Below are 288,358 nucleotides of genomic sequence, written 5' to 3' on the forward strand. Positions count from 1 at the left end.
GCCTACTCGGTATGGCCATTATCAATTTAGAGTAACGCCATTTGGTTTAACCAATGCTCCAATAACTTTTATAGCAATTATGTATAGTGTCTTTAGGAACATATTTAGGAAAATTTGATGTAATATTCTTAAATGATATCATTATCTATAGTGAAATAGGAAAAAGCATATGGAATATTTGAAAACGGTGCTTCAATTGCTTAGAGACAACTCCCTTTTTGCTAAAAGATCCAAGTGTGACTTCTTTGCAAAATAAGTGAAGTACTTGGGACAAATTGTATCCCAAGAAGGGTTTTGTATAGATCCTAAAAAGGCAAGGGCCATCTTGGAATCATACATACCTAGAGGAATATATATATTCTTATGTTTGTCTAGATTGTATAGGAGATTGATCCAAGACTATGCTAAAATTGTTGTTCCAATGACACAAATTAGCTTAAGGGGAAGGGTAGTACCTTCCTATGGGACAAAAGAGTTTTAAAAAGTTAAAAGTAGCAATAACAATAGCTGCTTTCTTGAAGATAGTAGATCACAAAGAATCATCGTGGTTAAAATAGATGCCAGTGATTTTATTGTTGGGGTGCGATACTTTTACAAAAGGGTTGACCAATAGTTTTTGAAAGCAAACTACTCAACCGAATTACTCAATATATGTGAAGAAATGATATGCTATAGTTAAGGCTTTAAAGAAATGGATGCACTATTTGTATGGTGATAAGTTTGAGGTCATTTTTTATCAAGAAAGTATTAAGTGGATTCTCGATCATCCAAATCTTAAAGGAACAAAAACTAGGTGGGATAAAATAATGCAAGAGTTTGATATCTAATTGACATATATCATAAGGGGAAATCTAATGTGCTAGCGGATTCCCTGAGCCGAACACCAATGTCTAATAAATTGAGCTTTACCCAATTCCAATATAATTGCCTAGACTTTTTACACGGACAATGTGACTTTGATCCTCACTTTTCTAAAACTTTAAAAGCAATTACGAGGAGGGATCAAAGAGCTCAGAGAGGTTTCATTGAGAAGTCACACGGAAATGGTGACACACCATAGATTTGTGCTAAAGGGATCAGATGGAAAAAAAATAGTATTGAAGTTGGCTACCCCTGTACAAAGTTAAAGTATGTGTCCTAGATGATAATGACATTAGGCTCCAAAATTTTTTTGAGTGTCATGATAGTTCAAGTGTTGGACACCCGAGAATTCAAAAAACATATGCACTAGAGCATACTTATCGATTTATGGGCTTCCAAATGGTATTGTTAGTGATCGAGATAGCAAATTTAATAGCCAGTTTTAAAGGGCTTGTATTTATGAGGTTGGAAACTACTTTGAGTATGAGCATTGTGGATCACCCACAGAGCCATGGTCAAATTGAAAGTGTAATCAGGTCATGGAGGATATGTTTCAAGCATATGTGAGTAAAGAAGACTAATTGAGAACCATAGTCACCCATCTTAGAGTTTGCATATAATAGTGCCAAGCATTAAACTACATGTTTTAGTCCATTCATGATAATGTATGGATTTCAAACTAAAGGCCAATCATAGTGGGACTCAAAAAACAAAAGATTCAAGTAGCCAAAAGACTTTGTTAAAGATATGAACCAAATGCAAAATTAGCTAAAGATATAGCTAAGGTGGTAGCCTATTGATCAAGTGGCTATTGACATGGTAGTTGCTATGTGTTCGATGATGTATCTTATCTGCTTGCCACATGTCACTTGCATCTACCACATTCCTTAATGCTCCATGGCAATGGGCATCATCCTCTCTAGAGTATGTGGATGGATTTTTTTACAAAGAAGTCTATTTTTTATAGCATAGCTACCTATGTTTTGTGTGTCTATTCTTTGTCTATGTCGTCACCTTTGTTTTAGCAGAGCTACCTATCTTTTGTAAGCTTGTTGTTCGTTTGGGTCGTTGCCTTTGTTTTAGCTTGCCTAACTGTGTTTTTATTATTTCTGGTTTGCTTGATTTTTTATCATTCTAATCCTTGTTTGGTCCTCTATAGATCTCATAGGTGTGCTCTGCTTTAGAGTAATGGAAACTACTCTGTTGGTAGTCTGCAGTATGTAGTAGTAGCTTGTGTAGTAGTTTCTAGAGTCATTGTTGGAATGTCTAGCTTGTAGTTGACATTGGTGTTAGAATATGAAGCCAAGTTGAGTCAGTTTGGTGTGTTCTCGTGTATTCTAGTGTGAGTTCTAGTCTAGTATGTTCTATGGATACCACGTGTCATATTGGGAGTTATCCCATATGCATAGGTGTTCATATGTGTGTGTGTGCTCTTCTATAAGAGTTGTACTTGTCTAGTGTCAAATCAATCAAGTATCAAGCTACAAGCTCTTTGGTCTACATGTGAGTACTCTCATTTTTGTTCATTGCTCTAGTCATTTCATTTCCATTTCATTATGTCTCCTTTTGAGTATCACTTCCTCTCTTCCTAGCCTACCCTCTCTCTCTCCCTCTTTCCACCATGTCCCTTCATGTGGTATCAGAGCCTCCCTTTCTACCTTCCCCTTCTTCTTGCTCTATCTAGAGAATGAGAGAAGCCCGCAAATGGAAGCTCCCCTCTCCTCTAAGGTAGAGCCTCCCTTCCCTTAGCCTCACCATCAAGTACACCGGTGTCCTAGTGATTACTCTTGGTCCTCGTTTGTGAGTTCAGCTCACTCCCACATTAGTTCGTGGTTCTCCCTCAGCATTGGCAGACATTCCTCGTCAATTGGTCGCCAAGTAGTCCAGCGGTTGTTTTTTACCTTTTGAGGTTCGATTTTGACGTTTTTTGACATTTTGGCACTACCCAAACATAAATGACCTTGTCCCACACCATTTTGAGAAAAAAATCACATTTTGTGTTCGTACAACTATACGGACCTCTGCAGGCAGATGCGAGACAATGCTCGGAGTCCGTACAACTTGTCAGAAGGCGATTTCAAGTAGTTTTAGGCTACTTATTGGCATTTTTTTGCTCAGATTTGGACTCTCGTGACTCCACCAGAGATTTGAGCTTCCCGAGCTTACCCACAAGTCATTTTGACTATACCGACACTTTGGTACATTGACTTGATGCTTTTGACAATAGGGAATACTCTTTCCACACCTCATCATCTTCTACAATACATTTTCGCTCATTTTTAGAAAACTTTCGCTCATTTTTTTGAGCCTCTTCTATGCATTCCTCTTTGATCGACGCATTGAGAGTCATGATGTGATTGTCCTTGGTGGCTGCTTCTATGGTCTTCATCATTGACACATCGTCTAAGGCATCCTTGACATGAGCATCTTTGACACATCATCGATGAGCAGGATGAGCACACTTTTGTGCGGTAGCTACTTCGGGCACATAAGTTCTCTACCCTTGCTATGCATAAAATGAATGAAATATATCTTTACTACTTTCTTGTTTGAGTCAAGGGTACTCTGCCCTAGGTTGTCCCCCAAAACGAATGCAAATAAATCATGTGTGTTGAGTCAAAGGTTCTTTGCCTTGGAGAGTCCTCCTAAAAAGATGTATTTTCCTATTTTGTTTTGGTGTGTGGCTCCATGTCTCTCATTAGCCCCTGGAGCCAGGAGGGGATGTACCGAGGGAGCCCTGTATTGGCTTTGATAGGTTTAAAGGGGGATGTATTATGAGAGCCATGTATTGGCTTTGATAGGTCTCGTTATTATCAGGCCTGGCCGAGTTCCAGGATGTTGGTGTATTCCTAGATCTATGAGTTGGTCATGTAGCCATGCTATAATGTGAGCCTTTGAGCATGTTGAGTCTCAAGCCATGAGAGTGCTTGGATAAACCTCTGAACACACTCAGACTTTAGCCTCTGAGTTACATAGGGTACACAGTTTGATGACCGTCATTGTCATGTTCTGTTCTTGGTTCCATTCCAATGATCCCTCACCTTAGACCATCATTGTCATGTTCTAGTGTCCTTGGTTCCATTCCAGTAGTCTCTCACCTCTTGCCTTCATGGGGGGATGTTAGAATATGAAGCCAAGTTGAGTTAGTTTGGTGTGTTATAGTGTGAGTTCTAGTCTAGTGTGTTCTATGAATGCCACGTGTCATATTGGGAGTTATCCCATATGCATAGGTGTTCATATGTGTGTGTGTGTTCTTATATAAGTGTTGTACTTGTCTAATGTCAAATCAATCAAGTATCAAGCTACAAGCTCTTTGGTCTACATGTGAGTACTCTCATTTTTGTTCATTGCTCTAGTCATTTTATTTCCATTTCGTTATGTCTCCTTTTGAGTATCACTTCCTCTCTCCCTAGCCTACCCTCTCTCTCTCCCTCTTTCCACCATGTTCTTTCAATTGGCACTGGAATTCAAGTTGCAGTAATCTTGCACGAAAGCTTTTAGTTACTATTTCTATTAAGGTAGAATCTACGAGCTATGTTTGCCTTTAATTAGATGTTGTAGTTCTATGTCATCGTGTCATTGTAGTACTTTGACATAGACTATCACGTACTTTGTTTTCCGCTTGGTTACCTCTTGCTTGTCTTTAAAACTGAAGATTGCTCACTAACAGTTTGAGACTATGTGTTGTAGATAGTAGAATACTAACATAGATACATTTATTTTTAAGAAGTAGGATAGGAAATATAGCAAACTTACAAGAAAAGAAATCTCTCTCTCTCTCTCTCTCTCTCTCTCTCTCTCCCCACCCACACAAACACGCGCACAAGAACACTCTCACTCATACTCAACATTATTTTAATTCAAGAACACAAGTTGGATGTTAGACATTGTGCAAAGTTAGGTAAACTACTATTTGGTCATACGTTTTGGTCTCTGCATTGGGCACTAGGGGTGGAATGTGCAGTTCAATTTCAGAGTCCCACTGCTTCTGCCCCTTTTTCCAAGAACTAGGTATATATCATGTTGGGCTGCATCAAAGAGAGAGAGAGAGAGAGAGAGAGAGAGAGAGAGAGAGAGAGAGAGAGAAAGAGAGAGAGAGGATTTTTTACTTTGCAGCACAAGTAGTAAGCCAGAGGCTCATACAAAAGGATCAAACACACACCCAATGAAAAAGAGTCACTCACGTAACCAACAAGTCTGCTTGCATGATGAGACTCTACATGGAGAGAGAGGAATTTTTACTTCGTAGCACATAGCCAACAAGCTAGAGGCTCATACGAAGGAATGAGCACACAAAGCAATGACACAAGTCACTCATGTAAACCAACAAGAGTGCTTGCATAGGTATAATCATGTTGTGCCATTGCTCTCCTACTAGTACAATACGATATATGATTGACATTCATCTCTCTCTAGAAGTTGACATTCTCTCTACATGTGTCACCTTGAGGTTTTAAAAAAATCAAAGAAATTGCAAGTTGCTTGGAGAGGTGAATCAATTCATGATTGCCTAGTGGCAATTTGGTTGTGCACAAGGACCAAAGTGGAGAAGGTGGCCATGCGGTGTCATCGTATGTGTCTTATGGATTAAACACAAGACTACTTTTATCATACACAAGAGACTTGAACACTGGGCTAACAAGCCAGTAGTGATACTCTCCTGTATCCTTCACCATTGGCACCTACCACTAGGTACAATCATGTTGTGCCGCAGGAGCAACTCGTGAGGCTGCTACTAGTTTGAAGCTTACCACATGGCACTTGATTATCATTTCCCTTCCTCTCCCTCTCCCTCTCCTAGTGCTCCTCCCTCTGTCTCTCCTTGCCACTAGGTACAAAACATGTAGTCCGCAGCAATGACACTATAACGAAACTTGTATTTTTTGATATTTCTTGTTATGGACATTATTTTATTTTTTAGTCAAGTGTGACTGTGGCAAAGTATTCCATAGTGAGCGCACCGCCGAACCCGGTTGGGGTCTTAGTGGACACTGCATGTGGTTTAATTGGAGACGCCTAACTAGCTTGTGATTTGCTATGCTAGATGGTTGGTATTGTGGGTGATTCCATGTTAATACTGATGTCGCTAGTGTTATTGGTGTTATGTTTGATTATTGTACTTTGTGTGCAATTATAATTGATTCGGTGATCTATTCAATTAATTTAATAACTAATATAATTGGCGGCTTGAGTACGAGTGGTGGAACTAACGATGAGGATTGGGATTAATGCGAGGATACCGAGGATTGAGGTGTTGCACGGTGCATAGCATATGGCCGTCTGCCAATTTTGTATTTCATTGATATTGTAAAACCTTTGTGATAGAAGGCATAAACCATTTTTGAATAAAGCAAAGCTAAAGTGGTTTTGTAAAAAGTAAGGCACTAGATCATTTTGGATAAAGTAAACTCAAAGTGGCTTTGTAAAAAGTAATCCGGGTGCTTTGCCTTTGAAATATGAAATTATAAATACTATAGATGGGAAGCAAGAGCCACCATTTGCAGAGGCTAGATTGGACCCCATGCAACGTCATTTTCTCTTTTCTCCTTTCTGTGTTGGCGTACCCCAATGGGGTGGGTCTTGTTGGGGGTTCACTTCTCTAAGAAGAGAAATTAAGTATTATGTCCCCCTTTGAAAGAAGTCATGTGTAGTGATTAGTCCAAGTTAGCACTTGCTATTTCTTTCCCTTCAAATCCTCCATCTTTTTGTCTACTCTCTCTCTTTCCTCCCCCCCCCCCTCTCTCTCTCTCTCTCTCTTTGCTTTCACTTCACAGTCTCCATCCCCTTCCCTTTGCACCATCTCCATTGTCTTCTTTTTCACTTTTTTGGATCTCGGGCAGATGAATGATTAAATATCATCCACCTTGCTCACACTTCTCTCTGTTGTTTCGGGTCAATATTTTTGTGGTTCATCAATTGGTGGTTAATTTCTATTTGTGTAATAGAAGTGTTGATCTCCTACTAGTTTGAAGCTAAGGGATGGTAGTGTAAGTACCACTTGGCACCTGATGATCAGTTCCCTCTCCCTTTGTCTCTCCTTGCCACCAGGTACAAATCGTGTTGTGTTGTAGCAATGACGAGCCGATCTCCTACTAGTTTGAAGCTAAGGGATGGTAGTGTAAGTACCACTTAGCATTTGATTATCATTTCCCTCAACCTCTCCCGGTGTGCCACGAGGTACAAATCATGTTGTGTCGCAGCAACGATGCACTGATCTCCTAATGGTTTCATTTCATGCCCTCTCCCTCACCAGGTACAAATCATGTTGTGCTGGAGCAACAACTACGTGCCGATCTCCAGAAGCTAAGGGATGGTAATGTAAGTATGACTTGGCACCTGATTATCATTTCCCTTACCCTCTCTCCTGGTGCTTGTCCTTTGTCTCTCCTTGCCCTTATTGGTTTGAAGCCAAGGGATGGTAGTGTGAGTACCACTTGGTAGATGATTAGCATTTCCCGCCCTCTCCCTTGCCCTCGTCTCCTTGTGAGCTTCCTTGTGAGCTCCTTGTGGTTTGGGAATTGTAGCTGTTTGTGAGATGGCAAACATCGTGATGCAGTACGGGCGGGCCTCTGACTTGATTCTTCCACTTGGGAGGGTGCCGTAGTACAAATATGTTGTGCCGGAGCAACGACCAGGGGATCTTGCCAGTGTTGTTATTGTTGATGAGTTGTAGTGAACTTGAAAGTGCCAATAGAACCCGGAATATAATCCTTATTTCCATGCATAGCTTTTTGCACTCCAAGATCATATTGTTTCTTACACCTATAGAAAGGAGTCTTTGGATTTCCCGCTCTGTCTCTGTGAGCAGAATTCTTCTCCTAGTGAGCTGATTCCTGACAGAGAGAGTGTGTGTGTATGCTCTGGACGGATGTCGTCCGTCAGGGTGTTGAATGTGGCGGAGAAACCTTCCGTTGCCAAATCCGTCTCTGATATTTTGTCCCATGGCCGTAAACGCGTCCGTGAAGGCCGTTCTGTCTACAACAAAATTTTCGAATTCGACTACATCATCCGTCACCAGCCTTGCTTCATGTCTGTTACCTCCGTCACTGGCCACCTCATGGAACTCGAATTCGAAGATCGCTACCGTAAATGGACCTCCTGTGACCCTGCTGATCTCTACGACGCTCCTGTTCGTAAGCACGTTCCTCAGGTTTCCCACCGCAAACCAATTAATTGCCCGGCCTCGTTGTTGGATTTTTATATTCCGGCTGCTGCTTCCTTGATCGTCTCTGATTGCGCCTGCGCGTTTTGGGCGTGTGCGTAGGACAAGCTAGCTCTCAAAAGAACTCTGGAAGAAGAAGCCAGGCGATGCCAGTGGTTGGTATTGTGGCTGGATTGCGACCGAGAAGGAGAGAACATCGCCTTTGAGGTCGTTGAAATATGCCGCTCCGCAAATCAGCGTCTTAACATCTGGCGGGCGCGATTTTCCGCTCTGATTGAAAGGTTCCGATTAACTTCCGGCAGCACATTTGAGTTCTCCTATTGGCAATTGCGCATAGATTGTTTACCAGTACGTTTCCATCGTACAGGGACATTCACGACGCAGCACAGAACCTTGTGCGACCAAATCCATTATTTGCAGACGCTGTTGATGCCAGGCAGGTGAGTGATACCATTCAATTCAAGTAAACTTGAGCTAAGGCAAATGACAGCAAAATGGATCACTATGGTTTTGATCACCGATCGTGCGCACCCTTTTATCGGTAAAGCGACGGAGTAAATGATACATGCTTTTTGATTAACGCAGGAGATTGATTTACGCATCGGGGCATCCTTTACTCGGTTCCAGACAATGCTGTTAACAGACTCCTTTGTTTTGCCATTCGCCGAAGCTGATAAAAAGCTTGTGCTCAGTTACGGCCCCTGCCAGGTCTATTTGACTTGTCTCTATAATTTGTGAATGGTTTTCTTTTCCAATCGGTAGTGTGGTCATGACTTCCTGCCGAAAACTTTCAAATTCTTCTTCTGTCGAAGCTGTTTGAGAAAACATGTAACGAAAAGTTGAAACATGTCTTCAAAGGTACCTTTTCATTTGCTTGTATGATTCGTAGTGCTTTGCTTTATAAACCTCAAGTCTTTGATTTATAATGGTAAGTCCTTTCATTTTCCAAAAAATGCGATAAACTTATAAGGTGATATGCATGGATAATTGTTTTTTCCCCCAAAAGAAAAGAAATTTCTATTAATGCTTGAAAAAACCAACCATACAAATCAGCAATCATGAGGCACTGATTGTGGGAAATAAAGAGGAAAACTGGCTCTCAGGAAAAAATGAGCCTGTTTCTAGAGAATCGAGCTCACTGCCTAGGCAATCTCTAGAAGATCATAAAAACCAGGGTGGGGGACTATGTATCGAGCGAATACCTCGCTCTGTGAATACATAAAAGACAACTACAGGTCAAGCCTTGCAGAAATGCTCTCGCCTTTTGCAGCGATCATCCTAGATCTTAACGTTAGCTCTCAAATGGTGCGTAGGATGTAGATACTATAATGCCAGATGGCGGAGGACTTGGTGACCTCTCATCACCAAGCTGTAGCGAGCAACTCAGATGTTCCAAGCAGTGATATTGGACACCTTCTCCCAAACACTCTCCTCTACGGAGGAAACAAGATATTGCCGAGATGTGGTGGTTGCATCCTGTATCTGATTTGGAAAACGGTTTGTCCATGGAACTTGTAAGCCGGGGTGAATGTGTCGATGGAGAACACGTGGCCTCCCTCTGTCAACCAGGCTACCATGCCCAAAGTAAAATCTGTCTCCAACCTCTGCAACCTAGCCACAATTTGAAGGGTCCTATGCCAGATTCTTTGTGCTGCAGGTAGCTCCAAAGACAATGCGGGATTGTCTCTAAATCTCCATCCATGCAGCAGTGACAATGCCCATCAATGTGCATCTACAGCCAGGGGCCAATGGGTGGACTCCCACGGGCAACCATTCAGAAGTAGGGGATCTTGTGGCCGGCAGCTAGCGTATAAGCATGACTAAAATTTGGAATGACCTCCGGGCGCACTTACTGCTTGATCCAATGCCTCTCTTTCGAAGGAGTTCAGGCGGCTGCCTCCAGCTAGAGGCGACACCCGATGCGTGTCTTGTATGAGAAAAAGGACCTCTCCTTTGCTCTCTTTGAGTGTCCTACTCTGGACGGCCAAAACCACTCGTTGGGGTCCCGGTTTCTCTTTCGAAGGGGCAACCCTTCCACAACCAGAGGCACTAAATGACCCGTCTTGCTATGAAGTGACTGGTGCTGGGTCAGTTGCCCAAATGGCCCACTACTCCGATCCTTGGCTACTCAAGGAAGTCTAGGATTCCATCCATCTTTGGATCTCCATCAAACACTTGTTGGAGCAGCCCTTATGGAGTAGAAGGCTCGTTGCAATAATTGAATCCTGATGGGGTCCCCTGTCCCTAGAGAATTGCCTGTACCAACATGGAGGAGCTGAAGGCCTATGAAGTCCAGCCCACCAAGGGCAGAGTCAATCTCTAGCCTTTGCATGCTTGCCCCCCTTAGATGGGAGAGGGCTCTCAACCACGCTTCCGCTGCAATTGGGGAGATGACTCCATGCGTCAAAAGAATCGGCTGTGCCATTGTCCCACTGCGCCGAACCTATATGCGTCCTTTGTCCCTCATAAGATCCTCTATCCTAGCATGAGACCCTCCTGATCCTGAACTAGATGCCAAAGACGGGGCTGATGCTCAAACTCCTCTTGGCATTGAGGCCTGGCGCAAATGAGCATGGGCAATTGGGTTTCTATGCATAACCTCTCTCTTGAAGCAGTCTAGCCTATATGTGTCCCTTTGCACCCAACTTATATGCAACCTCTGTCCTAGCATGAGACCCTCCTGAGGCTGAACCTCTGGATGCCAAAGAAGGGGCTGACGCTCAAATTTGTCTCGGCACTAAGGGCTGGCCTGAATGAGCACGGGCAAATGTACTTTGCATAAGGTATGAAGAAGATGATGGTTATGACTGTTGTGAGCAGATACCAGAATTTAAGGTTTTGCTTGGTTATTTATTAATAGCTTCTTCTATTCAATGACAAGTATGTCTGGAATGAGGAACAAAAAAGAATTGCAAACAGGGATCTCAATTTTGTGTGTTCTTCAATGTATTTGAGATCGTCAGCTGCATTATTTTTTTCACAATGAATTTGAATACATTATCCAGATGCATACCATAATTTAAGGGATGTAGTTTTTAAAATGTCTGGTAGCATTGTGTTGTTCTGGTTCATATAATTATTTAACTTTAACAGGAGGCTCAATGTCAAGAGTTCTGAAGGTAGCTTTATCGTGGTCAAAATGTCCCTATTTCTTATCTTTGCATTAATTGTTTGGTACAAAGAAGCATTGATCTTCATGAAGCCTGAAAGTCTGATTTACTCATCTTTCATGCCTGGTAGTTGGTATGTGACTTGAAGCTTTGGTAGAAGCTCTTTCCCCTCGTTTTCTTCAAGTTAATTCTAGACTTTTGCAAGACATTTGCTGTGAGGTGGATGGATAATCTGATATCTTGCTTGCTGGGATTTGTTGATAGTTTCCAACTCTAGGCTTTGTCGTGGAGCGCTATTGGGAAGTCCAGGCTCATCAACCAGAGAACTTCTGGACCATCAACTGTCGCTATAGCTCTGAGGAAGACAGTGCTACTTTTAGCTGGCTGTATGTCATTAAAGGCTGGTTTTTCTGCTCCCATACTAATGGCTCTTGGAACTCCAAAAAATCGCAACTTGCATCCAACTGGGGAACAATTTTTTTAAGAATATAATTTTGTATTGAAGGGCAGCAGTAGTTGGACAATAGGAAGCACGGTGGAGCAAAGACAACAGCAATCTTGATGGAAAGAGCATATATATGTGTGTGCGCGCGTGTGCACGTGTGCAGGCACGCACACGTGCGCACGAAGGTACGCGTGTGAATACATGTGTGCACGTGCGTGCGTGCAATGCGCATGCATGTGTGCACACACGCAGAGATGTGTGTGTGCGCGGGAATCCCAAACAACGCATGATGGATTATCAGCCCCTTGTTTGGGGACTGTTCATTGTAATAAAAGGCCTGATGGATTTCACAAAAAAATAAAAAAGTGTGCGCGCATGCATGCATGTGCAGAGAGAGAGAGAGAGAGAGCTCAGGCAAAAAAAAAGAGGACTGTGGAACAGTTGTAGCTTATCAAGCAGGGTTCCTCTTTGATACTCGTAGCTTAGGCCGCTTTAGGAAGCTTTCAAAAAAGCAGACAGCTTAAAAGCAATGCAAAAAGCCACCAGGTAAAAGCATGGAAAACATTCTAAAAACAAACCTTCTTACCCTTCTATATTGGATCCCCACTTAATAGTTTTAAATTTAGGCCAGTACTTTGGGACTATCTTCTTAAGCAACTTGCATATGATGCAGGCGAGGCCACCTTTTTGATCATGTTGCTGCGACTGTTATCTATGAAATGTGCTTAGAGGAACCTACAGCCACGGTGAAGAACATCTCATGCCTTGCAAAGCTTTACCTTTAAAGACTTTATTAATTCTGATGTTATTAAAGCCTGTAAATCCCCTGATCTTGCAACAAGAGTTTTCATTGGCCTTCTGAGAGGTTCCATGTTTTGTCTCAAATTGGCTGTGTATTATTTTCAGGTTTTTGAAGTCACCGGGAGAGAGTGCAAGAAGTTTCCACCCCATCCATTAAATACAGTGGAACTGCAGAAGCGGGCATCTCGTTATTTTAGATTAAGCTCTGAGCAAACTATGAAGGTGTGTGGATATCAAAGTTAGAAGTCTATCTTATGAACAATGGATCTATATATCAAGATATAGAACTTGGAGTAGGCTTTACCCTTTTTGGTCTCCAGTTTTAAATTAGGTAGGGTTTAATAACACATATTTCAGGGTATGCATGATGAAGCTATTGGTTAAAGAGCGGTGATGGATTCTCATGGAGCCAAGATTGCATTTTCGTGTTTATGGTGCTAAGTTAGAAAAGAAACCTGCCTTTCTTTTGCAAATCTGAAGTTTAGAAGCACAGTTTTGAGATTCCAAGCGCAAAGTTCACCGTCAATCTTGCAAGGATCAATCATCAAAATGTATAATTTGAAAATTTGAAAACAATCGGCTGCCAAAATCCAATACATGGAGCTTTAAAAGCTCAAATTTCATTCATTATGAGTCATTAGGCTTCATAAAAACTCTCAGATTACATATCATCATCCTTTCCTTATCCCATTGTTACAATCCTTTGCATCAGTCTGTGTGTGTATGTGTGTGTAATACGTCTGTATTCTTGAAGTTGTTTTTCTTTGTGGCGGGTGCAAGGGAGAAGGGACTGTAGTTCTGCTTATAAAAAGAAATAGTGCTCTCATCTGACAACACACGAATGGTGATTCTCTGCAACTTGGTGTTCTAGCTCCAAATGGCTCACATGACTGGACTCCTTGCCCATCTTGCCTCTATGGTTGAAGTAGAACAAGAGAAGAAATCCCTTTCATCGAGGAAATAAATCTAATATCTTTGGATTGTCACCATCCAATCAATTTGACGCTCAACTAAGACTCCTGTCTTGGATTTTTCCTTTTCCATATGGATTCATGTTAAATTCATTCATTGTATCCCACCTGTCCACTCTGACAGACAGAAAATAATCCTAGTCCTACAGTGGAATATAAAACCAACCCCTCTCTCCAATCTCTCAACAAACATGTTCACAAAGAGATGAATTGAAATCTGGAAAAGTACAGCAAATAGAACAGCAAGATGTAACCTCTATAGAGCTCCACAAATAACAAAAAGGCTGCTCCAAATACATGGCATGGCCTAGCAAAAAGGCGACCTATTTTGAGACATAATGCGATTCTGATTGAGGAACTGAGGTGCAGTTTTTGAGAGGCAACGTGATTGTACAGATTTCTATGTTGACCTGCTTCTCGAGGTATACGTTTTAGAGCTGACATCTAAAAACAGGAGAATTTATGAAAGCTTGGGTTGAAGAATTGGAAGAGTATTTTGTGTTGAGGGAGGTTATTGAAGTTGGAAAAGCAAAAGTGGCAATCCTTGAACTCAAAGGTTTCTGAAATTATGATGGAAGGGGCCAAGATGTCACTTAGGTTGACTATGTAGAAGAAACATATTTTCCTCTATAACTCGAGATGGAATTAAAACATTTTAAGGAAAAGGGGAAGAGAGAAGGGGAAAAGGTGAGATAGATTAGTGTAAGGGAAGGGGGAGAGAGGTAGAAAGAAAGTTATTAACATTAGCGAAGGCAAAAATTGACTATGAGACAAAAATTTGAGTTAGCATGAGAGTACACACCTCATCAGGAGATTTGGAGGTCTCTATCACACCGTAAACACAAAACATTTTAAGGAAAAGGGGAAGAGAGAAGGGGAAAAGGTGAGATAGATTAGTGTAAGGGAAGGGAGAGAGAGGTAGAAAGAAAGTTATTAACGTTAGCGAAGGCAAAAATTGACTATGAGACAAAAATTTGAGTTAGCATGAGAGTACACACCTCATCAGGAGATTTGGAGGTCTCTATCACACCGTAAACACAAAACAAAACTAGTCATGGCTCTAGGAATTACAAGAAAGACTCCATGTGTTGGGAGTAGTACTTGTTACAAGAAAGACTCCATGTGTTGGGAGTAGTACTTGTGGTGTCCTAACATGTATTGTAAGTTAGGTGTCAGTTGTGAGTAGTTTGAGCTTTGTTTGGGCTTGAAGGGTCCCATTGGAAGTTCTGATGTCTTTGGAACATGTTTGAGATATGTTGTTTCTGCATGGGCTTCTCTCTCTCTTTCTCTCTCTCTCTCTCTCTCTCTCTCTCTCTCTACAACCTCAAAGACAAATCTTCTGCAATTTGTATGGAATCAAAGGCAATTCTCCTCTCTCTGGTGTGCGTAGAACGGAATCAATGTAGACAAACTAGTCTCCCTGACACACTCTCTCTTTGAAACGCACTAGGGCCCAGAACCAATTGGCTAGACCCCCCCTGAAGGTATTTCTTATTAAATGAGGGCTTGCTGAGTACAAAGATCACAGACTCAGCTCTGTGTTTTTTATTTACGTGAATCAATTTACAAAGAAGAGAGAGCAACTCCATCCACGTGGCTCTAAACTAGCTACCATCTTCATTCATGCCATGGGTGAGGTCTTTTTGAGGCCTTCCAACCCGTAGTCATACTCCAAGGTGGGTTACTTCTTGTGGAGAGACTTAGTTCCTTGAAAATAGGGCAATTGACCCCTCTCTTGTACTTGCAACAATTATATGTAACACTCCATCATGTCACTTGTTAATTGTCAACTCTTGCATGCAAAAATAAAATCTTAAACTTGTTCTAGTCTCTGTGGGTGTCCCCACCAAGCAAATCGGTGCACACCAAATAACAATACAATGGTTGATCAAGGTCAACTCTCTTTGACTGTGGTTAAGAACCTTGACTAAGCTCAAAACACTTAACCCTAGTCAAATCTCTCTGATTGTAGACATCACAAATGCTCTGGTTGATCATAGTCAATCCTCTTGGCCTAAACCAAGTATCCCTGGCCAAAGTCTAGCTTTCTTGATTGACGTCAAGTGTCTTTGACCAAAGTCAATGCTTTGACTCATCAAAAGAACTCTTTTACCATAATTAAAATAAATGAAGAACCTTTTGGCTATGGTCAAATTAGAGGTCAACTTTGTATTTTGACTTGGAGTATTTACAACTTGGTGACATCCCCTCGGCTTCTAATTAGTTTACCTCAATGGAAAAGCCTCTTTGTAAATTTTCAAAACTTGTGGAATATCAGACATGTCTTCATCCATCCACTTGGCATTCAATGCCGAATAGTTTTTGACCTTGACAAGTTACATATAAAAGACCTTGCCCTGAGGTCCCTTGTGTACCGTATGGTACACAATCTGCTTTGGCTGAAGGATCTCTTCCAGTTCATCCACTTCTGGTGGACCTTCATTATAGGTTCTGTAGGCTTTGGCCCTTGATATTTCTTTAGAAGACTCACATGAAAGGCATTGTGAATCTTCCAATGCTCTGGCAACTGCAATTTGGATGCCACCTCATTGATTTCATTTGTGACCCAAAAAGGGCCATAGTACCTGGTAGATAGCTTGGCATACACTTTCTCTTTGCTTGGATGCCACCTCATTGATTTCATTTGTGACCCAAAAAGGGCCATAGTACCTGATAGATAGCTTGGCATACACTTTCTCTTTGCCCTTAAGCTTGCGGAGCTTGGCCTTTTCAAACTTTAAAAATATCCAATCCCCTCTCTTGAGGTCTAGTTGTCTTCTATGCTTTCTTTTGTTTCTCCTGAGATCTCTCTATAGCTGTCCGCACTTGGCTGAATGCTGTCTGGAATTCTCTGACATACTGATCAGCTGCAAATATCTCATCTTTGGTGAAGGCACTTCCGTACTGGAATGAAATGGGCCTCTTGCTGAATCTGTCTATAACAGTTCATATCCCATCATTTCTAGTCTTTTGATTGTGACAAATCAAAGATAAAGTCCATTGCTATGCTTTCCCATGGTGCTTGAGGCACAGAAAGAGGCATCAGTAGGCCAGGTGCCTTTCGTCTGCCATACTTGACTTTTTGACAAGTGAGGCATTTTGTAACAAACTTGTGTATATCCTTACGCATGGCTGGCCAATAAAAAAAGTCTCCAAAGCTTGAGTAGTAGCTGCAATTCCTCTATGCCCAGCATATGGAGGCGCATGGCATTCCTCCAAAATCTTTTGCCTCATATCTCGGGTAATGCATAGGTAGTCATCCTTCATTAAATTGCCCCTCCTGCATTTGCTGCATTATGTCTCCAAAGTTTGGGTCACTGAGATGATCTCTTCGAGATCCCTATGGCAAGCAATGGTCACATTATTGACCTGGGGTCTTTGAGACAAGGCATCCGCTACTCTATTCCGGGCTCCCGGTGTATGGACAATCTGAAAATGATACATAGATATCATATTTGCCCATTTCATGTGCTTCTTTGAGAGCTTAGTTTGTGTCAGGAAGTATATCAGACTTTGGTGGTCAGTCTTAACAGTAAAATCTGCGCCCGAGAGATAGTGCTTCCATGTATTAATGGCATGTATCACAACTAGCAACTCTTTTTCATAGATTCCTATGTGCTTTTCAACATATTGTAGTCTCTGGCTTTCATAAGCCACTACATGACCATTCTGATAAAGCGCAGTCCCAACACATTCTCCGCAAGCATCACAATTCCCATCAAAGGGTTTGTACAAGTCAGGGACTACCAAAATTGGCTCTGTAGTTAGCTTCCCATTGAGTGTACTAAATGTTGTCTTTTGTGGTTCACCCCATCTAAATGTTGCATTCTTGGTCGAATCATGCAATGAAGCAGCTATGTCAGCAAAAAGCGTGATAAACCTTTTGTAATACGAGCAATGATCCATAAAGTTGCGTACATCATGAACACTTTTCAGCTCAGGCATCTGCATCTAGGGCCTTGGCCAACTCTTCAATCTTGATACCCAGTATGATGGCTAGATCCTGTGATATAAAGTTATCCGTTGCCCCTGGGTCAAACAATATTAGTGCCTTTGCTGATCTTTGTTGATGCATAAATCTTGGACATGACATGTCCAATTATAACGGTTTTCTAATTCTCCGAGCTCATGGGATCCCCTGCCTTGTGGATGGGTGAAATAGTGTTAATGGTCCAGGTTCGTGGAAACCCCATACAAACAGCTTCATTAAAGAGCATTGCTAAGATCGGGGCTAGGAGGTTAATCCCATTTGCAATGAACTCAGTGCATAGCCCCTCATGATCCTTCGCTTGGCCATTATGAAGTTTCATTACGGCATCCTTCACTCCCCACTTAGTGAAGAGGGTGCAGGACGTGGGGCGTGGCATATGTGAGAGGTCAGGGACTGGCTGATTTGGGATGTCGTGCATAGTTATACCAGACCTGAGTGTCAGTGAGTGGTAAGGGGGACTGTCCCTCTAGAAACTAAACGAGCATCCACTCCAATGCGGAATGCAAAATGATAAGTGCTGAGTGCTACATAGTCATGTCAGAATGATGATCGTCTGCACAACACTAACATTCTCATCATCAGAGCGTCAAAGCGTCAAGGGGGATGAGGTAGTGAGGGCATAAATTCAGAGATAGAGTGCTGGTGGCTGCCCGCGGATGTGGTCCTGTGTCGTCTCTTGGTCGTAGCTTTGCGTCTGACAAGGGCTACTGTGACCCCTGTTGGGGGAGCCCCAACTCTAAACAAGGAAGGAATATCCCAAAGTGTAATCTGTGCATCAACCCTCTGTCTGAGCTGTCGTGTTGTTGGCTCTGTGTCACGATCATGACAGGGCCTTGTGGTATGGGAGTCCGCGTGGTTTGGCGGGAAGAAATCAGTGATCAAGCTTTGAAAAGAGTCTATGAAGGAGATCTGCTCCTATCTCCGTGATTGAAGTAGACGCTCCCGGTGTTTGACTGCCTCGCGGGTAGGCATGTCTGGTTTGGAATGGAGAGAAAGCGGGACAATATCCTAGAACTGTCTCTGAAGAGGCAATAGAAGCGTCCTCAAATCTCAGTATATATTGGGCATCTGAAAATAAAATGCTCCTTCGATCCAATCTCCAGTGTGTCACATAATGTGCATAAGCGTCTCTCCCTGCCACTCTCAGTGCGGTGTCTATGTGAAGAGACCTAAAACTGCCCAATAGAGATCCTCAGTGGGCGGGTTAGGTGGATCTGCGTATATCCTCGTGGGTCGATAAAAGCCTTTGCTGTGATATGTAAACAATGATCCTTGTAGAAGCTGAGCTTCATTGGAAGCTCGCTCGGTCCCAACCAGGTTGTGAACGTGTGTTGGAACATGAAGTCAAAGTGAGTGTTTCTAGTGTGTTTTTTATTGAGTTATAGAGTAGTACTAGACTACTTTATATCCTAGAGTGCCACGTGTCACTATGGGACTTATCCCATATACATTTGACACTTTAGTGTGTGTGTGCCTATCCTATAAAGGCATTGTACTTTCATTGTCATATCACTCAATACATTCAAAGCCTTTTGGGACATGTAAGTACATTTGGTCATTTCCATTTTCCTTATGCTTTCATCATGCTTTCATTTAAGTTTCATTTCCTCTCTCCCTAGCCGACCCTCTCTCTCTCCCTACTACCACCATGCTCCAACATGTGGTATCAGAGCCATGCCCACCTTTCCTCCTTTCTTCCTCTCATCCCCTCCAAGCTCAAGCTCAACCTAAGGGATGAGGGAGGCCCACAAATGGAAGCTATCCTCTCCCTATGGTAGAGCAACCCTTCCTTAGCCTGACTGGATGCTGTTCGGGACGTGATTTTCTGCTCAGGGGGTGATTACTACTACTTGTCAACACGCTGGTCTACGCAGCTCTTCTGGTTTGCAATTCACGCTTCCTCAATCTACATCGAAGACCATCCTATGTTACTTCCGTGCTGATTTGTGTTGCCCACGCCTCAGCAAACAGTTCCGCCTTTGCTCAGCTGCCCGGTCCATTTCCCTGCTGTGAACTCGGAGTTATGCTGCACATATGTCACCTCTCTATGCAGCTTGTTTTCTGAGGTGCACATATTTTTGGAAGAGAGTAGCATCACGTGAACGGCTGATCGAACTTGAGCTGTCCATGAAGTATCTTGCTGCCTGGGAGTCGTCTTTCAGCTGCCACAACTCAATCACAGCTGCCCGTGTCAAAATCATCAAAGAAATAGGGTCACACACCTTGCGATGCCTCTGCAGGCCAAACGACAATGAATTTGAAGTTGAATTAGAAGATTAAAATGTATATCTTGTTGAGAGTTACATTTTTGTCTTTTACAGCTTGTCAATCCGACATCTCTACGGGAAGATATGGGTATTTGAAGATATGCATGCCCAAATTACGAATTTTCAGATTTCTGTTTAATCTTTAGGGCTTTTGGCCCATGAGAAAATATCAGAAACCCTAATTTCAAAAATTAGGGCTTTTCTGATTTTCTGATCCCTGCAGTTGGATGGCAGCCTCTGCTTTGTAAAACTCTTTAAGGCTTGTCAAAAATCTTGTAATTTCATCAGTTATTTGCACACATTTTTGGATTTTGCTCCCTTGAGCATTTTTGCCTGAAATCCCAAAATTTGGAAGTAGCTGCCGCACAAAAGTGTGCACATCTTGCTCAACGATGATGTGTCAAAGATGCTCATGTCGAGGATGCCTCAAAAGATGTGTCGATGAAGACCATGGAAGCAGCCACCAAGGACAATCACATGATGACTCTCAAGGTACTGATGAGAAAGTCCCCGAAAGTGGAGATGATCCAAACTCAGCCTGAATGATCTGGTGAGGAACTGACGGCTTACTGCGAATCATCCATGATAGCATAAGAACCTGTAGGCGCCCCACCTGAGTCCAGTCTATATCTGACAGATCCGGCCTCCAACTAGGGCTGCCATACATCCCCGCTAGGCGGACCAAGGAGTTAAAAAGCAAGCCCTTTGTCCGCGGGTCTTGGAAATGTGAATGGAAGCACTGCCTCTCTAGTTTGGCCAATGAAGCGTATCGTCTGCTCAGTCGGGCTTGCATCGCCGGTCTCATAGTAAAGATAGGTCCAGAGAAGAGAACCCCTAGGTGTGTATATGATGAAACAATCTCAACCAGCGACCCGTCGAAAGTGAACTGCTTCTGGTGCATAGCGGCTCAGGATGTGTTGAAGATCATGACCTTGGTTTTACCAAGGTTGACCTTCAAATCATGGGAATCACAAAAGGATTGTAGTGCATTTAGGTGTCTCTGGAGACCCTTTGCTGATGAAAATAAGAGTGCCACGTCATCTGCGTATAACAAGATCTGAATCAGAGTGCCAGTGTCTGTATAAGTGTCTCAAGCTCATCAATATAGAGGCTAAACATGGTTGGTGATAAAGGACACCCTTGTTTGATCCCTAGAGTACTCGTGATGTCTTCTGTCCATCCATACCCTATACGAACTCTACTTGAAACCCTCTCGTAAAGTGCAATGACAGCCCAAACGATCTCTTGGTCATAACCCAAGTCTTGCAGACGCCTGGGCTCTCGGAACCGTATTAAAGGCTTTGCAAAAATCCACAAAGCAGCAAAAAACCCTATGTTTTTGTGCCCTCGCCTCCTCAATGATACACCTAACTGTGAGGATGTGATCCATGGTCCCATGATAACGTCGTAATCCAGCCTCTGTATATCTGCTCTAAGTCCCTGCATCTCTGCAAATCGATTGACCTCAGAATCAAGCACTGATGCATAAATCTTGGACATGACATGTTCGATCATAATGGCCCTATAGTTCTCCGGGCTTCTGGGATCCCCTGCCTTGTGGATGGGTGAAATAGTGTTAACAGTCCAAGTGCGTGGGAACCCCAGACAAACAGCTTCATCAAAGAGCTTTACTAAGATCGGGGCTAGGAGATTAATCCCATATGCAATGAATTCAATGCATAGGCCATCATGATCTTTTGCTTGGCCATTATCAAGTTTCATCATGGCATTCTTTACCTCCCCTTAGTGAAGAGTGCAAGATGTGGGACGGGGTATGTGTGAGAGGCCAAGGGCTGGTTAATTTGGGATATCATAAAGCGTGCATGCATAATTATGCCACACTTGAGTGTTAATGAGTGGTGAAGGGGACCGCCCCTCTAGAAACCTTCGCCAAAAGTACTTAAAGTTGTTACTAAACAGAATATCCAGTAGATTCTCCTCGTTTCAGCAGACGAAATCTAGCTTCTTCCTACGTACCAATCGACGGTACTCACGTAGCGTCTTTGGTTCGTTTGGGAGGTGGTTTTTGGTTTCGAATCTAAGTTGACGGTGTAAAGCCTTGCACTCATCATCGTACTAACTATTACAAGGGATGCTCCCAATGGTGGTGGACAAGTGGAACAAGAGAAAGGGTGAAGGGTAGGGGGGAAAGAAAGAAAGAAAGAAAGTGTATTATTGTCCACTAGAGGCCAAAATGGGCCCATGGGACATCAAGAACTCTGCATACAAGATAGCACAAAATCAACGTGCCCCAAAGAAGAGGCATCGTCGAATATCATCTAAGTGCTACGCAATATAATGCAAGTGAAAGTACATAATGTCAAATCTGAGCCTAAATACAGAGTAAACTAGATGCACGGAAACCGCCCCCGGATGCAAAATGGGGGGGATGAGCACAATATGCCAATGCAAAGATACAAGTCCAGGTGTCAATGAGTCTGAGAACCAAAATAATACTGGAAATCCTGTCCATCGACTCTGCCTCCTGCTATGAGAGTACAAATCTGGGCAAAGGTGAGGTGAGCGGCTGGTGGGGCGAGATCTCCATGAGTAAGTCTCCTCCGAAATGCTGCCATCATCCTGGATCGTCTGGAGATGAAGCGGCGAGTACGTCCCCTATGTAACAAGATCCTGCGGCGTCTACAAACCATCTCATATGTACATCCACATGGTGGAGGCATGTGTCCTGTGTGGGCTCTGCCGTCCTCGTGCTCCTCCTGGTCTCTGTCCTCTGGTATGGCGTGTGCCTGAGCTCTATGAGGCTGGGCTCTATCACGCTCCGGTCTGTGCTCTCTGAGGTAGTCTCGCCGAAGCATAGTGGCCTCCCTGACATAAAGGGCTAGGCAATGCTGATCCTCGTAGTCCATCACTCGTGAGAGAGGTCCAAAGCCATCCGTGAAGAGACAGTGGAATCTACCTCTGATCTCATAATATAGCGGGCATCTGCAAATGAAGTGCTCCTCTGACTCCACCTCTCCCATGGTGCAACAAGGGCAGATCCTGGTCTCTCGCCTGGTCGCCGTCCATCCTCCATGCGTCGCATCCTACCAGCCTCTATCTCGAGCTGATGCGAAGAGACTCTAAGCTGGCCGAGGGCAATCCTCAGTGAGTGGGACATGTGGGTACCTGTATAGCCTGGTGGGATGACAAATCCATCCTCTGAGATCCGAAGGAAGTGGTCACGATATGTGGCCATCTTCACCGGAAGCTGCGTGGGATAAACCCAAGTGCGATACGTATGAAGCTGCAGCAAGTCTGCTCTCGTGACCTGGCTAAGCTCGTGGCGAGTCAACTCGAGATGAGGGGCATCTATGCTGTATCGGAACGGAGGCAGTCTATCCATGTCTAGTCCAAGGGATGTGAGCCACCTAGTGAGTCTGAAGTACCAGCAGTATCGGGTCCCTGATCGTGCCAACTCCATAGAAGATGCAAGTGCTAACCATGGCAACCGAGCTCTGCCTGCTGCTGAGTCTCCAAACTCCCTGACCCTGTGCAGATACATGACCGATTGAAACGCTGCATCCAATGCAAGGGGAGTAGCTCCAAACTCTGCTAGCATGATCTCGTGCGGAACTGTAGCCTTGGCCCTAATGAGCCGAGAGAACATGATGATCTGTAACCTCTCTACTCGTCTCCAATCTGCAGCGCCGAGGTCTCCTGCCCAGAAAGGAGCTGCATACATCGCAGCTGGTCTCACCAATGTATCAAAAAGCAAGGATTTCGTATCGGGATGCTGAAAGTGGGACTGAAAACACTGACGCTCAAGATGAGCCAACGAAGCATACCCTTTACTAATCCTATCTCGTGCTGCATATGTCATGGTGAAGACCGGTCCCCTGAAAACTGCCCCCAAATAAGTGTACTCTCTAACAAGCTCAATGGGCTGTCCGTCATAAGTGAAGTAAAACTCATCCATGCTGTAAATACGATCAGAGGTGTTGAAAACCATAACCTTGGTCTTGCCAAGGTTTACGGTCAACCCCCTGTCCTGGCAAAACCTGTGGAGTGCCTCAATATGTGCCTGGAGGCCCTGAGCAGTAGAGGAAATGAGAACCACATCGTCCGCATACAGGAGGATAGGAATGGAGGATCCTGAGAGAGTAGAGCCCACACCACCTGTCATCTGTACAAACATCTCTAGCTCATCAATGTATAATCCAAAGAGAGTGGGAGAGAGCGGGCAGCCCTGCTTCACCCCAATCATGCTGCATACCTCCTCTGAGAGCCCCTCACGTGTCCGAGCCCGACCAGTGACCCTCTCATACAAAGCCATGATAGCCCACTGTATCTCTCCACTAAAGCCCATCTGGCGAATCCTCTGAAACAATCTGAATCGCGGAACTGTGTCAAATGCCTTCCTGAAGTCCACGAAGCAACAATAAAGCCGTTGCCTTCGTGACTTCGCCTCCTCCACCAGTGCTCTAAGTGTGAGGATGTGGTCAAGTGTCGAATGATCCCTACGAAATCCAGCCTGCCCTCTGGCTCTGAGTCCTGTCGTCTCGGCATGGTCATTTATACGGCTTTCCAAAACTGATGCAAAGATCTTGGCCATAACGTGGCCGATCATGATGGTCCTGTAATTCGACGGCTCCATAGGGTCCCCCGACTTGTGGATAGGTACTATGGTATTGCCTAACCAGGACTGTGGTAGGCCTGTACAAACAGACTCATTGAAGAGACGGGAAAGAACAAAATCTAAGGCATCAATCCCATGGATTACATACTCCGCTTGCAATCCATCATGATCCTTAGCTCTCCCGTTCTTCAATCGGTGGACTGCTGCACGGACACTCTCTGGTGTGAAAAGAATAGATGAAGCTGGCCTAGGGGAATGGGATAAATCGATGGCTGGCTGATCTGGAACATCGTATAGAGCTGAAGTATATGCAGACCAGACACGTGGATCTGTAAGGGGGCTCTGAGACTTCGAGCGGAGGAATTTTCTCCAGAATTCCTTGGAGTCACAGCTGAAAAGCAAGCTTCTCAGCTCCTCCTCATTCTGGGCTAGAAATTGGCGTTTCTTGCGCCTAACCAACCACTTGTAGTCTCTCTTGGTTTCGGTAAGGAGGGGAGACTTCTCCTTGGTCTCAAGGTGAAGTTTCCTGCGGAGTTCCTTACACTCCTCGTCATACCAACCGTTGCAAGGAACAAGACCAACCGGTGGGGGACTAGACGAATGACACGTGGCAGGGAAGGACATGTGGGCAGCAGAAACGAGTGAAGAATGTACAAGTTCCCACCGGTCCTGCGTGGATGGTAGAGCATCTAATAGATGAGGACGGAGTAGGCGGCTGAGGTTCTGGCTATATACATCATCGAACTGGTGGTCGAAATGAACCTCATAATAGGATGTGCGGTCGTGATGACGAGGGGGGGGTGGGTCATGGGAGACATGAGTCAAAGTAAAGTGGATGAGTGCATGGTCGGCAGAGGGCATGAAGGGGCTAACAGTAAGGCTATGGATGGAAGGGACTAGAGTCGGGGGACCTATGATGTAGTCGATCACGCTAGTGCCACGCCCAGAAGCAGAAGAGAATGTAGGCATGGAAGACTGTGGCCACCTGGACAAGCCGTTATAAATGACCATACTGTGCGAGGTGAGGAGCTCCAGTAACTGACGTCCCTGATCTGTGGGCTGTACTGTGCAGTCTGATGAAGTCCGACAGAGGCTATCATTGTGAGATGCCGGAAGTATGACCGGATCCTCCATGAAGTCATAAGTGAGGGCCTGTCTGTTTGAGGTCCTCGCGTTGAAGTCCCCTAAGAGGATGACTTCTCCGCGATGTGAAAAATCTGCAATGTCCGCTGAGAGATCCTCAAATATGGACTGGCCTGGTCCAGTGGAAGAATAAAACGACTGCGCCGGGGGGAAGTAGCAAACTGCAATAAAGAGATCTCGCTGAGAGGCTCTGCGGTGGATGCGTACCCACAAGAATCGGGCATGTGAGTCCGCTCTCTCCACTGTGATGATCCGATCGAGATGCTCTCTGTATAAAATGGCCACTCCTCCAGATCCTCTCACTCCAAATGCTCGAGTGTGCTGTCTGAAGGCAGATCTCCATGTATATCCTGTCACTCGTGGCAAAGGTCTCTCTGGACTCTCGTGTGTCTCTGTGAAAAAGATGATATCTCTCCCAAAGAAAGCCCCCCGTAGATTGCCTGGCTGTGCTGTAAAAGAACCATTGCAGTTCCATACAGCGATGCGTAGACTATCTGACAGGTGGTGTGTCCCATGAGCCCTGTCCCGTCAGGCGGTCGGAGCAGGAGGTGGAGGTGGGGCCATATCTGCTGGTCTGTCATCCCTAGGCACTGTGGGAGCACGCCTCAAGGTGCCTGTGATGAGTCTGCCATCCCTGATCACTGCCCACTTGCCCTGAGCTCGGGCTGCGTCTCTCTGAGGCATGAGCGCCTTGCGCTCCTCAACCTGTATCTGAGTCAGATCCTCGTCCATGGAAATCTGTGGGTGGTCTCTGAGTGTCCCTCTCCTCCTGAGGGCAGCTAGACGTGCCTGGGCATCTCTGAATCTGATAATGAGGGGCTGCTCTCTAGTACGATCTCTCCCGACTCTATATGCTCCTACTATGCCATGATCCTGTACTCCCAATGTCTGAGAGACAAAGGTCACAGCCTGTGTCATCGTGGACTCTGTCTCCGAGGGCAAGATACCACGAATGCGAATGTTGAGGGCCTTTGTGGCCCTCTGCTGTGACTCGGCCAATGTAGCTGATACAGTCGATCTCTGAGGCTGTGATGGCTGACGGCGGACGACATCCACCCACTCTGTGGCTCTCTGGACCTCTGTCTGAAGGGAGGTCAAACTCTCCTCAACCGCTGCCACTGCTGTAGTGGGAGATGTGTCTATGTGCTGAACGCGAGTCTCGATCTGTTGCACTCGCTCTGTGTGTCCATGAATCTCTCCAGCAAGAGTCCTATGAGTCGCCTGTAAGACCTGAAGATCTGTTCTAATAGACAAGATCTCCCGGTCCTGCTGTGTCACTCGATCAGTAAGAGATGCAACCTGAGCTGTAAGGAGAGCAATGGTCTCGTCCTTCCTGTGAAGCATTTGAAGGGCATCTCGGAGGTGGGTCTGAAAGTGCTGAAGCTCTGGTAGGATGTGTTGGCAAGGACAAATAGTGCAAGGCATGGAAGGAGAAAGAGAGGGAGAAAGGGGGGAAAGGGGGGAAACCGGTAAGGTGGGTAGCGGGGATGAGGGAGAAGGCTGGAGAGGGGGAGAGAAAGCGGGTACCGAGGATGGAGAGGAGGGGAAGGCTAAAGTTGGAGAAGGGGTAGGAGAAGAAGGGACCTGAGAGGGGAGGGGTGAAAAAAACTGCGGGTACAGGGTGGCTATGGGTGGAAGATGAGATAATGGGGCTGAAACCGGTGTACCTGTGACTGGGAGTGCGGCAAGTGCAGGCACTGCGCTGGGCGGAAGATGAGATAGTGGAGCTGAAACCGGTGTACCTGCGACTGGGAGTGCGACAAGTGCGGGTACTGCTCTGTCCTTTGAAGAGGATGCAAGTCCTCTTCTACTATAGTGCAGCATGTCGGTCGTGGAGGCCATTGATGTTGCTGTTGTTGCTCCTTCTGTAATATGCTCGACGATGTCGGCCATGTTTAATTACGGGAAACGGGAAACCGGCGGCATTGAAAAGCAGGAGATGGCGAGCGCTGCCAATGCGTGATGAGCGGGTGAGCGGGGTGGGGGGCCTGAGCGGCTGAGCTGCGAGGGGGAGGGTCTGAGCGGGGTGAGCCTCTGCGAGGGGGAGGAGCTGTGAGGGGGGGGGGGAGGAGCTGCGAGGGGGGGGCGAGGAGCTGCGAGGGGGGGGAGCTGCGAGGGGGGGGAGGGGTGAGCTGCGAGGGGCTGCGAGGGGGAGAGGGGGGCTGCGAGGGGGAGAGGGGGCTGCGGGGGGGGGGAGGGGTGAGCTGCGAGGGGCTGCGAGGGGGAGAGGGGAGCTGCGAGGGGGGGGTGAGGTGAGCTGCGAGGGGGAGAGGGGCTGCGAGGGGGAGGGGTGAGCTGCGAGGGGCTGCGAGGGGGAGAGGGGAGCTGCGAGGGGGGGGTGAGGGGCTGCGAGGGGGGGGGAGGGGCTGCGAGGGGGAGAGGGGGGAGCTGCGAGGGGGGGGTGAGGGGAGAGGGGCTGCGAGGGGGGGGTGAGGGGCTGCGAGGGGGGGGGAGGGGCTGCGAGGGGGAGAGGGGGGAGCTGCGAGAGAGAGAGAGAGAGAGAGAGAGAGAGAGAGAGAGAGAGATGATTGTATTAAAGTCCTCTTGAGACCCTTCCAAGATCTATGGTACTGGTGATTCCTATCAACAAATAGTGATCTTTTACATCTGGTGAATAGAATACTATTGTCTTCTTTTTAGTTAGTACTTGCTGGGCTAGTTTGTGTGCCAGCCCAAGTACTTTGTTTCGGTGTTCCAAACTTCCTTTAACCCCCTCTGCTTGCGACTCTCACCATGGCCAAATGGCACCGATTTTGACTTTGATCTAGAAGGCTGTCATTTTTCAATGGACGACAGGAAACTAGAGAAACAACCTTTGTATGCTGCAATATTAGCTTCACTTTTGCCTAACACTAGGCAGAATGAGGTCATTCTTCTTCTACAACATCAACTTTCCCTTCTAAAAAAGGAGAACTGTGAGCTGAAGCATTCAGGAGCTAGAGGAGAGAGTAAAAGTGGTTGAGATTAAACTAGAAAGCCAAGTCCCCACTAAGTTCTAGATGATGAAGTTGTCTTCGATCAAATGGAAGAGATGCATGAGAACCTCAAGGGAGAGATCCAAGAGAAGCTCAAAGGAGAAGTGAAGAAGTCCTTTAGATGCACTACTCGACTGCAGAAGGAAGTAAAAGAGCAAACTGAATGATTGCGCAAGTCAAAGATGCTTAGGATTAGTGGGCAGGCTTGGGGTTTGAGATTGGCTAAGAAGGAGCACATGCAATCCTTACTTTCAATACAAAAGCAAAAAGAACTCAGATCATCAGGCAATCCAATAAGCTCAAAGGATTACCAAGATTGAAACCTTAGAGCCTGCAAAAGTAAAGGCGGCCAGAAAAGAAAGCAAATGGGTTTTCTTTTCAGATTGCAAGGCATCGATCAAAGACTTCAAAGCTTAATCAATAGACTCTCAGTCCATTATTGATGTTTGATCTCCATTTGTCTTCTTATAGTCTTTCTTTTTGCTCACCTTTAGTGGTTGAACAAGCCGTAAGTTAAGGTTATTATCTTGTCTTTTTGAGACAGAATACAAATCATTACTTTTTTGCTCAAAGCCTCTTTTCGAGGTCTCCATTTGGAGCACAATCCAAGTCGTCGTGCTACCTCAACTAATACTTTCTCATGTAGACGGTATGTAGCCTCTTTGGGTGTGTGGCGGACTTCGAGCTTTTCCAGTCCTTTCGATAATTTGTTGCATGAAACCGTGTTGAAGGCTTTCTTGAAATCTACAAAGAAGCAAAATACAGCTCTTTTTTATGCTTGGCCCTTTCCGATGCAGCCCTTATGGTGACCAAATGGTCTATTGTCGAATCAGAACTCTGTCTGGGTGCCCGGACTCCTTGTGTTCCTGCGCATTTGCTGATTATGTTAAGGATAAAGGAGTCAAAACAATACGTGAGAACAATAGAAAGGGGGGTGAGGCTTTCATAGTCCTTCTTAGATCTTCCAATGGCCCTCTCTAGCTGCTTTAGAAACCTACTAACTTTGCACATTTTTTACCTCCATTACAAAACAAAGGGGATTGATGATTGAGGGGTGTGGGGATAAATGCCTAAAACTTTAGAAAGTAGATAATGATTCTTTGTAATTTGTGGAAGTTTTGAATGCTCAAATGTGGTATATATGTAACTCATGCTTGGTATATTCTTTATTGTATTGCAAGTTTGTAGTTCTGCATATACAACTCAAATTCCTTGTACATCAATGTGTATTTGAGTATCTTGGGGTCTGACAACTAGGTGTACATTTCAGGTTGCGGAGGAGCTCTATCAAGCGGGTTTTATAAGCTATCCACGAACGGAAACAGATTTCTTCTCAGAGAACACTGATTTGCAGGTTTATATGATGGATAATTTGAGCACAATTTTAGCTTATATTTGAGTACAGTTGGATCCTTGCAATGCTTTTGTGTTTGTATCTATTGCATGCAGCCATGTGAGAAGTGCAGCGGAAATGAATGCGAGAGAGAGAGAGAGAGAGAGAGAGAGAGAGCACCTCACACACACACCAAACTGAGAAGGAGAGAAAGGCACAGGAGGACTGCAAGTAATCTCTGGAGAAAACTCTGCTACAACAGGGGAAAACCTCGGAACGAATGGGCTGCTTGAGAGCTCGGAACAAACAGCTCAATAACCAAGTGGAACGGAGCACAAGGGAGTGGATGAACTGCTCCACTACCCTGCTCCTCAAATGCACAACTGGGCTGGCTCTGCTCGTCTGCCAGGCCCTGCAAAGAGTTGATAAAATGAGGGCTGAGGGGGGGCCTATAAATAGCCCCCAGCCCCTGCCTAGTCGGCTGCTAGGCTAGGGCCAACCCTTGCGGGTAGGTGGTCCGACTGCAGCACCTAGGGCTGGGCACACAGCCCTACAAATGGGCTCCTAGGGGCCGGACCCCCTGCCCTATAAGTAGGGCTCCACAAGGCCCTGCACCCTTGCTCACCAATAGGCCGACCTGAGGGCAAGCAGCAGCCCTAGGTGGCCGACTATATGCTGCTGAAAACAGGCCTCCACTCGCTTTCCGTCCCTCGGAAACACCATCTCTCTGATATGAAAATACCCTTCAAAGTCACCCTTTGCTGGTCACCCGAAAAATCCACACCTCACACACGCTCCTTAGAAACACCTCCGAACAGCACCCTAATCCTCCTCTCTGTGTGTTTGCTCAACACTCCCTCCACTCCTTGCGTCTCAAGCCAACCGAAGCTTTGATACCATGTGAGAAGTGCAGCGGAAATGAACGGGGGGGGGGGAGAGAGAGAGAGAGAGAGAGAGAGAGAGAGAGAGAGAGAGCACGACTCACACACACCCCAAACTGAGAGGGAGAGAAAGGAGAGAGAGGCACATGAGAGCTGCAGTTGATCTCTGGAGAAAACCCGGCTACAACTAGGGGAAAACCTCGGAACCAACGGGCTACTCGAGAGCTCGGAACAAACAGCTCAACAAGTGGAAGGGAGCACACTGCTTCATGGGTACCTCGATCACGGAACTTGTGTAAAAGATCCTGCATCTTTACCCATGCTTGAATTTATGAAGAAGGATCTGTTCTGGCTGCAAAACTTCAGCTTCATCAAGAACTTCAGGTTGTTGCTCGTCGGAAATGAAACCGGCCTCTAATCACTCAGAGGGCAGTGGAACTAAACCTTTAATCACTTCAGCACTTATTTACGGCTCACAAAGCATATATCACAACCATTAACCATTGCATGATCACCATTTGGCATTTACCCATTTGTTCACAAACAAAACCACTGAAAAAGGGATGGAGGCTAGAATGCCCCTGCTCAACAGACATAGACAAGTGCACCCGATTGGTCCCAAACACCTTGGCGCCCCTTTCGGTATTTCTTTATATTTCACAGTGAAATGATTACAAGTTGCATCTGGGAGACCTTCCCTGCAACTGAGCACGCAGCCCCAATTCACTAAGCCTTCGCAAGGCTTTAAAGCATAGAACACCATCACATAAGTGCACTTAACCCATAGGCTCAACCCAAAGGCATTCTCTTTTCCGAGTGCAATTCCATTGGCTGTCCAGATGCAATCACACTGCACCCCAGCTGCACTCTCTTTGAGTGGTTTCCAGATGGCATTCACAAAGCTTTTCAAAGCTCCAAAATAAAATCAGCAAAGTACCCAACCAAAGAATGACTCATGTAGCACTGCCTGGGCACTTGTGAGCCAAGAAAGAGGCGGCACACGAGGCCAACCAATAGCTTATGGCAAAAAGAAATTGGAGCAGCAAAATCACAACTCACCAAGCCCTGAAAACTCGAACCAAGTCCTCAATCGCCAAGAGGACATAGTAGCCTATGCCCAATTGCATTCTCAGTCAAAGAGGAGTGCAAAGGCATGAAGAAAGAGCATTTACAAGAGCCGACCAGCAAGAATTCCATTGAAAAATGCGAAAAGAAGCACTTCTGTCGCGAAGAAGTGGGAGTTCTTGGCCTCAAAAGAAGCGTGCTTCAGAGAGGAATGCATTGAGAAGGTTTTGGAGAAGTTTCATCACCGGAAAGTCCTCCAAAACTGAGAAAAACCAGTCAACCAGCGCGTGGGACCACTCAAAATTCAACAGAAAGTTGTAGCTTTGCAAGAGGAGAGGCCCAGGAGGCGGTAGAAGCAAAAAGGTCAAGAAAAAGCCACTTTTACAAATTCGACCAGCAAAAGAAGTGCTCAGTTCTGTCCGTTCTACCAAACGCACGGAGGGAAAAGCATATCACTACGAAGGGGAGGCAGAGGGGAAGCCATCGGGCCAAACCGAAGTCGAGGAATCCAAACGGGTGAGGAGTTATGAAGAAAAACGGAATTCAGCTGAAGGAGGCTGAAAAACCAGTCCAAAATCTCAACAAAGGGAGAAGATGAGAGAGAAAACCACACATGTGAAGTTTAGAAGGCCCAGGAAGGTCCAGGAATGGCAAAGGAGCATGTAGAAGGCACTAGAGCCACCTGGAACTCTAGGGGAGCCATTGAAGGTACATGGCCCTCTAGGGGGCCCATTAAAAATGCCACATCAACAACCACTCTTTTAATTCCTTGGAATGCCTTTGGGCCTAGGGATTAATTACGCTTATGTGCTAGGTACCATGCCGTGTTTAATTACACATTAGGTACCATGCCGCGTTTAATTACACATTATTAAGCCCACGCTTGGACTTTTAAAACCAAAGTTGTCACGGTCTTGTAGTACATTAAAGTACTTAGAATTTCACGCCCCCGTGACATGAAATCTTTGAAAGAGGAGGTCCAAAATATGGCTTCAACCAAGCTACATGAAACACATTATACATAGTCCAACTGTCTGGAAGGTGTAACTTCATTGAGACATCGTTGATCTTCTGAATAATAGGGAATGGTCCGAAGCTCTTGAAGAACAGCTTAGGGCATTGCTTGCCCACTTGCTTCAATCTTTGCTTGATAATGCGTAAATACACCCATTGACCCTCTTTATACTAGACATCTCGTCTGGATTTGTTAGCTTGGCGCGTATACGATGCTTGAGCTTTGGCGATGCAGCTTTTCACGGACTCCGTAATCTCTGCCATTGATTCGGTGGTTTTGTTGGCTTCAAGAGATGGAGACACCATCCGGGTGAGGAGTGAGGTTAAGCATCGTCCAAACGCCGCTTCATAATGTGTGTGACCAAAACTCGAAGAATAGGTATCGTTCAGAACGGCATGCACAAGCGGAAGGAATTGCTCCCACTTTCCTTGAGCATCATGACAATATGATTTCAAAATATCAAATGCCATATCATTATACTTTTTCGTCTCGCCATTCAATTGCAGATGGAAAGCATTGGACATCTGCAGCTTAGTACCAAAATTATCAAACAAGGCTCGCCAAAAGTTAGATGTAAACTTGGAGTTCCTGTCAGATGTGGTAGTCTTTGGCAACGCTCCAATGGGATACCAATACTTGATAAACAAACGAGCTACATCTTCAGCACTGGCTGTTTGTTTGCAGGGAATAAGCATACAATATTTACTAAAGCGACAAATAATAGTAAGACATTGAGTATTATGCGTACTTACGTATGCTGGAAGTGGCCCCACAAAATCCATAGCTATGTCCTGAAAAGGACTGTCGGGGATTGGCAATGGCATAAGTAAGCCTGTCGCTTTCTTGTGGGAAGCCTTGAACTTTTGGCATATTTAACAATTCTGAGCATAGCCATATACGCCCTTCCGCATCTTTGGCCAATAGAAATAACTTCTCCAAAGTCTCATTGATACCTTTGTGACCACCGGTAAGAGCGTCATGGGCATCATGAAGAAGCAACTGACGTTTGTCTTTGAGTACACATAATCTTTTCTTATAGAAAAGCCATCCGTCCTCTAATGAGTAATGGCATGGAGCAAGTGTCGTGGCTAACTGGAAATGGTTACCACGTGCCAAATTCTGTTGACTCCGCGTACTGTGTCTTCATGCTATCAAGATCCTTTCCTTTGATTTCGAGCAGAGTGGCTTGCTCAATGGTCTGGATGGAACCTTTCCGACTGAGAGCGTCTGCAACAGGGTTGTTTTTGTTGGGAACGTACTCGATCATTCTCCCAAACTGCTGGAATCTTTGGCTCCACCGTTGTTGCCGATCACTCCATTGTGCACTAGGCATTGTCTGAAGCCACTTAAGGGCTTGGTGATCTCTCTTAACCGTGAAAGTCCGTCTGTATAGGAAAGGCTTCCAATAGTTTAATGCCTGGATGACACCGAGGAGCTCTCTATCATACATTGAATTGTTCTTTTCGGCATCGTTAAGCTTTCTACCGTAATATGCCAGGGGCCTATCGTCTTGCTGTAAAACTGTCCCTATGGCGACATTGCTAGCGTCTGTGATTACCAGAAATGGGTATCCCAAGAGGCGATCTTCATAACTGGTGCTGTCGTGGCCAACCGTTGCAAGTCATGGAAGGCTTGCAAAGCTTTGCCTGTGACTTGAACTTTTTGTCTACGTGTCTTTACCCCCTTGAGTAAATCTGTAAGAGGGGTTGCGTATGTTGAGAAACCCTCCATGTGCGAGCTGTATGCTTGACACAAACCCACAAAGGATCGAATCTCTTGGGCTGTCATGGGGACAGCCCAACTTGTAATAGCTTGGATCTTCTCAGGGTCCAATCGAATCCCTTGAGCACTAATGATGTAGCCCAAATACTGAATTTCCAGCAATCCGAATTCACTTATCTTTGCCTGGAGATATAGCTGGTTATCACGTAATAATCGTAGGGCACATCACACATCGTTAATATGCTGCTCGGCTGTAGTGGAAAAGATAAGGATATCATCGAGAAATACTCTGTAAATACCCGTGACATCATCTTATTGAATGTTGGTGGCGCATTCTTTAGACCAAAGGACATGACGACGAACTCTTAATGAGCTCGCTCTGTTCGGAAAGTTGTCTTTGGGATGTCAGCTTCAAAAATCTGAACTTGATGGTAACCACTCTTGAGGTCAATCTTTGAGAAAAAATTTGTACCATTTAGGCGTACCAAGATGTACTCGATGCGGGGCATAGGAAATTGTTGACACATAGTCGTGCGGACTTATTCTTTTTTGCCACAAATAGAATGGGTGCAACAAAAGGCGAAGAAGAAGGTCTAATAAACTCTGCGCGCAGTAATTGAGATAATTGCTGCTCTAACTCCCCCTCCATAGACTTGGAAAGTTGATACGGGAACTTACTTGGAGGTGTCGAGTCCGGAAGTAGATCAATGTGATGGTCTTCTAGTCGGTTGGGGTGGCAGATCATCCCGGAGCATGATGTCTTGGAACTCGTGGAGTAGATCCACCATTGCTTGTCCCATTGGAGGAGCGGCTTGAACTGCAGTGATTTGGCACTGGACGTAGACAAGTGCACACATGGCACCCTTGCGGGCGGCGCGACTTGCTTGAATATGAGAGATTAACGGAATCCTTGGTATGCTCCGATCATCGCGTATCACGGCGGGCTTAGGTATACCTTCCACAATCGTGAAGGTGTCTTGCCGCCAATCAGGCGTCAAAACATGCTTACGGAACCATTGAATCCTGATGATCATGTTGCACCCCATCAAAGGAGTCAGAATAAAATCCCGCGTAAATATGGTCTTCTAAACGAAAAAAGTGAAATGGACGGCCTTATGCGTGATGTGTATGTGCAAGTTGGGTGTAAACCCGTCCACTGCAAGCTCGTGAGGCACCAAGGTGCACCCCACTATCTTGGCAAGCTGAGGGGAGATGCCATCTTTTGAACTCTCCATATCGAACATGACAATAAATTGATGTCCGTTAGTTGTGCCGTATGCTTGAATGCGCGCTTTCTTTTGATCTGAGAAATCGCCCTCCTTCTTACCTTGAAAGATCACCGTGGGAACGATGTTCAAAGCAGGGAAGACGACATTCGTACCTGAGGATGGAGGCGGGGCTGGAAGAGCCAATACATTGGTGATGGACGAAGTAGGCGCTTTCGCAGCCTTCTCAGCAAGCCACTTCGGACAATCCTTCTTGTCGTGCCTAGCAATGTGGTGGCAATGAAAGCAGCGATGTTCTTGGTGGTACTGCCTTTGCTTGTCGGGCTGTAGATAGCCTCTTGTAATGCTCGCTTTAGCCTTCTCATCCGGAGTCATCTTGGGCTTGGACTCCTTCTTTTGACTAGAAGCCTGGCCGTCTTTCTTTTGGAACTGGTTGTTCTTCTGATGATCCTTACTTGCTGTGTTGTTTGACTGCTGCGGGGCTTTGGAATCTTTCTGGATCTGCTTGGGCTTTCCCTCGTTCAGCATCATCTCTTGATTCTGTGCAAGAGTCAGTGCTCGCTTGTAATTCGGCGGGTCACAGTTCCGAATGGTATAACGGATGTTCGTGTCCAATCCTCGAATGAATTGCTTCATCTTGGCGCTCTCCGTTACATCCAATTGCTGCGCCAGCATGATGACCTTGTTACTATATGTCAACGCAGGTAAACCATTCTGGGAGAGACGAGAGAACTCATCCTCTAGGTTAAGCATATATTGGGGTGGGAGAAAACGGGCTTTGAGGTCGGCCACAAATGTTGCCCAAATGAAATTTTTCTTAAACGTTGTTGGGTTAGTATGCTTACTAGCCCCATGTTGCCACTAGGTCATCGCTTTGCTCGTAAGATGAGGGGTTACTAGGTGGACTTTATCTTGCTCATCTTGAATCCGCGCTGACGAAAAATGAGCTACAAACTGATGAGTAAATTGCAAAATTGCAGAATGGTCACACTTACCATTATACATAACAAAATTGGGAGTGGACCGAGTGAGTGGTGTTACCTTTGTTGATGATGAAGCTGTGGCGGTGATGGTTGCTGCGCTCAAACTTGCCTGCATAGCGGCTAACATGTGGTTGTGCCTGAGAAGCATCGCCTCTCGGTCTAGCTTTTGTTGCCTCTTTGCCTGGGCGAGCTCTGCGCGTCACAATGCCTCCTTATTTTTGTGTTCCTCACACATCAATAAGAGCAGTTTTTCGAAATCTATGGTTCCTCTTTCCTCTAGCGGCTTTTTTGCTTCTTTTTCCTCCAGACGTCGTTTTGTTTGGTCGAGCTGTCTTTTGCTTTCTTCTAGCTGGGATGAATGTTCTTCGAGTTGTTGTAGGAGGACCCGATTCTGCTCTTGAAGGTTCACCATCACTTCTTGAGCACTTGGTGGAAGCGTATCTTGTTGGTAGTCTTTCTCCTCTTCAAAGTCTTCAAGGTTGAGTCCTTTTCCGGACCCTTCCATGGCGCTTGATTGTGTGTCCTTTCCGGATCTCAACACAACCATACACTCGCAGTAGTCAAGCTGGATACAGACCGAAGCTCTGATACCAATGTAACATGCAACGGTAATCTGATCGCGTAATTCACAGCAAAACCTTTAAACCTTTAGCGAGGAATTAGCGTTGTTTACCATAGAGAGAGAAAGGAGATGAGGGTAGAGAGAGAGTAGAGTCGACAACCGATTGGGTCCCTGTACCCACTGAGGGCCCCCTCTCCCAATCAAGGGAGAATTTGCTTTATACTTGGAAAACTGAGAAATACAAAGAACACTCTTCGAGAGAGCATGGAACGCAACTGTGCACATGTATAGCAGACCCAAAGACCTGAGAGGCAACGCTGACCAATACCGAGACCTTGATGCTGTCCACACTGACGATGTAGGACGCTTCTGCAAGGCAAGGAAGAGGCTTGTGCTGTCCACCGGCGAGGAATTAGCGTTGTTTACCATAGAGAGAGAAAGGAGATGAGGGTAGAGAGAGAGTAGAGTCGACAACCGATTGGGTCCCTGTACCCACTGAGGGCCCCCTCTCCCAATCAAGGGAGAATTTGCTTTATACTTGGAAAACTGAGAAATACAAAGAACACTCTTCGAGAGAGCACAGAACGCAACTGTGCACATGTATAGCAGACCCAAAGACCTGAGAGGCAACGCCGACCAATACCGAGACCTTGATGCTGTCCACACTGACGATGTAGGACGCTTCTGCAAGGCAAGGAAGAGGCTTGTGATGTCCACCGGAGTGCAGAGTGATACATTCACTTTCCTCAATCTCACTCTCACTCTCATGGATTGCATGCACACAAAGATACGTAATTCAATTTCGTTTCATGCATATCCACAAGCCCACAACTCCCTAGATGGTTCTCTCCTGCCGCATGTCATCATTTTAGACCTTTAGCTTGGTACACCATTTACCTCTCTCTTGGGGCACAATTAACACATTTGCTCCTTGGCATTCTTACACATTTAGGTGCACCTAGGCCTGAGCACTCAGTACCACCTAGTCGATGCCAATACACCCTCACCTAGGACCTTGGCAATTACTTCCCTTGACCATTTTATTTATGCACATAAAATATTACAAAAGTCGGTCATCTAAGGGAAGATGCCCACCGATCTTTCCGAGGTCATGCTATCTCGGCTAGAGCATAACTCAGAGTTACTGCGTGAGTGAGAGAGTGAAAGCTAGGAGTGATAGATCCTATGAGAGCTGAGAGATGACTGAAATAAAGAGCTGAGAATGAGTTGTGTAAAATTGTAAGAGATAACTGAAAAGAGCTGCTGAAACAGACCTCAAACCTTACTCTGTTCGCTGTCTGGACTCCCCGTCTGATGCGCTGCGTGAACACCTTCCTAGAGGGCTGAACTGATGCCAAAGGCTGAGGCTGGTCAGAGGGCCACTGGGGTGAGTGTCAGCCTGTTTAGAGGGGGCTGAGGAGGAGCTGTAGGAGGCTGAAGCGCTGGGAGAACTGAATGAGGAAAGAGGGCCTGGAGGCCCCCTATTTATTTATTTACATAAAGACTGGCTTTCCTCAAAGTACTGAACACTATTCTTAAGTGTTCGTGATGCTCAGTAATACTTTTACCGAATACCAAAATATCGTCAATAAAATGTACTACAAACTTTCCGATATACGGACGTAGTAAATCGTTCATAAGCATGACGAATGTAGCTGGAGCATTGGTAAGTCCAAAGGGCATTACCAGAAACTCATAATGTCCAAACCTGCTTCTAAAAGTGGTTTTATGCACATCCTCGGCTCTAATACGGATCTGATGGTAGCCACACTTAAGATCTATCTTATTGAAAATTACGGCCCCATGTAATGCATCTAGCAAATCATCGATCCGAGCCATCAGATACCTGTGCTTGATAGTAATATTATTCAATGCTCTGTAATCTATATAGAGACGAAAAGTATCATCTTTCTTCCTCTTCAATATCATTGGCGAAGCAAAAGGTGAAGAACTGGGTTGAATGTGCCCCAGCTTGAGGTAATCTTCCAGTTGTCTTCGCACCTCAGCTTCTTCTGTAAAGCTTAATCTATAGGGAGGTCTATTTACAGTTTCTGCCCGCGGGATGAGCTCAATTTTATGCTGAACATTCCGATCTGGAGGTAACCCATAAGGTAACTCATCCCGAAAACAATCAGAGAACTTCTTCGATATCTCTTTAGCTAACTTGGCCATTTCCCCGTCTTGGGTAGCCTCGGTGGTAGCCGATGCATCATCAATTGACTCTACCGATGCTATACACAGACACAGAAACTCTTTCGGAGTCTTCCGAATTTCCATGGCTGAAATCAATGGTCCTCGAGGTAAATCCTTTTACCTTGCAAAACATATTCGACCCCGTTCATCTTGAACTGGTAAATATGCTTTTTCCAATCAATGGCTGGATTTTTTCAAAAATGCCAAGCCATGCCTAGGGCTATATCTGCGTGAGCAAGCTCGGTCAACTCAAAGTCCAGCTTCTCAACATAGTCCTGTATTCGAAGTTCCAACTGGGTAACCCTTTGGTCCCATACTTCAGTTGAACTTCCGTCTGCCATCCTGACCGTATAAGCATAGTCAGAGGGACTAGTTTTCAACTTGAGCCTCTTAATAAGCTTCGAGTTAATTACATTGTGTGTTGACGCTGAGTCAAACAACACAATCACATCATGATTGGCTACTTGCCCTTTCATTTTAATCCACTCGTGCTCATCGAAAATTGTATACCCCGTTGCTGCGGGCTTTGAAAGGATGTTATTGGGTGCACCGCTTAGTAACTTAGTAACAGACACAGTTAACAACACAGGTACTAACCTCTGAGAAGGTCTCGCCAATTGCATCTGCATATGTTCCGCATTGGGACTCTTTTGCATTTCCGCGTCGCATTCATATATTATCATATTGGCCGTGCGACGGTCTTTGTTTAGTGGACAATCTTTCCACTGATGTCGCTGAAGGTAGCCGAAGCACAATCCTTCGTTTCTAGCTTTTTCTTTTTGCTCAGGGGTCAACGAGGACTTTGACCAAGCCCGGGCTGCCATTGGAGTTACTTTTCTTTTCACCCCAACGGTGGTACTTGTCTTTGTTTGTCCCTCAACCGGCTTCACCTGCTTGGTTTGGCCACTTGGCTGCGAGATACTTGTCTTTGAAGTCCATTTCCTCTGAAATCCCCCTTTTCTCGGGTACTCATGCTGAGTCCCTGCGTGCACAAACCCACTAGGTCTGCCTCTAGCATCCTCATAGTTTAGGGCTACTGCAATAGATTCATTTAATGTAGTCACATATTTAGCCCGATCTTCCATCTTAATCTTGTCGTTCAGTCCATAGATATAGTCTTTCAACTGAACCGACATAGGGAGAGGGTCTGTTATTTTCATAACACATTCCCTGAACTTGTCAGTGTACTCTGCCACCGACAAATTCCTCTGGTGAAGGCTTCTGTAAGCATCCCAAGCTCGGGACTCTTCGTCAGGTGGAAGAAAGTGTTTCTTAAATTCAGCCTTAAACCCTTCATAGGTGGTAGGGGCAACCTGATCTTTCTGTTGTTTGATCCACCACCTATCCACTGCCTCAATAAACAGGTGAGTGGTCTCACGGATTTTCTTTAGATCATATCTGATTTCACAAATGGCGAAGGCTTCTTTCCACTTGTGCAACCAAACCTCGATCACATCAGAACTGCGCTCGGTCATCCGACCAACGTACTTTTCCGGTCTATAGTTGGCAATATTAGGTACCTTGACCTTCGCACGTTCTTATGAGTGTATACTGGGCTCTGGATCTACTGGAGCTTTGCCCTTTTCATTTCTAGATGGTCTAGCCGACAAGGCTTGCACCATTTCTCTAATTTCATTTTGACCAGCGTTCACTTGAAGCTGCTGGTTCATGATCTGTTGTAAGGCATCTTCTAGTACAGAAATCCTACCCACCAGAGTAGGTGTTGTGTGATGGGACACTTGTTGCGTAGATCGTGCTCTAGATTCACCGGGATTTACCCTGGAATCTTGTCCCTCTGCCTCCATTCTTTCAAAAGGGAAAATGGTTTTTTTTTTTCACTTTAAATTCCCCTTTGCTGTACAAGAATAATAAACTGCAAATTGAAAATTTGTATGTTTTAATTGTGCCCCAAGAGAGGGGTAAATGGTGTACCAAGCTAAAGGTCTAAAATGATGACATGTGGCAGGAGGGAACCATCTAGGGAGTTGTGGGCTTGTGGATATGCATGAAACGAAATTGAATTACGTATTTTTGTGTGCATGCAATCCATGAGAGTGAGATTGAGGAAAGTGAATGTATCATTTGGTATCAGAGCATGCAGGCTGAACGAGGGGATTGCGTATGAAGAGAGCGCAGAGGTAGCGTGGATGACGAGTTGTCTACGTGACCCCGTTGGTTTACGGTTAGCTTAGAGCCAGGGAACGGTGGCGCGCGAGACTGAAGTTACGGGCAGGCCCTTCGACGCGATAAGCGGTGCTGGGTGAAACACTTGTGAAATCAGCGGGGTAGGCTGGCGATGGACATTGATGGGCTCTGACAGGCTCTTGGCGACGACAGCCTCTTGGCTGTTTTAGGTGGATCTGTCGTGCGGGCTTGCGTTTGGAGAGCCACCGCTCGGTGTTGATTGCAGAGTCATGACTATATGGATAGCTCATTGACTCCACGAAATTGAGCGGATTTGGTTCGGTCGACGGGCTATCTAGTAGTTGTGGTCATGCAAATAGCCCGTCAGCGTAGGTACGGTTGCATGCACAGCTCTAGCTGGAGAAACGTATATCTGACGAGGTTCTTGGGATACGATTACCTGCAGAACAGATACGAAGCCAATTTTCTCCAAGGTTCCGTGCGCTGATTGCGATATCTATAGTTCTGAGCTGTTACTTTAAGTGTTCTTTGCAATTCAAATCTGAGTGGGACTATGTCTGAGAAAGAAGGGCGTCCGACCTCGAATTACGTAGAGCTTCCAGGGAGCAGTTCTTTTCCCTTCTATTTGCCCCTTGGCATTCTTACACATTTAGGTGCACCTAGGCCTGAGCACTCATAACCACCTAGTTGATGCCAATACACCCTCACCTAGGACCTTGGCAGTTACTTCCCTTGACCATTTTATTTATGCACATAAAATATTACAAAAGTCGGTCATCTAAGGGAAAATGCCCACCGATCTTTTCGAGGTCATGCCATCTCGGCTAGAGCATAACACAGAGTTACTGCGTGAGTGAGAGAGTGAAAGCTAGGAGTGATAGATCCTATGAGAGCTGAGAGATGACTGAAATAAAGAGCTGAGAATGAGTTGTGTAAAATTGTAAGAGATAACTGAAAAGAGCTGCTGAAACAGACCTCAAACCTTACTCCGTTTGCTGTCCGGACTCCCCGTCTGATGCGCTGCGTGAACACCTTCCCAGAGGGCTGAACTGATGCCAAAGGCTGAGGCTGGTCAGAGGGCCACTGGGGGTGAGTGTCAGCCTGTTTAGAGGGGGCCGAGGAGGAGCTGTAGGAGGCTGAAGCGCTGGGAGAACTGAATGAGGAAAGAGGGCCTGGAGGCCCCCTATGTATAGGGCTTTTGGGGCTGGTTGGCTAGCCCTATAAATGGCAGCCCTAGGTCCCATTTAGGCCCCATAAAGGCAGCCCTAGTCCCCATAAATGCCAGCCCTAGGGAGGGGTGCAGGGTAGCCTATAAAGGCAGCCCTCCCCCAGCCATTCTCTTCACTTGTTCCAGCCCTGAGGGGGGCCCAAAGGGCTCGTATCCTAGGCTGGACCTAAACCTATCCCTAAACCTAAGATGGAAACACTACTCTACGGTTCTCCAGTGGGTGCTAGTGAACAAGGACTGATCTGCCTCCCCCCCCCCCCCTCCCCCTTTCTTCAGCCCCCTCTAGGAAAAAGAGAGAGAATCTCTCTTTCTGGCAGCAGGTTTTCGGACGGACAGCGCTTCTTCGTGTTTGCGTCGGCCATTCCACCTTGATTGACGAATGGGTTCCCATTCAGCCAATCCTCGACCGCTTCCACCGGCCACAAAAACAGTTACCTTTTCGAAAGACGAGCTTCAGCAGCTCAAGACAGATTCAGAGCATGAGTATGCCACCTCACTCTTTGCTCGCATCCACGGTTTTTACCCCTCCAGGCTACAGGCTAGGGATTGGATGCTTTCGGCTTTACCTGGAGACCTGGTAGGGCACCTCATCGATGTTCGTCTGCTTGGACGAGGGTTCTTCCAGGTGGTCTTTGATTCTCCAGAGTCAACAGGTTCAGTACTTAGGGCTAGTCCTTTGGCATTGAGCTCCAGGAGGATCTTTTTGACACCCTTCATTTTGGGTTTCAATCCAGTAGAGGAAGATAGCAAGGTTACCTCACTTTTCATTAGATTCCCCGGTCTTCCTCGGGTTTACCATCGACTCTGACCGTCCATAGGAGCCACTTTTGGGTTGGTCACAGAGATCCCCCCCCTTCCTAGCATGCCCTCTTCAACGGCAGAGGCTGTCAAATTGGATGCGGCGCCACAAGTTAGGGTCATCGTCTCTGACCTTGATATTACAGATGATCACATTATGCTTCAGCAACCAGATGGTTCCTTTTTTCGACAGAGAGTCGAGGTTGCTAGGAGACAGGATCAGTGTAGGATTTGCAGGACCCTTGGGCACTTCGCCAGAGATTGCCCAAGGAAGAAGAAAAGGCTCAAACGGTTTATTCCGGCTTCTCGTCCTACTTTTACACACGCTACCAGAGCCCCCCTTCTCGCTTAGGATCTTCGGGACCAGCGCTTAGACCTGGACCCTCTTCTTTAGCACACACAAAACGTTCAGCACGTCCTACTCGTGTCGTCTCCCGTTGGATGCTTGTGAGGGTTGCTGACACTCCGCCACCTCTACGAGGCATCTTGGACCATTCTCAGTTATAGACATGAGATATTCTTGTAATTGTTTTAGGTGTAGATGTGGTTGCCCCAGTCCCTCCACTTGCTTATCAGGAGGGGCAACCCATTTATTTAGGGCCTATCACTGATATTCTTGATTAGCCTCTCAGTCTCCATGAGCAGCCTTCTCCGTTGGTTAGTCACACTTCACCTCTTGATAGAGGTAAGGGGGCTATTTCGCCTACTCCCTCGAGTGCAAGGATTCTTCGTACTCCTATGCCAGTTCCCTCTTACAGGAACTTTTTTGCAGTACTGGCAGATTTGGCAGAGTTTGAGACAGAGGAGTTTGTACCCTCTACCTTGGGGGAGCTGATTATTGGGATTCCGTTGGACAGGGCTTCCCCCTCTGCTGGAGTGGGGTTTCTTTTACCAGTTGATTTCCCTCCGCTTGACAGAAGGACTCCACCACCAGGTCGGGTAGGGCATTTCTCCCGGCCTCCTCCTCCCGCGATGAGGATCGTTAGTTGGAACATTTAGGGCCTCGGTGGTATACTTCATCGACGCCGTAGGCAGTTGATTCGTAACCAACTCCATCCAGGTGTTTCAGGTGGCCCCATTGATATCCTTATGCTTCAAGGGCATAAGCTGGATGGTAGAGATTGTGCCAAGTCAGGTAAGATTCTTTTTGGCCATACTTTGTGGGCCCCTGCCTTGGGCACCAAGGAAGGCATTTGCATTTCTATTTCTTCTTCGATGCTCCCCTTGGTCATTGGACATGGAGTCATAGTTCCCTCCAGAGCATAGTGGGTTATTTTGTTGATTGGTGGCTGTAAGGTTGGCTTTCTTAACCTTTATTTACCCAACTTCAGAGAGGATCGTGTCCTCCTTTGGAAGGAGTTGCTCATTTGGTCCCATATTGTACACTCCTGGATTATTGGAGGCGATTTTAACATGGTTGAAATGCCTTCAGACAAAAGAGGGGGTAGGGAAGGTGGCATTCACTCCCTTGAGAGAGCAGCATGAGATGCCTTCCTTTTTGAGTTTAGTGGCAGAGATGTTTGGTATGATGATGCTTTTCACACTCAGCCATAGTCTCTTATGTTTTCTTGGTTGAACAGGAGAGTATGGATGCCTATCCATGCACGGATTGATAGATTTTGTATGGATGATTGGGCACTGGACAGAGGTGGAACAGTATGCATCAGTGCTGGGGTGTCCACTTCAGATCATTTTTCGGTTGTTTTGGTGGTTTTAGAGCCTTGGGCAAGAGGCTGCTCTGCTGGTATCAGGATTCCAGATGCCTTGTATGCAGAGGAGGGCCTCACAGAGACAGTGCTACGGATCTGGGATTCTCACTTGCAGGGTGGGCAGTTGTCCCCGTCAGATGTGGCTGCAGCCCTCACTGACATTAGCAACTTTTATCATTCTGTTGCTGGTATCAGGAGAGATGAGATTCACAGGCGAGAAAGAAAGAAAGAAAAGAAATTTCATTAGAGTCTTCGGAAGACCGATGGGTCTATGAGACTGAAAGAAAACCTGATACAAATCACAGTAAGGGTGGAGCTACTAAAACGAGCATCATCACCTGTGCTGAATCCTAAGTCTGATCATACATAATCAAATACATGTGGGTGTGACAATGAAAAGAAAAAAGACTAGAGCGGAGCGGAATCCTCCATATGTCATGTCGCCCTGGTTGGTGCGTAGCTGATGATGCGACGCTAGCGTCCGTCAAGGGGTGCCGTGTGTCTCGGTCTCCTGGACGAGGCTCGACGCAAGACTAGAGCCACCGTGACTCCCGTGGGACGTATCTTGGGTCTAAACAATGACGGGAGGTCTCCCAGAGTGATTTGTGTGTCCCCTCGATGTCTCGTGTGTCATGTTGCGATCGTCGCGGGTCGGGGTCTCTGTCATGTCTGTGGCCAGAGACTGGACGATCAATGTCACTCAATGGAAAGAACTCTGTGATCCTGCTCTGAGAGGTGTTTGATGATGTGGCCAAGCCCCGTCGCCTGAGTAAGTACTCTCTGTGTTGGACCCCCTCGTGAATGAAGGCCGCGAGGCATCTTTGATCTGGGTAGCCGAGGAATCTGGAAAGGAGCCCGGAGCCATCTCTGAAGAGACAGTGGTAGCGACCTGGGATCTCGTAGTACACTGGGCACCTGAAAATAAAATGCTCCTCCGACTCAACCTCCTGACAGTCGCACAATATGCAAATGCGATGCTCCCTAGGGATCCCCTCTGCTCTGCCGCTCTCTATGCAGAGGCGGTGTGATGATACCCGAAACTGTCCAATGGAGATCCATAGTGAGTGGGGCATATGAAGCTTAGTGTACCCCGGTGGTGTGATGAATCCCTCCTCCGAAATACGAAGATAGTAATCTCTGTAGAAACTCAGCTTCACTGGAAGCTCCCTCGGCTCCAACTAGGTCCTAAAGGTGTGTAGCTGCATGAGATCCTCTCGAATGACCTGGTTGGTGTGTGGCCCGATCGGGATGGTGGGTGGGAGTACGGGAGGGGCATCTAAACTGTACTGAAAAGGAGGTATCCTATCGATGTGAAACCCTAGTCTCACAAACCATCTGTGAGTCCGTGCATACCATCATCGCTCGTCTCCCTCTGCTGCCAACCTCATGGAGGAATCGAGAGCCAACCATGGCAACCTCTGTCTCCCTGATGTGCAGTCTCCATATGGTCTAACCCGGTGTAGATATGTGATGGTCTGAAAGGCTGCATATAGCTAGAGTGGAGAAGCACCAAACTCGGTTTGAATGATGTGATGTGGTACAGTTGGTTTCCCCTGGATCATCCGTGAGCATGAAGATCTGTAGGCGCTCCACCCGTGTCCACTCTATCTCTGACATGTCAGGTCCCCAGCAAGGACTTCTATACATACCGGCTGGTTGGACTAAGGAGTCCAAGAGAAGAGCCTTGGTCCGAGGGTTTTGGAAGTTGGAGTGGAAGCATTGTCTCTCTAGCCAAGCCAGTAAGGCGTATCCCCTACTCAGTCTGGCTTGCATCGCTGGTCTCATTGTGAAGATCGGGCAGGAGAAGATGACCCTTCTCAACTGGTGACCCACCGAAAGTGAACTGCTTCCGTTGGATGTTTGCTCGAGAGGTGTTAAAGATCATGACCTTGGTCTTGCCAAGGTTGACCTCCAAATCATGGGATAAACAAAAAGCCTGCAGTGCATCCAGGTGTCGCTGGAGCCCCTCGGGTGTGGACGACAAGAGTGCCATGTCATTTGCATAAAGAAGAATCCTGATGATGATCTCGACAAGTGAGCAACCGGGCCCTCCAAAAGCCCCCATGAAAGTTTCAAGCTCATCGATGTAGAGGTCAAACAAGGTTGGTGATAAGGGACAACCTTGTTTGACCCCTATGGTACTCAAGATCTCATCTGTCCAACTTGTGCCTGTCCGAACTCGGCTTGAGACTCTCATAAAGTGCCATGATTGCCCAGATGATCTCCTGGTCAAATCCCAGTGTTTGTAGGTGTGTGATGAGATGAGCTCGAGGTATTGTGTCAAAGGCTTTGCGAAAATCCACAAAGCAGCAATATACCCTCTCCTTCCGTGATCTAGCCTTCTCAATGACACTCCTGAGTGTGAGTATGTGATCCATAGTCCCATGGTCTCGCCTGAAACCGGTCTGACCCTCTGCTGTGAGCCCTGTCATCTCTGCGAACAGGTTGACCGACGCATCCAATACAGCTGCATAGATCTTGGACATCACACGTCCAATCATGATAGTCTTGTAGTTACTCGGGTCCATGGGATCCCTTGCCTTGTGGATGGGGGTGATGGTGTTAAGTGTCCAAGTGCAGGGGAAGCCAAGGCAAATAGCGTCATTAAATAGCTTTGCTAGGATCGGGGCTAACGGGTCGATCCCATATGCGATAAACTCAGTGCATAGCCCCTGGTGATCCTTAGCTTGGCCATTGTGCAGTTTCAATGTCGCGTCCTTGACTCCCCCTCTGGTGAACAACGTGCAAGTGGTGGGGCGAGGTGTGTGTATGAGATATGGGGTGGGCTGGTGTGGGACATCATAAAGATGGTGTGCATACGTGTGCAAGACTCTCGTGTCGGTGAGGGGTGATGGAGACCTACGCTCAAGGAATCTCCGCCAAAAATCCTTAGAGTTGTTGCTGTACAAGATGTTCAGCAGCTCCTCCTTATTTCAACGAAGAAATGTTTGCTTCTTCCGACGTATGAGACGTCGATACTTGCGTACCGTGTCTGGTGTGTTCGGGAGGTGACATCTGGTTTCAAGTCGGAGTTGTCGACGATGAGCCTTGCACTCTGCATCGTACCAGTTGTTGCAGGGCACAGAACCAAGAGGTGGTGGTTTAGTGGACCGTGTAGTGTGGGGAAAGATTTGGAGGGTAGCCTCGTGGAGTGTGCGACTAATCAGGGCAGCACGGTCCTCTATGAGTGGTATGTGATCGATGTAGGTTAGGAGTTTGTTTAGGCGTCCAGAGTAGGCAAGTGAGAGGCTGTGATCAAAGTGTATGTCGTGGTAGGTGTCGTGCTTCCTATGTGGTGTGGCTAAGCGTGGGGTGGTGATAGTGAAGAATAGGTATGTGTGATCAGCTCCTGGAGGGAGTGGTGCTACGGTGAAGTCGGTGATACATGAAGTGAAGGTAGGGGATCTACACTAGTGCCCCCCCGTGTGGGAAGCAAGTAAAACCACCTGAGGAGGGCCATAGGTCAAGCCCGTTGTAGATGATGAGATCGTGCATCCTGTCCAGATCAAGGAGTGCGTGTCCATATGGTGTTACAGGCCTGTGTCGGTCCAATGAGATCCTGGTCATACTTGCTCTATCTAGGTCCATGTCTAGTAGCATGATAGAGTTGTCTCGGAAGTCCAGGAGTGGTGCCTAGCGCGTACTCGTCTTGGCGTTGAAGTCCCCAATAAGGAGAACTTCCCCACGGGCTGAAAGGTCTGGGATATCCTGATGTAAGGGTGCATATGGCGATGTCTCACCCTCCTCTCGTGCCACTCTGGCGAAGTGGGATGTGTCTGGCGGGAAGTAGTATATTGCTATGAAAAGGTCACGAGTGGCTGTGCGTCGGATCCGGATCCACATGAATCAGGAGTGTGCGTCCTTCCTCTCAATGGAGATGGCTCCAGTGAGGGAAGACTTGTACAATACTGCGACCCCGCCTGATCCTCGAACTCCTCTTGTATCCCTCGTCTCATCCCTGAAGGCTAACTCCCATGTGTAGCCATTGACTATCGATAGTGGACGCTCTGGGCTTTGGTGTGTCTCCATGTAAAAGACTATGTCTCGTCCTATATAAGACTCTGAGAAGTTCCCTGGGTCTGACCATAAGGTACCATTACCGTTCCAAATGGTGCAGGCTAGGGTCTTGGAAACCCGAGTCTCATAGGCCCCGTTCCCCTAGGGGGTACGGGTGGGAGCTCGATGGGTGCCGGTCAACAACCTACCATCTCGGACCACGGCCCATTTTTCCTCCTTGCGGGCAACATCCCGTTGCTGCAGAAGAACTTGTTCTCCTCAATCTGTAGTGGTGTCAAATCCTCGTCCATGGACAAGGTGGGATGCTCTCGTAGAGCGGCTCGCGGCGTCGGAGTGTCGCTAATTGAGCATGTGAATCTCTGAAGCGAATGACTAGGGGCTGCTCTCGGTCGGGGTCTCTCCCAACACGCCATGCTCCCTCTATGCCATGGTCGGGGACCCCCATGGTGGTGGTCACAAAGGTGATCGCCTCCTCTATGGGCGTCGTAGTGGTGCTGATGTTGTCGCGCGTGATTCCTCGTATCTGAATGTTGAAGGCCTTCGAAGCCCTCTGCTGCTGCTCCTGTATGGCGGCTGAAACGGTTGCCTTTGCGGGCTCTCGTTTTGCCACGTCCACCCACCTAGTCGTCTCTGCTATAGCCAATTGTATTGTGGCTATCTGTGCCTCCATCTCTGTGACTGAGGTCCCTCTAGGCACTGCTCTCAGGGTCTCGAGCTCCTCTCGAAGTTGTGTGATGTCGTGTCTGAGCCCCTGGATAAGGGTGCCCTGCGCGTGTATAATGCGGGCTTGCTCTTGGGTGTATCGCGCCTGCTCCTGAGTGTAATGTGTCAGCTCTGCTTGACGGGCCCGGATGTTGTGTATCTCAGCCAATAAGGAGTCCCAAGCATCTGGTGGGGGCGTAAGATATCCTGGTCAAGGTGGGAACTTGATCTCGAGCAGTAGCGAGGCTGGACGAGGTACTGAAGGGTGGCTGAGTGAGAGGTAGAGGTGATACGAGGGAAAAGTACTGTGGAGCCGTGGCCGGTGGGGCTAGTGGTGAGGCTATCGGAGAGGAGACCTGTGATGATACAGGAGAGGGAGAGGGGAGAGGTGGCATAGATGATGAGGCGGATGATGGTGGTGAAATAGTGGTGGTAACCATAGAGGTCGAGGATGTGGTGAGCGGCATGGGCTTCGGGTGGGCCCCTTTCTTTTGGGCAGCGGTGCTGTCCATTGTCAAACCGCTCCGGTTGCTGCGTTTGTAGAAGTCCTCCAGACTGAGTTGCTTTTGTGTTTTCCCCTTGTCACCGTTCCCCTTCTCCATCTCCTCGCGTATGTAAAATTGAACCGAAGGGTCTCCCGCCTAGTCCCCTGTCCTCATCCCCCTTTGCCACTCAATATGGAGGAGGCACCAAAGAAGGGATTGCGGGAGGGGGGGGGGGAAGAGGAGGTGAGAGAGAGATTGTTATTCGCCAGCAGCTGGCAGCTCTCCAGACAGAAGAGTAGAAACGGCCTGGTTGTACTCAAAGTCTCCAGGACTCCCACCAAGAGTCACACTGGGTCACACCTGGGTCATCATGGTCACCTCAGCAACATGCCAAGTTGTTAGACCTTGGTCATACCTAGTCGCATCGTGTTCACATATGTTCACATCTTGGTCACTCTGGAACAAACATGGACGTGACTTGACATGACTTGGACATGACTTGGACATGACTTGACATGACTTGGACATGACTTGACCTGGACATGACTTGGGTATGACGGAAGCAATACATGACTGAAGAGTGCCAAATCTCAACCTCGACCCACCATGGTCAAAGTTGATCAGATGGAAGTACTGGCGCAATGGTACACGGGATACACCTGTTGGTGTACATGGGAAGCAGTCCAGTTGGCGCAATGGTGCACGGGGTACACCTGTTGGTGCACATGGGAAGCAGTCCAGCAGAGTGCACAGGCGCACAGGCGGTACTCGTTGGTGCACAGGGGAAGCAGTCCAACAGTTAAGAGATATAGGTGGTGCACCAACCCTCGCAACCAACTAGTGTCAGGAGTGCATGGAATAGACAGGAGAACACATGGAGCACGGGATTCACCGACCTTGAACAGGCTGGAGTGTTGCGGAAGCCATCAAGGGCAGAGCGGCCCACAAACAGTGGAATGGCTAAGGATGGCTAAGGATGCAAGAAGACATCCAATAGGAAGAAGGAAAGGAGATTGGCAGTGGGGGGTGGAGCAGAGGAGGAAAAGGTCAAGAGAGGAAAAGGGAAAAGGGGGAAGGACATTCTGGCAGGTGCGGGAGGCGTGAGTGAAGGAGTGAGGCTAGAGTCAAGAGCTCGCCTGGTGTGTATCTCCTCCGGGTGTATCAATCATCTTGCTTTCTAATGAATTATGCTACTCCCCATCTCTGCTCGCTACTCTAAAATCTCTTTCCGTTGTGTTCTCCTTCCCTCCTCTCCCTTCACTTGGTACAATGGACCTGTGTCATGTGGTTGAAGTTCTTTTCCGTTCATGTCGAGGGTTGGCTTTTATGATGTTGTTCCGCTTTCGTCTTCTTCTTGCTCACATCACTTCAGCACTTGTACCACTTGCACATAGTTGACACCATCTACCGCTTGCACATAGTTGACACCATCGACTAGCACTCGCCTACGTACCATCAGTGACACCTATGGCATCATGCATGTCTTACTTGCTTCTCCCACGAGTGGCCCTAGGCCTCCGGTAATACTTCCGGAAGTGTTAGGAACCCCCTTCTCAGACAGGCCTACAGATGCTTGGATTCAGGAGTGCCTTGCTGCAGCAAGGGCTTATCAGCAGACACTTTTAGATCAGAGAGCAGAGTATGTGTTTCACGCCAGAGAGTCTTTCTGGACGTAGATCGGAGGTAGAGTAAACTAGCAATTCTTCTCTACTCTTGGCCCTAGACATAGTAGAGAGAGTGTTTTGCAGCTTGTTGACTTAGACGGTTACTTAAGACACATCCAAACGCCGTCATGCAGATTGCTTCACATTAGTATGCCTCTCTTCTAACTGGAGATCTTGATTCACAGGCCAGAAATGATTCTAGACAGGTTGTTTGGCAACATATTCCTATGTTGGTGGATCGAGGTATGAAAGCCTCACTTGATGCATGCTTCACCAACATAGAGTTCAGGACTGCTCTTACTGCCCTTCATAACGGTAGTTGTCCAGGGTCAGATAGACTTACACCCTCTTTTTTTTAATTTTTTGGGATCAGGTTGGGGATTACATCACCTCAGCCCTACAGGGCGTTTGGGACTGGGGTGAGATGCTGGACTCACTCTCGGAGGGTCTCATTCATCTTATCCCAAAAGGAGGTTGCAGAAATTTAGTGTCTCAGTGGAGACTGACCACCTTACTGCGATTGCAGCCCATCTTGTCAGATCTTATACATGACACACAGGCAGGCTTTGTCCATGGCAGAAGCATTTTTGATAACATATTCTCATTTTGGGAGGCTTCTGAGTAGGCTATGGATGAGGGCCATAGACTAGCAATTCTGCTCCTGGACTTCGCAAAAGCATATGAGAGGGTAGATTGGGGTTTTCTAGAGGGAACCCTTCTTCGCTTTGGATTTTCAGATTTGTGGATTAGAGGGGTTTCCGCTCTTTACAGGTCAGCCCCTAGCCACCTTTCTATTCTTATTTGTGGCTAAAACTGTGAGCCTCTATATTAGAGCTCAAGCTGATATTTTTGGGCTGAGACTTCCGTTGAGACAGGAAGAACAGTTGTTGGACAGTGAGTTGGCAAATGACACGGCTATTTTTTTGGATGCCACTCCATAGACACTCACCTCTTTCAGGAGAGCCTTGGACTTAGCCTTGGACTTGTTTGTCATTGCAGGAGGGGCTCACATTAATTGGCAAATCCAATGGTTTCTGGATTAGTGATAAGGACACTTCAGATTGGGGTGCCGATATTGGCTTTACTTGGATTCAGAGAGGTGTCTCCATCAGGTATCTTGGATGCCAGGCTGGGGTGGGCATTTCTCTAGCATAGCAGCTCGCTCACGCGTTGGAGAGCATCAGGAGGAAACTCCTATTTTGGAGTTTGGCCAGACTTGACCTTGCATCTAGAGTGGTGGTTGTAAACCAGGTACTGTTGGCTACAGCCTGGTTTGTTTGCTCTTGTTGGTGCTGATCTACAAGCAGTATCACACAGCTCAAGAGACCTATCAAGAATTTTTTGTGGAGTGGATTAGGCGGCACTTCATATGTGATAGCCAAGGTGGCTTGGGAGACTCTTATTCTACCCACTTGAGGAAGGGGGTCTCAATATTATTGATGTAGACTTGTAGTGTAGAGCCTTGCTCTGTAAGATGGTGGTAGGTTTGATGGCTGGTTAGGAGCCATGGAAGGATTTTTTCTTACGCAGTATACAGACATGCACAGTCGTAGATGGATCTTTATGTCAGCCCATCTTAGATCTCCTACCTCCCCTCTCATGGCTGCCATTCTGAAAGCTTGGGACAGCTTCAGAAGTACTCTTCGGAGAGTTCCATCCTTCTCTCGGGAAGAAATTGACAGGCAGCCTGTCATGTGCAATGATTGCATACTAGATGAGCATGGTAGATCACTGGGCATGCACACTACATGCATTGGTCTAGATGGGAGTTGGGCCTTGCATCCACGGTGGGTGCTTGGAAAGCTTTCAGGATGCTGTCAGAGGATCAGAGAACTCGTTCAGTTAGTCACCTCAAAGGAAGTGCAGCCAGGATGCAGCCGATAGATGCAGCCATACCAGTGGAGTGGATGGATACAGACCATTGCCTATCTCGGAGTCTATCTGGTTGGGGGCTTTTACGAGGACAGGTATCCCTCTGTAGGTTATAGCCTTGCGGGATGCACATGAGGATACTGTGATGTCAAAAATTGATATTTTTTATTTGGCATTAGTATTGTTTTTCTCTATGTTTGATAAGAGTTTGAGTATCAAGTGATAGCCTAGCGGATCTTACTTGTTTCGATTTTTTAAGGAATGGATCATTGTAAATACCATGTGTATGAATGATAAATACCTTGGTATGGTGTGAGAGTTATTTGTGTATGGGATATTATGGGGTTTTTAGAAAATAGGAAGAGTGAGTCATATAAAGAGGTGGGCTCATGTCTATGTGTTTCAATAATATAAGAGAGATCACATGCCAAGCGTGTAGAAGGCATGTGGAGGAGTCTGGAGTGAAGAGGAATCTTTCTAGAATTTCTATGTGGAATAAGGAGGATGTGGACATATGGAAAAGAGAGGGTCCCTATGGGCTCAATGTGGGAGACTTTTGACTTTCTCAATATTTTAAAGGTCTTGAGCATCTTTTGATGGGACACATGGCAAGAGTAGTGAAAAAGGACATGGATGGTGACATACGGGCTTATGTGATTGATGGTTTATGTGATTGATGGGGAAAGGAATCTACGGAAAACAATTGTAAATGGGTGAAGAAGGGTGACAAAATCTCTATAAAAGGAGCCCTCCTCTCCCTTGTTCAACATCTCTTCCATCATTAGGCCTCATGTTGCTGTAGCTCTAGTCTCCTCAAGCCTCTTTCATGAGCCTTCTCTCCCTTTTGTAGATATTCTCTTATGTAGACTCGAGTCTATCTCTCTTTAGTTTATTCTCTCTCTGAGTAGTCTTGAAGCTTCCGCTCCCTCTTGTACGTATGAAACCTTTTCTTCTCCCTTGCGTTTTTAGTATTTTGAGTTGCATTGGAGTGGAATCTCACTCTATTGACAATGAAGATCACTTCGTATTCCCTCTCTTGAGTCTCTTTTTCCTTTTCTTTCTGTCAAAGCCTTAAAAGTTCATTCTATTCGGTCGCTCATTGCACACACATGGTCCATCCATTTCCCGAGCCACGAAGGGAGTTACTTATCCTCTTCTAGGCGAAATCTATGAGAAGTGAATCGTTGATGAAGGTGGAGTCTTAAGGGAGCATCCTGCTCAGGCGAAATTAGCATGGGTGGAGGGCAGTTTTTATGACAGTTTGACACCCTGTTACTGTTTTGCTCGATAGTCCGATTTGATGAAACTTATATCAGCGCGAAGCTCTCTTCAAGGTGCATGTATCTACGTGATTAGACCTTGAATCAGATACTATTGCAAAAAGTTATGAGTCTCTGTGTCTGACAGTTTGTTTTCATGACAGTTTTTACCCCTGTCTAGTAAACCGTTCATAACTTTCTGGTCGCTTCTTTGTTTCTTACGAAACGTATATCAACGCGAAGCCCATCTCAAGACGCATCTCTTTATGTGTTTGAATCTTTGATATCATGTCTCTACTGAAAGTTATAGGCCTCTGTGTCTAATGACAGTTTGCATAGTGTTTTGAGCTGATTGTAAAGGTATCTATACAGGAGGTGCAATGTTTCCCCAGAACCTACCCATCCGACCCAATCAGCCCCTTCAAACTCCTCGATATATATCAGTTTATGTCATGTTGAGCCGCCAGATCTTCTTTCAACAACGTATTGCTCTTCTCTTTGCTGCAGACTGCCGGCTTGCTGAAATTATGGTCTTTGCTGATCCTTTCCTTCTCCCTATGCTTGAGTACAACATCACTTGGGATGTTACCATCTTCATTCTCATCTAAGGGAGGAAAGTATGATGTGGTATCTTGGCATAAAAGCTTCTCTTTAATGTCCTTTTCTCAATGATAAATATCTTTGTCACTCAGTTCAAAAGTAGTAGGAAGTGAAGAGATGCGTGAAGTTTATTATCCCAAACTTCATGTCACAATACCCTTGTCTTTCAGGTTCATGCAGGAGGCAGACTCCACAGATCTTCAGAGGACATTCTCTTGGAGGCTCCTTTTTAGCCTGTTAGGATTACAGGATACTTGGAGATGGGTATAGACTCATAGTGGTATCTTGATCCAGACCCCATTCTCTTGGCTATGGATCTTGGAGGCTTTGGCTGTATGGAGGTTCCTCTATTAGATCCTTGCAGTGGGATCTAGGAAAATGGGAGTGGATAGTTGCAGGGCACCGAGAGAAGAGCATCCCCTTCTTTCGTTACACGGTCAGAAATGCCAGGAGATTCCAGCTCAGTTGTAGAGGTTAGAGGCCTTCTAGAGCTCCTCATTGGAATACTTTTCAGATTTTTGCAGAGATGCAGAAAAACTTTTGGAGGAGACTTTGGAAATCCCTTAGGAATAGGAAAATCACGTTATTCATCTGGCTTACTATTGATGGAGGGATTGTAGTCAACCTGTGGAGATCCAGGTTCGGGGCTGATCCTACATGTTCTCGATGCCACTTAGCGGTTGAGTCAGTGCAACACTGCCTTTGGGAGTGCACTCAGGCGAGGACGATTTGGAAGGGTGTTGCTAGGATACTTTGCATTTTTCATAGAGCACTCTTCTTCCTGATTTGGGAAACAATTACTTCGTTGTCACTCACTGGTCCACAGACTTTCTTCGAGGGACATGACACGGACACATCTTTCTTTGTTCGACGGCATCTTGTGGAGTCATGTTCCCTCTAGGATGTTCCGTTTACTCCATTCAGAGCTTTCGACGCTTCTGTAGACACATCTTGGGAGATTTTGGCTAGTATTACTGTTATGCTCTAGCCGAGATAGCATGACCTCGGATAGATCGGTGGGCATTTTCTCTTAGATGACCAACTTTTGTAATAGTTAATGTGCGTAATTAAATGGTCAAGAGAAGTAACTGCCAAGGTCCTAGGTGAGGGCGAAATGGCATTGACTAGATAGTTCTGAGTGCTAAGGCCTAGGTGCACCTAAATGTGCAATAATGCCAAGGGGCAAGTGGGTTTTAATGTGCCCCAAGAGAGGGGTAAAATGGTGCACCAAGTGGAGAGGCCAAAATGCTGACATTTGGCAAGGAGAACTATCTAGGGAATTGAGGGTCTCAGGGATAAGGATGATGGAAAATAACGAAGAAAAGGTACGTAATGGTACGCATTAACGATCCCTGAGAATTGGCTGGGAGGAATAATTGTAAAGCCATCGCCCGTGACCAGTTAGAACGTAATCCAAGAGAGAGGTGTAATTAGTATTAGGAACGAAGAAGGGGTGTGATATTTTGGTATCAGAGCAGCAGGAAGAGATCAGGAAAGGGTGGAAACAGCGATGTTGTGTGACGGTAGAAGAGAATCGACGAATGATAGAATTGTCGATCATACGGGTGGCAATTAGAACCGGAATCGTGAATCGAGAAGGGGCAAAGTTGATCGCGATTTCATGCGACTGGGAGAACTAAGTCGTGACTGTAATTAGATTCGAGACTTCGTGCAACCGGTGTGGGTGAGATGCTGATCACCGTGAGGCGTAGAGTTCGACGGATAGTAGACGACCGGTGTGGGTGAGGTGCTGATCACCGTGAGGCGTTGCGCGGTGGCTTGGAAGAAGAATCGATTTCACGATCGATGAAGCAAGTGATCTGCGCCAGGAGAGGTTCAGATGTGACGCAGTGTTGGCGACTGGTTTTTTTTTGGACTTGAGATAGGGAATGTGTCGCTCAAATTGCAGAAGACCTCGTCTTCTACGCAGATGGCCTTCCATCCTTACCTCTGGACCTCGCAATTCTAGTGACCAAGCGAAGCCTCAGTTGGCGTTCTCGGCCTTTCCTCCACGAGCTCCTTATCCTTTAACAATGTTTGGCTTTTGTTGGAGGAGATCATAACCGCGAAAGTTAGGAGCGCACGAACTCGGATCGCGTGGAGAATCCAGGAAGCATTTTTTCCTCTTTCGAAAAAAAATAATCTGAGTTGCAGTTAATTCGTTCTATACAGCAGGGATTGTCGTTTATCTTTTCTGTATAAAAAAGAAAACAAAAGGGGGAAATCCACCATTATATTTTTTAAAAAAAAAGAAAAAAAAAGAAAAAAAACCCCTCCATCTTCCACTGTGAACCTATGGAAGCAGAAGGACAGAATTCAAGAGTGAATCCTAGTGAGTCTAGAGTACAGTCTACACAACAGATGTCACATCAGGCAGCACCTACTTTGATTGGGAGGATTTCGATATTAGAGGATGCTTTACAGCAGATTATGAACCAGCACAGCTTCAAGTGAATGCTGGTCAAAATGAGATTAGGGAGATGGTGCAAGCCTTGTCGGCTAGACCGTCTAGGATTGATAAGGGCAAAGCTCCAGCAGAGCCAGAGCCCAGTATACATTCCTTAGAGCGCGCAAGGGTCGAAGTGCCTAATATCGCTAATTATAGACCTTAGAAGTACGCTGGTCGGATGACCGAGCGCAGCTCTGATGTGATCGAGGTTTGGTTGCACAAGTGGGAAGAAGCCTTCGCCATTTGTGAGATTAAATCCGATCTAAAGAAAATCCGCGAGGCCACACACCTGTTTATTGAGGCAGCGGACAGATGGTGGATAAAGCAACAGAAGGATCAAGTTGCTCCAACCACTTGGGAAGGGTTTAAAGCTGAGTTCAAGAAACACTTTCTCCCACCTGATGAAGAATCCCGAGCTTGGGACGCTTATAGAAATCTTCGTCAGAGGAGCTTGTCAGTGGCAGAGTACACTGACAAATTCAGGGAATGTGTCATGAAGATTACAGACCCTCTCCCTATGTCGGTTCAGTTAAAGGACTATATCTATGGACTGAACGACAAGATCAAAATGGAAGTTCGGGCTAAATATGTGACTACACTAGATGAATCTATAGCAGTAGCCCTGAACTATGAGGATGCCAGAGGCAGATCTGGTGGATTTGTGCAGGCAGGGACTCAGTATGAGCACCCGAGAAAAGGGGGATTTCAGAGGAAATGGGTTTCAAAGACAAGTGTCTCGCAGCCAAGTGGCCAAACCAAGCAGGTGAAGCCGGTTGAGGGACCATTTAAAACAAGTACCACCGTTGGGGTGAAAAGGAAAATAACTCCAATGGCAGCCCGGGCTTGGTCAAAGTCCTCGTTGACCCCTGAACAAAAAGAGAAAGCTAGAAAAGAAGGATTGTGCTTCGGCTGCCTTCAGCGACATCAGTGGAAGGATTGTCCACTGAATAAAGACCGTCGCACAGCTAATATGATAATATCTGAATGCGACGTAGAAATACAGGAGAGTCCCAGTGTAGAACATACGCAGATGCAACTGGCGGGACCTTCTCAGAGGTTAGTACCTTGTTTGTTATGTGTATCTGTTGCTAAGTTAGTGACGAGTGCACCTGATAACATCCTATCTAAGCCCGCAGCAACGGGGTATGCGGCCTTTAATGATACGGAGTTAATTAAAATGAAAGGGCAAGTGGCCAGTCATAATGTCGTTGTGTTGTTTGACTCGGCGTCAACTCACAATGTAATTAACTCCAAGCTCGTGAAGAGGCTGAAACTAAAGACAAGTCCATCTGACTATGCGTATACAGTCAGGATGGCTGATGCAAGTACAACTGAAGTATGGGACCAAAGGGTTACCCAGTTGGAACTTCGGATTTAGGACTATGCTGAGAAGCTTGATTTTGAAATGATCAAGCTTGCTCATGCAGATATAGCCCGGGGAATGGCGTGGCATTCTAGGAAGAATCCAGCCATTGATTGGAAAAAGCACGTATATCAATTCAAGATGAATGATGTGCTTTATGTCTTACGAGGCGAAAAAGATATACCTCAGCGACCGTTGGTTTCCGTGATGGAAATCAGAAAGGCTCAAGTAGAGTTTTTATACCTTTGCACAGCATCGGTAGAGTCGGTGGATGATTCTTTGGCTAGCACTGATGTTATGCAAAGTGGTGAGATGGCCAAGCTGGCTAATCTTATAACAGAGGAGTTCTCTGAGTGTTTTAGGGATGAACTACCTTATGGGTTACCTCCAGAGCGGAAAGTTCAACATAAGATTGAACTGATCCCGGGGGCAGAACCTGTAAATAGACCTCCCTATAGAATGAGTTTTGCTGAAGAAGCGGAGGTGCGTAGGCAACTGGAAGAATACTTCAAGTTGGGGCAGATTCAACCAAGTTTCTCACCTTTTGCTTCGCCAGTGATATTAAAGAGGAAAAAGGATGATACGTTTCGCCTCTGTATAGATTACAGAGCATTGAATAATATCATTGTTAAGCACAGGTATCCGATGGCTCGAATTGATGATTTGCTAGATGCATTACATGGAGCCATGATTTTCAGCAAGATAGATCTTAAGTGTGGCTACCATCAGATCCGGATTAGAGCCGAGGATGTGATAAAACCGCTTTTAGAAGCAGGTTTGGTCATTATGAGTTTTTGGTAATGCCCTTCGGACTTACCAATGCTCCAGCGACCTTCGTCATGCTTATGAACGATTTACTATGTCCGTATATCGGCGAGTTCGTAGTACATTTTATTGACGATATCTTGATATTCAGTAAAAGTGTTACTGAGCATCGTGAACACTTAAGGATAGTGTTCAGTACTTTGAGGAAAGCCAGTCTTTATGTGAATATGTGAATAAAAAGAAAACTATGCTGTGTATGGTTAGGCTTGAGTATTTAGGGTTCATAATTACTCCACAGGGGGTAGAAATGGATCCGAAGAAAGTGGCTGCGATACTAACTTGGCCAATCCCTCAGAGTTTGACCGCGTTGCGATCATTCTTGGGATTTGTCCAGTTTTATAGAAGGCATATCAAAGGATATTCCGGAATAGTATCATCATTGACTGATCTGACCTCAGATAAAGTACCTTTTATTTGGGGACAGAATCAACAAGAAAGTTTTAACACCATAAAACAAGCTGTGGTCTCAGGACCGGTGTTAAAAATAGTTGATCCCCAGAAACCGTTGTTCCTAGAAACCGATGCAAGTGGCATTGCGGTAGGAGCAGTTCTCCTTCAAGAGGGAAGGCCAGTAGCCTTTGAAAGCAAGAAGCTTTCTCCCTCTCAAAGGAATTGGCCAACTCATGAATTGGAGTTGTATGCAGTTATCCATGCTTTGAAAACATGGAGGCATTATTTGTATGGTTCAGAGTTTTATGTGGATGTAGATCATGATACTCTGAAACATTTTTGTAAACAGCCTGACTTGAGGGGCCGCTAAGCTAGGTGGGCAGAGCTCATGCAGGAGTTTAATCTAACGATTCGGTACCGAAGAGAAAAAGACAATAAGGTAGCTGATGCGTTGTCTCGCATTATGCACAACCTGAGTTTCACGGTATTGGAGAGTGCTCTAATGACCGAGATCAGAGAAACTCAGAAGGTGGACGAGTTTGTCCAGAGCTTATGGCCTAAGGCTCATGTGTTAAAACCCGGGGAAAATGAAAAGGATGACCTGGCATCCAGAAAAGGCCAAACTTATGCAAGATATACCATAAGGGATGGTATGCTAGTTAGAAATGGCAAGGTTGTAGTACCTGGTCAGAATGATCTCAGGCAGAGAGTCATTCGACAATGCCATGATAGCCCGTGTGCGGGACATCCAGGAGTCGAGAAGACATATGATCTCGTGAAGCGAGATTTCTTTTGGCCAAGCATATTCATGAGTATGTGACACGGTGTTTCTCATGTCAGGTAAGTAAGGCCGAGCGGGTGAAGCCACCCGGACTTTTACAGCCCTTGGAGATACCACTAAGTAAGTGGGAGAGTATTTCCATGGACTTTATTGTAGGGCTACCTGCAACACAAGGAGGGTATAATTCTATCCTTGTGGTGGTTGATCGTCTAACCAAGATGGCTCACTTCATTCCGACTAGAGAGTCTGTTAGTGCCCCGCAAGTGGCGGATTTGTTTATTAGACATATATTTCGTCTGCATGGATTGCCTAGATCCATAGTGTCAGATTTACCGGTCATTTTTGGACAGCGGTATTTGAGACACTGAGGACTGAGTTAGGAATGAGTAGTGGGGATCATCCTGAGATGGATGGTCAGACGGAGAGAGTCAACCAGACTTTAGAGGACATGCTGAGGGCATATGTGTCATTGAGGCAACATACATGGGACAAGTGGTTGCCATTGTTGGAGTTTGCCTACAATGATAGGAAACATTCATCTACCGGGTTCAGTCCGTTTGAGCTGAACTATGGTTATAGACCAGCCAATCCAACTATAGTTGGAGTACCTCAGAAAGTGCCTAGTGCCGCGAACTTTGTAGTTCAGATGCGGGAGATGCTAGCACTTGCGAGAGCTAATATCCGTCAGGCTATGGATAGAGCCAAGGTGTATGCGGATGAAAATCGGTCTATAAGACTATTTGAAGAAGAAGAAAAAGTTTTTCTCAGAATTCCTTCGCACTCAAAGTCATTGACTTCAGGAGAGTGTGCTAAGTTATCACCTCGATACTGTGGGCCATGGTTAATTCTAAAGAGAATAGGCAGTGTAGCCTATAAATTAGAATTACCACAAGGGTGTAAGGTGCACCCGGTTTTTCATGTTTCGCGCTTAAAGAAATTTTTGCATACAGGTGACTCACTAATCGAAGGTGTGGTTTTGTTTCAGGAGATAGAGGATATTGCAAGGCGCCAGCCAACAAGAATCCTGGACCGAGGAACAATGCAGATACGAAATCGGAAGATACCCACGGTGTTGGTTGCATGGCATGGTCAGCCTCTATCGGAAGCTATCTGGGAATCCGTATACCAGTTACGGAGAGCGTTCCCAGATTTCATCATCGAGGACGCTGATGCTTGAAGAGGGAAGGAATGTTATGCTCTAGCCGAGATAGCATGACCTCGGATAGATCGGTGGGCATTTTCTCTTAGATGACCAACTTTTGTAATAGTTAATGTGCGTAATTAAATGGTCAAGAGAAGTAACTGCCAAGGTCCTAGGTGAGGGCGAAATGGCATTGACTAGATAGTTCTGAGTGCTAAGGCCTAGGTGCACCTAAATGTGCAATAATGCCAAGGGGCAAGTGGGTTTTAATGTGCCCCAAGAGAGGGGTAAAATGGTGCACCAAGTGGAGAGGCCAAAATGCTGACATTTGGCAAGGAGAACTATCTAGGGAATTGAGGGTCTCAGGGATAAGGATGATGGAAAATAACGAAGAAAAGGTACGTAATGGTACGCATTAACGATCCCTGAGAATTGGCTGGGAGGAATAATTGTAAAGCCATCGCCCGTGACCAGTTAGAACGTAATCCAAGAGAGAGGCGTAATTAGTATTAGGAACGAAGAAGGGGTGTGATAATTACAGCATGGCATATTTGGAGAGCCAGATGTACAGAGGCTATGGAGGACTCCCAGGTTCACCCTTCTCAGACTATTGCCAATATCTGGGCAGATACTATACTCACTTTGATGGCCATTTGGGCGAACATACAGGGAACCTCCAGGATTGCTATTGCTAGGAGGGTTGCTTTTCTCAGAGTTTGGAAGGGTTCTCCTTTCTTCTTTGACTCTCCAGGGATGAGGTGGCATTTTCAGCCGCCACCTGGGATTTTTGTTTGCTCATTCTGAGCTGTTTTTTCTCATGCTTGATATGATGTACTCCCGCACTTGAGCTTGCTCTACAATTTTTTTTCATAGTTAATGAAGTACTTTTCTTGCCCAAAAAAAAAAAAAAACAAGGATTGATCTTCTAACTTGACCTAAGGCTGAGAGACTGACTTACGTAGCTTGTGCCGATTGTCCCTGGACAAGGGCTCACAAAGGGGTCACAGCATACGACAAAACTCCTATTAGGGAACTATTACGCAGTTGTCGATGTATCCAGTGTATCACTTTGTACCCAACTGCAGGGGTGCATGTGACACGAAGATGCTCTCCTAGCCTTGGAAGGCACTGTTCTAGTCCTTTATCAATTACTTCAAAGGAATCCCCACGAAAGCGCGAGAAGGCATTCTCCTAGCCTATTGCCACCTTGAAAGCGTGATGGTTCAAGGCATGAGCCCAAAGCCTAGTACAAGGCGAAGAAGACCGCCTACTCATCAAAGCAAGAACCGCAAAATAAAGTCTTCTAGTCCTAGTACTTCATCCAGCATTAGTTCAACGTCCTCTTTCATAAGACATTGATACAAACACTTAAAGACCAAGGAGAAAAAGTTTAAAGAAGGGGTTTGCTCGTTTTGTCACTTATGACGGAGCTTATGGACAAACACAGAAAGCTATGAAGTTTATAAGCCAATTTGATGCAGCTTTTGGCACCGAGAAGTTTCAAGAATCCTCCAAGCTTCAGATGGTGAGTCTACATCTTACAAACATAGCTGGCGCCTGGTGGAGTCCATAGTTGGTTGTTGGAACAGCTCCAAAAACATGGGTAGAATTTAAGAAAGTATTCTATTAACAGTTTCTTCCAAATGGTTTGTGAATGAAGTGCATATGGCATGGATGAAGATGAGTCTATTGAAGCTTAGGACAAGAGATTTTGGGATGCAGACTTGCAAGTTTCTTCTTTTCAAGAAATTTCAGATGAGGTACAGCCTAGGCGTTCGTGAATATCATACCTAATACAGAGATTCAAGATTTTATGCATTCAGCACGTTGATAAAGATTTGCTTTACTAATCTCTACACGTTAGCTTGAGGACATCTACAAAAAGACCACTTGCCTTTGCATCACTATGTTATTACATAATCCTAGCTCAAATTCATAAGATGGATCCAAATTGTTAAATTTTTTGGCACTTCACTTGGGAGTTCTCATGAACGTAAAGAAAGGAGATTAGAAAAGAAGAAGATTGTATCAAAAGGAACGGAGAAGAAGTCCTCTTTGCCACCACGATTTGAAAAAAGAGAGTCTCATCCATAGAACCCAGGGGTGAATCAAAGCCCTACACTAGAACGTCCAAGTTGACTCTAGAACAAATTGAGACCTTTCGAAAGGAAGGCCAATGTTTCGGATGCGGGATAGTGGGGCATTTGGCTGCCACTACCCCAAAAGGTCCAAGAGCTCGAATGAACATAAAAAGTCAAAAAATGGTGAAAGACTTTGGCAGAAGGAGTCTTAGACGTCTAAAAATGGTGAAAGACTTTGGGAGAATGGCCGATTTAGAGGCCAGAGAACTTTTTCTCTCATGAGGCAAATTAAGAGACCAGAATGTGTTGGATATTTTTGATCTAGGAGCAACATATAACTTCATCTCACACGATCTAGATTTGCGGCTAGGGATGAAGACAGAAGAGTTAGCGCAATCTCTTAATGCCTGGTAGATATTCCAAGGACAGTTAGTGCCAGTGATGCCTCTTGTTTGGCAAGTTTAGGATCCATATCCAAGATTAGGACTTTTTTGTTTCACCATTCGATCAGTTCGATGTAGTTTTGGAAATGCCTTGGCTCATAGGAAAGGAGTGCACCTGATCATGCTCGAGAGGACACTTGTTTTCAATTATAGAAACAGGGAGCATTGGATTGTTGCTAAAGGAAGAGGTGATTATTCCAGTTGTATCTAATGTTTTTGTTGGAAAATTAATAAGGCCTTAGATTTGTTAAAGAAAAAGAGGATGCACTAAAAGCTGTTGGATCCTTAAGATAAGAAAAATTTCAATTTCTAGATGCTTTTGAAGATTGTTTTTCAGATTCATTGTCGGGAGAGCTACCTCTAGAGCGGCAAGAGGATCATACCATTGAGCTCATCCTAGGGAGTGAGCCTCCAAATCGGCCACCTTATCGGGAGTGCAGCCCATACCCAGGAGATCATGGCTCAGGTACACGATTTACTCTTCAAAGGACTAATCCGACCTAGTTGCTCTCCTTTTTGCTCACCCGTATTCTTGCTTCAAAAGAAGCATGGGTCCTATCGTATGTGTGTTGATTATATAGCCCTCAACAAGATGACTGTCAAGAGCACATCTCCGATTCCATGCATACGTGATGTGTTGGCCAGGTTGAAAGAGAGACTACTGTGTACAATATCTACCCAAATGCTAGCTAAGCTATGATCTGGTTGTGAACCTGAGTGCCATAAACAACCTTAGTACATCTAGATCTCCAAACATGTCAGGCAACGATGCTTGCTATTGTGACATGAAGTTGGGGGTAATAAACTTCACGCATCTCTTCACTTCTTGCTACTTTCGAACTGAGTGATAGAGATATTCATCACTAGGAAAGGGACATTAAAAAGAAGCTTTCATACCAAGAGATCACACCATACTATCCTCCCTTATATGAGAATGAAGATGGTAACATCCCAAGTGATGTTGTACTCAAGCATAGGGAGAAGGAAAGAATCAATGGAGGTCATAATCTCAGCAAGTCGGTGTGCACCAAAGAGAAGAGCGATACGTTGTTGAAAGAAGATCTTGCAGCTCAACATAACATGAGCATATATATATCGAGGACTTTGAAGGGGCTGATTGGGTTGGATGGGTAGGTTCCGAGGAAACATTGCACCTCCTTCATAGACATCTTTACACTTAGCTCAAAACACTCTCCAAACTGTCATAAGACACAGAGACCCATAACTTTCAGCAGAGACATGATATAAAATATTCAAACACATATCCAGATGCGCCTTGAAATGGGCTTCGCTCTGATATAAGTTTCATAAGAAACAGAGAAGTAGTTGGAAAGATATGGGCAGTTTACTGGACGGGAGTAAAAATTATTTTAAAAAGAAACGGTCATACACATAGAGTCATAGATTTTTGGTTTGACATATAATACAATAACTGAAGACATAGGATGATGCTCCTTGAAAAGTTATGAGCAAAATACTGACAAGGGGTCAAACTGTCATGAAAAACACCTACTCCTTCTACTGGTGTCGACTTGGGAGAATACTACCTCCATGCTTAGACTTCATCAACGATCCAAGTCCCATAGAGGTTGCCTAGGAGGGAAGGAAGAGCTCCCTTTGTGGCATGGGAAATATATAAACCATGTATGCGCAATGAGCGGCCGAATAGACAACACTTTTGAGCACTTTGGAAGAGAAAACAATGTTAAAAAAGGAAAGAGACACTCAAGAGAGAGAACCTGAAGTGACCTTCATTACCAATAGAGTGAGACTCCACTCCAATGCAACTCAAAATACTACAAACACAAGGGAGAAGAAGAGATTTCATACGTACAAGAGGGAGCGGAAGCTTCAAGACTACTCATAGAGAGAGAATAAACTAAAGAGAGATGGACTCAAGAGTCTACATAAGAGAATATGTACAAGAGGGAGAGAAGGCTCATGGAAGAGGCTTGAGGAGACTAGAGCTACAGCAACAAGAGGCCTAATGGTGGAAGAGATGATGAACAAGGGAGAGGAGAGCTCCTTTTATAGAGATTTTGTCACCCTCCTTCACCCATTTACAATTGGTGTCTATAGATTCCTTTCCTCATCAATCACATAAGCTCGTATGTCACCATCCATGTCCTTTTTGGTTACTCTTGCCATGTGTCCCATCAAAAGATGCTCAAGACTCTTAAAATATTGAGAATGTCAAGAGTCTCCCCACATGGAGTCCATAGGGACCCTCTCTTTTCCATATGTCCACATCCTCCTTATTCCACATAGGAATTCTAGAAGGATTCCTCTTGACTCCACACTCCTCCACATGCCTTCCACACGCTTGGCATGTGATCTCTCTTATATTATTGGAACACATGGACATGAGCCCACCTCTTTATATGACTCACTCTTCCTATTTTTTAAAAACCCCATAATATCCCATACACAAATAACTCTCACCTCATACCAATTTATTTATAATTCATACACATGGTATTTACAATGATCCATTCCACTCATCCTCTCAATCCCATACAATATCTTACTCTCAATCCCATACAATATCTTAGAAAATAGAAATAAGTGAGAGCCTCTAGGCTATCACTTGGTACTCAAACTCTTATCAAACATAGAGAAAAATAATACCAATGCCAAATAAAAAAAAGTAATTTTTAGCGTCACACTACAATCTCTTAACAATTGTCTATCAAAGCATGTACAGGTTTGTATTAAGGAGGAGGGATAGCTTGAAGTCTGTAAAACTGCATACCCAGGGGCTGCATCGAGATAGCCTAAGAGGAGTGCTGAGGCTCATAAGAGATTTAAGGCCTAGGATCGGAGGGCCAAGCCATAGAACTTGAATAATGAAGAAAGGGAGGGAGGGAAACTTGCATAACCTATTTGCAATCCTAGTCCAAACGATCCTCGACCAAGTAGCCATGAGAGTGTACAATATTTGGCCAAATGCTAGCTAAGATATAATCTAGTTGGACCTGAGTGCCTTTAACAACCTGAGTACATCTAGATCTCCAAACATGCCAGGCAATGATGCTTGCTACAATCTCCCAACAAGTGTCAATTGAAGCATGTACATGTTTGTATTGAGAAGGAGGGACAGCTTGAAGTATGCAAAACTGCACACCTTGGGGCCGCATCGTTGAGAAAGCCCTATAGAAGTCCCGAGTCTCATAAAAGATTGAGGCCTAGGAAGGGAGAGCGAGGCCATGGAACCTGAATAATGAAGAAAGAGAGGGAGGAAAACTTGCACAACATATTTGCAATCCTAGTCTAAATGATCCTGGCTTGTCTTCACTCCGAAAGGTAGTGCTAAATAGACTAAGCAGTTGAAGAGCACCGAGGACTAAAGGGATCGGTTCCAAAAACACTCCTCCATTGATTCACTGTAATCCCTCTATAGATAGAAAGCTAGAAAAGGAGAGTGACGTTTTCTTCCACAGGTGTGAGGTTCTTTCCTCAGTGAATTTACCTCCTCTGCAACTGCTTCAAGAGATCCTTTACTCAGGAGGAGTTGTTTTTGCCACTAACTCGGGAAATGTGTTTCACCCCACTTACACTCATCAATGAGGATACTTAGCTAGAACATACAGGGCCTTGGTGGTGTTTCTCATTGTTGCCGCTAGCAGCTAACTGTAATTAGCTTCATCCAGGTGTTCCTAGGAGATTCATTGGCATTCTTTTTATTTAGGAACATAAACTGGATGCTGAAGATAGCTTCATCCAGGTGTTCCTAGGAGATTCATCGGCATTCTTTTTATTTAGGAACATAAACTGGATGCTGAAGATAGCTCAAAGTAAGGTAAACAACACGCAGGTCATACTTTTTGGTCTCCTACTTTGGGCACCAAAGGAGAAACACGCATTTCAGTTTTTCAGTCCCTTTTGTAAAGAAGTCAAGTACATGGATCATATTATCTTTCAAGAAAGGTTACATATGGATCCAAAGAAAGTTAGAGCTACACTAGAGGGGCCTAGCCTGACTACTGTAGAAGAAGTGCAAATATGGTCTCTCTCAAAAATTTTACCAAAGATTTGCCAAGGATTATGCTAAGGTTGCAATGCCTATGACGGATGTACCTTGCCTCGACACTGTGGATGCCAAAAGTAGTCTTATGTAGTTGATAGCAATTGGCCAAGATTTAAAAGTAGTTAATCAAAATAAACCTTTCGTACTTGAGACTCACAACACAATTGAACTGCAGATGGTGTATTGATCCAAGATGAACGACCAGTAGCTACCCACTTGAGCAAACCTATTCAACATATGAGAAAGAAATCTTTGCTAGTGTCCATGCTTTAAAACATGGAAGTGCTATTTATACGATGCAAAGTCTGAAAATCTCATTGATTGAGAGACTATCAAATGGTTATGCAATCAGCATGAGTTAAAAGCTCGGAAGGCCAGATGGGATGAATTAATGCAAGAGTTCGATATCTAATTGAAATATAATAAAGAAAAGTATGATGTAGTAGCCAATGTGTTCTGTTGGGTGCTCATAGTTAATGAGCTGAGTTTTACAGAGTTTCATAATGGCTTCCTCTCAAGGATGAATTTTGAACACGATCACCAACTCAAAATATTGAAAATTCGTTTAGTGAAAAGGGCCCCCTGCAAGTTACAATACAAGTTACAACACAAGTCCGGGTCTCTAAGATACTTTTGTTTTTGTTTTTTTCTTCAGGGGCCAAGTCACAGTTATACCTTCTTGGCATCCAACTTGTGCTGCGTGAGCAATTCAAAGACTAACTTCAAATGCTCTAAATGCTCCAAATGCTCTTGCATAGTGTTATTATAGAAGAGTATATAATCAAGAAAGACAACTACAAACTTGTGTAGATATGGTCTAAGCACACTGTTCAGCAAGCTCATGAATGACCATCTGTTAACCCAAAGTGCATTACTTTAAAAGGGTAATGGCCCTTTTAAATTCTAAACCCAGTACTGGGCACATAATGTTGGAATATGACGGTCTGTTGAGGATGTGCTTTCTATTCAAATGTAGCTGGTGTCCATGTGTTGCCAGGGAGAGTAAAAGGTAACTGAAGATAGGCCAATAGAGGAAACTTGTGGCGGAGGGTGTTAAGGGGCCATGTTTTGTGGGTACACGGGACCTGAAGTTGTTCTACATTGGGTATCTTTTTTTTTTTGGGGGGGGGGGAGTGCAAATAGGGCTTCCGGTTGCTAATTTCCCATTGGAATTTCTTATTGTTCCTCCTTTTCTACTTATTATCTCGATACATTAAGCAGCCTTCATAGTGTTATGCTATGACAGGCTCTCGTTTTCCATTATCCACCCAGGTAGCAAATTCATTTGGCAAACACTATAGTGTTAAACTATGACATTGTTACTCTTAACACAGCATCACGAAAAATCCTTTAATTGGATGGCAGGGTATAGTCCAAGAACAAACACCACATGTGTTGTGGGGTTCATATGCTCAGCGTTTGCTAGATCCCAATGAAAGTTTATGGAGACAACCAAGTAATGGTGGCCATGATGATAAGGCGCACCCTCCTATTCATCCAACAAAATTTTCTGGAGGTGAACCTAGTTGGTCAAATGATCATGCGGTGAGTTTGAGACTGCTGTCTTTTCCAAATTCTGTCAAGGTTAGAGTTTATTCATCATTTTTAAAATTTTGATTGCTTAATCTTCTAAATCTGTGGTCGCAAATCCTTGAAATGTGGTAGATATGGCTACAAGGCTTCGATTGCAAATTGTATGCCTCATCTTTTCAGGGTTTTGTGTCATCCATCATGTTTTGAACAGAGATTGTATGAGCTGGTTACGCGCCATTTTCTTGCTTGTGTTTCCCAACCAGCATTGGGGTATGGGACAACTGCCTCTGTGGACATTGCAGGGGAACATTTTTCAGCATCTGGTCTCATGATAACAGCTGTAAGGTTTTTTGTAACTGTTGAGACATAGGTCTGAATGTGAGCTAATGACTGTTATCCAGTAATGCTAACTACTCATGTGAATGTTGCAATCTCTTGTTGTGATAAGAAGCTGCTTGATTGTTATCTTTTTATTTATGTACACAATGTAGGGGAGAGCAAGAAGTCAATAAGATACTGGGCGGGCTGTTATTGTTTATGCTGTCTTGAATTTTTTCCGGATGTGCCAAAGTTCCTATTCACATCAGCTCATGGATGTTATCTTCTTTTTTAAACAGAAAAACTATCTAGATGTTTATCGCTTTGAAACATGGGGCACGTCAACAATCCCACACTTTGAAGTTGGGCAGCAGGTAGGGTTGAATTTTTATGCCAGGTGTTCTTACAGTTGAAATGTGCTGTGTATAGTTGCACGAGTGACAATTACTTATTACTATAACGCCTTTGTTGTCAATAGATTATGGCCATCTGTGGCTGTTGCTATGATGAAAGGCCAATGCTTTGAAATCCTATATAATTCAGGGGCTCCTCTAGATTAGGTAGCCTCTATTTATCTGGGCCCATGAGTAGAGAAAAAGTGTTTGTTGACCCTGCCACCCATCTGAATTTAAAAGGATTCCTGTGCATGAAAGGCATATTCTGCTCTCTGATCCAACAATGTCTGCAAATGAGCCCTTGCTGCAGCAAGGCGCTCCTGAATCCAAGCATTTGTGGGCCTCTTCTGCTCTTCCCTTTGAAGGGATGCTAACTGTTGGCGTATACCAATCTCACATCTGAGAATCTCAGGTCTCCTAGAATCAGCGACTGTATGATAATAGTTACTAATCCCGGATAAGGCTACAGCTACCTGAGATGGGTGGACAGCTCCACCCTGTATGTGAGAAACCCAAATGTGTGAAATATCCTCCGTGACGCTCTCCTCTGCATAAAAAGCATCCGGAATCTTGACATTGGCAGAGCGTCCTCTCCGATGAGGCTCAAGAATCTGCAACACCACTGGAAAATGATATGAGGTGGAAACCCCAGTAGAAATGCATACAGATCCTCCTCTATCAAGTGCCCAATCATCTACATAAAATCTGTCAATCCGTGCATGAATGGGCATGTGTATTCTCCTGTTCGACCAAGAGTATAGGAGTGACTGTGGCATAATATGAAAGGCATCATCCAACCAAGTGTCCCTGCCACTGAATCGAAAGAAGAAGGCATCCCAGGCTGCCCTCTCCAAAGAATGAATTCCACCCTGTTTGCCTCCCTTTTTGTCTGAAGGCAACTCAACCATGTTGAAGTCGCCACCAATGATCCAAGAATCTGCAATGGGGGCCCAAGAGAGTAACTCCTTCCAAAAGGAGATCCGCTCCCCTCTGTTGTTGGGAGCATAAAGATTGAGAAGACCAATCTTACGCCCTCCAATCAAAATAATGATCCATTGAGCTCTAGAAGGGGAGATAATACCATGACCAGCAACCAAGGGGAGAATAGAAAGAGAGACCGAAATGCAAGTACCTCCCCTTGTGCCCATAGCAGGCGACCAGAAGGTATGTCCTGAAAGCAATTTGCCAGACTTAGAGCAATCACTGGCATCCAGCTTGTGTTCCTGGATAAAAGGGATATCAATAGCACCTCTAGTGATGCCTGGATGAAGTTGGTTCCGGATCAGTTGCCTACGGCAATGGTGTGGAACTCCGCCTAGGCCCTGTATGTTCCAGCTGACTATCCTCATCGACAGGAGGATGCTGGATGGAAAGGCTTACCCGACCTAGTAGAGGAGACCAGCTTCCCCTGGGCCGAAACACTCCTGCTGAGGGCAGGAAACTCAACAGGTGAAAGGATCCCCACACCTGCTGAAAGGGAGGCCCTGTCATAAGGAATCCCAATGACCGGGATCCCTAAGGTGGAGGGCACAAACTCCTCATCATCCATGAAAGTCGCCGAATTTGCCAGTGCCGAAAAAGAATTCCTGATAAGCAAGTTTGGCCGAGGAGTGCGAAGAAGACCTGCACTCGTGGAAGATGGAGGAGAAGGACCTGCCATGCCTATATCAACAGAACTGAAGCTGGGGGTTGAGGAGGCCTATGGCTGGGGTGAAGAGGAATCAGGAGCCCTCATCTGCGCCTGCACTTTCTCGGTTGTCTTGATCGTGGCAGGAACAGTCTACGGGGAAGAAGTACCTGTAGTCCTCTCGTGGTCAGAAACGAAGGGGTCAGAAACCAAAGTGACTCGGGCTGGTGGATCTAAAGGCCCCTCCTGATGTGGAACTGTAGTGTCCGGGGCTGCAGCAACATCCACCTCTGGAGTCTGGAAGGCATCTGTCTGAACAGGATTAAAAGTCTCCTCCTGAGGTAAGGGAGCCGCTCTAATTGCTCTCCATCGTGGTACTGGGTGTGCAGTGGACATTGGGCGCCCTGCTGTCCCTAGTGTTCCTAGGGTGCGCGAAGCAGGGCGCCCTATTGCTCTTGGTGGTCCTGGAGTGCGTGGTACAGGGTGCTGGGGAGGTGCAGTCGTGGTAGTATGTGAAGGAGCCGCACCAGAAGACCTCTTCAGTCTTTTTCTCGTCCTTGGGCAGTCTCTAGCAAAGTGCCCAAGGGTCCTGCAAATCCTGCACTGGACCTGTCTACCTGAAATCTCGACTCTCTGTCGAAAGAGAGAGCCGTCTGGACGCTGAAGCATAATGTGGTCATCTGAGATGTTAAGGTCAGAGACAATGACCCTTACACGAGGCACCCTGTCTGCACTGACTGCCTCTGCCGAGGAAGAAGGCATGCCGGGAAGGGAGGGGATCTCAGTGACCACTCTGAATGTGGCTCTGATAGTGGCAAGCAGTCAATGGTAGACCTGAGGAAGACCAGGAAATCTAATGAACAGTGATGTGACCTACTTGTCCTCGTCGACCAGATCGAAGCCCAAGGTGTAGGGTAAAAGAAAGATCCTCCTCGAACCCAAAGCCAAGGGATTAGCTTTGAGAACGAGGGCTGTGGACTCGTGGGAGTCGAAAACCACTTGGAAGAATCCACATCCCAAAAGTCGAATATTCGTGAGGTGAGGGGCGAGGTCTCCTGGTAATGCAGCCAGCATCCAGTCTCTAGCATGTGATCTGGAAGGGTGTGAGCCAAAGATGCGGGCGAAAAGTGATGTGGAGCCCTCTAATTCCACATCTTTCTTGAGCTGTTGCAACTTGTCTTCTGAAAAAATGACGGTTCTCGCGGCTGGTGGAGGTGGACGGAGATTGGCTGAATGGGGATCCATTCGCCAATCGATGTGAAAAAAAAAGGTCGGTCCGTGAATGCGGGCGTAGGAAGAAGGAGAAAGAGAGGGTAGGAGAGAGGGGAAGGAAAGGAGAGGATAGACTGAAGGGGGAGACGGAGGTAGGCTGAGGGGGAGGCGTGGGGAGCTGAGTTAGGAAGGAAGGGGGCGGGGAGGTAGAGGGAAGTTTTTTTTTTTTTTTTTTTTGTAGGGTGGGGAGGGTCTCCTTGGGGGGGAGAGCAGCGGGGGGAGGGGGGGGAGAGGGAGGGGGAGGGAGGGGGGCAGGGGAGGAGAAGGGGGCGGCGGGTTGGCGGGGGAGAGGGAGGGCAGAGGAGAAGGGGGCAGCGGGGAGGGGGAGAGCAGCGGGTGGGGGAGAGGGAGGGCGAGGGAGGGGGCGGGGGAGGAGAAGGGGGCGGGGGGGCTGGCGGGGGAGAGGGAGGGCGGAGGAGAAGGGGGCAGCGGGGAGGGGGGCAGCGGGGGGGGAGAGGGATGAAGGTGATAAGAAAAAATATGGAAAGACAACCAGGAATTATGTACTTCACCATGTCAGATAGGTGAAACTTCATAGGGATCAGCTGCAATGTGGGCTCGTAGAGGGTGAGCTTATAAACCAGATTTCAGAGCAGATATCTAGAGCACACAAATAACAAGTCAATCTCAAACACAATCTGACTAGAACACACACAAACTCTTTACAAGAGGATAAAGACTACACAGCCCGAAACAGACTGAACTCAGAACTGAACTTCCCTTCAAGAAAACTCAGAAAACAATCAGCCTCAGAATACTATGAACCCAGAGCCCACACTCCTAAGCTTCCATCAAGAACAACAGCTCGTAATTCCCAGAAAGCTGCAACAGCGCCTCCTCTTCTCCCTCTCTATCAATATCCAAAAATCTCCCACAATCAAATCAACCTAAGATCACAACCATGTCAAAGAGACTTCCGATTCCTTTAGGATAGCTTCTCTTCCCTCACAAGGTAGAAGATCAGTGATTGATGAACATCTGCAGCAAGCATCAATTGCCCAGCTCCTTTAGGACAACCATCATCGATGAAGGTCACAATCCATTGCGCCTTAGCCTGCAACTCCTTGGTCCTTCTATCTCTTTGCATACGGAGTTCATGGGAGTCTCTGTTGTCCAAAATCCTTCAGCTAGCAGACAACGGTACACAGCTATGCCTTAAGCTGTCCTAATCCATAGATCATCACCAACTACGCACAAACCCAACGGAAGACACTTCCAGCAATAGCCCTGCTGCCTTCATTTCTCACGGAGAGATTAGCTCACATTTATGGCGTCACTCGCACAGCCACGTAGCTTCCTCAAGCAAAAAAATAGAGCCCTTCCATATAATCTCAGCCAGACCACGATTCTCTGCATCAGCTCACGTGCAAACGACTATCCTACCTGTGGCTATGGTCAGCCAACGAAACAGCTCGCTATCTCTGGAGGTCCTCAGCGCCAAGGTCTTGTCAGCGCACACAAGCTCACAAACTCCCTTACGTGAAGATAACTAACAGCGTCCGCAATAGCTCTTCTCTCCCATTCGATCTAAATTCACCACGTAGCTGTAGCCCAGGAGCACTCAAAGCTTATCCTTTCCAAACCTGGAGTCCCTTTTTGCCAAGCATGCATTCAGAAATCCCCATCTCATCACGTACGTAGGCCTTTTTCTTCATAGGCGCTCAGCCCTTCGCTTATGCACACACACCCTTTTTCATCTACGGAACCCCCCCTCCTACAGTGTAGCCCTTCAACCAGCTAGCAGTTGCGCTCCTTCAGCTGCTCTCTCCTCTTCACCCTACGAGCCTCCCACCATCGCAATGGCCTCCAGCCAGCCCGCAAGCTCTTCGCAGCCCAGGTCTCTCCGCTCTCTCCTGCCACTTCTCCCTCTCTGCAAGCCCAAACTCCACGTACCATGCTTGCTCATCGACGAGAAGCTTCCCTCTTCTATTACGTAGCCACATGCATGAGCGGGATGCCTTCCCAATCAGTCCAGCCACCTCAGCCTAATCTGCCACCTCACCAGTGACATTTTACCACTCTCAAGACATTTCCTGCAAATCACATTAAATGCACATTTTGGACCTTTAGTCACACAATTCCCACACACATTAGCATGCACATTAAAGCTTGCATGGTCCCCCCATACACACACATGAAAAGCCCCTTGACATGGTCACCAGAACACATCAAGTTCTTGCAACATGCAAATGCACATTGACTCAGAAAAAATATTTAAAAAACCCTTCATGACTTGACTTTACATGACCCCAAAAACATTTCACTTGACCACACTGGACACCCTTGCTCTGGAAGTCTGGTACAACCACATTGCATTTCATCATTTCCCATGAAGTCCCTGCAAAACATACTTTATTATCTTTTAAAAAAAAAACATCAGTCCATCATGCTTGTGAAAGAAAAATCCACAAATGCCAAAAGCCCACACCTACCCTGGATGTGTACAACTATGTGCCTACCCACAGCTATATACAGTGCTAAAAAACTGGATACAGATTTTGTCCTATCAACGGGGGAGGGGACGGGGGGGCTGACGGGTGGGGGAGAGGTAGGGCGGGGAGGGAGAGGTAGGGGCAGCAGGAGGGAGAGGTAGGGCGCAGCGGGGGGGGGGAGAGGGAGGGCGGGGAGGAGGAAGGGGAGAGGGAGGGTGAGGGAGGAGGGAGAGGGGGCTGGCGAGAGGCGAGGGAGAGGAGGAGCAGCGAGGGGGGGAGAGGGGGGGCAGCGAGGGAGAGGGAGAGGGAGAGGGGGCTGGCTGAGAGAGGGAGAGGGGGGAGCAGTAGCTCACGGGGAGGAGCAGCAGCTCCGATCCACAAAAGCTGTAGATGAGATTTTGATAAGTTGGGTTTGTGAAATTGGCTTGCATACACCTACCCACTGCGATTTTGGCAGAGGTAGGCGTGCATGTACACACATCATGACACATGGAAATGATAGATGAAGTATCTTGTTCAGAAGTATCCTGTCTGATTAATGTAGACCATGAGCCGCTGGTAGCTTTATTCTAGGGGATCGACCCGCAATGTAAATTTGTGTAAACTTGGCAACTTAACAGCCACAATATATAACCTCGTACAAGAGACAATTACTCAAATTACAACATGGAATCTCATAAACAAACATAAATACGAATGCTTGGCACTTATGGAGATCTAGATGCACATAGGCTATTGATGGCACCGAGGTCAGCCAGCTCATGCTATGGCCGATATCTGGACAAATGTCATATTCAATTGAAGTCTATCTCAGGAGGAGGAAGGGGGGGGGGGGGATGAAGGGAATTCTGACACAATAAAGCAAGACATGGCACATGATAAAGGGATAAGATGGGTACTTGCTTTAGTGGGAATTTATAGGGTGGAAGATACACTCTTTCCTAATTAGCAGTTCTTTTAGATCAGACCAATCACAACTTTTATGCGAAAACTATTTTTTGGACAAAGGAACTACTGGATATTACCTTTGTTATGAATATCCAACATCCATAGATACAACGTCTGAAGAACTAAGATCTCAACTCATGACCATAACCAGGGAATCTTGTATAACCCTCCACAAGGCTTTGATCATAGCATCTCAAATCTGCAAATGATTGTACTGTTGAGAGACACAAAGTGAACAACAAACATGAGAGTGTAGCCCACACAGAAAGCTCCATTGAATAGCAACACTTGGGTTATATATGAGACATAGATATAAAAAATAACATAGGCTAGAAAAATTAAGCTAAGTCTAGCCTACATAACCATACCATTGTAATATGCCTATAGATCCCCTCTCAATGGTACGGTTTAAGCCCTCTTGAAATGTCTCAGTAGTACCAAGGTACCTTAAGTACCATGGTTGCACAAATTCATCCATATAGATATAGCAACCTATGGGAGTACAAAGAAGTAACAATGCCAACATGTCTTTCCTCCCCAAGCTTTCTCAATCATGTACAAAGCTTTCAGATGGACAATAGATAAGGTCGATGAAACCATCTCAACACAACCCGAATGTAATGATGATGATCTTCAATGTGCTTCATGTGAGCATGAAAGACATGATTGTTTGCAATGGCAATGCAACTCTGACTGTCACAGTAAGTGGGAGTGGCCATGCCGCGTTGTGATTGATGCAGATCATGCATTAACTTTATCAACTACATGCATTTCATAGTGGCTGTGCTAGCTGCCTTGTATTCTGCTTCACTGGATGAAAGAGAAACTCTGGCTTTTGCTTCTTAGTGGGCTAGGAAATGCAAGCTGAACCCAATGAGAAACATTGGCCAGAAGTAACATCAATGGCCCCTGACCAATCTGAGTTTGTGTCATGTGAACCCATGATCTCGAGCATAATGTAACCAAAATTGACTGTACCATGTACATATCTGAGAACTCTCCAATGATTGACTGTGGGACAATGTGTAAATTGACTTGAGCAAAAGCAATGTCAAGCCTCGTAGATCACAAAGAGATGAGGCTGCCTACCAATTGCCTGTAAATATACCATCAAGCTTTCAGCGGTGTCATGCTTGCTGAGCTTCGGGCCTTTCTTAAGAGGAGTAGCTATGGTTTTGCTGTTTTCCATCTTAAATTTCTGCAAGAGACTCCTGACATACATATCCCCTTCCTTTGTTTGCCAAAATTCAATGCCCAGACAATAGTGCAATAAACCCAAATTTGTCATGTCAAAAGTGTGCTATCATATCCAAAGTGTGAGAGCTTAGATTGCAATTCAGCAATTTTCTGGTCACTATGACCATTGAGTATGATATCATTAACGTAGAGAACTGGGATGATCAGATCTAATTTTCTAAAGGTTTGGCTTAGTGCGAGTATTCACAAACCCTTGGACAGCAAACACTGATGTATCTTCTGATATCACACTTGCGGCGCTTGCTTGTGCCCATATAAGTGCTTTCTTAAGCCTGCACACCTTGTGCTCATGCTTTGACCACAAATCCTTGGGGTTGCTGCACATAGACCTCCTCCTTGAGATCTCCATTCAAAAAGGCAGTCTTAACATCCAGTTGGTAAACCAACCGTCCATAACATGCACATGGCTGTAGCTACAGCCCCTCCCCAAAATACTGTTGATAATTTCTTACGCTTGAGCATATACTGCATCTCCATAAGTGACCTGTTTCTTCTCTCTGCAATCCCATTTTTTTGTGGTGTGTAAGGCACTATCATATGATGCATAATCCCATGTTCAGATAAATATGCCATGAAAGCATGTGACATGTACTCCCCTCCTCTATGACTTGTAAATGTTTTAATTCTAGAACCGGTTTGATTCTTAACCAAACCTTGAGTTCATGAAACCAGTGAAACACCTTAGTTTTTTCTTTCATGAGAAACACCCATGTGAGACAAGAGAAGTCATTGATAAAAGTGACAAAATATGTAGCACCTGGACGTGTGGTTCTGTGCATGGGTCTGCAAATGTCACCATGCACAAGCTGCAACCTCTCTGTTGTCCTCCCTGATCCATCCTTAGGAAAAGGCACGTGGTGCAACTTGCCAAGAACATACCCTACACAAAATTCTGAAGCGGGCTGCTGTAATATGGGCATTCCCTCAACCATACCATGATTGAATAAGTAAGCCAACTTCTGTAGTTGACATAACCAAAGCGGGCATGCCAAAGAGCATACTGAGATGCATTTGACACAGCCATAGCATGCTGTACAAGAGGTTTTGCATCAAGCTTATAAAGACCCTGATCATATGTGCCAGTGGCAACCACTGCATACCCTTTCTTGGGATTATTAATTCTTCATGATCATCTTGAAATTCCACCAACGTGTGCTGATCATGGGAATAGATGGAACTGAAATCAGATTTTCTTTTAGTCAGGAAATACCATACATCACTGATATACTGTGCCTTAGCCCAAAAGAACGGGAACATTTCCCACTCCCGTGATGTCCTGCAAAGCATCATTTGCACAAGTAACCTATCTACCATAAACATGTTTGATGCTATCAGACCTAATCATCCTGAAATTCTGCACTGATTATCCTGAAATTCCACCAACATGTGCTGATTATGGGCAATAGAGGGAACTGAAATTGTGATTTTCAACCTTATGAGTGACTATCATGAGATTGAAACTGCACTATGTTGTGTTTCTAGAGGAGGAGTTTGGGCATGTTCCTGGATTCATATAGATGTATACTTTTCCTCAATAGTCTTATAAATGCTAGCAAGCTGATCTCTCAGATTTGTAATTTTTGAGCACTTGCTCGGTGATGGTTTGTCCATCATCCATCTTAAGCTCCTTGAGTTGATTGGTCAAGACAATGACATGTGCCATTTTAAACCTGATACATAATAGCCAATCTGTCCCATGCATCCTCGGTGTGTGTGCATGATTTGATATTTTTCATGATGTCTCTTGACTGAGAATGCAATCAAAGACTAATCTTGGGCGTTCCGACGCTCAAATCTCTTTTGGTCCTCTGTGAGAGGGGGAGATGAGCTTGCAAATGAGACTTGGCTGCTTGCCGTGCGGCAACAATTGCAGCAAGTGGCATCACCTCATCTTCTCAATCAATATCCCACAGTCCTTTGCAACCAAATATTTTTAAGCATTAAAGACCACAAGGAATAGTTGATCCGTCCAACTTGTCACCGTAGGTCAATGTCCCAAAGCTATCTGAAAGAGACATGTTTGGTAAAATCACCGAACCCAACTAAGTACCTTGCACTGCAAATGCACACAAACTCAAATGCACTGTACTTCACAGCCAAGATTTTTCATGAATGTGGGAACAGGGAGCGACGCTGGCTCTCGGGATGCAAAATTCCCAATAGAAACAAAATTGTTCACAAATTGCAGCTTGTGTGCACATTGTTTGAGGCAAGTAAAATCGGTGTTAAATGTACCCAAATCTGCCCACGAATGCAACCGGCCAAGAAACAACCAGTCTCCACGCCAAAAAATGACCTACTTTCAAGCTGAAAATGAAGTAGTTCTTGATGTGTAGAAGGGTGGCCAAGGTCCTCTTTGACTTTGGGAGAGAGTCGTCTTCAAAAACAACCCCAAAACAGCCATGAGCTGCCGAATGCTGAGGGACACTTCTCCAACACAGTTGATAACGAGGCCGTTTTTAGGGCAGCAACCAGCTGCTGTCTTAAAAAAAACGACCCCAAAACAGGAAAACCTGGCTGAAATTGAGCACATATTAGGGCTGAATGCTGCCCTAGGAAGATCTTGGGTTGGCCTGACCAAAAGGAGAGAAACAAGATGCCTCTCTTTGAAGACGCCCACAAGTGCCCGCAAAAATGGTGACCATTTTTGAAGACGCCCACAAGTGCACGGGAGTCCTTTTGGATACAGATGGGAGGGAGAGTCAATAAACACTTTTTCTCTACACTTGGCCCCAGACATAGTAGAGAGAGTGTCATGCAGCTTATTGTCTCTGATGGCGTTTTGCAGTCCCATCCGGAAACCGTCATGCATTTAGCGACAGATTTTTATACCTCCCTTCTTTCCGTAGATCCGAACTCACAGGCCAGAGAGGTGGCTAGAGATGAAGTTTGGCAGAGTTTACTTGTGTTAGTCACCCCAGAGATGTTATGCTCACTTGATGCACGCTTTACCAACACAGAATTCAAGACTGCTCTCTCTGCCCTTCATAAGGGCAAATGCCCTGGTTCCGATGGTCTTACTCCTTTTTTTATAGCCTTTTGGGATATGATAGGTGATCATATTACTTCAGCCCTGCAGGGCATTTGGGACTCGGGTGAGATGCCTGACTCACTGACCGAGGGACTCATTCACCTTATCCCGAAAGGTGGCAACATGAATTTTGTATCCCATTGGAGACCCATCACTCTTTTGGGCACTCTTTATAAAATCCTTGCCAAGGCGATCAGCTTCCGACTTCAGCCCCTTCTTCCAGACCTCATCCATGATACTCAGACAGGCTTTGTGCATGGCAGGAGCATTTTTGATAATATCTTTTTCTTTTGGGAAGCCACAAAGTGGGCTATGCAGAGTGGGCAGAGGCTAGCGGTTATACTCTTGGACTTCGAGAAAGCCTATGACAGAATAGATTGGGGTTTTTTTGAGGGCATTCTTCTACGGTTTGGATTTTCAGATGCTTGGATCAGAGGGTGGCCTCCCTTTACAGATCAGCCCACAGTCAGGTTTTGATTGGAGGGGTGAGGGGTGACATGTTTCAGATTTCCAGATCAATTCGTCAAGGATGCCCTTTAGCCCCCTTCCTCTTTCTTTTTGTGGCAGAAGCTATGAGTATCTTCCTTAGATCTCAGGCTGAGCTTTTTGGGCTGAGACTGCCCTTGAGACAAGAGCAGGAGCTTTTGGAGTGTGAGTTGGCTGATGACACTGCTATTTTTATTCAGGCCTCCTTGCAGTCACTTGATTCTTCCCGGACAGCCTTGGATATTTTTTGCTCAGCTGCAGGGGCACACATTAACTGGCATAAATCCTTTGGCTTTTGGATCAGTGATGAGGACACTCCAGGCTGGGGAGTTGACATTGGTTTTTCCTGGATTCAGAGGGGTGTTCCTATCAGGTATTTGGGATGCTAGGTAGGATTGGACATCTCTCCAGCACAGCAGTTTGCCCCAGTACTAGAAAGTATAGGGAAAAAGCTCCTATTATGGAGCTTTGCCAAACTCGACCTTGCTTCTAGAGTTGTGGTAGTGAACCAGGTTCTCTTGGCCACCTCCTGGTTTGTGTGTTCTTGCTGGTGCCGGTCTAGGGATTGCATCATTCAGCTCATCAGACCAGTCAGGAATTTTTTATGGAGTGGACTTGATGGCACAGCAGATGTTGGAGCAAGGGTGGCCTGGGAGACTGTTATTCTCCCTACATGTGAAGGGGGCCTTAATGTCATTGACTCGGACTTGCAGTGCAGGGCATTGCTTTGTAAGGTGGTGGTGAGGGGACTCATGCCTAGGCAGGAACCTTGGAAGGATTTCTTTTTTGGACGCATTCAGATTTGCACACGAACCTTGGGAGATGATTGGGTGGACAGCCCTCGCTGGATTTTCACATCAGCCCCTCTCAGAGATCTCCTGCCTCTCCTCTCATGACTGCCATCCTGAAAGCTTGGGGGAGCTTCAGGAACACTCTTCGAAGGATTCCACCTTCTACCATCGAAGAGATTGATAGGCAGCCGATCATTTGCAATGATAGTATTCTTGAGGAGCATGCCAGACCACTGGGCACTTCCCATTACATGCAGTGGTCTAAATGGGAGAGAGGCCCCGCCTACACAGTAGGCACTTGGAAATCTTTTATTAGGCTACCTGAGGATTAGAGACTGCAGTCCGTGAGTCACCTCAGAGGGGTAGCACGCAGGATTCAGCAGATAGATGTAGCCATCCCGGTGGAATGGACAGTTGAGCTGCCTATTACTTCCACCACTTGGATGGGGGCTTTTTCGAGGACATCAGTTCCTTTACAGGTGATCGCTCTCTGAGGTCTCGGGGAAGACGCACTGGTCTTTGATGTTGGGGATGGAGGTTTATTGTCTACATCCAAGGAAGGCATTCTTCTTGAGGTTGCCTTTCAGCCTATCAGGATTGCTGGTTTTGTGGACCATGGAGCGGGCTTGCAGTGGTATTTAGACCTCGACCCTCTGCTCTTGGCCTTGGGATCCTGGAGGTTGTGGTTATATGGAGGTGCACCTATCAGGTGCTTGTAGTGGGACCCAGGAGCGTGGGAATGGATAGATCATGGGCACCAAGAGAGGGGGATTCCCTTCTTTCGTTTCACGGTTGGTAATGCCAGGAGGTTTCAGCTGAACAGTAGGGGTTGGATTCCCTCCAGAGCCCCCCATTGGGAAAGCTTCTTCATCACTGCAGATTTGCGTAGAAATTTCTGGAGGAGGCTCTGGAAATCCCTCAGAAATAGAAAGATCACTCTTTTCTTTTGGCTTTCTATTCATGGAGGGATTACAGTGAACCTGTGGAGATCACGATTTGGGGCTGATCCCACTTGTCCTCAATGTCTTTCTGCAGAGGAGTCAGTGCGACATTGCCTTTGGGACTGCAGTCAGGCGAGGACTGTTTGGAAAGGGGTTGCTCGGATACTCAGCATCTTTCACACCTCCCCTTTCTTCATGACTTAGGGCTCGGTCGCATGGTTATCTCTTACCGGGGCCCCAGGTGTTTTATGAGGGTGAGCCTTCTTCTTGGGCACTCTCGGTCAGCCGGCAGGTGATAGAGCCCTGCTCTCTGCAGGATGTACCACTTACTCCCTTCAGAGCTTCTCATGTTTCAGTGGACACCTCTTGGGAGATTTTGGCTAGCATTTCCTCTTGGCACATTTGGAGAGCCAGATGTACTGAGGCCTTGGATGGCACCCAGATACACCCATTACAGGTGTTCACGAGTATTTGGACTGACAAGGTTCACACTTTGATAGCCATATGGGCTAGCATGTAGGGCCCTTCACGGGCAGCCTTTCTAGAAGGACTATATTTCTTCGAGTTTGGAGGGGTTCTCCCTTTTTCTCAGAGGTTTCTACCGAATTGAGATGGCACTATCAGCCTCTTGGCACATTTGGAGAGCCAGATGTACTGAGGCCTTGGATGGCACCCAGATACACCCATTACAGGTGTTCACGGGTATTTGGACTGACAAGGTTCACACTTTGATAGCCATATGGGCTAGCATGTAGGGCCCTTCACGGGCAGCCTTTCTAGAAGGACTATATTTCTTCGAGTTTGGAGGGGTTCTCCCTTTTTCTCAGAGGTTTCTACCGAATTGAGATGGCACTATCAGCCTCAATCCTTTCTTTTTGGCTCTTGAGCTTTTCGTGCATTGCATGATGTATCCTATATGGAGCTTGCGCTAACGGTTTTTCTTTAATAATTAATAGAAGTCTCTGTTTGCAAAAAAAAAAAATGGTGACCATGCTGCTCGCGAATCTGAGCACGAATCTGCCTGGGCATGCCCATGAGAATGGCTGGGAAGATGTCCCTCGGGAATGAGTGCTAAATGCTCGGGTGGTGAGGTAGAACGCAAGTGAGAGAAATGGCTTTGATACCAAATGCTGGAACTATGGGGAGACACAAAGTGAACATTGAACACGAGAGCGTAGTCTACACAGAAGGCTCCACGGAATAGTGCAACAAATGAAAGTACAACACTTGGGTTCCAGATATGAAAAATAACATAAACTAGAATTATTAAGCTAAGTCTAGTGTACATAACCATACCATTGTAAGATTCCTACAATGATCTGGTAAGGCAAGTCTGAAAGTGACGTCATTATTGCCTTAACAATTTGGAAAGTCACGTAATGTTTGAGAATCACCTTGATGTAGATCCACTTCTGCACTTTCTTTGTTTTCAGCCATGCCTTCTCGAACCTGGGAAGAACTTACTGTTTTACTTTCAATTGTATGTTCCTCCTTGATTATCAGTGACCATATTATGTTTTGTCTGAGGCTTCTGGATGCTGCGTTTACTTTCTCATAGATTGCCTAGTAATCCCTAACAAACTCTTGAGCTGCAGAATTCTTTTCTTGGCTTAGCAGTTTCCTCATGCTGCTGTTTACATGGATATGGGTGAGAGTCATTCGATGAAACATAAGCAAGTTGTCATGCTAATCAAGCTGATGCTGCTGAGGCCTGTGCTACTAGGGCAGATGCTGTGACCTAGGTGACACTAGTAAGAGAACACAAGGTAGTTTCAGCTCAAATAAATTCCAATTTAAGTGTGGGAGATGTATAGTTAGGTTTGGAGGATGTACAAGATTTAGCTAAGGATGAATTTCGGAATTTTTTTAAGGCTTTGATTGAATAAACTCCCTCTTCATTGTCAGTCCCACATCCAAGTGTTGTAATGCTACACATGGAACAATTATCCAGTAATGCCTGGAACATAACCAACCGAATGAGCAGGGGTCAATCTTGTCTTCGGTGCAAATTGAATGTGCCAATGAAACATGGATAGTATGTCGAAAGGCCTGCTTTGTGATCAACTCTATGGCATGTTCCAACACAGCCCAGTTATATTGTTTGTCAAATAGAGAGAACTTTTGGTGAGATACTTTAGCAATTCCGATTTTGCAATGTAATTTCACATTTCTGATTTTGTAACAGTTTAAACCGACAAGACTTACACTTGACATGGGGACAACTTTGCCTCCTCCTCTTCTTAGTGAAGCAGACTTGATAAGTCTCATGGATCAGGTAAGTTCTAGCAACCTTTGTTTTGGAGGGTTTCCTTTCTAGCACTGCAGACTTCTGCTTGCTATCTCTTACTTCTATATTACTCTTAATAATCAAAGAGTCGAGGAAATGGAGAAGATGCATTTAGCTGCATCAAGATGTCTTCACTGTTGCAGGCAGGTATTGGTACAGATGCGACAATGCATGATCACATCAAGAAACTACTAGACCGGTTCTATGCTGTCAAGGATGCTAACACTCGTTTCAGCCCGACAAAGTTGGTATGTGTTTTCTACCCTACCATCCTTTTAAGCTGTACCATCTCTTCTGTTTTCTTGGTCGAACAGAAGAGTAAGGATGCCTATCCATGCACGGATTGACAGATTTTATGTGGATGATTGGGAACTGGACAGAGATGGGACAATTTGCATTAGTGCAGAGGTTTTCACTTCAAATCATTTTCCGGCTGTTTTGGTGGTTTCAGAGTCTCGGGCGAGAGGCTGCTCTGTTAGTATTAGGATTCCAGATGCCCTCTACGCAGAGGAGAGTCTCACAGAGACAGTGATACGAATTTGGGATTCTCACTTGCAGGGTGGGCAGTCGTCTCCGTCAGATGTGGCTGCAGCCCTCACTAATCTTAGCAGCTTTTATTATTCTGTTGCTAGTATTAGGACAGATGAGATTTGCAGGAGAGAGGTTGCCATTCGACAGTAGGTGGCAGCTCTTCATAGAGGAGTAGAAACGGCCTACAGATGCTTGGATTCAGGAGCGCCTTGCTGCAACAAGGACTCATTAGTAGACACTTTTAGATCAGAGAGCAGAGTATGTGTTTCACGCCAGAGAGTCTTTCTGGATGCAGATCAAAGGTAGAGTCAACAAGCAATTCTTCTCTACTCTCGGCGCTAGACATAGTAGAGAGTGTGTTTCGCAGCTTGTTGATTTATATGGGATACTTCAGACACATCCAGATGCCGTCATGCATATTGCTACAGATTACTATGCCTCCCTTCAGACCGTAGATCCTCATTTACGGGCCAGAGATGATGCTAGACGTGTTATTTGGTAGCATATTCCTATGTTCGTGGATAGAGGTATGAGAGCCTCACTTGATGCGCGCTTCACCAACATAGAGTTCAGGATCGCTCTTACTGTCCTTCATAAGGGTAGTTGTCCAGGGTCAGATGGGCTTACACCTTCTTTTTTTATTATTTTTTGGGATGAGATTGGGGATTAAGAAGTCGTACTACCTCGGACCCCTCTCCAAACGGTGGACTGGGCCGCCCTAGGAAGAAGGTGTCCTTCTCAGAGCCCTCAGATGCTGAGATGGCAAACCCGCCAACAGAGAAGACTAAAAGATCTCGCTGGAGTAAGTGGTCGCCCTCGGATTTCCCTATCGGCTCAGGGCAAGAAGACTATTCGGTCGTTCAGGACCTTGCTCATTGGTCTTTGCGCATCACGCTCCCTCAACTAATAGCATTAAGCCCTAAGGTGAGACGTGAGCTGCAGCAGGGGCTCTCAACAAGGAGGAGCAAGAAAAAGGAAAATGTACGAGAGGTTTCTTCTATCTCTGAAGAAATTGATTGGCACCCGCATACAATAGATGTCATCATAGATCATTGCCGTATCAAGTGTGTGTGTCAATGGGCGAGCCGCATGTAATATCATGGTGCCCCGTATCATGAAAAAGTTGCCTTGCAGGGCGTTTGGGACTTGGGTGAGATGCTAGACTCACTCTTGGAGGGTCTCATTCATCTTATCCCAAAAGGAGGTTGCAGAAATTTAGTGTCTCAGTGGAGACCGATCACCTTACTAGGCACTTTTATAAGATCTTGGCAAAAGCCATCAGCCTGCGATTGCCACCCATACTGCCAGATCTTATACATGACACAGAGACATGCTTTGTTCATGGTAGAAGCATTTTTGATAATATATTCTCATTTTGGGAGGCTTCTGAGTGGGCTATGCATGAGGGCCATATACTAGAAATTCTACTCTGGATTTCGAAAAAGCATATGAGAGGGTAGATTGGGGTTTTCTAGAGGGAACCCTTCTTCGCTTTGGATTTTCAGATTTGTGGATTAGAGGGGTTTCTGCTCTTTACAGGTTCGCCCATAGCCAGGTACCTCATTGGTGGAGTCAGGGGAGACAGGTTTCAGATATCCAGATCAGTCCGACAGGGATGCCCTCTAGCCCCGTTTCTATTCTTATTTGTGGCTGAAGGTATGAGCCTCTATATCAGAGCTCAAGCTGATATTTTTGGGCTGAGACTTCCGTTGAGACAGGAAGAGCAGTTGTTGGAAAGTGAGTTGGCAGATGACACGGCTGTTTTTTTGGATGCCACTCCACAGACAGTCACCTCTTTCACGACAGCCTTGGATTTATTTTGCATTGCAGCAGGAGCTCACATTAACTGGAACAAATCCAATGGTTTCTGGATTAGTGATGAGGACACTTCAGATTGGGGTGCTGATATTGGATTTACTTGGATTCAGAGGGGTGTCTCTGTCAGGTATCTTGGATGCTAGGTTGGGGTGGGCATTTCTCCAACACAACAGTTCGCTCCCGTGTTAGAGAGCATCAGGAGGAAACTCCTATTTTGGAGTTCGGCTAGACTCGATCTTGCATCCAGAGTGGTGGTTGTAAACCAGGTACTGTTGGCTACAGCCTGATTTGTTTGCTCTTGTTGGTGCCGATCTACAAGCAATATCACTCAGCTCAAGAGACCTATCATGAATTTTTTGTGGAGTGGATTAGACGGCACTTCATATGTGATAGCCAGGGTTGCTTGGGAGACTCTTATTCTACCCACTGAGGAAGGAGACCTCAATATTATTGATCCTGACTTGACCTTGCATCCATAGTGGTGGTTGTAAACTGGGTACTGTTGGCTACAGCTTGGTTTGTTTGCTCTTGTCGGTGCCGATCTACAAGCAGTATCACTCAGCTCAAGAGACCTATCAGGAATTTTTTGTGGAGTGGATTGTGATAGGCAGGGTTGCTTGGGAGACTCTTATTCTACCCATTGAGAAAGGAGGCCTCAATATTATTGATCATGACTTGCAGTGTAGAGCCTTGCTCAGCAAGATGGTGGTCAGAGGTTTAATGCTTGGTCAGGAGCCTTGGAAGAGAGAGGTGAAACTAGCAGTGAAGATGAGAGCTCAATCATGTCTGACAGTGATGAGGCTGATGTGGCTATTACTGATAAAGTGAGAGACCTGCAGTTAAAACTCTTAGTTTGGGTGGGACCAACAAGTGTTGATTGTGTGCAAGCAGACTTTGATGTGTATGATGAGGTTAAGATTCAATGTTTACAGGATGATGGTGATTCAGATGATGAGCTGGATTGCATTCTTGATGATGCACTGGATGATATGTTAGCATTGATCTCTTCGAAAAAGAATGTAAACACCAGTATGCATGTTGAGCTAGATGGTAGTGATAGTGTGGCAGATCACTGGGCATGTCACATTATATGCAGTGGTCTAGATGGGAGTTGGGACTTGCATCCACGGTCGGTGCTTGGAAAGCTTTTAGGATGCTTCCAGAGGATCAGAGAGCTCGTTCAGCTAGTCACCTCAGAGGAAGTGCAGCCAGGATGCAGCAGATAGATGCTGCCATACCAGTGGAGTGGATGGATACAGACCATTTGCCTATTTCTGAGTCCACTTGGTTGGGGGCTTTTACGAGGACAGGTATCCCTCTGCAGGTTATAGCCTTGTGGGATGCACACGAGGATAACCTTGTCTTTCAGGTTCATGCAGGAGGCAGACTCCACAGATCTTCAGAGGACATTCTTTTGGAGGCTCCTTTTTAGCCTGTCAGGATTGCAGGATACATGGAGATGGATATAGACTCACATTGGTATCTTGATCCAGACCCCATTCTCCTGGCCATGGATGTTGGAGGCTTTGGCTGTATGGAGGTTCCCCTATTAGATCCTTGCAGTGGGATCTAGGGAAATGGGAGTGGATAGTTGCAGGGCACCGAGAGAAGAGCATCTCCTTCTTTCGTTACACAGTCATAAATGCCAGGAGATTCCAGCTCAGTTGTACGGGCTGGAGGCCTTCTAGAGCTCCTCATTGGGATACTTTTCAGATTTTTGCAGAGATGCAGAAAAACTTTTGGAGGAGGCTTTGGAAATCCCTCAGGAATAGGAGCATCACGTTATTCATCTGGCTTACTATTCATGGAGGGATTGCAGTCAACCTGTGGAGATCTAGGTTCGGGGCTGACCCTACATGTCCTCCATGCCACTCATCATTTGAGTCAGTGCAGCACTGTCTTTGGGAGTGCACTTAGGTGAGGACGGTTTGGAAGGGTGTTGCTAGGATACTTTGCATTTTTCATAGAGCACCCTTCTTCATGACTTGGGGATTAGTTGCTTGGTTGTCACTCACTGGTCCACAGGCTTTCTTTGAGGGACATGATACGGACATAGCTTTCTTTGCTCGACGGCATCTTGTGGAGTCATGCTCCCTCTGGGATGTTCCGTTTACTCCATTCAGAGCTCCTCACGCTTCTGTAGGCACATCTTGGGAGGTTCTGGCTAGTATCACAGCATGGCATATTTGGAGAGCTAGATGTACAGAGGCTTTGGAGGACTCCCAGGTTCACCTTTCTCAGACTATGGCCAGTATCTGAGCAGATTATTTGAGCAGATACTATACACACATTGATGGCCATTTGGGCGAACATACAGGGAACCTCTGGGACTGCTCCTGCTAGGAGGGTTGGCTTTCTCAGAGTTTTGAAGGGTTCTCCTTTCTTCTCTGATTCTCCTTCATGGCATTTTCAGCCGCCACCCGGGGTTTTTGTTTGCTCATTCTGAGCTGTTTTTTCTCATGCTTGACATGATCTAGTCCCGCACTTGAGCTTGCTCTGCAGTTTTTATTCATACTTAATGAAGTACTTTTCTTGGAAAAAAAACACACCAAGGTTATGATCTTGAATACATCTCGAGCCGTTGTGTGGATAAAAATGTAAAAATGATTTTCACTTGTTGGATGTTGATGGGTAGGTGCATAGCTATGTACATAGCTAGGTGGTGGTGGAAATGAGGTATGGACAATCTCATAAAGAACTCTACACTGATGTATCTATTTTCTTGAGATGGAAGATACCTCTACGGGGACTTTTGGGAGATGATGAAAAGTAGTGTGGTTGTAGCAGGCACTCCAGAGCGTGGTATCCACATTGTGACGGTGTTGATTGTGGTTGTCTTGTAAATCCATTGAATCGGGAGTTCATCATATGTGGATGGTCGGTGGGCAATTAGATGCTAGTGCTTGTGGCATGCATTGGTTTGCCTAAGGTTGGAATGTGGGTAGAGGCCTTGGTATAGTTTTTGTGAAGGATTGAGGAAGTGGTAAAAAGGCAAAGGTGATGTGGCTAATTTTAAGAAAAGCATGCATGCATGCTACGTAAAGGAGGAAAGAGAAGCTTCTGGAGAAAGGATGAAGTCACGTATGCGGAAAGGCAGCTTGCAGGAGGATTATGAAAGGAGTTCGTGGGCACACGGGGGATGATCACGAAAAGGAGGAGAGGCCTTTGGCTGGGGGTACACGACGGAGGGGAATGTTCATGGGAGAAGGAGCTTGGAGAGCAGGTGGTGTGTCGCTAGGGTAGGCATGGAGGTCTTACAGAGAGGAAGGACGTGAGCTTGAGGAGCGAGGGGCTTGACTGCAAGGAGGTCATTGTGATGGTGGGAGGAACGGGCGGCGCCAGAGGAGGAGAAGCTGCATTGATGTGGATATTCATGTGAAGGGGAGTCTGTGAGAGCCTTGAGCTCTAGAGCTGTGAGGCGTTGCAGAGTTGTGGAGAGCGTGCGGGTCGTTGGTGGAGAGGTCCATTTGGAGATATTGCTGGTGGTGCGACTCGTTGAGATGGCGTGGATCAGTGTGCCGTTGCGCGTTGAAGGCCTACTTTGGAGCTTTGGTGCTTACCTTGGAGGGAGCCGATGCAGCTGTAGCAGAGACTTAGGAGCATTGAGTACTATCGTAGCTCACAAGGAGTCACTGTCTAGCACATACAACATGCGTGGAGCCGAATGGAGCTTGAAGCGCGTTGCTTGAAGGCTGCAGCATTTGAAGGTGCTGGCTGTGTGGAGGGCTGTTGAAGGCCGTTGAAGGTTCAGAAGCTAGAGCTAGAACATGCATGGAGCCGCCAAGAGATGCTCAAGGAGGTCGGTTCAGTAGAGGCCTTAGATGCCACTTTGGCTCGCTGAAATGCTTCATGGAGGTCATGGGCTGACTGTTATTCAGGGTGTACGTTCGCTTCAAGGCTGACAGCAGAGAGGTTATGGCTAAGCAAATGCCCGGTGATCCTGAGAAAACCTTAGCTCTGGAGGTTCCCAGAGATGACGACCTGTTGTAGTTGGCTGAGCAAGGTTTTCTGCTGAAGGGTGGCTGTTGCATGTACGTACAACTGTGGGCAGGAGAAGCCATAGTCTCGACTATGCATGTGGATCTTGAGAGAGGAAGAGGACGATTGTAGGAGCGCCTTGGTAGGATTTTGGAAGAGGTCGTCTATTTCTTGTTTGGAATTGCATGAGGAAGGTGTCGGGGGTGTTGTAGAGAGAGCATGAGCTTGCAACAGCTGTGAGTTGAAGGCAGAGAGGCCTTAGCCAGAGGTGCCGGATGCTAGTCAGTGCCCTTTTGCCTTGTGGTCACGCTATAATTAATAGCAAGCAATAGGAGAAAGGCCAAGGAAAAGCTGTCTAGTGGCTCGTGAATGATCACCCGAAGAGTTTGATGCTGCTTTGCTAACTATGGGAGGTCGTGTGGATTGCCATTTGTTAGTCAAAAGTGAAGGAGTGCAGCTGATTTGAAGTAGTAGCTTTTCTGCTTATATCAAGGGACCGTGGTGATCACAAGGCCAGCAGGACCTCTTTTGGGTGATGTGTTTTGCTTGAACTTGTCTGGGATGAAGACTCACAGGGTTGAGGGAGTCTATGGTGTCTGGTGTTTAGGGTAGGGGTGAGTATATGGAAGAGATTGCAATAGTTATAAAGGCAGTATAGTGCTCTATCTTTTTTGCAATCACCGCCATGCGCCAGGAGGAGTTCACATTTGATGGGTCATCTGTTGGGGTAGTTTCATCATACAGTTATCTTGGGGTCGTCTTTTCGGACCTATTTTCACTATGAGACACGCGATGTAGACTAGAGAGGTAGTGCTTACGCTCTCACTTTCAGGATCCACGGACCAAAGGGTTGCTTTTTGACTCCTTGGTTCGTCCAGCGGGGATAAATGCTAGTCCATGTTGGGGGCCAGACTTGTTGGATACAGAGTGGGCTATGGTGGAGCGGCTACATGTTCTCATGTTATCATGGATGATCCGTGGTAAGCCATCCGTTCCTCACCAGATCATTTGGGCGGAGTTTGGGTCATCCCCATTACAGCTAGATGCTGCATTTCAAGTCATCACGTATCTGTACCGAGTCAAGGAGTATGGGGATTACACCTCTGGGCGTAGCAAGCTACCATGGCTAGCACTATCCTCTTCTATGGCACTAGCAGGTAGCTTGCTAGCACTATCCTCTTCTATGGCACTTGCAGCAGGAGGAGACCAGAGGTGCTGGTATTCACGCACAAAGAGATGGTTTGAGGAACTGGGGCTCCACATGGATAGACTACCTCCATTTCAGTACAGCATGGATGTTCCGTTTTCTCCCCTCCTATCACACAAGGTCAACTAGGTTATCCGAGAGGACCTTTACAGCTACAAACATTTCGGATGTGGCTGGGCCTGAGTGATCTTCCAGTGAAGCTGGGCTTCTACAGAGATCACTTCTTACATATCATAGCGGAGGGTTTCCTTGACCCACCATGATACACTCAGATTTACTTTCCCCACTCACTGAGGATCTCTCTTGGGCAGTTGCGGGTGTCTTCACATAGACTTCGTATCCAGAGCGGCAGAGCAGAGCGACTACCCAGGGAGAGGCGCATATGCACTTTGTGTGACATGCAGGAGGTTGAGACAAAGGAGCACTTCATCTTCAGGTGTCTTGTTTACTGTGAGATCCGCGGAGGTTTCTATTGCCTCTTCAGAGATAGCTATGGGATTTTGGCCCGATTCATCTCCTACCCAGACCAGCGATGTTTGGCAGGTTTTGTTCATGAGGCACTTAGACACCGCGAGAGGATACTTCGAGCACAGAGACGAGCATACTTTTTTTTGGCTGATCCCTCTGAGAGCTCCATCACGGAGTTTTTCTAGCTAGATCACATGTACATTCGTGAGACGAGGCTTCGACATGATCGTGACTCGGAGCCTATGACTCGACAGCTTAGACAGAGGGTTGACACACAGACCACACTTGGGGACATCCCCTCCTTGTTTGGAGTCGGGTCCCGCCTGACAGGGTCACAGTAGCCTTGGATAGGTGCAGAGCTATGATCAGGAGACATGTTTGGGCTGCACCTTCGAGTGGCCGATAACACTCTATCGCTGATTTCATGCCTCCATTGCCTCATCCACTTTGATGTCCTGATGTTGATGATGATGATGACTACCGACATGACTATGTTGTACTTAGGATTTAGTACTGACATTCTACATTTTTTGCATTTGCATTTGTATGGATGCTCGTTTAACAGCTCCACCACCATAGCTTGTTTGTACCAGGTTTTTCACAGTCTCATAGACCCATCGGTCTTCTGAAGACTTTAATAAACTTTCTCTCTTTCTTTCTTTCTCACCTCTCACACCTCTCCTGTGCTTTTTTTAGGCCCCCTTGCCAAATTCAGCTCCCACTAATTTACCTTGGGTGACTCATCTATCCACGCTTCGCTTCTAACGCAGCACCTCCTGGCAGCTTGTTCCCTTGTTGTGCACCATCTTTTGCCCCTTCTCTTGTTTTGCCTCACCTCCAGGCCACCTCTTCAATGCCTTGCAACTTCTCCAGGTGTCCTTCTTGCTTCATCACCCCTCTGGGCACCACCTTCTTACAAACCCCCCCCCCCCCCCCCCCCCGCCATGCCCTCTTGCTTCGTCCACCTCCAGAATGGTGTGTTGTATATAGATGATGGTGTTCTTTTAAGATATCAGGCTACGAGCCATTTTTATTCCAGTTTTGGAGATGTAAGTCTAAAAGCCATTTTTGTTTGCTCAAGTTGTACCTATAATTTTATAGCACCAAACCATTGGTGTTGTTGTGGCTTGTCATTCACCGGGATGGTGAATGATAATGGTAGGAAATTGTTGTACTTACACTGGTCAGACCTCAATCACACGGGCGTCACATCTTGGTCAGACTTTGTTACACCTTGGTCACACTTTGTTCACATCTTGATTAGTGGAGTGACATGTGAAGGATGGAGACACGTTGGTCACACCATGGTTAGACCTCGGTCATACTTGGGTCACACTTTGTTGGTCACACCTGGTCACACCATGGTTAGAGCTTGGTCACATGATTGACATTACTAGAGCAAGACGCGACTCCATGACTGGAGCGGTACATAATAGTGCATGTCTAGAGCAGTACATGTCGGGGCATGACGAGGGTGGATCGACCTTGGTCAAGGATGAGCCGACCTTGGTGAGAGTGAAGTACTGGCACATTGGACAGAGTCAAGGGAGCACAAGTGTTGCACATGGGGAATTGTGTCATCACTCCGGCTCGCCACCCACTAGTGTCAGATACACATGGAGTAGACAGAGAGTGCACATGAAGTACGTAAATCACTGACTCGGAGGAGGTTGGTGAGCGGTAGCAGCCATCAAGGGGCGAAGCGGGGGAACGGCTAAGGAGACTGGAAGACAACCAATAGGAAGCATGGATTAAGCCACATAACACACAGTCCTCTGTAGCACATAAAGGAAGATGAAGGGATGTTGGAGCTATGAAGAGAGATGGAAGGGAGCATAGCACATATAAGATGAAAATGACCAATAGCAAATACACCAAACAAGGATAAACTAGGAGTTCTTGACTCCAGAGGAAGATGTGGGAAAGGGTTTGAAAAAGCTCGCAAATGGAAAGGCTCCAGACACACAAGGGCTAGTGGCTGAAATGCTGAAATGGGGGGGTGAGAAGACAAAGAAAATGCTCACTACACTCATGAATCGAGCCTTAGAAGAAGGCTTTCCCAAGGAATGGCAGCTTAGCAGGATCGTACCAATCCATAAGAGTGGGGACAGCAAATGGGCCAAAAACTACCGCACCATCATGGTGAGTGTCATGTGCACGGATTGGTATCCGACGTGTACTGGGTACACAAGACTAGCTCAGGTAGCTTGGGGAGGCTTAGGGCTAGGCAGGCTTGATTCTTGGGTTGAGTGGCAAGGGTACGAACCAGTTAGAGGTCTTCACTATTTTTGGCGCTTGGGGCCCGAGTCTATATAAGGGGCCTAGGGGTTCAGTTCTCAGAGAGCCGGTGGGAGCAAGTTTCGTTCCCAGGTGCTAGGTCTGATCCTGGATTGAGTCGCGGACGCGCGCCTGCATCATAGCGTAGCCCAAGGCCCAGCAGTAGATCCCAGGCTTCACAGCACCACCTGGTGGTATGGGACACCAGGCTGGTTAGGATCTGGTTGGGAGTTCGTGCTAGCAGCTCAGCTCAGCCAGCTTACCTTCTTCATCGACCAGCTTTCCCTTCTTCCATCGCCTCCTTCTTGGCCAGCTTTCACTTCGTTTCTACCTCCTAGCTTGGAGGCCACCTGCTTGTTTCTCTTCTCTAGCCTATCTTCTTTTCAGATCAGATTTCAGTCATGGCCGATTCAGTAAACCTTGAGCTTGCGATGGGAGACCAGGATACCAACTACCATACGGAGGATGACCAGGGTCTCTACTATGATCTGATTACGAAAAAATCCTTCAGTGAATTCACCACTGCTCTTGATGAAAAGTTTGAGCAGGTTAACACGAATCAAACGGGGTTGACACAGCAACTCCAAGGGATTCAGACTACACTCACACTTTTGACTAGCACTGTTCAGGCGCTCACGCATGTGGATGCCATGGCTTCAGTGTTAGGTCCGAAAATCACTCCAGATCCTTTTCCCGGAGACCAGAAGTCTCGTACCAAGGAGGTTATTGACACTTGGTTGCACAAGTGGCAAGTACACTTTCAGTTTTAGCCTTATCGAGATGACAAGAAAATACAGCTTGTAGCGGGGTTTATGTCAGGAAAGGCTTTATTGTGGTGGAAGGAACTCCAACCCAAGCCTGTAACATGGATAGAATTCGAAGGGGTCTTCAGGAAAGAGTTTTTGAAGGAGGAGGAAGATTACAATATCGTAGGTAAGCTCAAAGCCCTCGATATGTCCAAGCTGAATTTGACTTTTGAGGTTTATCTTCAGAGGTTTCGGGATTTGCAGACCAGGGCTACAAAGATGGATCCAATGACCTTGTTAGGTTTCTTTGTGGATGGTTTGCCAGACTTCTACAAGTTACAGATCAAGAACAAGTGTACCACATTGCAAGAGGCCATGAATTACGCGTGCATTTATGATGGTACCATGGCCAACGCAAAGGGAACCACAGTTACCGACACAGGTGGAAAGAACTTTCAGCCTACCACTGGTACCGGGGAGTCGAAGTCTTTAGACAACGCCTCCAAGAAACATTTGACTTAGGCGAAGAATGGTCGTGTCCGTTTCCTTCGTACCTTGAAGCTAAAGAAAGAGAGACGTTGCTTCTTCTGCGAGGAGCGGGGCCATACTAAAAATGATTGTCCTAAGCACAAGAACCACAAGCAAGTGTCGGGACCGAAGCTCCAGGCGGGTCCGAGTACCAAAGCTAAGGGAGCTAATCAAGTTTCGATGACAAGTATTTCTGTAAATGTCATTACCTGCCCACTTTCTTGTAATTGCACTTTTAATACTTCGTTATTTGGTTCCCATGATCTTTTCCGAGTTTATGGAGAAGTTAGGGACCAAAGAGTTCACATTCTTTTTGACCCGGGCAGCTCTCACAACTTTGTTAATTACAAACTTGTGCAGAAGATGGGGCTGTCCACGATTCCTAGCAATCACACCTATGAGGTGCAGCTTCCAGTTGGGAAGCAGTTTTGGGATCGCAAGATTGAAGCGCTTTCTATCCGGATTCAAGAATACACAGCGGCTCTTACGTGCTATGTCATGCACTTAGAGCATGTGGACTTGTTAATTGGAATAGAATGGTTTAAAACCCACGATATTCGGATTGGATGGAAGGACCATACTCTTTCTTTTTTGGATAAGGACACCCAATTTTGTATTTAGTGTGATAATATTCCCTCTTCTCAGGGACCTATTGTATCTGCAATATGCAGCTTCGGAATATATTGAACACTTCTCATTATGATGTCTATCAGTGTGTTTTGATTCCGCTTTCTTCATTTGTTGTCTCTGTTAATAACAAGAATGATTTAAGTGTGTTTGAACACCGTGAATTGAGAACGTTGTTAGATGATTTCATGGATATATTCCTTGCTCAACTGTCGGAAGGTTTACCTCCAGAACGGGCAGTAGATCATCGCATAGACTTAGCACCTGGGGCTCAACCTATTAGTGTTCCACCTTATAGGATGAGCCAGCTTGAGGAGGATGAGTTAGCTTCACAGCTACAGGATTATTTGAATATGGGTTATATTCGCCCAAGTAAGTCACCTTGGGAGCACCTGTCCTCTTAAGAAAGAAGAAAGATTCTACATGGAGAATGTGTATAGATTATAAACGATTGAATGAAGTGATAATTAAGAATCGATACCCTCTACCCCGTTCCGATGATCTAATAGACCGTTTGGCCGGAGCGAAGTATTTCACTAACATTGATTTGCGTATGGGTTATCACCAAATCCGTATCTATGCTAAACACATAGATCGAACTGCATTCTGAACTAGGTATGGTCACTACGAGTTTCTTGTATTACCTTTTGGTTTGACCAATGCTCCTGCCACCTTCCAGCAAATGATGAACGATTTGTTTCGAGATTTTTTGGGCAAATTCGTTGTAGTGTTCTTAGATGACATCTTGGTATATAGCCGAACGCTAGAGGATCACATAGGATACCTCCGGATTGTCTTAGTTATTCTAAGACAGCATAAGCTCTATGCCAAGATGAGTAAATGTTACTTCTTTATGAAGGAGATCATTTATTTAGGACACAAGATTTCTTCTGAAGGTATTAGCATTGATCTGGATCGTATCCAGAAGGTTTTAGAATGGCCTATTCCTCAGACTGTGAAACAACTTCGTTCTTTCCTAGGATTTACAGTATTTCTACGAAAGTCTGTGTGTGATTATTCACATATCACGGCACCCCTGATAAACATATTGAAAGGTCGTGGACGTAGGTCTACCCAGCCGATCTCTTGGAATGATGCATTGAACAAGGCTTTTGAAACCTTGAAGTTTGCTATCAAGGAAGCACCCGTTCTTGCATTACCTGATCCTACCCGGCCTTTTGTTTTAGAGGCCGATGCGAGTGATTTTGCGATCGGGGCAGCTTTATTCCAAGAGGGCAGACCTGTAGCTTTTGAGAGTAAGAAGCTAGACGACACCCAATATCGTTGGCCCACACTAGAAAAAGAACTCTATGCAGTCGTGTATGCATTGAAGGTTTGGCGACACTACTTGTATGGTTTGAAGTTTCTTGTATTGACCGATCATCAATCAATTAAGTATGTGTGTGATGGGTCTGAATCGAGGGGACGGAAAGTTAGATGGGTAGAATTAATGCAAGATTTTGATTTTGAAATACGTTATCGCAAGGGTTCGTTGAATAGTGTGGTGGATTCTTTAAGTCGAGTCAAGTTTGTAAATGCTGTGTCATTTACGGAAATATCCTTAGACCTATTTCAATCCTTGAGAGGGCTTTGCGCAACTGATAGTCATTTTAGTTCTTGTTGGCAGAGAGTCCAGGATGGGAGCTCCATGGTTGACCAAGACTCAGGGATTGTGCCCCCTACGGTACAGGCGGCGGGAGGTCAGTGGATGATTAGGAATGGCTTGCTGTTCTGGAATGGAAAGATTTGTGTGCCAGATGTTCTGGAACTTCGATCCAAGATTCTCTGGGAGTGTCATGATGCTCCTAGTGCTGGACATCCGGGTATACATCGGACTCTGTCTCTTGTGAAGCATACCTTTTATTGGCCTAAAATGCGTGCATTTATTGAAAACTATGTGGTAGGTTGTTGGGTTTGTCAGGTTAACTAAGGCGCGGGTTTATTACAACCATTGCAAATTCCAGGTAATAAATGGGAAAGTATTTCCATGGATTTCATTACCGGCTTGCCTCGAACGCGCAAGGGCCATGACTCCATTTGGGTCATTGTCGACCGTCTGACAAAAATGGCTCGATTCTTACCTACTAGAACAACTATTTCAGCTGTTCAGCTGGCTCACGAGTTTGTGGACCACTTGTTTACGCTGTATGGTTTGCCCTCTGACATAGTCAGTGACGGGGACTCGAAGTTTACAAGTAACTTTTGGACACTTGTTTTTGAGAAGTTAGAAACTACTCCAAGTATGAGTTCCTCAGATCATGCACAATCCGATGGCAGTACAGAGAAGGTCAACCAATTGGTTGAAGATATGCTTCGGGCATATGAGACAGTCTCTTCATGGAAAGATTATCTACCTATGATAGAATTTTCTTATAACAGTGCAAAGCATTCGAGTGCAAAGCATTCGAGTACTAGTTACAGTCCTTTTATGCTTATGTACGGGTTTCAACCTAAGTCACCAGTTATGGTTGGATTAAAGGGAATCCAAAATGGTGCCGCAAAGACGTTCTTGCTAGACATGCAGGAAATGTTGCAGTTTGCCAAGGAGTCTATTAGAAGTACCCAAGATCGGGACCGATTTTATGCTAATAGACATCGTTCACCTAGAGAGTTCTCTGAAGGAACGATGGTATATTTGCAAATTCCCAAGGAATCCAAGAGCCTGAGTACTGGTTTGGTTCCGAAGTTACCCCCCGGATACTGTGGTCCCTTCAAGGTTATTAAAAGAATTGGACCAGTTGCATATAGACTAGAATTGCCTCCTGATGTTAAAGTACATCTAGTATTTCATGTCAGTAGACTGAAAGAAGTATTGGGTGCGGATGATCAACTTGTTTCTCCTCAAGAAATAATAGAAGTTACAGATTTGACTTTTATTCCACACGAACTTGAGTGTATTCTTGAATTTCGTAAAAGACAGATTCGTAATAGAACTATCACGGAATACAAGATTAAGTGAAAGAATTGTGTTGAGGAGGACGCAACATGGGAGATATTACAGAACCTCTAGAGGACATTCCCGGGTTTTTTAGCGAACTCAGGAGTGAGTTCTTAGAGGAGGGGAAGTATGTTATGTGCACGGATTGGTATCCGACGTGTACTGGGTACACAAGACTAGCTCAGGTAGCCTGGGGAGGCTTAGGGCTAGGCAGGCTTGATTCTCGGGTTGAGTGGCAAGGGTACGAACCAGTTAGAGGTCTTCACTATTTTTGGCGCTTGGGGCACGAGTCTATATAAGGGGCCCAGGGGTTCAGTTCTCAGAGAGCCGATGGGAGCAAGTTTCGTTCCCAGGTGCTAGGTCTGATCTTGGATTGAGTCGCGGACGCGCGCCTGCATCATAGCGTAGCCCAAGGCCCAGCAGTAGATCCCAGGCTTCACAGCGCCACCTGGTGGTATGGGACACCAGGTTGGTTAGGATCTGGTTGGGAGTTCGTGCCAGTAGCTCAGCTCGTGGCTCGGAGGGGACATCTCCTGATTCGGGATCACATCCCGTAGATGTCATGGTTGGGTGGTGAGTAGTTTCCTCACGTTGGTGTGTTCTTGTGTTTGCTTGTAGATCAAAGGTTTCACGAGTGCTGGGACGTGTCAGTGAGTAGCCTAGTGGCCAAGTTATATGGCACAATAATTGAGCAAAAACTCAGCTAATGGGCGGAAGAGCAAGGAGCGAGGGCACCATCCCAGGCAGGGTTCCGTCCTAAACATTCGACAATAGACCACTTGGTGGCCATACGGGCTGCAACGGAGGGGGTCAAGAATAAGAAAGAAGTAGTCTACTGTTGCTTTGTAGACTTTGAGAAAGCCTTTGACACAGTTCCACGCAAAAAGCTATGGGAAAGACTGGAAAAGCTCGAGTCCCTCAGGAAATCAGAGAAGCCACATACAGGTTATATGAGAAAGTATTAGCTGAATTAGCGCAACCACTTGTAGATGGCTCATGCTCTGAAGGAAAAGTCATCATAAGCAGTGACATAGAAGTCAAGCAAGGCTGCCTCCTCTCACCAACTCTCTTTGTTCATCGATGAATTGGAAGAGTGGTTGAGAACATACAGCGGCGAAGGTGTCCAGATTGTAGGCTATGCCCTCTTATTGCTTATTTACGCAAATGATGTAGTCTTCTTCGCAAAAAGCAAGAAAGAGATGCAAACACATTTGGATACACTGGGAAAAGTCTGCAAACACTCAGGAATGCAAGTCAACATATCCAAGACAAAGGTGATGGTGATTGGGACTCGGAATAAACAGGTTGATTTCACTTTTGAGGGGGAGCCTCTGGACAGTGTCACTACATACAAATATTTGGGGCTGGAATTTGCAGACACGTATAAGTGGAATGCATGTGTAGAAAGAAGAATCCTAGGAGGTTTGAAAGCTTTATATAGCTTCCAAAACAAGTGCAGAAAGGCACACTTGTGGAACTGGGAAATGAGAAAGTTTTTGTATACCATGCTCGTATAAACAGTGGTCCTTTACGGGTGTCCAGCTTGGGCATTTGGGCTCTCCAGGGCCTACTGGAACTGAATAGAAACTTTGCATAAACGATTTCTCATAGGGGAGTTAGGGGTCAAAGCACAAACACCGTACCCCATCTTGTTGGCTGAGACAGGTATGATACCTCTCGAAGGAGAGGCATAGTGCCAATTCATGGCATACCTCAACAAAGTTGGAAAGATGGATGCCAATAGTTACCACACAAAACAATGGAAGCTACGCAAATCGCTGGATGGCACAAAGAGGGGCTGAAATGGATGGAATTATGGGGTATTACCGCTATTGACATCCCCGAAGATGCTTGTGAAATCAGGGAGTTAGTGACGCAGAGAATGCTATAGAAGCTATGGCAAGAACTGGGAGCAAAAATGCAGTTTTATAAGCAGGAAATCAATCCGATGGACAGCTATGGAATGCAGAAATACCTCGGGGAAGACATATCAATATTTAAAAGACATTTGAGCTGTAAAATCAGAACCAGCTCACATGATCTCGAGGTGGAGAGGGGAAGATGGGCAAGACCCAGGTACCAAGAGAGGAAAGAGTATGTAAAATCTGCCCCGCAGGAGAAGTAGAAAATGAGCAGCATGTACTCCTAACATGTTGAGCATATGCGCAAATCAGAGAATGTTATGGGGGCAATAGAAGCAACCTGAAATCCCTACTGGAGTGGCCAGCCAAAGAGCTAGGGAACTACATAAAGGAAATTTTAGAATATCGCAAAGAATATCGCAACAGAGTACTTGGTCTAGCACATAGGCTAGCACAACAAGTACTCACTGCATAGCACATTTATGCTTTTATTTTATGCTATTTTCTTTCAATGGATGTAAACAATCACTACTTGTTGATATTGATCACTGTCCCATAGATCCTGAAGGGTCTCACGAGGATGTTAATACAATCATATCATATCATCTCTCTCTCTCTCTCTCTCTCTCTCTCTCTCTCTGTGCACTTACACTCTCTAATCGAATGCTGAATGCGCCTATGCTGGAATGCCCGAATCCTTTCCCCTCCCCTCCTCTTCACCATCACCTTCATTGGCTCCTCTTGGCTGGAAATCCCCTCCATATACATTCCCCTTGAGTCCGTGCACGTTCCATGCTAAGTCTGCACCATTGATCGATTGCAATAACGTTCACGAAGAAGGCATTAGTAGTTTTACCTCAACATTGATTGTGACGTGCAGTCCTTGCATCTCACACCAGTGGCCTTAGGCCCCCGGTAACACTTCCAGCAGTGATTGGACCTCTCCTCAGATAGTCTGGTTGTAGAGGGAAGAGGTGTGACATGAAGGAACTTACCATGGGGAAGTGTTCAGTGATACGGTGATGGTTAGGCATGCCAAAGCTGTTCGTGACCCCAACATCAATGGTGATGTTGCTATCCCCAACAATGACTGGTGATATTGCCCCTTTCAATGATGGTATATGTTGATGTGGAATATGAAGCTGAGGACAAAGCTGCCTTCTGTACCCCTGTGCTATCAATTTGTAGCCCACTGCGATTGCTCTGCTTATTCATGTTTTCAATTTTGAGTTTCTTTTGTTGTTTCTCTTCTTTCTTGGCCTTATTTTTCGTCTTCTCATCCTTGTCCCCTTTTGCCATCCTATTTGCTTTCTCCCCTTTCTCTTTTTTTAAATCCTTTACTGAATTCCCCCTTTCTTAGCTGAAACTGTGGAGAGGAGAAGGGCATATAAAGGCTGAAATTCCCTTTGCTGAAGCTATGGATGGGAAAAAGACATAGCCCTTCACACCTCAATTTTTGCGGCTCCCATGCATCAATCCACGCGGTGGATGTACTAATACACATGGTCATGAACCTGCCCTTCCTGTTATACTACTTTTTCCAAGTGGTGTAATAGGAAGATTTCCTATTTCGGGTTATGAGAGGGGTTAATGCCAATCTTCAAATCATGACAATCACCCTGATTTCCGGCTTTTATAAGACATGTAATAGGAAGATTTCCGGCTCTGCTCTAGGATGCTTGAATAATGCTACGTGGCAATCTGTGGGCACCATCCCGTAAATAGAGATGTAAAACAGCCTGCCCTAATCCTATAAAAGGCATGGCTCTCTCATTTGTACTCAGCTTCTAATGAATACACTGAGACTTTGCCAAAATTGGATTCTCACAAGCAGAAGCTCTAGATCTAGGTGAATCAGATAAGGAACTAACCTTTTTCCTAGCCTTGTGCAGTCCCTCATAGGTGTCCAGCCCCTGACTTACTCACGCTCCCTCATTTCTAGAGGTACGTTTCTGTCCTTTCCATGGTACTTCCTGCACATTCAAGCAATGCAATTCCTATTCGACGATGCCAAGGACATCCATGGGTGGGGAGATGATAAAGAAAGAGAGATGGACTAGGATGGAAGAAAGAAGAGAGTGTTTGTGGAAGGACATCAAATCGCCCATGACGAGAGCTGCGATAACAAAGGTTACTTAATAAGTCTAAGAGATCTTGTTGTGCTTTTATAATATGTCTTAAAAGTCTTTTACTCTCTGCTATCTTGAGAGTCTCCTCCCTCTTTGCGTGCCCCTGTGCATCAAATTCCTCTCTCTCCATCGGTGTCAATGGAGAGCCTTGTCGAATTCAGACCTCTCTGTGTGCTCCTTGGTCAGCAATCCATTCTTTGAGACTCTTAATTCCGGAATCCACATCTTCGACGATGCCAAGGACATCCATGGGTGGGGAGATGATAAAGAAAGAGAGATGGACTAGGATGGAAAAAAGACATGCCAGGCTAGCCTAAGACTCTCAGTTACCCCTAGTTAGGAGCAGTCTTGTTTCAGTGATATCAGAACCATTTCGAAGGTTTTTTGTGAGGTAAATGATATCCCATTTATCTGAAACTTGGAGCTCATTATCTTGATCCCGGGGCCTACCTACTTGCAAAATTCTATTGCGGCCAGGTGTCCAGATCTTCAGGTATACACGTGGCAGCCCCCTGATTGGCTCAGCATTCATAGTGCTCAGAATTGCACATTTTCTACATCAATCTGCTCATAATGGGCCTGATGAGCTACTGAATAGAAATTTCAAAATTTGGCTCAGATTTTCCTCAGATGGTGTGGCGCTGGCAGCATGGCATAATTACTGTGATTTAGTAGGTTACGGCTCCAAATGTGGTTGTGATTGCATAATCAATTTCGCCCCAGCAGATTACAGCACTGTACCAAGTTTCAAGGGGATCTAAGTCATTTACCCTACTAACTACCTCGAAACTGGGTTCCAGCAGTTCCATTTGGCTTCCAGCGGTCATTATTTGCTCTTCTGACCCTGGAAAATTGTGGCTTTTCAGTCCTAGCTGCTAATCAGCAAGCATCTCTTGGTCATAAATGTGATACTTGGACTCTGGGAGAATCCTTAACCTTGTGACCTGCCAAACCATTTGAGTGCTAGGACTTCCTAGCAGAGGACATAAGTCCCACTGGCTCATCTTCCACTAGATCATTATCAGAGTCAAGGTTTGCTACAGCCTCCATGGGCCTTTTTCCCTCCTGGATTTGGCTCCTTTTGAGTTGGTCAAACCCTCTATTCGTGGTTGAAGATAAATTATGCAATCTCTGGTCCAGCCTTCGATTGTTCATCCTGATTTCATTAGTCAGATCCTTGAACACTTGAAGCATGGGACCCAAACAATTCTGAATTAATTGCTCTTGACCAATTTAGGACCTAATCTGGGTGATTAGCCTCTGCAGGGACTAGATCAAGCTCATCCCTCTGAATACAAGCCTCAGCTTATTCACCAGCTGCTATTTCTTCTTGAATTGGCATGCTCCCAGTCCTTATGGAATCCTCTAATTCCTCCACATCCAACCTGGGGTCTAAGCCATTAATAGTCTGCCTCCTCATCAAATTAGCAGCCTTCCTTGTAGGCATTGTAGAAGCAAATAAAACTGTTTTAGAAACTGTCTAGTATGTTTTAGAAACTCTGGTACAGTAAATTCACTGTTTGAGCACTATTTAACTCTTAGAAGCGCTGTTTGGGAAGAATCAGTTTGAACAGTGTATCCACTACCAGGACACGGCAGAGTAGCTGTACACATGCCAGTTGCAGAGCACAGCTGGCAGAATTAGGGCTCAGACCTTTATGAATGCTGCAATTTAGATACAGATCTTGCATGCCATTAAGAAATGGCTTCACTACATTTATGGCAGCCATTTCAAGGTCCATACTGACCACAAAACTCTCAGATACTTCTTATCTCAGCCCTAACTCTCTCCTAAGCAGAGAAGGTGGTTATCTATGGTGCAGAACTATGATTTTGACATTGAATACAAGGTGGGGAAGGAGAATGTGGCGGCTGATTCACTCTCAAGGATGTGGGCAGGCGCTCTATCATCTATTACTAAGATCTACAAGGATTGGATCCATGGGATTCAGGAGGAGTACCTCTCAGACCCTAAAGTTGCTGCTATATTTCAGAATTTTCAGAACCCTAATTGTCGAGACCATCCAAATTTCAGTTTTCACAATGGATTATTGTGATACAATAGCAAAATATTTTTGGTTGAGGAATCCACTTATAAGCTGTTGGCCTTACAAGAATTACAATCATCTCCTATGGCCGTCATATTGAGTATGAAAAGGTTAAGCAAAGCTTTTATTGGAAGGAGCTTTGCAGGGATGTCTATGCTTATGTCCAAGGTTGTAAGCCATGTCAAAAGAGCAGGGAGTTAAACTTAAGCCCTGCTGGCCTACTCCAGCCATTACCTATCCCTAAAAGAAAGTGGACCCACATATCTATGGACTTTATTACTGGTCTGCCAATAACTTCTAAGGGCTGGAACAACATATATGTGGTGGTTGACAGGCTGCTAAGACAGCCCATTTGATTCTCATAAAGGCCCAATACTCTGCCTCTATGGTTGCTCAATAGTTCATGGAAACTGTGTTCAAAGCTACATGGTTTGCCCCAAGAAATTGTAAGTGACCATGATGCCAAGTTTATGGTCCACTTTTGGCAGGAGCTTTTGAGATCCATGGGCACACTTCTTGCTCCTAGTACAGCAGATCATCCACAGACTGATGGGTAGTCTGAGAGAGTTAATAGGTGGCTGAAAGAATATTTAAGGCATTTTTGTTTTGATACCCAATCTACATGGGACAAGTAGTTACGTTTAGCTGAGTTTTGCTACAATAGCACGAAGCACATGTTGATTGGGGTGAGCCCCTTTGAGGCTATGTTTGGTTGCAAAGCCCATGTACCATCCGCCATTATTGACAAGGCCCTTACCAACAAACAAGCTAACGATGATCTGGCCTACGTGACTGGCTTGTTGTTGCAATAGTGTAACAATAGTGTAAGGACAGCATGATGAGGGCTCAAGCTACGATGAAGGAGAATGCTGATCAACACAGGAGGAATCTCCATTTTGAGGAGGGTGATTTTATATTTCTATGACTCCACAAATCACGATATGCGTCTCTGAAGGAATTACTAATGTCAAGCTTGCTCGTAGGTATTATGGACCCTACAAGGTGATAAGGAAAGTTGGTGAAGTGGCCTATCATCTGGAGCTTCCACCTACTACCAGAATTCATTATGTTTTCCATGTTTTCAAGAAATCCCTAGGTCCTACAGAGCAAGTGTTAGAGGAGTTACCTCCAATAGATGAGACTGAATTCATTTAAATGATCATTGGTTTCAAAGATCGTGTGCTAAAGAACAAGTCATGTGTGGAGTACGACATCAAGTGGAGAGGCCTCCCTGATGATGAAAATTCATGGCAGACTGCATCCATTGTTGAGCAGTACCCCTATCTCCTCAGCTCATGCAGACTTCCATAAGTTTGGGTACCAATGATGTTGCATCAAGCTGATTTAAAGAACAAGTCATACGTGGAGTACGACATCAAGTGGAGAGGCCTCCCTGATGATGAAAATTCATGGCACATTGCATCCATTGTTGAGCAGTACCCCTATCTCCTCAGCTCATGCAGACTTACATAAGTTTGGGTACCAATGATGTTGCATCAAGCTGATTTACTTTTACTATTTTTCCCAAGACTTATAAAAGGCACGGGTCTCTCATATGTTCTCACACTGATACTCTGCTAAATTGGATTCTTACAAGCAGGAGTTCTAGCTCTAGGTGAATCTAATAAGGAATTAACCTCTTTCTTGTAAGAATCCAATTTAGCAGAGTATCAGTGTGAGAACATATGAGAGACCCATGCCTTTAGGTGAAAACAAACTCACTAGAGTATCAGTGTGAGAACATATGAGAGCTTTCACTGTTCTAGCTCTAGGTGAAAACGAACTCACTCTCCCTCATTTCTAGAGGTACCTTTCTGTCCTTTCCAACGGTACTTCCTGCACACTCAAGTCCAGCCCTTGACTTTACTCACTCTCCCTCATTTCTAGAGGTACTTTTCTGTCCTTTCGACGGTACTTCTTGCACTCTCAAGCAATGCAATTCCTATTCTTACATGATGTAATCCTAGCCTATTTTTTGTTCTAAGATAATCATAACAGTTCTAGACATGCTAGACTAGCCTAAGACTGTCCTTTCAAGCTAAGTTGGCTGAAGTTATACCTAGTTAGGAGCAGTCTTATTTCACCCTATTAGGATGCCCGTTGGAAGCGGCGGGAGGAATTCAAGCTCGCTTTCCTTGAAAAGCTTCTTTGGCCTTGGATCTCTGATCCCGACCTGAGGAATTGTTGCCTTTCCTGATTCTGATGGCGACTTGAAGGTAGCATGGTCTTTGGAGAATGTGAAGGGTGCAACGTCCCTGCTGCTGTCGCGGGCTTGAACCAGTTGCTATCAAACCAATCTGTTGTTGAGGGCTGCTTTGGACTTGTGTCTGTAGCCTTGAGCAACCTTGGACAGGCTGGGAGTAGTCTTAGAATGGTGCGGACTAGTGGCACCTCTTGTCTGTGACAAGGAGAATGCTAGCTACAAGGTATTATACAGTGCAACTTTGAAGGTTATCAAGGCACCCTTTATCCTTTTTCAAGTTGGCAAAGTCCATAGCACCTTGAATGTATCCATTAAGAGCTTTCAAACATCGTGGTTTGCGACTAAAATTCTTTGTGGTGGATTGATTGTCCAATCCTTTCATATGTTAGTATCAATTAGAAAGTTTTGTGACTTTTGGACACAGATTTATACTATCATAGCTTGCACTTTGCATATTGGCCTTGTTAATGTGTAGGTGATCTGTTTCTTATATTGATGGTAGAAAAGCTTACATTTTGTTCATGGGTTGGGCTTTGATAGTCATCCAAATGGACATGTTGACAGCACAAAGAAAGCTAAGAGTTCGAAATAAGATCTTTTTTAAAGCATTATTCTTCATCACACACTTTAGTACAGAAGTCTGTGATAATTGCTTATTGATCTACTTCTCACATGCATAACCTTTATTGATGTTTGTTCCAGGGTGAAGCTTTAGTGATGGGATATGATTTCATGGGGTATGTGCTTCTTACTTGTAAATAAAAAAAGCATGTGATGACACTTCATTTTCTGCTCCTTGATTGGCACTTCAATGTTCTTTTTTGTGTTGTAAGTGTTTAATTTCCATCATCGGTGTAAGAATGTGTCATCACATTGAATAACTTTTTGATATCCATAATATCATCTTTATTAATTTTTCAAAATAGGAAAAATGTATTTGTTTCAGAAATGGAAACAAAGAGATGAGCAAGCTGTAAACAATGTGTCTCAAAACCGAGTATCGTAAAACTCAATTTGATTTTTCTTGTTTTTTTCGAGAAATAGACTTTTATAAAGTACGAGAGAAACCACCCATACTAAAACCCCCACAAGTTGAAATACATCATACAAGGCACGAAAACTCAATTACCATGCAAAGTCTGAAAAGCCATATGAGAATCAATTAAAGTAAATTAGATTGGATATCAAGACTAGTAAGTGTATAGTTTTGTCAAGGAACAACCAATGAGAAGGATAATAATGCTATATCATGGAAGTCTCAATGAACCGAAAGAAGCTTCTACTATCATGCCTCCAAGAAATATAGGCTTTTTCTTGGGTTGCCTGAGAGTATGACTAAGTTTATGTAGTGACTTTTCATAATTTTTGTAAGCTCTTGCACGATCAATGCCGAAATCTGTGTCCTCTATGATCTCCCTTTGATTGCTTGTTAATAATGGGCACAAGGGAGTATATACAATTTCATCATACGTCTGTAGGAGTTGGGATATGACTAGGAGATCACTTGGGGGTGTCATGGCACTCTATGAGAGAGTCTTAGGTCGTGCCGGATAGCTACGCGCTGGACAGAGGAGTTCGTGAGCACCATTGGAGTCAAACAAGGGTGTCCCTTATCATCAACCTTCTTTAGATAGTTCCATGTCTCATCGCACCGCCTCTGCATTGAGAGCGGTCGAGCAAAGGGCATACCCGGGGAGGGCCGTTTCTGCACTTTATGCAACCATTAGGAGATCGAGTTAGAGAAGCACTTCACTCTCAGATGCCCCGTATACTATGAGATCAAAGGTCACTAGTGTTCCTCTTCAGAGACGGTTTCGGACCCCCATCCAGCCTCCTCTCCTACCCATATCATTGATACTTAGCAGCTTTCATTCATGAGGCCGTCAAACACAAAGAGACACTGCTTGAGCACGTAGGCGAGATCAGGGTACACAGCTAGATCCCTTGTAGAGCACGACCACGGAGTTTTTCAAGCTAGATAGCGCCGACCAACAGGATTTGCCTAGATGTGGCGGACATGGGGGCCTGAGTCAAACATACGACAGACTCGACAACGGACTAAGGCACATATCATATTGGGAGACCTTCCCTCCATGCTCACTAGATCGGAGACACGACCACAGGGGTGACAGCTGCGCTTGTCCGTTGTAGGGCCATTGCTAGGAGACTACAGTGGGGTCACACAGCCGTCAGGTACCACAATGTCCGATCATAGGTTTTATAGCACAGCCTCATATGACGATGCCCCCCTCTTAGATCGGCACCTCTCCTCAGAGAGAGTTTTTCTCACTTTGCATTAGTGCTGTTATGTTCATGATTATGGGATTTCCGCTTCTTTTTGTACTCATCATGGGTGTTGATGCCTGCTCAGGGGCTCCAGTCCCCAGATCATTGTATCAAGTTTCTTTTAGTCTCATAGAACCTTTGGTCTTTCCAAGACTTTTAATATACTCTCTCTCTCTCTCTCTCTCTCTCTCTCTCTCTCTCTCCACCCCTTAGTTCCGCTTGCTCATTGTTCTTTTAATTCTCCCCTTACAATGAAAAATGTCAATCTCTAACATTGGGTATATTGTAGTCTTATGAACATAAATGTACATCGTAGGACTACAAGCATAAAGACAATGTTTTACACTCCTTCAATGTGAATGGCAATACTCCTATATAATTCAACTATTTGCAAATGGTGATGATAGCAAGGGATGAATCCAAATAGGGAGATGACTAGATCAATGATGGATGGAAAGCTAAAAAGTAATGCAACCAAGGTGTATTCAAGAAATTAAACAATTTTGCTAACTAGTAGTTTCCACATGTGTCGACCTCCACTTTGCAAAGTCTCAATAGTACCAAGAAAGGGAGAGTTTTTCCAAGAGCTAGACCCTTCCGTCTAGGGCAAACCAAGGAATTGTTAAAACCTTGTCCCAAAATAGATCAATGACCCACAACTTGCCAAAACATCTAGTAACACGAATGTTGTGTCTCTATAGAGGGCCTTTGTCTACAAACTCAATGCAAGCAATGCAAGAGAGATTATAGAATCCCTATTGTAGCGTAACCAGACCAAAATAAGCACTTTGTTTGGAGAAAAAGAGGGACATCAAGTAGTATCATGTTGAGTGAATGATGGGTCTCTTGCAACGTTTGTTTCTAGGCATGAGAGCTTGATCTCTAAATAACATGCACAAGAACTATATAAAGGGTCATTACCACACAAGAAAACCATGAATATGTGGCTCTGAAAGTTTGCATTGAACTAAAACCAATGTATTTAAACCGATCTATAAAGGGGGGACATGCTTATCCCAAAGAGCCCACTTGGAGGCCACAGGATGATGATCAACCAAATTAGGACAAATTTGTTAAGAATTTTCCTTGCTCCCTTTAGAAAGAAGTTAGCTTAGAGCTGATCACATCGGGGGTGAGAAAAGTAGATCTAATGAATACGGAGTGAATGTAGGTATTGGGCTACGTAGATCCATTTTGATGTGAGATTCTTGGGATGCTATTTGTCCTTGATGTGGATCTTTCCTTCTTTGTAAACCGTCCGCTTCCTTTGTCCCTTGGCCTCTATTGCTTGTTTCAAACCTGCTTTTTTTGTGCTTGAGTGGTATTTTGGTCAAGTCTCTATCCATGAAAGTTTGAGTGACATTTGTTTGCTTGTGATAGTCAGAAAGCGGATGATTGAAGTTTGCCCTTTGCCTGCTCTGCCTAGCCACCAAGCGTTTTGCACCAGGTGATTGTGGATCCCATGAGTTGAAGAAACAAAATTGGTGCCTATCTCCTTGGGAGAGGTGCCTTTAGTGGCCCCTTGTTTATTTATCTTTTCAAGTTGCATTGACCATGTTCTTCCTAAGTGGCATACGTTGTCCCTTGCATGAGAGAGAGAGGGCGAGAGAGGGTTTTATTAACATTTGCAAAAGGACAAAAAGGCCTATGAGACTAGAAAATTGAAGTCAAAATGAGACTACACCCAATAGTTTGAGCTAAGAGTTGGCTTGATTGGGGTCGCATCGGGAATTGTGGTGTCCGTGGAACATCTCCGAGATTTGTTGCTAGTGTTTGGGGCACGTGTTTGCAGGTATAGGCATATCGATGCACAATTTCTATGAAGATTTAGAATAATGACAAATTCTATACAAAGAATTTGCAGTGCGGCAGATTAGGCAGGGTGAGGGTATGTATCTTTATTGATTCATGGAATGCCTCTCACATAAGTGGTGTTGAGTTAACCCTTTCAGGCATTCGTAAGGTACAAATCTTATTGATTGCTTAAGTCTAAGTGGGATTTATTTTTTTCTAAGAGGCACCCATCTCCAATCACACTATTTCACTTATTGTTTGAAAGAAACCCTAAGATTGAAATAGGTGTGATTAAAAGGAAATATTGCTATATTGATTTGTATTTCTTTGTTTTCCCAATTTGTTATAGAATTGCAAAGATATTCACCAATGCAAAGCCTAGCTTAATGAATATCTGTGGTAAGATCATTTGGTTTGACATTCACCTGTAAAATTTTCCCTTGAGTAGAGTGAGTTTTCTGTCAGTATTTGAGTGTGCTTTGTAAACATCTTTGTTTACAATTTCCAACGATCTATGTCATGAAGAAGCAATTCCTGTAGATCTGTTGTAATGCATATACCTGTGGTTTTAATTTTTTCTTGAAGAGGCAATTATGGTAACGAATTTGGGTAAGCTAAAAGATTGAAGGGTTCGTTCATGAAATAACTCAGATGTGGTCATCGGGGTGAATTGTCTACCTTTGAGAATGGCGTGCTGTCTAGCAAATCTAGTTCTGGAGCATTGCAAACCCCGGAATTCTAATTCTGCACTACAATTTGTCTGACTTTTAAATCAATGTTGTGAAAAGGTGGGAAGAACAATGTGAACCGAACTTCAACACTCTAGTTTTCAAACCTGATTTTAGCATCATAAGCAAGCCTCAATTGCATGTATGGAACATGGAACTTCAACACTACAGTTTCAAACTTGATTCTAGCCATGTATGGAACATGGCCCTTTTAAAGGTGTTTAAATTGGTGCAAGGTTTGGCATTTTGATTCCTTGGCAGATATGAACTTTGGAAACCCTATCTACGAGCAATGATGGAACGGGACATGAAGGCAGTAAGTGATGGGACTAAAACAAAAGCAGAGGTTTTAGAATCATCTTTGCGACAAATGAAGGAGTGCTTTCTTGACGTGAGGGTTCTGCTTTTTCCTTTTTTTTGCTCTGTTGATCATCAATTGCTGTGTACTAGGGCAGTACAAGCAATGCATCTCAGCTCTCAGTTTCTCTAGTTTTAGAGGATATGACGTCTTGATGAGAAAAATCTGGTAAATGACAAGATTGCAAAAGCGAGGTGATATGAACCGTAAATGTCAAGGGATTCTCACTACAATGCTTGATTGGTCTACTAACTGAATGGTTTTCTATTTTTCCTGTTGAGGGGGCCTTTTGAAGGAAATCAAATAGGAGATCAGTGATGCCATTCTGCTGTGCTCCTGTTTTGAATATTGTTGTCATACTAGTGCTTTTTTCTCTACAGATGATTTGGCTATTGTCACACTGCTAGGTGTGTTGGGACTGTGTCTCTATGACTGCTGGCGCGCCACAATAATCATGCTTTGTAGCTGTTCCTGGATAACAAACTGTGCCCAAATAATTCCAAGACTCGCAAAATCTCATGAAATAAAGTATGATGTAAATAGGAGATAACCTTGAACCTTGAAGAGACGCAAGCTTTAAAAAGATATACCACTGAAAACAGATGCAAGCTGAGCACTGAAACACAACAGACTCCTTTGTCAAACTTTATGAGCATCAAACACATGATATCTCAACAAGAAACCATGTGCAAACCATGTGCGCAAACCATGTGCAAATTTTTTTGCAAACCATGTGCGCAAATCATGTTGCATTGATTGAGGAGAAGTATTGTGCTGCAGCTCAAGAAGCAGCAAAAAGCCTATTAATCAGATTGTTGTAACATAATATTCCTTTCAGAAGTCGGAATGCAAGTAATGGGAAAACAATTGGAACAATAAAATGAACCACTTATTCTCACTCCTCAACTAATGAAAGTTTTTTTCTTTTTTCTTCAATCAGTGGAACCTATTTGATATTGCCATATGACGGAAATCGTATTCCTTGTATGTATATGTTTGGCTCCGAGGGAGTCTGTGTCTCATATTTTTTGGCACTTCCCCGAGACACATGACTTCTTGGGCATCCTTAGACAGAGATTGCGACAGAGATTTCCTCAGGCTTCTTTCGAGAATCTTTTCTGGCTTTATAGGATATATTCTCAATGGTCGGATTTTGAGTAGTTCTTTATTTGGGTTCGCTATTGGGCACTCTGGACTCTCTGGAAAGATAGAAACCATAGAGTCTTTGGTAATCCTTTGTTTTCTCCTTTTGTTTTCTTTCGTCGTTTGTTGCAGCAATCACTCTTTGATTATCTGCAAACTCACTACATAGACTACGATGTATTTTGTCCTACACGGAGATTTTCACTTTATGTATTTTTCAGCTTCCCAGCTTTTGGATAGCTACCTTGTAATATAAAGCATGTTTTCACCCAAAAAAAAAGAAGTGAGAGTGTGTGTGCGCGTGTGCATACATACATATATAGATACATGTATGTATGTATGCATGCATGCATGCATGCATGCATACATATATACATACAGATAGACACACAATGAAAATTGAGTTACTTTATATTACAAAATCATCATCCCAAAATAGGACGATGAGAAATACATCAAGAGAAAACCTCAATATAAGACAGATATACATCATGATACACACTTTTTTTTGGGTGAAATCGTTGATTGATTATATTATATGAGTAGCAACCTCAAAATAAGGTGCTACAATTGCATCAACTGAAAATTTTAGTATATGCTAAAAAGACCTCATAATCTATGCAGCGAGTCTGCAAGCAATCAAAGAAAGATTGTTGCAGAGAATGCCTAAAAAAGCCAAACAAAGAGAAAGCAGGATCACCAAAGACTTTACAATTCCTATATGTCCATAAAGTCCATAGTGCCCAGTAGCAAACCCAAACGAAGAAAAGATAAAACTCCGGTCTGGATGGATGAAGCCCAAATAGCCAGAAGAACTTCCCAAACGGAACAGATGGGAATCTCGCTCGCAAGCGTTGTTGAAGCAGATCAAAAAACTCACGAGAGCACGGACAGTGCCAAAACAAGTGAGGCACAATCTCCGAAGAAGCAGAACATCTATGGCAAAGTGCAGGAGCAATGTGTCGATGAGCTAATAGTTGTCCAGATGGAAATACTCCCAAAAGAACTCGCCAAAAGAAAACTTGTTGTGAAGCGGTACTTTATAGGCCCAAAGTTACTGTTATCTTTTCCTCCACCACCTGGTTGAGTGATGCATTCGCCAAACAGAAGAGGACCTTGGAGAAGTCAAAGTCCAATCTTCCAGCTGGTCCTGGAGTTTCAAAGGAGGAATTGGAACAAAAGGCGAAAGCATAGAAGTAATTTGTCGCCACAAAGGACGATAATGAGAGCCCAATCCATATGTCGTGGTTGCTATAGAAAAGGAGAGCACAGTACCAGCATCATCTATAACATCAGCAACCGAGGTGATGCCTTTAAACAAGACAAAGTAGGAACGTTGAGGTTCCCGTCAAGCCAAGGGAGGCTGAAAGTCTTTCGACCAGTGAATGCTTTCAGCTCTCAAAGAATTCCCAAGCAAAGATTGCCGTCCATTTCATTCCAGATGAGAAAGAACATGCTTCTAGTCTACATCATGACACACACACACACACACACACACACTTTTTTTTTTTTTTTTTTGGTAAAATCCATTGTATTTATATTCTCATAAATTTACAATATGGGAAGTCTCCCACACACTAGCAAAGAACTCCGAAAGAGAGCCCGATAGAAGAACTCAAAAACAAGTAGAGAACACTTCAAGGCTAGTAGCATCCAAATCCCTTGCAGCAAGACTGTCATGTAAGGATTGCTTGAGGGACATTCTGAAGAAAATATATGCCTGAGGAAACTGTTGACCCATCCTAGAATGCAGTCTCTGTGTCCAGATGGTCCATAATACCCAAAAGCGAGTCCAATGAAAGAAAAGGAGTAATGGAGACATCTGAGATGAGAGGCATCCAAACATCCAGAAAAGTTTCCCAAATCTGATAGAAGGGAACCGAAGCCGCAGTAAATGAGAAACATGAGTGATCAATGTGCGAGAGTGCGGGCAAAACCATAATAAGTGAGGAACTGTCTCGCGGGGATGAGAGCAACGGGGGCAGAAAGGAGAAGCAATGCGGCGTGCTGCCAATTTCACCCCAATGGAAAAGGCTCCCACTATACATCTCCAAAAGAAAAGCCTCTGTTTCAATGGCAATTTGGCTTTCCAGATTTTCATGAGTCGGGATTGCCACCAAGATAAAGGCCTATCCAAATTCCAAAGAGTGTTGGCATGCTTGTCAATCCATGGCTGTGGAAGAAGAAATCTGTAAACCTTCGAGGAGGTCAGATTGTGTATTGAGAGCGTATGGGTAGCAGGAGGTATGGAAGTCAAATTCCAGTCCATTAATCTGTCCTGTGCAAACAGTGGAGGAACCGGAACAAATGGCTGCAACATAGTTGAAAGTGTTCTCCAAATGGATCTATGATGCAGACCCAAGGAGAATGTCCTGCAAGCTTGTGGAAATGAAAGTGTATAGCCTTGTTGATCCACAACATCACCAACAAATCTTATGCCCAATTTCATGAGATTATATGCTTTGATAGGTGCCTGTAAAGCGAGAGGCGATGCGAACACCTTGCTCCAATGGATGCTTTCCAATCGAAAAGAATTACCATGATGAGAGGAAGCACCTGTCCATTTTGCATATGAAAGAATTCTCTTCCAATCATGAAGAAAAGCAGTAGAAACAGGGCAACCAGGAATTTTTCCCTGAAAGGAAGATAAAACTGCTTCCCAGTGATCTGTAATCCAATGCCCATATGCATGGGAAGCCATGTTTCCACACATAGCTGCTAACATAATAGCCCATGGTTGTTTTTGCTGAAAAAAATCAGCAATCATAGTGCTCTTTCTTGCCAACATATGAACCTGGAGATTGAGAATATTCAGCCCCCCATGAGTCTTGGGTGAACAAATAGACTGCATAGGTAGTAGTCGCAAAGCTTTTTTATGAGATTTGCTTTTCCAAAATATCTCCATAGCTTGGGACATATAGGAAGCCAAATGCTTGAAAGACCAAGGAAGAAGAGGCAAATAAAATTGCACATATGCCATAATGATGGACTGTACTATCCGGAGTCGAACATGTAGAGGCCAAGTGGACAAATGCCAGTATTCCAGCTTCTTATTGATCTTTTGAAGCACCCATTTGAGCTGTTGTTGCGGAGTAATGTTCCAGCCAATGGGGTATCCGAGATGTCTGACAATAGTAAGGGAAGAGATAATGAGGCCTGGCCAAAAAAGTGCATGCCAATCAGCTTCTTTCAAAGCTAGAAGTTTTGATTTCTGAAAATTGATATGCAGTCCAGCAGCTATGCCAAAATCATTCAGTGTATGCATCAAACGAGAAAGATCACTTTGAGAATTCCTTGGCATGAAGTATGAATCATCAGCATAGGCCTGTGCAAGAAAAGACTGTGCCCCTGGAATTTGCAAGCCATGAAGCTGTCCTGTATCTGCCAGATAGTCCATATGCAAGAGTAACGGATGGGTAGCAATGGCATACAGTAAGGAACTAAGAGGGCAACCCTGTCTCACTGAACGAGTCATAGTCCAGGTTCTTGACAACCCACCACCAAGCAAGCACTGTGCCGTGGCGTGAGAATAAAGCCAGTAAATGATGTGGACGAGTCGAGGGCCAAATCCCAATTTTTGCATAGTTTGAGAGATGAAATCCCAATGGACAGTATCAAAAGCTTTCGCAATGTCTACTTGCAGAATGAGAACATCTTGTTTAGAATATTTGGCATACTCAATCGCAAGCAAGGCATTGGAGATATTGTCAGTGATCTGCCTTCTGGGGACAAACCCATACTGCCTAGGATGAAGTCCTGCTTGCAAGAGGAAACGAACCCTGAGGACAATCATTTTAGCAATGAGTTTGTAAATGACAGGCATGAGGGATATAGGCCGCCAATCAGCCATCGTCTCACACAACCTTTTTTTGGGAATCAATTTTACTAGGCCATGTTTCCAGGATGGAGGAAGAGATTGTTCTGCCCAAGCATGATTGATCATTAGAAGGAGAGTGTTCTTGAGATCACCCCAAAATGCACGGAAGAATTCAACAGTCAGTCCATCCCAACCAGGGGAGCTGCTTTTGCGTAGATGACTCAAAGCATCTTCCAGTTCACTAAGCATAAAAGGCTGCTCCAATGCATGGGCCTGTTCCCGAGATACTATGGGCTGAACATGCATAAGGAATTGAGACCTGGCTGCATTTACTTGCATCAAATGATCAGGTTGAGAAGAAAGGAGATGCTGAAAATGACTAGAACATTGCAATTCCAAGTCTGATTTGGAAGTGGTCCAGGTGCCATCAGCTTTCTTGATCCTGCAAATATCCTCCTTTCGCCTATCCGCATGGAGACTTTTAAAAAAGGCTTTGGAGGAGCAGCCCTTATCCAAAAGGGGTTTCATACGAGCTCGGATTTGCCACTTCTTTAATTTGCGAAGATCATTTTGATGGATGATATGAACCGCATAAGCACAAGAATCCTGTTCAGAAGAGGTAAGCTGCCTATGAGAACTGATTGCATCCATTTGCTGCTTGTGGGATTGAGCCCATTTTATCTTGAGCCAAAAGTTTTCCATGTAACTCCGTCCGTAGTCTTGAATAACAGCCTGTAAGCGATGAGCAAGACTGATCCAAGCAAAATCCATATCCTCCTGAGCATGTAAGAGGAGGGGACGGACAGCCACTCTCACCATGTTCTGAAATTGTTGATGAAGCAAGTAGGCACTATTAACATGGAGCAAGCGACGACCAAAAAAAGGCATATCATCTGTCAGACGTGCTATTGATAATGTCAAGCATACTGGAAAATGATCAGATAGCAGGAGGGAGTGATCAATCCGCAATGTACATGTAAAATCAGCATACTGCTGAGCATGCAGCAAATACCATCTGTCAAGTCGAGCCCAGTAATGAGTAAAAGCATTGTGATGATATGTATAACCCATATCTGTGTCCCTTGTTGAGAGCCATAGATCTTCTGCATGCAGAGATGAGAGCATATCTTCCCAATGTCGGAACTCAGTGGGGATCATGTGAGAGCGATGAGTAGTATTGTCTTGGGAGGCAGGCGAATTGTTAAAGTCTCCACACAAAAAAGCATTGGAAAGCCATGGGTATTGTTTGAGAGAGGCCCACATTTGAGCTCTAGTCGCAGAAGTTTGTGAGGCATAAACAGATGCTATTTCATAGAGAGTATCCTGCCAGGTGCACCTGATCACCATCCATCGACCCTGAGGATCATTGTGGGCCACCGTGGGCTGTATATCATGTTTTACCAGCATGCAAACCCCCGAAAAGTGCATTGTACCAGCATAAAAAATATCATAACCAGCATAGTGGCCTTGCTGGCCAGCCAAGAAGTGTTGGTTGTGTTCTTGTAAGGAGATCACATCGGGATGCATTCTATGTACATAATGCCAGAAAAGTCTCCACTTATTGACATTGCAAAGACCCTGAACATTGTATGTAATGCAAGTAATTGAAGTAGACATAAAAGATATGTACAGTCAAACCAAAAGGCAGAATAGAGTGTAAACTGTCAGGCCTCAGCCATGACATCAACATCCACCTGGGCTCCTGGATCATTAGCTCTATGATCCTCATCATTATCACATACAGGGATGCCTCTTTTTAGCACATCAACCCACAGTTGAGAAGCAAGGCTGTCAGCAGGGGAAGAGGTCTGACCAGGGGTAGAAATTGAAGCATCCCAATGGCGAGATTGTAGTGGACGTGGTTTGAGAGCAAAAACCTTTTTGGGTTGCTGCCAGGCACCCTGGGGAGAGACATGAGATTCTGAAATTTTGCCCTTACCCTTATCCTTTTGCTTAGCTGAAACCTGAAGTACATTTTCTTTGGAAGGGACAGATTTGAGAGCCACATCACCCAGTTTGGTAGGCATTGCCTTAGACCCCGAGGCATAAGTCGGAGGGGGAGTATTTTCTGGAGCAATAGCTGTGGGTGGAAGCTGATGCAGAACTGCAGGACACTGTGAGGCTAAGTGGCCAAACTTATGGCATGTGAAACAAGCACCTGCAAAAACTCCCCATTTCAAGTCAAAATATTTTTCACCAAGGGGAACATCCTCCACTTCTACCGCAATGGAAGGAGGGGTTGGGTGATCTGTATCCCAAAGAATACAAAAGCGATTGCGATTACCCGAAGGGCGGGGTGGGCATACAACTTGCCCCAAAGTGGCTGCCAAACTTGGTAACTCAGCCCTCATATAGTCTGGAAAATCCACTACCTCAACCCATACGGGGCAGTGATGTCGAATGAGGCTGTGGTAATCTTTGTTTGGCGACCATGGCATGACATGCACCATTTGTCTGCCATAGAAAAGGGGCGACATCTCCAAAATCTGCTGGCGATATGAGGCATCCGAAAAGTGCACCTCATAAAAACCCCTAGAAGCAAAATATACCCCTTCAACAAAGCAGCCTCCCAACAATGCCTGAACCCACTGAGCCACATCATTTGTTGAAGGTAACTTTCCTGGGAAGAAGATGATAACTGCTTGCTGAGAGAATTTTCGAAGAGGAGCAACCAATGATGGAAGCTTCAACTTGTATTTGATGGCCGGGGGAGGTTTGGCCCACTCCTTCCGGCTGTACTGAAATTCATCTTTAAGCATATCAAAGACATAGTGAGCGTCGACCGAATCTGTAGTAGAAAAATCAACCTGTTGTCTTTTGGAGTCCCGGGTCGACTCCTTACGAGAGTAGCTTTTGAACTGATCTTCCATGAAGAGAAACGGGGCAGGATTGAAGGAAGGGCGGAACAAAGAAGGGCTGTACGGACGAAGAATAGGCTAGAGATGCGAACTGTACGGAATGAAGGAGGAGGCAGGGAGAGTAAAGACTGTACGGATTTCAGAAGTGGAAAGGGCGGCTGACGCAGCAGGCAAGACTATATGTACGGAAAAGGGCAAGTGGTACGGCGGTGCAACGAGGAAGATGGCGTAGGGCAAGCAGACGCGACGGAGCAACGCAGGGAAAGAGACGTGTGGCTGTACGGCGTCCGTACAAAAGTACGGCGTCCGTACAGTTGTACGGGTAGAACGCAGGAGCGAGCGGAAGAGCGCAGGGATGAGCAGAGACCCGCGAGTCGTGTTCGTTTCTGTCGCACACTTCGTCTCCCTCGCCGTCGTCACTCACACACACGACACACACACACACCGACACACACACACAAACACACACACACACACACACACACACACACACTTACACACACACACACACAAAGGACAATGAGTATCTTGTCCTTTTATAGATTCATAGAATTCAGGACAGTATATCGTGTAGAGTCGTACATCTGGGTATCTAGTCCATTTACAGTCATGGTATACGAGTTTATACTTCTTTGCACCATGCCTACGAAGATATATTTGTCAAGTCATACATAAATAGATAAACCCTTATATGGCTATTAGCCCGCCATTGTAATGATAGAATGATGGCATTGCGTTTCATGCATGTTGTTTCAGCCTGTAGTATCGAAGGAGTCTTAACATCATGTCATTCACCATTTCAAATCTGATTTTAAGCGAGGGGGTGTGTGCACCAATGGTGAGCTAGAAGGAGGGAGCAAGGAGGGGGGACTGGGGGAGAGGAGAGGCGGAAATAGAGAGGCTGAAGCGAGGGGGGCAAGTGGCAGCGAGCAACAAGCAGGAGAGAAGCTCGCTCAATAGATCTTGTGTGAAGCAACAAGCAGGAGAGAAGCTCGCTCAATAGATCTTGTGTGAAGCCTCAATAGATCTTGTGTGAAGCCTGTCTTTGACATAATGATAGTTGAATCTCAAAGTGCTGGGTATGGGCATGAAAAAATGGATTCTGTGCCACAGCCATAGCACTCTGATTGTCAGTGAGAGTGTGAGTGGATGTCTGCTGACACTCTTGAAGATCTCCAAATAACCCCTTCAGCCGTACACAATCTATTATTGTAGTGAAAGCTGCCCTGCACTCAGCCTCACAGGTAGAGGTGGCAACAGTGGTTGTCTCTTACTCAACGAAGATATGCATGAATTGCCAAGAAAAAAACAATTTCAATTTGTGGATTGTATCATAATTTTTTTGGCAAAAAGAGACTTCTATTAAGTATGAAAGAAAACCGTTAGAGCAAGCTCCATACAGGATACACCATGCAATGCATGAAAAGCTTAAGAGCCAAAAAGAAAGGATTGGGGCTAATAGTGCCATCTCAGTCCGGTAGAAACCTCCGAGACAAAGGGAGAACCCCTCCCAACTCGAAGAAATACAATCCTTCTACAAGAGGCTGCCCGTGAAGGGCCCTGCATGCTAGCCCATATGGCTATCAAAGTGTGAACCGTGTCAGTCCAAATACCCGTGAACACGTGTGATGGGTGTATCTGGGTGCCATCCAATGCCTCTGTACATCTGGCTATCCAAATGTGCCAAGAGGAAATGCTAGCCAAAATCTCTCAAGAAATGTCCACTGAAGCACAAGAAGCTTTGAAGGGAGTAAGTGGTACATCCTGAAGAGAGCAGAGCTCTATCACCTGCTGGCGAACTGAGAGTGGCCAAGAAGAAGGCTCACCCTCATAAAACACCTGGGGCCCAGTAAGGGATAACCATGCAACCCCAAGCCATGAAGAAAGGGGAAGTATGAAAAATGCTGAGTATCCGAGCAACCCTTTTCCAAACAGTCCTCGCCTGACTGCAGTCACAAAGGCAATGTCGCACTGACTTCTTTGCAGAATGATAGCGAGGGCAAGTGGGATCAGTCCCAAATCGTGATCTCCACAGGTTCACTGCAATCCCTCCATGAATAGAAAGCGAAAAGAAAAGAGTGATCTTTCTATTTCTGAGGGATTTTCAGAGCCTCCTCCAAAAATTCATACCCAAATCTGCGGTGATGAAGAAGATGTCCCAACGGGGGGCTCTTGAGGGAATCCAACCCCTACTGTTAAGCTGAAATCTCTTGGCATTACCAACCGTGAAATGAAAGAAGCGAATCCCCCTCTCTCGGTGCCCATGATCTATCCACTCCCACTCTCCTGGGTCCCACTGCAAGCACCTGATAGGTGCACCTCCATATAACCACAATCTCTAGGATCACTGCAAGCCCGCTCCATGGTCCACAAAACCAGCAATCCTCACAGGCTGAAAGGCAACTGGCAACCTCTAGAAGAATATCATCCGTGGATCTAGAGAGTATACCTCCATCCCCAACGTCAAAGGCCAGTGCATCTTCCGCGAGACCTCGAAGAGCGATTACCTGGAGAGGAATTGCTGTTCTCGAAAAAGCTTCCACCCAAGTGGTGGAAGTAATAGGCAACTCAACTGTCCATTCCACTGGGATGGCTGCATCTATGTGCTGAATCCTACGTGCTACCCCTCTGAGGTGACTCACGGACTGCAGTCTCTGATCCTCAGGTAGCCTGATAAATGTCTTCCAAGCGCCTATTGTGTAGGCGGGGCCTTTGTCTCATCTAGACCACTACACGTAATGGGAGGTGCGCATGTAAGAAAACAATACTTCGTCTGTGCTCAACAGATAACAGGATCTCGTATGCAAGAGAGAAAGCAGATAGTATGGAGAATCAAAAAATTGATTACTGTAAAACTGATACAATAGATGGCGCTGCCTCCCAGCCGTGCGCTCTTGTGTGGGAAGCTTCGATGGCGTGCTGGAAACAATAGAGGACGGAGGCTGGATGCTAAGGAGTCAGGGTTGCTGTAGCCAGTGAATTGATGGGCTTCACGGGCTTGCTCTTATATAGCCACTAGTCGTAGTCGGTTAGACTCAATTGGGAGACTGACCCAGTCGACCCAAAACGGCCGACTGGAGGTTGGTCCGAAATAGGCAACCGACCACACGTTAGAACCGTGGCGCAAAATAGAGCAGAGCCATCCGGAATCATCTGGGGCTCGAAACGGGCCCCGCAACCCGAGAGTGGGCTACCTCGGGAAATGCTCCGTCTACCCTCAGTGCGGTCAGTCATGGGATGCCTTCCCGCACTTGCATGTAGCCTAGTTGGCAGTGTGCCAACTCTATCTGAAGCCGTCCAGCCATCAGGCCACACATGGCCCCCATCTGGTGTCCAAACCAGGACCTACCGGATAACAGAGCTACTCAAATGCCTTCTCCTCATATGGGGGGGCTTACAAGTAGAGTTAGCTGGTTCCCGCGTAGTTACACGAGAGTGGAGCATTGATATCTAACAGCGCAGTGGTCTGCCATGCTTATCAAGTATACTATTGTTCCAAATGATCGGCTGCCTATCAATATCTTCGAGGGTAGAGGGCAGAACCCTTTGAAGAGTATTCCTGAAGCTCCCCCAAGCTTTCAGGATGGCAGTCATGAGAGGAGAGGCAGGAGATCTAAGAGGGCGGAGGTAAAAATCCAGCGATGGCTGTCCACCCAATCATCTGCGAAGGTTGGTGTGCAAGCTTGAATGCGTCCAAAAAAGAAATCCTTCCAAGGTTCCTTCCCAGGCATGAGTCCCCTCACCACCACCTTACAAAGCAATGCCCTGCACTACAAGTCCGGGTTAATGATATTAAGGTCCCCTTCACATGTAGGGAGAATAATGGTCTCCTAGGCCACCCTCGCTGCAACATCTGCTGTGCCATCAAGTCCACTCCATAAAAAATTCCTGAGTCGTCTAATGAGCTGAGTGGTGCAATCCCTAAACCGGCACCAGCAAGAACACACAAACCAGGCGGTGGCCAAAAGAACCTGGTTCACTGGGCAAACTGTTGTGTTGGAGAGATGCCCAATGCTACTTGGCATCCCAAATATATGACAGGAATACCCCTTTGAATCCAGGAAAAGCCAATGTCAACTCCCCAGCCTGATGGAGTGTCCTCATCACTGATCCAAAAGCCAAAGGATTTATGCCAATTAATGTGTGCCCCTGCAGCTTAGCAAAAGATATCCAACGCTGTCCGGAAAGAATCAAGTGACTGCGAAGAGGCCTCAATAAAAATAGCAGTGTCATCAGCCAACTCACAATCAAGAAGCTTCTGCCCCTGTCTCAAAGGCAATCTCAGCCCATATAGACCAGCCTGAGATCTAAGGAAGATACTCATAGCTTTTGCCATAAAAAGAAAGAGGAAGGGGGCTAAAGGGCATCCCTGACGAACTGATCTGGAAATCTGAAACCTGTCACCCCTTACCTCTCCAATCAAAACCTGGCTGTGGGCTGATTTGTAAAGGGAGGCCACCCCTCTAATCCATGTATCTTAAAATCCAAATCGTAGAAGAGGGCCTTGAAGAAAACCCCAATCTACTCTGTCATAGGCTTTCTCAAAGTCCAAGAGTAGAACTGCCAGCCTCTCCCTGCTCTGCATAGCCCACTCCGTGGCTTCCCAAAAGGAAAAGATATTATCAAATATGCTCCTGCCATGCACAAAGCCTGTTTGAGTATCATGGATGATGTCTGGAAGCAGGGGCTGCAATCGGATGCTGATCGCCTTGGCAAGGATTTTGTATAGAGTGCCCAAAAGAGTGATGGGTCGCCAATGGGATACAAAATTCCTGGTGCCACCTTTCGGGATAAGGTGTATGAGTCCCTCGGTCAGTGAGTCAGGCATCTAACTCGAGTCCTGAATGCCCTGTAGGGCTGAAGTAATATGATCACCTATCATATCGCAAAAGGCTGTAGAAAACGATGGAGTAAGACCATCGGAACCAGGGCACTTGCCCTTATGAAGGGCGGAGAGAGCAGTCTTGAACTCTGTGTTGATAAAGCGTGCATCAAGTGAGCATATCATCTGTGGTGTGACCAACATAGGTAAACTCTACCAAACTACATCTCTAGCTGCATCTCTGACCTGTGTGTCAGGATTTGCACAAAGAAGGGAGGCAAAAAAATTTGTCGCTAAATGCATGATGGTATCCAGATGAGACTGCAAAACGCCGTCAGAGTCAATAAGCTGCTTGACACTCTCTCTACTATGTCTGGGACCAATTGTAGAGAAAAAGTGTTTATTGACTCCCCCTCCCATCTGTATTCAAAAGGACTCCCGTGCATGGAAGTCATACTCTGCTCTTTGATCAAGCAATGTTTGCAAGTGAGGCCTTGCTGCAGCAAGGTGCTCCTGTATCCAAGCATCTGATGGTCGTCTCTGCTCCTCCCTCTGCAAGGTTGCCAACTACCGGTGGATACCAATCTCCCGCCTGAGTACCTCACCTCTCCGAGCACTAGCGATAGAGTGATAAAAGTCACTGAAACTGGTGCTATGGCCACATGTGAAGGATCGCCCTGCTCCCCCTTGCATGTGAGAAACCCAGATCTCCAAGACTGTCTCTGTGAGAGACTCATTTGTGTATAAGGCATCGTGATCTTGATACTGTGAGACCGTCCTCTCAGATGGGGCTCTGAGATAGACAAAACTACCGAAAAATGGTCGGAGGTGGAAACACCAGGTACAATGCAAACTGTCCCCCCTGTATCAAAAGCCCAGTCATCCAGACAAAACTACGGAAAAATGGTCGGAGGTGGAAACACCAGGTACAATGCAAACTGTCCCCCCTGTATCAAAAGCCCAGTCATCCACATAGAATCTGTCAATCCGAGCATGTATAGGCATCTGCACCCTACGGTTTGACCACAAAAACAAAAGTGACTGAGACTAAATATGAAATGCATCATCTGATCAAACATCTCTGCCACTGAACCTAAACAACAAGGCATCCCAAGCTACTCTCTCGAGGGAATGAATCCCATCTTCTCTGCCCCCTTGCTTATCGGATGGTACCTCAACCATGTTGAAGTCACCTCCAATAATCCACGAATCTGCAATGTCAGCCCATGAGAGCAACTCTTTCCAAAAAAGAACACGGTCCCCTCTGTTGTTCGGAGCGTAGAGGTTGAGGAAACCAACCTTTCATCTGTCAATCAAAAGTATAATCCACTGGGCCTTGGAGGAGGTGATGGTACTGTGTCTAATGAGCAGAGGGAGAATAGAATCTGAAACTGATATGCATGTACCTCCTCTGGTTCCCAAGGCAGGAAGCCAAAAAGTCCGGCTTGAAAGTAGCTTACTTGACTTGGAGCAATCTCTGGCATTCAGTTTGTGTTCTTGAAGAAAAAGAATGTCTAAGGAACCACCTTACACACTTGGATGGAGCTGATTCCTGATCAGCTCTCTGCGATGGCGATGAGGGATGCCGCCCAATCCGTGTATATTCCAATTGGCTATGCTCATTGAGGTCCAATGGGAGGAAAGTCCACATGTGAGAGAGAAAGATCTCTCAATAGGGATGCCGATAACTGGCTCTTCGAAAGTGGAAAATACAAAATCATCATCTGGGAGGTAAGAGAGGTCCTCAAGAGCGGAAAAGGAGTTCTGCTGAGCCAGTCCTAGGGAGGGGGTCCGAAGGATTCCTACCGAAGTAGGGAGAGAATGTAAGACCCCCTTCCCTTTATCCATGGAAGGAGGCACCTGTACTGGGTCCTGATCAAGAAGTGCTGCGGACGAGGTGCCAACAACTTGGGCTGCTGAGGGAGGTACAGCCTGATCCTGGGGTGGAGTGGAAGAAGGCTCCTGAACACTAGGCTACAAGGTGTTAGCCTCCTGAGGCTCCAAGGGAGTAGCCTCCGAAGCAGGGCATAACCCACCGTGGGCCAGAGGTGGTGTAGGGTGCAGGAGGGAGTCAAGGAACTCTAGGAGGAGGGGCAGCCCATGTTTGAGGTGGTGTCTGTGGAGTGGTAGGTCCTGCTCTTGCTCTCTGTCGTAAGTTAGTACGAGCTGGTTGCTTTCTAGGCCTCTTTTTCTTCTTTTGGCAATCTTTGGCAAAGTGTCTCGAGGATCTACAAATCTTGCACTGGTCCTGCCGACCTGCAACCTCAAATCTCTGGCGGAAGACTGACCCATCGGGTCGCTATAGCATGATGTGGTCATCTGAAATACTAGGGTCTTGGACAATGACCCTAACCCTGGGTACCCCATCCATCTCGACCGCCTCAGAAACCGAAGAGGGCTCGCCAGGAAGAGGGGGGATCTCTGCTACCACACCAAACCTCTCGCCAATAACTAAAAGAAGCCGGTGATAAATTGAGGGGAGACCAGGGAACCTGATGAAAACCGAAACTTCCTGCTTGTCCTTCAACCGGGTCAAAGCCCAGTTGAAAGGGAAACAAAAAGATCCTCCTGTAGCCTAGAAGTAGGAACCCAGCATGTAGCAAGTCTCTCGTGATGTCTAGGGAATCTAGGCACACCTGAAAGAAGCCTTGTCCCAACAAACGAACATCCTTGAGATTGGGGGCGAGCTCTTGGGGAAGTGCCGCAAGCATCCAATCTCTAGCCTGTGATCTGGAGGGTTGTGAACCAAAGATGTGTGCAAAGAGAGTCGTGGAACACTCATGTTCCAAGTCCTTTTGCAACTGCTGCAGCTCGTCTTTTGAAAATGTGACGGTTCTCGCGGCCGATGTGTGTGGTAACGGATTGACTGAATGGGTGCCCATTCATCAATCGAGGTGGGGAAGGCCGACTCAAACACCAAAAGAAACTCCGTCTGCTTTCTTGATGTGCAGGAGACCCCCTAAAAAACGGGGGTACACCTGGAGGGAGAGGGTGAAGGAAGGAGGGAGAGAGGAGAGAGAGCAAGTCAGAAGAAGAAGGGGATAGGTTGAAGGAGGGAGGTTGAAGAAGGGGGGAGCTGGAAGGGGGGAGATGGAGGGCGGCAAGGGGGAGGGAGAGAAGGGAAGGGGACAGCAGGGAGGGGGAGGAGTGAAGAGGAGAGAGGGAGGGGAGGAGGAGAGGGAAGGGGGGAGCAGACAAGCAGCGTGCAGGGGGGGGTGCAAGCAGCAGCGTGGGGGGGGGGGCGCGGGAGCAGCAGCGCGGGGGGGACAGCGTAAGCTACAGCACGGGGGGGGCAGCGTAGGCAGCAGCGCGCAGGAGGGGGGGGAGGGCGCAAGCAAGGATTGTATCATAATGCTTACCTAGTTTGAATCATTGAAATCATGTAACTGCAAGCTGCCCCCAAAACAATGGGTTAATCCACCAATATTCTTCTTGCACATTTCCAGTTAAGAAGGCTGTTTTTGTATCCAACTGATAGACATTCCATCCATGATGGGCAGCTAGTGCAATCACACATTTGATAATGAACATCTTAGAAAAAGGCGCAACAGTCTCTTGAAAGTCTATGCTCTTTCGGTGAGCATAGACTTAGCCAAAAATCTGGCCTTAGGTGCACATATCTAGCAAATGTCTCCTCTACTACGTGATGGGTGACTTGGCATGTGTGTCCTCTGATTTACGAGTAATCTCCCTCAATTGTAGGTAGTGCTAGAGCAGATAGTGCTAGAGCATCCATGTAGAAGTTCAGGCATTGAATTGTTAACAGAGTGGTCAGCTGCTGCTGCAAGGGTTATGTGGAAGTGGATAATTAATTTAGTAAAAATGAGCTGATATTATCTTCTTAGAAGACAATTTAAGCACGCAAGATTGGCCAGATGCAAGAATTGGAAGAATTATCCTAAGAGAGTAGGGCTTTGTAGTAAGGAACCTGTGTGACAAAAGGATCAAAACTGTGGAAATCCATGTGGAAAGATTCAAAGAACATATATGTTGAAAGTATCATTATATTGTCATTGTATATTAGATTAGATGGCTAGAGGAACTTTTCCCCTACTGTGTTAGTATGGGTCTTAACCCCAGCTTGGGTTACTGAGTTTTAGGGTTTTATACCCTGTACTCTCTTTTGTTCATTCTGGCTCAATACACAAAAGATTGGTTGCAACTCTTGTCTTGCTCTCCTCATTTCCATTTTCTCACAAATTTGCTTTAGAGCAACTTGGTCCAGTCTGCCTCGTACATCCACGCTCCATTCCAACGTTAGGAGCAAAGTTCTGTCATAAGGAATCCTGCATTTCGACTTGCTTCAGGTCAGCCGGCACCTTCAGCTTTTGTTCAAGACTTGGGTGCCATCTCTGGAGACAGATTTTCATTCAATTCTTAAAAACAACACTTGGGAATTGGTGGATCTGCTATTTGACAAAAAGGTTAATGAGACTAAGTGAGTGTACAATTTTAAGTGGAAATCCAATGGTACCATTGACAGCTACAAAGCAAGGTTAGTTGCCAAAGGCTATTCTTAGCAAAAGGGGATAGTGCTTCAGCTTCAAGGATGACTCATCATGGCTGGAAAGTACATCGGTCGGAATGAAAAGAGGCTTTCTGGATGAGGATTTGTATGACGAAGTCCATGTGCATCAACCCCTTGGTTTGAAGATGCTTGGTTAGGAAAATAAAGTATTGAGGCTGTGTAAGGCACTTTATGGGCTTGAACAAGCTCCACGGGCTTGGTATGAGAAGATTCACATGTATTGGACCAGCTAGGTATAAACAATAGTGCAACTAAGAGTACCCTTTATGTCAAGGAGGACAGAAAGGATTGTTGATACTCATCCTTTATTGGATGGCTTGCTGTTGTGCTTCTCATATCCTTTTTGCTTGTTATCCAAGCCAAACAAGAGATAATAGTAGTAGATGTCTTAGGATCTTTGCTTATTAATGCCTAGTTAGTTCCTAATATCTAGAAATCCCAGTCTATCAAAAGAATATGGACCCTTGATGGACTATATATGATAATGATTTGAAGAGCAATTAAATTTCCCTCAATTTGATAAAAGCCAGCATTGTTCAAAAAGCACAAAAAAGAAATTCAAAAGAATCCAAGATTTCCTGGTAATTCTAAAACCAAGACACTTGGATCTGTTGCATTACTACTTGGAAATTCAATTTATGTAACTAGAAGAGGGCATTGTCATGAAACCGTCCAGTTGTAAGTCAATTTCAACTCCAGATGAACATGGACTTAAGCTGCAGTAGTGAACCTTTTGATGTCACTCCATATAGCCAGGTTGTTGGCTGCCTCATTTATCAATGCAGACACACGTCAACATTTAGTATGGGTCTCACAAGTGAGTAGATATATGCATAGTCAAAGGCCATTCACTGGTATATGTAGTAAAACACATTTCAGATATGTGCAGAGTACAACATCTAGGATTGTTCTATTCCAGGGGTACTCCTAGTTCCGCGACTCTTTCTCGGCACTTCTTGCATCATTGTTGAGTTGTTCTTGACGGAGGAGTTTTATTAATGCCATCACGATATCAGCATAGTGTAAGAGATTACAAAGATATGGTGTTGTAGGCATAAAGTCAACCCTATGGTTGACCAGTAGTACTTGGGTATTATATATACCAAGTACTTGTAGTGTTTCATTTGAACATTTCTATTGGAGCTTTCTTGTGTGTGCACTCTTGCTCACTTGTGTTCACAACCTGTCTTCACTTTGTTCCTACATTTGGTATCAGAGCGCTTCCGTCTCTAGAGCCCATTCCCGCGCTTGCTTCCAGACTCCCACAAGCTTGGTGCATCAGTGTGCGTTCTTGGTTCTCACATTCAGCTCTCCAGCTTTTGCTTGAGGTAGCTCCAACAGTCCAGCGGCTGTTTTTTGACCTTTTGAGGTCCGATTTCGACGTTTTTTGAAAATTTGGAGTTGCCCGCATACAAACAAGCTTGTCCCGCATCATTTCAGGGGAATTTTTTTTTCTTGTTTTTTCCTCCCCCTGTCCATACAGTCCGTACGGATCTGTTCGTATAGTTGCGCGACAGTGCCGCGAGTCCATACGACTTGTCGGAACTTGATTTCGAGTCCGTACGACTTGTTAGAAGGCGATTCGAGCAATTTTCGACTGTTTTAGGCGTTTTTGCTCAGATCGAACTTTTTCAGCTCCAGTCTCTCGTGGGTGCGCGACAATGCCGCGAGTTCGTACAACTTGTCGGAACTTGATTTCGAGCCTGTACGACTTGTTAGAAGGCGATTCGAGCAGTTTTCGACTGTTTTTGGGCGTTTCTGCCCAGAGATGGACCTTTTTCAGCTCCAGCCTCTCTCGGGTGTGTTCCAGCAGCTCCAGGCGTCTCCATACTTCTCGAGGCTCTTCTCTACACAATGCACATGTATTGTGTTCAGAAGTAGTCCCGACAGCTTCATTCAGCTCCAAACAGCTCACTTCAGCTCCTTTGTCATCTCCAGCTTGCTCACACAGTAAGTGGACTGTTTTGCAGGTGTTTCGGGCCAAGGTGCACATTCAGTAAGTGTTTTGAGCTATGTATTTCGCTTCGAGACTGTTTTTGCAGCCCATACTCTTGCACTCTCAGGTGCATTTGCAGATACTCTACATTGTTGGGCGCATGTGCAGTTACTTTACAGTTGTGGATGCTTTTGAGCTCCATTGGATGCATTTGAGCACTCATGGGTGCTCTCTTTCAGATTTGGTTTGTGCATTTTCAGTTTGGGATTGCACTTCAGATTGCAGCAGAGTGCAATGAATGGTTGATGCCATTTTTGCAGTGATTGCATTGTGCAGTCAGTGGCATTTTAGAGCAGCCAATCGTACTTTGTATTTGCAGCCAGTATTAGTTTGGGATTTGCAGGCACATTTGCAGCCAGTTGCACTTTTGGGACTTGCAGTTCTTTTTGCGGGTACATTTGCAGCTTGTGGGTATCCCATTTTGCATCATGTCGACTCTTTCAGACAGTTTTGGCAATTTGTCAGAGGGTGACAAGCTAGATGGACCAAACTATGCCTTGTGGTCATTCATGCTTAAGAACATCTTGGTTGGTAAGGGCTTGTGGGATATTGTTAGTGGGGATGAGGTGAGGCCAACAGGCTCATCTACATCCAACACAGCTTCTTCGGGTCAGGCAGACAACAGACTGCTATAGTCCCTCCTGCTAGTCCCATAGCATCGACTGAGGATCAGAAGAAGTTTGACCGCCGTAGTGCCCAAGCGATGTTTTTGATTGCCATAAATGTGAAGAGGCACATTATGACGAGTATCAAGTTGTGCAAGGATGCAAAGGCAGCATGGGAAAGATTGGAAAACATGTATCATGTTAAGAATGAGGCAAGAGCCATTGCCTTGACAAATCAGCTCAAGGATCTCGAGATGCAGGAAGGCCAGGCCATCACTGATCATGTTGCCAGGATCACTGATCTACGTGATCAGCTTGTAAGTATTGATGAGGAAATAGAAGACAAGAAGCTCGTCTCTATTACTCTCAATAGCTTAGTGTCCTCATATGGCACATTCGTCACTTCATTGATCATTGTTCTCAGGGTAGTCCCACTCTTGTTCGATGAGTTAGTTGGGCTTTTGTTGCAGGAAGAAGAGAGATGCTCAAATTTTGCCAAAGCCTCTCGTTAGGGTGAGCAAGCGCTTGCCGTGGGTGGAAAATGCAAATTTCAGAAAAAGCTTGAGCCAAAACACAGCCAAACCAATTCTAGAATTGGAACACTCAACTCTGATAGAGGGGGAGAGTACATGTCACATGCATTCCAGGGATTTTTGAAGCAGCATGGGATTAAACATCACTTGACATGCCCTTACACACCATAGCAGAATCCACTCTCTGAGAGGAAGAATCGTGCTCTCATGGAAATGACGAGATGCATGCTGAAATTCAAGAGAGTCTCAAAGGCTTTTTGGGGAGAAGCAGTTGTGACAGCCACTTATATTCAGAACAGATGCCCTACTAAAGCTTTGGTTAATGTGACTCCATTTGAGGCTTTGTATGGCTTTAAGCCAAAGGTTAGTCATTTCAGAGTTTTTGGCTTAGTGGCATATGCTTTGGTTCTAGATGCACATCGAACAAAGCTTGATGACGAGCGTCAAATGCATTTTCGTGGGGTATAGCACTGAAAGCAAGGGATTTAGGCTTTATAATCCCACTACCAGGAAGGTAATAATCAGCATAGATGTTCTCTTTGCTGAGAATGAGTGCATGCAGCCCGCTAGTGCAGACTTGTCACTATACGATGACACCCCTTTGGACATCATCCAGTTTGAGGATGATGAGATGGAGTCTTTTGATGCTTCTCCTTCTACTTCTCATAGTGCAGATGGCTTGCCACATGTTGAGGATGGCTCTCCCTCAAATGTTTCAGATTTGCAGCCAATTAATGAGAATAGACAGCCTCATGTTTGGAGGCATTATCAACGTCATGAGGCCACTAAAGATGTCGATGCAGCTCCGAGTGGTACAGCAGAGAAATCTATTCCATGTTGGGCAAGGTTGACCATTCAAGATGCTAAGGATCAGCCTACTTTGGGGAAAACCAGGGCCAGCACTCAGAAAAATCAGAAAAAGGTCAATTTTGCTTTGATGACCTCAGTGATGGAAGCTGAAAATGAGCCTCATGGCTTCAAGGATGCTCAGCATAATCCGGTATGGCAGAAAGCTATGGAAGTTGAGATTAAATCCATTGAGAAGAATGCCACATGGGGCTCGGTTGATGCGCCCATTGGGAAAAATGTGGTTGGCACGAAATGGATTTATAAGGTGAAATACCATTTAGATGGCACAGTTGAGAAATACAAAGCCCGTTTGGTTGCCAAGGGATATGCACAAGAGGGGATAGATTATGAGGAGACATTTGCTCCTGTGGCCAAGATGACCACCATTCGTTCTATCATCTCTCTTGCTGCATTTTATGGTTGGTCAGTGTACCAGATCGATGTCAAGACCGCTTTCCTCATTGGAGATCTTAAAGAGGAGGTCTATGTACATCAGCCCCAAGGTTTTGAGGTGAAGGGACAAGAGCATAAGGTATGCAAGCTCAGGAAGGCTCTATATGGGCTGAAGCAAGCACCTCGTGCGTGGTACCATAAGATACATCAGTTTTTGTTGTCCCAGGGCTTCATAAACACTCATACAGAGCCAAATCTGTATCTTTTGCAGCAAAAATCAGAATTGATCATGTTGGTACTATATGTGGATGACATCATACTTACTGGCAGTGATTTGCAGCAAATTATAGCAGTGCAGTCCGCTTTTTTTACAAACACTTTCTAAACTCTTAGCTTGTCGTTGATTCACTAGCTAATCCAAAATCACAGGCGCTGGCATCCCGAATATCCACCCAGCCTATCTCATGGATCACATGTACAAAAGATACGTAATTCAATTCCTTTTCATGCATATCCACAAGCCCTCAGTTTTCTAGATGGTTCCCCCTGCCACATGTCATCATTTTAGACCTTTAACTTGGTACACCATTTACCCCTCTCTTGGGACACAATTAAAACATTTGCCCCTTGGCATTTTTACACATTTAGGTGCACCTAGGCCTTAGCACTCAGAACCACCTAGTCGATGCCAATACACCCTCAACTAGGACCTTGGCAGTTACTTCCCTTGACCATTTTATTTACGCACATAAAATATTACAAAAGTCGGTTATCTAAGAGAAAATGCCCACCGATCTTTCCAAGGTCATGCTATCTCGGCGAGAGCATAACATTCCTTCCCTCTTCGCATTTGTCCCTCTATTGCTCCACCCCAACCTCCTCGAAAACCATCTAGTCGCCCATGTTGGTAGAAATGGTCCATATCCACCTCTTGGAGTAGGTGGTTGGTACGGTGCATAGTAGGGCTGATAATAGAAATATAGGGTTCCAATCTGATTGGGTGCAGGAAGAAAGTATGGCAGGCGGAACAATAGGAGTAAGTGACTCCGATGCAGTCACAAGGGTAGGAGGTACTGGCACTGGGCCGGAAGTGGTCGGTGCTGCTCTGTTGACTACATCGACTAGGGATTCCCTACTAGGATACTTTGGTAGAAGCTTCCTGAAACCTTCAAGGTGTCTACATTCCGAGGTATCATGCCTATGAATTTCACGAAACATACAAAAGAAGATAGAAGTTGGTATCTTGCACTTGGTGCACCAGAGACCACTTCTGACCTGAGTTTCAAAGGATGAAGGTCAGTCCACCCTTGTTCTTTCTTTTAGTCCTTCCTTGATTTCTTGCAACTCGTTGAGATGTTGCCATTTTGATGATCCCTCCTTGTTTGGAAGCTTGGTGGTTGAAGGTTGTGATGGTGCAAAACTTAACTGGACCGTTACATCTTCATTGCTTTCCTCAAGAAGTCTTGTAGTGAGGCATGCTCGGGCAAATTTTCAACTTGTCTTATGGCAATGGGGCTACGTAGTTTTCCATAACCACCCCTTCATGGCAACATCATAGGTGGGATAGACATCTTAGCTGCCAAGACTCTCATCCGAGTGTACATTTCAGAGATGCTCTTTCCCGGCTTCATGCTGTCTGTGAGCAACTCCTGGACAATCATATGTCCAAACTTTTCCAGCTTGAAAGTCTGTGAGAATTCTTCCATTAGGTCGGTCCAAGTTTGGAAATGATCAGGGGGGAATTGATATTAGGGTTCAAGATCTATGCAGCCTCGTATAACATAAAGGTGTACATGACTAGAAAGAGTAGAGATGTTCTCTAATTATTAAAATACAAGCTATGGAAGATCAAGCATGAGTATGGCTACCTGTGAGGGAGAGAGTCGACACAATGAGCATATCTTTATTCATGAGAAGAGCCATTTAAATAGGCTTGGAGATACAAAGCGTCTTCTTCCTTCATGCATCACTCTGTTGTCACGAGGGGCTTCTAGATCCTAAATCTCCTCCATAATTTTCTCCATCACACCAACCAAGATCACACATCACATATCACCTTATTGAGCATACTTTCTCAAGGTTTGCCTTTCCAACACCCCCCTCAAACTGAAGATAGGGGTTCACATGACACACTATCCAAATTGGCAGATTCTTGACAGATTGTGAATACTCAAAACAAAGAGTTTCACTACTGAAAGACGGAATCAAGACCTAAAATGAGTATCAACACTCACAAAAGGAATCTTCCTCACAACCATAAAGAGGAGATTTCACAAAGAGGCTTTAACTAAAAAATGATAGTCTATCAACAAATGAAAGACAAAACCCCCCTTGCTCAAGGCATTACAATCATTTTGGGAAACATCTTGGGCAGAGAACCCAGAACCATAGCCCTTGCATGTTTACGGAAATGATGTCGTCCAAAACATGGGAGCAGTCAATCAAACCATAAAGCTCAAAGACTCAAAATAATACCTACCAAAAAAAAAGGCATAGAGCAAGGTACTGGCCATCAGAAAACCGGACATGGTTTTCATACTTTGTGTCGCTAGCCTTTCCAATTCTGTCATGAATTGCGATGAACATCAAAACAAAAATTCTAGTATCTAGGAATCTTTTCAATTGTCTCTTCACTTCACCAATTATCGCCAAGTTTGGGAAAACTCTTATTGCGCTTATAGAATGTAGGGTCTCTTGTGAATTTAGTTCCATCTAGGCGTTACAATACCCATATAGCAAATAGAGATGCAAGGATCCAGAGAACACCATGGATATAGACGAGTAGAAATGCTTTGATGACCCTTATTGAAATATAAGACTGTTGTTTTGATTCAAAAATTTCTTTTAGACTGAATCAAAATTAAAGATGCACTCAGCGCAAAGACAGAAGGAATTGCAAGGCAGGCAAGGAAGAAAATCATACCATTAGTTGTTCTAACATCACAATAAAATCACGCGGATTCGATTGTCAAATAGAAAGACTCAATAGTTTGGCACCAAGATTGAGGTAGGCGTGCCGTTAGAAATGGCTCGATGAGACATCTTCACACAGATGCTAGTAAGAGTCGAAAGCTTTGCTCTTTCCCTTTTAAGACATAGATGTCGAAGATTTCTCTACGTTACCCTTAGGATACATATGACACCGATCATCCAATTGCATTAGCCAATTGGTGGTTCTAGACTTTCTCCTCTTGCACACTGTAATCCTATCCTCACACCGTCACTCCGTCTCTCTTTGTATGTCCTCCCTATTCCTCATGTCTCTGATGTCATGACAACATTTATTTGTGATACATGATAGTTGTTGCTCCACTGTCATTTATCCCCTTTTGTAAGCTTATAATTTGTTGGACCATTCTCTCCTTTTTCACAAGCTCATTATCTCCAAGAGGCTTTTTTTCCCCCTACAAGCTCATCTATAGGAACCTTCTCTAGCTAGGACCTTGGTTGGATATCAATGAGGTGTACTCCTTATGATGGGTTGAGAACCTTGCATGTTGGCTGACATGTCTGGTGGATGGATGCTTATATGTTATCATGTCTACTTCTTCTTTGGGTCTACCACATTCTACAGTCTTTTGTCGCAAAAGTAATCTATAAAGACCACGTCTTTGGTGCTGCTATAGTCTTCTTTTAGTCAGCCCAAGCCCATCACATCTTGTATTTCTTCATGTCTTGTTTGTTGGGTGTATTTTTGTTCATGTCCAATAGATAGTGTACATATCCTCTATATTCGGTATATGCCTTATATTTTTTCAAGGTCACAAAGTGATCCAATGCGAAGTTTTTAGAAATTTTGTTCTACGTTTTGCTTTTGCTCTTTTCTCCTCATATTCCCTACATGGTTTTGAAAGCTGGGTTTTATGGCATAATCTTAGTTTTGGAAGTTTGCTCATAAAGATTGTCTATTATTTTGTTGTATGAATGGTGATATGGACATAAGCATTGACTTGTAGGTTCATTCTTCTTCTACTAATTTTTCCATTGTTCTTTGGGTCCCATGTTTTGAAGTTTTGTGCAGGATATTGAATATGATTTTTTAAAGTTAGATGTGCTATTCTGCAAATATAATCTCTTCTTTTTGTTTCCTGATACTTTGAAAGACCAAATTTTGTGGTCTAAAAAACACTTATTTCAAGTAATGATTTTGTATATTGACAGGCCAAATCACACAAAACAAAGCTATTGGAAGCAATGGAGCTTTTTTTTGAAAGGCAAGTATTCCCCCCGAATAAGGCATTTCTAGTCTATATTTTTACTCTTTATTGTATTGTTCATCTTGTCCTTGTTTTATGTATGAAAGTTGAGGTATGTAAAGAAAGGCTAAGCCTGTAAAACGAATGAGGTAGAGTCAATAAGCACTTTTTCTCTACTCTTGGCCTCATATATAGTAGAGAGAGTGTTTCACAACTTATTGACTCAGATGGGGTTCTACAGACAGATCTCGATACCGTAATGCATATTGCTACAGATTTTTATGTCTCCCTTCTCATAGTAGATCCTGACACACAGGCCAGAGATGATGCTAGGGATGCTCTTTGGCAGTGTATACCTGTGTTGGTGAAACCAGAGATGAGAGTCTTACTTGATGCACCTTTCACCAACATAGAGTTTATTATTGCTTTAATGGTCCTTCACAAGGGAAAATGTCCAGGTTCAGATGAACTTACCTCCTCTTTTTTTATTGCTTTTTGGGATCAGATTGGGGATCACATTACCTCAATGCTGCAGGACGTTTGGGACTCGGGACTCATGTTCTCTCCAAGATGTTCCATTCATTCCTTTCAAAGCTGCACATGCTTCTGTAGACACCTCTTGAGAGGTTCTGGTTAGTATTGCAGCATGGCACATGTGGAGAGCCAGATGTACATAGGCATTAGATGGCCCCTAGGTTCACCCTTCACAGACTTTGGTCAGTATATGGACTGATACTATACACACCCTGATGGCCATCTGGGCAAGCATATTGTAGAGGCTGCATGGGAGTCTTCCTGCATACTCGTCCATACGGTCATCAAGGTATGTATGGTGTCTGTCTAGATACTAGCCAATGTGCGAGGGATGAACCTGAGTTCCCTCCAATGCCTCTGTGAGCAGTCAATTTTGGGTTTGTCACTACTTGACATTTGCTGTCATTTTTGGATAGCCAGCTCATTTTGCAGTGAAAGCCTTGTGGCTACTCTTGAGCGCACATTTTTCCTTTAGGGATGTATTTTTGCCATGGGAAGCAACGATTGGATGGGTATGTTCTCAGCTGAGGACAAGCTTGATGGACCCAATTATCCCATGTGGTCATACATGGTGAAACATTTGCTGGTTGTCAAAAAATTTTGGGGTATTGTCTCAGGATTGGATCTCCAACCTTCCTCTGTGGCATCCACTTGTGCTAATGCTACAGCTGGTGCAGCTGCTATAGCCACTTCTGGATCTACTGCCACTGCTACTGCAGTTGTTACAGCCACCTCTGGGTCTACTACTACTCCGCCACACCTCGTACACCAAAACAGGCCAGATGGGATGGTAGAGATGCCCAAGCACATTCTATCATTGCTTTTTCAGTCAAGAGACATATCATTCCTCACATTCGGTCTTGCAAAACATCAAACGCTGCGTGGGACATCTTGGCTCACCTTTACCAGGTTCGCAATGAGGGCACGTGTTGCGTTCTTACGCAGGCAATTGGAGAATGTCAAAATGTACCCAATGCAAGAGGCTGCTCCTCCCCGCACAAACTTCCTCTCCCTCCTCTCAGCCCCCCCTCCCCCTCTCAGCCCCTCCCTCTCCTCCCTCTCAGCCCCGTCTCCCTCCCACCCTCTCCTCCCTCTCTCTCGGCTGCCTCCCTCTCAGCCCCGCTCCCTACCCCGCCTCCTCTACCCCCACCTCCTCTACCGCGATATCTTCGTTTTCTCCCCCCACCTCAGCCCTCCCCCCCGCCTCCTCTACCCTCTCCCCCCGCCTCCTCTACCCCCGTCTCAGTCCTCCCTCTCCCCACTTCAGCCTTCCCTCTCCCCGCTTCAGCCTTTCCCCCTGCCTCCTCTACCCCCATCTCAGCCCCTCCCCCCGCTTCAGCCTTCCTCTCTGCCTCCTCCCTCCTCTCCGCCTCCCCCCTCTCTGCCTCCTCTCTCCTCTCCGCCTCCCCCCGCTCTGCCTCCTCCCTCCTCTCTACCTACTCCCTCCCTCCCCCTCTTCCTCTTCCTCTTCCTCCTTCCCACTCTCTCTCTCATCCTCCTCCTCTCCTCAACGCCCTCCTCCCTCTCCTCCTCAGCCCCCCTTCCTCCTCCTCAGCCCACCCCCCTCTTTCTTCTTTCCTAGGCAACTTAGTGCGGAAGGAAGGTTTTCGTGTTCGAGTCAGTGTCACCCACCTCGATTGGTGATGGCTCTGCCTTCAGCCAATCTTTGTCTACTCCCAATCTTGGTGATTGGTGTGTGTTGGAATGACTTTACCATTATAGTATCCCAAGTAATCATGGGCATAGAATTTGATATATTATCAAGGCATTGCTTAAACAGAAAGGGAACTTTTAAATCCTCACTTTGCCAATGCTCAGATAATGCTACCCCTAATCCACACATTAAGTGCAAGTTTCTTCCTAGCTTTTCTTCTTCTTAAATGCTAGTCTATTGAGTTTTGGTTTGACCTCATATAGAAATTGGCTTGGGAGATTCTCATTCTCCCCATTGGAGAAGGAGGTCTCAATATTATTGACCCGAACTTGCAGTGTATGAGCAAGGCCTTGCTCTGCAAATTCGTAGTACATGGATTGATGCCTAGACAAGAGCCTTGGAAAGATTTCTTCTTACGCAGCATTCAATCTTGTACTCCATCTCATGGGGGAGATTGAATGGACAACATCAGATGGATCTTTAGTTCAGTTCATCTCAAATCTCCCCCTTTCCCTCTCATGGTTGCTATTTTGAAAGCTTGGGGTAGCTTCAGAAACACTCTTCGCAGAGTTCCACCCACCTCTCGTGAAGAAATTCACAGGCAGCCAATCATGTGGAATAACTCCATATTGGATGACCATGGTAGGCGACTTGGAGTGTCACACTATATGTAGTGGTCTAGATGGGAGAGGGGACCTGCTTCTATAGTAGGCGCCTGGTAGGCCTTTAGGAGACTTCCATGTAGGCCATCTCTTGGTGGTTCTAGTGATGCCCTATAGGCCATGGTATGTGCATTGTAGGCATAAATATAGGCACTTGTAGTGTTGGTGCCTTTTAGGCCACATAGGACACTTAGTCCTATGTGACACCTAGGATACTTAGTCCTAGGTCTAGGTACTTGTACCTTGTACTCCTTTTTTCATTATCCAAGTTTTGATGTGACGGCTAAGACTTGTGCGACGCTTTCCTAACTGCACTCTCTCTGTCTCCCAATCGATCCTATAGTGGTATCAGAGCCCGGATTTGCACCAGCCTCCTTTTTCGTACAGTCCGTACGACTGTACGGGCGTCCCTTGTACTTGCGTCGTACAATCGTACGGCTCCGCTTCGTACTTCTCCGTACTACGTATCTGCATCGTACAGCCATCGTACTCACTCGATGTACCTGCGTCGCCGTACACTATACCTGCAGAGTACATGTTCCGTACAAGTATATGCAAAGTATCTATCACATACGTTGTACCTGTGACGTACCTCGTACTTGTTCCGTACTTCCTTTATCACACAATCGTATAGATCGTACTTGCAACGTCGTACATCGTACATTGGATACCGTACTTTCGTACAACTGTACACCGTACAGTTCGTACATTGTACTTTGGATCTGTTCCATACGTTCGTACACTGTACCCGCTTCCATACAGTTGTACTTGTTTCGGGAGTTCCATACAAGTTTGGCACATGTGAAATTTGCAGGACACTCAAAATTTGGGGCTTTTGAGGGCTTTTGCTATCATTATCTCCCTTCTACTGTTTGAAATCTTCTCAAGCCATTTCAACAGTTTGGAAAGTCTACATTTTGAGATCTATACTTTGGAATAGGTGCATTTTTGCAGTCAATTTGTGGACAACAAGTCCTAATTTTTGGCAGTTGCAAAAGTTGAGGCTACTTTTCGGAATTTGGTCTACAATTTCTATTTTGATTGCACTACATTGAGTCACTTTTGCAGGACATTGAGTCAGATTCTCATACATTGAGTCACATTTGCAAAGATCTCAGCAAAATTTGGGGCTTTTCTATATTTGCCCTCTTTTTGGCCTATTTGCCCTCAATAAATTTGGGACTTTTGCCAGATTTTCTGTTTTTGCAGTGAACATTGCTTGCCACAGTCACATTTGGGTCAGATTTTGCCCTTTGATTGGGTCGGAAATTTGCAGATATTTGCTGTCATTTTTGGACAGCCAGCTTTTTGCAGTGATAGCCTTGAGGCTTTTGGGTTTTTAGGTTATCTTTCAGGGTATCACATTTGCTATGGCTGGGAACAATCAAGATCTATTTGGCGTTCTTCGTGAAGATGATAAGTTGGATGGCACCAACTATCCGATGTGGTCTTATCTCATGAAACATATTCTTGTTGCAAAGCATTTGTGGAATATTGTTTTTGGGGTTGATCTAAGGCCAGCCAATGCTACAGTGGTTGCCTCTACTACTGCTGGTCCCTTTGCAGGGGGTACTCCTCCTGATGCCTCATCTTCTAGCACTCTTGCTACTACTCTTCCAACTCAGGAACAGACAAGATGGGATGCAAGAGATGCAAATGCACATTCATGTATTGCTTTATCATGCAAGAGAATCATTATTCCACACATTCGGTCTTGCAGGACAGCAAAAGATGCTTGGGATAAATTGGCTTCTTTCTATCAGATTCGCAATGAGGCACGTGTTGCATATATGAGAAGGCAATTACAGGAAGTCAGCATGAATGAAGGTGACTCTATGAATGCATACCTGACAAAGGTCAAGGACCTCATGGAACAACTTGCCAACATTGATGAGGTGGTGCCGAATTCACAGCTTGTCAGTACCATATTGAATGGACTGCCATATACATATCAAGGGTTTGCTACAACCCTTCAATTAGTGGCCATGGGTAATCCAGACCACTATTCTTTTGATCAGCTAGTTACTTTGCTTTTGCAGGAAGAGCAAGGTAGAGTTAATAGACAAGCCATTATTCCTGATCATGCATTTGCTTCACAGCAGACAGGAAGAGGCAAGGCTTCCAAGCCTATGGGCAAGCCAAAATCTGCGCATAGCAGCTGCAATTCCTCCCATGCATCTAAAAATACAGCAGATAAGTCAAAGAAGAAAAGATGCAACTATTGTCGCAAGCTTGGACATGACATTTCAGAATGCAGGAAGCGCATTGCCTCGGAGAAAAAGAAAGCAGGATTGACAGTTAATGCCTCTCATGCTATTGAATCCCATGAGCCAGAAGATGCTTCACATGCACATGCTCTTCAGGATGATTGGGCATGGGCTGTCCATTGGTCATTTGATCCCTCCAAAGCTGATGCATTCTTTACTGCTAATGATGCTCAGTCCTGGTACTTTGATAGTGGTGCTTCCAAGCATGTCACATCTCGCAGACAGTTGTTTCATTCTTTAGCTGATGGACCTCGAGGGGAGACTGTTACATGTGCTAATAATGCTTCATATGCTGTAAAAGGAATTGGAGATGTGCAGCTCACATCCATTTCAAGCCATCCTGTCACTCTGACAAATGTTCTTTTTGTGCCTGGAATTGAAGTCAACTTGATTTCAATTTCAGGAATTGCCACTTCAGGTTTCAAAGTTATTTTTGATGGCTACAGATGCCTAGTTTATGATCTTCGTGATGACAATGCCATAGTTCTCACTGGCACTTTGCAAAAGGGGCTTTATCACCTTGATCATCACTTAGCTGCACTTTCTATTGAATCATTTGCTATTTCAGATTCACAGCTTGCTGAAACTCATCTTTGGCATGAGAGAATGGGTCATCTCAATTATAGAGCTCTTGCAAAGTTACATTCACAGCAGATGGCAAATGATGTACCTCAAACTCACACAGTTTCCAAACATGTGTGTGAGGGTTGTCTTTTGGGTGGGTAAGATGCATCGATTTCCTTTTCAAAAGAATTGTCAAAAACTCTCACAAAGGAAATTGCAGCTAGTGCACAGTGATGTCTGTGGCCCAATGAGGACAAATGCCATTGGGGGGTACAAGTATTTCATGACTCTCATTGATGATTTCACAAGATATTGCTGGATATATCCTTTAAAAGCCAAATCTGAAGTTTTCTTATGTTTTCAGAGACGGATGAATGTGGTTGAGAATGAATCAGGATGCAAGCTTGTCACCCTCAACACAGATAGGGGGGGAAGAGTATATGTCAAAGGAGTTTGATGCATTTCTGTCTTCACGGGGCATTATTCACTCATGTACTACTCCTTACACTCCTCAGCAGAATCCTGTTTTTGAAAGGAAAAACAGGTCCACAATGGAGATGGCCAGATGCATGCTTAAGGCCAAGTCTTTGCCCAATAAATTTTGGCTTGATGTAGTGATGTGTGCCAACTATGTGCTGAATAGATCACCTACACGGGCATCGCAGACTGTTACACCTTATGAAGCATGGAAAGGCAGGAAGCCTTCACTTTCACACATGAGAGTTTTTGGGTCTCTTGCATATGTTCATGTACCATCTCAGCTGAGACATAAGCTTGACGACAAGGCAATCAAATGCATATTTATTGGCTACAGCCAGGAGAGTAGAGGGTATTGGTTATACCAACCAAATACTGGGAAGATTATTGTCAGTAGAGATGTAATCTTTGCTGTTGAACATTCAGCTTCTCCTCTTGTGGACTGCAAAGCTAAGCCAGATGTTGACATGTTTGATGCCTTTGAATCTTGGCTACCTCTGCCATCCTCGGAAGAGGACTTTGACCAGCAACATGAGCCTCCTGCAGGCCCTCCACCAAGCAATAATCAGCCACTACCTCATGCTGATTTGCAGGTTTCTCTTCCGGCACAAAATGATCCCACTATTCATGATGCAGTCATTGAAGGAAGAGCTGTCAATAGACAGCAAAGGCAAGTTCCCAGATGGCTTCTTGATACATTGATGGACAGCAAACAAGATCAGCCTTTTGCTGCGTGGACAAGATCAACGAATTAACAGCATGGTCACTTTCTTGAGTTTGCACTCCTTGCTACAGCTTGCAATGAAGAGTCTTTGTGTCATAAAGATGCTTTTGACAGCAAAGAGTGGATGGATGCAATGAGGGCTTTGTTACATTCCATTGCTAAAAATGACACATGGGAATTAGTAGATCTCCCTCCCGGCAAGCATGCCATTGGAACCCGGTGGGTCTACAAATTAAAAAGGAAATCTGATGGCAGCATAGATCGATACAAAGCCCGTCTTGTTGCAAAAGGGTATGCCCAACAACAAGGCATTGACATTGAGGAGACATTTGCTTCCACGTCCAGGATTACTACCATTAGATGTGTCATTGCCTTTGCAGCCCATCATCATTGGCAAGTGCACTATTTTGACATCAAGACTGCTTTTCTTCATGGGGATCTGCAGGAAGAAGTATATGTCACACAACCTCCTGGCTTTGAGGTTGTTAATTCTGAAAATAAGGTATGCCGGCTTAGAAAAGCCCTTTATGGTTTGAAGCAACACCCAAGGCATGGTATGCCAAAATTCATGCACACTTACTATCCCTTGGTTTTCAGAATAGCCCCACAAAACCCACTCTTTATGTCCGCGGGAGTGGATCTGGTTTTTTAGTGCTGATTTTATATGTGGATGATATGCTCATCACGGGCCCAGATGCTCAGCGAATTGGAGCTTTCAAGGCTGATTTGCAGCAGTTTTTTGAAATGTTAGACATGGGACAGCTCCACTATTATTTGGGCATTCAGTTTGCTCATGTTGAGGGGGGTATCATGATGTCTCAATCCAAGTATATTGGACAGCTCCTTGATTGTTTTCAGTTTGAGGATTGGAAGCCAATCTCTACTCCAGTGCACCCTGGCTTCAAATTCTCAGCTCATGATGGAAGCCCACCATGTGATATCACTCTTTATCAGTAGGCTGTTGGATGCCTTATTTATTTATGTCACACCATACTTGACTTACAGTATGCAGTATCTCAGCTCAGTAGATTCATGCACATGCCTAGTTCACAGCATTGGCAGGCAGTGAAGAGAGTCTTCAGATATCTCAGAGGCACTCAGGATTTAGCCCTCTTCTGTGGTGATCAGGGTTCACTTACCATGCATGCTTACACGGATAGTGACTGGGCAAGATGTTCCGACACTAGAGTGTCGCATATTGGTAATTGTTTTTTGCTTGGCAATTCATGTATCTCTTGGCTCAGCAAGAAGCAACCAACAGTTGCCACATCTAGCTGTGAGGCTGAGTTCATGGCAGCTTTCACCGCTACAGTAGAGTGTGTTTGGCTTCGACAGTTACTTACAGATCTTGGTATTCGACAGACATCCTCCACTATTGTTTACACTGACAGCCAGAGTGCTTTGGCCATTGCGCCTAACCCAATGTTTCATGCGCGTAATAAGCATATTGAAGTTCATTATCATTATGTTCGGGAGCGGTTGTCAGTGGGAGACATAGAGTTGTCCTATCTTCCCACAGAGGACAACATAGCAGATATGTTTACAAAGGCACTTCCTCGTCCCAAGTTCGAAGTCTTTCGACAGGCTTTACACTTGGTTCCCTTTGTTACATGATCTGACATCCCTTGTACATTCATAGGTGGCTATATCCTTTTAGATGAATATGTGCCACCATGACAAAAAAATCCCAGGTATTCTGAGACGTTTCCAGAGTACTTCAGCCCATCCCATGGAGGGGGGTTTGTAGGCCATCTCCTGGTGGTTCTAGTAATGCCCTATAGGCCATGGTATGTGCCTTGTAGGCATAAATATAGGCACTTGTAGTGTTAGTGCCTTTTAGGCCACATAGAACACTTAGTCCTATGTGACACCTAGGACACTTAGTCCTAGGTCTAGGTACTTGTACCTTGTACTCCTTTTTCCAGTATCCAAGTTTTGACGTGACGGCTAAGACTTGTGCGACGCTTTGCTACCTGCAATTTCTCTCTCTCAATCGATTCTACATTCCAGAGGATCAAAGACTCTTAGTAGTTGGCCACCTCAGAGGGAGTGCAGTCAGGATACAACAGATAGAGGCAATCATTCCGGCAGAGTGGATAGACACAGATGACTTGCCGATCACAGAGTCCAACTTGGTGGGGAGCGTTCTCAGGGACGGGCATTCCTTTACAAGTTATTACCCTGTGGGATGCACATGAAGATACCCTAGTCTTTGATATTCAATCGGAAGGCAGACTTACCAGATCTTCTTATGATATTCTTTTGTAGGTTGCCTTTCAGCCTGTCAGGATTGCAGGTTTCATGGAGTGGGGCACGGACTCACAGTGGTATCTTGACCCCGATGCTCTTCTCCTTGTGCTGAGGTCTTGGAGACTCTAGTTATATGGTGGTTCCCCTATTAGGTACCTGCAGTGGGACCCATGGGAGTAGGAATGGATTGATGAGAGGCACTGAGAGAAGAGCATCCCCTTCTTTCGTTATACATTCAGAAATGCCCGGAGATTTCAGCTTAGCAGATGAGGTTGGAGGCCCTCCAGAGCCCCTCATTGGAATAGTTTTCAAATTTCTGCAATTGTGCGGAAAAACTTTTGGGGTAGGCTGTGGAAATCCCTCAGGAATAGAAAGATCACTCTTCTCTTTTGGCTTTCTATTCATGGAGGGATTGGAGTGAACCTATGGAGATCTAGGTTTGGGACTGACCCTACTTGTCCTCGTTGCCACATAGTAGTTGAGTCAGTACAGCATTGCCTTTAGGAGTGCAAACAGGCGAGGATGATTTGGAAAGGTGTTGCTAGGATTTTCAGCATCTTTCATACATCACCTTTCTATATGACCTCGGGTTCAGTAGCATGGTTCTCTCTTACTGGCCCCTAGGTGTTCTTCGAGGGACATGATCTAGATATCTTTCATTGTACGGTGACACTCAATGGAGTCTTCTTCCCTCTAGGATGTTCCCTTTACTCCTTCTAGAGCTGCTCATGCCTCAATAGACACATCATGGGAGATTCGGGCTAGCATTGCAGCTTGGCATATTTGGAGAGCCAGGTGTACAGAGGCGACGGAGGGTACCCGGGTTCACCCCTCTCAGACTATGGCCAGTATTTGGACCGACACAGTACACTCTGATGGCCATCTGGGGAAGCATGCAGTGATCCTCCAGAGCAGCCGCTGCTAGGAGAGTTACTTTTTTCAGAGTTTGGAGAGGATCTCCTTTCTTCTTTGAGTCTTTCTCAGGGTTGAGGTGGCATTTTTAGCCTCCGCCTTGGATTTTTATTAGCTCCTTTTGAGCTGTTTTCTTTTTCCTCATGCATAGCATGATGTATCCCCATCTTTGAGCTTGCTCTTGCAGTTTCCAATCATCCTTAATGAAGTAATTTTCTTGAAAAAAAGAAGAGGGGGACGGCATGGATGCATACACCGCAAAAATAAAGGATTTTCAAGAGCAGCTCATTAATGTGGATGAAATTATTTCAGATGCTCAAGTAGTATCCACGACACTCAATCGACTTCTTGAGTCCTACCAAGGGTTTGCTACTACATTGAGGTTGGTTGCCATGGGCAATCCCAACACTTACACTTTCGACCAGCTTGTTTCCCTTCTCTTGCAGGAAGAGCAGAGTCACACAAATCGTGCTACTTCTCAAATTGCAAATTAGGCTTTTTGTCGCTAATCACAAAAATAAGGGAAAGAATAGATAAAATTACAGCAAACCAAGTCTTTTGGAGGCTCATCTACTACTGGACACTCATCTAATTTTGCCCCGTCTGAATGTCGCAAGCGCATCGCTTCTGAAAAGAAAATGCAGCAAAAGGGACTTGCTGCTCGCTGCTAGTGCTCCCGCCCTAGATCATGGTCATGAGGTAGCAAACATTGCTCACCATGAGTGGGCTTTAACGGTGACATGCCAGTACCATCCAGAGAAGCATGCTACAGCCTTGACTGTCTTAGATTCTAAGTTAGATTGGTGCTTCGATAGTGGTGCTTCTAAGAACATCACTTCTTGCAGATCACTCTTTCAGACATTGGGGGCTGCTTCACATGGTGGCACAGTGACATGTGCCAACAATGTATCATATCCTGTGAAAGGGATTGGCCAGGTGGAGGTCACTTCAGTTTTAGGTGATACGATCACGCTCATGGACGTTTTGTTTGTCCCAGGTATAAAAAAGAACCTCATCTCCATTGCAGCAATATCCTTGAATGGCTTTCGGGTTCTCTTCGATGGTTATCGATGTGCCGTGTATGACAACCGGTACGATGACATCATAGTACTTACTGGGTCACTTTCTTCTGGGCTATATCATCTTGATGTTTATGACAAACAGCCTGCTATAGAGGCAAAATTGGTGGCTGAATCTGTAATTTCAGATTCCCACTTATGGCATGCGAGGTTGGGTCACCTCAAGTACAGAAACTTGGTTAAAATGCATTCACAAAACATGGTGGTTGCTCTCCCACCCATGCATGCACCGGTTATACATTTTTGTGAGGGCTGCTTGTTGGACAAAATGCACCATTTCTCATTTCCAAAGGATGGGACAGTTAGTGCATCCAAGAAGCTTCACCTTGTGCATAGTGATGTGGGCTGATGCGGACATCATCTCTTGGGGGCTACCTTTACTTTTCTACCTTTGTGGATGACTACACCAGATTTGCTTGGATATATGGCATGAAGGCCAAATTTGATGTGTTCCCTATGCTTCATACATTGGCTTGCCATGGCTGAAAATGATTTAGGGAACAAGCTCCTTACTCTACGCACTGACAGGGTGGGAGAGTACATGTCCCGTGTATTCTCTGTTTTTTTGGCAGCCCGGGGTATTATTCATCAATGTACAGTGCCTTATACTCTGCAGCAGAACGGGCTGGCAGAGAGGAAAAATCGGTCATAGATGGAAATGGGTAGGTGTATGCTCAAAGGGAAGTCTTTACCAAATAGGTTTTGGTTGGATGGTGTCATGTGCTCCAACTATGTGCTCAATCGGGCACCCACAAAGGCATTGAAGACTATCACATCTTATGAGGCATGGCATGGTCGCAAACCTGAAATTTCTCATATGCGGGTTTTCGGTGCACATCCTCCAACAGTTCCTGCTCAGCCTGATATGCCTTTAGTTGATGATCATGCTATTGAGCAGGCAGTTGCACAGGAGAGTGCTGTCCTTAAACAACAAAAATCAGTTCCAGGATGGCTTTTGAACACACTCAAGGACAGCAAACAAGCTGAGCCTTTGCCAGCCCGCACTAGAGGTGCGCATAAACAAATGCATGGCAACTATTTGGCTGTAGCTTTGGTTGCTATTGCTTGCAATGATGAACCTTTATGTCACAAGGATGCCTTTGACAGCAAGGAATGGATGGATGCCATAAAGGTTGAGCTTGAATCCATTCATGCCAACAACACTTGGGAGTTGTGATACCTTTCAGTAGACAAGCGTGCCATTGGCACAAAGTGGGTCTACAAGGTGAAAAGGCAAGCTGACGGCAGTGTTGACCGCCTCAAAGCCCGCTTGGTTGCAAAGGGATATGCACTGCAGCACGGCATTGACTTTGAGGAGACCTTTGCCCCCACCTCACGCATTACTACTATCAGGTGTGTTATTGCTATGGCATCTCATCGGCATTGGGAGGTTCATCAGCTGGACATCAAGACTGCCTTCCTTCATAGTGATCTTCAGGAAGAGGTCTATGTCACTCAGCCACCAGATTGTTTTTTTTCCCCCCAAAAAAGAGACTTTCTATTAAGTAATAAAGAAACCCGCTAGAGCAAGCTCTGTGCGGAAATACACCATGCTAAGCATGTAATTAAAAACACCTCAGAGGAATGAGGTAGAAAGAAACCAAGGCTGAGGCTGAAAATGCCATCTCAACCCTGTAGAAGTCTCAGCAAAGAAGGGAGAGTCTCTCCAATCTCTGAGAAAAGTAACTCTCCTGGAGGAGGCTGCTTGAGATGATCCCTGCATGGTCGCCCAAATGGGCATCGGAGTGTGTATCGTATCTGTCCAAGTACTGGCCAAGATCTGAGAAGGGTGAACCTGAGAACCTCCAAAGCCTCAGTGCATCTGGCTCTCCAAATGTGCCATGTTGCAATGCTATCGAGGACCTCTCATGGAGAGTCGACCGAGGAGTGAGCAGCCCTGAAAAGAGTGGCCGGAACATCCTCTAGAGAGCACGACTCCACAAGGTGTTGTCGGATGTGAAGAGCCCAAGAGGAATCAAGTCTCTCAAAAAATACATGGGGCCCTGAAAGAGTAAGCCAAGCCACTGATCCCCAAGCCATATAGAAAGGTAGGTGAACAAAAGTGCTGAAAAGTCTTGCAATCCCCTTCCATATGATTCTCGCCTGTCTGCAATCCCGAAGGCAGTGCTGTATTGTCTCCAAAGCACAAAGGCAGCGAGGGCAAGAAGGGTCAGCTCCGAACCTGGATCTCCAATGATCCAAGAAGAGAGTGATTTCTCTCTTCCGGTGGGATTTCCAGAGTCTGCCAAAAAAATTTCTGCAAGTCAGCATGGCAGAAGCATTTTTTATAACATTTTCTCTTTCTGGGAAGCTTCAGAGTGGGCCATGCAGAGTGGCCAGAATCTACATTCTACTTTTGGATTTTGAGAAAGCTTATGACAGAGTAGATTGGGGTTTTTTGGAGGGCACCCTTCTACGCTTTGGCTTTACTGATGCTTGGATCAGAGGTGTTTCCTCTTTGTACAGATCAGCCCACAGCCAGGTACTTATTGGTGGGGTAAGGGGTGAGAGATTTCAGATTTCGAGATCAGTCCGTCAGGGATGCTCCTTGCTCCTTTCCTTTTTTTGTTCGTGGCCGAAGCTATGAGTATCTATGTTAGATCTCAAGCTGACATCTTTGGGCTGAGACTTCCCATCAGAAGGGAAGAGGAGCTACTTGACAGTGAGTTGGCAGATGACACATCAGTTTACTTGGATGCCACTCCACAGACGCTCACTTCTTTCAGGACAGCATTGGATTTATTTTGCTTGGCGGCAGGGGCGCAGATAAATTGGCATAAATCCAATGGCTTTTGGATCAGTGATGAGGACACTCCAGTTTGGGGGCTTGACATAGGATTCACTTGGGTTCAGAGGGGTGAGCCTATCAGGTATTTGGGCTGCCAAGTCGGCTTGAATATTTCTACCACGCAGCAGTTTGCTCCCGTTTTGGAGAGCATCAGGAGGAAGCTTCTTTTTTGGAGCTCAGCCAAGCTGGATCTTGCCTCTAGAGTTGTGGTGGTCAACCAGGTCCTCTTGGCCACGGCCTGGTTTGTTTGTTCATGCTGGTGCCGTTCTAGGGATTGCATCATTCAGCTCAGAAGATCGATCAGAAACTTTCTTTGGAGTGGGCTTGATGGCACAGCAGATGCCTTAGCCAGGGTGGCTTGGGAGACCCTCATCCTCCCTACACAGGAAGGGGGTCTCAATATTATTGATCTAGATTTACAGTGCAGAGCTTTACTTTGCAAGATGGTGGTGCGGGGACTTATGCTAGGGCAGGAACCATGGAAGGACTTTCTTATTAACAGCATACAGAGGTGCACACCTTCTTCATGAGGAGATTGGATGAGCAGTGTTAGGTGGATCTTCACCACAGCACACCTCAGATCACCTTCGTCCCCTCTCATGGTTGCATTCTGAAAGCTTGGGCCAGTTTCAGAAGCACTCTTCGGAGGATTTCTCCTTCCTCTCGGGAAGAGATTGATAGGCAACCCATCATGTGGAATGACAATATTTTAGATGATCATGGCAGACCACTGGGTGCCTCACTCTACATGCAGTGGTCCAGGTGGGAGAGGGGACCTGCATTATCTATGGGGTCTTGGAAAGCTTTTCGTAGGCTTCCAGGGAGGATCTTACAGATTGAGGCAACCCTTCTAGAGGTTTGGGTAGACACAGATGATATGCCACTCACTTCCTCCACTTGGGCAGGTACTTTTACGAGAGGCGGTGTTCCGCTTCAGGTTTTGGCCTTTCGAGATGCACAGGAGGATGCTTTAGTTTTCAGTGTCCAGGATGGTGGCAAATTGCTCAGGTCCACAGAGGACATCTTGCTTGAGTTTGCTTTTCAGCCTATCAGGGTTGTAGGTCTTTTGGTGCAGGGATAAGATTCAGAGTGGTTCCTAGGCCTAGACCCCCGGCTACTCTCCACCGGGTCTTGGAGGCTCTGGCTCTATGGGGGAGTTCCCATCAGGTATTTGCAGTGGGACCCCGGAGAGTGGGAGTGGATTGATGCAGGGCATCGAGAGAAGAGCATCCCCTTCTTTCGTTACACGATCAGTAATGCCAGGAGATATCAGCTCAGTAGTAGAGGTTGGAGACCTTCTAGAGTTCCTCATTGGGAGACATTTGATATCACTACGGATCTGCAGAGCTGCTTCTGGAGGAGACTCTGGAAATCCCACAGGAATAGAAAGATCACTATCTTCTTTTGGCTTCTATCCATGGTGGGATTGCAGTGAACCTTTGGAGGTCCAAGTTCGGAGCCGACCCTACTTGCCCTCGATGCCTCTCTGCTTCGGAGACTATTCAGCATTGCTTATGGGATTGCAGACAGGCGAGGATGATTTGGATGGGCGTAGCCAGGATTTTCAGTCACTTTGCCCACTCCCCATTTTTTATGACATGGGGCTCAGTGGCTTGGCTTTCTCTTACAGGGCCTCAGGTATTCTATGAGAGATTTGACTCCTCTCGGGCCATTTCGGTTCAACATCATCGGACTGAGTCCTGTTCGTTGGATGTGGTACCACACCTTCCTTTTACAGCTGTACATGCCTCTGTGGATACTTCTTGGGAGATTCTAGCAAGCATAGCATCCTGGCATATCTGGAGAGCCAGATGCACAGAGGCTTTGGAGGGTACTCAGGTTCATCCCTCGCACACATTGGCTAGTATCTAGACAGACATCTGGACAGACACCGTACATACTTTGATGGCCGTATGGACGGGTATGCAGGGAGACTCTCGTGCAACCTCAGCTAGGAGGGCTTCTTTCTTCAGGGAATGGTTGAGGTGGCACTTTCAGCCTCAGCCTTGGTTGTTTTCCACCTCACTCTGAGGGGTTTTTTAATTTATCCTCATGATTTCATGATGTATTCCGCTTTGAGCTTGCTCTCGCGGATTTTTTCTCTTACTTAATAGAAGTCTCTTTCTTGAAAAAAAAAAAAAAGAAGAGGATAAGCTTCCATCCCTGTTGGCATAACATGACGGTCTACCTTACAGTGGACATCATACACCTCTACATCCAAGTTAACTATCCAAGATAGATGAGGCCCCGATCTATGGGTATCCTGCATAGGTTTGGAGAAAGTTAAGTTAAAAGATAAGTGTGAAAGGGCTGCTCTTAGTATAAAAGGGGTGTACTATGAACTTTCTGTGGGTATCACATGGCCTTCTGTCTCTGATTTGTCTTTGCGTAGGAGGTGGGTGTCATGGCAGCTTCAACGGTTAAATAGGAGTACCAATTGGTGGGGCTCAACATAGCAAAGTTCTTTGTCCTTGGAAACTCCATGATTGCCTGCGACCATCTAGGCACCCTTTTATTGAAGCTGATCCTTGAGTTGAGCTAGGGTTCTGGACTAGGGCTCAGCCCAACTAGGACTGGAAGAAAGGAAGGAAAACGAAGGCCAAGTGAGGGGCAATGAACTTGAAAGAAGGAGAGAGACGGACTGAGTAGATGACAGCATGAGAAGAGGGAAACGGCATGAGAAGCGGTGACGGCTTGAGGGGTGGTAACAGCTTGAGTGGAGGTGATGGCTTGAGAGGAGGAGATAGTATGAGAGATAGCATCGGCCTGAGAGAGAAAGAAAGAAAGTTCATGAAAGGCTTCGAAAGACCAAAGGATATATGAGACTAATACAATAAGCCGAATGGGTGGACTCTCTAAGTAGGCATCTGCACCCAAGGCAAGTACAACATAAACATAAAACACTAGTACATAGTTTCTGAGCCCATGGAAAGGACAAAATGCTCCATTGTAGACTACATAGGTTGCAAATGAGAGTGAAAGCATTGCCACTCGTATCACCTACTTTGTTGGGCCTGCATCACGGGTTACATCATGAAAATTGGGCTATAGAAGAGAACCCCTAAATATACATAGGATGTGACGACCTGCACTAGTAATCCGTCTAGTGTGAACTACTTTGTGTGCATGATTGCCCGAGATGTGTTGAAGATTATAACCTTGGTTTAACCAAAGTTGACATTCAGATCTGTCTCTTGCAGAAGCTATGGAGTGCATCCAAGTGTTGTTGAAGGCCCTCAGTTGACGAGAAGAGAAAGACCCATAGAGAAGAATTTGGATCAGGAGTCGGCGAGAGAGCAGCGTGCCCCCCCCCCCTCTCCCCCTCCAGTATCCCCATGAAGGTCTCAAGCTTGTCTGTGAAATATGGTTGTGATGGCAGACAACCCTTTTTGACCGAGAGTGCTTCCGATCTTCTCTATACCCCAAATCTTGTAAGCGACAAGCTCTCGATACTGTGTCAAAAGGCTTGCGGAAATCCACAAAGTAGCAATAAACCCTCTGTCTCCATGGTCTGGCCTCCTTAATGATACCTCTGAGTGTGAGAGTGCAATCTAGAGTCGCATGATCGCCCCCAAAGCTTGCCTGTCCATCAACTTTTAAGTCTCTAAGTGCAAATTGGCTAACCTGAGAGAGAAAGAAAGAAAGAAATTTTATTAAAGGTCCACGGAAGGCCATACATGGCCTATGGGACACGAAATCATCCGAAAGGAAAATACATCATCAACGATGCGCCAACTAGGTGGCCTCATCGTAATACAGCTAAGATGACAAAAATGGCTACAAAAATCCTAGATACAAAATGAAATGAAATAGAGTACCAAAAATGCCTAGATACAAAATGTAAAATATGAAATATGGGGAACATCGTCTTCCCAGAGAGAGAGAGAGAGAGAGAGAGAGAGAGAGAGAGAGAGAGTTTCAACGGTTAATAAAAAGTGAAGTAAAAAATACAAATGGAAAGGTTTCCCATAAAGTATCATATATACCAAAGTGGTTGTTATCACTAATATTCTTTTCATTTCCTTGCAGATCTAATAGACCTAATGGAGTTGGGCCACGTGTTGGTGAGGTGGTACGTCGCTGCCCAATGTGCCAAGAATCCAATATGATGTTGAAGACGAAGCCGGTGAGAAGTTTTATTGAACCTTTTTCTATTGTAAGTTTTTATTGTGACAATGATACAATTTGTAATAAAAAATATCTTCTCACTATGATTTTTTGGTTTTGCTATTGTTTAATCTAATGTGCCTTCATGATATGTTGTGAAAGAATGAACATTTCCGTTTGCTCCTCATAATCCTATGACTTGAAATAGTCTATAAATGATTTACTTATGCATATTTCATTTCAATCTGTTAGGATTGTAGGTCATGTGGAGCAGTGCTTTTTTACTTCAGAATGGTATCTAGACTCAAACCCATATCACATTCCCTTGGGTTCATGGGGGATTCGGCTCTATGTAGGTGCCCCATAAAGTATTTGCAGTGGGACTCCGGGGAGTGTAAATGGGTTGAATGTAGGCTCCCTTTCTTTTTCTACACGGTTAGTAATCTTGGGAAGTTTGAACTCACAACCTTAGCGGTTGGAAGCCCACCAAAGCTCCTCATTGGGAGAATTTCAAGGTTTCTGTTGACTTGCAGAAATCCTTTTGGAATAGATCAAGGAAATCCCTTAGGAATAGACCCCTTTATTTTGGCTTTCTATTCATTGAGGGATTGCAGTGAACAATGGACCCCATGTTCGAGGCAGATTCTACTTGCATTCGTTGCCTTTTTGCTAAGGGGACTATTCAACATTGTTTATGGGATTGCAGACATGCGGAGATCATCTGAAAGGGAATTGCTAGTTTATTAAGCTACTTATGCCTTGTCCTTTCTTCATGACCTGGAACTTGGTAGCTTGGCTGTCTCTATCGGGGCCTCGGTGTTTTATGAGAGACATGACATTTTCGGATCAACAACATTTAGCTGAGTCGTACTCTCTAGATAATGTTCCTGGCTATCCAGATGTACAAAGATCTTAGATCGTACTCAGGTCCACCTTGCACACATATTGGTCAATATATGGACAGATACGGTACACATCGTGGTGGCATTTGAGGGAGCATGCAGGGGTCTTCCCGGGAAGCTCTACTAGGAGAACTGTCTTTCTAAGGGAGTGGAGTGGCTCCCTGTTCTTCTCGAAGTCCTTAGTAGAGTTGAGGTGGCATTTTTAGCCTGAACCTTGGATTTTTTCTAGCGCTTTTATAGGACCTTGATTTTATCCTATTAGGGCGTTGTTTTATCATGCCTTGCATGATGTACTTCTCCCTTGAGCTTTGCGCTTGGAGTTTCTTTTATAGTTAATAGAAGTCTTCTCTTGAAAAAAATAATTATGAAAGAAATTAGATATGTCATCAATGCTTACAAGCATGCACAACCATTGTGCCATCCTTGGAGATGTCGGGATTGTGAGCTTCACATTCATAGGAGGGGTTCGCTTGATTGCTGTTTTGTGCCGAGTACGTACTTTGTGAGAAACTGTGTGCAAGGGAGAGGGATGTATGGGCTTGTCACAACTAGGATACAATCGTTTCTTGATATGATTGTGGCAAGGAGAGGAGATGCTTAGGTTGGCTATATAAGCAGCTTCCCAAGTGCCCAAGCAATCTAAAAGGCATGCTCCAAAAAGCAAGTGCATGCATCCTCTCCTTTATTACTAAATATGGCTCCAAGCATGCATATAAATATCTAGACTGGATTTCACAGATACCTACAAAGGCAATGCATGCATGGAAACAAGGATTCTTGGAGGCTGGAAAGACTTATATATCTTTGAAAACGAATGTAGGAAAGCAAATTTGTGGAATTGGAAAATGAGAGAGTTTTTGTACACCATGCTTGTATAGACAAAATCCTTTACGGATGCCCAACTTGGGCACAGGGCTCTCGAGGAGTTATTGGGTAGAATTGGAACTTTACATAAACATTTCGTGATAGGGGAGCTACGGGCTAAGGCACAAACACGCTACCCGACCCTACTAGCTGAAACAGGTATGATACCTCTAGAAGAAGAAGCATTATGTCAATCCATGGCTTACCTCAACAAAGTTGGGAAGATGGACATTAGTAGGATAACACATAAGGCGATGGAAGCTATGCAAACCATGGGTTGGCACATAGAGGGAATGAAGTGGATGGAATCATGGGGTATAACAGCTGCTGCTGATATATTAGAAGATGCATGTGAAATCAGGGTGATAGTGACGCAGGAAATGCTACAAAACATATGGCAAAACCCGGGGACAAAAATGCAGCTCTACAAACAGGAAATCAACTCGATGGACAGCTATGGAATGCAGAAATACCTCGGGGAAGACCTATCATATTTAAAAGGCATATAATCTGCAAAATCAGAACTAGTTCACATGATCCGAGGTGGAAAAGGGTAGGTGGGCGAGACCTAGGATCCCCAGAGACGAAAGGACCTGCAAAATCTGCCCCACAAAGGAGGTGGAAAATGAGCAACATGTACTCCTAAGATGTAGAGCCTATGCACATATCAGAGAAGGCTATGAGGGCAGCATAGATAACTTGAAAAATTTGTGGAGCAGCCAGCCAAGAAGCTAGGGAGCTACTTGAAAGAGGTTTCGGAACATCGCAACAAGGTACTGGGACTAGCCCAACAAGTACTCAATACATAACAAGTTTGTAATACATTCTTTCATTGGATGTAAGGGATCACTATCAATTGATGGTAATAACCAGTCCCATAGATCTTGAAGGGTCTCACAAGGACTTTAATACATATCATATCATATCATCATGCCGAGGCGACAGGCATGAGAGCTAGAGGGCAGGCAGGATTTCGTGCAGAGCACTCGACTCTAGATCATATCTTCACACTCAGGGCTTTGATTGAGGAGGCGAAGTCACGTAAGCAACGGCTCTATTGTTGCTTCGTGGACTTCAGAAAGGCATTTGACACTGTGCCGCGTTTCAGACTCTTCTAGCGACTTCGTGACTTGGGATTCAATGGGGAGATTCAATGGGCGATCATGGCCTTGTATGAGAGAGTCACAGGTAGAGTCAGGACACGGGCGGGGCTGTCGGCGGAAGTACGCAGTACGATAGGGGTGAAGCAGGGGTGTCCTTTGTCTCCGACACTCTTTGGTCTCTATATCGATGAGTTAGAGATGTACATACAGACGATGGGTGGTACAGGTTCTTTACTGGCAGGATCCACGATACCGATTCTCCTCTATGCAGATGACGTGGTTCTTATTTCTTCCTCCCAGCAGGGTTTACAGGCACATCTCCATGCACTCCACAGCTTTTGTCAGGACAGAGGGTTGTCTGTAAACCTTGGGAAGACCAAAGTCATGGTCTTCAACACGTCATACTAGGTTTATAGGAGAGGCGAGTTCTCTTTCACATTTGATGGGCAGGCGGTGGAGCTAGTTAGGGAGTATACATATTTGGGTGCCACATTTAGAGGTCCAGTCTTCACCATGACGCATGCAGCACGAGATAGGATCAGTAGAGGGTATGCCGCCTTGGCTCTTCTCGAGAGGCAGTGTGCACAGTCACATTTTCAGCATCCCGACACGAAGTCCTTACTTTTCGATACGCTGGTGAGACCTGCAGTCATGTATGCTAGCCCCTTTTGGGTAGGAGATCTCAGTGTTGCAGATTGGAGACGAGTAGAGAGGTTACAGATCATCATGTTCTCCAGATTGATCAGAGCGAAGCCCACGGTACCGCATCAGATTACGTTCGCAGAGTTCGGAGCTACACCCCTAGCGCTAGATGCAGCATTTCAGTCAGTTACGTACTTGCATAGGATCAGGGCGCTCGGAGACTCAGCAGCAGGCAGAGCACGATTACCGTGGCTAGCACTGACATCCTCGCAGATGTTAGCGGAGAGAGGTCATACTTTTTGTTGGTACCACACACTCTCCACATGGCTCATCTCGCTGGGCTTGGATATGGATAGGCTGCCACCATTTTGATACAGCATAGATGCCCCTCGCCTCCCTCTCACTCGACATGAGCTCAGCCAGGTTATCAGGGCAGATTTGTTGCAGCTACACACGTTTCGCACTTGGGTTCATCCCACGGAGCTTCCTACGAAGATGGCCACATATCGTGACCATTTTCTCAGGATTTCAGAGGATGGCTTCATCATATCCTCAGGATATATCGGCGTTCATATGTCGCACTCACTCAGGATTGCCTTGGGCCAGCTCAGGGTATCTTCCCACAGATTAGACGTTGAGGCCGGCAGGATGGGTCGTACAGCTACCGGACATAGACCCAGGCGAGAGACTAGGATATGCCCTTGTTGCACTATGGGGGAGGTGGAGACTGAGGAGCACTTTGTTTGCAGATGCCCTTTATATTATGAGATCCGTGGCAGATTTCACTGTTTATTTGGGCACGGATTTGGACCTCTCTCTCGGATTATGGAGTATGAGGATCAGTATTGCTTAGCGTTGTTCATCAGGGAGATCACCAGATACAGAGAAAGATTCCTCAGAGAGCATTGTCGCATCCCTGCCAGAGACCTGGTTATTCATGAGGAGCAGGACGAGGCGCAGGACCATGAGCACAGAGATAGCCCATCTTGCCAGAGAGCACCGATGGTTCCACCCCGAGGATGTACATATGACATGATCCGGCAGCACCGCAGGATGATCTTACACAGAGGCCGTACCCGTCGCTTTATTTCTAGACGACGGAGGATGATGGTAGATTTTCGGAGGAGATTGCTCCATGGAGACTTGGCACAGCCAGCAGCCCATTTGACACTTGCCCAGATCTTCACACTCATGGCAGGAGGCATGGTCGATGGCCATGACTTCCATCATTTCTTTGGATCACAGACCCCTTAGGGAAGACGATGTTCCTCATATTTCATATTTTACATTTTGTATCTAGGCATTTTTGGTACTCTATTTCATTTCATTTTGTATCTAGGATCTTTGTAGCCATTTTTGGCATCTTAGCGGTATTACGATGAGGCCACCTAGTTGGCGCATCGTTGATGATGTATTTTCCTTTCGGATGATTTTGTGTCCCATAGGCCATGTATGGCCTTCCATGGACCTTTAATAAAATTTCTTTCTTTCTTTCTCTCTCTCTCTCTCTCTCTCTCTCTCTCTCCTAGAAATATAGCCAGGTCGCACCAGATCTCATACACTTGCTATAGAGAAGGGAGCTTGGATGCATCAGCCCAGACACGCCAGAGTTTGTACTCTCTGCGACTTGCAGTCAGTTGAGACGGAGGCACATGTAGCTTTAGAGTGCCCTCGATATGCACATATCAGGGAGGACTACCAGCAGATACTGGAGGACTCCGCTCAGTTGACATCAGTTCTCTCTACTGCCTCTCCGGCAGCGTTGGGATCTTTTGTCACCCGTCGTTTTACATGTCGTCAGGAACTCATAGATTCGTGACCCCTCTTTTTGAGGAGACTTTCTTTACATTGTATTGAGATGGTCCATGGGTCAGTTTTGGCCCCCCGTGGACGTTAATAAATTCTACTTTTACTTCTACTTCTCTCTCTCTCTCTCAGCATGATCATTGAGTTTTTTCAGCTAGACAACACTGCTAGCAAGACTCACAGAGGCGGTGGCTGAGGACCCCACCCATTCAGGTTTTTCCACCCCTCAGTCTTTCGAAGACTTTAATAAACTTTCTTTCTCTCTCTCACAAGAAGTGCCCACACCTGTCCCTCCTCTCCCTCTTTTTTCAATCTAAGAAAAAGGCAATCTATCAATGGTATGTGTCCTTGTAGGTCACTCTCTCAAGGCTTAAGATCACCTTGTTGTTTTGTAGTCTTTGCAAATTTTACTCATGGATATGGGTGTGTATACATGGGCTGGCATTGCAAAAGCTAATATAAAACTAAGAGTAGATGTAAGAGCTTATGGTGCTGTTTCTTTTCTTTTCTCCACAATTCGATGGTCTTTCTTGCTTCTACATTTCTTCGTATATGGCTCTTTCAAACATGTCCACATTGCCTTGTTCTTGGAATATTCTTGTAAGTTATGCAATTGTGCGTTGACATAAACAACCTTTTTTATGTTGAGTGTCCTATTTTCCATTGTTGCAGGATGGGAAGCTTATGGTTGGTTGTGCCATGTTTCCACATGTAAGTCCACATGCTCAAAAACTAAAAAGATTATGTTGCTAAATTCACCGGCATGAATATCGATGTATGCCAATTTTCAATTGCAATATTTCAATGAAATGGCTTGAAGTGCATGTTGTTTAAACAGTGGCTGAAGATTTTGTGATTTTGAGAGGACTTTCCTATGCAATGAGTCGTTTCTTATAGAATACATCATACGTTTTGAATTATATGCTAGCTACATTTGTTGCAAATGAGCATCATAGTACTCAATACCGTCATTTCGTTGACTCTTGGCTCAATCTCAAAGAAAGGCATGTAGTCATATTAACACTTGTTTCACCCTAGTGATGCTTGCATAACATTTTGAATGCAAAACTCTCATCAAAACAATGACACTTTGAAATTCCTAGTGTGCACATAGTTTAAACTTAACTACTGACTACACCTCAATACTTTACTCTATTGGCTACACCCTCAATACTGTAGTTTAACCTTAGAATTGCTATTTACATGGATAGAAACCATTAACTCCAGTACACATAGTAGTGACCAGTCACTAAGTAATGCGTGTAGTCTAATATATGAACCCACCATATACTCTCATATGTAAGCACTTACAAAATAGTCTTGTTCTTTTTCAGGCACATGGGGTCTTCTGCCTTATGAATGGGAGTGATGGTGTTAAGGGTCTAGGTGTGGGAAAACCGGTGCAAGCTATTGCCAAGATCGGAGCCATAGTACTTAGTCCATATGCGATTTATTCAATATGTAGTCGCTCATGATCTTTGAATCCGTTATTATGTAGCTTTAGTGTGCATGTCTGATGTCACTTGTGGTGAACAATGCGCATGAGCTGGGGCAAGGCAGCTGTGAGAGAGTCATGTGGTGGCTGGTGGGTAATGTTGTAGAGTGTACGTGCATATAAGAGTGCTAAAGTTTTGTGTCGGTGAGAGGAGAGGGGGCTCGTCACACGAGAAATTTCTACTAGAAGTCCTTGGAGTTGTTGCTAAATGAGTTACCTAGTAACTCCTTGTTTTGTCAAATGAAAGCTCGCTTATTCTGGTGGAACAAATGACAATACTGGCATATCTTCTACATCTCGCTCGGAAGATAATGCTAGTCTCAAATTTGAGATGGTGACATAAACGCCTTACATCATCATCATACCAACTTTTGAAGGGGTTTGAGCCGAGAGGCGGTGAGCAAAGTGGTGTGTGTGAAAGCTTGTAAGGAGTCCTCATTGAGGGAGCGGATGATCAAAGCAAGTTGATCTTGCCGAGAGCGAAACGTGCTCAAGATTTGTGAGTAGGAAAGCAGATGCCAAGATATGATCGAAGCGGGTGTCATGATATGTGGTGTGTGTGGACATTGTCATGGTAGGGGGGCCTGAGGGTCTCCAAATTGGATGACAAGCGGATGCTCCCAAGTAGGGTCTTGTCCTATGTGCTATGTGCCCTCAATCCTATGCTCTTTGGACTCCAAGGATGGGCAATGGTGGACGAATGAGGAATCCCCTGGACTCGTTGATGTTTAGAACCTTACTCTGGCCGAAAAACGGTGGCCTTTGTAGGCTCCCATTTCGCAGTGTGCATCCATCTAAAAGTAGGCTCCCATTTTGCAGTGTCCATCCATCTGTCCATCCATCTAGAAGTATCCTTAATGGCTAACTGTTGGTGGCTATTTGCGCCTCCTCTATACCCCCATCGCTTGAGGCTGTCGCCACCTAATGGCAGACATCTTCAAGCTCCATGCCCCTATCCCCTATGCCCCTTCCTCAGTCCCTTTCATGCCCTCCCTACCCACCACCGGTTTCCCATCCTCCTAGATTCATCAGCTACCCTTCTCTATCTGTTTCAACCACAACAGATTACACCCCCTATGGGAGCAGATTCTCATGGAGGTTCACTAGGAGGTTTAACAGCTCTGTAAAGGGATGGACATGACAGAAGAGTGGGAGACATCTAAGAGATGGTTGAGGTGAGCTCGATGATAGATGGGAAGGGTGGCTGGTTAAGGGGTAGAATGTAGAGTACTATAAGAGAGAGAGAGAGAGAAGAAGAAGAAGAATATATTATCGTCCTCTGAAGACCAAAACCGGCCTATGGGACCTGAGCAATACAATATCACAAGTACATGAAAGCTCCTCCCGAAGATGGGAGGGTGGAAAGAGAAACCACCTTCTAGGATTCAGGTGGATTCCTATGCTTGAAGAGCTTATACACAAATGTTCCTAAAGCTGAAGGTGACCCTTTATGCAGCAAATCAGCCAGTTTGTTATGTCCCTCAAGGAGGTGATTGAACTCTTCCCTAATGTGTGCATAGTGAGGGCATATCATTACCATGTGTTCTTCTGTTTCAACCATACCTTGATCACATAGTTGGCATATTCTACTCTCCCTTGGCATCTTTTTCCATCCCCCTGTTTCTATTTGCAGCTGGTGTGATCGGGTGCGAAGTGAGGCTAAAGCCCTCCGTTTATGCACTGCTATAGGTGTACATATGTACTTCTGCGTTGTTGTCTCCCTTCCTGTATAAATTGACCAATATTCGGGGTTGATATATGTGCGATAGTACTCAAATTTATCTTTGTTTTCTGCTGTTTGCCATTTCCTGTGTAGTGCATTCAGCAGGTCATAATGAAAAGCCTCTTCATCAATCTCCTCTGAAGAGTAGTTTAAATACTCTTCTACTTCCCACTTCTTGAACCATTTTTTTAGGTCCTGTGCCCATCTGGATGTCAAAATCTTGCCCTTGTATTGAGAGAGAGAGACAGAGAGAGATGATATGATATGATTGTATTGAGACCCTTAGGATCTATGGGACTGGTGACCAATATTAAATTAAATAGTGGTCCATTACAACCATTGAAATCAAAGTCTCCCAAATCCTTCTACATTGTGAGTATTTGCTAGACTATTTTCTGTACTAGTCCGATAATTTTACTGCAATTTTCCAAGATTTCTTTTAAGTAGCTTCCAAACTTGTGGGCTGGCTGCTATCTCACGCTCACGGAAATTATGTATCTCCATGAGCAAGGTCTCACGGGCCTCTGGTGTATCGGCCCACCCATGTCCATGTTGAAACTGTGGTGACTGTGGCATGAAATTGTGGGACTGAGTTCGGAAACTGGACGGTGATTGGGTGAACTAAGTGAGGAACGGAGATGACAGTGGAATAGATGAGGCAGTCCCAACGGGGTGTGGGAGCGTGGGCTGACTGAGAGGGAGAGGGGAGAGTGAAGCGTAATGCGGAACAGTGTATGACACCTCCAAAGTAGGGGTCATAAGTGGTGCGAGAGCTGTAACAGGAGAGGAGGGGAAGGGACCAACAACCGGCGCCATGGGCATGAGTATGTCACTGATCGTAGATGTAGAGGGAGCTGAGACTGGAACTGGAGCTGAGCCTGAAGCGGGGGCTGAAGTCGAAGTAGAGATAGAGATAGAGGGAGCTAAGGCTGGAGCTGAAACTGAAACTGAAACTGTAGCGGGAGCTGAGGTTGAGGTAGAGATAGAGGCTGAAGAAGCTGAGGCGGGTCCTGCCTTTGCCTTGTTGTCTAACCCCGAGTCCACTTCGGTTGTACCGTGTGTTCACATCCTCCAATTTTAGTTGTGTCGTTTGCTTTTTTTTGGTGGTGGTGTTGTCGTCTTTCTTGCCTTTGTCCCCTATTTCTCTTGGACCCTCCCTTTTTTTTTTTTCTTTGGGGTGGGTGTAGGTCTTAGTGTCCGACTGGGAGCGGGAGCACCGGCTCCCCCCCATAATGGGAGGCACGTCCAATGCGAGGTGGTGGCCAAGCCTGAGGTGGAGAAGCAGCCAGGAGGTGGAGAAGAAGAGGCTAAGATAACGAGGATTTTTTTTGTTTTTTGGGTTTTTTTAAAAAAAAGAAGGGAGCAAAGAGGGGGGTGGCTAGGTAGTCTAAGCGTAGGGAGGGGGGTAGGGGGCGTAGGCGTAGGATGAGTGTAGGACGCAGGCATAGGGGACGTAGGATGAGCGTAGGGGGGTGTAGGCGTAGGTTGAGCGTGAGCAGGCGAGCAGGTAGCAGCAGCTATGGCAAGCAGGAGTAGCTAGACCAAGATGGAACGAGTTGGAGCAGGAGTTGGAATGAGCTGGAGAGGCGATGGAGAGAGAGTCCTTGACGGAGAAGTTGACAAACGAATGGAGCTACAACGGGTTGGCTACGAACGGAACTATAGGAGAGGCGATGGAGCGATAGGCTATGGCGATGGAGCAAGAGCGATGGAGCGATGGACTTGTGAGCATTCTTGAGCATAACTATAGGAGAGGCGATGGAGCGACAGGCTATCCGAGAGGGTGATGCGTTACCGTTGGCGATGGAGCGATAGGCTATGACGATGGAGCGATAGGCTACGGCAATGGAGCGCTGGAGCAGGAGTGATGGAGCATTGGAGCAGGAGTAGGAGTAGAGCAACAGAGTACAAGACATTGTGGGGCAGGAGCAAGAACAACAGAGCTGCGAGATGGGAGCTGGTGGCGTAGCAGCGCAGGAGGGGCTGAGGCAGCCGGGGGGGGGGTGGCAGAGGATTAGTGGGAGGATGGCAGAGGGGTATCGAGGGGTGGCGGAGGAGCAGCAAAGGGTGGCGAAGAGAGGTAGCAGAAAGCATATAGCGAAATATTGACAAAGATCAAAGCAAGCTTGCTCAACATTGAATGGGTGGATGATGATGAGCAATTTGATGACGACTCGAGGCCAATGTCTATTATGCACTATAAAGGTCACGCAATCCTTACATTGAAGTCAAAAGATATGTGGATCAAGCTCCTTTGACAATCTTACAAGCTGAAGGGTACCAAAGTATGGATAGCAGAGGAGCTTACACAAGCTCAATTTAAGAATAAGGCAACTGAATTTGCTAAAGTCAAGGCTGCCAGAAAGGATGGAAAATGGGCAGTTTACTGTGAGCTCTAATCAGAGAGTTTAAATCGAAACCAAAAGACTTTCAGTCTTAAACTGATGTATCGTTGTTTACTCTTTCAGGCTTATCACTTCTAGATTCGTGTCGTTTAATCTCTGCTTGAATATCAGACTTGCTTGCTTTGGTGTCCACTTCCACCGTCACTTCCTTCTTAGCAGTTTGTACTTCAATGTGAACAAGATCTTTGACTTTAGAGACTACTCTATGGAGGCTTCCCCATGGTATCAAGAAGCTTGCTGAAAACTATGGGGAGGCTTGGAAAGCAAGCAGTCAGGGTGGTTATCTTGTTGAATGGAGTCGAACTCAAGGTGGTAAGAGTTACAGGACGACCTTCCTGCAAGTCCTCTTAAGAAGGGGGCTAAGAGAAAGGACAAAAGAAGCAACCTCAAGGATATGAAAATTTAGCTTGAAAAAACCCCTATCGAGAAGTCTGGCACCTATAAAGTGAGAAGCTAGACTCAATGGAAGTGTTACCAGGTTCCAGTCTGCAATTTGCCACTTGGAGGGGTAATCTCAGTTAGCATGTAATGATGCTCTACTCTTGGAATATTCTGAGATCATCTTCCAAAAAATTGGATGGATCCTCCGGCTGGCAGAGGTGTAAGAGAATTCACTGATGCCGAAGCCATTACACCGATGAGAGTGGACAAGGCCGACTCAAATCTGAAAATTAAGGTAAATTCCAAACTCAATTGCTTCACTTCACCATGTTTTCCTCTACTCACAATATACTTCGCTTCCCAGACAGTTAGTTCTGCAATACGTAGATAGATTATTCAAAGAGCTTCAAGCACTCTGAGATAAACACCCCTGTATCGGATGAAGGGTGCATGGATCTCTGTCCTTCCTCGTCTTTCATCAGAAACTGGGCTCAGCCCGCCAAATCACATGTACATCCCTCATGACACTAGTCCTGTACAAGCTCCTTTTGTGTCACCAGCCATAGTAGCACAGCACCATAGCTGTGTATTCATCTCCTCTTATACTCGCCTTGCTTCCAGGCTGCCTGTTCTCAAAGGGATCATACCTTGGCATGCTCCCAGCAGGCAGGTCCTCACCGCTTGCTGGCAAGCCCCACTATCCCCATATTAGCAAGGCGAGGCTCAAAATCTGCATCCGGCATATCACATTGCTGGCTTTCAAATCAGCAATTTGGGGAGATTGATGAAGTATCAAGATCTCTTGCGAGACCCAGCATTATCTTGTGCCTTCTGGCCCATACTCCAAACTCTCCCAAATCTGGCATCTCTACCTAAAACAAGTCTCCGCTATACATCCAGTTGTCCAAGTGTGTTCCTATAGGCAAATCATGTATTCCATGTTCCCTTTTGTGTCTCCACTCTTCATATGGACGTTTGGATCAGAAACAGGGTACCTTTGAGCCCTCCTGCTAGTTGTCAAGTCATCCAGCAGATCATCTGCCACAAACATTCAAGCTAAAGTGTGAGTTTCTTGTGCACATCCTATGGAGTAGTGAGGCACATCAGAAATTACATCCTCCATTGTTTGATCTCCCAGGCACTTCTGTGTTCCCTTGTTCCAAACCTGCACTTTGTTGCTTTTCAGATATCATTTAACGGTGTCAGGATATCATGGATTAGGCTTGTCATCATACATATTAGTTCACCATACTCAAAAAGATGAACACCAGACTCCAGGAAACGTTGGAGGATCTCCCTAGCTGCTGCTGCCCGCAATTGCCTTCGCCCAGCCCTTGTCCCCTAGCGCCTGGCCGCTCAGGCCCCCCCTTGGCAGCCCCGCTCCCTAGCAGACTGGTCGCGCAGACCCCCCAGGCAGCCCCGCTCCCTACCTGCCTGGCCGCGCAGGCTCCCTGGCAGCCCCGCTCCCATTCAGTTTGGCCGCGCAGGCCCCCTGGCAGCTTCTCACTCTCTAGCTGCCAGGCCGCGCAGGCTCCTTGGCAGCGCACAGGCCACAGGTCGCGCAGGCCCCCTGGCAGCGCAGGCCCCTTGGCAGGCCGCGCAGGCTCCCTGGCAGCCTCTCGCTCTCTAGCTGCACAGGCTGCGCAGGCCCCTTGGCAGCACACAGGCCTTGGCTGCGTAGACCTCTTGGACCTGCGCCCTGCTACCTCGGTCGCACTCCATCTTCAGCCTGCTTCTTCAGCCTGCTGTCCTGGCCGTGCCAGGCCACCTTCCAGGCCCTCTCCCTTGCTATTGCCCGCTCTCCCTTGCTTCAGGTTAGGCAGTTTCAGGGCCCTCTCCGGGACTGTTCGACTCGTGTTCCGGGGAGCTGAGATCCTGGGCTGTTTCCACGCATCGGCGGAGCTGTCTGCTTCAGCACTGAGTGACCTGTTTGCATCTCACGCAGGCTGAAGATCGAAGCATTCTTTTTACAGGTTTCTTTGGGGTTTTACTTGTGGTTGGTTGCGAGTTCTTGGTGGGTATTTTTAGCAGAGGTAGCTCCTCCCTTCAGGACAGCGTAAGCTGAGACAATGGAGGACACTAATGCCACTCCCGTCGCCGAACCTGAGGAGATTGAAGTCACAGTTTCTTTTCCTCCCGACATTGTACAGATGATTGAGGTAGCAGAGGAGGGTTTTCGTTCGACACACATCATTGGCTTTCTACCCGGTAGAGGCCAACAGTTACGTGACTGGGTGTACACCAGCATGGCTTCTTTGGGTGTCTCAGTTACGGTTTTCTGATTGCTTGGCAGAGGGTACTATTCTTTTGGCCTTCAGTCTGCAGAGCAGGCTCAAAGAGTTCTTATGAGCTCACCGATTCAGTTTCAGAGCCGAGTCATCCATTTGTGGCCTTGGCGGAAGCACTTCAGTTCTACTTCTCCTGGACCGCGACAGGTCTCCTTTTGGATCCTTTTCCCTGGACTTACCTAATGAGGTCAGCTCTTGTCGCAGAGCTGTGGAGCATATGGCTAGTGTGGCAGGTACAGTCATCTCTTCAGGTGCTAGACTTTCCTATGCTCAGTCACTTACTGGCACAGGTGTTACGAGGGTCAGACTCATTTCAGATTTCCCCCCTCCTCGACCTTTGCCTACTTTGATTTCGTACTCCACTGGAGATGGGGTCCAGATGCATCAGAGGGTTTTGTACGAGGGTCTTCCTGATCAGTGTCTTTTTTGTCGGAAGAGAGGTCACTTTATTACGGATTGCCCCAGTCGTCGGCATCGATCAGAGACTCCGGATACATCTCATCCTCCAAGTGACCCAAAACCTATAGCTTAGCCTCCAGGGGTCTCTGAGCCTACTCTGACTCATTCAGCAGAGCAAGAGGAGATTCCTTTGGGGGAGCCTCCAGTGAACTCAGAGGATTTGGAGGTGCCTCCAGCGGAACAGATTTCAAGGAGAGCTCGGAGGAGACGGAGACAGAGGGAGAGTCAGCAGTACGAGCAGCCTCCAGGGGTCTCTGAGCCTACTTCGACTCATTCAGCAGAGCGAGAGGAGACTTTTTTTGGGGAGCCTCCACTGAACTCAGAGGACTTGGAGATGCCTCCAGCACGGAGAGCTCGGAGGAGACGGAGACAGAGGGAGAGTCAGCAGTACGAGCAGCCCCAGGTATGAGCTCACAGTTGGCAGAGAGTTCAGACACATGTGCAGGAGACCCCGGAAAGGGGAGATACAGAGGACCATCCGCAGGCAGGTCTTGACACTGTGCAGGAGATGGTAGCTCAGGGAGTTGAGACACACGTGCAGGAGACCCCGAAAAGGGGAGATACGGAGGACCATCCGCAGGCAGGTCTTAACACTGTGCAAGAGATGGTAGCTCAGGGAGTTGAGACACACGTGCAGGAGACCCCGGAAAGGGGAGATGCAGAGGACCATCTGCAGGCAGGGCCTCACACTGTGCAGGAGACAGCAGCTCAGGATTTGATGACTCTTGACACTTCTACCCCGGAGGTTCATTTATTGGTTTCTGAGAGAGTTATCCAGCTGGAGGCTGCTCAGGCTGCGGACACGATGATGGATGCCTCTTCACAGCAGTCCAGTGAGAGAGAGGTATTTCATGACACAGGTTAAGAGCTAGAGCCCGTCCAAGATTTCACGCGCCTGTATGAGGTTCCCTCGAGACCTCTCTCTCTTCCCTGTCGCACAGTACCTTCTTTTGTTGCTATGCGGAGCGTCCTCTAAGACACACCTCCCAGTATAGCCTCGTCCTCGCAGCTTTTCACTCCTGGCTTATCCAGATCTTTTGCGAGTGCGGTCACAGATTTCGCTCAGTACCCAGACAGGCGTGAGGGTTGGGAGATCCTAGTAGATGAGATTGAGCGAGATTTTTAGTCACCCTTGCGTACAGGCACCTCGTCGCAGATTCTTCCTCTCCCTCTGACCTATTCCAGGTGTAGAGTCAGGACGGCTCAGCCTTTTTCAGCTCTTCTGACTCCTAGACCTGACCCCAGGATGGTTGACAGAGATCTGCCCGTTGAGTTTTGGTCCTTTTTGGCTCGAGGGGTCTCCACAGACTCCCTCACTAGATTGGAACTTCTCCCGGTATTTTGTCGACGGTCAGAGGAGGTAGAGGAATACTTGGGATCTGTTACTCTATCCAAAGAGGGGCACATTCTTCGTTTCTCTGCAGGCAGCTTTCGTTCTCGAAGCAGCGAAAGCTGGTCAGCTGAGTTACTCGACAGCGAGATTGATAGACAGCTTTTAAGCATGACTCAGTTCTCATCGGTTCACCGTATTGTCGGCTCGCAGATTCATTCTTGCCCTAGGACTCTTCGACCTGGCTTCGGTGGCAGGGCGCCTTTTTGTTTCTGTTCTTTGAGATTCAGGGAGACTTCGATTTGCCCAGGAGTGCCGGTTGGTTTGACTTTCAGCTCCTCAGTTCGAGACATAGTATTATTCCATTGGATGGAGCCATTTTACATGAGTTGGGGCAGATTTGGAGCTTGATCAGAGATCGACTTTGGATAGTGCCGTCAGAGAGAGTCATTTGTGCCGTTGCCACTGGCATCCCATCACTTCCATCCGATGTCTAGGCTGTCCATCATTTCTTGGAATGTGAGAGGACTGAACGGCCGTAGATTTATTTCAGATGCAGATGGTCGTAGATCCGGAGTTCCTAGATTGCAATTGCTTAGGGACTCCCTTCGATTTATTTCCTCAGGGTCCCCTCCAGACATTGTACTTATCCAAGAGCATAAGCTCTCCCAGGACAGGATTGACAGATGCAGATCCTTACTTAGAGGACAGAGTCGGAGTTATTGGAGCCCAACGGATGGTACGAGGGGTGGAGTGTGCATTTCAGTTTCAGCCAGGTGGGCCCCAGAGATCACCCAAGAGGGTACACTAGTGGAGAGCAGGGCTTGCTATGTTATTCTTCAGATTGAGAGCACAGCAGTTGGTGTTCTCAATGTGTACGCTCCCACGGATCCAGCCCGCAGACGTGCATTTTGGAGACAGCTCAGAGAGTCCCTTCCTCAGGCAGACACTTGGATTGTTGGAGGAGATTTCAACATGGTTGAATTCTCTGAAGACAAGTCGGGCCAGACAGAGAGTGGACTTTTTGATAGGGAGAGAGTGGAGTGGGATAGTTTTGTTTTGCATGCTGGACTTCATGATGCAGCTCGATTGGACGACTTTCGCCACTTGGCTGATAGTCTTTAGTTCGGTTTGCCATGGCTCCCTCTCTTTGGCTAGGCTTGACAGATTTTATATTGGCCATTGGGGCCATGCCAAAGGAGGACAGATTGGGATCCGCCCAGGTTATGTTTTATCTGACCATGCTCCAGTCCTATTACAGATTCTTCCTACCGCTCGATTGGAGAGCACATGCTTTGTGAGAGTTCCGGACTTTGTTTTTCAGGACACAGAGTTCGTGGAACAGTTGAGAGAGGCTTGGTTGACAGAGGACACTCTTGAGGATGAGGGCTGGTTGATGTGGGTAGAAGGGGCTTTGGCTAGAGTCAGCATGGCCTGCCAGTTGAGGGCAAAAGAGGAGAAGGAAAAGCTCAGAATCAGAGATCGGAACGCTAGAGCGGAGGTATCCAGACTTCAGAGATTGATTCAGAGCTTTCCTCATTCTCTTTTCATCAGAGGGCAGCTTTCAAAGGCTCAGGAGAGACTTGAGGAGATTCAAGGCAGGAGGGCCCAGTTCAGGTTTTACTCCCAGCAGACCTTCTGGATCCAGAAAGGGGATAGATGCTCTAGAGAGTTCTTTAGGGCAGTGGGTCAGAGATACTCTTCGGACAGCCTTCGCAGACTTGTGGATGAGGCCGGGTATCTTCAAACGGATCCTCATCGTCTTGTTGAGATCACTTCTGGTTTCTATTCCACTCTTAGACAGGATGAGTCATGTTTTGGATAGCCCGCTATCACTCATGGAGATCACAGATGCGTTACATGAGCTGCCCAGAGACAGATGCCCGCGGGAGGATGGTCTGTCGCCTCTTTTTTTTAGAGCTCTTTGGGATACGATTGGGCCTCATCTACTTTCTGCCTTTTCAGAGGCTCTTGATACAGGATCTTTGGGCGAGGCTTTATGCACAGGTATGATTTGTCTCATCCCGAAAGGGGGAGACAAGACAGTCCTACGAAATTGGAGACCCATTACACTTTTAGGGACAGCCTATAAGATCCTAGCAAAGACCTTGGCCCTTCGTTTAAAGCCTATGCTGCCAGATATCATCAGAGCTAGTCAGACAAGATTTGTCCAAGATAGAGAACTGCAATCTCCTGCTGACTCTCCTTCGCCCAGTGAGTGGCCTCCCAAAAAGTGAAGATATGTCCAAGATACTCGGGAGAGTCAGCAGGAGATTGCAGTTCTCCTTCTCGATTTTGAGAAGGCCTATGACAGGGTGGACTGGGGTTTCTTGGAGGGCACTATGAGGAGGCTAGGCTTCAATGATAGATGGATTTTATGGGTCTCCTCACTTTACTCTCACTCTTCTAGCAGGATGGTGGTCTGTGGAGGCAGAGGACCGGCTTTTTAGCTATCCAGATCGGTACGACAGGGAGGCAGTTGGATCTTCATGACGGACCAGCATTCTCAGCCTTCCTCACCACTAGTGAAGAGGCTTATTCAGATATGGGATCATTTTAGACAACACCTCATCATAGCAGTTCCCTGCTCTAGAGAGGAAATTGCCCGACAGCCACTATATCATAACCCCCGGGTTCTGTATCAGGGATCTTCCCCTGGTACAAAACTTAGGACTCCTTTGGCCAGATGGCATGCTGAGGGGGTTGTGACAGTCGGAGATTGGTTTAGGGGAGGTGTGGAGATGTCAAAGGAGATGATCAGAGATAGACACGGGCCACTTGGACAAATTGCTGCCACCAGATTACTGATCATGAGAGCTATTCCTCAGAGGTGGAGGGATATGCTTACAGATCCAGACTATGTTCATCCCATCTCTACTTGGTCAGGTTGTTTTAGTGAGTTTGGGCTATGCATTGGAGTTCGTTTAGGACCGGCACCGTTTACGTATTTTGAGACGGATTCCTCTCACAGATTGTATCCCACTCAGCCACTGGATCGACAGGAGCTCCTTTGGCAGAGAGTCAGGGTCATTGGCTGCCTGGGTAAGGAATGGGCCACAGATCCGTCCAGGTTGACCATTGCAGAGGATCCTAGATGGAGACTTTGGATTTTTCAGGGTCGACCTCTTGCGGAGCTCGATTGGGACCCGGGTGAGTGGGCGTGGCCTGTGCCGATGGCAGGCGCTCGTCCTCTTCCTTTTTTCCAGTACTCGACGAGGGCAGGTTACAGGCTTCAGTAGAGAGACTCTCATCACCTACCATTTGCCTCACAGCATTGGCACGCACAGGGACTTACTGCAGAGCCCCCCTCTATGAGTCAGAGCCAGGAGACCACGGTTTCTTCATGCAGTGTCGCCAGAGACGGGGTCCCACTGATGTTAGCATCATGGAGCAACAGGACTTACTTTTGATACCAGTACTAGCTCAGGATTCCAGGCCTACTTTACCTACAGGTTCAGCCTGGGAGGTGATTTCTAGCATTACCCTATGGCGGATATGGTGTTCGCAATGTTCTTTTGTCCTTGGGGGGTATTTATGCACGGAGGCCGACATTCTTGCTTCCATTTGGGCGGAGATTATCTTCACTCTCAGGAGTCAGTGGGAGCGGTGTACATGCACCTCTTTGGCAGCTCGTGGGAGACTTTTATCCTTCATGAGGACATGGGACTGCTCATTATTTTTTCATTTGACCCCTTTTGGGATGTCGTGGCATTTTAGACCACCACCATGGCTTTTTTGCCACATTGTTGAGGCTAGGGATAGAGTACTTTCTCTCCCACCTGTTGTATGATTCGTTTTGAATGGAATATATCACTTTCTTGTTAAAAAAAAGATGAACACCAAACTCACTTTTTTGTCCCTCTGATATTTTTTTGTGCCATGCTACTTTTGGTTTGATAAAAGATCCTTAAAGGGGGCAAGATCAATGGCTGTGCTGTAGAAAATATTAATTTCTAGGATTCTAGACTAAATATATTCATGGCCAACTGATCCATGATGGATACTGCCCAATTCGATGAGGAATGTTTGATTTTGCTGTATAAGAGCTCCCTTATTCTTTCCCAGTATGTGTGAAGTAATGTCTCCAAAAGCAATATAAGGAGCAAAACTCTTGTGTAAGGGCATCAAATAGAACATATTTGAATGAGTCTATCCAATTTGATGATTATAATCTCCACAGTGCAGGAATGTCGTATGGTTGCCAAAAGCTCTAGTTGAGGCATCAGTTCTAGCTGAGACTTGCACAACGTGCGGACCAGGTAAGTCACAGGTTAGAAAATGAATTTGGCATCATAATGTGAATGCTTTTCAGTCATTCTTAATGTGTAGATATTATGCTTGTTTAATTTAGAAATTTCCCTCGAATTTGCTGCTGCTCCTCGCTCCTCCTGCTTGTTGAGAGTTCACACTCAACATCATGTGATCACGTGTGCATAGCACCATCATGTGATCATATGTGCATAGCACTAACCTTATAGAGTGCTATAAAGGAAAGGGTTAGATCCCCTAACCCTAACTCTAAATGGGTTTGTATATATTCTATTTTTTCAACTAAATCTAGTGTACAGTTAGTCATTTGTGGTGTGCTCTCTAGCTGTGCCCTCTCTCCTCATCTCCACTCTTCTCCTCTCCCCTCTTCATATTTTGTCATGGTATCAGAGCTCCGTTGCCTTCCGCTGAGGCATTGCGATCCTTGAGAGTGTGAGAGAGTAATCGAGAGATTGAGTGTTCCATTCACTTCCGTAGAGTGAGAGAACAATTCTGTCCATTTGGTGAGTTATTTCCGTTCATCTCCTTCGAGAGTTTGTGAGGGATTTCTGAGAGTGATTTGCATCTTTGAGAGAAAGAAAGAGAGAGTTCTTTGAGTGTGATCTTCATTTGAGAGAAAGAGATTGACACTCAGTCTTCTTTTCTTTTGAGAGCATTCTCTCTATGAGAGAATAGAGAGAGATCTCATTCGACTGCAAGCTTCAGGCCCCATTTAGCCGCCTTCAACAACGAATCCAGCCCGTTGGCTCAAAGCGTCCATCCACAACCTTCAGTCAAGGGCAAATTTGCAAGCCCACTCAACTCTGCAACGGCGCACCTACAACGACCGATGGGCCATTTCCAATAGAAGCAACGGACTAAGCCATCCTGATTTCCAAGCAGCAACCATCTACGGCAAAGGTGACCCGAATGAAGCTACAAGCTCACTAAACGGCCGCCTCACAATTCTCGTGTGACAGCTCCATAACCGCACTTATTCTTCAACGAAGTTGGACTCCTTCAACGACAAAAGTTGCTCCACTGCCTTCTTCGAACAGACGCCTATCAAAGCTCCCTCAAATAGCGCTGCTCCAACCAGAACACAGCAAGCACCAAGGGCTCACTACTCGGTTGCGACCTCAGAGCTGCTGGGCGACCTCTTCAGCAACCAGCCTCCAACCACAATGCAGCCCTATAGGCTCCAAGCTCCAACGTCTTTGACTAGAGTCCTCCTTCCGACTAGCTCCACCTTGCAGCTCACCGGAAGGCTCCAAAGACCCAAGACATCCAAACGCCCATGCAATGTAGCTTCAAAGCTATGGGCTAGCAAACCTCTCTCTCGGCCTTCTTTTAGCTCTACAACCAGCAAACGATGCCACACGAGCTTCCCTCCAGCCTGCTCTTCACACGCAACGACGGCTCACCCTGTACGCTGAGCTTCTCCAAGGCCGTCGATGCTCCAAAGCACTCAACATGTGCATCAGTTGCACATCTTCAACCATCTACAAACGGCACCACCTCCTACGAGCTCCAAGACACACAACCTCTCAACGGCTATCTCCATGAGCAAGCCAACCAACACTCTCGATCTCCAATAGTCTTCTATAAGCAACGAGCTCCAAGGCATCGTTTTCAAGCTTCTCAAATTCCTCAGTCGACGGAGAAGACGACGGAATGCCAAAGATTCTGTCGGAATCATCCTAGATTTCGGTATACTACAGTTAGTCACGTGGCACTTATCCACTCGCCACGTCATCAGGCACCCTATCTTACCACGTGTCACCTTATCCACCACGTCAGCAGTCCCGTGAGATTATCACGTCATCACCTTATCCATAGTGCCACGTCATCTCTGTCACGTCAGCAAGCCACGTCATCTTGTCAGCTCATCAGCCACGTCATCTGGCCACATCATTAGTGCCACACCATCATTGCCACATCATCTATTGACATCATCATCTGTGCCACCTCAGTTGTCCAATCAGCACTGACCTCTACAGGCTCACAGAGTGCTCCACAGTCACTGCACGTGACCACTCTTGCCACCTCAGCACAGGGCTCCACTGGCACACCTCTTGCTAGGCACAGTGTCACATCATCACTGCATGTGACCCACAGTGACACATCATCATAGAGCACCATTTGCACTCCTTTTGCTCCTCCACCTAGATCAAGTCGTATCTCTTGATCTAGGAAGAATTTGAGAGCGCTCCAAAAAGGAAAGTCGCTCGTTTTTTCATGCTCTACGCGCTCATCACATCATGCGCACATTTCGGCACAAGTTACACTCACATTTGAGCCTCGTCGACAAAACCACTTCCTTCACGCACATTTGCCTCTACATCGACGCATCTGACCCAGCACTTAAAAAGAAAAAAAGAAAATGAATTATTTGTAGTTCTTTCATTGATCGACGGTTGGTATAGATCTAGATCAGAATAGACTAGATCGCCATAGAGGGGACGCTTTGAATTTTCCCAAGTTGCCAATCTAAGCCATGCTCGAAATTCTCGACTAGTACCTACTCGGTCCATATGCTCACATACGGTTTCACATCATTACATTACCTAAAACCTTACGTTCATCAGTTCAGTGAGCAGATTCAGAGTTCAGAGGCATTGCAGATTGTTTGAGTGGGTAGATAGCACTTGATTTCACACACACATGCCATCATTGTAAAGCCTATTCGGCTATCTCACGGCATCGTGCACATCATTTCAGCCTTGTAAAGCCTCTTGGCTATTCCCGGCATCATTGCCACAAGCCTTGTAATACAGATCAGATTTTATCTATTGTAGTTCTATCTTCATCGACGGTTCAGAGATTTCACTTGGCATAGTCAGTGTATTTGCAGTTGATTCATAAAGAGATTTTCATGACACTTTTGAGTACATTTCTTGCACCATGTCTAATGGAGACCATTCTTGTACTTCAAGAAAAATGGGAGTATGTCGATGGGTCTACACCTAGACCATCGGACGATCCAGCCACTAGTAGCTCTACTCCACCTGTTGTCACAGCACCAGCAACGGGATCTGCAACCGGATCTACAACTACACAAACAGTTTTCGCACCAGGAGCAGATCCTGCCATTGTCCGAGCTCAGGCAGAATGGGATAAGAAAGACAAGTAAGCCTATCATTTGATCAAGCAGAATGTACAAGATGTCATGCTAGGACAGCTCAACACAGTTAAGACATCGAAAGAAGCATGGGATATGTTCGCAGCTCTCTACGAGCCCAAGAACACATCCAGGATTCTCACATTGAGAAACCAAATCAACGAGAGTTTCCGCAACTGCACTGAAACCGGTCATGCTTACGTACTCCGCATAAAAGACTACAACAATCAACTTGCAGTAGCAAGAGAGACTATGAATCCCGCAGAAATTGTTCAAGTCATTCTGAATAGACTAGGAGAGGGATACAAGAATCTAGTTCAGAGTGTTGCCATCCAACGGCAAATTCCGACACTGGAAGAACTTTAGTCAGTCCTACTTGGTGAAGAACTCAGGACTCAGGCCATCCAAGCACGAAAAGGTCATTCTAATGATCAGGCATTCACAACTTCAAACAGAAGCAGAGGTAGAGGCAGAGGCACAGGCAGAGGAAGATCATATAAGAAAAGTGGTCATTATCAACAAAATTAGCATCAGCATCAGCATCATCCTCAGCAACATCAGAATCAGCAAAGAGGAAATCATTCCAACCGAGGAAGATTTCAAGGACGAGGGAATGCATCCACCATGTCAAACATCCAGTGCAACTACTGTCATAAGTTTGGACACTATGAAAGAGACTGTCGCAAGAAGCAATACGACCAAGGTGGTCAAATCCAGGAGTAATCGAGGGAATTTTCGAGGCAGAGGAAATCATCGTGATGGACATTCTAGTCACAGTCATTTTACAAATGAACATGGAAATATGTTCCTTGCAAGCGAAGAAATGCATCAGACTGATATAGTGTACACAGTGTACACAGACACTGATTTCAATCCCAAAGAGAATTTCAGCTATCAAGTCGACCAAGTGGAACAGGATCCTTGGTACATCGACAGCGATGCATCATCTCACATGATAAATCATTAGGAATGGTTCACAGAAATGAAGCCATTAGAAGGTCAGAAAAATGTCATTTACACAGCAGATAATGCACCGAATCTAGTTCAAGGGACATCTGTTATTTCCATGAACAATTTCACTGGTACGAAAGGATTAGTGAAAGATGTGTTCTATATCCTGAAGCTAATCAAGAACCTTTTGTCAGTAGGTCAAATGACGGAACACAACTACAGAGTCATCTTTGACGGTGATGAATGCACTATCAGAGACAAATCCAAAAGATGTCAGCTAGTAGCAAAAGGTGTCAAGGAAGGACACTTATACATATTGCTAGCTACAGTACCAGATAAGCATGCGATGTCAGCTCAACTGCAACAGGTGCCACTATCTGCAAAATGGCACAAGAGATATGGTCATGTTAATTTCAAATACTTATTAGATCTTAGCAATCAGAATATGACAATTGGGATTCCAAAGCTACAGTTTCTTGGAAAGGTTTGTGAAGCATGCTGCTTCGGCAAACAAAAGCGAACCAACTTTGGCAGAAGTACCTCTCGTGCACGAGGTATTCTTGATTTGATACATACAAATGTATGGGGTTATGCCCAGAGCCGCAGCATCAATGGTTCACTTTACTACTTGACTTTCATCGATGACTATAGTAGATATTTTTGGGTCTACTTTCTGAAAGAGAAATTTGAAGTACTTTTCAGATTTCAAGAATTCAAAGCCATGGTAGAAAACCAGACAGGCAGAAAGATCAAGGTTATGAGATTAGATAGAGGAGGTGAATACATGTCTTCAGCATTCATGAACTTTTGCAGAAGTGACAACATAGGAAGACAATTCACATATGCAGATACTCCTGAGTAGAATGCAAGAACTGAAAGGAAGAATGGGACTTTAGCAGACAGTGCTAGAGCAATGCTTAGTGAAAAGCATCTTTCGAATCAGTATTGGGCAGAAGCAATAGCTACAGCAAACTACTTGCTTAATTGGCTTCCTACCGAACCGATATAAGGTATGACTCCTTATGAAGCATTCACTGGATACAAGTCACACATTGGGCATCTCCGTATATTTGGTTGCATAGCATATGCCCTCATACATGATGATCATCGCAGAAAATTGAATGCGAAGTCACGTAAATACATCATGGTTGGCTACAGTGAAGAAAGCAAAGCATACAAGTTGTGTGATCCCATCAACCACAAACTCATTATCTCCAGAGATGTAATCTTTGATGAGGAATTAGAATGGAAAAACTCACCTATACAGGAGATAGAAGCATCAACTTCACTGTCATCTATAGAATAGGTTGATGAAGAAAAGCAAGAATTGCCAGCAACACCCCAAGCAGAGCCACAGTAGCTTAGATGGTCTACTAGGGAAAGTAGACCTTCAGCCAAATTGACATATGCTCAGAAAGGTAAAGCAATTCAGGTGGAAACCACCAACTATGCTCTTATGACTATCATCATGGCTACAGAAGAGCCAGTGTACTTTGAAGACGCACTTTGAAGACGCAGTAGACAAGCGAGAATGACAAAATGCTATGAATGAAGAAATGGATGCTTTGTATAAGAATAATACTTGGGAATTATGCGACCTTCCATCAGGAAAGAAGGCCATAGCAAACAAATGGGTATACAAAGTGAAGTACAATTCAGATGGAAGCATTCAAAGATACAAAGCCAGACTAGTTGCAAAAGGATTTGCACAGCAATATGGTCAAGACTATGATGAGACTTATGCTCCAGTAGCAAAGATGGATTCCATACGGTTCTTGATATCCCTAGCGACACTCAGCAGATGGAATGTGTATTAGCTCAATGTCAAGAATGCATTTCTCAATGGTTATCTAGACGAGGAAGTCTACATGCAACAACCAGCAGATTATGTTGAACCAAAAAAGAAGAATAAGGTTTACCATCTCAAGAAAAGTCTCTACTGCTTAAAGCAAGCACCCAGAAGTTGGTACAGCAGAATTGACAAGTATTTTGCTAATTTGGGATACCCAGAATGTTGTGCTCTCCCGCTCCCCTCTCCCGCGCTGCTGCTTGCACCTCCTCCTCTCCCTTCCCTCTCCTCCTCTCCCCTCCTGCTCTTCTCCCCTTCCTCTCCTCTTCACTCCTTCCCCTCTCCTCCTGCTATCCCTTTCCCTTCTCTCCCTTGCTTCCCTCCCTCTCCCTCCTTCCAGCTCCCCTCTTCTTCAACCTTCCTCCTTCTTCAACCTAGCCCCTTCTTCTTTTGACTTGCTCTCTCTCATGTCTCCCTTCTTCCTTCACCCTCTTCCTTCAGGTGTACCCCCGTTTTTTGGGGGTCTCCTGGGCATCAAGAAAGCGGACAGAGTTTTTTGTGTGTGTTTGAGTCGGCCTTCCCCACCTCGATTGACGAATGGGCATCCATTCAGTCAATCCGTTAACGCATATACCGGCTGCGATAATCGTCACATTTTCAAAAGATGAGCTGTAGCAGTTGCAAAAGGACTTGGAGCATGAGTGTTCCAGGACTCTCTTCGCACGCATCTTTGGTTCACACCCCTTCATATCACAGGCTAGAGATTAGATGCTTGCAGCGCTTCCTTAGGAGCTCGTCCCCCATCTTAAGGATGTTCATTTGTTGGGACCAGCTTTCTTTCAAGTGTGCCTAGATTCCTCGGACGTTACGAGAGACTTACTATAGGTCAGGTTTCTATTTCTAGACTACAGGAGGATTTTTTTGTTTCTCTTTCAACTGATCTTTGACCCAATTGAAGAGGACAAGAAGGGAGTTTCTGTTTTCATCAGGTTCCCTGGTCTCCCCTCAGTTTATCACGGGCTTTTTTCAGTTATTGGCAAGAGGTTTGGTGTGGTAGAAGAGATCCCCCCTCTTCCTGGCGAGCCCTCTTTGGCTTTTGAGGTGGTCAGGATGGATGGGGTACCCAAGGTTAGGGCCATTGTCCAGGACCCTAATATTTCAGATGACCACATCATGCTACAACGACCCGATGGGTCATTCTTCCGTCAGAGATTTGAGGTTATAGGTCGACAGGACCAGTGCAAGATTTGTAGATCCTCGAGGCACTTTGCCAGAGATTGCCAAAGAAGAAAAAGAGGCTCAGAATGCAACCAGCTCGTACTAGCTTACGACAGAGAGCAAGAGCAAGACCTACCGCTCCACAGGCACTGCCTCAAACACGAGCTCCCCCTCCTTCTAGGGTTACTCAAGTCCCTCCTGCACCCCGCATCAGCTTTGGCCCACGGTGGGTTAGGCCCTCTACTTCAGATCATACTTCCACCGCTTCGGAGGCATCTCCCTTGGAGACTCGGGAGGCTAACGCCTTGGAGCCTAGCATTTAGGAGCCTTCTTCCACTCCACCCCAGGATCAGGCTGTACCTCCCTTAGCAGCCTAGGTTGTTGGCACCTCGTCCACAACACTTCTTGATCAGAATCGAGTACAAGTGCCTTCTTACGTGGATAGAGGGAAGGGGGTCTTACATTCTCTCCCTGCTTCGGTAGGAATCCTTCAGACCCCCTCCCAAGGACTGGCTCAGTGGAATTCCTTTTCCGCTCTTGAGGACCTCTCTGACCTCCCAGACGATGATTTTGTACCTTTCACTTTCGGGGAGCTAGTTATTGGCATTCCTATTGAGAGATCTTTCTCTCTCTCACGTGTGGACTTTCCTCCTCTTGGACCTCGTGTGTATGGCAGGAGGTCAGCTCCGGTGGAGGGTTCCTTCCGCCGATGAGGATAGCCAGTTGTAATATACAGAGATTGGGCGGCATCCCTCATCGCCGTCGCAGACAATTGATCAAGAATCATTTTCATATCGTTCCCTAGACAGTCTTTTTCTTCAAGAACACAAACTGGATGCTAGAGATTGCTCCAAGTCAGGTAAGTTGCTTTCAGGCCGGACTTTTTGGCTTCTTGCCTTGGGAACCAGAGGAGGTACATGCATATCAGTTTCAGATTCTATTCTCCGTCTGCTCATTGGATGCTCATTGGACACGGTACCATCACCTCCTCCAGGGCCCAGTGGATTTTACTTTTAATTGACGGACGTAAGGTTGGCTTCCTCAACCTCTACGCTCCGAACAATAGAGGGGACCGTGTTCTTTTTTGGAAAGAGTTGCTCTCATGGGCTGACATTGCAGATTCGTGGATTATTGGAGGTGACTTCAACATGGTTGAGGTACCATCCGATAAGCAAGGGGGCAGAGAAGATGGGATTCATTCCCTCGAGAGAGTAGCTTGGGATGCCTTGTTGTTTAGGTTCAGTGGCAGAGATGTTTGATCAGATGATGCATTTCATATTTAGTCTCAGTCACTTTTGTTTTTGTGGTCAAACCGTAGGGTGCAGATGCCTATACATGCTCGGATTGACAGATTCTATGTGGATGATTGGGCTTTTGATACAGGGGGGACAGTTTGCATTGTACCTGGTGTTTCCACCTCCGACCATTTTTCGGTAGTTTTGTCTATCTCAGAGTCCCATCTGAGAGGACGGTCTCACAGTGTCAGGATCTCGGTTTCTCACTCGCAGGGGGGTGGCCAATCCTTCACATGTGGTCACAGCACTTGCCAGTATCAACAACTTTTATCACTCTATCGCTAGTGCTCGGCGAGGTGAGGTACTCAGGCAGAAGATTGGTATTCGCGGGCAATTGGCAGCCTTGCAGAGGGAGGGGCAGAGACGACCATCAAATGCTTGGATACAAGAGCGCCTTATTGCAGCAAGGGCTCACTTGTAGACATTGCTTGATCAGAGAGCAGAGTATGCCTTTCATGCACAGGAGTCCTTTTGGATACAAATGGGAGGGAGAGTCAATAAACACTTTTTCTCTACACCTGGTCCCAGACATAGTAGAGAGAGTGTCAAGCAGCTTATTGACTCTGACGGTGTTTTGCAGTCTCATCCGAATACCGTCATGCACTTTGCAACAGATTTTTTTGCCTCCCTTCTTTATGCAGATCCTGACATACATGTGAGAGATGTGGCTAGAGATGTAGTTTGGCAAAGTGTACCTGTGTTAGTCACACCGGAGATGATATGCTCACTTGATGCACGCTTTACCAACACAGAGATGAGGACTGCTCTCTCCGCCCTTCATAAGGGCAAGTGCCTTGGTTCCGATGGTCTTACTCCATCTTTTTTTATAGCCTTTTGGGATATGATAGGTGATCATATTACTTCAGCCCTACATGGCATTTGGGACTCGGTTGAGATGCCTGACTCACTGATCGAGGGACTCATGCACCTTATCCCGAAAGGTGGCAACATCAATTTTTTATCCCATTGGAGACCCATCGCTCTTTTGGGCACTCTATACAAAATGCTTGCTAAGGCAATCAACATCCGATTGCAACCCCTTCTTCCAGACCTCATCCATGATACTCAAACAGGTTTTGTGCATGACAGGAGCATATTTGATAATATCTTTTCCTTTTGGGAAGCCACAGAGTGGGCTATGTGAGCAGGCAGAGGCTGGCAGTTCTACTCTTGGACTTTGAGAAAGCCTATGACCGAGTAGATTGGGGTTTTCTTCAAGGCACTCTTCTATGATTTGGATTTTCAGATGCATGGATTAGAGGGGTGGCCTGCCTTTACATATCAGCCCACAGCTAGGTTTTGATTGGAGGGGCAAGGTTTCAGATTTCCAGGTCAGTTGGTCAGCGATGCCCTTTAGCCCCCTTCCTTTTTCTTTTTGTGACAGAAGCTATGAGTATCTTCCTTAGATCTCATGCTGATCTTTATGGGCTGAGATTGCCCTTGAGATAGGAGCAGGAGCTTCTTGACTGTGAGTTGGTTGATGACAGTGCTATTTTTATTGAGGCCTCTTCGCAATCACTTGATTCTTTCCGGACAGCCTTGGATATCTTTTGTTCAGTTGCAAGGGCACAGATTAACAAGCATAAATCCTTTGGCTTTTGGATTAGTGATGAGGACACTCCAGGCTAGGGAGTTGACATTGGCTTTTCCTAGATTCAGGGGGGTGTTGCGGTCAGATATCTGGGATGCCAGGTAGGATTGGGCATATCTCCAGCACAGCAGTTTGCCCCAGTACTGGAGAGTATAAGGAAAAAGCTAATTTTTTAGTGCTCAGCCAAACTCGACCTTGTATCTAGAGTTGTCATAGTGAACCAGGTTCTTTTGGCCACCGCCTGGTTTGTGTGTTCTTGTTGGTGCCGGTCTAGGGATTGCATCACTCAGCTCATTAGACAAGTCAGGAATTTTTTATGGAGTGGACTTAATGGCGCGCAGATGTTGCAGCGAGGGTGGCCTGGGAGACCATTATTCTCCCTACATGTGAAGGGGCCTTAATATCATTGACCCGGACTTGCAGTGCAGGGCTTGCATTCAGGCTTGCACACCTATCTTGGGAGATGATTGGATGGACAGCCCTCACTGGATTTTTACTTCCGTCCCTCTCAGATTTCCTGCCTCTCCTCTCATGATTGCCATCCTGAAAGCTTGGGGGAGCTTCAAGAACACTCTTCGGAGGGATCTGCCCTCTACCCTTGAAGAGATTGATAGGCAGCCAATCATTTGGAACGATAGTATACTTGATGAGCATGGCAGACCATTGTGCACCTCCCATTACATGCAATGGTCTAGATGGGAGAGAGGCCCCACCTAGACAGTAGGCACTTGGAAGGCATTTATTAGGCTACCTCAGGATCAGAGACTACAGTCAGTGAGTCACCTCAGAGGGGTAGCACGCAGGATTCAGCAGATAGATACAGCCATCCCAGTGGAATGGATAGTTGAGATGCCTATTATTTCCACTACTTGAATGGAAGCTTTTTCGAGGATGGCAGTTCCTCTACAGGTGATCGGTCTTTGAGGTCTCGAGGAAGATGCGCTGGTCTTTGACGTTGGGGATGGAGGTATACTCTCTAGATCCACGGATGATATCCTTTTAGAGGTTGTCTTTCAGCCTGTTAGGATTGTTGGTTTTGTGGACCATGAAGCGGGCTTGTAGTGGTACTTAGACCCTAACCCTTTGCTCTTGGCCCTGGGATCCTGGAGATTGTGGTTATATGGAGGTGCACCTATCAGGTGCTTGCAGTGGGACTTAGGAGAGTGGGAGTGGATAGATCATGGGCACCGAGAGAGGGGGATTCCCTTCTTTCGTTTCAGGGTTGGTAATGCCAGGAGATTTCAGATGAGCAGTAGGGGTTGGATTTCCTCCAGAGCCCCCCATTGGGACAGCTTCTTCATCACCGCAGATTTGCGTAGGAATTTCTGGAGGAGGCTCTGAAAATCCCTCAGGAATAGAAAGATCACTCTTTTCTTTTGGCTTTCTATTTATGGAGGGATTGCAGTGAATTAGTGGAGATCACGATTTGGGACTGATCCCACTTGCCCTCGCTGTCATTTTGCAGAGGAGTCAATGTGACATTGTCTTTGGGACTGCAGTCAGGCGAAGACTGTTTGAAAAGGGGTTGCTTGGATACTCAGCATTTTTCATACTTTCCCTTTCTTCAAAGGGATAACCATGCTTGAAAACATATGGGTCGCATGGTTATCCCTTATTGGGCCCCATATGTTTTATGAGGGTGAGCCTTCTTCTTGGGCACTCTCGGTCTGCCGGCAAGTGATAGAGCCCTGCTCCCTTCAAGATGTACCACTTACTCCCTTTATTACACTGCAGCTACTCTCTTCTCACAGAGTACAAACTCCAGGCCTACACAGGAGCGATGCGACAGTCGTGCAAGCCCATTTGCTCTCTCAAAAGCAACAGCCCACCAGTGAGCAGCGCGCCCAATCCCCAAAATCCCACGACCAAAACTTACGTCCTCCTCCATGTTCCTACGAAACCTTCTCCCCCCAAAAAATCTTCCAAGCCCAAGCTCCACATACGTGACTTCGTCGTCGATCTAGAAGCTCCTCTTTCCTCATCACATAGCCACGTTGCATGCTTGCCTTTCTTGATTCCAGCCACGTCACCCTTCATTAGCCACCTCATGCTTACATTTTTACCACTCTCAAAGTTTCCCCCAAAACTTAGACCAAGGCCATTAATGCCTATATTTCAACCTTAGGCACACCATTCAACACCGTCACACTTGATACCATGCTGTACTCAAAAGCTGCTTCCACAAAATCTGATTGAATGCCAACAGATACACACACAAGTTGAACATCACACATGTACATATGTACAAGATGACTTTGGGGTTTTCAAAAATCTTCACACATCGGCAGTAGCACAAACTGCTAGGAGAGGGTTCTTCTCCCTTCCGCTCGATCGAGATTCCTAGAGGAGACCTCAGCTCTCGCCCGCCTAGGAAAATAAGTTGAAGCTGAGGGAGCGGAGAAGGAAGCACAGGTGAGCCCAGCAACAACGCCACTAACAAAGGTGTTGAACAAGAAGCCGACAGCGAACGCACCTCAAGAAACAAAGAAGTTGTTCAGAGAGAGGATAAACGATAGATTACCAAAGCAACTGAAGTCGAGGCGGAAGCACAAAGCACACATGCCCCCCAGACTCTTCACATAGGAACTGGAACGAGACGAAGCCATCAAATGGAGTGGCTAAGCAGACATGCGTTGGTCGGGTTTTTGTCGGGGAGTAAGACCCCCTTGACAGTGATTGAAACTTTGATTCGAACCAACTAGTTGACAGAAGGGGCTAGTTGTTACCAACGTTAGATTCCTCAGGAAGGGGCATTTCGTTTTCCTTTTTGAAAGGGCCGACATGGTAGCAAGAGCTTTGCAACATGGGCTATGGACCATTTGAAACCTAGCTTTGTATCTTTCATGGTGGTCTCACAACTTCCCTAGACAATCCAAGGTCCACTAAAATTCCCATTTGGGTTGAACTGCCTAATTTACGTTTGTCCCTCTGTAACCCACTCCCTGCCCTTTGTAGGGGATTGGGTAAGGTGTTCGGGATCGAAGCCAAAAACTTCATAAATCCTAGGGGGAATCCTCAGATCTGCATCTAGATGGATATAGTTGAGGATCTGCCTAGCTCTTTGGTGATCCTCATAATGGAAGTGTTTTTAGAGAAGAAGAACTTCTTTATAATAATCTTCCTAATTCTTGTTTCCCGTGTGGACTTGCAAGTCACGTAGTGAAGAATTGCCCCCAGAAGAAGAATAAACCGAAGCCTTAGATCCCTCCCACTCCTAAGCCTCCTATGATGCAGATGGGTGCGCAAGGCCCCTCCCCTGTGAAAGGGCAGTGCTTCACTCTTACATCTATCTATGCCTCAAACAGCTATAAGGACATGAAGATCACCTGGGATCACTAGATGCAATTGGTGAAAGAGAAATGGTTGAATCCAGCAAGGACAGATGGTTGGAAAAGGCTCAATTGTCAAAGGTTCAGAAAGAGATGCATGGGAGAATGTCAAGGAGAAGCTATAGTTGGTTGATACGGGTAAAGGGGGTCTTTTCACTTGGTGCAACAGTCAAACAAGTCTCAATAGAAGAGAGGCCAGACTAGATAGAAATTATCTTTCCCAGGACCTGTTGAGTGAGGTGTCCTCTTTGATTGATCAGATTCACCCTACTCTCTCCCTCTCTAACCATAAACCTATCACACTCCAATGTGACTTTGGATTGGGGAGGCCGTCCATCTCTTGGTTTAAACAAGGCTGATCCAAAACTCTTTGGTCTTAGGAGTATATAGGAAAGGATTTGTCATATTTGGAAGGAATGTTTCACATAACAAAGACCCGCTGAGGTTTCGTGGCTAGAGGCAGTGATGAGGGCCCAAAAAGTTCTAATGCAAGCAAGAAAGGACAGGGCCAAGATCAAAGCACGACGAATGGACAAAATAAGAGAGACCATGAATTGGAGAGGTCAGCCAGGCTAGGGGACTCCAGAGCTCAAGAAGAGCTACTACAAGGCAAACGATACCTAAGAATGCAAGAGCAACTTTTGTTTGAAAAAAGAAAAAAAAGAACGCAAGAGCAATTAAAGCTCAATGAGTCCAGAACTTACCTTAGGAAATGGTGAGCAGGTAAAATCAATAGGCCAACCAAAGAAACCTTCAAGCTAATCAGAAGAAAGAGGGCACAGGAAGAAATCCCTGTGTTGAAAAAAGGTGACAACTCTTTAGGAGCTGACACATCAGAGGCCATTCAATTGATTCATCAGCACTTCCAAATCTTCTATCAAATTCTATTCCTCCTAATGAGTCGATGAGAGGTGGCAGATCATGGCGTGGAGAAGAGAGCTCAAGGAAGGAGAGAAGAGGGCAGCCTTCCAAGGAGGAGGAGGTAGAGTAGCTTCATTGGCCTCCCTCATCTCAACCTTTTGGAAGGGAAAGGGAAAGGGAAAGAGAAAGAGAGAGCAGGGCTAGGAACATGGCTCTGATACCATATGAAGAGACGTGGCGGTAGGAGAATGCCAAGCTAACTAGGAACGGAATGGAAATATGGAAAGCATAATGGAAAGGCAAAATGGAAAGAAAATGAAAGAAATGATAATGATAACCAAAATACTCACATGTAGATAGCTTGATGTTGACTGATGTGATAGACAATAGACAAGTACAACACTATATAGTGTGCCACTAGCACAGGTTACGTTGCAACGCGTTTTAGAGCCCAGCCAGGTCTGAAACGCCGTTTTAGAGAAACGCGTTTCAGAGTCTGAAACATTTCAGGACCCTAAAACGGCTGGCTGAAACGTTTCAGCCAGCGTGAAACGCGTTTCAGAGCTGAAACGGGCCGTTTCAGACAACACAGGCTGGTAGGTCTCCAAAATGACGCGAAATCCGCCGCCAGCCCTGTTTTTGGTCTCTTTTCTTTCGATTTTGGCCTCCTTCCACTCCTTCGGCCTCATACTCTCTCCATCCTCAAGGTTTTCCAGCCCTCCTTGAGCCCCATTCACTTCTTTCCTCTCCTTTCTCTCCTGCAAACTGCTTCAGCCCTCCGTCATCATCTACTCCCCTCCAGCCCCCTCCTTCAGCCCCCTCTTTCAGACCTCTCTTTCAGCCTTCTATTCCCTCCTTTTTCAGGCCCCACTTTCAAGTTTCAGCCCTCTCTTTCAACCCTTGGCTCTCTTTCAAGCTGTAGGCTGTAGCATTCTAAATGTGTGTGTTCTCATCTCAAAACCCCCTTTTCTAAACCCCCCCTTGCTGACCTGGCGTTTCCCCGTTTCAGCCCTCCCAGAAATCTTGAAACGTTTCCGTTTTCGTTTTCGTTTTCGTTTCCGTTGCCCGTTTCCCCGTTTTCCCTAACTATGGCCACTAGACTCTAGAAAGTCACAATGTCTATGGGATATCTCCCAATATGACACGTGGCATGTCTAGGACTCACTAGACTATAAAACACACCTAGAACACTCATTTTAGAATCACTTTGGCTTCATACTCCAACACCCAATGCATCCTTTGTGAAAGCAACACTAGCAGGAGGCGATATACCAGGCCGTGGCAAGGACCTGGTTTGCCACTAAGGCATGACTTGCTAGGGAGAGCTTGGTTGAGCTTCAGTAGAGAAGCTTGCGTCGGAACACTCTCAAGGACCGGGGCGATCTGCTGCTGTGCTATAATGTCGATACCAACTTGGCATCCGAGGTATCTCGCTGTCTGACCCCACGGTATCCATCTGAAGCAAAAGTCACTCTCCCACTCGCGAATCTCTTGTGTCTCCTCATAGCCCGTTGATAAGGGAAAAAAAGGAAAGACAACCAGGAATTATGTGCTTCCACGTCAGATAGGTGAGACTTCATAGGGATTAGCTGCAATGTGGGCTCGTAGATGATGAGCTTATGAACCAGATTCCAGAGTATGTGTCTTTGTAATAGGCACCGAGACAAACCCCCACAAAAAAAAAACTGACTGAACATGGATCACACAGACTCAAAGAGAGACAAAAGACTACACAGCCCGAAACAGATAAACTTAGAACTGAACTTCCCCCCAAAAATCAGAGAACAGTCAGCCTCAGAATACTATAAACCCACAGCCAAAACTCCTAAGCTTCGATCAAGGACAACAGCTCGTAACTCTCCCCAAATCTGCAGTCAACGACCAAAGAGTGAAAGGGACTGGAATATCAGATCGCATCAACCATGTTTGCCTTACAAATCCACTTCCAGTGTATGTATCCTTCTCCTACCCACAGAGTACTCCACGCTCATACTTCACATCGCCAACAGTCCTTCAGCCAGCAGAAAACGATACACAGCTACGCCTCAAGCTTTACTAATCCATAGCTCATCACCAATCACACACAAACCCAACGGGAGACACCTCCAGCAACAGCCCTTTCATATGATCATAGCCAGACAACGCATTCTCTGCATCATTTCTGTTATCACCCACATTCCTTCCTATAACGTTGATATTTCGTAGCCTCTCTTGCATCTGCTCACGTGCAAACGATGATTGTCCGGCTTGTGAGGTAGCCATGCTCAGCCAACTACAAACAGCTCGCTATCTCTGGAGATCTTCAGCGCCAAGGTCTCCTCAGCATCACCAGCAGCGTCAAATAGCGCTTCTCTCCCATTCGATCTGAATTCACCACGTAGCTGTAACCCCGGAGCACCCAGAGCTTATCCTTTCCAAACCTGGAGTCCCTTTGTGCCAAGCATGCAGTCGGAAAAATCCCCCTCCCATCACGTACATAGGCCTTCACTTGATATGCGCTCAGCCTTTCGCTTATGCACACCCTCTCTTTCATCTACGAGAGACTTTCTCTTCGTCCAGCCTTCTCTTCAAGGAGCCCCCTTGTGCAACGTAGATCCTTCTAACGTAAAACCAAATCAACTGCTAGCCGCCATCTTCACGTAGCTCTAGCTCACAGTCCAGAAGCTCCGCTTCATCCTTTCACGTAGCCACCTTGCATGTGCAAGATGCCTTCCCAACCAGTCCAGCCACCTCAGCCTAATTTGCCACCTCATCAGTGACATTTTACCACTCCCATTTAAAAAATGCAAATATCCCCCCAAGGCACATTAAATGCACATTTTGGACCTTTAGTCACACAATTCCCACACACATTAGCATGCACATTAAAGCTTGCATGCACCCCCGTACACACACATGAAAAGCCCCTTGACATGGGCACCAAAACATATCAAATTCCCGTAACATGCAAGTGCACATTGACTCAAGAAAATATTAAAAAACCCTTCATGACTTGACTTTACATGACCCCAAAAACATTTCACTTGACCACACACTGGACACCCTGTCTGGTACAACCACATTGCATTTCATCATTTCCCATGAAGTCCTTGCAAAACATACTTTATTGTCTCAAAAAACTATACATCAGTCCATCATGCTTGTGAAAGAAAAATCCACAAATGCCAAAAGCCCACACCTACCCTAGATGTGTACAACTATGTGCCTACCCACAGCTATATACAGTGCTCAAAAACTTGATACAAATTTTGTCCTATAACCATGAAGAAACCTATGGACTTTGTCTAGTTGATGTGCGGACCCGAGGCCTCGCAGTAGATAGCTAGGGCTCCCCTGACTCTCTTCAAGCTCGCTGTGGTGCCCTCAACATACAAGGCCGTGTCATCTGCAAACTCAGAGTCAAGCAGTTCCTTCTCCTGTCTGATTGGGAGCCTCAACCCTGTGAGGCCTGCTACCTGTGATCTCAAGTAGTAGCCCAAAGCCTCCGCCACGAACAAGAACAGGAAGGGAGCAAGTGAGTAGCCTTAACGGACCGAGCAAGAGAGAGGAAAGGCCTCGCCCATGTGTCCTCCGATAAGCATATGGCTAGAGCTCCCTTCATAAAGCATAGAAACTCCTGTGACCCATCTGTCTGAGAAACCCAATCTCCGCATAGTACCCTCTAGGAAGGACCACTCCACCTTGTCATAGGCCTTTTCAAAATCCAAGAGAAGGACGGCCAGCGGCTGTGACGACTCCTTGGACCAATCCACTGCCTCCTAGAACGTGAAGATGTTGTCCAGGATGCTATGCTCCTGAACGAACCCGGTCTGTGTGTCGTGGATGATGTTAGTAAGATAGGGCCGTGACCACAAGCTCAAGACCTTGGCGAGGATCTTGTATGCAGTATCAAGCAAAGTGATCGGTCTCCACTACCGGATGTCTGACCTATCTCCCCCCTTTGGGATCAAACAAATCCACCCCTTGCTCAGGGACTGAGGGAGGGAGCTCGTGTCCAAAATCTCCTAGCAAGCTAGTCGGAAAGGGGTGGAGATAATCTCCCAGAAGCTCCGGAAGAAGGCTGGAGTCAAGCCATCCTCACCAGGACACTTCTGGGTTGGGAGAGCCTTGAGGGTTTCCCAGAGCTCCTCATCCGTGAAAGGCTCCTCTAGTCTGCTGCATAAATCCTGCGAGACTACTATCGGAACGTGATCCCAAACTACCTCTCAGGACACAATACCAGTTGGAGTCATCCTCTTCGTCTGAAAGAGCTGGCTGTAAAAACCTATGGTCAAGTCTAATATCTCATGCAGATCAGTGTGCATGATGCCCTGCGGATCTCAGAGACACTGCAACTGTGTGTCTGCTGATCGGGGCCCAGTGGTCTGGAAAAACCTGTGGAGGCAAACTGGTCCACTTCTCCAATCCTGTGGAGGCAAACTGGAAACTCCAAACGGAGTGTCTGAGAGCCCACTGCATTAATCAAACCCCCCTTCCGTGGCTGCAGGACCATAAGCGTTACCTCCAGTGGTAAAGAATAAGAGTCCGAGATCTCCATATAATTCCAGGGTCCCAACCTCTAGAAGTTCCGCAGTAAGGGACGCTCAGGCTAGAGGTGGGGACCTGCTGACTGGGGAACGAGCCTTGTCCCTCTGGCTCCCTCCCCAAATGGACCTAATGCTGCGATCAGGGAGTAGAAGGGGACGTCGTCTTACCCTTGCATGCTAGTAGGGGTGTCGAAGCAGGGGAGGGGAGGGAGGCTAAGAACCTGCTACGGAGGTGAAGAGGGGGGCGGTGAGGGAGGGAGGAGGGAGGGGGGCGGGTGGTGAGAGTGATCATAGCAGGAGGGGCAAGAAGAGGGAGGGGGGGGGGGGAACCCGGGGGAGGGGGAGGGGGGGAATAGGGGCGACCACAGGCCCCCCTTGCTGATCAGGTTCACCGAGGCTCTGGATCCGCTCCTCCTAAGCCGCTGCCTGGCTAACGTTTGCCATTGCCTCATCAGGAACTCTTGGGACTCGCTATTGATGCAAGGGTGGATGCGAACGTTGAACCTCCATCACGGGAGGATCATCTGGTTGGGTGGTGGTCCCTTCCACTTGGGGAGGTGGATCTCCACATAAGCGCTCCTGCTGCTGCTCCTCCTCCTCAGGTGCCTCGCGAACAACCCTGTCTCTCTCTCTCTACGTTTGACCCTCTATCTGCGGCACTTGCGAGCCTGTTTGCTTAGTTTCTTTTTCTTTTTAATCTGGGTCCAGTCCCCTTCTGAGGGGGTCACCCAGGGGGTCTGAGACTCTTGCCCCTCTTGTCTGAGGGGGTGCTGGACTCTGGTCTGCAAACTCTGCCTACAATCTCCACCAGCTAGCAAAGTGTGCCCCCTTCGAGGGTCTTCAGGAGGATCAAGTTTGGGAGGGACTCTGGGCTCTCAACCACTAGTTGATCCTAGGGACCCTGTCATTTGCTACAACTGAGGCGGCCGACTCTGGCGAGGACTCAAGCACGGTGCCAAATGCTCGACCAATGGAGGGAGGATGGCTCGATACTCCTTTGGGAGCCCTCGGAAGTGGAGCGTAATCGGAAAACAGAGAACATGGTGTGTCGTGTCCATGTCCTCCACTGTAGCCATGGTACCAAGGAAAGAGGTACACTAGATGCGGGCCAAGGAGGATGGGGCTCTACTCCATGAGTGTTGAGGCAGTGTCGGGGCAGCTCAGTTGGATGAGGAATACACCTCTTCTGTAGATGCTGACCTCCTGGATGTGGTCACCCTCTAATGCTAAGCTCGCCTAGATTCACTCTCGCACCTGCCACCTTGTAGGCGTGAGGCCCACAATTTTGTCCATGATCGCCTTGTTTTGGAGGGATTGAATTGCCTGTTGTACCTGCCGCTTGTCAGTTGGGGAAAGAAGAACCTTAACGGCTGTGGGATTCGAGGGTGCTGCCATAGAGCCCCTTTGGCCAAACCAAGGGTCATCACCAAGGTTTTCTTTCACACAAATGCTCCCACTGCAGGGAGGAAGAAGAAAAAAGGGAGGGTGAGGAAGAATGTCAGAGGGGGAGGTAGAGGTGAGGGGAGGGAGAGGGCAAGGACGGAGGTGGAGGAAGTAGGAGGGCAAGGAAGACGAGGGGGGACTGCGGAAGGCGGAAGAGGAGAGGGGACGAGAAGGCGAGGAGGTTGAAGAAGTGGCGGGGAGGCAGAAGAGAAGGAGGGAGCGGAGAAAAGGAGGAGGGAGGAGAGGAGGAGGGAAGGAGAAGACGAAGAAGCGGAGAGGAGGCGAGGGAGGGGAGCCGGCGAGGAAGAGGAGGAGCGGGCGGCGGAAGAGGCCGGGGAGGCGAAGGCAGCAGGAGTAGAGCGCGGCAGGGGAAGGTGAATGGGCTGCAAAAGGAGCGGAGTAACAGGGTAGCCAAGGAGCAGCGTGGCTGCTCAACAGCAGCAACTTGATGCAAGCCCTTGCCACGATAGCTAATGTGTGGGACATCCAAGAGTTGAAAAGACATGAGCTCATAAGGCGTGATTTTTTTTTCCAAAGATAAAATATATATTTGTGAATATGCTACAAGATGTTCTTATGCTAGGTTAGTAAGGCAGAACGGGCAAAGGCACCTGACCTTTGACAACCATTGGTAATATCCTCAGGTAGATAGGGGAGCATTTCCATGGACATATAGTTGATCTGCCGTAGACACAAGGAGGGTATGATTCTATCCTTGTGTTGTGGTGTTGGCCGTCTTACTAAGATGTCCGAGTAGAGAGTTAGTATGTATTCTCAAGTAGCAAATTCATTTCTAAATAACGCATTTTGTCTATATGGATTACCAAAATCCATAGTATCAAACAAGGATACATATTTACTAGTTAGTTTTGGCCTGCTATATTTAATATACTTAGGAGTAAGTTGGAAATGATTAGTGGGGATCATTGTGAAACGAATGGTACTGCAATAAGAGTATACTAGACTTTGGAAGATATGTTGAGAGCATATGTTTCCTTGAGGCAAAGTTCTTGCAACATGTGGTTGCCATTACTAGAATTTGTCTATAATGATAGAAAGCATTCATCCATAGAAATGAGTCATGTCGAAATTGAATTATGGATTTAGATGAGCTAATTCAAGTGCAATGGGAGTTCCACAAAATGTGCCAAGTGCCATGGAATATATAATCCGAATGTGGACGATGTTGCAACTAGTTAAATCAAACATCCACCAAGCTATGGATAGAGCCAAGACATATGTGGATGAGGTTAGATCCTTTAGAGAATTGAAGGAGAGAGAGTTTTTCCATGATTCCTTCACACACTACATCCTTAGCTACATGACAACGCCTACAGTTATCACCCCAATATTATGGGCCATGGTTATGTCTGAAGAGAATAGGCAAGTTTGTCTATTGGCTAGAACTACCACAAGGCTACAAGGTGCATCCAGTGTTTCACGTGTCTTTGTTAAACCTATTTTCACAACCAATTGATTCTTTGATTGATGAAATTGTTATGTTACAAGAACTAGAGGAAAATGCAGAGCACAAGCCAGCAAGAATCCTAGACCGAGGATAAATTATTGTTCAAAACCGGAAGATGCCCATGGTCCTGATTGCTACTTCCTCCATTTAAGGTTTTCTGGGAATCCGTTTACCAGATCCGGAGAGCATTCCCAAATTTTATCATTGAGGATTCTTATGCTTCAAGAAAGAAGCAATGTTGGAACGTAGCATGACTTCAGATGGGTCGGTGACGAAAATTCCTTAGAGAGACCAATGGTAATGTGTAAATAATGGATTGCTATGTTATGTGGAATTGATAAAGGATTAGCTGTTGAGTTCTTTGATGATCAGGCTTTGAGACGACTAGGACGCTATGAGGCTCCATGCACGTTAGGGGGGTTAAATCATTAGCCATGCTCGTAGGGGTAAGTGCCTAGGAGCAAAGAGGAGGCTAGTGCATTGGAAAAGGCCCAAAGGGCTAAAATGAGCTGCCCAATAGAATGCACGCAGGAGTGCAAGCTTCGCCCTGTCCTTGTGAAAAACTGACTGAAACAAGTCCAAAACAACAAAGCGACAGCTCCAAAAACACAAAACAGTCACCAACAAGGTCAACCAGCAAGGGAAGTCAAACGGATCTGAAAATGACATCAAATCTGTTCTAAAACGTCACAAACTTTGGCGACTTGACCTGGAATGGCTGCTGAAGCTTCTTATCTGCAAAGAAACCTCCAGAAAATGGTTCAACCAATTAGAAAACAGGTCGAATTCCTCCAAAACTGAGGCACCCTGCAGCAAAACTCCTCCAGGATTGAGGCAACTGCCCGGTTCAAAATCGCAGCAAGTGGTTAAACTCTGCAAAAGCAGCAGCACCTGTTGCAGAAACAGCAGCGCCTTTTTCATGCTATGCATGGTGTACTCTTGGCATAAGCACTTCTTCTTGGGGCTTTTTTCTTACTTAGTAAAAGTTTTTTCATTGAAAATGCACTATGTTAATACATATGTTAATACATACTAGAAATTGCATGTCTACATTCCAAATATTGCTCGTTGAATATTTCTAAAACATAGAGAACCAGAAAAGAATTTCAGCTACAAAGTAAATTCAAAGATATTTGAAGAATCATTTAAAATACAGAGGTAACATGAATAGCTATAGTTTCTTTCCTATTGTTTGTATATGACTGTAGGTTTTTATTTGGAGTTTCTATTTACATTCTCTCCCCATCCATCCAGTAAGGCGACTGAGGGGTTACTGAGAATGAACTGAGTTTACTTCCATGGGATATCTCTTCAGTATGTTTCTTGTAAGTTGTCGAGTCCTCCAAATTCTCAAGAGGGACTGGGTAAAGTCTTTTTTGCTATCTAGAAAATTATCCTGCCGTACAGTAGTTGTTACATCCCTATCTAATCAATGTTTGTGGATGGCTATTCAGGGTTAAGGGTGTCACTTCTTTGAACCAAAAAAACTCCTGTTATAAACTCCGAAATGATGTTAGAAGATAAGAGACAAGACTACCTATAGGAAAGAAGATAAGACCAATCAAAAGTTCTGATGGTGTGGCAGTCACAAGTCTCTTGAATTGAAACGATATCTTTGCTTGATATTTTCAAAGAGACAGCGATTTTTTAACCATACTTTCCTTGAGGTGTTGCAGGAGCTGTGTACAAGATACATTTCAAGTTTCGACGGACAGAAATACCTCCTCAATACAATTCTGAACATATAGGTGAGCTGTGTTTTCATTTCCCTGTGGAAAACATACATTAGAATCTAACCTTATCGGCTGATTCATTAATATGCCAATGCAAGTATTTTAGCAAGCCAGTTATATTTTCAAGAAGACAATCTTATTTGGTCACAATCCAAAAAGAACCTGACTCAGCCACGTATAATGAAAGGACATTGCAAATATCAGTCTCCAGAGAATATGCACTAAGAGAAACAAAAACCGGGTAGTCAAAACCAAAATTTTACAAGTGGGAGAAAATGGAAGGAGAGGAAGTGTTTTAAGCCTGATCAGGTGTTTCTGACAAGTTGTCCCAAGGGAAGAGTTTAGGCTTCTTATCATGCACTACAGACTGTCACGACAGTAGTTTTGAATTTTTGCCAGAAAGACCATGACTAGACCTATGTGCGTCAATCTTCTCTGTTTCACTGTGCTTCGATTTTGCTGCTCTGTTTTTGCAACCTGCAAATATAAATTTATTTCTCAAAGGGAACTGCTTGCAGTAAGAGCAGAGGTGAGCTATTTGAGGTCATTTATTTGAATGAAAAGCCTTCTTAGCCAAAACTAGAGAGAGAAATGGCAGGTGTCCCCAACCCCTCTTTCGCCCTTCAATTTTTTTTAAAAGGAACAGCAGTCTTTCATCACCTGTTTCAAATTGCCTTTTGCTCATACTGGAAGCAGAACAGCAGACTATCAAGATTGCATGCATCTTGATAATCCTGACAACCATGAATATCCTATGGACAGAACATCTGTGGGAGATTGTAGCTTATAATGCCATTGCTTCCATAACTGTGTGTATGTGTTTCTATGTGTATGTCTATGCGTGCATGGTGTTGGAATATGAAGCCAATGTGAGTCAAAAATGAGTGTTCTAGGTGGTCTAGGTGTGGTTTTATAGTCTAGTGAGTCCTAGACATGCCAGGTGTCATATTGGGAGATATCCCATAGACATTGTGACTTTCTAGAGTCTAGTGGCACTATATATAGTGTTGTACTTGTCTATTGTCTAAAACACATCAGTCAACATCAAGCTATCAATACATTGTGAGTATTTTGGTTGTTGCCTAGCAGTTCTACTTTCTTTCCTTTTCCATTTTTGCCTTTCATTATGCTTTCCATATTTCCATTCCGTTCCTAGCTAGCTACCATGTCTCTTCACATGGATCTCTCCCTCTCTCTCTCTCTCTCTTCTTTTAAAGATTATGATTTATATTTATACATTTATATATACTTGCCTTTGTATGTATGTACATACATACATATTGTCCATGCGAGATATATATATGTATATATGTGCTTTAAATCCAACAATTGGCATGTCAATGTTATCATTACTCAGGTAAATCTTCAATGATAGAAAAGCCTATCATTAACCATTTTTATGAATCTCTTGCAGGTTGTGTGGGAGGTTGTGATGCTATATTGAAGGAATTGATTGAAATTTGTGGAACTGGAGCTCGTAGTATGACAGGTTTAAAGATTCATTATAGACATCAGCTGTAGAATCTGGCATTGCAGTTTAGGAGCTGAATTTTCAGAAGTATCATGTTATATGTGCTATGCATGGGCAGGTGGAGGGCAGTCTGGCACTAGAGCATCAAGCAATGGCCAAGGTATTTCAAGGCAGCAAGAAAGGAGGAGAATATACCAAGACCAAAGGCCAGCAAATCAATCTACACGTAAGTGAAAGTACCAACACATAAGATTTTATTTACAACTGTCGAGTTTATAACATGTCTTAAAATGTCTTTTGGATTTGGGTCCACCATAGAATGCTCTGATGTGAATTATTGCTGATCCCCCCCGGATAGAGGCTGTAATGTGCTATTGTCAAGAAATATGTACTCTGCTCACGGCCCAGACAGAGAACAATCAAGGGAGGCACTTCTTCCGCTGTCCATCCAACAATTGTGACTTCTTTTTGTGCGCACCTGTCCTTTGTCCTCCATAATTATGCTGATTATATTACTTTGGAAAATGGATCTCTTTATTTGCCACCTATGCTTTTATGCAGGGATAACATAACCTTTGTACCCTTACCTCTTTTCTGTATGTCCGTTTTCTAGGTGGGAACATTCAGCAGGTTTACATAGTCCAGTAGACCTGGGTAACGCCGAGTTTGCTCAAAGGACGGAAAATATGCAGACAAGATCTCGTAGAAATGCCTTGTCCAATGAGTCCTGTGGAGGAAGAGCAAGCAGAGCTAGAAGGGGGGTAGCAGGAATAGGTGGTGGATTTGTGAGAGCCACTGGTGAAACTGTTGGTAATGGAAACTGCTACAAATGTGGAGATAGCTCTCATTGGGCCAATAATTGTCCAAATCGGAATGCATAAATTTCGTCACTCTTTCCAGACTTCCGAGGCTAAAGAATGCGCCTGCATCACAACTAAACTCAGTAACAATATATTTTAGGCCCTTAAGGAGGTAAGTGATCCTTGTGATTTTTAGAATCGAAGTAACTATTAGAAACCCCATAGATAATTTTATTCTGCTCTGGTTTAGCAAAATGTTTTTCACAGACTATTCAGTTGAATAGAGACTCCAATAAAGTTATTCCTTTCTGGTTCGCTGGCTGGGCCAGTCTCAGTGACACTGTTTTATGTTTTTGCTTATGTTTTGTTACTGACTCCTGATGAGAATCACTGGTGGTGGAAAAATGCAGGTTCAATCAGAGGTCAGCATTACACTGACTTTCCAGGGCTTCAGGAAAATGGGGATATCACTTTGCCATGCCAACATGGCTTCACACTGTATTTTGAAGTGACCAGCATTGCAATCTGTCCCATTTGGATACCTTTGCAACCAATTTGTGCATTTATGATTAACAATTCCTGCTTCACTTTCAGTGATGTATAGGCATTCTCATGTCCTCTTTGGGCATTCTGTTTGTGCAAAGTAGAATGCATTCACATCTCTGAGGAAATCCCGTCTCAGAATAACGTCTTACCATTGAATCGTCCAATTGTTCCATATCATTGCCTGGCACTCAAAATTTTTTATGTACTTTGTTGAATAGTCCTCAGGTTATTCACCAAAAAGAACAAAGCTAGGTTTTCTTGCTCATGATGCCTTTTATGTGATTTTTGAGAGTTAACCAAATGCACAAATAACATTCGAAACGTGGAAAATATCTGTAGAGGTGAACTTCAAGGCAATGGTCTGATGCATCTTGGTCAACTTCATGGAAACCTTTGTCTTTGGGGTTTCCTCTTCTTTTAAAGGCTCTAGCCAGTAACAATGGTGAATATCTTTCCTTTTTCTCGACTCTAGTTAGTCCTGGAGAAGTGTGGGAAGGCAGAGAGTTTGACTGCACCTGCTCAAACAAAACAATGATTTCCTTAATCACTTATGGAAGGGTGGGAAGGGAACCGTTTGACTGCACCTGCTCAAACAAAACAATGATTTCCTTAATCACTTAATGGTACATGGTTAACTAATGATCTTTAAAAGATTGAAGCGGAAGGTTACATGAGATTAAATAGCACCATGAGGAGACCCAACAAACACATGGGACATCCAAACAAAGATTAGTCACATTCATTTGTTAGTACTCATATATCAAGGTAGATTTCATTAGACGCTTGCTTTAGCTCTGCAAAGTAATTCCTTAATCTTAAAAATGAGCGCTTTGATGCTATGTTCAAGAAGGCATTGACAAACAATATTGGACCGTCAACATTTTGGCAATCTTGTTGGGGAAGGGTCAATTGAATTCCGAGTTGACGAGATATGAAGATAGGAGATTTTAAGTTTCCTAATGTGCCAAAGCTTCTAGAGAAGGTAGCATGTGATGAGTGATATGCCTCACATTGCTGGATAGAGCTTGCCTTGTGCATAGCTTATAGACCTCTTGAACAGCAACTTGAACTTCTAAGACTCTAGGACTTTATGTACATGAATCCTTGACAATCATGGTGGGTACTACCCACTTGCATTTACAATCATTCACACTTAGTTGCTAAAAGGATAGGTGTCGTTACATCATATCTATTTCACCTTGACATTCGTGGATTCTATGTACGCTCTCATCCTCTGACATCCACCAAAGCTTCTAACACCCTTGTCATCTAGCGCAATGGCCATCTTGGGTTCAACAGCACGTAGATTATGTTGACCGTTTGAAAGGAGTTGCTTATTCATTTGCCTTGCCTTGCGTCGGTCTCAATTCTTTGCTCTTCGGTTAGGCATCTATTTTTTCCTTAGTTGAATCCTCGATACATCGATTTAACGGTTTCAATTGAGTGAAAGAGAGAGAGAAAGTTTTATATATTAAAGTCTATGAAAGATCGATGGGTCTATGAGACTAATAAAAACTTGATACAAATAGGCAGAATGGAGGAGCTACTAAGCGAGCATCATCACCCATGTCGAATGCTAAATCTTAAAAACAATCATGTAGCATTAATGGTGTCATCATAATCCCCGTAAGTACAATGTGACCTCTGACCTCAAGATGGTGTGTAGCCTATGATAGAGCGTTAGCAGTTGTCTATGGGTCTCTTGGCGATGACCTTGCTCTTGACCAAAGCTATTGTAACTCGTGGGCTGTGATCGAGGCTTGAACAAGGAGGGGAGCTCGCCAAGCATAATCTGCATGTCTAGTGTGTCTTAGACTTTGGGTCTTTGTTGCGTCTCCTACTATGGGTTGTGTGGTCCATACAGTCTGAATGGAAAAACTCAATAACCATGCTCTAAGAGGGATTGGATTGTGTATCAAAAGCATGTCTTTGTTCCTTGAGTAGAAGCTCTCTATGTTGAAATGCCTAATAAAGGAAGGCAGCAAGACACCTTTGGTTTGGGTATGTAAGGAGCTTGGTGAGGGGCCCAAAATCGTCTTTGAGAAACATCGTGCATGAGAGAGGGGGAAGAGGAAAGAGAAAACATCATGGATGAGAGATGGCAAGGGAGACGAGAGAATGTATGTGTTTGCCACTTTTGCATGCTTGCCATAAAGTCACACCCAATATAACTAAGCAAAGTAAGCAAGTTGCCAACACTTTGGTATAAGCATAGCATATCATGTGGAGTTTCTTTCACTCAATGCTCTCTTTTGTAGAAATTAGATGCCCTTGTCTAATGTCTTTGGGGTATTTAGAAGTAATATGACAAATATAAAGTCCAAAGGACACCAATGAATATGGGAGGACCATCCCTTAAATGCAAATGTCAAGAAGAGCATTTGAATTACAGAAATCATCCTCTATAATATGACCATGTATTATGGTTTTTCTTCAATAGCCATGACTTAGTCATGGCTAGATATAAATGCAAAGACTTTGAAAGATTGGAATGATAGTGAAATTAGCATGGACATACGCAATTGGTTCACAACCCTAGAACATGAAAGCGCCTTTCAAGAGGGAATGACTTGCTTCATTCATTAACCAACATTTGTATGGGCTAGGACAAAAAGAAATCTTGAGTGACAGGACAAGTCCAAAAAAGATGAAGCAAAGATTCCCTAGGAGCCAAACCTCTGTGGCATAATGCATGAGCAATGTGTTGACGAGCTAGGAGTGTGCCAAAGGGAAAGACACCAAGTAGCACACATAATTAAAAAACCTACTGTCGAAGTGGTGGTTTATAGGACCACATTGCAATCTTTTATGTTACCATTTGGCATTATGATTAAAAGACCACATTTGGTTGGCATGCTATGAAATCGAAGGAGAAGGTAGCAAAATCTTGTATAAACCAGCCATTGAAATATCAGCCAAGCGTAAAGGTTGTAAAGGAGAACCCTGGCGATGTATAGACCAATCAATAAGCCGATCTGTGAGGTCCAATCTGGAAACCGGTAAGAAAGGAGAAAGGATCTAAGATTGTACACACGTTTTTAAAAAAATAAAATAAAATCTTTGATTTCTTTATGTTACAATATAGCTAGCCAAAAAAAAACTGGTAAGCAAAAATAGTACATCAAGCAAAGATGTCCATGTAGGACAAATTTACATCATGATCTATGCAGTGAGTTTGCAAACAATTGAAGAGCAATTGTCGCAAAGAACAACAAAAAATAACAAAAGTAGAAAATATTGGATCACCAAAGACTTTGTGATTTCTAGCTTTCCAAAGAGTCCAGTGCCTAGTAGCGAACCCAGGTAAAGAACAAAGCAAAATTTGGCCATTTGGGATATATCCCAAACAACCAAAATTGCTTTCCAAAAATAGCTTGAGAGAATTTCAATCTCAATCTGTCGCGAAGAATACCCAAGAAATTATGTGTCTCCGAGCAATTCCAAAAGATATGAGATGCAGATTATCGAGGAACTAAACACCGAGACAGATAGGAAGAGCAATACATTTGCAAGATAAAAGCTATCCTGACGGTACAACGCCCAGAAGAACATGCCATAAAAAGACCCGTTGGCGTAAAGGAAGCTTAGAATGCGAAATCTGCTTTAATCTCTTTCTCCACCATTTGAGTGGATGATGCAATGCCCAAATCTGATTAGCTCTGTCTCTGACACCCAAGGTGGTGACAACAAAACTTTATATACAGAAGAGACTGTGATATGAGATAGCTTCAAAGGATGAATAGAAGAATATAAAGGAATCTCGAAACTCTAATGGCGATACTAGTTGAAATGGCGGAATCGTTCGAGAAATGACCTACCATATTGAACGATAGTGCATGCCCAAACCATATTTTGCAAAAGCCAAAGGGAATGATAAAATAAAGACATCATCATTTTGATAACATCTGCAACAACTGCAATCCCTTTTGAATTAAGAAAAATAGAGTGTCGAGGCTCCTGCAAAGCCAAGGGAGTAGAGAAAGCTCGTGACCAATGGATGCTCTTCACTCACAAAGGGTTACCCTATAAAGATTCTCTTCCATTCCATGCCAATTGTGAAAGAATATGCTTCCAATCAAAAAACATCTGAGAGACCATAGGGCTTCCTTTGATTGTGCCTTCAATACAGCCCAGAAGAAAATCCCACTGTGTGGGTTGCCAAAAACCAAATGCAGGAGTAGTGATGTGAACCAACAAGGAATGCATCATAACTGCCCAAGGCTAATCATCTTGAAGAAACTGAAGCATGTGCACATGTATATTAAGAATATTCAACCCTCCATGCAATTTGGGTGAGCACAATCTCTCTAGTGGAAGAATCCGCAAGCTTTTCTTGCCGTGCTTTGACCGCCAAAAAATTTCCATAATAGTGGACATGAAGGAAGACAAATCCTTATTAGTGAAAAAAATCAATGGCAGATAGAACTGAATATAAGCCACCAAAATAGACTAAACAATGCGAAGTCTGACATGCAATGGCCAACTAGCCAATTTCCAATATTCCCATTTTTCTTCAATTTCCAATATTCCCATTTTTCTTCAATTTTGCAAGAACCCAGTCAATCTATTGGCAACAGGTAATGCTCCAACCTAAAGGATATCCAAGATGACGTATCGATTGAGTTGACTGAACAATTTCCCCTAGCCATAGCAACCTTTGCCAATCCTAGGTATGCAAAGGCAGTAAATAAGATTTCTAAAAATTAATATGTAGGCCAACAGCCAGTCCATACAAAGAAAGAGCTTGCATTAGTGAAGAAAGATCACTTGGAGTGTTTTTTGGCATGAAGAAGGAATCATCTGCATAAGCTTGAGCCACCAATGTGCGACTTGCAGGAATTTCTAGCCCATGAAATATATTTGTCGCCACCAATTGATCAATATACTGAAGCATTGGATGCATGGCTATAGCATACAAAATAGCACTGAGAGGGCAACCTTGCCGGACTGGACATTTAAGTGTCCAGGATTCTAATAAATCTCCAGAGAAAATACATGCAGCTTTACTATCCTGATAAAGACAAAAGATAACATGCTGTAATTTTTGACCGAATCCCAAAGCCTACATAGTCTAAGCTATGAAGTCCCATTGAATGGTGTCAAATGCCTTTGCAATATCTACCTGTAGTATAAGCACATCCTGCTCTGTATAGTTAGCATACTCAATTCCAACATAAGAATTTGCAATGTTATTAGTAATATGGCATTGTGGAATAAAGCCATACTGTGCTGGGTGCAGAGGCCATCATGTAAATATTCCTTTATCCGATCAACCACCATTTTGGTGATGATCTTGTATATTACCGACATCAAAGTAATGGGCCTCCAATCAGCTAATCACTCGCAGCTTCTTGGGAAGAAGTTTAACCAACCCTTTCTTCCACACAGCCGGCATATATTGATTTTGCCAAGCAGCATTAATCATTTGCAGCAAAGGCATTTTCAGCAAATCCCAAAATGCCAAGAAAAATTCCACCGTGAGACCATCCCATCTTGGAGATTTCCATCTACCGCAGGATTTAACAGCATCATTTAACTCTTGTTCAGTGAAAGGAGCTTCCAAATCCAAGGCTTGTGTCGAAGAGACAAATGGTATGACATGCCGTAATAATTTTCCTCTCGTTGTAATAACCTCTTGTGAGGGTAAATCTGCTTTTCCAAACTAAGAAGAAAAATGTCAAACACATGGTGTAGTAAGCTCTGCCCTGGAAGAAGTCTAAGCACCATCTGATAACAAAGCCCTACAAATATTTTGAGAAGACCTTCTATAATGCAACCCTTTAAAAAAGGCTTTAGAGGAGCAGCCTTTATCCAAAAAGGCTCTCTGTCTTGCACGTGTCTCCCATTTAGCTATTTTCCTATTGTCATTGCATTGTAAATAATATTTTTGTTGACATAAAATTTTATTTTCTTGATAAGAAAGATTCCTTAGATGACTCAACTCTGTCAAAGAGTAACACTGAGATTTTGCCTGAGCAACATTATCCCTCAAGGTCTTCATATAACTTTTTCCATAACTACGAATGACAGCTTGCATTTGTGTAACAAAGGCTTCCCAGGAAAAATTAATACCAATGGTAGCCTATCGAGATAGTGGCTAAAGCACATCTTTAACCAAATTCTTGTATGCTTCATGCTATAAATAATTGTTGTTGACAAGAAGCAATCTTCTATGAATAAGCCTATCATCAGATATCTCATGGAGAACAATCCTCAACCATAGAGGGGCATGATCAGAATGCATGAATGTGTAATCCTCCCATAAATTGATAGTAAGAGAATCATAATGCTAAGGATCAACTCTATACCATCGATCCAAACGTGCCCGAGCATTATGTTGAAACGTAAAATCAGGTAGCATAGGCTGTGATTCTTTCCACAAAGCAATAAGAGAGAGCTAAGTCAATACAGTGTTGAGATATCGAGCTCCACTCATGATATGCTAGGGTGACCGTTGTGCATTTATGTCACCGACTTGTTAGCTGCAGATGCGGTTGGTACACCGCCCACAAATAATAGCTGGATGACAGCTATCCTTATCTACACTAGTTTGTGGCTCAGTTAGTATGCCACCTTAGTTAGTTGAGTTTGGTTTGAGACCCACATATAGGGTTCTTCTATTTCTTTGTACTAGAGTTCTTTTGGCTTACACAACTAAGAAGAGGAAAACTGTTTTCAGCCTCCACCTGTGTGTGTAGTCCCCTTTTGTGTATGTGAGAAAGCCGCAAGTAAGAGTCCTTCCCTCTCTCCCACTATCTTCACATGGTATCAGATCCTTGTTCGTGGTAAGGAGCTCAAGAAAGCAAACCAAGTTCGCGGTGTCCTGGTAAGAGGACCAGTGTTGCTTTCCTTTTTCGAGTTTGGGAGCAAATCTCTACAGGTAGCATAGCCAGAAGTGCAAGAGTGCACTGTCTCAAATTGAGACACCCTTCGCGGTGTGGCGAGAGGGCAGTATATGCTGCGGGTAAGGACGAAGCCCAGGGTAACTTTATTTTTTTGATTCAAGGCCATTTCGGGGCCCGTTTTGGAGGCAGAAGTTCTTCGCAGGCACTCAAAAAAAGGCCCTGTTTTTGCCGTGCGACCACTGCTCGGCTGGTCGATGAAAAGTTACCGCAGAAATTGCATCGTATGCCTGTGTGCAGAGATATTGGGAGTTGTAGAATCATGCTTGTTGCCTGTTGATGCAAAATCATCACTAGGAAGTGACTGTGTGGTCAAATACCACTTTCGTCAGTCTTGCAAATCTGCCCGTGTGAGGCAAAAGCTGTGTTTTTCGCAGTGACAGAATATTTTGCAGTGTTTTGTAATGGCATCTGATTCTCTTTCACAGATTGTCACAGAAAAGCTTGACAAGAACAACTTCCAAGCATGGAAGTTTAGAATGACGAATTTCCTTATGGGAAAAGGCTATTGGGAGTTCATTACAGGAAATGAAGAAGAACTAATTCTTCCTAATGTTCCCAATCAATAGGAAATGCAGGCATTTAAAGGATGGCATGAGAGAGCCAGAAAAGTTATGTACTGGCTGTCTATCAGTATTTCGGATTCTATGATTGTGCATATTCAGGATGCAAGTACGCCAAAGGAGGCATGGGATACTTTGGCAAAAATTTACAGCACAAATACGCAAGCCAGGAAAATGCAGCTCAAATAGGAGTTGCACAATGTGCAGAGAGAAAATTTGAGCATAAATGACTACCACATGAAGTGAAGAAAATTGCAGATGCACTTGCTTCCATTGGGTCCCAGTGGAAGATGATGATCTAGTTTCTGTGACCTTGAATGGTCTAGGAAAGGATTATGCACAGTTCCGGACATCCATTGCTGTCCGTGAAAAATTTCCTGATTTTGAAGAGTTGTTTGCTCTTCTAATTTCTGAAGAGCAGAGAAATGGGGGTGCATCTTCTTCAGGAGGAACTTCAAAAGAAACTGTCTTCTACTCAAATGCTGGAAGAGGTAGAGGCAGAGGTAGAGGAGGCCGATCTGCTGGCCCCGTGGTAGAAATCAGAATATGCAGCAAACTCAAGAAAACCAGTCCTATGGAGGAGGACGTGGTAACTCTAGAGGTAGGGGGAGCCAAAGAGGCTGTGGTGGATGGCAGAGAGGCCAAAATGCAAACAGCAATGTTGAATGCTACTACTGTGGTAAAATGGATCATATGGCTAAGGACTGCTACAAAAAGCAGAATGACATTATGAATGGAAAATTGCAGCAAGGCAATTATGCATCTTCTAGTAGACAGGGTGATGATAGAAATGAGCATCTATTTATAGTGCAGCACATGACCAATTCTGTGACAAGTATAGAAGAACAAAATGATGTGTGGTATGTTGACTCAGGTGCGTCAAACCACATGACAGGTCATGCAGATGGATGCAGGATGCAAGGAAAATGGAAAAACCAAGATTTGTGGAGACTGGTGATGATACTACACATCCTATTGTGCAGATTGGTAAAATTTCTTTGTCTATGCAGGATGGGAAAAAGAAATACCTGTCTGATTTATTTCATGTCCCGAACATCACCAAGAACCTGGTTTCTATTGGTAAAATGGTTGAGCAGGGCTTGCAGGTTAGATGTAATCCTCATGGATGCTTTGTTGAGGATATGAAAAATAACGGTCGCTTGATAGCAAAAGGAAAGAAGAAGGGCAGGATGTTTACGTTGGATGCAGACATGCCTGAATTGAGTGCAGCGATGTTTGCACATGGGACTGGTGTAGTTGTAGATATTAATATCTGGCATAAACGCATTGGTCATGTTAATATACAGTGACTTAAATCAATGCAAGTCCAAAATATTATTGCAGGATTGCCTTAATTCAAGGTTGCAGAAATGCATAAGGTTTGTGAAGCCTGTCAATTTGGAAAACATGCAAGGAAACCATTTCCTAGGCATGTTCAAGAGAGTAAAAAGCCATTGGAATTAATCCACTCTGATGTGTGGACTACTAAAGCTGCATCTATTGGAGGCTGTCACTATTTTGTCACTTTTATTGATGACTTCAACAGAAAAGTTTGGGTGTATTTTATGAAAAAGAAAAGTGAAGTGTTTGGGCACTTCAAAGCTTTTAAAGCTATGGTTGAAAAAGAAACAAGCCTGCATATAAAATGCCTAAGGTCAAATGGAGGGGGAGAGTACCTCTCAAATGAGTTTGTAAGGTTCCTGCAGGAGCATGGCATAAAGCAGCAATATTCATGTAGTCATACCCCACAGCAAAATGGACTTGCAGAAAGGAAAAATAGGCATATTGGAGAGGTATCTCGGGCCATGCTAAATAAAAAAGATCTACCAGATTATTATTGGGCTGAAGCAGTTGCTACAGCAGTTTACATAATGAACAGGACTCACATTGTAGCGATACATGGCATGACGCCAGAGGAGATGTATACTGGTAGGAAACCAGACATTTCTCATTTGAAAATTTTTGGTTGCATTGCCTATGTTCATGTGCCAGATGAGTTGAGGTCCAAGTTGGATCCAAAAGCTGAGAAGTGCGTCTTTATTGGTTATTCTCTACAGCAGAAAGGGTATGCTATAACCCTTCTACTCGTGAGTTTATAGTGAGCAGAGATGTTGTTTTTGATGAGATGAGCAGCTGGTATAAACTAGTAAATGTGATGATTGATGTAGATGCACAAAATGGTAATGCTGCACAGAATTCAATGCAGCTGTCACAAAATATCAGTGGACCTACAGTGTCCTCTAGTAGTGGTTCACATACTTCGCCATGGACAAGTAGATTGAGATCAGGAGAATCTCCTCAAAGCAATGTAGATAGTGGTTCGTAGGTATCACGAAAAGGAAAAGAGAAGGTAGATCAGTCGATGTTTGATGTGAATGCAGGTCACTCTTATGTGGATGGTGAAACCAGTGGCTTAGAACAGAGCATTGATGATGAGTTGGGTATTCCTTATGTTGTTACACCTAGAGTAAGGAAGACTAGGGATGTTTTGAGAGCACTCGGAAGTGAGCCTATTTTGCACAGGTCTACCAGAGCTAGGTATCCTGTGGATAGGCTGAAATATGATGGATTTACAGCCATTCACTATGCCTATATGGTCAAAGTGATAGAGGAACCTAAACCCACTTCTTTTGAGCAAGCCATGGGAAATGAAAAATGGGAGAAAGCCATGGATGAAGAAATGGATGCCTTGGAAGCAAATGCTACATGGGAATTGGTGCCTTTGCCTAAAGACAAGAATGCAATTGGCTATAAGTGGGTTTATAAGATCAAGCACAATGCAGATAGTTCTGTGAACAGATACAAGGCAAGACTAGTTGTCAAGGGGTATGCACAGACATACGGCATTGATTATGAAGAAACATTCAGTCCGGTTGCAAGGATGGCAACTCTAAGAGCAGTCATTGCTATGGCTGCATCAAAGGGATGGTCTTTACATTAGATGGATGTAAAGAATGCCTTCTTGCATGGTGATTTGCAAGAAGAGGTTTTTATGGGACAGCCACCAGGTTATGTTCATGCTATTCATCCTGAGTTTGTTTGCAAGTTGAAGAAAGCCTTGTATGGCTTGAAGCAAGCACCTAGAGCATGGTCTGACAAGATAGGACAGTATCTTGTCACTATTGGCTTTCAGATCTCCAAGGCAGATTTCTCACTCTATGTGAGAAAAACAGAGAAAGGTATTATGCTGCTTGTCATTTATGTTGATGATTTGATCATCAGAGGTAATAGTGATGAAGATGTCCTTCATGTGAAAATGCTATTAAAGCAGAAGTTTGAGATGAAGGATTTCGGAGAGCTGTGTTATTTCTTGGGCATTGAGGTGATTAGATCACCAAGTGGGATACAGCTCTTGCAGAGGCAGTATGGATTGGACATGCTATCCAAATATGGGATGACAGGCTGTAAGCCTATTTCAGTTCCTTTCGAGCAGAATGTGAAGTTGAGCACAGATGCAGGTGAGCTTATGGAAGACCCTACTATGTACAGACGCATAGTAGGAAGTCTGATTTATATGACTATTACCAGGCCAGATTTAAGCTATGCTATTGGATTGGTAAGTCAGTTTATGCAGGCTCCAAGGAAACCACATTTGGATGCGGCTGGACGCATACTCAGGTATGTGAAGTCCACATTGCAGTATGGACTATTTTTTGAGGCTGGGGTTCAGATACAATTGCATGGATACATTGATGCTGATTGGGCTGGTAGTACTTTTGATAGACGATCTACCAGTGGATATGTGTTCTCTTTTGGGAGTGCTGCAGTCACCTGGAGCAGTAAGAAATAGCCTACAGTTGCCTTGTCGAGATAGAGGCTGAGTACAGGGGTACAGCAATGGCTGCATGTGAGGTAGCTTGGTTGCATAAGCTACTTTATGATATGCATCAGCAGATGGGCCAGTTGTCATTTACTGTGACAACATGAGCAGTATACACTTGGCAAATAACCCAGTCTATCATGCTAGAACAAAGCACATTGAGGTGCATTATCACTATGTGTGGGAGAAGGTTTTACTAGGTCTTATTGATCTAGTTTATGTCAACACAGAGGATCAGGTCGCTGGGGGAGTGTTGAGATATCGAGCTCCACTCGTGATATGCCAGGGTGACCGTTGTGCATTTATGTCACCGACTTGTTAGCTGCAGATGTGGTTGGTACACCGCCCATGAATAATAGCTGGATGACAGCTATCCTTATCTACACTAGTTTGTGGCTCAGTTAGTATGCCACCTTAGTTAGTTGAGTTTGGTTTGAGACCCACATATAGGGTTCTTCTATTTCTTTGTACTAGAGTTCTTTTGGCTTACACAACTAAGAAGAGGAAAACTGTTTTCAGCCTCCACCTATGTGTGTATTCCCCTTTTGTGTATGTGAGAAAGCCGCAAGTGAGACTCCTTCCCTCTCTCCCACTATCTTCACATACAGCAAACCAATGTTGATGCTCAGATGCTAACATATGAGTATGACCTGATGTGTTATCACTTGGTTGAGGAGCATTATTAAAATCTCCACAAATAAATGCATGTTGTTTCCAGGGTAACTTTACACATGTGCACGCGCACTTTTTTTTGTGTGGAATCTTTGAGTCATTATATTACAAAGAAGCTATCCTAGGAAGGGAGAGCTATAATACATCAAGAGAATATCTCACTGTAGGACAGATATACATCATGATCAAAGACACGAGATTGCAAGCAATCAAAAAGCGATTGTTGCAAAGAGTGTCTGAAGAAAGAGAAAGTGGAAAAAACACACATGTATATATTTACAAGGAAAGGGATCCCATGAACCTAAAAAACTACAAGACCATTATGATTGGGCATGTCATGTCCAAGATTTATGCATCAGTGCTCGCCACCATAGGGTAGTTGGTTGCAGATATCTCTAGGTTAGCATGTATGGGCCCAAGTGGAGAGGCTCTATGTTCTCTTATTGTCACAAATGATCCACACTAAGCTGCTATTCCCACGTCAGATCGTTCTAGTTGAGTTTGGGGCACCTCCACTATAGCCTGACATAGCATTCCAGGTGATCGCATGCCTCTATCGAGTCAAGTATTATGGTTCCTTGACCTTTGGCTAATGCAAGTTACCATGGCTAGTCCTATCTTTATCCATGACTTTAGTAGTTGAGGGTGGTTAGAGGTGTTGGTACGCATGTACACATAGATGGTTTGAGAGTATGGGCTCCATATGGATAGTATACCAAGTATAGCCTTGAGATACCTTATGTTCTTCTCCCTTACCACAAGAGCATCTCTTATAGCTACACATTCAGGCCCTGGTTACCTCCTGGCAAGCTTGTGAAGCTCAGCTTCTATAGAGATCATTGCTTACAGATATCAAAGGAGGGCTTCATTGACCCACCAAGCTATACACGATCCACCTCCCCCATTCTTTGAGGATATTGATCGAGCAGTTTCATCTTTCATCACACCGACTATGCCTAGCTAAGGGCATACCTAGAGAGGGTCACATTTCAACTATGTGATCTACAAGAGATTGAGCTAGAGGAGCATTTTTCTTTCAGATGCCCTATGTGGTATAAGATCTAAGGTCATCATTGTCCCTTCTAGGATGGTTCGGACCCCTCTCCAACCTCTTGTCTCACTTCAAACTAGGAAAGTTTGGTGAGTTTTGTTTGTGAGGCTATATGACACAGATGCCACTTGTTTGTCTCAAGGCATATAGACAAGATCACGGTGCTCAAAGTTTGAGTTTTTTGAGTCAAATAGCCATGATCAAGCCATAGTGTAAATTCCATCAGAGTGTGATATTGTGTTTTTTCAGTCGAATAGCACATACCAATAGGCCCCAATGAGAAAACATAGTCGAGGCTTAGAGCAAGAAATACAACAAACATGTCAATGTGCCGATGCAAAAATCAGGCTGAGGTACCTTTCCTCCATGCTCACTAGACTAGAGTCACAACCGACGAGTGTGACAATGGTACTTGTCCAAGACAACTCACAATCGATGACACATATTGATCGTCTCTAATGCTCTCTTATGGGTTTTATGCCACCGTAGCCTCATACGTCACCGAGACCTCACATGGGCTTGACTCCTCAATCAACACTTAGAGAACCACCACAGTAATGCCACATCACAACTTCCATCTTCTCCATGGAGGTAAACGTTTTTTACAAGTTTTTCTATATTTATGTTGCACTTTTCTTAGGTGTAGATGCCCGCTTAGAGGCTCTACCCATTCAACTCATTGTATATGGGTTTTTCAATCTCATAGACCCTTTATTCTTTCGAAGACTTTTGATAAACTCTCTCTCTCTCTCTCTCTCTCTCTCTCTCTCAGATGTTAGTGGAGAGAGGTCATACTTTTTGTTGGTACCACACACTCTCCACATGGCTCACCTCGTTGGGCTTGGATATGGATAGGCTGCCACCATTTCGATACAGCATAGACGCCCCTCGCCTCCCTCTCACTCGACATGAGGTCAGTCAGGTTATCAGGGCAGATTTGTTGCAGCTGCACACGTTTCGCACTTGGGTTCATCCCACGGAGCTTCCTACGAAGATGGCCACATATCGTGACCATTTTCTCAAGATTTCAGAGGATGGCTTCATCATATCCCCAGGATATATCGGCATTCATATGTCGCACTCACTCAGGATTGCCTTGGGCCAGCTCAGGGTATCTTCCCATAGATTAGACGTTGAGGCCGGCAGGATGCGTCGTATAGCTACCGGACATAGACCCAGGCGAGAGACTAGGATATGCCCTTGTTGCACTATGGGGGAGGTGGAGACTGAGGAGCACTTTGTTTGTAGATGCCCTTTATATTATGAGATCTGTGGCAGATTTCACTGTTTATTTGGGCACGGATTTGGACCTCTCTCTCGGATTATGGAGTATGAGTATCAGTATTGCTTAGCGTTGTTCATCAGGGAGATCACCAGATACAGAGAGAGATTCCTCAGAGAGCACCATCGCATCCCTGCCAGAGACCTGGTTATTCATGAGGAGCAGGACGAGGCGCAGGACCATGAGCACAGAGATAGCCCATCTTGCCAGAGAGCACCGATGGTTCCACCCCGAGGATGTACATATGACATGATCCGGCAGCACCACAGGATGATCTTACACAGAGGCCGTACCCGTCGCTTTATTTCTAGACGACGGAGGATGATGGCAGATTTTCGAAGGAGATTGCTCCATGGAGACTTGGCACCGCCAGCAGCCCACTTGACACTTGCCCAGATCTTCACACTCATGGCAGGAGGCATGGTCGATGGCCATGACTTCCATCATTTCTTTAAATCACAGACCCCTTAGGGAAGACGATGTTCCTCATATTTCATATTTTACATTTTGTATCTAGGCATTTTTGGTACTCTATTTCATTTCATTTTGTATCTAGGCTTTTGTAGCCATTTTTGGCATCTTAGCTGTATTACGATGAGGCCACCTAGTTGGCACATCGTTGATGATGTATTTTCCTTTCGGATGATTTTGTGTCCCGTAGGCCATGTATGGCCTTCCGTGGACCTTTAATAAAATTTCTTTCTTTCTTATGGGGAAGGAGACACCACGTGTTGTATTCATTGACAGTTTTCAAGGGAAGCTGTATCGCTACATATGCCACTCGCACACTGTGAAGTGGGAGGATCATCAGTTCCGTACATGTTTAAGGACATTTCCTATAGGGGTGGTTGTCTCAATGGTGGACTTTGCAGAGAATTATACCTTTGCACCACACCATGAGATCCAATCGAAGTATTATTTCTTGGAACAGGTGACGTGTGATTGAGTTATTGGTTTTTTTATGGCCTCATTATATTGAATTATTTCAATAGTCATATTTTTTTTCAATGCCATATTGTAGGTTGCTATATTTGTGCACATTAGCTATTGTCATGCACAGGCTTATGTGGATGGCATTGATAGCACCATGGACTCACGTGTCATTGTGCGAGAGTATCACTTCTACATTAGTGATGATCGATCGCGTGATGCCCATTTTGTGCAGCATTGCTTCACTTTGCATGATAGTTTCTTGAGGGATCATGGTGTCACATGGCAGCAGCACTAGATCTGGTCAGATGATTGTGGTGGTCAGTTCAAATCTGCTAGACAGTTTTATTGGTTCCACAGATGGCACCGTGAGACAAGCATTTCGATCACATGGAGCTACTTCAAGATAAGGAACAGTAAGGGAGAGCACGATGGTACAGGTGCTTGCATGAAGCATGCTTTGCGTCGATACCAGTTGCGTCACATTGCCGATCGCTTCAAGGATGCACATGATGTGGTGCGGTGGTGTAGCCAGCACTTATCCACTAGTGCTATGTCCTCCTTTTAGTCATGTGACGATAGGGTGGTGAGTTGGTATTTTTGGTGCGTGGACATTGGGAGTCTTGATCAGTCTAGGTCTTTTGATTGTCATTTAGTATCTGGCACTCTTGATTTCCATTCCATCAGGAGCATAGGTGAGTCTCACCCCGTGATCTTTTGTCGATGGTTTGCATGTTTTTGCTCCGCATGCATTGATGATGATTGGGGAGGGTGCTCCATGATACCATGGGCCGATCCATGGGCACAGCGAGTGCTTTCTCACTTCCAGCCTTGGGAGGAGGTACATGATGAATAGGATGCGGGATTCAGTTCCTCTAGAGATTATGACCAGCTTACAGATATTTTGTGTATTGGTGATATCTTCGTGGTCATTGCTTCGGAGGGCAATGAGGAGGGTGTGGATTATTACTTGTTGCGATGCTCTATGGTGAACAGTGTGCTGAATGAGGATACAATGGATGGGCATGGGATGCACTTCACTACTAATAGCATGATCGTATGTGGCCACTATTTTCAGCAGATACAGAGGCGTGGTCACTATATTGAGTTCCAAGAATACATGGCAGATCATGAGGCATACAGGTATTCTCATCTTGTTGTTGCAATCAAGATTACTTTGAGTCGTGTTCGCACTCGCAAGGCAACGTCCACTCCACGATGGTGCCTTGCAGTGGAGGATCACAAGAGCATACTTGCAACTATTGGCATGAGAGTCGATCCTGAGGAGTAGCACATTACATATCATAGTTTTGGGATCGTCAGTTGATCAGATAGATTTTTTTTGGGTATCACTAGTTGATTACATATTTTTGTATTCGATATGTATAGGATCACTGTGTGACCATACCATTGTAATTTTCATAGACTCATATTTTGTATTTCACTATGATGGTTTTATACACATTCATACACATCATTGTATTAGATTTTATTTTATACATGATGGCCGTTGTCTTCTCAATGGGATTTGTTGTTTTTGTAAAACAAAAAATTGTTTATTAGTAGTAATGTTGTAATTGTATTTTGTGCTTTAGGACATTTTAAAAATGTGACTAAGAAAATTGGTGCATGTACTAACCAAATATGCATGTGGACTTATCTGTTGGGGATGAAACTTCGCATGGCTCTTAGGCTACCCTAGACCTACATCCACGCAAGATTTGGTCTCCAACTGATTTGGTATGTGCCACATGGAAGGTATAATGCGTACATTTTTACAATCCCTACTAGTGACTACGCATGAAAAATGGTGCACATACTAACCAAATACACAGGTGGACTTATCTATTGGGGATGAAACTCTGCATAGCCCTTAGGCTACCCTAGACCTACATCCATGCAATATTTGGTCTCCAATAGATTTGGTATGTGCCACATGGAAGGTATAATGTGTACATTTTTACAATCCCTACTAGTGACTATGTATGAAAAATGGTGCACGTACTAACCAAATACACACGTGGACTTATCTATTGGGGATGAAACTTCGCATGGCTCTTAGGCTACCCTAGACATACATCCATGCAAGATTTGGTCTCCAACTGATTTGGTATGTGCCACGTGGAAGGTATAATGCGTACATTTTTACAATCCCTACTAGTGACTACGTATGAAAAATGGCGCACATACTAACCAAATATGCATGTGGACTTATCTGTTGGGGATGAAACTCTGCACAGCTCTTAGGCTACCCTAGACCTACATCCATGCAAGATTTGGTCTCCAACTAATTTGGTATGTGCCATGTGGAAGGTATAATGCGTACATTTTTACAATCCCTACTAGTGACTACGTATGAAAAATGGTGCACGTACTAACCAAATATGCATGTGGACTTATCTGTTGGGGATGAAACTTCGCATGGCTCTTAGGCTACCCTAAACCTACATTCACACAAGATTTGGTCTCCAATTGATTTGGCATATGCCATGTGGAAGGTATAATGTGTACATTTTTATAATCCCTACTAGTGACTACACATGAAAAATGGCATACGTACTAACCAAATATGCACGTGGACTTATTTGTTGGAGATGAAACTTTGCAGGCTCTTAGGCTACCTTAAACGTACATCCATTCAAGATTTGGTCTCCAACTGATTTGGTATGTGCCACATGGAAGGTATAATGCGTACATTTTTGCAAGCACTCCCTACTAGTGACTATGTATGAAAATTCACGCATGTACTAACCAAATACGCATGTGGACTTATCTGTTGGGGATGAAACTTCGCACAGCTCTTAGGCTACCCTAGACCTACGTCCACGCAAGGGTTGGTCTCCAACTAATTTGGTATGTGCCACATGGAAGGTATAATGCATACATTTTTACAATCCCTACCAGTGACTACGCATGAAAAATGGCACACGTACTAACCAAATATGCACGTGGACTTATCTGTTGGGGATGAAACTTTGCACGACTCTCAGCTACCCTAGACATACATCCACGCAAGATTTGGTCTCCAACTGACTTGGTATGTGCCACGTGGAAGTTATAATGCGTACATTTTTACATTCTTACTAGTGACTACACATGAAAAATGGCATACGTACTAACCAAATATGCATGTGGACTTATCTATTGGGGATGAAACTTCACACGACTCTGAGGCTACCCTAGATGTACATCCATGCAAGATTTGGTCTCCAACTGATTTGGTATGTGCCACGTAGAAGATATAATGCATACATTTTTACATTCCTACTAGTGACTACGCATGAAAAATGATGCACACGTACTAACCAAATATGCACGTGGAGTTATCTGTTGGGGATGAAACTTTGCACGGCTCTCAGGCTACCTAGATGTACATCCATGCAAGATTTGGTCTCCAACTGATTTGGTATGTGCCACGTGGAAGGTATAATGCGTACATTTTTGCAAGCACTCCCTACTAGTGACTACATATGAAAAATGGTGCATGTACTAACCAAATACGCATGTGGACTTATCTGTTGGGAATGAAACTCGACACGGCTCTTAGGCTACTCTAGACCTACATCCATGCAAGATTTGGTCTCCAACTGATTTATTATGTGCCACATGGAAGGTATAATGCGTACATTTTTACAATTCCTACTAGTGACTATGCATGAAGAATGGTGCACGTACTAACCAAATACACACGTGGACTTATCTATTGGGGATGAAACTTTGCACGGCTCTTAGGCTACCTTAGACCTAGATCCATGCAAGATTTGGTCTCCAACTGATTTGGTATGTGCCACATGGAAGGTATAATGCGTACATTTTTACATTCCTACTAGTGACCGCATGAAAAATGGCGCACATGTACTAACCAAATACGCACGTGGACTTATCTATTGGGGATGAAACTTCACATGGCTCTCAAGCTACCTAGATGTACATCCATGCAAGATTTGGTCTCCAACTGATTTGGTATGTGCCACGTGGAAGGTATAATGTGTACATTTTTACATTCCTACTAGTGACTATGCATGAAAAATGGTGCACGTATTAACCAAATACGCATGCTGGCTTATCTGCTGGGGATGAAACTTCGCATAGCTCTTAGGCTACCGTAGACCTAGATCCATGCGAGATTTGGTTCCCAACTTATTTGGTATGTGCCATGTGGAAGGTATAATGCGTACATTTTACATACCTATGAGTGACTACGCATGAAAAATAGCGCACACATACTAACCAAATATGCACGTGGACTTATTTGTTGGGGATGAAACTTTGCACGGCTCTCAGGCTACCCTAAACGTACATCCACACAAGATTTGGTCTCCAACTGATTTGGTATGTGTCACGTGGAAGGTATAATGCGTATATTTTTACATTCCTACTAGTGACTACGCATGAAAAATCGCACATGTACTAACCAAATACGCACGTGGACTTATCATATGCACGTGGACGTATGTTAAAGCTCATAGCAAGAGAGAGAGAGAGAGAGAGAGAGAGAGAGAGAGACCTTATACTTGAACACCTTTTCAATGCTTAATGTTTACAATTACTTCACACGTCATTATTTTTAAAATATCTTATGTATTAGATGTGTGAATTGAGATATCTAAAGTTCAAAATCATACTCCTAATTTTAAATCCGCACATGGGGATGAAACTTCGCATGGATCTTAGGTTTAGTATAATAATTGCAAGCATTGATATATATGAAATTCAATGATATTCAAAATGATAAAGTTCATAGCACGAGAGAGAGAGAGAGAGAGAGAGAGAGAGAGAGAGAGAGAGAGAGAGAGAGAGAGAGAGAGAGAGAGACCTTATACTTGAACACCTTTTCAATGCTTAATGTTTACAATTACTTCACACAGCATTATTTTTAAAATACCTTATGTATTAGATGTGTGAATTGAGATATCTGAAATTCAAAATCATACTCCTAATTTTAAATGTTTATGTTAGATTTGAACAAACTATAAACTGAGATAAACAAAGAAGAACATCATGAAAGTACTAAAATGCTCATACATCATAAAAGTAAGAACAATATCATGAAAGTACCAAAATGAATGTGTACATCATCATCATCATCATGCAGAAGTGCATCCCTAAACAATATGTGTGAAGCCTAAACAATCATCCTGAATCAAAATATGATAACTCCACATATGATCCTCTAGTCATCCTTTGATGTGGTTCCTGTATGACCCACAGCCCAACCATCTGCTATGTGCCCTCAGGCAAAGCCGAATCAAATGGGCCAGCCTCATCCTGATGAAGAGGAGGGCATGCTACATGAGCCACTGCTGCCATCTCTACCTCCCTCGTCTCCTCTATGTATGCGCGCCTCAGCTCCCAAAGTCATGCATCAGTGAATACTCATGCCTCGAATCCAGCACGAGTAATCGTCTCTACATGTAGAAGATGCTGGTCCACCCAAGCTGCTGCTCCACCCACTGCTGCAATGATATCTGAAGCTCTACCTCTCGCTCAATACAATGTGCCTCCTTTGCTCGTGCCTCGTCACCTGGCATGAAATCACCATATGAGAAGCATCACGGAACACACGCTACAACCACTGATGTATCAACACACGCTACAACCACTGATGTATCAACTGTCCTAGGTTTGGATGTGCCTTGAATCAGAACAACTGACGTGCTTAGGCAAACATGAACATCATTGATAATGATGATGTGGCCCTCAGCGTCGAAAGAATCTAGTATTTCTTCTACCAGAGCTTCATCCCATGCTTGCTTCCATGGTAGACAAGAAAAATTTAGGAGTCTATTTCTCCTCAAAATACCCCTGGCTATCTCGTTGCTAAAATCTTCAATAGGATGTGGGGGCGACACATGGGAAGGTGCCCTATGCCTCTTCTGGTGATTTGTTCGATCTCTCTGCTCCTCCATAACCACGAACACTGCGTAGAGGCTGATTGAAAGTGAGGATGATGGAGAAAGTAGAGAATGAAGTAAACCATTGGGCACAACAAAAACAAAAGTGTTGTTATAAGCAACGGAGCTGCAAGAAATTGCAATAGCAAATGAAAACCCAAAACCAAATGTATCCAAATGAGATCTAAAATTGGACGTCTTGTCAAATGAATGGCTGCATGATTAAGTGGAGTACCCCTTTCTTGGACATGATTATCCTGAATTAATGCCCCCACAATGTTCAAACTGCCACATGTCAACATACAGTATATCTCTTCCACTGTCACTAAGCACCTAATTGGCACTTGCGCTGGCATAAAATTCACCAAGGCATTATTAATTGAGTACCCTGCATCAAAGTTCTAGATGGCTGAGGAACACATTACTCGATAGGGCTTCACTTTACTCCCATTATACAACTCGAGGAATACATTTCCTTGCAGATCTTCTAGTTGTATTGTACCATTGGAAAAAACTTTAGTTAGCCAGTAGGGACAATTCCAACCAAGTTTGAAATTTGTTTTGAGGGGTCCCAACCTGGCATTATATAAGACTACGAGCATACCCTTTTTCAAATGCTCAGGCACAATATGCCTATCATACCATGCCTTTCTCCTATGCTTGATAGTGATATGAAGAATGGGAACAATAGATTCTAAGGGGACCACTGCTTCCAAGCCAAAAGCCATATGGAAAGAAGTAAGATTTGTAGTGACCATATAAGTAGTTCAGTATGCCTAGAGTGTGGAATGAAGTTTAGTATCCTAATAACTTTTAGATGATTATATTGCTTTAGTGAGGATAATCTTGAGTGTCTTGTTTGTGGATTCAGCTTAACCATTTCCATGAGGATAATAAGTAGTTAAAACTATATGCATCATTTTTAATTCAATCTTGAGCAACTGCACAACATCATTGAGAAAATGTGAACCTTGTCACTAACAAGTTTGTATAGGGCATCCATATCTATAGATGATGTTTTCAAAGATAGACTTGGTAGTGTTCCATGTCGAGTTATCTTGGAGTGCCTTAGCGTTAACACTGTGGGAGCTTTCCCCTTTAAATCCCTTGCAATTTTAGAGGCAAACTCCTTTTGTGTTGGGGTAAAGGCCATGTGGCCAGTCCCGTGTACATAGTATACTATGCTTCCACTATATATACTATGCATACCTATTCTTTGGTGTCTCTTAACACCCCCACATTGTGTGTTCTCCTCTCCTTCTTGTTGCCCTTTGCTATCCCCGATCCCCTTCAAACTGGTATCAGAGCTCTGGGAAGCTTGGTGACAGCCCCTGATGACCTTGAGTAGCTTGGTGGTAGACTGGAGCCACTCGGTGGAGTAAGGAGTTCTGTTTCCTAGAGAGTTTGAGAGAGAGGTGAAGAGTGAGAGACCCTTGAGCTACTTGCAGCTGTGGAAAAGAAATCTCTGGTGTGTTGAGGGAGAACCCTGGTCGTGGTTGAGGATAAGAGAGACGAATCTCTGGCTTGTCCTCCCTTCTACAGGCAGTTTTTAGTCACAACGTCGAAATTTTGCGAACAAATACTCTATTTTACTCAATTTCGATGCTCTAAGAAATTTCAAGTCCTTTGGACGTGGGTCTGCTATTTTTTGGCCAAATTCGATCGTTTACAGCCCAAATCGCTGTTTCAAAATTCTCAGATAGTCATTTTTTACTGGACAACAATTTTTGATATTTAATATCTCTTTTTCTGTCAGTAATTTGGACTCATGGTCAACACAAGACTTGGAGATTTTTGGATTTTCTACAAGTTTGCCTTCTGCAAGAAAGCCATCCGACATTCCGTTTGGGAGATATTCACTGGCGAAACCTGCTCATAAAATTTGTAGACATTTTGTGTGACAGTCACTTCTTGAGTCACTTTTGGAGCTGCCATATCTTCTCATCCTCGGAGAATTTGCTCAGCTCACTTCTGAGAAGTTGGAGTATTCCCAACTTGCTACAAGTTTGCTGTTCATCGCTTTGCCATTCGACCACTACTTTGTGAGATATAGCGCTCTTTTGGCATGTCATTTGGCATTTTTTCACAATTCGGTGAAGGACCAAGTAAGAGGCTATTTCTTGCACTTGTCTCTACCTTATTTTGTTTTTTGCATTTGTTGCAATATTTTCTTCTTGGCATGGCCCATCGGATATGGTGGTAGAGCTTGCCATTTGGTAGAGTGGTGGTGAGGTTTGGTGCAGGACACAAATTTGACACAACGTAAAGTGCAAACTTGAGCATGGTTTTTTGAGGCATTTGGGATGCCATATGCAGTGAATTTTTGGGCAACAGTTGCAATTGGTAAATGCTACATTTTGGATGCCATATGCAGTGAATTTTTGGGCAACAGTTGCAATTGGTAAATGCTACATTTTGGATGCCACATGCAGTGAATTTTTGGGCAACAGTTGCAATTGGTAAATGCTACAGTTTGGATGTCATATGCCATGTTGGGTCAATGCAATTGTATGCAAGGATTCTTTACTTGTTGCTAAAGGTTTTGGCACTGGTTTAAGTGCGGGCACTTGTTGTATAGGCTATGCACTTGTAGTGCATTTCACTCTTTGGTGGCATTGATTGCTTCCAAGGAGCTAAGCGTTTGAGCATCATTATTGTCTTGTTGTTGTGGCTTGGACATTATGGCAGATTCGTCATCTATGATGAACATTAAAAAGCTAGAGGGAACTAGCAACTTTGATGTGTGGTAGACACAATGCATGAACATACTGTATCTCAAGGACCAATATGTTCCCATTCAAGAGTAAGGCATGAAGCCTACATCTATGACAGATGCTGAATGGTGGAGGCTAAACACACTTGCTAAAGCCACTATTATGTTGACATGTTGCGATGACATTGTTATGAGCATTCGGAATGAGAACACTGCATGGGATGCATGGCAGAGATTAGGGACATTGTATGCACAGTAAAGTGCTTCTAGCAAAGTTTTTTGGTTGAAGAAGCTTGTACAATTGCAAATGAGAGAAGGGCAATCTGTATTGACTCATTTGAATGAGTTTAATAAGACTTTCAGTCATGTTATTCAGCATGGGCTGAATTTGGATGATGAGGTTAAGTCATCATTGCTCTTGGTCAGTTTGCCTCCCAGTTGGGATACATTTGTCACAGCCACTAGTAACTCTCATCATTTGTAGGTCTATGCTGATGTAGAGGGTGCCATCATGCAGGAGACATGAATAGGCAAAATAGAGCAGGTTCCAAAGCCTCTAGTGCTATGAATGTCAGAGGTAGACAACAGGACAGACATAAAGACAAAAGAGGCAAGTCTAGAAGCAAATCTAGATCTAAAAAGGACATTGTGTGCTTTTACTGTGAGAAAAAAGGGCATTATAAGAGTCAATGTCATAAACTACAGGCTAACAAAAAGGCAGGCAAAGTGGAGTCAAAGGATAAGAAAGAGGACGATGAACAAAACAAGGACAAAGGGAAGGGCAAAGTTGAAGCAAATGCTCTTTCGTACGCTTCTCCAGGTGAGAAAACATGCGTCAGGATCCATGGAGCGCTCTAAGGTGGATGGAACCTATGTGGAAACATGATGAAGAGAATGCTCATGAAATGTACCTCAAGTCAATTAGGTTCCAAGATAGATTAGCTTGGACTCATAAATAGAATCTTGAGTGAATGTGCATTTCTCCCTCGTAATCAACAATACATGATAGGCCTCTTATATAAAGAGTGCCCTTTGAATAGTCAACACTTGTGGGATCCTCTGATCCACATCTCTCCTTGTGGATATCCTCAATCCACATCTCTACATCATGTAGTCCACATCCTAGGGTGGCTACTTTAATTCTTTCCTATACCATACCTTAGCCTTTAATTATGTGCTCATGGCACCATATCTCTCAACACCTCCCCTTGGTGCCATGATCCTTTGGCTACTGCAAGGTGGTCAGATGTGAGTTACATTCCATCACCTCCCCTTAGTGCATGCATTGCTACTTAAGGTGGTCAAGTGTGGATTTACATGTCAATACCTCCCCTGGGTGCTTTTATAGCTACTCTCAGGTGGTCAGGTTTGATTTACAAAATATAGGCAAAGTTGGCAAGGGTTTTTGTTTCTCAATACATTCCATTGATGTCACCTTTTGGCTCATGGCTTGATGACGATGGCGTTTGGTGTAGCTTCATGCATGATGCTTTGTTCTTCCATGTGCCTTAATGCTTTATGTGTGGATGCCATGCTTTGTACTATGGTCATCTCATGCACTTGTGCTTTTGGCATGCTTATGACAGCAATGTGTGCATTCATGCTTTGCTTTATCATTTGTTGCAAAGGTCTTACCAATTGATTTCTTTCAATATTGGCAGTGTCTAATTGCATACAATGATTATGACTTGACAAACGTGTAGAGCTTGAAAAGACGATCACTTTTTCTTTTTGGAGCATGTGCAAATTCCTCCTAGATTGCAAGTTATAGCCTATCGAAGTTTTTGTGAAGAAGAGGGGGCATATGGAGTCACATGCACAAGAAGGACTGTGCTTGTGGAGAGGCAAGTGTTCCTTGCTGGCACTGTGTGCTAAGGTGCGGTAGCTTTAACCCAAGACTACACAAACGTAACCATGGTACAAATAAACCAAGCAAGTGAACCTAACCCTACTAACTTAACCATCCGTGGTTCTAAGCACTGAATCATGGTTCATTTAAGTCTGCCACATGTCAAAAAATTAGAACCGTGGAGGAGGATAAGGTTTCGGGTGAATTTTTATTTCTTTGTCGTTGTTGCTGGCGTCACGACCCGATCAGATACTTCCTTCTAGCTGCTCTTTGCTTCACGCAGTCGAGTAGTAGAGCTGCTTTGTTCATTGCAAATTGTTGATGCCGAGTTCTTCTGGCGAGGCTTTTGGAGCGGACGTCGATTGGAGAGGTATGTTATGGAAGGAGGCTAGAGCTTTGGTCCTGGTTGTAGACGCAGTCGCTGGTTGGCCGATGTATGCTACTAGAGTTTTTCATTGCTAGAGGTCTGTTGAGCCATATATGAAGCAGAAGCGCTGGCTGCTCTTAGATGGTCACTACTGGTTGTGGTTGGCTAGGCCGTCGGGCTGGAGTCACTGCTAATGTAGAGGGACTGCTTGCATGTGATGAAGTCTGTCATTAGATGTGCTATTGTCCGAGTCTGCCTTTGTGTGCGTACAATCCGTCAGTGCTGCTGTGTCCATGCTTAGTCGGTTGGATGTTGGAAACCAAGAGCTATAGTGACGTAGGCTTTGGGGCCTTGGCAGCCTTAGGAGCTTTCGGAGCAACCAGTCTTGGCTGGTTTTGGCTTTTGCTGCCGAGAGCAAGGAATAGCACTGCTCACGGGTGTTGATGGCATCGCAAGAGCCGTAGAGCCATTGTCCATCTTAGTAAGCTGACGGATTCTGCTGCTGTGCTCGCTGCTCGCTTGGTTGGCTGCTGTGTATAGGTGATTTACTAGTCGCACTTCTTGCTTGTTAGGTCGTAGGACGGCTTAGTTGCACTGCTATCACTCGAGTCATGTGTGCCTTTGTTGTTTGCTTGCTTGAGACATAGTAGTCTGCTGCCTGCGTGATCGCTATACATTGGAGCATGTAAATAGGCCAAGAATAGTAGTTTGTGTCTTGAAGGCTGCGTATGCAGACCTCGCTTGTCACTTGCTACAGATTGGCATTGATGGAATCATTTGACTTGTGTTTTGTCCCGCACTCCTTGCTTTGTTGAACTTGTCAAAGTCTGCCGGCTTGCTTTGTTTGTGAGGTAAGCTTTGTGTAGATACGCTTTTAGGCGATGAATCTCTCTCCCTCTTTCGAGAAGTATAGTACAAAACTGTCTCTCTCTCCCTAAGAAGAAGAAGAAGAACCCTCACAAATCTCTCAATCACGAAGAGAACATAAATCTCTCACTCTAAAACTAAAACTAACCTAGGAGAACTCACAAGTTCCTAAGGCGTGCATATAACTAATCTAGGATACTAGACCTAAGCTCTGATACCATGAGAAAACATGCATGCCTCAGGATCCATGGAGTGCTCTAAGGTGGATGGAACCTATGTGGAAACATGATGAAGAGAATGCTCATGAAATGTACCTCAAGTCAATTAGGTTCCAAGATAGATTAGCTTGGACTCATAAACAGAATCTTGAGTGAATGTGCATTTCTCCCTTGTAATCAACAATACATGATAGGCCTCTTATATAGAGAGTGCCCTTTGAATAGTCAACACTTGTGGGATCCTCTGATCCACATGTCTCCTTGTGGATATCCTCAATCCACATCTCCACATCATGTAGTCCACATCCTAGGGTGGCTACTTTAATTCTTTCCTATACCATAACTTAGCCTTTAATTATGTGCTCATGGCACCATATCTCTCAACACCAGGTTCTCATGATAGAGGTGTGACACGCCAAGGTGGTGTTACCATTGAGGAGATTGATAACATAGTGGATGAGTATGTAGCAGAATAGGAGATACTTTATATGTCTTCTCATGATGACCAGCACTTGCTAGCTAGCATGGACACTGCTATGCATACTTGGCTCATTGATTCGGGAGCTTCGTTTCATGTCACTCCACATCGTGAGTGGTTCACAACATACATGGCAGGTGACATGGGACCGGTTTTTCTTGGAGATGATCATGAGCTACGTATTGCAGGCATTGGTGATATTGATCTCCAGGTTGGTCATGGACGCATTTTTACACTTCATGATGTAAGGCATGTACCTGAGCTAAAGAAGAATCTCATCAGTGTAAGTCAGCTTGACTTTAGTGGTCATGTACTCTCTTTTGGTCATGGGAAATGGAAAATATGTAAAGGATCTTTGGTCATGACAAAGGGATCATTGGTTGATTCTCTATACCCTCTTTCTTGTACTGTTTCATGTAGTTCAGCTCATGCTACCACAGAGCTACCAATAGGTGTGTTGTGGCATTGCCGATTGGGGCATATGAGTAAGAAAGGAATGGAAATCTTATCTCATTGTGGCTACTTGCCTGTGTTTAGTGGCTCTGAATTTGCTAATTGTGAACATTGCTTATGCAATGGGAGTAGTGAGCCGATACATGGCGAATCCTGGCAAACGGCACTGGGAAGCAGTGAAAGGGGTTATGAGGTATCTCAAAGGCACTCAGGATATGTGCATATGCTTTAGGCAGACAGATTCAGCGGTACATGGGTATGTAGATGCTGATTATGCAGGTTGTCCAGTGAGTAGGAAGTCGACTATAGGCTACTTGTTCACATTTGTAGGTGGTGCGATTTCATGGGTCTCTCATCTATAGGGTTGTGTTACCCTTTCTAACACTGAGGCAGAGTATGTGGCAGCCACGGAGGCCACAAAGGAGGCCATATGACTTTCTCATCTCTTGGCAGAGTTAGGTATGTTACAGGAGATTCTAGTGCTACACTGCGACAGCCACACTGCTATCATGTTGGCCCGAAATCCAATATTCCATGCCAAGACAAAGCACATTGATATCAAGTACCATTTCATATGGTAGGTACTTGGTGATAAGCTCATCCAGCTTGTCAAGATTCATACGGATGACAATCGTGCAGATCTTCTTATGAAGAGTCTAGCTTCAGCAAGGTTTGCACATTACCGAGACCTCATGGGTATTGGATAGGTGACCTTCTTCTATTGTTGTACATACTCTCACTCCCCTTAGGCACATCGCCTTTAAGTGGGAGGTTGTTGGGGTAAAGGCCATGTGGCCAGTCCCATGTACATAGTATACTATGCTTCCACTATATATACTATGCAAACTCCGAGTGTGCCTCTACAAACTGAGTGTACAACTCAGTCTGGGTACACTCCAAAAAACATGCACCATGCTCAATGTACACACCGCCTAACACCCTCTTCTGCAATGCCTTCTTGAACACCGGGGATGCTGGAATGCTCCTCCCAAAACTGTTATATGAAGGACCTAGTGGAATCATCCAACAATTGATCGCTGCGAGGTGCACGACCACTCAAATCCCACAGAGCATCAGTCTCACTATCCTCTAGACTCTGCCTCCTAATCATGCCTGCTCGCAATGTGCACGGTGCAATTTGAAAAAGACATGAAGTAGTATGCACATGGCCTATCATATGAGGTCTCCTAATGGCAGCCCCAATAGCACGACGTGCTGCCAAGGCATCACTGGAGTTCCTATGCTTAATAGAAGCATAGGAACGTCGAACACTACTAAGGACCTCGCTACATACAACCCTATCTCTACGTGCATCAAGACCAGCAAGCCTCCTACACTCTACCAAGTCAGGGTGATCAATTAGAGATGTGAGAACATCAGACTGCGAAGCTGGCATGAGGTCACTGAAAAAAGAATGCACGATCTTGCTAGTACGAAGATGGATAGTGGACTTCAGCAAATCACGTCCTGAAGCAACACTGCTACTGCAAGGTGGGGCAAGGGGATCAATGGGAGATGGTAGGGTGGAGGGGGAAGGGAGGTGCCAAGGGGAAGGGGGGGAGGGGGGGGGGAAGGGGGAGGGAGATGGGGGAGGGTGGACGGGGAAGAGGTAGAGGTGGAGGGCAAAATGTAGGTGGCTAGGGGAAGGGCGGAGGCTAGAGGTAGGGGAGCGGATGAGGATGTGGAGGGGGGGACAATGGAGGTGGGGGTGGGGGTGGAGGTGGAGGTGGGATGTAGAGGTGGAGGTGGATCGGTGGTGGCAGCACGAGCTCTAGCTCTAGAGGCTCTCTTGTGTTCACGAGCCTTTTGCTTGCGCTCCTCCTCAATGAGATTTGGGGGGGGGTTCCTACATCTTTCACGTCTACTAGCTCTATGGATTTGAGAACCCATTCTCAATGAAAATAGGATGGAAGGTGTGACAAAGTGATTGGGAGGCAAGAATGGCTATGAATGGGTGAAACGAACGCTCACGAGCCTTCCGCTTGCACTCCTCGTCAATGAGATTTGGGGGGGGATTCCTACATCTTTCACATCTACTAGCTCTAGGGCTTTAAGAACCCATTCTCAATGAAAGTAGGATGGAAGGTGTGACAAAGTGATGGTGAGGCAAGAATGGCTAAGAATGGGTGAAACGAACCAAAACATGGTGTCTTATAGAGAGCCTCAACTCATCCACTAGATTGCTCTTCATTATTATTAGTGGAGAAGGTGCTAAGATTGAAGATAATTGGCTACTAAATTATGTTGGATTTTGTTTTGAAACTAATTTTTGTGGTTACTCCAAATACCTCGATCGTGGTCATAAACCTTGATCGAGGTATTCTATGCACACCGTGGTCATGTACCTCGATCGAGGTATTCTATGCATCTAGTCATATACCTCGATCGAGGTATTCTATGCCTCAATCATAAACCTCGATCGAGGTATTCTATGCCTCATGCACATCGTGGTCATAAACCTTGATCGAGGTATTCTATGCCTCATGCACTGAATTCACATGTATAACTTACCATGCATGTTGATGATGTGGCTCACCACCATCATGACTGTAGGAGTGTCTGCGGGAGTTCTCCCCTTGCCATCGGTTGATCGATGGGAGGAATGCCATGATATGAGCTCTGCAATGGATTTGCACTTGAACATATGTTGGATGCGAGGGATTATGGGAAAATGTCATCGAACCTTACGAGGCACATCCAAAGTTTTGAGATCTGCTCTATATCTTGCCTCTCCACAAGCAAGACACTCTCTTGCATCCTTATGTGGTCCACGAAATAAAACGCAATCGTTGACGCATGCATGGATGCGCTTGTAATCTAATCCTCCAAGAGAGGTCACATGTTGCCTTGCCATATCTCTTGATGTTGCTAATTTATTCTCCCTTGGAAGCATTTTACATAATAGCTTGCACATACTTAAGACCATAAATGAGAAAAAGCATTCGAGTAATTAACCCACTAGCATAATTCACCATGTTTGCAAAATAGAATTTAAAGCTTACTTGAGTAATGCATTCAAACTTGCATTGCTCCATCCATAAATGGTCTGCAAGTTTAGTAACTCAAGGAAGGCATGTAGAACAGAGAATGTGCACCCCTCAAATAGTGGAGTTGATGCCATAGTAAAAAGATCGTCATGATTCATGCTATCATCCCTACCTAAGGATTGATGGACATATAAATCCCGCACCATATCATCAAACACCTCCTCCTCCACAGCCTCATGAGGTAATGGCAGAGGGCTACTATCACCATCGCTCCATGCATCTATAACGGTCCCTCCTGAAGATCCCACCTCATATCGCCGACATTTCACCTCCTCATGATGAGCATAGGGCAACATATGCGGGTGTGGCACTGCATCCTGTATCAAATTAAAAATGGATCATATATCAAACACAAGAACACCCATAGGTATCTCAATTAACCTTAACTCTTTAACACTTACCATGTTTACAATCACATCCCATTCTCCATACTTTGAGACGTGATTGAGTGTAATTCTGTGTGCACGATACATGTTTCCTCGACATCAATCACACATACATTTGATTTTTTGCTCCAACCATATTTCACGATGGTGGATACAGAGGGATTCATCCTCACTAGAGCTATAGATAAACAACCCAAAAAAATGTATTCTTGCATGAGTTGTAAATGTAAAAACTTTGTGTAGCATCTAAAAGCGCGTCTAACACTGTGTCTATATGCATCTATAGGCATATCTAAAACACAATGTAGATGCGCTAATAGACGCACATTTAGATGCATGTTTAGACGCGCTTTTAGACGTGCAAACTGCAAGTTGATTTTTGAACCTACTTTTAGCACGCTTGCTTTCCTTCACATACTTTTAGCATCACGCAGCTTGCTTCATGCAGCTTGCTTCTGAGCATACAAGAGAAGAGGGTGAACAAGGAAGAGAAGAAAGAGAAGCAGCTTTGAAGAAGGACAAGAAGCTTCCATACCTCTACCCAAGGTAAGTCTCTTGGCAGTTGGTCTTCTTTGGAAGTTGCTCTCTTTGGATTCGTCCTTTGTCGTATGCAAGAAAGGGATGTTTTTGGTATTAGTGTTGTTCATTTTGGGGTTGGGTGCATGTCCTTTTCAATTTCTTTCAAAAAAGCATCTATCGAAGAGCGTCTATAGACATGTCAAACAATGCGTTTAATTTTTGAAAAAAGAGATAGCCACGCCTGTAGACACGTTGTTAGATGCATCTATAGACACGCTACGATAGATTCTCTTGTGTATTCTTCTCTTTTCCCTTCCCCTTCCTCTTCCTTTTCCTTCTCTTTCCCTTCCCCTTCCCCTTCCCCTTTTAGGAAAAGATTGCATGAATGATGGAAATAAGTGATTCCATGAATGATGGAAATAAGTGATTACATGAATGATGGAGAGGGATTGCATGAATGAAGAAAGGGATTGCATGAATGATGGAAAGGGATTGCATGACTGAAGAAAGGGATTGCATTCGTGAGGAAATAAGGGATTGCATGAATGATAGGAATAAGTGATTGCATGAGGGTGGGTCCAAGAAAGAGGAAAATTGGACTGAAGCAGGAGGGCTGGATAAAGAAAGAGGGCATGCATGATGGAGCATTCTTCTTTCCTCTTTTTTTCTCTCTTTTTCTCTCTTTTCTCTCTTTTCTCCTCTCTTTCCTTCTCTTTTCTCCTCTCTTTTTCTCTCTTATCGCCTCTCCCTTTTCTCCTCTCTTTTTTCTCCTCTCTTTTCTCCTCTCTTTTCTTCTCTCTTTTTCTCTCTTTTATCCTCACTTTTTCTCTCTTTTTCCTTCTCTCTTTTATCCTCTCTTTCCTTCTCTCTTTTCAACTCTTTTCGTCTCTTTTCTCCTCTCTTTTTCTCTATTATCTGCTCTTTTTTTTTCTCTTTCTCCTCCTCCCTTTTCTTCTCTCTTTACTTCTCTCTTTTTTTCTCTTTTATCCTCACTTTTTCTCTCTCTTTTATCCTTTCTTTTCGTCTCCTTTCCTCTCTTTTTCTCTTCGATCTCCTCTCTTTCTCTCTCTTTTTTCTCCTCTCTTTTCTTCTCTCTTTCCTTCTCTCTTTTTCTCTCTTTTATCCTCACTTTTTCTCTCTTTTTCTCTCTCTTTTATCCTCCGTTTTCGTCTCTTTTCTCCCTTTTCGTCTCTTTTATCCTCCCTTTTCGTCCCTTTTCTCCTCTCTTTTTCTCTCTTTTTTCTCCTCTCTTTTTCTCTCTTTTCTTCTCGTCTCTTTTTCTCTCTTTTTTCTCCTCTTTTCTCCTCTTCTCCTCTTTTCTTCTCTCTTTTCTCCTCTCTTTTTCTCTCTTTTTTCTCCTCTCTTTTTCTCTCTTTCTTCTCCTCTCTTTTCTCCTCTCTTTCATTCCCTCTTTTTCTCTCTTTTCCTCTCTTTTTCTCTCTTTCTTCTCCTCTCTTTCATTCCCTCTTTTTATCTCTTTTATCCTCACTTTTTCTCTCTTTTATCCTCTCTTTTCGTCCCTTTTCCTCTCTTTTCTCCTCTCTTTTTCTCTTTTTCTCTTTTTTTTCTCCTCTCTTTTCCTCTCTTTTTCTCTCTTTTCTCCTTTTTTCCCTTCTCTCTTTTTCTCTCTTTTATCCTCACTTTTTCTCTTTTCACTTTCTCTCTTATCTCCTCTCTTGGGATCTCTTTTTTCTCCTCTCTTTTCTCCTCTTTCTTCTCTCTTTTTCTCTCTTTTTTCTCCTCTGTTTTCCTCTCTTTTCTCCTCTCTTTCCTTCTCTCTTTTTCCCCACGTGAAGCTTCAATATAGCCCAACATTGAGCAAGCAGATATAGACTTCTGCCACTCTAATTCAAAGAATGCAGGAGTTTGTAAATGCTTGCTCAATGTTAGACTGTCACTCTATTTTTTCTTTTGCATGATGGATAGAGGGCATGCATGATGGAAAGAGGGCATGCTCGGTGGTAATCTTCTTCTTTTCTTTTCTTCAGTTCATCATATGTCCAAGAAGCTCTTCAGCCTCACTTGATCTTCAAGATACCATCTTTTAGGAGTTATATAACATTTTGGGACACCCTCCCACTACACATACATGACAGGTACTCTAAACACCCCCCAGGAGTCGGCAGTACAGACTCCAAACCACCCCAACCCCACACCAGCTGAGATTACCATAGTGGAGTCAAGATAGCCCAGTTGGCTACAGAGCCGATCCCCTTCTCCCTCCCTGCAATTAGGAAGCCCTTCTGTGTCGCAGAGCTGCCGACGTACTCCCGTGCAGTCGAGAGTCGCTTCTCCAGCTACGAATGGCCAACGTACTCCCATGTAATCGAGAGTCGCCTCTCCAGCTACAAGTGGCCAACATACTAGCTTGACACAACAGGGCAGCAGGCATAGTAGTAGGGAGAGCGGTCGGGGATGCATGGCATAGTCTTTGAGGGGGGGTAATGGTGGGGACAAGGATGATTCAGATGATGCCAACGTGCCAGAGGGTGATGGTACGATATTCTATGACATCACTCATACATGAGGCATCTTGATGGATGCACGGGGGAAGGACATCATGGCCTTCATACGCTTTGTAATTGCTAACAACTATAGAGATTGCTTTATTCACTACAAAGTCCAGCCATAAAAGTTGGCTGATGAGACCCTCACTGCTACTCATTGTAGGTATCCCAATCCCCCCAATGATCAGTTCACATGTAAATGGGCCAAGTCAAAGATTGTTATGATACTTGCCAATAAAAGATCTTTGCTTAAGAGGCAGGCACTAGCCGAGATTGCCAGGAGAGAGGAAGGTCAACCACCAAGGAGCTAGCCCCACATCACTCATAAGCATGAGTGGAAGAAAGCAATGAAGGCAACGAAGGTGAACCCTAGTCTGTAGCACATGGAGGCACAAAGGATCCAAATGGAGAAATATGAAAACATGCATTTTGGAGTAGAGGGTGTTGAATCATGGGAGACCCAATTCATAAGTATTAATCTCAAATTATATTGTGTTTATGTGGTTTATTAGGAGGTTGTTTCTTTGTACTAACCCCTCAGCAAATTGTGTCATCTTGCAGCTTGATATTGTGGGTAGGTACCCTACTCCTATTAAGACAGCCTACCACTACCACCATCGCAGAGGAGATACATGGAGGCACTTCTATGATGACGGGTTGATTATTGAGGAGCAGTATATCCGGGCTACTAAAGTGCCCCCCCATATATTTAAAAGTAATTAAATAATGTCAATATTGTAAATAAAGATTTTATTTTTCATACATTCATACATGTTGTCCCTCATTTACAGGGCCTTAGGGCTAATCAAGAGGAAGAAGATGAGGAACAACGGAGCATGAAAGAAGGAAGCGAGGGTGCGGAGAACTTAGATTAGTCATAGAAGTAGTGCTAGCTACTCTTTTTTATAGTTGAAGCCATTAGCTTGGCTTCGTGCCTCTCATGTATATACACTCCTCTTATTTTTTGTACTTGAAGCCACAGGTCATGGCTTGGCTTCGTGCTATATGTACATACAAGCACTTTTTGGGCTATGAATTAATATACATTCCTTTTATTTTTTTGGCTTTCAATTTCCTTGTGTGACATTCTATCAATGAATGCCCTGTGAACTAAACGTTTTGGAGTAGTAATGTTTTATTTAGAATTATAATCGTCAGCTATAGATGTTCTTAGAATCGTCCTAATTAAAATGTAGTTGGTTGTAAGAGTTGAATTGCACAATGTGGAAATGGGATTCTTGTAACCACATAGCATACACAACATACACATCATTCTGTTCAACTACACAAAATTATGCTTTTATTAAAAAAAAGATTCTATAGAGCGTCTATAATCGCATCTATGTACACGTCTTTCTGTTTTTATTAAATTTCTATAGAGCGTCTGTCTGTTATATAGACACGCCTATAGACATGGGTCTGTAGATGCACAAAGACACGCAAATAGATGCACCGGTAAGTTTTTTTTTAGTTAAAGAAATACGTCTATGTGCGCGTCTGTGGGTGCTTTGTCTTGTTGTGATTGGGACGGTATGAATTTCTAGGAATTGACTTTTAGAGAATCGGGATTTTGGATTGGCGTACATGATAAGCTTAGCATTTGATGTGGTGGCGGTAGAGGTCAGAGAACCGTGCATGGCGTAGTCCTGTTGAATGGCGGGGATGATTAATGGAATCGTCAGGTTGATGTGGGTGATTTGTGTGGTTATAAATGGTTTCCAAGAGGGTGGTAACGAGGCAAGTAGAATGATGGCTTGAACCTTTTGACCGAGGACGAGCCCGGAAAGAATGAGGTCGTCCATTGAGGTTCGCCAGGATTGTAGAAACTTAGGGACATCGTCCGTTTGGGACATATGAACGGTCATAAGTTTCTTTAGATTAGCAATTTGAGATGAAACATCTGTGTGTTCGAATGTTTGCTGTAATTGAGACCAAATAATTTGATTTGCGGTGGTCAAGGTTCTCACCGTGTGTTTTTGGTCGTCTTCCATGTAGAGGAAGATTTTGAGTCTCGCATTCAGGTCCTTTTCCTTCCAATCGGAAACTCCCTGAGCGTTGGCCGCCACTGATGGATCGGGACAAGGTGCCGTGCCATTGACGACTTGCAGCAGGTTTAGTTTCTGCAATAGTAGTTCCATGGTCATTTTCCATGGCTGGTAGTTTTTGTCATTCAATTTATCAGCTTTTTATGTTCTAGATTGTTGTGCCATTGGCATTTTAGTTGAGCGGTATTCGGACTTGGGGAGCCCGGCTGCTGCGGCGATCGGTGGCAAGCAAGAGAGAAGTAAAGGAGCTTGACAGAACTTACGTAATACGCACCGCTTGATTGGCATGTCTATGCTTCCGAGGAAGTGTGAGCACATGACGTAGATTTTACGTGAATACGAGCGCAGCGAGAACGAGAGGAGAAATGATTGCAATCAACAGGAAAGGAAGACGCAGTGTTATTGCATGAACTCTCGACGTTCGTATAGAATGTCACAGTTATTGTTGCGGTTGAACTCAACGTCCAGAGCTGTACAATGTACATGCGCGCTTCTCTGACGTGTTTATTTGTGGAATGGAATATACGTTGGAATTATGTGAAATACATTCTAATAGGAAGAAGGCACAGGCGAAACAAAAAAGGGCACGTTGGATTCACGCGTGATTACTTAAGTGGAACTGAGGTAAGCATAATGGATTTTAATAGAATTCGGGATGTAGGATTGGGAAGGGGACGCAAGGGGTATCAAGGTGGGAAGAGGAGGAAGAGCTGTTGTGGTTGTAGGTAGGTGCGGTGCGGATGTAAACGAAGGTGGGGTGCCATAAAGCTAGACAGGAATAGTAAGAAGTCAGATACACCGGGGTCGTAGCTATCTCAAATTCCCACAACACCTTTTGGCACGTGATGCATCCTGAAATATATGCTTACACATTAATACCAATCCTTGTCTTCTTTGTTTATTCACCAGCTTTAAATGCCGTCTTACTCTTAATGTGCATGCAGTACTGCAATCGCCCTCGCCCTTCCTGCTGGCTGTAGCAGCGTCCTTTCTTGTCTTGCACTCACGAAACCCATCAAATCCACACCACTCAAAACCTCCTCGCTCCTCTCACAATGCACACGTTGCAGTCCCTTATTGCTCCTCTCGATTCTGAGCACAACGCCTCGGCAATTCGACAGCGTCCAACCAGCGCATGAGGTGCAGGTCCATTGTAGTTTAACCTCATCCTCTACCTTCCCGTGATCCCATCGATCCTCCTCCTAAAAATATTATTTCCTCATCATCGGCCTTTGATAAAAATTCATCCTCCTGTTCAATATCTAGATCTCCATTATGCGCAGATATTTATAGAGCTGCAGAAATGCCGCTGCTGTACGCATCCAATTGGCGCGTTTGCTCTGACCTTCTGATAGATCGGCCTCCCTGAGTCCCTGACCTTTCGAGCTATAATAAGAAGAGATCGAAAGACGACCGGCCATCGCTGTGCAAGCAGTCACTAGACTCACTACGGCGACGTTCAAGGTGAAACGGTGTCCTGATAGATGAGAATCTTCGAGACGAGCTCGCAGATGGCATCTGCAAATAGCAGAGAAGTTTTAAAGGCCCCTGGTCTTACGCTGCAGTTTCCATCGTCTGGCCATTGGATCTGGCATCTGGTTCTAAACGACGCGAACGATAAGGCAGGCGTCAAAGATATGTTCGAGTGAGAAGCAGGGCAGGCAGACGTTATCGTCGCTGAAAAGCTACATACATGGTTCTTGTTTTGCAGATCACGAGGAGGAGGCAGACGACACCCAGGTGAAAACCCGATATTATATCTCTCGCAGGAAAAAAAAGGCCATACATTGCGAATCCAGAATTTGGCTAAGCCACGATGATCGTTGGAATACTGCCCGCGTCGACAGCCACATGTTGCAACAGCCAACTCCTTGGCAACAACAAAATTGTGGGAAACGATACAATATGCTCAGATTGCTTCTGAGTGAAACAGGCGCTGCCAGTTCGTGGTACACAAGACCAAAGGCGTGACCAGTCCTTGCTCTCGAGAGGGTCGTTGTCGAGTATGGATAGTATTTCTAGGCTACCTCTGTGCAGTCATCTTCTACAACACACTTTGCGTAGCGTGTGCACGGAGTCGGATTGGGTCTATGCGATATTCTGGAGGATACTTCCCCGTAACTTTCCTCCACCCAAGTAAGCAAGGCCATTAGAGTGTGTCTGAAGGGTAATGTTTGACAATGCCTTCATTGCTTTTCATCTCACAGCTTGATCAAACTTTGTGTTTAGGTGGGAGATCGGAGGATACCTGGACAGATCTAAAGCAAACAAGAGAAATTGGTAAGAGTTCTGCTCAAGTGTAATTAACTCTTTCTTTGGTACTGACTTCCTACAGATTAGGAGACGAGAGTCGAGTCTTATCTTTACTCGAGGCTAATTAGCTCTAAGCAATTACGCTATGTTGTAGGATTTTGGTTTGGGAGGATGGTTTCTGCGATTTTGCAAGATCGTGTGCTGTACCCGAAGCAAGCGCTTCAGGAGCTGGTAGTACTGGACACGCAAGCAATGCACAGTCTAGCAGCTCCTTCTACATGGACCCAAATCTAGCCAAACCAAGCGGTTTGCACCCAGAGCTCTTTTTCAAAATGTCACACGAAGTCTACAACTATGGTGAGGGGTACGTTGAAAGGTTTATCCTGATGTCAATCACGGTATATTTACTACTCTTACCATTTATACTCGGAACATCCCTGCGATCGGCTTATTAGCGTGGTATTTACTTTGTCCAGTTTGATGGGAAAAGTCGCAGCCGATAACGGCCACAAGTGGTTTTACAAAGATCCACCGGAACGTGATAGTCGTCTCGCGTCATTTTGGCATAGCACTATTGATCCTGTGAGTTTATACTGCCCTTGCTGAAGTTTCCAAGCGTTTTCATAGTTCATAAGAGGCATAGCAGAGAGAGAGCTTCACACGTTTAGGAATTGTCTCACATCTTGTAGGTAGCACCAAGACGTTGTTACCCATTTACAAGGAAGCGCAACCATTCGAAGCGTGCTCAAGTATTTTTTCTGAAGTACGATTCTGCACAATGCAATTCATGTGGGTGTGCCTTGATTGTCTTGTGTTTTCCTGTGGTTGACGAGACAGCAACCTCGTACTTGGGACGCACAGTTCAAGTCCGGCATTCAGGTTTGGAAAAAACGATAAGAATCCTCTGCATTACGGTTGTAAAATTGGCTGCGGAGTATTGGATAATCGAAGTTGTTTCTATGGTCGCAGGTTATAGCTGTCATCGCTGTTCGGGAAGGACTTGTACAGCTTGGCTCTACCCAGAAGGTAAAGCTACCAAAACGAGTGCACTTTCAGTGCTATTTCAGTCTCAAGTGTCGTTGTCTTCCATGAACTGATCTAAAGCTGAGGGAAAACGGTCTTTGCTGGTTCGAAAACAGATTCTCGAGGATCTCAACTTCGTCATGCTACTGCAAAGGAGGTTCAACAATCTCCAGCAGCAGCAGCAGGCAAGTCCTAACATCCTGTTTCAGCAACCATCTTCTCCTTTGGGAAGCTGCATTCAGGCGACTGCATCCAGTCCGGAAACGTTGGATCGCAAGATGAGACACATCAGACCGGAGAGGGAAGACGAGTCACCCTTCAGGAGAACGCCAGAACGACGTCTATCGTGGAGTGGAACAGTGAGTGATTCTAGACGAAGAGAAGCTGGCCAGGAATCTGCAAATGAAGTTAGTGTAGCTTGCTTTTCAGCATGGGAAAACAATTCACCTGCGGGAGACCTCAATCTAAGCTTCTCTCACAGCACAATGTTAAACATTCCTCAATCTACACCAGCAGGAAGGAGCTCCTCCCAATCAGTACTGCCCTCCATGACCAATCTTCAAGCCTTACTTTCAAAATTGCCTTCTGTGACCTCTTCCCCAGCTTCCTTATCCATCCCCACCCAGTACGTAACCGCATCATCTTTAGATTCTCAGCTGATAAGATCTCTGAGTGCTCCTCCTTCTCAAGCAGCCCAGCGTCGTAGAGTGCCGGGCATGCCTCAATTCCTCTCCCCAGCGGATCCATATAACGACCTCGAGCTTGTATCCCCTGACTCCCAGGCTTCTCACAATCAGGTCACCAGAGACCTGACCTCTGCGAGCGTGGAAACTCTCAATGCAGAAGATCACATCAATTGTTGCAAAACCACAATGCTAATAGCAGATACTACTTCAGCAGAAGCGGGTATTACTCAACAGAGCGATGCCAGCATCTTTGGGGATCCATTCGGGGTCCGGAATCTTGTCACAGACCTGGGTCTCCATGCAGACTTGCAAGAAGAAAAATCTTTCAATACTTACCTAGATGATATGGTTGGCGAAGAGTCTCTTTGACAATATTGACTATCTAGTTCCCAGCAAAGAAGCAAGCTCTCCTAAGAAGCGATGAAGATGAAGATGAAGATGAAGCTCCCCTAAGAAGCGATGATCTTTGTGAGCTTTCCGGACAAGAACCTAGCCTTTACTTATAACCTCGCCCGAGTGCTTATGACTTGTCTTGTAAATCATGTAAAGGCTCCAAAAAAATGTATAACGCGCTTCAATTGTGATCTCAATTTTGATTTAGCTCATTAGGGTAAGGTGCCACTATTATGGCGTCCCCCAAGTATGAAGGAGACGGTCTCCATAGTTTGTGCATGTTCTTAGTATATACTCCTCATAGTAAAAGATGATGTGTCCATATCTCCTTTTAGAATGTTTTTTTAGGGATAGTGCCTTAGTACGTATTGCAATGGCTCTTCTACTTCCCCGTGTTTCACAATTGTTTGGAAAGTTAACAAATTAAAAGTAACTCCCTATTCTCAGTGAGGCCAATACCTTCTAGTTTTAATTCCAACTTCATTAAGGCCATTTGAAACTTTTGCCATGGATTAGTGCTAAAAAGACATAAGACCGCTCCCTCTATCGTATTATGACTCATCTTGTAAATTGCATTCCATCTCAAGAATTACTTTAGGCCCATCTTCTAAATTGCTTATAGCTTACCTTCTTCCAAACATTAACAACTCAAGCTGTAAATGGAATTGGGGAGAGCATCTAAGCTTCTCTTTGTATTACATCCAAAAAAAACATTGGACGTAGTACAAGAATTTCCAAGGAGAATATTGTGTTCCCATATCATTAAAGTACTAGAAAAAGTAATGAAAAAAATCAACCTAAAAGTAAATAGAGCAAAAAAGATCTAACAATAACAATAATCTGATCCAAAAGGAAATGACGATATCCTCCTCGAGTGAGTAAATGAGCATTACGGAATGAGAAAGCGTTGGAGCGCAAATACATAGAGGGGAGCATGTTGAAAGCAAGGCATATGGAGAGGGGCGGGACTTCGGATGTTGGGTGACACCACCATTGAGCCGACGCCCGGTATGGGTATGGTAGCTCTAGTTCGAGCATCCACTAGTTTATGGAGTTTTAGAGTGGTGAGCTCGAGGCCCTGGGGGTCGGAGGCAAGTCTCGCATGCCTAGGTTCGTTAGGGCCTTGGTATCTTCTCCGCTCTCTGAGGTGTATTGATTGCCAGAGGGTCCACACTTGAGGTGGTGCCAAATAAATAAGGTGGGGGGAAAGAGTTCTCCATGAGATGTCTAGTGGGTGCAAGCCCAACACGGCAAAGCCGGCTCTCAAAACAAAAACAAAATAACAAAGAAAAGGGGGATGTAAATAGAGCTTAAAGTTTTAGAGCAATTTAAAAAACGTAGATTAGAGAGATATAGTGTATGAAAGGGGAGGGATTAATTTAAGGAAAGGAAAAAGAAATGAAAAAAGAGGTGGTTTTTAAAAAATTTTTAATTAGATAAAGGAAAAAAAGTTATAGGTAAGTGGTATAAGTAAAGAGAAAGGGGCCATGAGTAATGAGAAAAGAGAGGGGTAATAAGCACCTTTGAGTCATTGATAAAGGAGCCGAGAGTTTGACAAGAAGTCACGAAAAGACGGCGGAGCACACATAGAAGGAAGGGACGTAGTGATGGCACGGGAGCCGACATAATGATGGGTGGTAAGGACGTCGGAGATTGCACAGGTGGGGGGAAAAGTAAAGACAGCATGCGCAGGGCAGGTAAATATGATGGGAGTCTAGCAACAGGAGCAGCCACAGTTTAACTTTTTTCACTTTAATTTTAATTTTAATTGTTTAGCACTTTAATTTTCTTTTTTGCTCTATTCTAAGCTTACTTTTAGATTGTTTTTTTTTCGTTGCTTTTTCTAGCACTTTAACTTTAAGCCTTTTTCTAGGTTATCTCCCCCCCCCCCCTTCATTTTTTCGTTTCATTCTTTTTTTTAAATCATATTTTGTAATCCTTTATTTCTTGCTCTTTTAAAATCCTTCTTCTACCCCTTATCTTTCCCTATATATGACTATGTCGCCTTCTCTCCATATACATCATCTCCCCTCCTCTAACCAAAAAATATTTTTTCCTTTACAAGTATACTCATTATCTCTTTATTGGTTAATCCTGTCCTATAGGTGATGTTCTTTCACTATCTCCCTTATCTTAATAATCCTATTAGGGGTGGTAGCAAGCTAAGGGTGTCCACTTCTGGACCACTTTTGGGTGAGTGTGACACCCGCTCGAGTGAAAATACAAAGGTTTTGCTTCGGTCTGCAATACCTCAATCGAGGTATTAGTTCCAATGAAAATCACACACAAGGATAACCGAGCCAAGCCAATACCTCGATCGAGGTGCTGCGCTTTTTTCATCGGACCGAGCCTATACCTCGATCGAGGTTTGCTGGCAAGCTACCTATATATGCCACATCTACCTCGTTCGAGGTATCATGGCAATCTAGCTACACCTCGATCAAGGTAACGTGGCATGTCCAGCTATACCTCGATCAAGGTACGTGCCATCCGACAGGGCAGCTGACATACCTCGATCGAGGTATGCTGGACCGATGACTTGGCCGCATGTCGAATACGTCAATCGAGACATGTGGCATTCGGCTGCCCCCCCTGCAACAGAACCTAGAGTCAATGACCTAGCCAAGGCCCTGAATGATCTTTGGCTTGAGATGGTGGGCATCAGAAATCAAGCCAACCGCCCTCCAAGAGATCGTGCTAATGTTGTGTGTTACGAGTGCCACCAGAAGGGTCATTATCGCACAGAATGCCCCAATATTCCAAGGGTGAATCTTCTAAGTGAGTCGGGCACTGAGGATTTTGATGTGGAGATCCTTGATCTCAGGAAAAGAACTCGTGCTACCTCGGACCCCTCTCCAAACCGTGGACCAGGCTGCCCCAAGAAGAAGGTGCCTTTCCCAGAGCCCTCAGATGCTGAGATGGCAGACCCACCAACAGAGAAGACTAAAAGATCTCGCAGGAGTAAGTGGTCACCCTCGGATTTTCCCATCGGCTCAGGGCAAGAGGACTATTCGGTCGTTTAGGACCTTGCTCATCGGTCTTTGAGCATCACACTCCCTCAACTAATAGCATTAAGCCCTAAGGTGAGACGTGAGCTGCACCAAGGTCTCTCAACAAGGAAGAGCAAGAAAAAGGGAAAGGTACGAGAGGTATCTTCTATCTCTGAAGAAATTGATCGGCACCCACACATAGTAGATGTCATCATAGATAATTGCCGTGTCAAAAATGTGTGTGTTGATGGGGGAGCTGCATGTAATATCATGGTGCCCCGAATCATGAAGAAATTGAATTTGAAATGTACAAGGCGTTCCTCCACTCGAATCAAGGTAGCAGATGGTCGACGACTCTCCACCATGGGAGTCATTGAGGATTTGCCCATCACTGTCAATGGGTTGACCACCACTGTCAATTTCTATGTAGTGGACATTGAAGATACAGGCCGAAGTTACCCAGCCATACTCGGGAGACCATGGTTGAGAAAGAGTGATGCAATCAGCTATTGGAAGACAGGACACATGTCTTTTGGTGCTTCCAAGGAGAAGATCCCTGTGCAACCTGGTGCCATGGAACCGGAAGAAGAAGAGGAGCATGACCGTGATACTATCTCATCTTCGGTGTCTGAATCCATGGAAGAATCAGACGGGGGGGACGAATTCTCAGAGGAGGAAGTTTACATGATGGGGGTGCCTCCGACCCTGCCACCTGCAGAAAAGATAACAGCTAGTCCTCAACAGCTCGAATCAATGCTTTCTCCAGACCTCACTCCAGGTGAGAAAGATGAGTTTCTTGAAATGTTCAAAGATTTCCCTGACCTCTTCGCAACTAGTTACCACCACCTTCGCCATGTGACTGCCATAGAGCACAAGATAGAGCTGAAGCCTGATGCAAAGCCTGTGGCTCAGAAGTATCGGAGATTAGGGCCCCTGCAGACCGATGCTTTGCGCTCAGAGTTGCAGAAGCTTGTAGAGGCTGGGTTTATTGTTCCGGTTCACAATACTGAATGGGTTTCACCAGTGGTATTCATCCCAAAGAAAAACAACAAGTGGCGGGTCTGCATCGACTATAAGAAGCTCAATGCTGCCACCAAGAGGGATCATCATCCTCTACCCTTTCAAGACCTCATTCTTGAGAAGGTAAGTGGTCATGAGATGTATACTTTCTGTGATGGTTACTCTGGGTTTTATCAAATCAGAATTGCCGAGGAAGATGTGCTTAAAACCACATTTGCCACACCCTGGGGGACATTTGCATTCAAAGTAATGCCATTTGGCCTCACCAATGCTCCTACCACCTTTCAAAGATTTATGCAGATGGTGTTTGCTCCTTATTTGGGGGATTTCTTGGAGGTGTTTTTAGATGATTTTTGTATATTCTCATACGTAAGGAGCACATCATGAAGGTTAGATTGGCCTTCCAAAGGGTCAATGATGCAAATGGCAGTCTCAACCCTGAGAAATGCACCATTGGAGCCACTCAAGGGAGGTTATTGGGACATGTTGTCTCATCCGAGGGCATCAAGCCTGACCCCGAGAAGGTAGAAGCCATCCTCAAACTCTCCCCACCTACAACCAAACGTCAGGTACGCTCATTTGTCAATCTAGCAGGATACTATCACCGCTTCATTGATCAGTATGCTGCTTTGACACGGCCCATGACTATGCTATTAAAAGATGGGGTTGATTTTTCTTGGGATGAGGATTGTGATCATGGTTTTGCACAAATCAAGAATGCTCTGGCTTCATAACCCATTCTACGCAATCCAGACTGGTCAAAGACCTTCTATATCGATCCTGGGTTTGGTGAGCACACTCTGGCAGGTATTCTTCTCCAGCAAGGGGAAGATCGGTTCATGTATCCCGTTCGATTTGCTTCTCGACAATTGCTCGACACTGAGCGACGCTATTCAGAGGCCGACAAGCATGCCTTGTCTTTGGTATTTTGCATTGAGAAATTTAAGCATTATGTGGCTGGAAAGTCCTTCTTTATACTCACTAGCACTGGTCTTGCAAAGCAGGTTCTTCAATCATCACCAAATCCCATGGGCCGGTTGGCCAAATGGTTGGCAGTTCTACAAGAATATGATTTTTCTTTCAAAATTGTAAAAGGGGGTTGTTCCAACTTGAAGAATGCTTTGATTGATTTAGAGGAGTGCCTTGATGTAACCCTTGTAGCAGCCATAGAAGTTGGGGATTTGTGGTATGGTGGTATCTACAAGTTTTTGACCGCTTTCTCCTTTCCTTCAGAAAGTACTAGCTATGAGAGAAAGAAGATCCGCAGAGATAGTAGGCGCTATACCCTCCTTGATGGGGTGTTGTACCGTCAAGGCATGGATGGGGTACTCAGACGGGCCATTGATGCAAATGAAGTGCCTAAGGTATTGAAGCATTATCATGATGGATTTTGTGGAGGCCATTATGCCAGTGACTATACAGCTAAGAAGATTTTACATGCTGGATACTATTGGCCGACCTTGTTCAAGGATGTCACTTTATATTGAAAAACCTGTGAACCATGTCAGTTCTTCGGTAGGAAGGATTTGCGTCCCAAGCAACATCACCCAGTGATGTCCATCCATCCGTTTCAGAAGTGGGGAATAGATTTTGTCGGACCCTTGCCCATGACTGCCCGCAAAAAGAAGTATCTTTTGGTAGCCACTCAGTATGTCACTAAGTGGGCTAAAGCTATCGCCCTCTCTGCTGCAAATGGCAAGGCAGTTTCAAATTTCATCTTTGAACGTATCTGCACAAGGTTTGGGACACCCATGGAGGTAGTCTCTGACCATGGGAGTCCATTCTTAAATGAAGCAGTGGAATTACTCATGGATCGCATGGGCATTGATCATCACACTTCTAGCATCTATTATCCAACATCCATGGGTCAAACAGAGCGGACCAATGGCCTCCTCTGTAAAACCATAGAAAAAATGGCCGCAGGAAACAGGAGCCAATGGGATCAGAAGGTCACTGAAGCAGTGTGGGCTTACAACATCACTCATAAAACATCTACAGGTCACACCCCTTTTGAGTTGGTGTATGGTACTGAGGCAGTTTTACCACTAGAGATAGAGATTCCGGTCTTGAGATTGGCACAGGAACAGAGGATGTCAGAAGATAAACATGTAGAGGCCAGATTGGTACAACTTGAGAAGTTAGATGAGACCCGACGCCTTGCACTACACCAAACAGAGATCCAAAAGAATCGACAAAAGGCCCGATTGGATGCTAAGATTCGCAAGGGATGGGAAAGACACTTTGCTGAGGGGGATGTTGTGCTATGCTTTGATAACAGATTGGACCACCAAATGGATAAGAAGTTTCTGCCACCGTGGGCTGGTCCATACAAAGTCATCAAAGAACGTAGCAATGGGTCTGTACAAGTTCAGGAGCTGCATGAATCATATGGCAAGAAGGTGATCAACAAACATTACCTCAAGCCTTTCTTTGTGCATCATGGTCCCAGGCATGGAAATGCTATGCATTCCCTGCCTGGGGGGGGGAACTATTATGGATAAAATTGTCTCAGGAAAAAGGCATTAATATGTATGTGTGTTTGTATATGTGGCAATAGTATAATAGAATATGGTGTGCATAGGGCCCAAGGTTGAGGTGGCAGGGCATGACCATGTGCCACCCTTCCATGTAACAGGACCCATAAGGTGTGTTGTACATAATCCATACTATTAATAATATAAAATGCAAGGTGGCATGGCTCCTCCATGTGCCACCCCTCCACCTAGGGTGCATTTAGTGAGATATGGCTCAAAGTCCATGGGAGAAGCAATATAAAATAGGTGGAGATAGCTATTATATTGAGTTATTCCCTCCATATGAGATAGGCCCATGTGGGGGAGGTATAGAAGGACCAAGAGAGCTAGTTAAATAATGGGGAAAGTAGGATGAGGTGGCAAGATTCCTTGTGCCAACCCTCCACTTGTCCTCCCAGAGGTTTGAACATATTATAAAATTGGAAAGAGACAAAGGGAGTATCATAGACTTGAGATATGGGGGTTGATTTATGTGAAAAATTGAGGCAAATGGTTGTCGCACACAATTGAGAGTGCGTACCCACCTAGCCCACATGGGAGACTTTTCCACACACACCATGCATGTGGGAGGATACATTAATGTGGAGAGACCCCCTCTTTTGGCTATAAAAGGAAGGGGCTATTCCTTGATGAGACACGCTCATTCTTGTAAAGCCACCTAGCTAGTATTTTGATATTTCCCTCTCATCCCTTCTTTCCAATAAAGTATGGATCACTTCCCTTGATGTCTACATCTCAACATTCCTCTTCCTATCATGTACATGCTTCTCTTCCCCCTCTCTCTTTCCCCTTGTGTCATAGTCCCCCTTTTCCTTCCCTCCATTTCTAATTCCTTTTTCACCCCTATGACATTCCTTCGCCCTCATGATCTCCTCTTCTCTATGGCCTTTGAGCGTCGCCATACTTAGCCTCTAGCCTCTGGTCTCGATTACGTTTCCAGCTAAAAGTGTTCGGCGTCGACGCGAGGCACCAGAGTTGCACACCATCCCTGCACCGGCATTACGAGCTATTGGAGGACAGATTAGGGGGGATGTTCATTCAGTGGCATCATCCTTGCAACACATGGCCTCTGCCCTATCGATATCACTTTTGATTCCACCTCCCCTACCTCGATCATCGATGGAGCCTCCCACATCTACACCACCTCCCACATCTACACCGCCTCAGCACGAGTTAGAGGCTCGAGACGCACGGATTGCAGAGTTGGAGGCATTGTTGGCTGAGTTTAGGGACGAGGTTAGTTATTTTGATTATGTTAGTTTATTTTTTTGTAGCATGTTTTGAACTGAAGTTTTTTGGTTAATTCTCACCATGTACATGACATGTTTGCATTACAGGCACATCTATTGTGTCAGGAGATGGAGTCTCGTGTATGACTGTTGCAGACAGATTTGGAGGAGTAGAGGATTCAGACACGCATAGCATACCATCGTGCGGAGCACTATATTTTGTAGTTGAGGCATATTAGTCATGATCCATCTCGCCATAGGATCGACCCCAGCGTGGCCCTATACCCCGCTCCTCCCCTGTAGATGTGCTGACTAGGATACCCATAGATGCAGCAGTCATAGCTAGGCTTCCTACTACCACTTGCATCCTTTGCCACGAGGAGTTTGACACCGTAGGGTGGTTTGGACTAGGGTGCGGCCACATCGCACATCTCCATTGCATGACCCGCCACATGGTGGCACGATCAGTGTGCCCTATATGCTTTGCTGACATTGATGTGGCCACATATAGAGGACTAGGCATGGATGATCTATATCCTGGTCATCGTCAGGCCATTGATCCATTCGCCCGCGTAGTCTTGACAGAGCACTATAGGGAGGAGGCACAGAGAGCGTTGCTGATGCAGGAGGGTGCTGATACATCGGTGGTTGCAGCGTGCATTCCATGACGCTTTTCATATGGTGATTTCATGCCAGGTGACGAGGCACGAGTAGAGGAGGCACGCCGTATTGAGTGAGAGGCAGAGCTACAGACATCATTGCAGCAGTGGGTGGAGCAGCAGCTTGGGCAGGGTCGAGACCAGCATCTTCTACATGTAGAGACGATTACTTGCGCTAGATTTGAGGCACGAGTATTCGCAGATGCATGGCTATGGGAGCTGAGACGCGCATACATAGAGGAGGCGAGGGAGGCAGAGATAGCAGCGGTGGTGCGTGCAGCATGCCCTCCTCTTCATCAAGCTGAGGCTGGCCCATCTCATGCAGGTGATAAGGCTGGCCCATCTGATCCGGCTTTGCCTGAGGGTTCACAGTGGACGGTTGGGCAACGGGTCATATAGGAGCCACGTCAGCGTTCCACTAGAGGATCATATGTGGAGTTATCAGATTCTGATTCAGGATGATTGTTCAGGCTTCACACATTTCTTGTTTAGGGATGCACTTCTGCACGATGATGATGATGATGTACAGATTCATTTTGGTACTTTCATGATATTGTTCTTACTTTTATGATGTATGAGCATTTTCGTACTTTCATGATGTTCTTCACACTTTGTCTATCTCAGTTTATAGTTTGTTCAAATCTAACATAAACATTTAAAATTAGGAGTATGATTTTGAATTTCGAATATCTCAATTCACACATCTAATACATAAGGTATTTAAAAAAGAATGCCATGTGAAGTAATTGTAAACATTAAGCATTGAAAAAGTGTTCAAGTTTCAACTTTATCATTTTGAATATCATATTGAATTTCGTATATATCAATGCTTGCAATTATTACACTAAACCTAAGAGCCGTGCGAAGTTTCATCCCCATGTGCATATTTAAAATTAAGAGTATGATTTTGAATTTCAAATATCTCAATTCACACATCTAATACATAATGTATTTTAAAAATAATGCCGTGTGTCGTAATTGTAAACATTAAGCATTGAAAAGGTGCTTGCAAAAATGTATGCATTATACCCTCCACGTGGCGCAAACCAAATCAGTTGGAGACCAAATCTTGCATGGATGTACGTCTAAGGAGCCTAAGAGCCATGTGAAGTTTCATCCCCAACAGGGTTTAGGATCTAGGGTTCAGGGTTTAGGGTTTAGGGTTTAGTCGTGCTAGTAGGGATTGTAAAAATGTATGCATTATACCTTCGACGTGGCGCATACCAAATCAGTTGGAGACCAAATCTTGCGTGGATGTATGTCTAGGGTAGCCTAAGAGCCGTGTGAAGTTTCATCCCCAACAGGGTTTAGGATTTAGGGTTCAGGGTTTAGGGTTTAGGGTTTAATCGTGCTAGTAGGGATTGTAAAAATGTATGCATTATACCTTCTACGTGGTGCAAACCAAATCAGTTGGAGACCAAATCTTGCATGGATGTACGTCTAAGGTAGCCTAAGAGTTGTGTGAAGTCTCATCCCCAACAGGGTTTAGGATTTAGGGTTTAGGGTTTAGTCGTGCTAGTAGGGATTGTAAAAATGTACGCATTATACCTTCTACGTGGTGCAAACCAAATCAGTTGGAGACCAAATCTTGCATGGATGTACGTCTAGGGTAGCCTAAGAGCCGTGTGAAGTTTCATCCCCAACAGGGTTTAGGATTTAGGGTTTAGGGTTTAGGGTTTAGGGTTTAGTCGTGATAGTAGGGATTGTAAAAATGTACGCATTATGCCTTCTACGTGGCGCAAACCAAATCAGTTGGAGACCAAATCTTGCGTGGATGTACATCTAGGATAGCCTAAGAGCTGTGTGAAGTTTCATCCCCAACAGGGTTTAGGATTTAGGGTTCAAGGTTTAGGGGTTAGGGTTTAGTCGTGCTAGTAGGGATTGTAAAAATGTACGCATTATACCTTCTACGTGGCGCAAACCAAATCAGTTGGAGACCAAATCTTGCATGGATGTACGTCTAGGGTAGCTAAGAGCCGTGTGAAGTTTCATCCCCAACAGGGTTCAGGATTTAGGGTTCAGGATTCAGGGTTTAGGGTTTAGTCGTGATAGTAGGGATTGTAAAAATGTACGCATCATACCTTCTACATGGCGCAAACCAAATCAAATGGAGACCAAATCTCGCACGGATGTATGTCTAGGGTAGCCTAAGAGCCGTGTGAAGTTTCATCCCCAACAAGGTTTAGGATTCAGGGTTTAGGGTTTAGTCGTGCTAGTAGGGATTGTAAAAATGTACGCATTATACCTTCTACGTATTGCAAACCAAATCAGTTGGAGACCAAATCTTGCATGGATGTACATCTAGGGTAGCCTAAGAGCCGTGTGAAGTTTCATCCCCAACAGGGTTTAGGATTTAGGGTTCAAGGTTTAGGGTTTAGGGTTTAGTCATGCTAGTAGGGATTGTAAAAATGTATGCATTATACCTTCCACGTGGTGCATACCAAATCAATTGGAGACCAAATCTTGCGTGGATGTACGTCTAGGGTAGCCTAAGAGTCATGTGAAGTTTCATCCCCAACAGATAAGTCCACATGCATATTTCATTAGTACGTGCACCATTTTTCATACGTAGTCGTGCTAGTAGGGATTGTAAAAATGTATGCATTTGTCCTTCGATGTGGCACATACCAAATCAGTTGTGCACCAAATCTTGCGTGGATGTACGTCTATGGTAGCCTAAGAGCCATGCAAAGTTTAATCTCCAACAGATAAGTCCACATGCATATTTCGTTAGTACGTGCGCCATTTTTCACACGTAGTCGTGCTAGTAGGGATTGTAAAAATGTACGCATTATACCTTCAACATGGCGCAAACCAAATCAGTTGGAGACTAAATCTTGCGTGGATGTACGTCTAGGAGCCTAAGAGCTGTGTGAAGTTTCATCCCCAATAGATAAGTCCACGTGCGTATTTCATTAGTATGTGCGCCATTTTTCATACGTAGTCGTGCTAGTAGGGATTGTAAACATGTACGCATTTGTCCTTTCATGTGGCGCATACCAAATCAGTTGTGCACCAAATCTTGCATGGATGTACTTCCACGGTAGCCTAAGAGCCGTGCAAAGTTTAATCTCCAACAGATAAGTCCACATGCATATTTCGTTAGTACGTGCGCCATTTTTCACACGTAGTCGTGCTAGTAGGGATTGTAAAAATGTACGCATTACACCTTCCATGTGGCACATACCAAATCAGTTGGAGACCAAATCTTGCGTGGATGTACGTCTAGGGTAGCCTAAGAGCTGTGTGAAGTTTCATCCCCAATAGATAAGTCCACATGCATATTTCATTAGTACGTGCGCCATTTTTCATACGTAGTCGTGCTAGTAGGGATTGTAAAAATATATGCATTTGTCCTTCCACATGGCGCAGACCAAATCAGTTGTGCACCAAATCTTGCGTGGATGTATGTCTATATAGCCTAAGAGCCGTGCAAAGTTTAATCTCCAACAGATAAGTCCACATGCATATTTTGTTAGTACGTGCGCCATTTTTCACATGTAGTCGTGCTAGTAGGGATTGTAAAAATATACGCATTATACCCTTCCACATGACGCATACCAAATCAGTTGGAGACGAAATCTTGCGTGGATGTATGTCTAGGGTGTCCTAAGAGCCGTGCGAAGTTTTATTCCCAACAGATAAGTCCACACCTGTATTTCGTTAGTACGTGCACCATAGATTTGCCGCAGTCGTGCAAGTAGGGATTGTAAAAATGTATGCATTGTACCTTCCACGTGGCGCATACCAAATCAGTTCAGACCAAATCTCGCATGGATGTATGTCTAGGGTGGCCTAAGAGTCGTGCAAAGTTTCATCCCCAACAAGTAAGTCCACACGCATATTTCGTTAGTACGTGCGCGAATTTTCTTAGTCACATTTTAAAAATGTCCTAAAGCACAAAACAAATTACAACATTACTACTAATAAACAATTTTTTGTCTTACAAACACAACAAATCCCATTGAGAAGACATCGAACATCATGTATAAAATAGAATCTAATACAATGATGTGTATGAACGTGTATACAGCCATCATAGTGAAATACAAAATATGAGTCCATGAAAATTACAATGGTACGGTCACACAGTGAGCCTATACATATCGAATACAAAAAAGTGTAATCAACTAGTGATACCCAATAAAAATCAATCTAATCAACTTATGATCCCAAAAATTATGATATGTAATGTGCTACTCCTTAGGATCAGCTCTCATGCCAATAGTTGCAAGTATGCTCTCGTGATCTGCCACTGCAAGGTGCCATCGTGGAGTGGACGTCGCCTTGCGAGTGCGAACACGACTCAAAGTAATCTTGATCCCAACAACAAGATGAGAATACATGTATGCCTCCTGATCTGCCATGTACTCCTGGAACTCAATATAGCGACCACGCCTCTGTATCTACTGAAAATAGTGGCCACCTATGATCATGCTATGAGCATTGAAGTGCATCCCATGCCCATCCACTGTATCCTCATTCAGCACACACTTCAGCATAGAGCATCGCAACAAGTAATAATCCACACCCTCCTCATTGCCCTCCGAAGCAATAACCGCGAAGATATCACCAATACGCAAAATATATGTAAGCTGGTCATAATCTCTAGAGGAACTGAATCCTGCATCCTGATCATCATGTACCTCCTCCCAAGGCTAGGAGGGAGAAAGCACTCGCCGTACCCATGGATCGGCCCATGGTATCATGGAGCACCCTCCCCAATCATCATCAATGAATGCAGAGCAAAAACATGCAAACCGTCGAGAAAAGATCGCGGGGTGAGACTCACCTATGCTCCTGATGGAATGGAAATCAAGAGTGCTAGGCACAGAACGACAATCAAAAGGCCTAGACCGATCAAGACTCCCAATGTCCATGCACCAAAAATACCAGCTCACCACCCTATTGTCACGCGACTGAAACGAGGAGATAGCACTAGTGGATAAGTGGTGGCTGCACCACCGCACCACATCATGTGCATCCTTGAAGCGATCAACACTGTGACGCAACTAGTATCGATGCAAAGCACGCTTCACGCAAGCACCTGCACCATCGTGCTCTCCCTTACTGTGCCTTGTCTTGAAGTAGCTCCATATGATCGGAATGCCTGTATCACGGTGCCATCTGCAGAACCAATAAAACTGTCTAGTGGATTTGAACTGACCACCGCAGCCGTCTGACTAGATCCAGTGCTGCTGCCATGTGACACCATGATCCCTCAAGAAACTATCATGCAAAGTGAAGCAATGCTGCACAAAATGGGCATCATGCGATCGATCATCACTAATGTAGAAGTGATACTCTTGCACAATGACGCGTGAGTCCATGGTGCTATCAATGCCATCCACATGAGCCTGTGCATGACGATAGCTAATGTGCACAAATATAGCAACCTGCAATATGGCATTGAAAAAAAATATGACTATTGAAATAATTCAATATAATGAGGTGGGGAAAAGATCAATACTCAATCACACGTCACCTGTTCGGAGAAATAATACTCCGATTGGATCTCATGCTGTGGTGCAAAGGTGTAATTCTCTACAAAGTCCACCACTGAGACAACCACCCCTGTAGGAAATGTCCTCAAACATGCACAGAACTGACGATCCTCCCATTTCGTAGTGTGCGAGTGGCGTATGTAGCGGTATAGCTTCCCTCGAAAATTGTCAATGAATACAACACGTGGTGTCTCCTTCCCCACAAGCTGCAACCTCCTCGACTGTGCACCACCATCTAATGTCAAGGTATAGTACTCATACTGCTGCCAACGAACCATCTGCACATCACAAGTATCTAGTGCAACTCGTGGCACTCTAGCAAAGTCACCATACAAAGTACACGTGCCTTCTACACAATCAAGGGAGTGGAATAAAGCATCACCATCTCGTGTACACAATATGGAATGAATGAAGTCGCGAGGGCTAGTAGGAACCACTCCCCTATGACCATCAAGGGAACGGAATACGTCATACATCAATCCAAAATCCACATGGTAGCGACAACAGCATGTGTCATGCTCCTAAGAGCATCGCACAAACCATGGCCTGCATCGCTCAAATGACATCTACCCAATCTTGAACTCCGGGTGTGCCTCTACAAACTGAGTGTACAACTCAGTCTGGGTACACTCCAAAAAACATGCACCATGCTCAATGTACACACCACATGACACCCTCTTCTGCAATGCCTTCTTGAACACCGGGGATGCTCTGCAATGCTCCTCCCAAAACTGTTGTATGAAGGACCTAGTGGAATCATCCAACAATCGATCGCTGCGAGGTGCACGACCACTCGAAGCCCAAAGAGCATCGGTCTCACTATCCTCTAGACTCTGCCTCCTAATGATGCCTGCTTGCAATGTGCGCGGTGCAATCTGAAGAAGATGTGAAGCGGTACGCACATGGCCTATCATATGAGGTCTACTAATGGCAGCCATAATAGCACGACGTGCTGCCAAGGCATCACTGGAGTTCGTATGCTTAATAGAAGCATAGGAACGTCGAACATTGCTAAGGACCTCGCTAGATACAACCTATCTCTACGTGCACCAAGACCAGCAAGCCTCCTACACTCTACCAAGTCAGAGTGATCAATCAGGGATGTGAGAAGAGAAGGCTGCGAAGCTGGCGTGAGGTCACAAAAAAAAGACTGCACAATCTTGCTAGTACGACGATGGATAGTGGACTTTGGCAAGTCACATCGTGAAGCAACACTACTACTGCAAGGTGGGGCAAGGGGATCAATGGGAGATGGTAGGGTGGACGGGGGAAGGGAGGCACCAAGCGGAGCGGGGGGAGGGGGAGGGTGGAGGGTGGAGGGTGGAGGGGGAAGAGGTAGAGGTGGAGGCCAAAATGTAGGTGGCTAGGCAAAGGGCGGAGGCTAGAGGTAGGGGAGCGGATGAGGATGGGGGGACAATGGAGGTGGGGGTGGGGGTGGGCGTGGAGGTGGGGGTGGAGGTGGGATGTAGAGGTAGAGCTGGAGGTGGATTAGTGGTGGCAGCACGAGCTCGAGCTCTAGAGGCTCTCTTACGCTCACGAGCCTTCCGCTTGCGCTCCTTGTCAATGAGATTTGGGGGGGGGTTCCTACATCTTTCACGTCTACTAGCTCTACAGCTTTGAGAACCCATTCTCAATGAAATTAGGATGGAAGGTGTGACAAAGTGATGAGGAGGCAAGAATGGCTAAGAATGGGTGAAATGAACCAAAACATGGTGTCTTATAGAGAGCCTCAACTCATCCACTAGATTGCTCTTAGATTGCTCTTCATTATTATTGGTGGAGAGGTGCTAAGATTGAAACTAATTGGCTAAGTTTTGGTGCTAAGGTTGAAACTAATTGGCTAAGTTTTGTCTCAGTTTTGTACCTTCAAATACCTTGATCGAGGTATGCTATGCCCAGATCATATACCTCGATCAGACCATATACCTCGATCGAGGTATTCAATGCATTACGCATGTATAAACCTCGATCGAGGTATCCCTCGGTCATAGCACATACCCCTCGGTCATATACCTCGATCGAGGTATTGTATGCCTCACGTAGGTCATATACCTCGATCGAGGTATTCTATGCCTCGCACATCGTCATGTGTATACATCTGGCTGATGTGGTACCATGCATGGTCATGATGTGGTAATATAGTCTCTTCCATGACATTGAAAGGTGATGTGGCATGATGAGTTGGCATTCATGAGGTGGTAGATTGACATGGCAATGGCAAGTATCATAACAATCTTTGACTTGGCGCATTTATCTATGAACTAAACATTAGGAGGATTGGGATACCTAGAGCGAACAGTAGCAAGGGTCTCATCAGCCAACTTTTCTGGCTTGTCTTTGTAGTGAATAAAGCAATCTCTGTAGTTGTTAGCAATTACAGAGCGCATGAAGGCCATGATCTCCTTCCCCCGTGCATCCATCAAGATGCCTCCTATCTGAGTGATGTCATAGAAGATTGTACCATCACCCTCTAGCACATCTGCATCATCTGAATCATCCCCACCCCCACCATTACCCCCTCAAGCACTATGCCATGCATCCATCGCTCTTGCTACTACTACGCCTGCTGCCCTATCGTGTTGAGCTAGTATGCTGGCCACTTGTAGTTGGAAAAACAACCCTCAACTACATGGGAGTACGACATCGGTGGCTCTGCAAGGCAGAAGGGCCTCTTGACCATAGGGGGGGGGAAGGGGCTCTTGACTCTATAGCCGGCTAGGCTGTCTTGACTCCACTGGGGTAATCTTAGCTGATGTGGGGTTGGGGTGGTTTGGAGTCTATACTGCCGACTCCTGAGGAGTGTTTGGAGTACACATGAAGTTGGGGGTAATAAACTTCATGCACCTCTTCACTTCCTACTGCTTTGAATTGAGTGATAGATATATTTATCAACTGCGAAAGGAACATTAAAAAGAAGCTTTTATACCAAGAGACCACACCATACTTTCCTCCCTTAGATGAGAACGAAGATGGTAACATCCCAAGTGATGTTGTACTCAAGCATAGGGAGAAGGAAAGGATCAGTGGGGGCCATAATCTCAGCAAGACGGTCTATGCCAAAGAGAAGAGCGATATGTTCTTAAAAGAAGATCTTGTGGCTCAACATGACATGAAGTAATATATATATTGAGAAGTTTGAAGGGGCTAATTAGGTCAGATTGGTAGGTTCCAGGGAAACATTGCACCTCCTTCATAGATACCTTTACAATTAGCTCAAAACACTCTACAAAATATCATAAGACACAGAGACCCATAACTTTTAGCAAAGAGATGATATCAAATATTCAAACATATATTGAGATGCACCTTAAAATGGGCTTCGCTCTGATATGTTTTGTAAGAAACAGAGAAGCGGTCGGAAAGATATGGGCAGTTTACTGGATGGGGGTAAAAAATGTCTAAAAAAGAAACATTCACACACAAAGAGTCATATATTTTTGATTTGACATCAAATACAATAACTAAAGACATACCATGATGCTCCTTGAAGAGAGCTTTAATATAAGTTTCATTCAAATCAGACGATCGAGCAAAAAGTTATGAGCAAAATACTGACAAGGGGTCAAACTGTCATGAAAAACACCTACTCCTTCTACTGGTGCCAACTTGGGAGAATACTACCTCCATGCTTAAAATTCATGAACGATCCAAGTCCCATAGAGGTTGCCTAGGAGGGAAGGAAGAGCCCCCTTTGTGGCTTGGGAAATAGATAAACCATGTATGGGCAATGAGCGGCCGAATAGACAACACTTTTGAGCACTTTGGAAGAGAAAGCAATGGAAAAAGGGAAGAGACACTCAAGAGAGAGAACCTGAAGTGACCTTCATTACCAATAGAGTGAGACTCCACTCTAATGCAACTCAAAATACTACAAACACAAGGGAGAAGAAGAGGTTTCATACGTACAAGAGGGAGCGAAAGCTTCAATACTACTCATAGAGAGAGAATGAACTAGAGAGAGATGGACTCAAGAGTCTACAAGAGGGAGAGAAGGCTCATGGAAGAGGCCTCAGGAGACTAGAGCTACAGCAACATGAGGCCTCATGGTGGAAGAGATGATGAATATGGGAGAGGAGGGCTCTTTTTGTAGAGATTTTGTCACCCTCCTTCACCCATTTACAATTGTCGCTTGTAGATTCTTTTTCCCATCAATCACATAAGCCCATATGTCACCATCCATGTCCTTTTTGGCTACTCTTGCCATGTGTCCCATCAAAAGATGCTCAAGACTCTTTAAACATTGAGAAAGTCAAGAGTCTCCCCACATGGAGCCCATAGGGACCCTCTCTTTTCCATATGTCCACATCCTCCTTATTCCACATAGGAATTCTAGAAGGATTCCTCTTGACTCCACACTCCTCCACATGCCTTCCACATGATGCTTGGCATGTGATCTCTCTTATATTATTGGAACACATGGACATGAGCCCACCTCTTTATATGACTCACTCTTCCTATTTTCTAAAAACCCCATAGTATCCCATACACAAATAACTCTCACCCCATACCAAGGTATTTATCATTCATACACATTGTATTTACAATGATCCATTCCACTCATCGTCTCAATCCTATACAATATCTTAGAAAATAGAAATAAGTGAGAGCCACTAGGCTATCACTTGATATTCAAATGCTTATCAAATATAGAGAAAAACAATACCAATGCCAAATAAAAAATATCAATTTTTGGCGTCACATCTTCCCCCCCCATCACATCCTTTCTAGTGACAGAGAGGGTCTGCTGGCCCTCAAGGTGGTCGAGCATAGAAGAATTTAAGGCGATACTCATTGGTGCATCCATGCATCACCATGCCTTGGACTCTGCCCACCGAATCGCATAATCTGTGGCCACTAATAAATAATGCTTGCCTTGATATGAGCGAGGGAGTGGTCCCACAAAGTCCAACCCCCATCTCTCAAATGGTCCATATGTTGGAATAGGCTTCAAGGGCCCATGAATCAACTGTCACCTTACAACAACATGAGGCCTAATGGTGGAAGACATGATGAACAAGGGAGAGGAGGGCTCCTTTTATAGAGATTTTGTCACCCTTCTTCACCCATTTACAATTTCTGCCTATAGATTCTTTTCTCCATCAATCACATAAGCCCGTATGTCACCATCCATGTCCTTTTTGGCTACTGTTGCCATATGTCCCATCAAAAGATGCTTAAGACTCTTAAAATATTAAGAAAGTCAAGAGTGTCCCTACATGGAGCCCATAGGGACCCTCTCTTTTCCATATGTCCACATCCTCCTTATTTCACATAGGAATTCTCTAAGGATTCCTCTTGATCCACACTCCTCCACATGCCTTCCACACGCTTGACATGTGATCTCTCTTATATTATTGGAACACATGGACATGAGCCCACCTCTTTATATGACTCACTCTTCCTATCTTTTAAAAACCCCATAATATCCCATACACAAATAACTCTCACCCCATACCAAGGTGTTTATCATTCATACACATGGTATTTACAATGATCCATTCCACTCATCCTCTCAATCCCATACAATATCTTAGAAAATAGAAATAAGTGAGAGGTGCTAGGCTATCACTTGATACTCAAACGCTTATCAAACATAGAGAAAAACAATACAAATGCCAAATAAAAAATATCAATTTTTGGTGTCACAACGTCTATGTCTATTTGTGGCATAAACTCTCTTCTTGGGTCCATAATATGGATGTGGGAGTAGCGATTCAAACTCATTTTCAAAGAGACCACATGCTGGGCGCAAGTTGTTATCAACATTTGGCCAAAATAAAGGCTGTCCTCCCTTAATATCATCTTCTTGCATTTTTGCAAGGTCCTTTATCAATTGGTAGGTCTTGCTAATTACAACAATAGTGTGTTTCTTCCAATAGGGCTTCCAATCAGGAAATCTGCGGAGCATTTTCTCTTGTAATAAAAGCTTTTAATCCTTCTATTTTACCTTTGGATTCCTCACTGAATTCTTTTATAGGAGCCTATGTTGGATGCATTTCTTTGCTCAGAATTGAAGTTAAGAGAGAGTAAGGTTCTTCAGGCCAACAAAAACCCAACATCAACCTCATTGAAGATTCTATGAGCGATTAGCATTGAGCAAAATGCAAAGAAGAGTACATTCTTATTCTCTCCTCCACAATTGTCTGCTTGTACTCTCAAAGTTACTGGTAGGCGATCTTTTTCTACATGTACATTGTGAATTGCCTTCATAATGGATGTTACAACTTGATTGCTATCATATAGATGCAAGGAATCAATCCATATGTATGCAAAAAACTTAAATCCATGCACTAACACTCCACATAGATGTGTCTTTCAAAAGTATTTTCCTTGTAGCTTAGGTGGAGTATTAACAAATTGAGGTAATGTTGTTGTATTTTGATTCATACCATCTATAATAACGTACACATACTCATTTGGATGAGAAATAGCTTGCTCCTTCCAAAATGCATATTTTATTCTAGAATGTCAAACAAGTCCAAGATGAAATTTTCTCTTTTTTTGGTATGCTTCTTTTTGTTCTAGAGATGTTGTACTCTCAATTGCTTGCTTTAGATCATCACAATCATTGCACTTTGACATTTTCTACCTCTTTGGGAATTTAACATGTCCAAAAAAATTTTTCCAAAGAGTATACAAAGTATGAAAAGATGCTGGTGCATGCCCTCTTTGCCTCTATGTTTCTCCAATAGAGTTAAATACTTCTTTTTTTGACAAACCTATCGAAAGATGCATTTTTGATAGATGGGGTTGCAGTAAAGCATTTTTATGAATGTATCTTTCAAAATTGTTATTGCTGCAACTATTGAGGCCCTTGTTTTGGGCCTTCCTATATTTCCATGAAAGTTAAATTTTACTCCATACTTTGCTTTATTAGCCAAATTTCAATATGTGCCATGTGATATCCTATAATAATGCGATATGCATTATTGCAAATACTTTTTCCATTTATAAGAGGCTTGATCTGTTGTCCTAAACTTTGTCTTCTCTTATCATTTACAAGAAAGCAAGAGAGTCTCATAAGTAGATATTCATTTCTTCTGCTCCCTTCCTTTTTCATACATGCTCTCTACAGCCCTTGATGTCATGTAAGTTAATGGATCACATACATCTATGCTTACAGCATGTAGATCGCATTGCTTTTAGCATAACATCTTCATTCATTACTCTTATTCTCTTTGATTGCTTTTCTGGATTTGCCTGTACTCGCTTTCATTTCATGCATCTGTATGTCCGTTTTAGGACCTTCTGTACATCCTTACTTAGATTTTTGCAGTTCTACTTGTAAGATTTATTTTTGTCACTTTGTTTTCATAGGATGTTGAATCCTTGATCTTATCGCTCTAATAGTCAAATACTGAATAGTCCTTTGTTGATCTCTGCTTTTGATACATTCGTAGAACCATTTGTAACATGAACTGTTTCACAGTCAAAGTCAAATACCGAATAGTCCTTTGTTGATCTCATCCCTACTTTTGATACAATCATAGAACCACTTGTCACAGTGGCCATAGAGTGTCCACAATGATCTTCAAACTCATCTATTCCAATGAGATCACTCATTGATGCACTTTCTATGGATTTCATAACTCCATAGTCTTGAAACTCCTCTACTCTTAGGAGAACATCACTCATTATATCATCATGCATGATTTTCATAATTCCATAGTTACTTGGTTTGACTCCAAGAACTTTATCAGTATCCATGAAGCCATCCATGCTTGATAAGATATCACTTTTGAAAAATTTGCCCAAGTTTTCAATGTGCATGAACTCATCCACCCTGGATAAGGCATCACTTGTGAAATCTTTTTCTTTCTCAGTGCCAATGAACTCATCGATTCCTGATAAGATGTTAGTACAATAGTTGAGTGCATTGGGAATCATCCATCTTTGAAGGAATAGAGCTTAGTACATTAGCATATTCTTTCAATTCTTTGATGTTGTACTATACATTATGTTTATCATTAAAAACCACATGCCAAGTCTTTCCAATCTTTAAAAATTGCATCACTACAAGGCACAGGCCCTTTTCCGATGGAAATACCGACCTTTTTTACACTAAAAAGTTTTTTTGACAAGTGCAAAGGTTGGTATTTACATCGCTATTAGCGCTGGAAAAGAATGGTCTGCTATATAAGCATCGCTATATAGTGACACTAACAAAAGTCACTATATAACGATGTTTACCCATTGGTAAACGTCACTATATAGCGACATTGGTAAATGTCACTATATAGCGACTGTTAATCATTGCTATATAGCGACAATTAATAGAAGCTTTAAAAAAAAATCAGTGGGGCTAAACAGGGCCACAGCAGGCCCTGTTTTGCCCCACTAATGTTTTTTTTTTAGTAATTACAAAATAATGTTGTTTGTTACAAATTTTCCCTTGTGAAAAGGGTGATACAAAATCGCTCAAACAAGTTGAGCGACACAAGCATAAACATGTCCAAGATATACAACATTGTTTGTTACAAAATTACATTTTCGAAAAGGGTGATACAAAATCGCCCAAATGAGCCGACATATAGAAGCATATACATGCAAAAGTATATACAAACTACTACTAATACTTATACTAATACTACTAGTGCTACTACTCATCTGAATCATCGTTCTTGTCCTCATCCTTATTGTGGTCGCGCTGGCATGTTCCCTGGCCCTCGTGAGCTATGCCTGATACTTGGCCCTCGTCAAAGCCATGTAAGCTAAATCCCTCATTCATCACCACTCACCTCCATGGATGGGACGTTCAAGCTTGCACTCTAAGACTGAAACCATATTAATTGGAAACTAAATTGAAACTTAAAGAATAAAACAATTTAAAAAGTGAGATTACAAGTAGGAGTAGACCACCTCAACCTAATTGACCATCGCTCCCACGGTCTCCATTTGAATAAACCACGGCTTTATTCCTATGCGGAATGCGCATCTTGCCTCTTTGTATTTGAGAAGGCAACCCATCGCAATTGAGCATAAGCATAGGCATATAAGCGTAAGCATAGGCAAATGCATACGCTTATGAAAGAGAGGAAATAAGAGAGGGGAAAAGAAGAGAAGGAAGAGAAAGGAAGAGGGGAAAAGCATATGAGGATCTGAGCATATGCTCATGCATAAGCATAAGCATAGGCAAATGCATATGCTTATGAAAAGAAGAGAAAAGAGAATGAAAGAGAGGAAATAAGAGAGCCTAGGAAAAGAAGAGAAGAAAGAGGAAGGAAGAGGGGAAAAGAGAATGAAAAAAGAGAGGGGAAAAGAGCATAAGCATAAGAGAAGGGAAAAGAAGAGGGGAAAATAAGAAAAGAGAGGAGAAAAGAAGAAAAGATGGGAAAAAAGAGAAAACGAGAGAAAGCATATGCTTATGCTTATGCATGAGGGGAAAATAAGAAAAGAGAGGAGAAAAGAAGAAAAGATGGGAAAAAAGAGGAAAAGAGAGAAAGCATATGCTTATGCTTATGCATGAGCATATGAGCATATGCTCATGCATAAGCATAAGCATATGAGCATAAGCATAGGCAAATGCATATGCTTCTGAAAAGCAGAGAAAAGAGGATGAAAGAGAGGAAATAAGAGAGGGGAAAAGAACAGGAAGAAGAGAAAGGAAGAGGGGAAAAGCATATGAGCATATGAGCATATGCTCATGCATACTGAAAAGCAGAGAAAAGAGGAGGAAAGAGAGGAAATAAGAGCGGGGAAAAGAAGAGGAAGAAGAGAAAGGAAGAGGGGAAAAGCATATGAGCATAAGCATAGGCAAATGTATATGTTTATAAAAAGAAGAGAAAAGAGGATGAAAGAGAGGAAATAAGAGAGGGGAAAAGAAGAGAAGGAAGAGGAAGGAAGAGGGGAAAAAAGAATGAAAAAAGAGAGGGGAAAAGAGCATAAGCATAAGAGAAGGAAAAAGAAGAGGAAAAAATAAGAAAAGAGAGGAGAAAAGAAGAAAAGAGGGGAAAAAAGAGAAAAAGAGAGAAAGCATATGCTTATGCTTATGCATGAGCATATGCTCATGCATAAGCATAAGCTTATGAGAGAGATACATAGACAAATGAATATGCTTATGAAAAAAAGAGAAAAGAGGATGAAAGAGAGGAAATAAGAGAGGGGAAAAGAAGAGAAAGAAGAGAAAGAAAGAATGGAAAAGAGAAGGAAAAAATAGAGGGGAAAAGAAGAAAAGAGAGGAAAAAAGAGAAAAAGAGAGAAAGCATATGCTTACGCTTATGCATGAGCATATGAGCATATGCTCATGCATAAGCATAAGCATAAGCATAGGCAAATGCATATGCTTATGAAAAGAGGAGAAAGAGAGGAAATAAGAGAGGGGAAAAGCATATGAGCATATGCTCATGCATAAGCATAAGCATATGAGCATAAGCATAGGCAAATGCATTTGCTTATGAAAAGAAGAGAAAAGAGGATGAAAGAGAGGAAATAAGAGAGGGGAAAAGAAGAGAAGGAAGAGGAAGGAAGAGGGGAAAAGAGAATGCAAAAAGAGAGGGGAAAAGAAGAAAAGAGAGGAAGAAGAGGAAATAAGAGAGGGAGGGAAAGAGGGGCGAAAGAGGGAAGAAAAGAGGAAAAGAGGGAAAGACTGAGGGAATAAGAGAAGAGAGGGGAAGAAAGGGTTCCTACACCCATCATTGCAGCTAGCGCTTAACGTCCTAGCTACAGGCCAATGAAAATAACATAAATAAAAAAAGGAAAAAAGAGGAAGCACTTTCTTACTTGGAAAAGTCCCACTCGGTGTTTGGTGGATTGGCCCTACAAAAGAGAGGAAACATACCATTTTTCAGATAACTAGTTAGAGGAAGGAGGAGTTTGGAGAAGCAACTTTCCAAAGGGATTGGATTGAGGGCACAAGCATAAGCCTACAAACAAGGAGAAAGCATGAAAGGAAGGGAAAGAGGAGGAAGAGAAATATCAAAAAGACAAGAGGTGGTCTTCTTTCACCAAATCTCATTTTTTGTCCTTAATCTCTAAAAATCAAGCATGAAAATTAGCACATAGGCTTAGCAATGCAAGGAGAAACATGCTTCAACACTCACAAGATGAAATCTCACAAAAAATGAATGTACATTACTTAAAGAGACACATCTTCTTGAAAAACTTCCTTTCACACAAGCAGAGAGGGAGAAGGGTGGAGAGGGAGCACAAGTATTGGAAGAGGGGCTTGGTAAGGGTGAGGAGTGTGGGGAATAAAGGAGGAAAGCGAGGTCACCAAATATATCATGGGAGGAGAGATTTTTTCTTTTCTCGCAATAGAGTTGTGAAAGAAGACATCGTGCGGGGTTTCAGGTTTTAGTCCCCCAACATCGCTATATAGCGACACTGGTCAATCGCTATATAGCGACACTTATACCCTAAAAGTGTCGCTATATACTTATATCCTAAAAGCGTTGCTATATAGTAATGAAACAAGGCAAAGCGTCGCTATATAGCGATGGTTTAGGACACTTGATCTAAGAAGAGAGGGAAGGAGCTTATGGGTGGCTAGTTTTTGGATCTTAATGGATTTCCTTGCATTTTGTGTTGTGATTTTGGAGGTGTGCAGATGGAAGGAACGAGTGGAAGCTTGTCTAATGATGCGCCAATGCTCGGGAGCACAGAGTGGCTTACAGAGAAGTTGTATTGTCATTGCAATCATTGCAAGTGAGAAGTGCGACATCAATGCCCTATTGTCATGCACCACTTGAGGATGTACGGGGAGGACCCCAAACTAGTACCCACCATTGGTGGTGCACATGGTAATGGATCATTGAAAAGTCAATGCTATTTGAGTTTGTGATTAATATTGCATGCGTACATGACACGAAATCTTGAGACAAGATCTTATATTTACACATAACCTTGAGATAGGATGAGGAGGGTGGCGAGGGTGTGCATATACCTTCACACTTTGAGAAGGAGTATAGTCTCCTAGATGTGCCAGATGATGACGAGGGTATGCTGGACATGATGGATTCTATTTTTAGGGCCAATGCACATGTGATGTCCAAGTCTGAGGCTATGTACATGGCACCTTTGATAGAGGAGTTACAGATCTTATGGATAGGAGTGCAGGTCTTTGATATTTCCAGAGCTCCTAGACATACCAATGACATTTTTGCATGGATTAACACATCGATTAAAAGAGAGTCATGTATGATTGTGGAGTCATGGTAACTTCACGCAAGATAGCCGAGCAAGTGCTTCAGATACCAATCTTCTCTCCTCGCAATTGGATTATTGTGGGACCATACACAAAATCTATGAAATTGATTTCAAACGATTTAGTATTTTCATTCTTGATGTAAAATGGTTTAGAACTATCTATGATGATCTTTGTTCTTCCTGAGCATTGTGAGCAGGTGCATACTAATGTTTTAATTAATTTAATCTTTCATTTTAAAATGTCAATTGATACATGTGCTTAAGCATAATTTCATATAATTGATGGCATTTGGCACCCATATTCAATATAGGTGGTTTTCCATCCGGATTGTTTTGATCCAAGATGGTGGTACGTGATCCAATTTGCACCACAAAGTAAGCAAATTTTTGAAGATAGAGATGTGGATATGGAGATGCCACTACCAATGCTAGATCCAATTGATACAGATGGATCTAGCAAAGAAGATGAAGATCACAAGATGAGCCAAGAGGAAGATGTGCATAATGACATCATACGAGAAGAAGATGGAGATCACGATATTGAGGAAGAAGGTGACGATCATCAAGAATTACCTGACTTTATTAAAGAAGTCTTAGGTGAACATATGATGCCAGAAAACGATGATGATATAGGAGATCAACTCGGTATAGAGTTGGAGATAGACTTGTTTGGCACACTAGACTTGGATGAAGCTATTGATGTAAATGCTCTTCATTGATTTTTTTTCATCTCAAACTTGGACATGAATATATGAGCTTCAAACTTGATGTAGATGCTCTTGTACTTTTATTCTTTCAAAGGATCAAACATGTATGAAAAGATTTTTTTTTTGTCATTGGGAAAGACTATCTTTAAAGGTCGGTATGGGAAAAAACACTCTCTGTAAAACGTCACTATATAACAACCTTATACAAGTCTGGCAAGTGTCACTATATAGCAACACTTTTTAAACCCGCTTTGCATACTGACGATTAGCATCCCATGCATGCTAAACATCGGTACTTAACCATCGAAATAAGGCCCGTGTGTAGTAGTGCATGCTCCATCTCAAATACTTACCTATCTCATAGTAGGGGCCATCCAATGAGATTGAGTTATCATCCATACCATCATCACTAGCTTTTTGAATTCTCATCTGTGCAAATGTCTAGTATACAACTTGTTCAAATCCCAAGACTTGACCTTCTGCTACATTCTTATTTGCAAATGATAACATTTGTAAAATATCTCCCACTCTAAAATCCAAAGATATGCACTTTGTATTTCTGATGACATGTGTTGGATAAGCTCGGCGGGTTCACTCATCATATGTAACCCTATCACATGGTGGGTTGTTTGTTTGTAGGATGTCTCCATCCGATAAGTACTTATTTGAATAACACACCTAGGACCGTGTTTTTTTATGGTTGTGCATTACACTAAGGCAAAAACAGAGTTTTATGCTTGATCGACAATGCAAAGCATATCCGATGGGCACAATACTTTGCACACACCTTCAACTAGGTGGAATTGACTTACATGCAGAGTGGCGTGCCCATCCCATAAGTACTTGATTGGATAATATACCTAGCAGTGTGTTTTTTGACGGATGTGCATGACACGAGCAAAAATAGTATTTAATGCTCCATGTGTTAGGAAGATAAAGAAAAAGAAAACTCCAAGATATAACAATAGGAAGGTCACTAAACTCCACGGCAAATCCCAAGTCCCTCACTATTATCAATATGCAAAGCACCTTGGCTTTTCAGATTTCATTGCTTGTAACATGCATCTATATGATGATGGTCCTTTTGGAATTGTAAGGAACTAGACAATGCCACATTAGTGGTGGTAAGACCTTCCCTATGGCCTCCAAAACCAAGATAGATAAGTTTGAGGGAGACGGTTTTTATACTTGGTAGACCAAACTAAAATTTGTTCTCATGAAAAAGGGTGTCTCGAATGTGGTTAATGGAAAAGAAAAGAAACCAACCACTAGGGGAGGAGAAGCTTTATGGATTCCTAAGGATTAAAAGGCACTAGCCATAATTGCTCTTGAATTGAGTGATTATTTTATCCACCACATTGATGGCTGTGAGACTACTCATGCTCCATGGAGTCATCTTCAGCTTTGTCTTTGGAGCACAAGGGAGGTGTTCCAAGTTTAGCTCGCTCATCAAATTCTTTGATCTAAAATTCGATAGAGGAGAATCCATCTCTTCACATTTAAACTCCATGACGAGCATACTGACTCAATTATCTGGCATCAAGTTTAATCTTGATGATGACATTGTAATTGCTATCTTACTCAAAAGCCTAATTGAGGAATATGGCACTATTGTCACTACTTTCACCAATATACCATAGATTAGTTTGGTGGAAATTGAGGCATCCCTCTTGGAAGAGGAAAGGAAAATCAAACAGAGGAATGACTACAAAGAACATGGTGACTACAAAGAACATAGGGCATATTTGGCCAAAAACAACTTCAAGGGATACACCAGCAAGAGCAAGATGAAGTGCAACTTTTGTGGAAAACCTGGACATTTTGAGAAAGAGTGCTATGCAAAGAAGAAATGTTTAACAAACCTTGTGGAAGAAGCAGAGAAAGAAGAATAAGAAGACCCATGAGTATTTCCATACATAGTCATTGTCCAATCCGCCAGTTGTAAACCAAGAGTTCGAGGAGTGAGTCATAAGTTGGGGACCATGTGTGTTGCCACATGATGGTGGGCAAGACATGGAGCATCCCATGTACTACTGATGAGGGATGAGTTCATCAATTTGTGGGGGGGTATGTAGAGTCAAATTGATGTATGGGTGTGTGCCTATGGGCTAGGAGTCCTATGCTAGGAGTGTGTGAGAGTAGGTGTGCTAGTGTGGGTGTGATTGAGAGAATCAGGGCGTGATTATAGGATCTAAGAATTCCATCGTGAGATCATTGATGATGTCAAAGATGTATACTCTCTTGCCTATATATTGGGCATTCTCCATGAATAAAGTGTTCAGCAGTCTATGATCCATTGATGCTCCAACAATATAGCTCACCCTAACTGAACCTAGTTCTCAACTATATATATGTCTATGATACATGAATGCACTCACTTCTTCTGGGAGAAGTCTTGTGTCTCACTCCTATCTCCCTCTCCTTCCAACATGGTATCAAAGCCAGGACTACCTCCCTTGTACGTTGATTTTGTTATATGATGCTTTTTGGCAAATTTGTTCATGTAAAACTTGCAAACTAGGCCTACTACAAGAATATGTTGGGTATTTCATCACGAGATGCAAAAGATATGGCTCACTCTCTGATTTTGACTATATCAGATAGGGACTGGCTCCACCATCATAGCATGTTGACCTTTTGCCAAATCTGCCCATGTTGTCTTGTAGACTAGGCCTATTCCAAGAATTTTAAGACTCAACATGAGGGTATTACAATGTGAGATGCAAAAGATATGGCCCACTCTCTAATTTTGGCTATACCATTATGCCTTTATACTTGTCCTTCATAATATACATGGATTCATTGAAATTATGGAGATTTGTATATTAGTATATATGGTTATTACTCTATACTCGATCTTTCTTATGCAAGTCACATCCATTGATATAATAATGGGACTGAGTAGTGGGATTGATGATTTAACCTTATGCCCTTCTCGCAAGTTTGAGTTCACATCTTAAGACTACTCAAACAGGGCATGGTTTGATATAGACATCGAGTTCATCCATCTTAGACTGCATTGTTGCAGCAAATTTTTTGACTTTTGTGCTACTTATGTAGATGTTCCTTCATCCTCCTAGATGTGAATTAGATAATTATTAGATGTGAATTGCCCAATCAAAGGGTATCATTAGTGTATCAAATATAGTGATCACATTCTTACATAGTTATTTCTTTAACACAATAACACTATTGAAAACATCAATTATATATATCAATATATGGTTTGCAATTGGCCTCATGATTTATTTGTATGGGATACATTTTGATGTATGTGTAGATGTGCATGAACTCCCACATCCTTTAAGCATTAACATAGAAAAGAGAATAGAATCTCTTTTCTCTTATAATATACTTTATCACGATTTTCTCAAAGATAGACATAATTATATTATTACCTTGTCCTACTTCAGATAAGTTGGTCATGCTCATGATAAGAGAAATTGCTAGTTCCTTGTTATAATGTCATGAGCCTTAAGAAAAAATTTGGCACATCAAATATCATGGAGTATGTGTCAGTCTATTTGACCTGAGTGTATGGCTAAGATAAAAAATCAAGCTTGGAAGATTGTACGTGAGTCTAGTACCATAAAACCTTTTAAAAATCACAAATTATGACATAATTGGATGAAACGGATGCTGGAAACCTAACAGTTTTGCATGAGAGTATTTCAGCTCAGTCAATAAATCCTATGACATGGTCTTTTCAGATTAAAAAATCGGCTGCAGGCCAACAAACAGGACAAGATTCCGTGACTGGCAAGAGTGGACCACCTGCTAGTGCAGGGCCTCAAGCACCGGTTGCATGAGCACACCAAGGACCAGGAAGCCACTCATGCAGGCATTTGTGTATGCATAACACTAAAACTTGTCTGCCCTTATGATGAGAAGTGCTCCTTGAGAAAAAAGAAAAGGAATGCTGAAACTTATCTGACAGAAATTTTACTGAAATTTGAGGTGCAGGTGTGATTGCATATTGGGAGAGAAGCTCATGTGTACTACTTTTTATTGTTCGACTTTGGATCGATTGACAGTGGCCTGTACACCCCTTTTTACTACACTGGCCCACGTGTAGGAGGATTTCTTTTGTAGAGTTTTAGTACATGTATGCTTTTTATGCAGCTGAATTATTTGAAATTCTTGTCTTGTCTGTACGGGAGGGTTTTTTCCTTTCCAATTTTTGTACCATTAGAACTTAACACACAGAATTATTGGATCTGTATCACGTTTTTGAACAGAAAATGCAGGAACTACGGTTGAGGTATACATGAGGCAAGATCTTAACGAGTACTAGTATTCTTAGATGGTCAAACATCATATTAGACCCAGCTTGGAGGGCAACGACTCTCCTTCCCTAAGGGACTCTTCAATGCCATTGATTCTTGGTTTACCTGAATGTTAGTGTCCGATCACCACTGTAACTGTACAAAACTAGAGCAAACACCGAAACTTTTATGTTAAGGAAAAAAATAAATTTGAAAAAGAAGAGTGCTATTTTAAGATATGTTGCAATTCTATTGTACCAATATTTTCACTAGAAGGAATGATTGGTGCATCAAAGTGATCAAGCATTCCTGCTAGACAACAATCAGTCATAAGTAGTAGATTATAGAATGACATCCACATCAATAAAAAATCCCTGAAAAACAATGAGTTTGCACAACCTGAGAGAGAGTTGATTGTGGCAGCTGCAATCTAATACTTCTCTCCAGTAGGAAAATCAAGTATACAACAAAATCATCCACAATGCTAGAGCTAGCTAAGGGCATAGAAGAAACCATTAGGGGAGATTTGGCGTCAAAAGGGGCCTCATAAGGATGTGATTAGGAAAATGTCGAATTTTCTAATCTTCAGCTAAAAGCGGGGCATGGTAAGATGCATTTAATGGTAAGTATTTTTGATTCTTTTAACACTAGTTTTGTACTAGAACGTGACACTTTTGCGTCATTTTTAAGTGTTTGCAACAATATTCTATTGGATTCAATACAATTCAATTGATGAAATCCTTATAGTAATGATAGATACACAAGATAAGGTTTCGGGGAAAAATAGTACACAGAGAAAAAGTAAGAATGAAACTTTCAAAAGGGCTCTGAAGGTATTATGGTCCCAAATGGACATAATAGTGTCGACATATTGTAAAATATATGCACCAAAGAAACAAATTGATTTCGGGAATTCGCCTATGTGTTGCTAATCTTTATACTCTATGCTACATGGGTAATTATTGCTATAAAAGCCAAAATCATTTATTAATATTACCCTTACATATGTAACTTTCTCTTCTCTCACCATTAAAAAATGGTGCCTTGCAAATTGTACAAGAAAAGATCATGGAAAAGGAATGATTTCGTGTTGTTTGAAAAAACTAAAGAAAAGTTGTCTTTGATTTCATGTTATCTTAAAAAAACAAAACAAAAGTTTTCATGTTGTTGACAAAAACTAAAGAAAAGTTATCTTTTTGTGTAGGACTATGGGTAAAAGTACACAGATAGGAAATACAATGCCCTTACCAATTGAAAATAATTTTATCAAGTTGGTTGGTTTTGTAGAACACTTTAGTGTCCTTAGACACTAAAGTGTACTACTACAGAACTAGTGTTAAGAGTATGATGGGTACCTTCTTCTTTTATTTTGATATGATAAATTGCAATCATGTTAACTTTCTTCCTTGTTTGTACATCAGTTTAATGGAGAATGTGCTCAATTTAATGTATTCATGCAATTCCACTCAAGTCGATCATTTATTCTATATTGATCATGAATCTCCAAGAGATAAGCATGCTATTATTACCTTGGATTTGTGAAGATGTAGGTTTATGGTCACATTATGCTATGGAGCATTGCATAAACATTTGTGTTGATTTGGATATTGTCTCAAGCGATCGTAATAGTATGCACCTTGGATAGGCACTTGTGTGAAATACATTATACTTTGAAGTACATGAAAATCTATGTACATATTTAACTAAATATTCAATATTATTTTGAAGGACACATTTACTTTAGTGATGATCACATATATTAAGAAACACAAGCCGATTTATCTAAATGCTTAATACCATTTGAACACCATATTTACTTTATTGATGAAAACATATATTTCTTTTGTAGTGTTTAACAAACATGCATATAAATAAATTTCTTTTGTTATGGATTATCTCTTGTTGTGTGTTGCATAATGGTCCATGCCTTATTACTAATTGTTTGTTATTACATGGCTTAAATAGTTGTATAGTTGTTCATCCAATATTATGGATGGCTTTGACTAGGATGCTTCAATGAATTGCATTATGCTTTGAAGCTCATAGAGGTTTACATAAGAACCTAGTTGAATTATGGAGATAAAATTTTGATTATGCTAACTCTTACTGGTTACTAGAGATAAATCTCTTGTTGCTTCTATTTATTCTAAGTTTATCTCCTATGGAACATATGTTTATCTGTCTTTGTAATATATGTTCATTTCATTCAAGAATCAAAATTTATTATATTTAGGAGCGCATGTAGGTTTATGCTAAGTGCTTGGATCATTTTCACGGTTATTCTATGATGTGTATGCAAGTCTATAGAAGAACTTATAAGAATTACAATACAATTTGGAGCACATGCACATTTGAATAGTGCCAAATAATGGTTTGAGTATGAATCACATTATGCCATGGGAGCATATGCAAGTTTGCATAGATTACCAAATGAATTACCTTGAGTTATCAGATTTGATAAAACGCTCAATAATGTTTTAAGTTTAACACTAGTTTGGTAGCATAACAGGACAAAAAAGTGTCCTTTTGAGGTTTTGGCAAAAAAGTCACAACTTGTTGTAGATATGTTTTTTGGTGATTTCCTCTCTTGAGCTTAAACTCATAGGACTATTATCTAAAAATATAAGGAGCACAAAAAACTATTAAATGTGATTATAAAATGCTCACAAATGTGGTAACATAATGTTTCACCCAAACAATAATCAGATTTGAAATTTTATCTAGCATGCTTGAAAATAAAATTGATTTCAAGTAGCTAGCACTTTTTACAAAGTGTTAATAAGTCTAAGAGTGACAAAACTTTGTTTAAAAATCATTTTGGCTAGATTGATTTATCAATTAACAAGAGTACTTAGCCCAATAGGTTGCATTATAAATCACATTTCATAAATAAGCATCTTTATATACTACACATAATAACCACAAAGTGTCATATCTTAACTTTAACAATATTATATCATAAGGGAAAGTCACCACATCACAATAAAGGCTAAAACTAGAAGAGATTAAGTGCTCCTAATATTAACTACCAAAATAGGTTCCATATTAAATCTCACTTTTAAAGTTTTGAATTATCACGTATATAAGTGTTCTGCATATAAATTTTTTTAATTGGTATCACTCATTCATGATTAGAAGAAACTCTATAAGTATAGTTTGAACATATAAAGGTTCTTATGACATCCTTTAACCCTTGTATCTTGAATTTAGCATGAATTATAGCATAAGGAACAATCAATATAAGATTTGAAGTTGGTGTTCTACATAACATTAGGTCCCCAAAAAACTCACGCTACTTCATAATATCTTATTGAAGACATATACAAAGTATGGTTGAGTTTGGAACTTGTTAGACATGTCAAAGAATTTGTAAAAGATCAACTTTTGTCTCCCCATCAGCAGTCACTAAAATTACATTTAAGGCCATAGATCATAATGAATATGATTATCTAGCTCCAATGAAATATAACCATATGTGTTCTAGCTATCCTTAGACTTTAGGACTTACAAACTCAAAGAAAACTCATTCTAAGTAAGAAGTATGGCCATTTTATTTAAAACCTGAGAAAACAGCTTAAAATGTCAGTGTTAGGTTGACCTTAAAACTTTAGGAAGAACTCAAAGTAATAGGTGCAAGTTCCAATCCATAATAATTCCAAGTTTTTTTAAGCATATAAGCTATTATGGAAAATAATAAAAACCCCAAAATAACTTTTGAATCATTTTAGGAAGTGGCTAAGTTATTAAGACATAAAAGTGTCCTAGGACATTTTTATGTCCTTATACCAAACTAGTGTTAATAATGAGCATGTGTGGTTCTTCATTTGTGTGGAACCCTTGAGAAGATCTACATGGTTTAGTCATGTTGATTGCAAAGGTATGCTTGATTCTTTTTTATATTCTACCATGGATTAGGCGAGGCATCTATGGTATGTTTGATCTTTGGTATCTTTGGAACATTGGATTGCCTGAACAACACTCAATAATCTATGCTAGGTAGTGATATTTATGGTTGGATAAATAGTATCCCATGCCATAGTATTGTTGAAAGCATATGCAGGTTTGTAGAAGTGTTGGTATCGAAAGTGCCTGGATGAATCATATTATACTTTAAAGCTTTTACAGATCCCATACAAATTTGCATAAGTGCTTGGATAAATTATGAAGCATATGCAAGTTTGCAATTTTCAAGGACACATCCTTTTTATTATCTCATAGGAATTCTTTTGCCTTAGCAAGCATGATACCATTTTTTCCTGTTATATTATATTTTTTGTGATACATTTTGAAGGCTAGATTTATTTCAATGATGAAGAGATAAATTTTTCTTTATCATAATCAATTATGTTTAAGAATGCATGCATGTTTTCATGAGCACTTAGATGATTCAGATTATGCTACTTATCGGACAATGGTTCGTGCCTTCATATTGATGATTGAAGGATTACTTATTGATTATTTGTCACAGTTAACGGTGGTCCATGCCTTTTTACTGATTATTGTAGGATTACATATGCATATTTTCAAGTGCTTTTTACTGATTACTACGAGATTACTTATTGATTACTTGGATGGATGATGGTCCATGCCGTTTTGTCGATTATTGTAGGATTACCTATTGATTACTTGCCGGATGGTCGTCCATGCCTTTTTACTTATTACTACAGAATTACTTATTCATTACTTGCTGGACGGTGCTCCGTGCCTTTCGACTTATTATTGCAGGACTAATTAATTACTTGTTGGATAGTGGTCTGTGCCTTTTATTGATTACTATAGGATGGACATGGTTTGTGCTTTTTATAACTTATTGATTACTTGCCAGACGGTGGTCCGTGCCTTTTTACTTATTACTACAAGATTGGTTCTTGATTACTTGTCGAATAGTGGTCAATGCCTTTTTATTGATTACTATAGGATTGTACTTATTGATCACTTATCGAATGGTGGTTCGTGCTTTTTTACTGTGATTACTACAAGATTACTTATTCATTACTTTCTGGACAATGTTCTGTGCCCTTTTACTATGCAAATGTGATTATATTATATCATTCATATCATCTGGTTGAGAGTATCATGTGTTGTGATTATGCAGATGTGCTGAACTAGCACAAGCTTTCCTTTCTCATATCATCTAGATGAGCTTATAGCTTATATTTTTCCATGTTTATTTTCATGGTTTAAGGTAGCAGACACAACATAAATATATGGTTGCTAAATCTTTCATGATCCATTAATGGTTTTTGGCATTTATGTGTAGGTGTGGAATATCATAATTGCCACAATTCACACAAGAAGTTGAGCATATGACTATCACAACAATTTCGGATTTCGAGGGCAACACTTTGGATCGATCCCATTAGTGAACGAGCATGAGAATTAACAAGGTATCAATGGCTATTTTCTAACATTAGTCACTCCTTGCCATCATCTGGAACTCCTCTAAAGTGTGACATCCTTACGAAGGTCTTCTAGAAATTAAAAAACAAGCTCAAAATCTTCACAATATGTATTGTATCATGACACACAAATGGCATTGTATATATCTACACTGTACCACGTTTTGCACTGTATATATCTTAAACAAGGTCTATGACCACTATTGTACATTTTCTTAGATATTTATATAGCGGATGGGGTTTTTCGCTTGTACTCCCCAAGGTTAGTTTTATTCACTGCTAGAGGGCCTAGTTTGAGCAGGGTATTAGAGCTATATCTAGGAGCTATATATAGCTCATCCTAACTCAACCTAGTTCTCAACTATATATATGCCTATGATACATGAATACATTGACCTCTTCTGGGAGCAATCTTGTGTCTCACTCCTCTCTCCATCTCCTTCCAACAAAAAAAAATTTACACTTAAAAAAAAAAGAGTTCACACATAGCCATTTGATGACTAAAAAGCCACATGATAGTTTTTTTTAATAACATAAATTAAATTTTTTGTGCGTGTGTTTTGTTGGGTTGTGTATATGTGTGGTGAAATTTTTTAAGAAGGTAAAATTTATTGGATGGATTTTAACTAGTGGGGTCAAATGTATAATCATGCTTACTAGCGCAATTGATCAACGTTATAGCATGCCATCTTTCTAACTGTATTGTGGCTTTTTGGACCTCTCACTAAGCATGATAGTGAACCCAATTATATTCATTGACTTTTCTTTTTCTTTACATTCATCATTTAATGTCTTACTTTTAGCTCTCTTAAATGTGTAATATGAGGACTGACATGTTCCATGTACTTGGCCTCCATTGATTTTAAATCAATGTATATGTTGTAAGTATACTTATTTCCCAACTTATCAAAGTCCCAATTTAAATATATAAACTTATCTTGTAGATGCGTTTAAAAGAAAATCAATTCACTATGTTTATGGGGCCTACACCTGGGGTCGTGATGACAAGGTGATAATTTACTTTATTAGCATTGTCTCCTTAGAGGTAGTGTTATAGTGGAGGTTTGTGAATTTCCACATGTAATTTTAAAAGAGATTAACTAAGTTATGCATCTACAATTTCCAGTTATGGAGATCATCCTACAAAATTGCCTTTTAATAGTCCAACTCCCTTGAAAAAATGGTTTGCTTTCTCTTCGGCATCTAAAAGCTTGCTTTACGAGGAGGAAATGCCACGTGGACTTGTGCACTCTTGTTTAAATTTGTTATCCCATATATACTTACTTATTTCTAAGATTTACGTGTGGCTCAAAGGTTGTGCCATGTGGCATGCATAGAGCTGACTCTCCTTGCATTGCCATATGGTTAATCTGGCCAGCCTCCTTCTCCCATAGGCACACACAACGATGCCCCAACCTCCTCCTCCGAGAGTCACTCACAATGACGCCCCTCACAATGATGCACTAAAGCCAGTATCACCAACTTTTTTGGAGGGTGAAAATCTATCACCTACACAATGGCACACAGTTCAAAGCCTTATGCTGTAATCATACATTTACCTGCCAGAGGCCACATTGCTCCCAGGATGCAATCCTTGCAACTCGAACGATTCCACCACCCGAGTCTCTACATCCGACACCCTTGAATGCCTTGCTGAACGTCATACAATTTTCTCGGTCTCCTTCAACCCTTGGTTTGTGAATCGTGGCTCAGAGCACATGAAAGAGCAAGGCCAGTAGTGTCGATAGGGATGAGAATGATAAGGGATCCGATATAAGCCACTGGAGGACCGGAAGATGCCTCCACTCCAACAGTCATAAAGAGTAGCGATCTGTTGGGTTGGGTAGTAGCCTGCCTTGGCATGGTACTCGAACAGAGCCACGAGCTTAGCGTTGGAGAGATATAAGAGGCAGCTGAATGCGCTATAGTCTGGGCAGAAGCCAGTGAGGCCAGGAGGTCTACCATGTTTCTGTAGACCGGCATCCAGTCCTATAACGTTCTCGAGATACTTGAGGAACATGGTATAGTTCTTCGATTCAGAGATGATCAAGGTGAGGTTCACGGGAGCTGGCAAAGGCTCGGAAGCTTCGATGCCAGAAGGAAGCAATAGCTTGCCGACGGTCATGGCGCAAATGTAAATTTTACTTTTCTTTTCCTTTTGTTTCCATATTTTCTTGAATCTTTGCCTTCTTTTCTCTTAATTTGCAGGGCTTGGCCATCCGATACGATTCTCCCTTCATGAAAGTAGAAATGCTTCCAAGAGCCTCAGCTTTAGATGAGATTGAACGATGTAGCAGGGAATTCCAGCTAGGTTCTGAGCGTTGATCAAGCAGTGTCAAATGAGGTAGAACAACTTCGAATCATCACCTCCAGTGGAAGAGTAGAAGGTGAGAAGGCGGGATGTTGTTGATAGAGCGATGGAGAATTGGGAAGCTCTGAGATGGACGCTGAATGGGTAGAATAACATGGGAGGAAAGATGGAGGAGATGGCGAGTAGAACAGGGGAATGCAAGTAACTAATGTCATAAGAACTCTAAAGTTTGCAACCTGAGGAATTGCGGTTCTTCCAAGCAACAGATTTCTGACCCACATCACTTCAAAAGAACTTGCTTCTCTCGTCACTTCGAAAGAACTTGCTTCTGTCGTCGTCCTTTAAGAAGCTTTGGGTGATGATGGCTTGCCTTACCCTCTTCAATAGGCTCCGCTTCCACTAGAGGTGTCTCCCATGATGCAAGCACGTTTTGGTCAGTACGCTACTCAATTCAAACTTAGACGTTTTGTTATGTTAGATCCATTCGTCTCACACCCATAAGAAGCTTAAAATTTGAAGCTCTGCTTCTTGGCCATTCTGCATCCTATTACTCTAAACGTGGGTAAGATGATTTGATCACACTTCACAAGCTCGGTCTCCAAACATTCAGTCACATATCACGTACCTTTCACCCATTGGATGCCTCCCAATAGCGATCATCATGAACTTCTACGAAAGGTGAGATAGAGCATCGGTGTAGCCAAGCCCTATGACTCAAGAGCATGCGGGGTCTAAGGCACTACTTCACGTTGGGAAAGATCATCAAGAAGTGGCATTCGATGTAGCTCAGTCTTGAATGAGTAAGCAGCAAATTTGTAGAGCATGATCAATGCGGTGAAATGGGCATTGGGCTTGCATTTGTGCAGCCATGTAGTTTGTTTTCAGTTGAATCTTCCATGTTTCTTGAGGATAAAGCATCCAATCTCACCATGCATTCCATGTATCTATGTTGTCTTTGGATGTTGCTTGGGAAATGAATCAAACTACTGTGTTCCAATGTTAGTTGAGTTCTACTGTGTTCCGATATGTTGCTTGAGTTCTATTTCCTCGTATGAAAGCATGGGAATCTTCCAAGATTGGCTTTGAAGCCATGCTACTTGGGAACCACTTTGGGCAGCAAACTGGGAGTGGTAGACTACTATGCAAGTGCTAATATGAACGTGCATTCCTACTAAGAGAATACGATCCAATCCAATAGTCATTCCTTGCATAGTTGATTTGATTTCCGTCAAGATTCAATACACATTTCTTGCCCAAGATTGATCTCTACATTTATTGATGTATTTTTTGGACCGTGTGTTGCTTGAAGTCTCTATGTTTGTGCTCTATTTATCTCTATTCTTCTCAAAAGTCAAGATAGCCCTTGAAATGGCAATAGATGCTATATTCTATGTTATATTTTTTTCCTTTTACTTCAATATTCTACGCTATACTAGTAGATGGGGGAAACTTTGTACAAATGTACAACTCACATAAGATGCCCATTGTTCACATGGGGATGGTTTTTGTTAGTGTGTAGTTGTTTAAAAAGCATGTTGAATTCTTTCCTAAGGATTTGGATTTCTGCATTCATGGGCTTGAATGTCTCACCAGCAATTATAGATTGAAATCTTGAGGCTTCTTTTGATGAAGTGACATACCACACAACTCTGGAAGTTGTCAAGATGGTGAGAGCAATGCAATGAATTTGGTCCTAATAGGCCTTCCATACATGACGTCCCATGATGATGATTGATTGGGTTTTATGTTCAATTATTTGTTAGCTATTTAATGATTTAATTCTATAATATCATACTGTCCCATGATGCTGATTGATTGGGTTTTATGTTCAATTATTGGTTAGCTATTTAATCCCATGATGATGATGGTTTTATGTTCAAATATTGGTTAGCTATTTAATATCATACTGCATCAAAACACAAGTCATTGTTTGGTCCCATTTTCACTTTATATGGTTTTCAGACTTGAAAGGATAAAAATATGCAAGCCTATCCTAACATTTAATTGATAACTAGGGTATTTGTTCCTAAAAATGCTCAACCTTGGTATGAGTTGTTTTTTGATATACCACAGACATACTTTTGGTGTGTCTCAAAGAGTTTTTGTTGTAACTATCATTTATTCTAAGGCTGGTAGTGGAAACTTAGAATGAATGCCTAGACCACAAAGGAAAGAAATAATTGTTGATGCTTATAATGACCCCTATGTGATTGCAACAATTGCAAGATGTATATATAGCATGCATACATTGAGCATGTGTGCAATATATGATACACAAATGTATATGTGTGTGCATTACACACAAATATATAGCAAGTGGTCCCCCCCGGGCTTACTTACACACACACACACACACATACACATGCAATGGTAGGAAAAATGTATCTCCTAATTAACATACATGCTACCAAGATTCAATATGAAAATTCCCTAAAAAACATTTAAATATTGAGATATATAGATAAAACCTAAAATCTTATTCATAGGATCCGGATTCCCAACAAGTAGGTGGGTCCCTAACCCGTTGTAGACTGGTCAAGCTACTCGGACGCACCCTGTTGTAGACGGGTGAAGCTACTCACAACAGCAATGCTGAGTGATGGCTCGGTGAATATTTATTCAAATCTGTTGTCCCATGTCTTTGAAAGTGATCTCAGATGCAAAAGGATTACCCGTTTTGACTAAGAAAAGAAGTCGTCATAGTAGCAATGTTGTATCGTGGGTCGTGATGGACTGTTGTGTGGTGATTATATATTTAAATTCTTTATCCCATGTCTTTGAAACGATGATCCCAGATGTAGAAGGATCACTCGTTTTGACTAAGAAAAGAAGTAGAATTATAGCCGATTCACAACAGTAATGTTGTATCTTTGTATGTAGCTATTTAGAGTAGAGAACTGCAATCAAGTAAACCCGTCGTACATCACGAGGAGGAATCGCCGTCAAGGTTTCCCTCCTGTGCCGGGTGCTCTACACCACCCTCTGCTGCATCATCGCAAGCAGCCGCTTCCTCATCATAAAGCAACGATTCTGCGGCCTCGAACGCAGCGGAGGCGTGCATCGACTGCGCGGACGCGTCTGCGTACTCCTGGGAAGCGTTGGCAGCGGCCAAGGTGAGCGATTCAAGGATTCTTTCAGCAGCTTCAGCGACGGCCCGGAGGGTATCGAAGTCGGCGGTTCCGACGGCAGCAGCCGCGGCGAGATAAGCGGCAGCGGCCTCTTCGGCAGCGGTGGCAGCCATGGCCTCGGCTTGGGCAGCGGCCTCAGCGGCAGCCATGGATTTGGAAGCGGCTGCCGAGAAGCTATCGAGGAGGAAATCCAGCGGTGATGAGGAGTGGGACTGGGGATGATAAGCTACAACAGCCATTGTTGTATCAGCAACTATTGCAATGTGACAATGAAGAGCAACGCACACAAGGGCAAGCCGGAGAGCTAGAGATGCAACGCTTGGATTGTTGGGAAATTAAATTACGAGTGGAAAAAATCGATCATCTTTGAGTGCATGCCCTTTTGGGGCTATACTAAATTGGGTTATACTAATCGGTCTACTAAATTCTTAAATTCTATATCTCCTAATCTAAACATCGGATTTGCACGGGATTTGTTGCACTAGGTTTGTAATTTTGTGTTTCATTCATGTTGAGATTTAGAATTTGGATTTGGTTAACAAAAGTTACCAAATTTAGATCTTTCACCCAAAAATTTGATTAAGCTAAAACCCCTAATGTACATTAGTCTAAATTAACCTAATCTAAACATTAATCTCCACCAACCCCTACCCCAGACCTTGCGACAACCATACCCAAAGGTTTTCCCTCCGCTTCTACCTCACCGGCTACTGCCTCCCTCCGCCGTGCCTCCCTTCACCGTGCACCTTCCCCTCCGGGTCACCCCTCCCTCCCCTCTCACTCCCTTCGCTCAACCTATCATGTCCCCTCTCTCCTTTGTTGTGGTCATACATTGAGGCCCAATCACGTTGCTGCTCTTCCAGTTGCTCGTTGCTCTCATGCTTGTAGTCCAAGTAGCT

The 288,358-nt window shown here is 44.4% G+C and overlaps 3 protein-coding genes across 5 annotated transcripts; 2 read left to right on the top strand and 1 right to left on the bottom strand.

The window, feature by feature from the left end:
- Positions 1-7,690: 7,690 nt before the first annotated feature.
- TOP3A (topoisomerase 3alpha) lies at positions 7,691-204,971 on the top strand. 3 transcript variants are annotated; one of them, XM_087372511.1, is made up of 25 exons: positions 7,691-8,011; positions 8,126-8,304; positions 8,391-8,463; positions 8,609-8,731; positions 11,398-11,519; positions 12,252-12,324; positions 12,485-12,601; positions 29,573-29,656; positions 70,627-70,806; positions 71,006-71,134; positions 71,412-71,486; positions 86,478-86,567; positions 86,723-86,827; positions 110,642-110,676; positions 115,009-115,138; positions 140,811-140,863; positions 158,786-158,882; positions 164,853-164,891; positions 178,442-178,520; positions 201,778-201,849; positions 203,249-203,323; positions 203,424-203,531; positions 203,664-203,775; positions 203,919-204,277; positions 204,516-204,971. In XM_087372511.1, exons 1-24 carry the CDS (start codon positions 7,730-7,732, stop codon positions 204,184-204,186), a joined length of 2,700 nt encoding a protein of 899 aa, XP_087228637.1. In that variant the 5' UTR covers positions 7,691-7,729; the 3' UTR covers positions 204,187-204,277; positions 204,516-204,971. The 3 variants fall into 3 exon arrangements, with proteins under 3 accessions (XP_087228637.1, XP_087228638.1, XP_087228639.1); XM_087372512.1 differs by lacking the exon at positions 201,778-201,849; XM_087372513.1 differs by lacking the exons at positions 203,919-204,277; positions 204,516-204,971 and having other exon boundaries at positions 203,624-203,709.
- Positions 204,972-243,219: 38,248 nt separating this feature from the next.
- Positions 243,220-245,545, top strand: LOC147903547 (uncharacterized). Its single transcript, XM_087372015.1, has 7 exons — positions 243,220-243,350; positions 243,444-243,494; positions 243,622-243,831; positions 243,944-244,049; positions 244,305-244,346; positions 244,437-244,493; positions 244,607-245,545. Exons 1-7 carry the CDS (start codon positions 243,220-243,222, stop codon positions 245,543-245,545), a joined length of 1,536 nt encoding a protein of 511 aa, XP_087228141.1.
- Positions 245,546-287,254: 41,709 nt separating this feature from the next.
- Positions 287,255-287,760, bottom strand: LOC147903548 (uncharacterized). The gene has a single exon (XM_087372029.1). The coding sequence runs from the start codon at positions 287,696-287,698 to the stop codon at positions 287,255-287,257; it is 444 nt and encodes a 147-aa protein (XP_087228155.1). The 5' UTR covers positions 287,699-287,760.
- Between the last annotated feature and the right edge of the window lie 598 nt (positions 287,761-288,358).

Source organism: Dipteris shenzhenensis, chromosome 3, assembly GCF_047967505.1.
Source record: "Dipteris shenzhenensis isolate YYH24624 ecotype China chromosome 3, Dip_SZ_1.0, whole genome shotgun sequence".
NCBI lineage: Eukaryota > Viridiplantae > Streptophyta > Polypodiopsida > Gleicheniales > Dipteridaceae > Dipteris > Dipteris shenzhenensis.

Bases quoted from the DNA above. Each gene is read 5' to 3' on its own strand.
- TOP3A (XM_087372511.1), top strand. From the start codon at position 7,730: ATGTCGTCCGTCAGGGTGTTGAATGTGGCGGAGAAACCTTCCGTTGCC. The intron at 71,487-86,477 runs GTAGGGTTGAAT...ATTTTGTAACAG, and splicing joins ACTTTGAAGTTGGGCAGCAG to TTTAAACCGACAAGACTTAC. The intron at 110,677-115,008 runs GTATGTGCTTCT...ATTCCTTGGCAG, and splicing joins ATGGGATATGATTTCATGGG to ATATGAACTTTGGAAACCCT.
- LOC147903548 (XM_087372029.1), bottom strand. From the start codon at position 287,698: ATGGCTGTTGTAGCTTATCATCCCCAGTCCCACTCCTCATCACCGCTG.
- LOC147903547 (XM_087372015.1), top strand. From the start codon at position 243,220: ATGGATAGTATTTCTAGGCTACCTCTGTGCAGTCATCTTCTACAACAC. The intron at 243,495-243,621 runs GTAAGAGTTCTG...GCTATGTTGTAG, and splicing joins AAAGCAAACAAGAGAAATTG to GATTTTGGTTTGGGAGGATG. The intron at 244,494-244,606 runs GTAAAGCTACCA...GTTCGAAAACAG, and splicing joins AGCTTGGCTCTACCCAGAAG to ATTCTCGAGGATCTCAACTT.